Source organism: Giraffa tippelskirchi, chromosome 10 (genome assembly GCF_054371585.1).
Source record: "Giraffa tippelskirchi isolate mGirTip1 chromosome 10, T2T-mGirTip1v1.2.pri, whole genome shotgun sequence".
Lineage (NCBI taxonomy): Eukaryota > Metazoa > Chordata > Mammalia > Artiodactyla > Giraffidae > Giraffa > Giraffa tippelskirchi.
The window spans coordinates 6,977,746-7,251,439 of NC_137284.1; the positions used below are offsets into that span (position 1 = coordinate 6,977,746).

The 273,694-nt window shown below is 52.4% G+C and overlaps 13 protein-coding genes, 12 long non-coding RNA genes and 1 pseudogene across 108 annotated transcripts; 11 read left to right on the forward strand and 15 right to left on the reverse strand.

The window, feature by feature from the left end:
- The first annotated feature begins 5,601 nt into the window (after nt 1-5,601).
- On the forward strand, nt 5,602-8,925 carry AP5B1 (adaptor related protein complex 5 subunit beta 1). 2 transcript variants are annotated; one of them, XM_081532336.1, is made up of 3 exons: nt 5,602-5,894; nt 6,022-6,189; nt 6,293-8,925. In XM_081532336.1, the coding sequence occupies exons 2-3, from the start codon at nt 6,040-6,042 to the stop codon at nt 8,771-8,773; spliced, it is 2,631 nt and encodes an 876-aa protein (XP_081388462.1). In that variant the 5' UTR covers nt 5,602-5,894; nt 6,022-6,039; the 3' UTR covers nt 8,774-8,925. The 2 variants fall into 2 exon arrangements, with proteins under 2 accessions (XP_081388462.1, XP_081388461.1); XM_081532335.1 differs by having other exon boundaries at nt 5,602-5,654.
- A 10,168-nt stretch (nt 8,926-19,093) lies between these two features.
- Nucleotides 19,094-20,274, forward strand: RNASEH2C (ribonuclease H2 subunit C). Of its 2 annotated transcripts, none has more exons than XM_081532357.1 (4): nt 19,094-19,294; nt 19,488-19,666; nt 19,752-19,871; nt 20,146-20,274. In XM_081532357.1, exons 1-4 carry the CDS (start codon nt 19,123-19,125, stop codon nt 20,170-20,172), a joined length of 498 nt encoding a protein of 165 aa, XP_081388483.1. In that variant the 5' UTR covers nt 19,094-19,122; the 3' UTR covers nt 20,173-20,274. The 2 variants fall into 2 exon arrangements, with proteins under 2 accessions (XP_081388483.1, XP_081388485.1); XM_081532359.1 differs by having other exon boundaries at nt 20,158-20,274.
- Nucleotides 20,275-20,329: 55 nt separating this feature from the next.
- KAT5 (lysine acetyltransferase 5) lies at nt 20,330-27,618 on the reverse strand. 4 transcript variants are annotated; one of them, XM_081532354.1, is made up of 14 exons: nt 27,588-27,618; nt 27,422-27,488; nt 27,026-27,094; nt 26,803-26,939; nt 26,360-26,515; nt 26,196-26,270; nt 26,020-26,094; nt 25,424-25,672; nt 25,252-25,341; nt 23,368-23,508; nt 23,191-23,284; nt 21,180-21,339; nt 20,969-21,050; nt 20,330-20,875 (listed from the first exon to the last, which is right to left on the reverse strand). In XM_081532354.1, the coding sequence occupies exons 1-14, from the start codon at nt 27,597-27,599 to the stop codon at nt 20,741-20,743; spliced, it is 1,542 nt and encodes a 513-aa protein (XP_081388480.1). In that variant the 5' UTR covers nt 27,600-27,618; the 3' UTR covers nt 20,330-20,740. The 4 variants fall into 4 exon arrangements, with proteins under 4 accessions (XP_081388480.1, XP_081388482.1, XP_081388478.1 ...); XM_081532356.1 differs by lacking the exon at nt 26,360-26,515; XM_081532352.1 differs by having other exon boundaries at nt 27,422-27,618.
- Nucleotides 27,619-44,790: 17,172 nt separating this feature from the next.
- LOC145522958 (uncharacterized) lies at nt 44,791-59,775 on the reverse strand. The gene is made up of 3 exons (XR_014066266.1): nt 59,369-59,775; nt 58,287-58,386; nt 44,791-45,046 (listed from the first exon to the last, which is right to left on the reverse strand). It is a non-coding gene; the product is annotated as an uncharacterized LOC145522958 (long non-coding RNA).
- Nucleotides 59,776-60,179: 404 nt separating this feature from the next.
- Nucleotides 60,180-69,155, forward strand: RELA (RELA proto-oncogene, NF-kB subunit). 13 transcript variants are annotated; one of them, XM_081532338.1, is made up of 11 exons: nt 60,180-60,564; nt 61,162-61,188; nt 61,291-61,442; nt 61,589-61,737; nt 62,639-62,730; nt 63,098-63,229; nt 64,098-64,202; nt 64,403-64,615; nt 66,749-66,829; nt 66,918-66,992; nt 67,734-69,155. In XM_081532338.1, the coding sequence occupies exons 1-11, from the start codon at nt 60,558-60,560 to the stop codon at nt 68,354-68,356; spliced, it is 1,656 nt and encodes a 551-aa protein (XP_081388464.1). In that variant the 5' UTR covers nt 60,180-60,557; the 3' UTR covers nt 68,357-69,155. The 13 variants fall into 13 exon arrangements, with proteins under 13 accessions (XP_081388464.1, XP_081388465.1, XP_081388468.1 ...); XM_081532339.1 differs by lacking the exon at nt 61,162-61,188 and having other exon boundaries at nt 60,180-60,589; XM_081532342.1 differs by lacking the exon at nt 61,162-61,188 and having other exon boundaries at nt 60,180-60,589; nt 63,107-63,229.
- LOC145522959 (uncharacterized) lies at nt 64,748-66,794 on the reverse strand. Its single transcript, XR_014066267.1, has 3 exons — nt 66,677-66,794; nt 66,186-66,321; nt 64,748-65,627 (listed from the first exon to the last, which is right to left on the reverse strand). It is a non-coding gene; the product is annotated as an uncharacterized LOC145522959 (long non-coding RNA).
- On the reverse strand, nt 68,445-70,112 carry LOC145522960 (uncharacterized). The gene is made up of 2 exons (XR_014066268.1): nt 69,639-70,112; nt 68,445-69,507 (listed from the first exon to the last, which is right to left on the reverse strand). It is a non-coding gene; the product is annotated as an uncharacterized LOC145522960 (long non-coding RNA).
- Nucleotides 70,113-71,941: 1,829 nt separating this feature from the next.
- SIPA1 (signal-induced proliferation-associated 1) lies at nt 71,942-83,527 on the reverse strand. 3 transcript variants are annotated; one of them, XM_081532334.1, is made up of 17 exons: nt 83,461-83,527; nt 80,300-81,071; nt 79,602-79,729; nt 79,339-79,515; nt 77,145-77,319; nt 76,336-76,439; nt 75,948-76,105; nt 75,654-75,861; nt 75,252-75,347; nt 74,692-74,966; nt 73,478-73,696; nt 73,264-73,375; nt 73,049-73,157; nt 72,851-72,952; nt 72,688-72,742; nt 72,418-72,496; nt 71,942-72,310 (listed from the first exon to the last, which is right to left on the reverse strand). In XM_081532334.1, the coding sequence occupies exons 2-17, from the start codon at nt 80,973-80,975 to the stop codon at nt 72,164-72,166; spliced, it is 2,820 nt and encodes a 939-aa protein (XP_081388460.1). In that variant the 5' UTR covers nt 80,976-81,071; nt 83,461-83,527; the 3' UTR covers nt 71,942-72,163. The 3 variants fall into 3 exon arrangements, with proteins under 3 accessions (XP_081388460.1, XP_081388459.1, XP_081388458.1); XM_081532333.1 differs by adding an exon at nt 83,225-83,311 and having other exon boundaries at nt 75,252-75,861; XM_081532332.1 differs by having other exon boundaries at nt 75,252-75,861.
- Nucleotides 83,528-84,260: 733 nt separating this feature from the next.
- Nucleotides 84,261-104,047, reverse strand: PCNX3 (pecanex 3). 4 transcript variants are annotated; one of them, XM_081532363.1, is made up of 36 exons: nt 103,397-103,608; nt 102,944-103,120; nt 102,414-102,601; nt 102,078-102,177; nt 101,914-101,953; nt 101,718-101,813; nt 100,365-101,495; nt 99,762-99,885; nt 99,494-99,669; nt 99,188-99,278; nt 98,679-98,814; nt 97,239-97,399; nt 96,333-96,486; nt 96,026-96,058; nt 95,641-95,812; nt 95,413-95,523; nt 94,944-95,035; nt 94,692-94,801; nt 94,408-94,513; nt 94,218-94,310; nt 93,912-94,062; nt 92,918-93,062; nt 92,416-92,593; nt 91,645-91,753; nt 91,361-91,490; nt 90,894-90,952; nt 90,579-90,794; nt 89,696-89,949; nt 87,359-87,589; nt 87,088-87,191; nt 86,637-86,784; nt 86,313-86,543; nt 85,960-86,234; nt 85,360-85,493; nt 84,977-85,275; nt 84,261-84,898 (listed from the first exon to the last, which is right to left on the reverse strand). In XM_081532363.1, exons 1-36 carry the CDS (start codon nt 103,418-103,420, stop codon nt 84,704-84,706), a joined length of 6,174 nt encoding a protein of 2,057 aa, XP_081388489.1. In that variant the 5' UTR covers nt 103,421-103,608; the 3' UTR covers nt 84,261-84,703. The 4 variants fall into 4 exon arrangements, with proteins under 4 accessions (XP_081388489.1, XP_081388488.1, XP_081388487.1 ...); XM_081532362.1 differs by lacking the exons at nt 102,944-103,120; nt 103,397-103,608 and adding an exon at nt 103,804-104,047 and having other exon boundaries at nt 97,239-97,360; nt 102,414-102,587; XM_081532361.1 differs by lacking the exon at nt 103,397-103,608 and having other exon boundaries at nt 97,239-97,381; nt 99,494-99,672; nt 102,944-103,157.
- A 791-nt stretch (nt 104,048-104,838) lies between these two features.
- Nucleotides 104,839-120,961, forward strand: MAP3K11 (mitogen-activated protein kinase kinase kinase 11). Of its 2 annotated transcripts, none has more exons than XM_081532383.1 (10): nt 104,839-106,038; nt 111,039-111,219; nt 111,409-111,557; nt 111,670-111,845; nt 111,970-112,213; nt 112,711-112,824; nt 113,689-113,824; nt 113,918-114,009; nt 119,063-119,486; nt 120,091-120,961. In XM_081532383.1, exons 1-10 carry the CDS (start codon nt 105,300-105,302, stop codon nt 120,422-120,424), a joined length of 2,589 nt encoding a protein of 862 aa, XP_081388509.1. In that variant the 5' UTR covers nt 104,839-105,299; the 3' UTR covers nt 120,425-120,961. The 2 variants fall into 2 exon arrangements, with proteins under 2 accessions (XP_081388509.1, XP_081388508.1); XM_081532382.1 differs by having other exon boundaries at nt 119,063-119,482; nt 120,087-120,961.
- KCNK7 (potassium two pore domain channel subfamily K member 7) lies at nt 120,655-125,282 on the forward strand. Of its 2 annotated transcripts, XM_081532426.1 has the most exons (4): nt 121,200-121,326; nt 121,564-122,814; nt 124,298-124,696; nt 124,914-125,282. In XM_081532426.1, the coding sequence occupies exons 2-4, from the start codon at nt 122,496-122,498 to the stop codon at nt 125,114-125,116; spliced, it is 921 nt and encodes a 306-aa protein (XP_081388552.1). In that variant the 5' UTR covers nt 121,200-121,326; nt 121,564-122,495; the 3' UTR covers nt 125,117-125,282. The 2 variants fall into 2 exon arrangements, with proteins under 2 accessions (XP_081388551.1, XP_081388552.1); XM_081532425.1 differs by having other exon boundaries at nt 120,655-122,814.
- Nucleotides 125,283-125,526: 244 nt separating this feature from the next.
- Nucleotides 125,527-141,964, reverse strand: EHBP1L1 (EH domain binding protein 1 like 1). Of its 13 annotated transcripts, XM_081532366.1 has the most exons (22): nt 141,579-141,964; nt 139,195-139,252; nt 138,873-138,968; nt 138,467-138,520; nt 138,210-138,388; nt 137,989-138,131; nt 137,398-137,466; nt 137,131-137,293; nt 135,509-136,958; nt 135,149-135,268; nt 134,246-134,848; nt 133,622-133,779; nt 133,479-133,527; nt 132,425-133,066; nt 132,241-132,243; nt 128,335-128,404; nt 128,159-128,214; nt 127,935-128,058; nt 127,537-127,636; nt 126,391-126,464; nt 126,194-126,308; nt 125,527-126,054 (listed from the first exon to the last, which is right to left on the reverse strand). In XM_081532366.1, the coding sequence occupies exons 1-22, from the start codon at nt 141,680-141,682 to the stop codon at nt 125,955-125,957; spliced, it is 4,530 nt and encodes a 1,509-aa protein (XP_081388492.1). In that variant the 5' UTR covers nt 141,683-141,964; the 3' UTR covers nt 125,527-125,954. The 13 variants fall into 13 exon arrangements, with proteins under 13 accessions (XP_081388492.1, XP_081388496.1, XP_081388495.1 ...); XM_081532370.1 differs by lacking the exons at nt 132,241-132,243; nt 135,149-135,268 and having other exon boundaries at nt 134,246-134,428; nt 136,295-136,958; XM_081532369.1 differs by lacking the exons at nt 132,241-132,243; nt 135,149-135,268 and having other exon boundaries at nt 134,246-134,422; nt 136,214-136,958.
- LOC145522971 (uncharacterized) lies at nt 140,521-142,706 on the forward strand. Its single transcript, XR_014066277.1, has 2 exons — nt 140,521-140,562; nt 142,263-142,706. It is a non-coding gene; the product is annotated as an uncharacterized LOC145522971 (long non-coding RNA).
- A 99-nt stretch (nt 142,707-142,805) lies between these two features.
- Nucleotides 142,806-145,742, forward strand: LOC145522972 (uncharacterized). The gene is made up of 2 exons (XR_014066278.1): nt 142,806-143,038; nt 144,970-145,742. It is a non-coding gene; the product is annotated as an uncharacterized LOC145522972 (long non-coding RNA).
- FAM89B (family with sequence similarity 89 member B) lies at nt 143,892-145,502 on the reverse strand. 2 transcript variants are annotated; one of them, XM_081532431.1, is made up of 2 exons: nt 145,058-145,502; nt 143,892-144,657 (listed from the first exon to the last, which is right to left on the reverse strand). In XM_081532431.1, exons 1-2 carry the CDS (start codon nt 145,355-145,357, stop codon nt 144,418-144,420), a joined length of 540 nt encoding a protein of 179 aa, XP_081388557.1. In that variant the 5' UTR covers nt 145,358-145,502; the 3' UTR covers nt 143,892-144,417. The 2 variants fall into 2 exon arrangements, with proteins under 2 accessions (XP_081388557.1, XP_081388555.1); XM_081532429.1 differs by having other exon boundaries at nt 143,892-144,696.
- Nucleotides 145,743-146,179: 437 nt separating the features above from the next.
- Nucleotides 146,180-147,828, reverse strand: ZNRD2 (zinc ribbon domain containing 2). 2 transcript variants are annotated; one of them, XM_081532428.1, is made up of 4 exons: nt 147,473-147,828; nt 147,180-147,331; nt 146,966-147,050; nt 146,180-146,560 (listed from the first exon to the last, which is right to left on the reverse strand). In XM_081532428.1, the coding sequence occupies exons 2-4, from the start codon at nt 147,237-147,239 to the stop codon at nt 146,217-146,219; spliced, it is 489 nt and encodes a 162-aa protein (XP_081388554.1). In that variant the 5' UTR covers nt 147,240-147,331; nt 147,473-147,828; the 3' UTR covers nt 146,180-146,216. The 2 variants fall into 2 exon arrangements, with proteins under 2 accessions (XP_081388554.1, XP_081388553.1); XM_081532427.1 differs by having other exon boundaries at nt 147,428-147,479.
- Nucleotides 147,829-156,772: 8,944 nt separating this feature from the next.
- Nucleotides 156,773-171,935, reverse strand: LOC145522970 (uncharacterized). 2 transcript variants are annotated; one of them, XR_014066275.1, is made up of 7 exons: nt 171,846-171,935; nt 170,637-170,741; nt 169,413-169,507; nt 161,610-161,749; nt 158,625-158,754; nt 157,910-157,965; nt 156,773-157,516 (listed from the first exon to the last, which is right to left on the reverse strand). It is a non-coding gene; the product is annotated as an uncharacterized LOC145522970 (long non-coding RNA). The 2 variants fall into 2 exon arrangements; XR_014066276.1 differs by lacking the exons at nt 161,610-161,749; nt 169,413-169,507; nt 170,637-170,741; nt 171,846-171,935 and adding an exon at nt 163,519-163,777.
- On the forward strand, nt 163,400-180,657 carry LTBP3 (latent transforming growth factor beta binding protein 3). 3 transcript variants are annotated; one of them, XM_081532379.1, is made up of 28 exons: nt 163,400-164,273; nt 167,084-167,413; nt 167,573-167,775; nt 167,926-168,031; nt 168,226-168,318; nt 168,478-168,600; nt 169,097-169,255; nt 169,346-169,531; nt 170,078-170,094; nt 170,171-170,243; nt 170,422-170,511; nt 172,334-172,459; nt 172,544-172,675; nt 172,808-172,936; nt 173,175-173,297; nt 173,540-173,662; nt 176,252-176,374; nt 176,619-176,738; nt 177,592-177,720; nt 178,019-178,186; nt 178,369-178,452; nt 178,758-178,886; nt 178,990-179,127; nt 179,222-179,362; nt 179,507-179,668; nt 179,768-179,848; nt 179,932-180,063; nt 180,241-180,657. In XM_081532379.1, exons 1-28 carry the CDS (start codon nt 163,952-163,954, stop codon nt 180,390-180,392), a joined length of 3,894 nt encoding a protein of 1,297 aa, XP_081388505.1. In that variant the 5' UTR covers nt 163,400-163,951; the 3' UTR covers nt 180,393-180,657. The 3 variants fall into 3 exon arrangements, with proteins under 3 accessions (XP_081388505.1, XP_081388506.1, XP_081388507.1); XM_081532380.1 differs by having other exon boundaries at nt 169,100-169,255; XM_081532381.1 differs by lacking the exon at nt 179,222-179,362.
- Nucleotides 180,658-180,767: 110 nt separating this feature from the next.
- On the reverse strand, nt 180,768-191,850 carry SCYL1 (SCY1 like pseudokinase 1). Of its 43 annotated transcripts, none has more exons than XR_014066273.1 (18): nt 191,679-191,850; nt 191,190-191,330; nt 190,862-190,981; nt 190,546-190,772; nt 190,022-190,112; nt 189,792-189,947; nt 186,675-186,833; nt 185,700-185,807; nt 184,527-184,640; nt 183,966-184,121; nt 183,234-183,422; nt 183,038-183,113; nt 182,607-182,771; nt 182,321-182,416; nt 181,610-181,678; nt 181,297-181,509; nt 181,150-181,204; nt 180,768-181,030 (listed from the first exon to the last, which is right to left on the reverse strand). XR_014066273.1 is itself a non-coding variant. In XM_081532394.1 (18 exons), exons 1-18 carry the CDS (start codon nt 191,787-191,789, stop codon nt 180,906-180,908), a joined length of 2,379 nt encoding a protein of 792 aa, XP_081388520.1. In that variant the 5' UTR covers nt 191,790-191,850; the 3' UTR covers nt 180,768-180,905. The 43 variants fall into 43 exon arrangements, 37 of the variants coding, with proteins under 37 accessions (XP_081388520.1, XP_081388517.1, XP_081388516.1 ...); XR_014066271.1 differs by having other exon boundaries at nt 182,321-182,467; XR_014066274.1 differs by having other exon boundaries at nt 182,321-182,467; nt 189,792-189,863; nt 190,859-190,981.
- A 79-nt stretch (nt 191,851-191,929) lies between these two features.
- LOC145522973 (uncharacterized) lies at nt 191,930-196,099 on the forward strand. Its single transcript, XR_014066279.1, has 3 exons — nt 191,930-192,018; nt 192,573-192,721; nt 192,905-196,099. It is a non-coding gene; the product is annotated as an uncharacterized LOC145522973 (long non-coding RNA).
- A 13,856-nt stretch (nt 196,100-209,955) lies between these two features.
- Nucleotides 209,956-210,455, reverse strand: LOC145522732 (large ribosomal subunit protein eL21 pseudogene; annotated as a pseudogene).
- Nucleotides 210,456-226,193: 15,738 nt separating this feature from the next.
- On the reverse strand, nt 226,194-233,346 carry LOC145522974 (uncharacterized). The gene is made up of 7 exons (XR_014066280.1): nt 233,095-233,346; nt 228,665-231,953; nt 227,687-228,458; nt 227,308-227,377; nt 226,865-226,965; nt 226,730-226,760; nt 226,194-226,418 (listed from the first exon to the last, which is right to left on the reverse strand). It is a non-coding gene; the product is annotated as an uncharacterized LOC145522974 (long non-coding RNA).
- Nucleotides 233,347-233,474: 128 nt separating this feature from the next.
- Nucleotides 233,475-236,877, forward strand: LOC145522980 (uncharacterized). The gene is made up of 2 exons (XR_014066286.1): nt 233,475-234,954; nt 236,034-236,877. It is a non-coding gene; the product is annotated as an uncharacterized LOC145522980 (long non-coding RNA).
- A 23,848-nt stretch (nt 236,878-260,725) lies between these two features.
- On the reverse strand, nt 260,726-262,366 carry LOC145522977 (uncharacterized). The gene is made up of 3 exons (XR_014066283.1): nt 262,246-262,366; nt 261,624-261,997; nt 260,726-261,246 (listed from the first exon to the last, which is right to left on the reverse strand). It is a non-coding gene; the product is annotated as an uncharacterized LOC145522977 (long non-coding RNA).
- LOC145522978 (uncharacterized) lies at nt 261,923-267,456 on the forward strand. Its single transcript, XR_014066284.1, has 3 exons — nt 261,923-262,019; nt 262,229-262,572; nt 266,408-267,456. It is a non-coding gene; the product is annotated as an uncharacterized LOC145522978 (long non-coding RNA).
- LOC145522976 (uncharacterized) lies at nt 265,909-269,759 on the reverse strand. Its single transcript, XR_014066282.1, has 5 exons — nt 268,387-269,759; nt 267,817-268,012; nt 267,198-267,310; nt 266,515-266,651; nt 265,909-266,281 (listed from the first exon to the last, which is right to left on the reverse strand). It is a non-coding gene; the product is annotated as an uncharacterized LOC145522976 (long non-coding RNA).
- Between the last annotated feature and the right edge of the window lie 3,935 nt (nt 269,760-273,694).

Genomic DNA, 273,694 nt, shown 5'->3' on the forward strand with positions numbered 1-273,694 from the left:
GGCTCCAGGTGCTCTGGCTTCAATAGTTGCTGCACATGGGCTTAGTAGTTGTGGGTCCTGGGCTCTAGAGCATGGGCTCCATAGTTGCAGCCCACGGGCTTAGTTGCTGCACGGCATGTGGGATCTTCCTGGATCATGGATCAAACCTGTGTTCCACTGGCAGGCAGATTCTTCTCCACTGAGCCACCAGAGAAGCCCCTAGCCTATGTTTCTTGACTCAGGGACAGTCTTTCATGTTCCAACTTTTGCTAGAGGCACAAATGCAGAGCTAATTTTTTTTTATTATAAGGAAAACTATAATGTCAGTTCAGTGACAAAAGGCAGCTCTCGGAAATTGGAGGTGGCTTGGAGAATATGCCTATCTAGAGTGCCAGTGGCAAGCAGGTCATTCAAGCACAGAAACCCAGTGGTGCTACTTTTGTCCATTTGGGAACTGGAAATCGTTATTTGTATGTGAAATCTACCAATTTTTATCATTTAGTTATTTATGGCTTCACTGTGTGGCTTGCAGGATCTTAGTTCCCCAATCGCAGATCAAACCCAGAACCTCAACACCAAAAGCTTGGAGTCCCAACCACTTAACCGCCAGCTTTTAAACATTGACTTCACTTAAAAAAAAAAAATGAGTCAAATAAAATACATTTGTGGGGCAGATTTGACCTATGTGCTGTCAATTTGTGGCTTCTGGTTCATGGTCTCTGGTTCTGGCTCATCTAGAACTAGACAGTATATGTGAACTTGGGTAAACACTGAACTGTGAGCTCCATAAGGGCAAGCACCTTCTACCCTGTTCACACAGCGCCAGTTCCATATCATTCTCTCCTTCCTTAATTCAGTCAACAAATGTTCATTGAACACTTACTGTATGCTAGCATTGGGTATCCTGTGATGCAAGGCAAACAAGGAAATGATTAGTGTGGTGCAGGACATTCAATTAGTGGTGGGTGGTGACAGGCAGTTCAGTTCAGTTTAGTTGCTCAGTTGTGTCTGACTCTTTGCGACCCCATGGACTGCAGCACGCCAGGCTTCCCTGTCCATCACCAATTCCCAGAGCTTGCTCAACCTCATGTCCATCAAGTCAGTGATGCCATCCAACCATCTTATCCTCTGTCACCCCTTCTCCTGCCTTCAGTCTTTTCCTGGCATCAGGGTCTTTTCCAATTCTTCAAATCAGATGGCCAAAGTATTGGAGCTTCAGCTTCAGCATCAATCCTTCCAGTGAATATTCAGGACTGATTTCAGGTGACAGGCAAGGGGCACTGAGATCTGAATGAGAGGTAGTAAAGAGGTAGGAGCCAGCTGTGCAGAGCAGGGAAGAGCGTGAAATGTAGATGGATCGGATGGCTCAATGGCCCCAGAACAGGAGTGCGCCCCGAGTGTGTCTGTGTGTCTGTGTATGCTGAACTGAAAGATGGCTGGATCATGAAGGGATGGGAGGGTGTAAGGTCTGAGGTTGGAGAGGCAGCTCTGCCGTGTCATGTGAGGCTCAGTGCAATGGGCAGCCTTGGGGTCTGCAATGGGGAGAGGGGAGTGCATGGACAAGGGAGGGGAGCTGAGGGTGGCAGCAGGGAGATCAGCGAGGAAGCTACTGTCATGGTCCAAGCAGGAGGGGATGGTGGCCTGGGCTGGCTGCAAAGTGAGCCACGAGTGCTGGTTCCAAGTCTCCTTGGTAGACCTGTCTCTTTGGTACAGTGGACAGGGGTGTGGGGAGACAGAACCCCAACAGGCAAGTAAGGACCATGCTCCCCAAAGACCGGTGGCTGGCACCCACCTTCAGTGCTTGGTTCCCATCCTGAGCAGCTCTGGGGAGAGCCAGGGCAGGAAGGAGTTGGATGGAGAAATTTTAACCCCTTCCTGTTCTCAAGAAGGCTGCTGGGAGGGGGAGGAGGTGGGGGTGGGGCAGGCTTAGAAGCATGGTGGCTGGAGACAGAAAGAGCTTCCAGGAGCTGTGCTGAGAAGACAAGCAGAACACTGGTCCTGGAGTCGGGCTGCCCCAGCCAGGGACTTGGGCTAAGGCACGTATGTATGGAGGGCTCTGAGTTCCAACTCTGCTGTTAAGAGATGCTTCTGATTCACTTTGGCCGGGGAGATGAGCAGCTCTTGAGCATGGACTCAGCCTTAAAGCAGGCTGCTGGTGCTCCCGCCACTGAGGCCTCTGCTTGGCTCAAATAGTGGCCTTTCCAGCCCTGTTTGACAGGAGCCCCGTGGAAGCTGCAAAGCCCTTGACAAACTGTGAAGTGCCGTGCGCGACACTGATGCCGCCATCGCTTGCTGAGTTTTGTCCTGTCAGTTCCCAGGGCACCTGGAATCTGCCCACACCTCGCTCGCCGTGTTACCCACTCCGATCCTTGGGAACTAAATGGAGTCCTTGGGGCCCAGCCTGCTCTGGCCCTGCTGGCCTCCTGACCCCGTTCTCCCTTCCCGCTGGTTGGTTGTGTGCCTGCCACGCTGTTGGCTCTCTGTCCGCTGAACTGGCCAAAGCTCATTCCCAGCTCAGACCTCTCCTCCGCTGCTCCTTCTGCCCCAAGGCGTTTCCCCACTTGATGACTGGCGCTCTCTCGTCACTCAGGTTTCAGCCAGATGTGCCCTCTTCTAAGAGGCCTCTCTGAGTGCCCCAGCTAAATCCTTGTCCCGCCAGTCACTTCCGTCCCATTACCTTATTTTATTATTTTTTGCAGCATCTCTCTTGCCATGAAATTTTGAATTGTCTTGTCTGTTCCATTCTCCCTCGGTATAAGTTCTATACACGAGGGACCTCTTTTAACATCATTTTTAATAGCTTTATTTAGATATAGTTCACATACCCATAAAATTCACCCTTTTAAAATGTACAAGTCAGTGAGTGGGGTTTTGTTTTGTTTCTGGCCATGCTTGTAGGACCTTAGTTCCCTGACCAGGGATTGAACCCGCACCTTCATTAGTGAGAGCACAAAGACCTACCACTGGACCAGCAGGGAATTCCCAATTCAGTGGTTTTTAGTATCTGCATAGAGCTGTGCAGCCCGTCACCACTGTCTTCAGCAACACTTTCATTGCTCCCTAAAGAAACCCCCTACCCGTTAGTAGCCACTCTCCATTCCTCCCATGCCCCAGCCCCATGGCTCTGCTCTCTATGGATTTGCAAATTGATGTGCTCTTTTTTTTACATAAATAGTTCCTTAAAAATTTATTTTTTAACTGAAGGATAATTGCTTTACAGAATTTTGTTGTTTTCTGTCAAACCTCAACATGAATCAGTCATAGGTGTACATATATCCCCTCCCTTTTGAACCTCCCTGATGTGCTCTTTCTAAAGCGCCTCTGTATCCCTAGTGCCAGTGCTGTGAGGATGGGTTATCTCCCATTTCACAGATGAGAAAACCGTGACTCGGGACCCCTCTGGAAACAGACTTTCCCTATTTTAAGCTTTGTGTCTCATGTCTCCCCAGAACTCGGCTGCCTTGAGGAGGATGGAAACTTAGCAGAAAGAGAAGAAATGAGCTGGGGGAATGGAGTGGAGAGGTCCCTGCTGCAGCCCACACCTGGGGCCTCTGGGCTGGGAGGTCACTCTTAGGGGTGGGCTTGCTGACTGCAGATTCAGTGCTGGTGGACTGAGCTCAGTGTAACGCCTGGCCTGTGCCAGAGGCAGTACCAACAGCCCCCTCCCACGGGAGCAGACACCTGGGCAGGCAGGTGAAGGTGAAGAGTAGCTGCCCTGAGTGGCGGGACAAGTCGGGGGTAGCAAGGGGCTGTTGCCTGAAGGCCAGACTCCGCCTTTTAGGATCTCTGTGACTTTGAGCAAGTGACTACACCAGGCTGGGCCTCCCTTTCTTTCTCTGTGAATGGACCCCATCCTCGGGTCCCTCGGGGTGCTGTGAACCCCCCTGAATCCATGCGGATGCTCCCACCATGGCATCCAGAAGCACAGCGTCAGGAACTACCCCCCTACAGACCCTGGGCCCCAAGGAGCCAAGGCTCTGAAAGACTGGCGGCTGTCAGAGGCCGAGCGGGGGCCAGAGCCAGCATCGTATTTCCCGACCCTTTGAAGCCTGGCTCCTCCACTGTAAAAAGGAGCTTAATAATCATTCTTCCCTCCCTGTAAGTGGTGATGGCTGGGGATGTGCAGTTATCAGCACCCTCTGGGCCTCAGACAGGGAAACCAGACAGGCTCCTTGTTACCTCCAAGCTGCCTTCCCTCCCAGGGCTGCTGTCATCCTGGCCTCTTTCATCTTAGACTTAATTAGCCGGCAGCCCCACCCCGCAGCCTCCCCGGCAGGAGTCATCACTCCCATTTTATAGGTGGGGAAACTGAGGCACCTAGAGGGAAGTAGTTTGGGGCTGCCGCCTGTGAGTCAACTGTGGAGCCGGGGCCTAGAGGAGCTGTGACTGGGTTTTCCAGCTGGACTTGTCCCTTGGGGTGGATCCGCCTGGCACCATGGGCACCCAGAAAGCCTCTTCTCCAGCTCTCTCTACCCCACCACTCCCTACCACCTCTCATCTGGAGGGCAGCGGGATGAGAGTAGGGAGGGGCCTGCCAAGCCTGGGGAAAGGAGAGAAACCAGTTGGCAGCGGCTAGCATGGGGGCTCAGGCCTGTTTCATCTTCAAAGCAGGCTAATTAGAGCCTGGGGCGTTACTCAGACCGGTGGGCTGGGGGTGTGGGGTCTGGACACCTGGGGTTCTGTCCCCTGGAAACTGGCCGTCAGTGGGGTGTCTGCAGCCTGGACCCTGGACCCAGGAGAGGCTGCTAGGTGAGTCCCCGGCTCAGCCTCCTGAGTACCCCCAAAGAGCCCTGGTCCAGCCCTCTGGAAGTCATGGTACAGGGTTCCGGCACTGCTTGACCCCAGATCTGTGGCGGCAAGGCCTCAATTTCCCGGTCCATGCTAAGCGCCCTGGGAGCCCCGTGACCTGCCAGGCCTTGCCAGTCCGCACGTCTGCATCCCGTTGTCTTCCGGCTTCATTGCAGCTGGTGACTTGGCCCCGCCAGCTTTACTCTAGCCGACCGTCGGCACAGCCTCCGGCAAAGGTCAACAGCTTCCGCCTGCCTCGTTCCCGGCGCCGGCTCCGCGCCCCCAAGCCGAGCGGGTGGGGGGCCCGGGGCTGGCGTCGGGGAAGCGAAGCCAAGTCCTGCGGCGCCTGCCCGACCGGTTCCGCCGGGCCCGCGGCCGCCCAGGACTGCACCTCGCACACCCCCCAGCGGTCACACCGAGAGCCCCAAGGACTCGTGATCGACTTCATCCCCGGGCCTGCGGGCGCTGGTCTAGGGTGCGCTGCGCCCGGGCGCCGGCGCGCGGGTTGCTATTCTCGGCATCCCGGCAGGCGCGCAGGCCCCCGGCCGCTGGCCACCCGAGCGCCCTGAGATTGCAGTCGGCGCGCCCACGGGGACCTGGGCACCGGGATCTCGGGCCCACCCAACTCCACCGCCTCTGCCTGGGCCTGCGGCGGTTTCGGGGAAGGGGGGCCTGCGCAGAGCGGGACAGTTACTCAGCCCCAGCGAAACCGGCGAGTCGGCACCTGCCGGCCAGGAGGGCGGGGGAGGTGGTGGCCCCGTTACGGCCCCGCCCCCGCGCGGGACCCGCCCCGTCTCGGCCGCCCACGCGCCGTGCGCCCCGCCCCGCGCCGCCAGCCCGGAAGGAGCCGGCCGGCCCCAGCGCCAGCGACCGCTGAGTCAGGCAGGGTGAGAGGGCTGGCCCGTTACCGCGGGCGCCAGGGGCCGGGGCGGTGCTGTGGTTTCGGTGCCGGTTGCGGGCAGGCGGCCTAATGAGCTCTCGGCACGCACCCCGCGCCAGCGGCCCACCTGGCGCCCCCGCCTTTGCTCCCCGCGCTCCTGCCCCTCGGGGACCCTGGCGGCCCGCCCCAGCGTCACCCCCGAAGCCTCTGGGTTTCATCTCGGGACCCGGGTGCGGGGTCCCCGCAGGTGAATGCGCGCGGCCGAGGGCGGCCCCTTCAGGTCCGCGCAGTGGCTCGCGCGCCCTCTAGCGGCTCTGGGGCCCCTGCGCGTCCCTGGGGCCGCACGTCTGACCCTTCCTCCTCTCTCTCTGCAGGGATCTGTGTGCCTGACCATGGGGCCCCTCGGCCGGGAAACCTGGACCCAGCGCCTGGGCACCTTCCAGGCCAGCCCTTCCGCCTTCATGGCAGGTCCCGAGGGTGAGGATCTGGGTCGTGACCTGCTGAGCGACTTGAGGAGTGAGAAACTGAGCGAGCCGATGAAGGTAGGCCCCCCTGCCCGACCCCTGGTCCCAGGTGGCTATCCCAGCCCACCGTGTCTTGACCCTCAACTTCGTGATGCCCACCCACGCCCTCCCCCATCTTCAGGTTGCCCTGCTGGCTCTGTGCTTGGAGTACCCAGCCCAACTGTGGCCGGACGCCCCTGCAGCCGAAGCAGCTGCCACGTCTCTGTTGGACACGCTGGTCCTCCTACCCTCGCGGCCCTCAGCTCTGCGGCGGCCCCTCCTGCTGGCGGCCACCACAGCCTTGGCGGCAGGAGGTGCGCTGAGCCCCGCCTCGGCAGCCTCCCGCCGGCTCCTGCCCCTCCTGCTGGGCCTGGCCTCGGGCCGCGATCTGGGGCGAAGCTTCGGCCCTGCCTCGGAACAGCGCTCCCTGCAGGCCACAGCGTGGGAGTGCCTGCGGGAACTGGAGAGCTGCCGGCCCGGGCTGCTGGGGGGCTGCCTGGGGCTGCTGCGGGCCCTGCTGGGACGCGAGGGCCCGGCCCAGCCCCTCAGCTTGCTGCTGGCACTTGTTCTGCGAAACGCCTTGGTGATACAAGCCAGGGCCGGGGCCGGCCTGCAGGGCTTGCTCACGGCTGGGGACTTTTCCATGGAGGGTGGTCCCTGGAACTGGACGCTAACTGAGGAGGGTGATGTCCACCTTCAGCCCCAGGCACCCAGTTGGCCGGCCGCTGAGGAGGGCGAGTGTGGCCTTGCCGCGCTGGAGCTCAGTCCTGAGGAGGCCTGGGAGCTGCGGGCCACTGTGGCCCAGCTTCTGGACGCCTCCTACCTGCTCACTCCTGTGGCCCAGGCGCAGCTTCTGTGGCTCCTGGGCTGGGCCCTGCGGGGTCTTCGGGGACAGCCACCAGTGCTCTTCAAGCCACAGCTGGTACGGCTGCTGGGCACAGCCCAGCTGACGCTGCTGCACGCCATGCTGGCTCTGAAAGCGGCCTTCGGCGAGGCCCTGTTCACAGCCCAGGACGAGGCCTTGCTGCTTCGCCGGCTCACCTTGGCTGCTCAGCACCCAGCCCTGCCCCTGCCCACCCATCTCTTCTACTTGCACTGTCTCTTGAACTTCCCTGAGAACTGGCCGCTGGGACCCACAGGGGAGGAGGCCACCCCACTGTTGCTGGGGTCCCATCTCTGCCGTGGCCTCCTGCCCAGCCTCCTGCATGAGCCGATGGCCCTCCTAGCCCGCCTGCATCTGCTGTGTCTGCTCTGCATGGAAGACGAAGAAAAGGAGGAAAAGGGCCAGAATCACAGTCCCCGGCACTATCTGGAGGAGCTCCTGGCTGGCCTGCGGCAGAGGGCCGCCCTGGACGGTGGCCCCCGGGCCTTGGCTACTCTCTGCTTCCAGGCCTCGTACCTAGTTGCTCACTGCCTGGCTGGGCAACCTGTGGTACTGACACCTTTGACCCAGGGACTGGCCCAGTTGTACCGAACCCGGCCTGCGCTGGCTCCCCATTTCGTAGATCTCTTGGATCGAGTGGGCCCTGAGCTGCAGGAACCCTTGAGGGTGGCCTTGCGGCAGGAGGTGGTGTCCAGGCCGGGCAGAGAGGAAGCCCTCCGTTGGCACCTGCTGATGCTGGCCAGGGTGGCAGATGGGGATGCTCAGAGTGCCACCCTCAGCTTTCTGCGGGCCGCAGCTGCCCACTGCACGGACTGGGGCCTCCAGCAGGCCCTGCTGCGAGTCTGCCGGGCCCTGCTGCGGGCAGGCGTTGGGGGAGGCCTGGCGGACTTGCTGCAGGCGCTGGCCAGGCAGCTGGAGGACCCTGATGGGCAGGACCATGCACGCCTCTACTACATCCTCCTGGCCCACCTGGCAGGGCCCAAGCTGGGGGTGGCCCTGGGCCCCTCCCTTGCTGCACCTGCACTGGCCTCACTGGTGGCCGAGAACCAGGGCTTTGCTGCGGCGCTGATGGTGCAGGAAGCTCCGGCCCCGGTTCGGCTAAGCGTGGGTCCCCGCAGAGCCGAGGGCCCAGTCCCGGTGCTCCAGCTCCAGGTGGAGGTACTGGAGCCTGTGTATTCTCTGGAGCTGCGCTTCCGTGTGGAAAGACAGCTCTACGCACCCTTGGGGGCTATCCACGTGCCCTGCCTGTGCCCCGGCCGCCCCACCCGCCCTCTGCTCCTGCCTCTGCAGCCCCGACGCCCGGCTCCCGCGAAGCTGGCTGTGCGTGCCCTGTATAGCACACCCAGCGGCCTCACCTGCCACTCTCACCTGCCACCCCTGCTTGTGACCTTTGCTGACCTCTTCCTACCTTTCCCCCATCCCCCCGAGGGGGCCCAGCTGGACTTCTTTGAGGAGCTCTGGGACTCCTGCCTGCCGAAGGGCACGGAGAGTCGCTTGTGGTGCCCTCTCGGGCCAGAGGGGCTGGAGGCCTTGGTGTCCCGCCACCTGGAGCCCTTTGTGGTAGTGGCCCAACCCCCCGTCAGCTACCTTGTAGCCATCCGTCTGCCCCCAGATTCGCGGTTGCTGCTGCGGCTGGAGGCAGCCCAGGCAGACGGAGTGCCTGTGGCCCTGCGGACTGACGACTGGGCCGTGCTGCCCCTGGCAGGGGACTACCTCCGTGGGCTGTCAGCGGCTGGCTGAGCCCTGGAGCCAGGCCGGGGTTGGGGGGGTGGGGGTGTGCAGGACTGTGGCCTTTGCAGGCTCTTGCCCAGGAAGGGCTGCTGAGATCCAGGACACAGTGCTGTGGCTCCTTTCTTTAAAACACAAACAATTACATTTGCTAACAGCTCTCACTGGTTTGTTTCCTTTTGGGACCTGGTTGAGGGCAGACATCTGGGATAGGGATCAGAGGCTCTAGGAAAGCTTCCAAGCTATGGAACCCCCAGACTGCAGAGCATCAAACTTCCTTCCTGTCCAGATATGCTTAGCACTCTCTAGAATCCCTGCCCGGGAGGTAGAAGAAAAAAGAGCCACATCTTTGCTTCCCAGAGAGGGAAAACCCTTGCCCTAAACCACCCAGCAACTTAGGAATGGAAATGAAGCTGGGCTTGGACCTGACCTGTGAGCCAGTGCTTTTCAACTCCAGAGCTTTGCAAGGTCCCTGCACCGGGAGCTTAGTTTAGCTAGGACGGTGGATCAATGAGAGAAACTGAGAGGAAGCTGCAGCAGCCTGGTGGTCCCTGCCTTAGGGAAGGGGGTTCCTAGGCTGTGTTGATTGAAGCCAACACTGAAGGATCTGCTAGTAAGGTTTGGGGGCTGATGGAACGGACCTCCCATGATCTGGGCTGAAATTAAGATGACTTTTCCTCACTGCAGCCTTCCAGGGTCCTCAATCCATGGGATTCTCCAGGCAAGAATACTGGAGCGGGTTGCTATGCCCTCTCCTCCAGGGGAAATTCCTGATCCAGGGATAAGCCCACTCTGTGGACCTAAGAATCTTGTCAGGTAAGGAGACAGTTCCCCTAGTCCTTTTTCCAAACATGCAAGATAACTTAGGGTTCAGATGTATCGAGGCCAACTCTGCTACTAGTCACCAAGCTGTTTTCCACACACATTGCCTCACTTCATTCTTGCAACAGCTCAGCAGGGCCCCACAGATGAGGAAATCTGTAGGCCAGAGGGGTTGAGTGATTTTCCTACAGTCACTCAGCTGGTTGGTAATCATGTTTTGTCATCATGGAGCAGGTTTCCATTACCACAGGGCCGCGTCCCCACCCCTCCCTGCCCTGGATGTCCCCCAGAGGCTGCAGGAGCAGCAGCCGTGAGTGCTGGGTGGAGAATGGCCAGAGGCTTGGGCCTTACTGCTCTGGGGGAAGGGGCTCTTTGGCCCCCGCCTCTTGGGCACCCAATCTTCCCCTCCTGTTTGGGGTGGGCGAGGGAAGGAAAGAAGGGCTCAGGACAAGTGGGGCTGTTGCATAGCTGGTCGGGAGGAGGTCTGTCCCAAATTGGAGCTGCTGCAGTAACTTGCCATGTGATCTGGGCAGGCCATTGCCAAAGCAGTAAGTGTTCAGTTCCAGGAAACAGAAACCAAGTCTGCAGTGTTAACGAGTGTCTGGAGTAGGTTAGAGCTTGGACTAGGCGAAGACACTGGAGGTTTGTCTATAGCATTTTTGAAACACCTCAATTCTGGGGAGCAAAGAGGTGGAAGGGAAGGGATTATACTTTGGCATTTGAGTATAAAAGGGGAAACAAATGGAGAAATTTCACAAGTTCTACAAGACAAAAGAACAAAAGTAGAGGACCCATGCTCCTCCCCCACTCAAGACAAACAAATCCTTCGAAGTGTCTGGATTTTTCAGTGTTGACAGAAGAGGGCAGACTAAACTAGGGCTCTTAAAAATCACTCAGCCCCACAGGACAGAACAAGAAAAAGATTAACAAGGTCATACAGAGTTATCCCAAAATATGAGAAAATGAATTTCATGACATCTCTGAAGCCCAATTCACACACATTCCTGAACAAAAACAGCCACGAAGCAGAAAAGACGAAATAGGGAGTTGATTGAACTTGAGGCAGGAGGTAAGCAGCTGGAGTTCATTCGGTGTGGACAGAAACTCCAAAAGATCAATAGGACAATTGAGAGAGGAGGCTGGATGGGCCCTACCCAGATGAAATATAAAAGAGATCACATATTTCTCATTCTTGAAGTCAAAGGGACCTTCCTGACTAGAAAGCTCCTTGGAGATCAAAAGGGGAGTGATGCCAAGGCTACCTTCCAGGCTACCCACTGGAATCCACCTTGGCTGAGATGTGAGTGCACACAAGGGAGGATCCTGAGATATACCACAAAAGGACTCAGAACCATGCAAATTGAAATGATCGATCAAAGGAAACCCAGAAGAAATGCCCCATAAAAGTGATTCAAACTACCAGCATGTGCGACCGTCTCTCTGAGCCCACCTGTGTGTCTATCCACACATACCATTCTCATTTCCTCCTAATAAACACTTTGCTTGTTTCACTACTTGCTGTTTTTGTGGGAATCCATTTCTGCAAAGCTGAAGGGCCAGGGCCTTGTCATTGACCACTGATTGCGTGGCTAGGATTCAGCTCTTGCTGACAGGGCCCAACCTCAATCTCTGACCGGGAACTGAAACCTGCCTTCAAGCCACTGCCAAGTGGACACCACCCAAGATCAAACTCAGGAAAGAAATGGAAGAAACAGACAAAATTAACTAGAACTAAAGGTTACATGATAAGATGCTTGCAGGAGAACAGACTCAAATAAAAATATAATAAGTGGCATTGAAGAAAGAAAAACGAGAATGAAAATGAGATAAATACATAGAAGGGGTCAGAAGAAAGTAATGGAAACAGAAGACGGTCAAAAAGGAAACACATTTGTATTACTGGAGCCCCTGGAGAAAAACTAAACAATGAACCAGAAGGTGTTAGTCGCTCAGTTGTGTCCGACTCTTTATCACCCCATGAACTGTAGCCTGCCAAGCTCCTCTGTCCCTAGGGTTCTCCTGGCAAGAGCACTGGAGTAGGATGCCATTCCCTTCTCCAAGGGATCTTCCCAACTCAGGGATCAAACCTGGGTCTCCTGCACTGCAGGCAGATTCTTTACTCTCTGAGCCACCAGGGGAACCAGAACTGGTATTTAAGACTATAATCTAAGAAAACTTTCCAAGAAAAAAAAAAAGAAATCTGCACATTCAAAGGGCCCACTGGGAACCTTGAGAAATTAACCCAGAATGATCAACTTTGAGACATATCCTCACAAAACAGATTTCAAAGATTTTTTTAAAAAAAAGTTTCCAAGATCTCTAGGCAGCAAGATTGAATAACTTACAAAGGCAAAAGAATTAGAAGGGCATTAGACTTTTAAAAACTGATGTGGAAAGCAGCACAACAATGCAACAATATTTTTAAACTGTGAAGAGAAATAAACAAATGCCTTGTTTGAGGAAGACTTTCACATCCTTTAATCAGTAACTGACAAATCAAGCAGGCAGAAAATCAGTAAGGATGTAGTTGAACTGAGCAGCACCATCAATCAACTGGATTGAATTATGGAACACTTCTATGGATGATAGAACATTTATAGATTACGGAATATTGTATCCAACAAGAGCAGAATACACGTTATCAAGTGTACGTGGAACACCCTGCTGTGACTGACCACATTTTGGGCCATAAAACAGACCTTAACAAATTTAAAAGAATACATATTTGCTCTTGAATCACAATGGAATTAAACTAGAGAAATCCATGACAGAATGATAACTGGAACATTCCCAAATATCTGAAGATTAACCAACATACTTTCATATAACAACATGGGTTGAGGAAACCTCTTGAGAAATTTTAAAATACTCTGATCTAAATGAAAATGAAAATATAACTTGTTAAAATCTGTGTGATTCAGTGAAAGCAATACTTAGAATGAGGCTATGGCATTAAATGCATATATTAGAAAAGAAGAAACATCTAAATATCAGTTATCTAAATTTTTGCTTTAGTATACTAGAGAAACGAGAGTAATATAAGCCTAAAACAAGTAGAGGAAGTTAAATAACAAAAACTGGAGTGGAAATCAATAAAATGTAAAGGAGAAATTCAACAGAGAAAAGCAATGAAACCAAAAGCTGATTCTATGAAAAGAGCAGTAAAATTGATAAGCATCTAGCCAGGCTAACTAACAAAAAGAGAGAAGACACAAATTCCTAATATCAGAAATAAAAGAGGGGTCATCACTACTGAGCCCATGGACAGTAAAAAGATAATAAATATGAACAATTGTATGTTCACAGTCTGATAACTTACATGAAATGGACCAAATCCTCAAATGACACAAAGTAACAAAATTTACACAAGGGAAAAAAAAAAAAACCCTTACACATGGGAAAATAAAAGATTTGCATAGAGCTATCTCTAGAGAAAGTGAATTAATAATTATAATAGTTAATATTATATGTTCTTAATATATAATTAAAATATAATAAATATGTGAGATGGGTTAAACTAGATGGGAGGAATCCTTTCACAATGTACACATATATCAATTTATCATGATGTACACTTTAAATATTTTCTAATTTTATATGTCAATTATATCTCAGTAAAGTTGAAAAAAAAAACTCTTGAAAGACAACAAAAAATAGTGAAAACCTCCTAAAAAAGAAAGCAACTGGCTGAGATAGGTCCCTGGTGAATTCTTGTGAAAAAAAATTTGAGAAAGAACAATAGCAATTCTTTACAATCTCTTTCAGAAAATATTAATAGAAGCAGAGGGAACAACACTTCCTAACTCACTCTCTGAGACCAGCATTATCCTAATACCAAAACCGGATAAAGACATCACAAGAAAGGAAAACTACAGAACAATATCCCTCGAGCATAGGTACAAAAATCCTCCACAAAATATTAGGAAATTGAATTCATATACTTACATGTATGCTAATACTTTAGAAGAGTAAACCACAGAAAAGTAAACTAAAATATTTACAAAGTTACATAGGGCAGGAGAGGGCAGGTTAGAGGGGACAGGGTAGACACTAGGTTTCCCTAAATATATCTCTGTAGTTTGACTTTGGAAATGAAAATAATCACACAAAGTAAAACTCAATCTTTTAAAATCTATCTCTAAAAGTCAAAAGTCATGAAACAAATGAGCCTAACTTTTTATCCAACTGGTACCATAATCGTAGAACTTAAAACCAGTAAACTGATTGTACATCCTAGTAGAATATATCTTAAGGACAAAAGGAACTACAAAAATAATTTTTTAACTGGTAATCATATTGTTAGTTGTAGTATTGCTATTTTATTGAGACTATTGTGTAGGTAATGTGGAACAAGGCCGCTGAGAACTGGGATGTTTCATGTAGGAGAAAAAGATACCGAGGTAAGAGCAATGAGGTTAGTAAAAACCCTCTGTTATTGTTCGGTCACTAAGTGGCGTTCAATTCTTTGTGACCCCATAGACTCTAGCCCACCAGGCTCCTCTGTCCATGGGGATTTCCAGGCAAGAATACTGGAGTGGGTTCCATTTTCTTCTCTAGGGGATATTCCCAGATCAGAGATTAAACCTGTGTCTCCTGCGTTAGCAGGTAAATTCTTTACCACTGAGCTACCAGGGAAGCCCAAAAAACCCTGTAATCCTAGATATAATAGCATAAACTCATGATTATTTTCTTTTTGAAAGAGAAAAATACATATTTTCATGGAAAACATTTAGAAATGTCCACTGAAAACATCTAGAAACAATCTAGCAGTCATGAGCACTCTAGTGTCAAACTGAATTAGTAAATATCACTTCTTAGTATAAGGAACCAAGGATCCTTGGATAATTCCAAGTCTGGAGCAGGAACTGTTCAAGACAACCCAAGAATATCTTGTAGTTCTGGGAAACAAGGAAACCTATAAAAGTCTACTTTTGTTGTTGTTTAGTTGCTAAGTAGTCTGACTCTTTGCGACCCCCATGGACTGTAGCCTGCCAGACTCCTCTGTCTTGCCTGGGATTTTCCAGGTTCCCGCTAGAAAAAGGTGGGACAATTTCAGGATCAATGAGAATAACAAACAACAAGTAACTGAAGCATTCAAAATGTTAAAAATACATTATTTAATAATAATACTTTTTTTTTTTAAGTCACCGTGGAAGCATGCCAGGGAAACAAGTTATTTCAAAAACTGGGAAATACAAGGAAAGTATTGAGCAATAATTGTGCCTTTCTTATACTCACTGTACCAAGGGGGAACCAAATAGTTGATGAGGGGAAGTTTTCCTTTTAGAAATATTCTAGTAAATGGCATCTGGTCCCATCACTTCATGGCAAATAGATGGGGGAACAGTGAAAACAGTGACAGATTTTATTTTCTTGGGCTCCAAAATCACTGCAGATGGTGACTGCAGCCATGACACTTGCTCCTTGGAAGAAAAGCTATGACAAACCTAGATAGCATATTAAAAAGCAGAGACATCACTTTGCTGACAAAAGTCTGTATAGTCAAAGCTATAGTTTTTCCAGTAGTCATGTATGGATGTGATAGTTGGACCATAATGAAGGCTGAGTGCCGAAGAACTGATGCTTTCAAACTGCGGTGCTGGAGAAGACTCTTGAGAGTTCCTTGGACAGCAAGGAGATCAAATCAGTCATTCCTAAAGGAAATTAACCCTGAATATTTATTGGAAGAACTGATGCTGAAGCTCCGATTCTTTGGCCATCTGATGTGAAGAGCTGACTCACTGGAAAAGACCCTGATGCTGAGAAAGATTGAGGGCAGAAGGAGAAGGGGGCGACAGAGGATGAGATGGTTGGGCAGCAGCACCGACTCAATGGACATGATGAGTTTGAGCAAACTCCGGGAGATCAGAAAGGGAAATCTGGTGTGCTGCAGTCCATGCAGTCTCAAAGAGTCCAACACAACTTAGCCACTGAACAACAAAAATAAAGTAAACGAAGAAGAAATATGAACTTAGAATACAGTTTTGCAACCCATAGTGAATTGAAACAGCTGGGCAATGATCATCCAGGGCTGCTAACTTCACAGAAAAAGGGAAACATAAGGTATTAGGTCCCTGCTGATGCAAAAGCACACTGCCTCCCTTGAAGCAGTCTTCCTCACCCCCTCCCCCCAAAAATCTGATGAAGCTTCTAGATCTGATTACTAATTTACAGGAAATAAGGGCAGATAAACATAACACTATGAGAATGCAATCACTAAAACCAAGACTATGGGAAACTTAACAGAACCAAAAATGTAAAAATAAATCAAACATCTACTTCCAAATTAAAAAACCCTTATGGAGAAGGAAATGGCAACCTAGTAGTCTTGCCTGGGAAATTCCATGGACAGAGGAGCCTGGTGGGCTACAGTCCATGGGGTCACAAAAGAGTCAGACACGACTTTGTGATGGAAACAATAACAACAAAAGCTAACACAACATTGTAAAGCCAGTCTACTGCAATAAAAAAAATTGATTAAAAAAAACCCCTTAGTAGTACAGCTTTAACAAGATATATATACATATGTAAACAAGTTGAAAAGCAACTTCATGAGTATTGGTGAAATTCCCATGAAAATGTCAGGAAAAAGGAAAAGATGTCTGTTGATGTGCTAGAAAAGAAAACGTGATGTAATGAGGGGGTAAAATGATCATGATCATTATTTGAAAGTGAGACGATAATTCTGGGAGACCCAGGAAAGAAAACAGAACTATTAGGAAAAACAAAAAAGTTCTAGATATATGTTTAAAAAATTAATATGTAAGAATCAGAGAAATGCAAATCAAAACCACAATGAGGTACCATCTCACACCAGTCAGCATGGCTGCTATCAAAAAGTCTACAAACAATAAATGCTGGAGAGGGTGCAGAGAAAAGGGAACCCTCTTACACTGTTGGTGGGAATGCAAACTAGTACAGCCACTATGGAGAACAGTGTGGAGATTCCTTAAAAAACCGGAAACAGAACTGCCATATGACCCAGCAATCACACTGCTGGGCATATACACCGAGGAAACCAGAATTGAAAGAGACACGTGTACTCCAATGTTCATTGCAGCACTGTTTACAACAGGTAGGACATGGAAGCAACCTAGATGTCCATTGGCAGCCGAATGGATAAGAAAGCTGTGGTACGTATGCACAATGGAATATTACTCAGCTATTAAAAAGAATGCATTTGAATCTGTGCTAATGAGGTGGGTGAAACTGGAGCCTATTATACAGAGTGAAGTAAGTCAGAAAGAAAAACACCAAGACAGTATATTAATGCATATATATGGAATTTAGAAAGATGGTAACGATGACCCTATATGCGAGACAGCAAAAGAGACACAGATATAAAGAATGGACTTTTGAACTCTGTGGGAGAAGGCGAGGGTGGGATGATTTGAGAGAATAGCATTGAAACATGTATATTACCATATGTGAAATAGATCGCCAGTCCAGGTTCTCTATCTTGGATAATATAGTGACTGTTGCTACTTTACCAATTATAGCGTTAGCTTCTGTATAGTTAATGTTTGTTAACATATCCCATCGTAGAAATACTCCCACTCTCTGAAGGCATCCAATCCAGGGAAAAGTCCCACTTCCTTAAACGCTCCCTCAAATTCCCTAAAACACAAGTCTAAATCCTAGAAATCCTTCCTGTTGTTTTTCAGTTGCTAAGTTGTGTCCCACTCTTTGCAACTGCATGGACTGCAGCACACCAGGCTTCCCTGTCCTTCAGTATCTCCTGGAGTTTGCTCAAACTCATGTCCATTGAGTTGGTAATGCCATTCAACCATCTCATCCTCTGTCGCCCCCTTCTCCTCCTGCCCTCAGTCTTTCCCAGCATCAGGGTCTTTTTCAATGAGTCAGCTCTTCTTCTTCTCATCAGGTGGCCAAAGTATTGGAGCTTCAGTTTCAGCAGTATGAAAAGGCAGAAAGCCTTCCTAACACCCTCTTACTGAGATACCCCACAGTGCAAAAGTAATAAATACAGATGTGTTCCTGGTGATCTTTGGCTGAAGGACAGACAGTTTTTTTCTATTAATATTTATTTATTTATTTGGCTGTGCCGAGTCTTTGTTGTGGCATGCATGATCCTTTTTTTTAGTTGCAGCATGAGAATTCTCAGCATGAGAACCCTCAACTGAGGCATGTGGGATTCAGTTCTCTGACCAGGGATTGAACCCAGGCCCCTTGCACTGGGAGTGCAGAATCTTAGCTGCTGGACCCACCAGGGCGGTTCCTTGACAGATTAGAGTTTTGCTTTAGTTTTCTACTAAGAATAAGATTGTTGCTGTTGTTGTTCAGCAGCTAAGTCATGTCTGACTCTGCGACACCATGGACTGCAGCACGCCAGGCTCCTCTGTCCTCCACTGTCTCCTGGAGTTTGCTCAAGTTCATGTTCATTGAGTCGGTGATGTTATCTAACCATCTCATCCTCTGCCAACCCCTTTTCCTTTTGCCTTCAATCTTTCCCAGCATCAGGGCCTTTTCCAATGAGTTGGCTCTTTGCATTAAGTAGATAAGATACATAATACCATTTATTTATGTCTCCTTTTATGTCTTATCTGTACAGTTGTGGGGTTTTCTTCTTTTATACATATGTTAAAGCTTATTCCTAGATAGCTTATATTGTTTCTATTACAAACAAGATTCTTTTTCTCCATTTTATTACTCTTAATTATTATTTATCTATAGTGGAAGTTGGTAAACCTCGCATGGCAAGGATGTTTTTCTCTTTCTCAAATCTATAAATTAAATGCAATTTCAATCTTAATTACCAGTTTTGTCTGAGTTCGTTTTATGAGAGTACTTGTCAAAATCTATCTAAGTTGGGTATCCGGACACATTAACATTAGAGAAGAGTTAGTAGCTCAGTTGGTAAAGAATCTGCCTGCAATGCACGAGACCTGGGTTCGATCCCTGGGTCAAGAAGATCCCCTAGAGAAGGAAATGGCAACCCGCTCCAGTACTCTTGCCTGGAGAATCCCATGGACAGAGAAGCCTGGAGGGCCAAAGTCCTTGGTATCACAAAGAGTCAGACACGACTGTGCGACTAATTTTAAGAAATTAACAAGGAAAGAGTGCTGTGAAAACTAGGCCTGAAAAGAAAAGGCAGATATATTGAATATTTGACTAAAAAATAAATAAATAAAAGTCTTCTCTGTAATAAAAATGACCAATATACAGGTTTGGAAGACAAACTCGGATAAGATACCTTCACATGTGAAGAAGGAATCCCTTCTTTGTTTGTGGTGTATGTAGTTAAACATACACCACAAAGCACAACACTTTGTACTAGTCAATGTAAAAAGTGTACTCTTACAGATCGTTTTAATTTTTTACAGTAAGAATGTATTTCTGGGGGGGGGGGAAATTCAAGAAAAAACCCTGGGACTGGAACGCCGGGAGGCAGGATTGCAGAGGCGCCTCAGAGAAGAACTACGCTTCCCACGAGGCTCTGTGCTGACAGCCCCCGACAGGCTCCGCGCGCTTTACGCGCCAGCTTTGGCTTTTGCCTGCGAGCTGCGGAGGCGCGACGGACTATGGAGAACAGCTACGAGGAAGCCATCGACAAACGCCGCGTCCACCTGCGCCCTGATACACTGCGCGATTCCGCCCCCGTCTCACTGCACCTTCTCCCCTGCGAGGTTCCGGTTAACCGGCCCACCCCGGTGGGGCGCTTCTTCACCCCAGCCATCCGCCTGGGTCCCGACGGTGAGCTCTCGCGGCCGGACTACGGCTCCCGGCAGCCCCCGCGCCGGCACCGCGCTCTCCTCCGCGAGGAGCGGCGCAAGGCCTCCTGGGGATCGTTGTCCACCGGAGGCGGCGGGAGGACCGCTACCGGGCTTGCTCCCTTAGGCCTGGATCAGATCCTCACTGAGGCCCTCCCTACGCCTACCTCCTCCAGGACTAGAAGCGTCGTTTCGGGGCCGTAGTCTACGTGGCGAGGAGGTGGTGGTCCCGCCCGGCTTCGTGGGTTATGTGATGACAGAAGAGAAGCCAGAGGTGTTGGTGGGGAAGCAGGATGACCACGAGCGAGAGGAGCAGGAACTGGTGGAACCCCCAGAGGCGCTGGAGCGAGACTTCGTGAGCACTGGGGGATAGGGTTGGAAGGGAGCGCGGGTGGGAACCGCAGCCCCGAGGCTGAGCCGGGGCCCATTCCCGTCCCCAGGACCGCTTTATGGGAGCCACAGCCAGTTTCAGCAGCTTCACCGTATGGGGCCTGGAATCTATCCCTGGTCCGGATGCCAAACTGCGAGGGGCCCTAAGCTGGCCCAGCCTCGCTGCCGCGGTGAGTAGATGGATAGGCCCTCTCCCTCCCAGGCTTTATCTAACACCCACCCCCACCCCCCGCACCTACCAGAGTCAATTTGGGGGCTTTGGGGCTGGGGGGAACAATGTAGCAGATGGAGACCCGGTCTGACTGGAAGATTAGACTGGGTAGGGGCAGCATGGCTTCCCTAGCACTCTTCTCTGGCCTTCTAGAAGGACTATGATTCTGAATATCTGGGCCACCCAGTCACTACACTGCAGAAATCCAATAGTAGAGGTGATTCCTATTACAGATTCACGCACAGGTACCCGAAGACTGAGAACCAGAACTTGACACTGAAAGCCACCGAACCCCTCACCCCAGTAAACCTCTTCTTCAGTGTGAAGCCAGAGTCCTTCACCCAATAAAGGAGCTTTTCACAGAACCTGTGAGTCTGCCAGCACTGCCCCTTCTCCCATAAGAACCTTCCATAGCTCTGACCTCTAGAAACAATTTATTGCCAGGGGGCAATGGGGCAGAAGAGGCCAGAATTTTGCAGCCAGTACCCACCACAACCCAGCTCCTACTTTACAAAAGAAATTTGTACAGCCGCCAGTCCTCTGTACAAGGCACCCCCGCCCCCCCATCTTACTATACACAGCTGCCTGGCTCCCTCTGGTCCCTGGTTCACAGCAGGCCTGGGCCTACAGCCAGCTGACCGTGGAGTTGACGTGAGCCCTGAGCTCGCCTTGGTGCTAGGCACCAGCCGGCCTTGACCAGGCCCGTCCTCTCCTTTTGGAGTGGTCCTCAGCCGTTTCCCTTGGTGTGCCTCTTGGAGACCCCAGTGGGGGCGGGATGGCTGCCAGCTTCAGTTCTGCCTTTGCCGGCACTCCCAGGGCAGTGTCCGGTCACCACTTTCCCCTCTTGCTCCAGTCCTTGGGAGTGAAGTGCAGACACTTGGAGTCGATCCGAAGAAGCCGTTTGAGCATAGCCCGTTCGTGCCCATCCACGATGTCCTCTGACAGGGTAAGGATATACTGGCCCTGGACAGGAGATGGGGCCAGGCAGGTCAGCCCACACGGGGCCTGCACTCGGCATCCCTGCACACACCTGTCTCCCCCTGCCTGCCTCCCTACCTTGTAGTAGTTGATGAGGTTGAGGTACTGTAGAGTGGATATGACATCCTCCTTCTTGATGCTGGTAATTTCACTGATCTCACTGTGGGAGGGCAAAGATCAGATCCCCTGGGGGCCTCCATCTCTGCCCCAGGCCCCAGTAGCCCGAGGAGTGAGAAAGCCCAGAAACAGGTCATGCCATGCACCCCCGGGTAGGCAGGGCCAGGCTCACTTGATGGTGATCTGTGGCCTCTCCCCACTCTCTGACTTCAACCCCATCAAGATCTCCAGGATGGTCTGGGACCAGTAGCTTCGGTAGGACAGGAGGCCAAGGTCCGAGAGGGGCTTCTCGGGGGTCCCCGTTTTCCCTTCCACTTTGGAGAGTTCGTAGCCTAAAGCAATGAAGCAGGAGGAGGTGGATAAACAATCACAATATTATGCCACTAGTGTCTAAGAACGCAGGTGACCGGGTAGACCGCATGGTCCTGTCTTGGGCCTGCCACGTGGTGGTTCTGTGGCCTGGGTATGTGGCTTGTCTGTTTGCTGCCTTAGTTTCCTTGTAAAGGACTAGCACGCCTACTCTTCAGCTGTGTGCTGAAGCTACAGTCAACCAGGAGCCAGCAAGGGCTTACAGGTGGGATGGGGAAATGCAGACAATGGCTTGTGGAAAGTGCCTCCAGTTTTCCTCGGTCCTACCAGACTCTCTGTCTGGATATGTGAAGAGAGAAGTGGGCCAGGCCCCACCTCTGGTCCAGGCCTGAGGATGCTCAGATTCTCAGTCACAACAGTCCCCCAGCTGTCAGCAGAGAAGCATCAGCGGCTCTAAGACCAGGCTGGGTGGCTGGGAGGAAGTAAGGAGAGTGATGCCAAATCACTTCCCAGTCAGAGGAGGCCATTCCTCAGCAGTAACTGCCTTTGCCAGGGCTTTTTCCCTCCCAATTCGACTGCTCTGCCCTCCTCTACCCTAGCGACCACTGGGCACTGGCAGGCAGTTCCTGGTGAGACCCTCGGGCCCTGCAAAGCACTGAGTGGTTTCACGTCTGTTGGACAGAGTTCATTTTTCCCATCAGGGCCCTGAGATGTCTCCACTATTTCTAGAAGCCCTTCTTCACCCTCAGTCATCACAAGCCTTGTGTTGGAGCATAGCCTCTCTGCTTTCCCCTTGATACATCTTTATTAGCCAGTCTGACCCTCTTGCCCAGCCTCCTGTGACTTCCACCAGGCAGCCTGGTGGGGAGGACAGAGAGGCCTCTGCTTTGGAGGCAGGAAGCAGGGAAGAGAGAAGGGGCACACTGGAGTTCTCACGCAGCTTTGCTGGGAGGGCGTGCAGAGTCCTGACCGATCAGCTGGAGGCCACACTTGCCTCCTCAGTGGCAGGGACTCCTGGCCCCTCCCAGTGAACACCCCCCGCCCTCAGGAGCTGCCTGGACTGGTGCTTCCGGTATCCGGTCCGCTCCTGCCAGGTGCAATGAGCACGTTTCCTTGGTGGCCCCGCACACATCCCGTCTCCACTGGGTCTGAGCTCCAAGGCTTAAGCTGAGTTTCCTAAGCATCCTCCTGCCCTGCCAGGCGGAGGGCTTCCTGAAGATGTGACCCCATCTTGGCATCTTTCTACCAGTAAAACTTCTCAAGGTGATCCATGATCAAGTCAGGGCTCCACGTCTTCATCAGGGAGCCAAGGCTCCCTCCTCATCTCCCAGGTTAGAGCTTGGTTATCCCAAGGGTGCAGTGAATGGTGAGGTGAACAGAATGAGGGGCGGAGGCTGGGCAGTGGAGGGGGCCTTGGAGGCCAGTGCAGAGTTCACATTTGACGAGGGGCAGAGGCCAGATCCCCTGTGAGTCATGTTGATGTGACATCCACTGTCCGCAAGGCTTAGGCAACAAGTGGGGAACTGAGCCACAGGTCCTTGCCCAGGAACGTGTACAACTGCACAGGACCAGACAGCTGAGCAAGAGTGGCTCACTCAGCTTCTGCCCATGGCCCTGGGCAGGGACTAATGAGTCAGATTTGGGAAAAGCTGAGTGGTGCTCAGCACCGTGGCCAAGGAACTACGAGGGACTGAGAGCCTAGTGCAGACAAGCACAGGAATCACCCCAGAACGGAGAGAACCCTGGGAGGGTCCCACCTTTGTTTCTGGCCAGTTCCCCTGGTGACTGGACTGCAAGGCCAGGGCTGGGAACACAGCAGCCCCTGGGGCCTCCCTGCTCCAGCCCCAGTCCTGGCCAGCAGCACGCGTACTCACTGAACTCGATCAGCAGCTTGCCGTAGCCCCGGCGCTGGTAGGGGGGCAGGGTCAGGATGCAGGCCACGTTGTAGTCTTCCGTGGATTCCTTTTCCTGGAAAAGACAGGCCAAAGTGAGTGTGAGGGGAGGGACCCAGCTCAGAGCAGGACTGAGGAACCGCCTGCAGGAGCACTCACCTTGGAGAAGTAGCCCACTATATGGAAGCCCTTGCAGTCGTACTCTGTCATGACGTAGAAGAGGAAAGGGTCTGTGTCATAGTACAATGTCTTGTGGTCGAGGAAACACTTAGCCAGAAGACACAGGTTTTGGGAGTAACTCTGCAAAAGACAAGGTCTGTCACCAACCCGGGTGGCTCTCCTGGAGCGTGGCCGTCAGGCTGGCATCAGCCTGGACCTTCTTTGTCCTCCGGGCTGAAAAGGGATGAGCCTTCCTCCCTGGGGCTTGAGCCCGTCCATGGGCCAGGCTGTCCCTAGGCACAGGCCCTTCTTAGTGTCCAGGAGTCCCTGTTCCAGCTGTGATGGTATTCAAGCACCCACCTCCTGGTGAGCTGGGCAGGTTTGCCCCTACTTCCCGCACCTCCACCTAACTGGCCTGGAAGCCCTCCACTGCCCTTTGCCACAGTTACCAGTCAACAAACTGACTGGTGTACACCCCCCCCCGCCCCAGGAAGACTGACCAAGGCTTATGAGAAAAGCTCTGCCTGTGTGACAGTCTCAGGATTCCGGCTGTCAAAAAGCCACAGTACTCTCTTGCCTAGTCACACCTCCTGAAAACACATCTGCTCGTCTACAACATGGGTGAAGAAGTCGGGGGTCTCTCAAGGGCTGCCCCAGTAAAATTCATCTTGCTACTATACTCCATGCTCACAACTCTCCTGCATTTCACCGGAGGCTTTTTAAGCACCTGCTAGGCATGGCCACTTGGACGCCCAAGCCCACACCTAACACAGTTAACAGTGGTTAAAGCAACATCTTTCTCTTAAGCTCCCCCAGCACTCAAGCCAGAGCTCTCTCCTGTGAGTCAGTGCTTGTCCCTACCCCTCCGCCCTCCAGGCCCCAGGGATGGAGGCCTTTCACTCTTAAAGGTCCTTGCAGGCTATTCCCTTCTTCCTCCTCACAGCCAGACTAAGGCAAGTATGAAGCCCCAGACCTGTAGTGTCCCCCTTTGCCAGCTGACCTCAATCTCACCACCTAAACTCTGTCCTTGTAACAGAGCCTTCCCTCATCCTGTCTTGTGCTCCAGCTGGAAGGACAGCTCTTCGATGCTCACTGTCTGCACAGGCACACCTCATTTTACTGACTTTCACAGACATTGCATTTTTCTTTTAACAAAGGTTTGTGGCAACCCTGCCTTGAGTTTATCAGTGCCATTTTTCCACCAGCATTTGCTCATGTCATATCTCTGTCACCTTTTCATAATTCTTGCAATAATATTCCAAACCTTTTCATTATTATTGTATTTGTTATGGTAATCAGTGATTCTTGATGTTATGACTGTAATTTTTTTAGATACTGTTATTGCACCCTTAATAGACTATGGCACGGTGTAAATATACCTTTTATATAGTCTGGGAAACCAGAAAAACTTGCGTGACTGCTTTATTTTGACATTCAACTTATCATGGTGGTCTGAAACTGAACCTGCAGGGTCCCTGGGCAATGCCAGTACGTCCACTCCTGCCCTTCAGAACCCACTGTTGGGGATTCCTGTACCCACCCTACCCTTTTGTCAAGGTTCAGAGGTTACCTCCTCTCTGAAGCCTTGCTGATCACCCTGGGATCCTGACAGCCCACTTTTCTCATGAAACATATCCCACTGGGATCCAAACTGCTACTGGCCTGTTTGTCTTCCCTTGTGAGCTCTCAGAGAACAGAGATTTTGCCAAATTCCTGGTCACTCTGTATCTACCAGCACCGACCCTACGGCAGGAATGCAGTAAATGCGGTGAAGAGATCTGTTAGCTGTAACGGTCAGTGTCTTCCTGAGCTGGAAGAAGCTGCTCACTCGACTCCCCCAGACTCCCGGCACCAAAGACTTCCCACTGCCCCTCAGCCACTGACCTTGTTCTTACGTCCGTCAATCTCAAAGAAGGAGATGGTGCCCTTGCGGTAGATCTCGTTGCCTGGAGGATGTCGCAGGTCACACTTGGTCTGAGGAAGAGAGGAGAATCAGGCACACGGGCTGAGGTGAGGCGGGGGCTGCTGGGAGGGTGACCCCTGGGACTCCTCATACCAAGTGACGCTGCAGACACTTGAGGCTTCGGCCATACTTGAGGCAGAACTCGCAGAGGTAGAGGACGGGCAGCGCGGTGAGCTCCTGTGGGTACGGGGAGAAGTACCACGGCTTGAGGCGGTGCCGGCCCAGCTCGATGCACTCGATGTTCTTCATCCGGGTGACGATGTCGTCGTGGCTCCGGTCAGATACCAGGCTCCCAGTCATGCGAGGAGCGGACGGGATTCCATCTGAGCTGTCCTGGGAGTCCTGCCCAGGGCCCGTGAAAGATACCAGGTTATAGAAGACAACTCAAGCAGCACACTCTACAACTCACAGCCCTTCCACACGTTTCCCTGTCCAAACCTAACAGCAACCCTCCTAGGGGAGGTATTGTAATCCCCACTTGCCAACTGAAGAAACCAAGACTTGGATGATTTTCACCTGGAAGGTGACAAAGATCACCTAGTGCCGGATCTGAATCAGTTCCGCCTCACTCCTAATTCCAACACCATTTCTGCCCAGTACCCCTTGTTCATTTTTAAAGTAGTCACTGAACCCCATGCCTTCCTTATGTCCCCTTCGTTTCACCCAGCTTCCCTCCTCCCCAGACCTACCTCATCAGTGCCCAAGCAATTCGATTTCCGCTTCCGCCCAGGCTGAGCTGCCACTGCCCTCCGGGCTGATCCATTCTGCAAATGATAGGGAAGGGACAGAAGGGGTGGCTGTGAGGTGAGCCCAAAAGGGGCTACCAGAGAGTAGAAGGGCAGAAGAGATGGCTTGAGGGACTCACCTGGGGGAAAACTGAGGCTGGGGCTGTCTCGCTGGGCACTGGAGTTGCTGGTGAAACCACCTCCACCTTCCGTTTCTGCAGAGAGAAACCAGGACAGGTGGGTCAGAAGGTAGAGAAGGCGGGACCTGAGAGGAAAGCAAGGTCCCTGGAATTGCTGAGGGTACCGTTGAGCGGTGGTTGGGCTGCAGGCAGGAGCTGGAGGAGAGCGGCTGGTCGGGCTCGCCACCGGGAATGGCCTCCCGCTCCTTGGGCAGGTTGAAGCGGAGTGTGATCTGAACCGGGATTGGCAAGGTCTTCCCGCTGGCCTGGGCGGAGGCCGGCTGTAGAGATAGGTCCAGGGTCTTCCTCTGGGGCTGGGATGGTGGTGGGATGGGGAAGGGGAGTAGGGCCCTCTCGGCATGGAGTGATCAAACCCCACCCTCTGCCCTCTCAAGGACACAGGTACAGCCACTGGACTCTGGAAGCTACATCTGCAGTTTGGCCCCCATCCTTTACAAGCTGAAGCCAGGGTGGGAGGGCACAGCCTCTTGCCCATCTGGGAGCCACTGAGGCCAAGAGATTTGAAACGTATGCAGGAGAGAAGAGGTGAAGCAGGGGACCTACTCACCACCTCTCTCTCTGGAGAGCCGGGTCGGGACCCAGGAAGTCCGTTCTTGGTGGGGGTCTTGGCCTCTTTCTTGGGGAACTGGATCTTCTTCAGGTCCAGCCGCTCGTGGGTCACCCATTCATCCAGGCGTTTGTTGACTGCAGCAGTGGGGATGGCTCAGGAAGGAGTGCCAGAGGCTGCCCCCCAACCCTCCAGCCCCACCTCATCCCGGCCCAGAACTCACAATCAATGTAATGGACGTAGAAAAGCTTCCGGCCACTGATGTCCTTCACGCTCAGAATCTCAGCGAGGGCTGTGGGACCAGCAAAGGCAAGGGCCTTAGACGGGCCAGGCCATGAAGCTCCACCCTCCTACGACTTGAACTCCACCACCAGGCCCGAACCCTAAAGCCCCAGCACTTGGAACCGCTCTCTCAAGCCCCGGTTAGTCACCAAGTGCCATCCCCTCTTCAAGCCCTGCCTTGTCCAGCTCTAAAGGCTAAAAGCCACGCCCCTCCTGAGTATCTGCGCCCCGCCCGCTCCAGGATTCTAGAGGCCCCACCCCCTCCCCGGGGTTCGGTTGACTCTCCCCCCGCCCCTCGCCCTCAGGTTCCTTAGCCCCGCCCCCCGACGTCACTCACGCCACTCATCTTCGTTGTCCTGGTTCCGCCGCAGCACGGGCAGGCGGCAGCCCTCGATTATCTCCCCCTGGGGAGACAGCGCGGCGCCAGGGTCGGCTACTGGGGGGCCTCGGGCTCTACCCACCTCCCCTGGCTCCCTCCGCCCCGCCCCGGGCACCGGACTCACCACCTCCGCCATCTTCCCTCCCTCTACTGTCACTTCCGGCCCCTCTGGGAGCCGTCACTTCCGGGACTGAGCACGTTGTAGGCCCGGTCTTCCCTGAAGCGGCTTTACGAGTAGGTTCTTAAGAGACACCGCCGCCCAGCTTGCTGACGGAGCCGGCCGGTTTGGCTGGCGGGGGCATAGGTTGTTTCAAGGCTCAGGTTAGGTCCTGGGTGGAATCCCCACAACGTGTGCAACGATTGGAGGAAAACTGAGTCCGTCACGTGACGCTTACCGGGTGCGACGCAGGTCACGTGGGACTGGTGTCTGTGCCTAGCGGGCCGCCGGGCTTGGGCGTCTCCTAGTGGCGTCAAGGCTGCGTCGCGGGGAGTAAACTGCGCGTGCTCGGCTGGGGGGCTGAGGGGCGGATCTCGAGAAGTGGCCGCCGGGACCCCCGCTAGTTACGGACTTTCTTAGGGTTGGGGGCTCACGGAAGACGGTTTATAGGTTTGTTTTTTGGTATATTAGGTTGCTAATTATACGAGTTGTTATTGTTCAGACGTCTAAGTCGTGTCGACTCTTTGTGACCCCCGTGAACTGCCAGGCTCCTCTGTCTTTCCCTATCTCCCGGAGTTTGCGTAAACTCATGCCCATTGAGTCAGTGACGCTATTAAACCATTTCATCCTCTGCCCTCCCCTTTTCTTGCCCTCAGGCTTTACCAGCGTCAGTGTCTTTTCCCATGAGTGGCTCTTCGCATCAGGTGGCCAAAATATTGGAGTTTTCATCTTCAGCGTCAGTCCTTCCCATGAATAGTCAAGAGTTGATTTCTTTTAGGATTGATTAATATATTATTCATTCATACATTCAACTACTGTTTAATAATCTGCTACCGTGTCCCAGGCATTTATCTAGGAGCCTGGGATACATCAATGAATAAAATAACTTGTAGCTCCTGGAGCTTGAATTCTTGGAGGCTGAGAGGGAAAAGAGGGGTGTGGATCACAAACAGTAACCCCACTCCAGTCCTCTTGCCTGGAAAATCCCATGGACGGAGGAGCCTGGTGAGCTGCAGTCCATGGGGTCGCAAAGAGTCAGACACGACTGAGCGACTTCACTTTCACTTTTCACTTTCATGCATTGGAGAAGGAAATGGCACCCCACTCCAGTGTTCTTGCCTGGAGAATCCCAGGGACCGGGGAGCCTGGTGGGCTGCCGTCTGTGGGGTCGCACAGAGTCGGACACGACTGAAGCGACTTAGCAGCCGCAGCAGCAGCAAATATATTTTTAAAATAAATTATCTAGTCTATTAGAGAGTGATAAGTGTTTTGGGAAACTAAGCAACAACAATGCAACTCACAAGGCGCAGGGAATGAATAGGAAGGCGAACTATGGCCTGCAGGTCAAATCCAACCCTATTCTAGGTTTCCTGCACTCAGTGGGCAAAGAATGGTCTTTATACTCCTTTTAAAGCTTGGGGAGACATAAATAGAATATTTCATGATACATGGAAATCATGAAGTTAAAATTTCAGGGTCCATAAATAATGTTTTACTGAAACATAGCCACCATCTCATTCATTGACATTTTGTCTATGACACCTTCCACGTTAAAGCTGAATGCCCACAAAGCCTAAAACATTTACTGTCTGGCTATTTACAAAGAATGTTTGCCAACCCATGCTTTATTTTCTATTGTGCTATCAAACAGGGCTTCCCTGTGACTCAGTGGTAAAGAGTCTGGCTGCAATGCAGCAGACACGGGCTCAATCCCTGGGAAGGGAAGATCCCTTGTAGGAGGAAATGGCAACCCACTTGCCTGGAGAAATCCATGGACAGAGGAGCCTGGTGGGATTACAAAGAGTTCCCCATGGGATCTTGAAGAGTTGAGACAGGACTGAGCAACTAACACATGTCAAATACAAAAATAGGTTCTTAATGTGTATATTGTTCTGTGACCAGCTTGTTCACTTAGTAACATAAATCGAACACTTCTCACATTCTAGAGCACTATTTTTTTTTAATTTTTTAAATTAGTTTATTTTCTATTTTTTAACTTTACAATACTGTATTTGTTTTGCCATACATTGACATGAATCCACCATGGATGTACATTTTTCCCCTTCCAGAACCCCCCTTCCACCTCCCTCCCCATCCCATCCCTCCGGGTTATCCCGGTGCACCAGCCCCGAGCACCCTGTATCATGCATTGAATACAGCACTATTTTAATGGCTACATGTGTTTTGTTGCTTATATGCACCTTATCTGCCACAACCAATTTCTTCTTGTTGAATATTCAAGTTCCAGATTTCCCATATTACAAACAGTGCCACAAAGAGCATCTTGATACATACAGCTTTTCACATATTCGTCCCAACATGTTAGCAGTTTCAGTCTCTGCCCCCTTATCAAAGTCACCAGTGACCCCCGTGTTCTTCACCCAATGGCCACTTCTCAGACCTTTTATCCATGGCATTTGGCATGGTTGGTTACTTCCTCCCTTGAAACTCTCCTGTCGTGGCTTCTAGGATACCAGGCTTTCCTGGTTTCTTTCCAGGTTTCCCATTGCTCCTTATCTCCTTTGTGGGTTGCTCCTCTTGTCCGTGACCTCTAAACCTTCCCAGGCCCCAAGTTCAGTCCTAGACTCCACCTCTATATCCACAATCACTCCCTTCGTGATGCCCTAGAAGCTCATGGCTTTAAATACCATTCATATGCTGAGGTTTCTCAAATTTATACCTCTGTATTTAGCCAGTTGGCTTACTCCCTTACCTCATTTAAGTCTTTGCTCAAATGTCACCTTCCCCTTTAAGTCACCTCTGACTTCCCCAGTTAAGTCTGCTCATCCCCCACCACCTCATCTCCCTCCTCCTCTGCTTCATTTTCTTTCATAGTATTCAGCTGTCAAATCATGTCTTTTCCTTAGTCACTTGTTACTGTCTTTCCCTAACTACAATGTAAGATCCATGAATACAGTCTCTATGTAGTTTTCCCAGTGCTATTTTCCAGGCCTCCATAGTGCCTGTCTCATAGCAGGTATTCAGCTAAACTGTCAAATGGATGAAGAACTGGGGAACCAGAGATGTGAACTGACATTTGCTGCCAAGAGTGATCAGTCTTGTAAGATAGGAGAGAAGCCTGGGATTCAGGGAAGACAGCTCAAGGTGGGGGCCCAGGCAGGGGTCTCAGAGCATCTGATAAGTGACCTGCAGTTGAGAGTAGGGTAGATGTTTGCTGGAGAAAGGGGTTGGGACTGTTTCATGCAGTGAGGACAGCAACAGCAGAGAGAAAAGAAACACTTGGTGATGGGACTTCCCTGGTGGTCCAGTGGTTAAGATTCTGCACTTCCACTGCAGGGCCCACGGGTTCTATCCCTGGTTGGTGAACTAAGATCCCACGAGCCACGCGGCATGGTCAAAATAAAAGAGTTGGTGAACAGGTCATCGGCCATTCACTAGTATTCACTGAGCACCCACTGTGTGCCACCCCTGGAGGAGCAACTTGAACAAGTACAGATGAGTCCCCTGCTCTAGTGGGTCAGACATGAGCAGCTGACAACCCAAAGCATAAAGATCCCCTTCGGACAGCGGTAAGTACTGTGACAACGTGGAAACAGTGTGAGGAACTGGTCAGCTGGGGCCTCTCTAGAAGCTGTCAGGCAGGATTCCTACCACAGAGAGTCACACAGTGTCCCTTGCTGGCTGCTTCCAGAGGGAATGTCTCCATCCGTGTGGATCAAACACATGTGGGCTTCAGGATGGTCTCATCTGGAGACTCGATGAAGTCACCAGCAATGTGGATTCTGTGTTCCCGGTCTGGCCTCCACAGGGTTAGTCTCCTCCTGCATTCAAGATGGGCCCTTCTTATGGTCGCAGCACAGCTGCCCACGGTTCTAGAGCAGGGGTCCCCAATCCCTGAGCCAAGAATCAGTACCGGTTCACGGCCAGTTAGGAATTGGGCCGCACAGCAGGAGGTGAGCGGCAGGCAAGCCAGCGAAGCTTCCTCTGCAGCTTCCCATCACTCACATTTCTGTCTGAATCATCCCACCCCACCCACCCCACTCCCGGTCCATGGAAAAATTATCTTCCATGATACTAGTCCCTGGTGCCACGAAGGTTGGGGACCACTGCTTTAGAGCCTACATGTGTCCAAGGCCTTATCTATGGAGAAAAGCTGTGGAAGGAAAGCCCTAGGATTGAACCATTTGGGGGCATGTGCCTCTGGCGCAGCCAATCCTTGTGACCAGGAGAATTCTACTGGTGTACACAAACCAGGGCCCACCAGCAGGGGTGGGGTGCAGTTCAGTGTCTCCCAGGAGAGAGAACCTGGGGTGGGGTTGGGGGAGAGGGGGGAGTGATGATCCAGGAATCAGAAAGCTGGCCAATCCTGGCCTTTTATGGCACTTATGTAAGGAAGTCAGGTTTTGCTTTAAGTGCAGTGGGAGTCAATGGGGAATTTAGAGCAAGAAAAGTAAGTATTGGATAGATAAAGAAGATGTGGTACATATGTACAATGGAATATTTATTTTTTTTTAGTGAAGTCGCTCAGTCGTGTCCAACTCTTTGCAATCCCATGGACTGTAGCCTATCAGGCTCCTCAATCCATGAGATTTTCCAAGCAAGGGTACTGGAGTGGGTTGCCATTTTCTTTTCCAGGGGATCTTCCCAACCCAGGGATCAAACCCAGGTCTCCCTCATTGCAGGCAGACACTTTATCATCTGAGCCACAGTACTCTAGTGGTTAGGACAATGGAATATTACTCAGCCATTAAAAAGAATGAAATAATGCCATTTGCAGCAACATGGATGGGCCTAGAGATTATCATACTGATGAAGTCAGAGAAAGAGAATTATGGTATAATATCACCTGTATGCCGGGCTTTCCAGGTGGCGCTAGTGGTAAAGAACCCACCTGACACCTGCTGAACAAGGCAGGAGATAATAAGAGACGTGGGTTCTATCTGTAGGTGGGGAGGATCCCCTGGAAGAGGGCATGGCAATCCACTCCAGTATTCTTGCCTGGAAAATCTCATGGACAGAGAAGTCTGGCAGGCTACAGTTCATAGGGTCGCAAAGAGTCGGACACAACTGAAGCAACTTTGTACGCAGCACACACACTTGTATGCAGAATCTAAAAAGAAATTATACAGATGAGCTTATTTACCAAACAGAAACAGACTCACAGACTTGGAGAACGAACTATGGTTACCATGGGGGAAGAGTAGGGTGAAAGGATAGTTAGGGTTCAGGAGTGATACATACACAACATATTTAAAATGGATAACCAACGAGGACCTATTGTATAGCACAGGGAACTCTGCTCAATGTTATGCAACAACCCAAATGGGGAAAGAATTGGAAAAAGAGGAGATGCGTGTGTATGTGTAACTGAGTCACTTTGCTGTCCACCAGAAATTAACACAACATTGTGAGTCAACTGTACTCCAACATAAAAAGTTAAAAACAAAGAAAGAACATAACATATCTGATTAAAGGTTCAAAAGATGGCTGAGGAAATGATACTTCTGGGAACAGGATATGAGTAGCAGCCTGAGTGTAGCTAGAAGGTTCTTGCTGCTACAGGGGCAAGGACTGACGGTGGCTGCAGACTAAGGTGTGGCCAACAGTGTGGTGAGAAAGAAGGCCTGGCAGGCACAAGAAGGCAGGGGCTGGCAGCCCTCCTGGGCCCCAGATCTCTGGGCGCCTCGGATCCTGAAGAATGAGAACCCTTATGCCATAGTCTCTTTGGAAGAGAGGAACACAGACATCTGTTTTCCAAATGCATGTGCTATGGTTGTGCTTATAAGATCCAGACCCATCGAAATGCTAGCTGAATTCAAAGTGGGGGTAAAGAAACATTTCCTCTAAACTACATTAATGATGTGTGAGAGATTGTTTTTTAATTAATTTATTTTTAATTGAAGGATAATTGCTTTACAGAATTTTGTTGTTTTCTCTCTTGGGATCTTGAGAGCTGAAGATGTTTCTTCTGGGTAAGAGCTCTCTGGCTTGTGTGTTTTCCAGCACAAGTTGTCATAGCAGGTGGGCTGTGATCAGGCTCATGGCCGTTGTGGAACATTCCCTGTCACAGTATCATGGAAGCAATGACTGGTTCCCGGGAAAGACTCCAAGGCAGGAAGGGGCTGGGAAGCTGAGCCCCACTGAGCTCAGAGGCTCGCTCATTGAGGAAAATGGGCTTGAGCTCTCCTTGAGATCTCAGGGGATCTAAAGGAAAACAAGTACACGAGACAAAACTCAAGTATTCAGAACGATACCTTTTTGACCCAGGGAAGACTTGAAAAAAAAAAAATCCATGAATACAATTCATTTTCATTAGCTCTGATTTTCAGAGGGGGGCTTTTTAAAAAGTGCATTTGCTGGGACACCCATTAAAATAATTTTCTTTAAAAGGTTGCCATGAGCTGTACTTTTCGGAGTAGGAAAGGTGAATGTTGGTGGGGATGGGGCGAGGAACGAGGGCAGCAGGGGCCTGTCATAGAATCCGGTTTGCGGTCGTGGGAGAGGAGGTGCTATAGCATAAACCTTATCCTACGAGCTGAGGGGACTTACTGAAGTGCATGAGGAACGACTGCCAGTGTTGTTCTAGATTGACAAGGTGTTAATTTCTCAGTAGGTTGGAACTTTAAAAATAAGAAACTGGGACCTCCCCAGTGGTCCAGTAGTTAGGGCTCTGCCCTCAATACTGAGGGCCTGGATTCAATCCCTGGTCAGGGAACTAAGATATCACAAGCTGCGCAGACAAAAAATAAATAAATGAAAAAAAAGTTATTTAAGCATTAAAGCAAACAAACCAAAACAAAAACGTAGGGGTAAAGGCTGCTTGGGTCTGGGACTCCCCAGTGTGGATGGCAGCAAAGTTAGGAAAATACTAGGGCTGGGCAGTTGGCTGGTCATCCCAGGCTTCGGGGGCACCTTCTGCAGAGGTGGGTGTGGGAGAAAGTCAGGCTGTGTAGGGGCCAAGGAAATGGAAGCAGCAGATTTGAGTTTGCATGAAAAGATAACGTTTGAAAGGAAAAAAAAATTTTTTTAATATGAGTTTTGTTTTTTTATAAGGAGAGTGATTAGAGGGGAACCAGAGGGGGCTGCACGGATGAGAAAGGGCCTTTCTTTAAGACATGCATCAGGACTTCCCTGGTGGCACAGTGGATGGGAATCCGCCTGCCAATGCAGAGTGGTTCAACACAGGTTCGATCCCTGGTCTGGGAAGATTCCACTAAATACTCTGTGCCACAACTACTGAGCCCGCGTGCTGCAACTACTGAAGCTTGTGTGCCTAAAGCCCATGTGAAAGTTACTCAGTCATGTCTGACTCTTTGTGACCCCATGGACTCCAGGCCAGAATGCTGGAGTGGGTAGCTGTTCCCTTCTCCAGGGGATCTTCCCAACCCAGGGGTCAAACTCGTCATTGCAGGTGGACTGGCAGATTCTTTACCAACTGAGCCACAAGGGAAGCCCAAGAATACTGGAGTGGGTAGCCTATCCCTTCTCCAGTGGATCTTCCCAACCCAGGAATCAAACAAGGGTCTCCTGCATTGCAGGCAGATTCTTTACCAACTGAGCTACCAGGGAAGCCCACGCTCCCCAACAAAAGAAGCCACTGCAGTGAGAAACCCATGCACGGCAATGAAAAGTAGCCGTGCTCACCCCAGCTAGAGAAAGCGGCAAGCGCAGCAACAAAGACCCTGCACAACCAAAAATAAATTATATAAAAAAAGAGACGAGATGTGCATGCATTATAAATAACAGGAAACAAAAGAATAAGCTTCAAATAAACTGGAGTTCTTACCTCCCCGGAGGTGGAGCAGCTCTAAGACTGGTGATGGCACCTTCACACACCTGCTCAGTGGTTGGCCTTGTTCCCGAGAGGATTCCCCTTAGGGCAGCCCAATGCTTGCTGCAGTCACTGGGCCACACTCTCTGCTTTCACACCTCCTGTCTCTAGGGGGAATGCCTTCTTCGCATTTCAGGAAATTTGTGTTCTGCTAAATCCTGAGAAGGGCCGACTTCATGGATGTAAGACCATTGCAACCAGGGCCCAGAGCTTAGAAGGGTCCTGCACTTAGTTTAATGCTCTGCCATTGACATCTTGAAAATTGTTAATAATTTTTGAACATGGGGCCCTGCATTTTCATTTTGTATCAGGCCCCACAAATTTCATGGCTGGACTTGATTCTGAAAAAAAAAATCAGGAAATAAAAGGTATTATAACTCTCCCTCAACGGTTAAGGCTTAGCGATTCTGCTTCAGAAGAACTCACCAATGTCAGGTTAAAAGCAAAAAGCAGAAATAAGACTATGAAGGCGAGAAGTCATCATGATGAAGTCAATCTTGCTTCTTGTATTAATAGCTGTTACCGTATGTGAGTCATGGTTCGTGGTCCTAGCTAATAACAGTGAGTCATTTTTTGTTAAGTTATGGTAAAATACACATCACATAAAATTTACCATTTTAACCATTTTTGAGCGTGCAGTTTAGTGACATTGTCATTCACTTTGTTGTGCAGCCATCTCCACTATCCATCTCCAAATCTCTTCACCATCCTCAACATAAACTCTGTACCCACTAAACACTAATTCCCTGGTGCCTCCTTCCCAGACCCTGATAGCCACTTTTCTGCTTTATCTTTCTAAGAATCTCACTGCTCTATGTGCCTCATATAAGTGAGATCATAGAACATCTGTCCTTTTGCCTATGGCTTGGGCTCCCCAGGTGGCGCTCAGTTCAGTTCAGTTGCTCAGTCATGTCCGACTGTTTGTGACCCCATAGACTGCAGCACGCCAGGCCTCCCTGTCCACCAACTCCCAGAGTTTACTCAAACTCATGTCCATTGAGTTGGTGATGCCATCCAACCATCTCATCCTCTGTCCTCACCTTCTCCTCCCGCCTTCAATCTTTCCCAGCATCAAAGTCTTTTCAAATGAATCAGTTCTTTGCATCAGGTGGCCAAAGTACTGGAGTTTCAGCTTCAACATCAGTCCTTCCAATGAACACCCAGGACTGATCTCTTTTAGGATGGACTGGTTAGATCTCCTTGCAGTCGGACCACAAGGAGGTGGCGCTAGTGGTAAAGAATCCTCCTGCCAGTGCAGGGGACACAAGAGACATGGGTTAGATCCCTGGGTTGGGAAGATCTCTGGAGGAGGAAATGACAACCCACTCCAGTATTCTTGCCTGGAAAATTCCATGGACAGAGGAGCCTGGCCGGCCACAGTCTATGGAGTCTCAAAGAGTCGAAAACAACTGCGTGCGCGCGCACACACACACACACACACACACACACACACACACACACACACACACACACTATTTCACTTAGAATAATGTTTTTAAGATTTGCCCACGTTGTAGCATGTGTCAGAAGTTCATTCCTTTTTAAGATTGAACAATTTTCCATATGAATGAGTCATTCTGGCAACTAAAATATAAATGAATACATTTATAGGCTTGCATTCTTTATACAAATTTTGTAAATAGTGTTCAAGAAATAACACCTTTTGGAAGTAAAATAAGTTCTTAGTTTGGTTATTTCACCAAGGAATTTTGTGTAGCTCTGCTAATCTTGCTGGAAGACCCAAATGTTACATTATTCAAATACTACCCAACAGTGTTCACAGTAGTCTAGTATTTTAAATATTCACGGTAGGCTACAGTTCTTTGTGACTACTTTAAGATGAGAGAGAGAGAGAAAAAAAGATGTGGATGTTATATAATACTCCAACAGGAAACCAGAAACTGATCTGAATCAACAGTATTGATTTCAACAGAAAAACCAAAATCAGGACTAGTAGACAAAATATTTTCCTGATTGAGGAAGTGAGCTTTTACAAAGGAATTTGTACTCCCTAGTTGAAGATGCTTGTGGACACCCATTCAACAATTTGACCAAGGTCGATGCAAAATGAAAGAAAAAATTTTACATCTGGAATATTTGTTATGAAACAGTTATCAAGACTATCAGATAGGGCAATGAATGCTTTGTATGTTTTACCTTTTCATTTTAAGAATGGTAATTCTAAATGTTAAATATTTCCAATATTATTTCTCAATAGTTGGCTTCTAATTTGCATTTAATGTGTCTATTTCCTTTCTTTTATTCTTTTCTTTTTTCTGTTGTCAGAGGTCTGAATCAGGTAGAGATTATTTTTACTTGTCATTGACATAGTCTTATGATATATTGGTTCATAATAATAAATGTTTGAATTATTATTATATCTTTTTTTACAGAAACCTCAGAAACTTTTAGTACATATGTTCAGTCATTTTTATTTTTTTCTGTCATTTTTATTTAAAAATGTATAAAGTATTGAGAAAAATACTGTAAAGAATAACTTATGGTTTTAGCAGGATCATCCATGGGGAAGGGGACGAGAGAGAGAGAGGATAAGAGAGAAAGAGAGAGAGGGAAGGAGGTAGAGAGACCCACTCTCTACAGCTGGAGACACAGTAAGGACTGTTACCTTTCAAACCATGTCCTGGACTCTGTCCTTTCCCCCATCAAGCTCTCTCTTAGGCCGCTCCCTGCTCTTTCTGTCTCCCCTCCATCATGCTTTCTCAGATCAGATGCCTCTTCCTTCAGGAAGACCTCTGGACCTCATAGCCCTGGTTACTTGTCAACCAATGACATCTACTTCCCTCCTGGCTTCCTCAAACTCAGGCTTCATGGGGCCAGGGGCTGTTTCTGCAGCATCCATCCCTATTTTCCCAGAGCCAGCCAGGTGCCTGCACAAAAGAGTCTTTCAGTGAACATTTCCTGGAGGAATGAATCTGATCCTGACATCCCCCTCAGGTTAGATGCTGTACCCTTTTAACAGGTGAACCACAAAGGCTCAGAAATCTGAGGACTCAACCAAGCCATGGAGCCAAGCATTAGCAGAGACATCATTCAAACATAGGCCCTTCCTTCCAATCCACTATCCAAACCCTTGGCAGCCTAGCTCCAGGAAATTCAGAGCCAGTGGGGCAAGACCCTGGGACCCAGATCCCCCACCTCAGCAGAGAGACTGGGGGCATGGTCTAAGTGGCTACAGCAGCACTGGCTGACGAGCAGGAGATCCTGAAGTGTGCTGTCTTAAAGTTTATCTGAAATTTTCTTATTCTACTTCGGCGGAGTGGACTTTCATTGTTGTTGTCAGGTAGCATAACTGGTGCTTACTCTATTTGTTCGAATAAACACACTTTGGCAGGCAGGTCGGGTGTCTTCCGAGCTGTAGGTTAACTTGAGCTCTGCCTGGAACACTCTCCTGAAGATGGAGGGCTTGTGAAGGCTTTTCAAAAAAAGTTTTTTTTACCACGTCCCACCACTTGCGGTATCTTAGTTCTCCAGCCAGGAATCGAACCTGTACTCGCCCTACAATGGTAGCACAGAGTCTTAACCACTGGACTGTCAGGGAAGATGCTCAAAATTTTTATTTCACATGAAATAAACTTTTTTTCTTAAAAAGATTTCTATTCTCTGATTAGACACAAACATTATAAAGCCCCGTTTATCTCCTGCAGTGTCACCATCCTTTATTGGCCACATACAAAGTAGCTAGCAGAGAGAAAGGCCCACATTTCTACATCAGCTCCAGGGATTTGGGCTTGAAGGGTATGAATAAAGTGCTAGGGGAAATGGGCCTCTGGTCAGGCTGAGCAAGCTTCTTCAAGATGGCACCTGCTTTCCATTCTACATGGCACCAGCACAGGGGCCCCGTCTGCATTCCACCTCTTTAGAAGAGTTTGTGTGCGGAAGCACTGGAGAGATACTCCTTGCTCTATCACAGGGGTAATAATGGTTACACCTACAGATGATGCCCATGCAGGTCGGGTACCATATTCAGTACATGGTGAACATCCAAAAATCAATAGGTCTTATCCACAAATAGCATGGTTAAGTGTTCTCAATACCCCACTTATGCCTGCAGTTGCAAAAATGCAACATATCGAGAGGAGATGCTGCTCTGCTCCTCTCCCTCCCATCCATGTTCTTCTGTACACAGGGAAGGTCTCTCACTGCATATGCCTACAGCTCTGACAGAGACTTCCTTGGACCACAGGAGGGTATCCAGCCCATGCGTAGGGAATGCCGGAAATGAACACCTTCAGAAGCTACTTCTCAGCCAGTAACTGATGGGAGAAGGAGGATAAATACCCAGCTCCTTGCCCCTAGGGTGCAATCACTCCAATGGAGGGCAGATTTTTTAGTTTGAAAATTTTTTCAGATGTATGGCTTATCTAAAATTTTATATGAATGCCTATATGATCTTAGATGGTTAATTTTATGTGTCATCTTGAGTGAATTACTGGGCACCTAGGTATTTGATGAAACCTTATTTCTGGGTGTGTCTATGAAGGTGTTTCTGGATGAGATTAGCGTTTGAATCAACAGACCTGGTAAAGAAGAGAGCTCTCCTCACTGTGGCGGTGGGGGGGAGTCTCCTTCAATCTGTTGTGCCAGAATAGAACACAATGGCAGAAGAGGAGAACTGGCTCTGACTGTGTGAGCTGGAACATCAGTCTTCAACCTCAGACTAGAACTTTCACCATTGGTTCTCAGACCTTCAGATTTGGACTAGAACTAGACCATTGGCTTTCCTGGGCCTCCAGCTTGCAGACAGCAGATGGTGGGATGTCCCAGCCTCCCTTATCATGTGAACCAATTCTTTATCAGAGAGATAGAGGAAGAGAAATATATGTAATAAAATATGAAGTGAAAAGATGTGCAAATGTTAGTTGCTCAGTCGTGTCCAACTCTCCATGACCCCATGGACTATAGCCCACCAGACTTCTCTGTCCATGGAATTTTCCAGGCAAGAATACTGGAGTGAGTTGCCATTCTCTTCTCTAGGGGATCTTCCTGACCCAGGGCCTGAACCCAGGTCTCCTGCATTGCAGGCAGATTCTTTACCATCTGAGCCACCAGAGAAGCCCATGCAAATACAAAAATATGAATATATATCTATATCTACTATTGGTTCTGGAGATCCCAATGAATACATGGTCATAATACATGTTTTTTATACAGTCTAGATTTTCCTTTGTCCTTTTTGCTTGACTTCTCCCTCACTTCACCCATATTTCCCACCAACACCCCCCCCATAACCCAGATTAACACTCTGCTATATATCCTCTCATATTTTATCAATACTCATAACCAAGAATAAATCTATATATAATTGTAAGTATGTGCAAATGTACATATACAGGATGTGGGTTTTGTTTGGTTTTCTCATTACTAGAAGTGTTTGTACCAAATTCACCTTTGCACTTTTCTCACTCAGCAATACTTCGTGGAACTCTCTTCAAGTCAACTGATATTGCTGTAATTCACTCTTTCTTAATGGATATAATATCCTACAAGTGGAATTCAGCTACCTGTAGGTTTTTGCTTTGGTCTTGGTTGTATGCCAGTATGAATATTGCTACAATAAATCTTTCAAAGGGTCTAAGGGCTGGAATTGCTGGGTTGAAAGATACAAGAATTCTGTGTTTTGTTAAATATTAGCTGAGTGCTTTTTTTTAAGTAACATATCTCATTTCCACAAAAAATGCATGGAAATTTCTGTTTCCCTGTATCATCTTCAGCCAACAGATGCTAAAGTTCTTCTAAATTTTTGCCAGACTAGTTAGCAAAGCAGCAGAACTGTATCATTTTAATTTGCATTTCCCAACCTTTCAGTTTAATCATCTTTTCCTTTGCCATTTGGAATTTTCCTTCTGTGAACTGCCTCTTTATATGCTCAGTTCATTTTTCCATCGAGTTCTTTGTCCTTTACTTGTAGAGCAATAGTAAGCTGCTGGGCCCCTAGTGGCTCATAGGGTAACGAATCCTCCTGCAATGCAGGAGACCGGGGTTCAATCCTGGGTCAGGAAGATCCCCTGGAGAAGGGAATGGCTACCCACTCCATTATTCTTGCCTGGAAAATTCCATGGACAGAGGAGGCTGGCGGGCTACCATCCATGGGTTTGCAAAGAGCCAGACACAATTGAGCAACTAACACGTACACACATACAGTAAGCTGCTCTTGTCTTCTGCTTTGTAAATATTTTTGTTCCTTTTTTTAAAAAAATATTTTATTGACCATCTGTTCCCTGGTGGCTCAGATGCTAAAGCGTCTGCCTACAATGTGGAAGACCAGGGTTCAATCCCTGGGTCGGGATGATCTCTTGGAGAAGGAAATGGCAACCCACTCCAGTATTCTTGCCTGGAAAATTCCATGGACGGAGGAGCCTGGTAGGCTACAGTCCATGGGGTTGCAAAGAGTCGGACACGACTGAGCGACTTCACTTTCACTTTCACTTATTGACCACACTGCACTGAAGGTGGAATCTTTGTTCCCTGGCCAGGGATTGAAACCATGCCCCTTTGCATTGGAAGCTTGGAGTCTTAACCACTGGATTGCCAGGGATGTAACTGTAAATATTTTTTTTCTAAATCTGTTCTCTGTTTCTTTTCTTTGTCTCCAGCATCTTTTGGCATTCATATATTTACATTTTTTATTGAGTCAAATATGCCTATTCTTCCTGTCATAACTTCTAGGTTTTCAGTCTTGGTTAAGAGAGTCTTCTCACTTTTTAAATTTTCTTACAAGATTTTTATTATGTTAACAAAAAACATAATAAAAATCTTGTAAGAAAAGGAGAATAGAGGGGCAGAGGATGAGATGGTTAGATAGCATCACTGACTCAATGGACATGAATCTGAGCAAACTCGGGGAGATTGTGAAGGACAGGGAAGCCTGGTGTGCTACAGTCCATGGGGTCCCAAAGAGTTGGACACGACTTAGTGACTGAACATAACAACAACAACAACAACTAATTTATTACATTTAAGAGTTAGATCCTTCTGGAATTTATATTTTGGAGACTAGTATAAGAGATAGGCCTAATTATATTCTCTTCTGGATGGGTAGTGAGCTTTGTGCTGGCACCTGCCATTACTTAGTACAGCCCCTTTCTGCTAAATCGACACTCCTAATGTGTCATATATTAAATCCTAAAATAGATAGGAAACCAACTCTATAGTCTTAATTCGGCAGCATAAATCTGCTGATCTAATTCTTTACCAATACCAAATTGCTTTGATTACAGTGTCCTTATAGTGGCTCCTTTCTTGAAAAGTGAGGCCCCCTCATGATTCTTTTTTGTATATTTTCACTAATCCCGGACTTGTATTACTTGAGATAAGCCATTAGGATCATTTAAAGCTATTAAAAGAGGAAACTTAGGGACTTCCCTGGCTGTCCAGTGGTTAAGACTCCCAGCTTCCACTGCAGGGGGTCTGGGTTCAATTCCTGCTTAGGGACAAAGATCCCACATGCCACGTAGCCAAAAAAATGTAGAACACTAATTTAAATTGCATTAAATGTATATACTAATTTTGGGGACAGGAGATTATTTTATGCTACTATGTCTAACCATCCAAAAATCTAGGATAGCTTTCTATTTGTTCCATTTTAAAACATGTCTTTCAATATGATATTGAAAAATGTGATTGTTCATATTGATCTGTGCTTTTCTTGCTAAATTTAGATTTATCTTTGATTCATTTTGAGTTAATTTTTGCAAAGGTCCAACTTTATTCTTTTGCATGTGAATATCCTGTTTTCCAATACCATTTGTTGAAAGACTGTCCTTTCCTCTTTGAATAGTCCTGGCACTCCTGTCTAAAATTGAGTGAGTGAGTGATAGTCACTTAGTTGTGTCCAATTCTATTGCTCAGTCATGTCCTATGGACTATAGCCAGCCAGTTCCTCTGTCCATGAAATTTTCCAGGCAAGAATACTGGAGTGGGTTGTTATTTCCTTCTCCAGGGGATCTTCCTGACCCGGAGATCCAACACAGGTCTTCAGCATTGCAGGCAGATTCTTTACCACCTGAGCCACCAGGGAAGCCTACTATTAAGAGACATTTCTAAGTATAAAGACAGGTCAACAAAAACTATCAGCTGATACATGCTTGACTTTATCTTATAATCTATAGACAATACATTAGAATATGTAATGAATTCATACACCTTTTTCAAAGAAATATTGGAGACAGAAGTAGCAATAAAGTTATAAGTGACAATCATCAATCAGATGAAATAATTTAGATGAAGCTTGTCTCTCTCGATGAGATGGGGACTGGGCAAGTGGTCAGGAAGGAAATACAATGTGCTTTTAACTTTGTATGAAGAAAAAATTTATTGACCATAAATGTAAGGGTTTATTTCTGGGGTCTTCACTCTATTCCATTAGTCCATATATCTGTTGTTATGCCAATATCACAGTGCTTTTGGCAGGTCTATCTGTTTTTTTTAATTGAAATATATTTACCTGAAAATAACACAACATTGCAAATCAACTATACTTCAATAAAATTTTTTAGGATCAGTGGCTAAGACTTTGCTCTCCCAACGCAGGGAACCAAGGTTCAATCCCTGATCAGGGAACTAGATCGCAGATGCTGCAATTAAGTGTTCACCTACCACAACTAATGATCCTGCATGTGGCAACTAAGACCCGGCGCAGCCAAATAAATAAGTGTTAAAAAAAATAAAACTCTACCAAAAAAATAGAAATACATTTGACAGATAACATTGTGGAAATAAGTGTTAAAAAAATAAAACTCTACCAAAATAAGAGAAATACATTTGACAGATAACATTGTGGAAATTTAAGGTGTAGAGCATATTAATTTGGTATTTTATATATTATAATATGATCGCCATTGTAGCCATTGTTAGGTTCCCATCAGGTTACATCATCATCCTTTCTTTTTAGTGGTTGGAATCATTAAGTTCTGGTCTCTTAGAAAGTCTGATGATTTTACTACTATATTATTTGGCTGGTTTGTTTTTTTTAACCTGATCTGGCAGTTTGTCTTTTATTGCAAGTATCCGGTCTCTCACATTTAGTGTAATGAATAATAAACTTTCAAGTCTTTCAATATTACTTTATGAGTAGAATTTATTTTACATTGCTATTTCTTTATTTACTTTACATTAAAGTTTAAAGAAATGAGGTCTGTCATAAAAGTGTTTTAACATACTAGTGAATAAACCTAATGTTCCAGAAAGAATCCTTACTCTGCCACTTATTAGCTATATGATTGGGTGAGTAATTTAACTTCTCTGAACCTCAATTTCCTGATCTAAAAAATGTGAATAACAACACCTCCTTCAATTGGTGTTTGTGAGAAATAAATCACTGTTGAACATAAAGGCCAGGCAGAGTAAGTATATAATAAATAGATGCTAAAATTCACTTTATTGAATCAAAGACTGCAGATTTATCTTACGACATCTTGGGGCTTTGGCACTGCTGAAGTCTCCTGAGGTTTGAGAACCTCTTCCTTGGTGTCTGTTTCTGGAGGGAGCAGGAAACCAAGGCCTGCTGGATGTAACAGGTGGATGGATGTAGAAGCTTTCAATTTTTTCCCTTTTTGGTCGTACCACACAGCATGTGGGATCTTCATTTCCTGACGAGGGATTGAACCCACGCCCCCTGCAGTGGAAACACAGGGTCTTAACCACTGGACTTCCAGGGAAGTCCCTAGAGGCTTTAAAAAGGAGGTCAATGTTTGGAATAGCTGACCATGGGGACCGGAGAGGAGCTGCCCATGCAGAATTTCTTCCTTGTGACAGCCATGGTACTTCTGAGGTCCTCAGAGATGGAGGGATCAAGGAGAGAGTAGGGACTTTCCTGGGCAGAGCATAAAGGATCTGGCTGGTGGAGGGTGTGCAAGAGAATGGGAGGGTTCTGGAAAAAGTAATTTAGAAGTAGAGAAAGAAGATGCTGGGAATTCCCTGATGGTCCAGTGATTAGTACTCCGAAAGGGGTTGATCCCTCGTGCACATCATCCCCTGCTCCCACCAAGAAGGAGATGCTGTGGAGTTGGCTGCCTCATAGAAGGACTAGAGTGGAGTCAGTCTCTGACATTGAACAGTATCCTTCTGTGCAGCAGTCACATTGCTGCTGTCCAAGCAGAGAGCCTTGATTTTCTCCACTATTCAGCTTTATTTCTGTTTTGAGATCCACCTTGCTTTGGGAATGGGGTACTTAATCTCAGTAATTTTTGAGGTGTGGACTTACATCTAAGGTAGAGATGGAGGGTAAGGAAGGGCTCCCCTGGAGCCATGGTGTTAGTCATTTGACCTGGTGGCTGAGTGCCGTAGCTTTGTTTGAAATAAGGAATATTACCAGGTACAAAGAGAGACATTGTATAATTATAAAGGGGTTATTTCAAGAAAACGTAGAAATCCTGATTGTAGGTACCCAGTAAGAGTTCCTGGATGCATGAAGCCAAAACCAACAGAACTGAAAGGAGAAACTGAGAAAACCGCAATTTGGCATTCCTCCGCGGGTAATTGATAGAACAAGTTCAGAGAACGTCAGTGAATGTAGAGAAGATCTGAACAACACTATCGACCAAGCTGACCTAATTGATGTGAGTGTGTACTCAGTCGATCGGTCGTGTCTGACTCTTTGTGACCCCATGACTGTAGCCCACCAGGCTCCTCTGTCCTGGGATTTCCCAGGTAAGAATACTGGAGTGGACCCAGGGATGGAACCCACGTCTCCTGACGCCTGAGTCTCTGGCATTGGCAGGCGTAGTCTTTACCATCGAGCCTCCTGGAAACCCCAACCTAATTGACATTCATGGTCAAAGATAGTGCCTGTTCCCACCGGTCAGAAAGGAAGAGTTTGTAATGTTACAGGGAGCACTGACTCCTAGAAGGGTCGTGCCTCAATAGTCAGGAATAATTAGCTCCTGGCTGAAGGTTGTTCTGTTTCCACCTAACAGATCCCTGGTACAAAAATAGAGTATTAAATATTTATTATATATAAATATGTATTTATATAAATTTATTTATATGTATTTATATATATGTAAAGCATTATATATATATTTAGCCTTTGTCCTAGTTCCTGGCACAGAGCTCCTAAAACCCTTGGAATGTCCTGAGTAATACGAATGTCTTCTATTATTCATAAGTCCCTTTCAACCATAGCCAAATTTGTGCTAATGAGGTTACTATGGGTGGGTTCCTAAATAACTTCGGAATAGGAGCAGGTAGCCTGAGAAACCACCCTTGTGATTGGTGGATGGAACTTTCAGCCCCCTCCCCCAACCTTGGAGGAGAAGAGCGGGAATAGAGATTCAGTTCAATCACCAATGGCCAATGACTTAATCAATCATACTTACAATCAATCATACTTACATGGTGAAACCTCCATAACATCTCCTAAACAACAGGGTGTGGAGTGCTTCCGGGGTGGTGAACACCCAGTGCTCTGGGAAAGTGATATGCGCAGAAAGGGCATGGAAGTCTGTACCCACCCTATACTTTACCTTCTCTTCCATTTGGTGATTACTAAGGTATACCCTTTATAATACAACATTTCCCTGAGCTATATGAGTTGTTCTACTGAATTACTGAAGCTGAAGGAGGAGGATCATCTACAAATAGTGTTAGAATTGAAATGAATAGTTGGACACACAGTTGGCGTCAGAGAATTGCTTGGTGTGATGGGAAAAAAGAACTTCAAAATCTCAAAGCAAGATCCAAAGTACTAAATCATTTCAAAGTAATTTAAATGTGTCCTAGAATACAACTCAAAACTATTTGTAGGAATACAAAGATATCCTAGCACACAAAAAACTGAAATTCATCGGGCCTGATACCCAACAAAAGGTTACAAATATGCAAAAGTGTAGGAAAATATGACCCAATAATGAAAAGGAAAATTAATTAATTAAAACTGCCCCAAAGGGATTTCCTTAGTGGTCCAGTGGTAAGAAATCGCCTGCCAACGCACGGAATACGTTCCATCCTTGGTCGGAGAAGATCCCACAGGCTCCGGGGTGGGAGCCCCGTGTCACAGTGGCTGAAGCCCACACAGCTAGAGCCTGTGCTCCACAACAAGAGAAGTCACCACAATGAAGAGCCTGCACACTGCAACGAGACAGTAGCCCCTGCTGGCTGCAATTAGCGAAAGCCTGGGCGCAGCAACAACGACCCAGGGCAGCCAAAAATAAATCAGTACAAGAAAATCCGTTTAAAAATAAAACACACACACACAACAAAACAAGCGAAAATTCTGCCCTGCCACTTCTATACTGTGTCTTCCCTTCTCTGTACTTCAGTTCACTCATTTGTAAAATGAGAATCATAGTATCGTATGGGGTTGTTTTGAGAGCCTTAAATGAGATTCATTCATATGAAGGGTCATGTACTAAGCCCTCCACAGAGGTGAGACAGTATTCCTGGGGGAGAGGCATCCAGCCCCTGCTGCACCTATGGAAAGCCCACCTGGTCCCTTCGGGTGCATCTTGGCCCTCCCCACACTGAGAGCAGGACCACTCCAGGTCTACCAGCTCTTGGTGGCTGGGGGAAGCCTTCTCCAGTGCCCTGGTCCCTGCTGACGCCTGGGGACTCTGTGAAGCCTCTCACATCGACTCTTGGGCTCCCATCAGCCATTATCCTTGAAGGCACGCTTGACCCTGGCTCCAGCCAGCCCAGAAGCATAGCGCAGGCGCCCAGGCTGTGAGCAACCCAGTCTCTCCGGGTTCTCTTTTCATTTCTACACCTCAGCCAGGGTGGGGCCCAGTGGGAACTGGGACATAAGTTCTTCCTGGGTACACCCCAACTTCTCTGCTCCTTTCTGAAGCCTCTGCTGCGCCTCCCTTGCCCCCCCTTTCACTATCCCCCTTGGGGAGGGTGGGAAGTTGATGGGCTCAGTAGCTGAGCAGTCGTTCTTCCAAATCTATTGTTCATGACTCGGAAATCAACATCGTGGCTCCTTTTGTTCCACTGTGTCCTGAGTCAGTGACTAGACAGGGAGTGTCACCGGATGAAAGGAAGTGTGTGTGTTTGTGTGTGTGCGTGTGTTTGACCTGTGACCCTCTTCCAGATACCTCTGAGGAGGAACAGTGGAATGGCGCTGATGCTTGGTCTTGGGCCATGGCTGGACTGGAGAGAGACTAGGGAGGTAGAAGAGGCCAGAAGTGGGGGGACTGAGAAGCTGGGCTGGGAGGGTGCAGCGCAGTGAGTACAGGCAAACAAACTGAGCCGGAGAAAGCAGAATGAGTTTAGTCCAAGTGCCCATGGGCTCTCTCGGGAAGGAGGGGTGGATGCAGGAGATAGCTGGGGGAGGGGGACTCTGAGTTTGGGGGTTGGGAGGCCGGTGGATGGGCCCGTCTTGCTGCTGCTTGTTTGTGAATGGCAGCAACACAGCAGGATTTTCTTTCCTTCTTTGCCAAGATCTGAACAGAGTGAAGCTCTGGGATTGCCCTGGACCTACGGCCACTCCCAGACCCAAGTCAGGTCATCTTGCGTGGCACCACCTGAGCCGGCCCCGTGGCCCTGGCTTTTATGTGGCTACCTCCTCTGGGACCACCTTTCCCAGGGTCTCGAATCTGGAAATCTGCAATGATCCAGAAAAGCCCGAAGGGCTGGTGGGTGGACGTGTCACTGTCCAACTGGAACTTTTTATTTCTCCCTTTAAAATGTCGATTCCACCAGGGCTAGAGCTTTGTCTTGCTCACTGTTCGGTCCCACGTGCATTGTGCGTACACAGTAAATACCTTGCTTGGGTCAAGGTCTGAGGGGATTCCCTAGGGTGGGGAGCAGACTAGTGCCTTCTCTGAGGCTCCACGAGCAGAAGGCTGACCAACTTACGGATGACAGAGGGAGACAGATTTTGACCCTATGTCACAAAGGACCTTGAAAACCCAGAGCTGCTGTGAGCTTGCTATCGCCTGAGCTGACCACACAGAAGCTAGAGTTAGGCTGGGCGGGAAGGTGACTTGCTTCAAGGCAGACCCGGAGGGCCCCTGTGGGTCTTTCCAGTCACTGCATCTGGGACTGGGCTCCCGAGCCATAGGTTCCTGCAACAATCTAGATGTCAGCTCTCGAGTCAGACAGAACTGGGTTTAAATCCTGGCTCCTCTATTGAGCTGTGTGACCTTGGGCAGGTTACCCAGTGTCTCTGAGCCTATTACTAAATCTGTAATACAGCCATCCTAGTGATACAACATTTGCCTCAGAGGCTGGCTGTAAGCACTAGATTCAAAGCTTCAGCCACGTATAGCATTTAGCTCAACAACTGGCTCACAGCCAAAGCTCAGCAAACATTAACTATTGTTTCTATGCGGGAGAAGAGAGGGCGGTTGCTGAGAGGGGAGCTGGTGCTCACAGCCCGGTGAACTAGGACAGACCACACAAGAAGCAAATTAATGGCTGGGCGGCCAGAAAGGAACACAACAGTGCCCTCATTAAATACTTGAGTGCACTCTTCTAGTTTGATAGAATTAAAAAAATTTGTCATTATGTACGTATGTATGTATAGCTGTGCTGGGTCTTTGTTGCTGTTGGCAGGCTTTCTCCAGCTGCGGTGATCAGGGGCTGCTCTTTGTTGAGGTGCTCGGGCTTCTCTTGTTGCGGAGCACGGGCTCTAGGTGCATAGGCTTCAGTAGTTGCAGCATACGGCTCCCATGCTCCAAAGAATAGGCTCAGTAGTTGTAGTCCAAGGGCTTAGTTGCCCACAGGATGTGGGATCTTCCTGGACCAGGGATTGAACCCGTGTCCCCTGCAGGCAGATTCCCATCCCCTGGACCACCAGGGAAGTCCGAGTTTGATAGAATTTTGATTCATACTCTTCCAAGTCATCACTGGCAGGACAATATTCAGATATAGGGAAGGTGCCATTTTTAGGAGATTTATAGAGACAGATGTGCTTCCCAGTTGGTAAAGAATCCGCCTGCCAGTGCAGGAGATGCAACAGACGCGGGTTCCATCCCTGGGTCAGGAAGATCCTCTGGAGGAGGAAATGGCAACCCACTCCAGTATTCTTGTCTGGGAAATCCCATGGGCAGAGGAGCCTGGAGGGCTATAGTCCATGGGGTTGCAAAGAGTGTGAGCACAAACACATCGAGACAGATACTAAATCCATAACCGGTGCAGGGATTTCGTATACATGTCAGGGAATTGACAGATAACTTAGTTCTAAGTCCTCTAGCTAAGCAGGGAGGTCCAAGAATTAGTTTTACTCTTACTCTTCTCTGTCAGAACAATCATCTCCAACAAAAGAACTATTTAGATTATTTTATAGCCAATTTTACATTGTCTTTATTAAACTCTGTGTTAATACAAAGTGCATCATTTGTAGAAACACAGATTTTATCAACAATGACAATAAAGTTGTAATTCTTAAATATTTAGCAAACATAATTAACATTGCTGCTGCTACTGCTGCTAAGTCGCTTCAGTCGTGTCCGACTCTGTGCGACCCCATAGACAGCAGCCCACCAGGCTCCACCATCCCTGGGATTCTCCAGGCAAGAACACTGGAGTGGGTTGCCATTTCCTTCTCCAGTACATGAAAGGGAAAAGTGAAAGTGACGTCACTCAGTCGTTTCCGATTCTTAGCAACCCCATGGACTGTAGCCTACCAGGCTCCTCCATCCATGGGATTTTCCAAGCAAGAGTACTGGAGTGGGGTGCCATTGCCTTCTCCATAATTAACATTAGGCCAACATTTAAAAATTCTCAGAAACCTAACTTGACACTGTAAAGCAATTATACTCCAATTAAAAATTTGTTTCAGAAGAAGTTTAAAACACTGATTTTGAGACTCCCATTTGAAGCTAAACCCACAAGAGAGGCTGAATTAGTCCTAAAATGAACTCAGTACTCCTATCGCTCCCACTTCCGCTGGAACTAACAGCAGAAGCAGAAGCAAACCCTTGCACACTAGCCTGCATATACATAGAGCTCTCTCTTGCTCTGGGCCCTGCCAAACCTGGCAGCCTTCAAGCCACTCAGTGAACAGAACCGAGTAGAATTCCTGAGTGTAGTATGTGCTGTTGTCTAAATACGAACAATATCTACCAGGTACGGCACTTTTTTTTCATGGTAGGAGGTACAGGGTGCAATAACTGTAGTCCACTGTGTGACTATACCACAATTTTTTTATCCATTCACTTGTTGATATTTAGGTAGTTTACAGCTTTTCATACTATAAAAAAGCTATAAACATCCTTGTACTTTTTGGGAATGTATTTTAAAATTTTTACTTTGGGAAAGTACATAGGAGAGAAATAGCTAGTCACAGGGCAAATGTAGACTTAACTTTATAAATGCCAGTTTCCCAATGTGATTGTACCATTTTCCCTTCTCACCAGCAAGAGTTCCAGTTGCTCCACATGAGCTCATTTGATATTTTAGCTTGTTCTGATTCTAGTACATGTGAAGTGGTGTCTTATTGTAGTTTTAATTTACACATCTTTGATGATTTTTTTTTTTTTAGCCTTGCTGGATCTTAGCTCCCCTACCAGGAATGGATCCTGGGCCCTTGGCAGTGAAAGCACAGAGTCCTAACCACTGGACTGCCAGGAAATTCTCTTTGATGATTACTGATAAATATCTTTTTATGTGTTTATTGATTATCTATTTGTGCATCTTTAAAATTTTTTTTATTTTATATTGGAGTATAATTGATAGACAATGTTGTGTTAGCTTCAGGTGTATAGCAAAGTGACTCCCTTATACACATACATGTATCTATTCTTTTTCAAATTCTTTTCCCATTTAGGTTATTACGAAGTATTGAGCAGAGTTCCCTGTGCTCTACAGTTTAAGTACTTGTTGGTTATCTATTTTAAACACAGCAGTGTGTACATGTCAATCCCAAACTCCCAATCTATCCTGCGTATATCTCTTTGTGTGACGTTTCTTTTCAAATTTTTTGCTTGTTATTTTATCATTGATATGTAGGGATTCTTTATATACTCTGGATACAAGTACTTTTTCAGGTATTTGTGTTGCAAATATGTTCTAGTCATTTTATTAATAAGTCGCAGAAAGAACATATGGAAAGTGTGGAGGAGAGGTAATATATCAAAAGACAGTGGTGCTTCCCTGGTGGTCCAGTGGTTAAGAGTCCACCAGCCAATGCTGGGGACACAGGTTCAATGCCTGGTCCAGGAAGATCCCACGTGCTGCTGGTGAATTAAGCTTGTGCTCCACAGGACTGAGCCCACATGTCACAACTCCTGAAGCCTGCATGCCCTAGGCCTCTGCTCTGCAATGAGAAGAGTCACCGCAGTGAGGGGCCCTCGCAGTGCTACAAGAGAGAGCCCACACAGCAATGAAGACCCAGCGCAGCAAAAATAAATAAATAAGTAAATAAATAAATCTGTTTTAGAAAGACTGAAAGAGAGAGACATAGCGGGGACCTCCGCGCTGGTCCAGCGGCTGACTCCGAGCTCCCAATGTAGGGGGCTTGGGTTCGATCCCCGGTCAGGGAACCTAGATTCCACGTGTCACAAGAAAGATCAAAGATCCTGTGTGTTTTAACTAAGACCTGGCACAGCCAAATAAATACATGTTTTTAAAAAGGCTTTATTAAGTTGAATACATATGTTTAATACGATTATCTCAATAGATGCAGAAAAAGCTTTTGGCAAAATTTCATTAGCATGATAAAAATTCTCAGAAAAGTAATAATAGGAAGGAACTTCCTCAACCTAATTAAAAGCCTCTAGAGTAAAACCTGCAGCAAACATGTTGCTTAATGGTGAAAGAGAATGCTTTCCTTCTAAGATCTGGAAAAGACCGGGATGTTCATTTCTACCACTTTTATTCAGACTTGTACTGGGGGTTCCACCCAGTACAATAAAGTAAAAAAGAAAAAAGAAAAGAGATTAAAAGGCATCCTGCTATATGAATTGGAAAGGAAAAAGCAAAGATGCGTTTATTATAAACAATATGATCATCTATGTAGAAAATCCTAAGAAATTTACCCTCTACTCACACACACAAAAAAGTTACAAGAACTAAAATGGGAGTTCAGCAAGGTTGCAGGATGCAATTTCCAATAATAAATTTCTATATACTAGCAATAAGCAATCATACATTTAAAATTTAAAAACAATTAAAATATCATAAAATATTGAATACTTAGGGATAAATTTGGCAAAATATGTGCAAGACCTATACACTGAAAACTACAAAACAATGCATGAAGAAATTAAAGAAAACTTAAGTAAGGCTAGATATATACCTGAAATCATGGCTGAGAAACTTGATATTAAGATGTCAATGCCCTCCAAATTGTAGAAATTAACAAGCTGTATCCTAACATTTATAAGAAAATGGAAGGGATTTTTAAAGAAGAGGAAAGTTGAAGAATTATAGTATCTAATTTCCAGATATAATGCAAAAGAAAAAAAAGAACAAAAATAAAATCAAGGAACTGCCTTCACAGTCCAGTGGTTAAGACTCCATGCTTTCTCTGCAGGTGGCACAGGTTCAATCCCTGGTCAGGGAACTAACATCCCACAGGCCGAGTCTCCCGGCCAAAAAGGAACAAAAAAGATGTATTATAATGTAATTGAGACTTTGTGGTATTAGCATAAAATAAACATATATAGATACAAGCAACAGAACAGAGAGTCCAAAAGTACACCTATACATATATTGTCAGTTGGAGCCAAAGTAATTCAATGGAGAAAGAATAATTTTTTTCAAGCAGTAGTGTTGAAACAATTCAATAATTGTGTGAAAAACAGGAAAAGAAAAGAAAGAAGCAAGTTCTTACTAATACCATGTGCAAAAGTTAACTCGAAATGGATTATAGACCCAAATGTAAGAGCTCAAACTATAAAGGCTTCTAGAAAAAAATTGAAGAAAATCACAGTGGTCTTGAGTTTGGGAAAAATTTCTTTTTTTAAAAAAATTATCGAAGGGCTTCCCTGGTAGCTCAGTGGTAAAGAATCACCTGCCAATGAAGGAGACATAGATTTGATCTCTGATAGGGGAAGATATCATGTGCTGTGAAGCAACTAAGCACCTGGGCCACAACTACTAAGCCTGTGCTCTAGAGCCCGGGAGCTGCAACTACCGAAGCCCTTGAGTTCCAGAGCCCGTGCTCCACAGCAAGAAAAATCACCACAATGAGAAGCTGGCGCACCACAACTAAAGAGAAGCCCCTGCTTGCCGCAACTAGAGAAAAGCCTGCGGAGCAATGAAGACCCAACACAGTCAAAAATAAATAAAATATTTTAAACTCTTTAAAATTATTGAAGTGTATTTGACTTACAACATAACATCAGTTTCAGGTGTACAACATATTTGATATTTTTAGAGATTATACAGTATATAGAGTCATTATAAAATATTAACTATAGTCTGTACTATGTGTTACCTCTTTGTGCCTTATTTGTAAGTAGCAGTTTGTATTTCTTAATCTCCTTCACCTATTTCGCCCCTCCTCCCACCCCCTCCCCTCTACTAACCACTAGTTTATTCTCTGTATCTAAATCTATTTCTGTTTTGTCATATTTGTTCATTTGTTCTATTTCTTAGATTCTACATGTAAGTGAGAACATAACAGTATTTGTCTTTGTCTGACCTATTTCACTAAGCATAATACCCTCTACGTCCATCCATGTTGTTGCAAATAGTAAGATTTCATTCCTTTTGATAGCTGAGTAATATTCCATTATGTATCACATCTTTTTTATCCATTCATCTGTAGATGGACTAAGATTTGTTAAACATGATACAAAAGGCATGTAGTACAAAAGAAAAAATTGGACTTAAGCAAAATTAAAATATTTTATTTTGCTCAACTGGTAAAGAATCAACCTGCAATGCAGGAGACTTGGGTTCGATCCCTGGGTTGGGAAGATCCCCTGGAGAAGGGAGCGCCTACCCACTCCAGTATTCTGGCCCGGAGAATTCCATGGGCTGTATAGTCCATGGGGTCACAGAGTTGGACACAACTGAGAGACTTTCCCTCTCACTATTCTGCAAATAATACTGTTTTGAAAATGAAAAAGCAAGACACAGACTGAGAGAAAATATTTGCAAAACATACACTCAACAAAGGACTTGTGTTTAGAATATAGGAAGCCATGTATAGTTCAAAAAGATCCACCAAATTTTTTAAAAAGGCAAACATTTGAATAGATACTTCACTAAATAACATACACAGATAGCAAATAAGCACATGAAAAGACTCTCAGAAAACCTCTGGCAAGATGTCTACAGAGAAACAGAAATTACAAATAAATAATGTAATGAATGAAAAGGGACACATAACTATAGTTACAGCAGATACTAAAAAGATAAGAAAGTTATCATCAACTTAATGCAATAGATTTGAGAACTTAGGTAGAATAAATTCCTAGAAAAACCACCACTTTTCAAAATTAACTCAGGAAAAGTCAAATAGCCCTATAAATGCTAATACAATTTTGATACCAAAATTAGACAAGGCCCCCCCAAAAGGAAAACTACAGCCACTTAATTTACAAACGTAGTTCCAAAACCTCCTCCTAAAATATCAATAAATCAAATTCAACAATGTAACACACTGTGATCAAGCTAGGTGGATCCCAAGAATGCAGGATAGTTTACTATTAGGAAATCTATGTCATAGTTTACTATTAGGAAATCTATCTGCATTTACAGATAAAGGAGAAAAATCATATGATCTCCATAGATACAGGAAAAACATTTAATAAAAATCAACACCCAGGGAATTCCCTGGAGCTCTAGCAGTTATGGACTCTGTGCTTTCACTGCCAGGACTGGGTTGAATCCCTAGTTGGGGAACTAAGTGTCACGAGCCCCACAGTGTGGCCAAAAAAAAAAAAATCAACACCCATTTATCACAAAAACTGTAAACTAGAACTAGAAAGGAGCTTTCTTAACTTGATAATAGATACGTACAACAACAACAACAGAAAACCCCAAAACTGAATATAACCTAAGAACAAGAACTATAAAAATATATTTAATCACATTATTGGTGGTAGAGTTACCTCGAGTGTTTTGTCTACAGGATGAGACATACCGAATGAATAAACTCATTGAGAACTGAGATTTTTTTTTTATTGTAGCAAAATATACATAATATAAAATTTACCATTTTAACTACTTTTAAGTGTACCATTCAGTGACACTAAGTACATTCACATTATTGTACCACTGTGACCACCATCCATCTCCAGAATGTTCTTCATCGCCAACATAAACTCTGCATCTGTTAAATACTGACACCACATTGCCCTCTGCCCCACTGAGCAGCCACTGAGAACCATTATTCTACTTCCTGCCCCTAAGAATGTGACTATTCTAGGTACCTCATATACACGGAATTGTGCAATATTTGTCCTTTGGTGTCTGCCTTAGGGACTTAGCTATAGCTCAGATGGTAAAGAATCTGCCTGCAATGCAAGAGACCCAGGTTCCATTCCTGGGTCAGGAAGATCCCCTGGAGAAGGAAATGGCAATCCACTCCAGTATTCTTGCCTGGGGAATCCCACGGATAGAGGAGCCTGGTGGTCTACAGTCCATGAGGTCACAAAGAGTTGGACATGATTAAGTGATTAACACACACACTATGTCACTTAGCCTAATGTCTGCAAGGTTCATCCATGTTGCAGCATGTGTCAGAATTTCACTCCCTTTTAAGGCTGAATGAGATATATACACACACACATATACCATGTTTTGTTTATCTGTGCATCTGTCCATTCACAATTGGGTTGCTTCTACCTTTTGGCTATTGTAAATAATGCTGCTATGAACACTGGTTTACAAATATCTGATTGAGTTCCTCCTTTTAGCTGTTCTGTGTTATACCCAGAGGTGGAATTGCTGGATCATAAAGTAATTCTGTTTAATTTCTTGATAAATACTGTTTTCTATTTTCCACAGCACCTGCACCATTTTCCACTCCTATCAATGATGAACAAAGAATCCAATTTCTCCACATTCTCAGCCAGACTTGTAGTTTTGTTTTTCTGCTAATAGCCATCCTAATGAGTATGAAGTGGTATTTCATTGTAACTTTCAGTTGCATTTTCCTGATACCTATTATGTTGAGCATCTTTTCATGTGCTTATTAGTCATTTTTTTTATCTTCTTTGAAGAAATGTCTATTCAAGTTCATTGCCCATTTTTTAAATTGGGTTGTTTGGGGCTTCCCTGGTGGCTCAGTGGTAAAGGAATCTGCTTGCTACTGCAGGAGACACTGGTTCAATTCCTGATCCAGGAGGATCCCACATGCCTTGGAGCAACTAGGCCCATGTGCCACAATTATTGAGCCTGTGCTCTACAACAAGAGAAGCCACTGCAACGTGAATCCCGTGCACCACAACTGGAGAGTAGCCCCCGCTCTCCGCAACTGGAGAAAAGCCACTGTAGCAAAGAAGACCCAGCACAGCCAAAAATAAATAAAATTATAAAAAAAAAATAATAAATTTTGTTGTTTGGTTTTTTGGTTATTGAGTTTTAACAGTTATTTATATATTGTGGCCAATGATGGAACAATTTGAACTTCAGTAATAACTGTAATGGAATAAAGCACCTCATGCGTGCTCAGTTGTGCCTGACTCTTTGCCTGTCCCATGGACCATCACCTGCCAGGTTTCTCTGACCGTGAAATTTTCCAGGCAAGAACACCAGAGTGGGTTGCCATTTCCTCCTCCAGAAGATCTTCCCAACCCAGGGATAGAACTCGCATTTCCTGCATTGGCAGGCAGATTCTTTACCACTGCAACACGCGGGAATCCCTAAAACACATGAAAAACGTTTAAATCCATGCATTCGTTAAGATATTTTTAAAATGCTTATTAATTAACTTTGGAGGATGTTAAAGAACCAAGGCATTATTTTGAAAACTGATAAACAGAAATTCTATACTCTAATAATCATGTTTAGATACATACCCAAGAAAAATTCTGGATATATGTAACAGGAGACATTCACAGGAATATGCTGAACAACATTGTTTATAGTAGCTACAAACTGGAAACCCAAATGGCCACCCTAGGGAGGAATAAATGAAAAACTGTGATGTTTGCAGAATAGTACACAGTAGTAAAAAATTGAATGAACTATGAAACAGATGAATATTAGTAATGTGTTGAGTGAAAAATGTAAATAACAAAGGACAACAAATAATACCATACTCTGCTGCTGCTGCTAAGTCGCTTCAGTCGTGTCCGACTCTGTGCGACCCCATGGACGGCAGCTCACCAGGCTCCGCCATCCCTAGGATTCTCCAGGCAAGAATACTGGAGTGGGTTGCCATTTCCTTCTCCAGTGCATGAAAGGGAAAAGTGAAAGTGAAGTTGCTCAGTTGTGTCCGACTCGTAGCGACCCCATGGACTGTAGCCTACCAGGCTCCTCCATCCATGGGATTTTCTAGGCAAGAGTACTGGAGTGGGGTGTCATTGCCTTCTCCATACCATACTCTCTTACAGTTCAAAACTAAGCAAAAACAAACATCATTATGTAGGCATGTATATATGAGTACATTTTTTTTCTTAAAATGTTTTTTATTTAGAAAAATCAAAGGAATAACAAATATAGAATTGTGGATGATGGCACCCTAGACACTGGGATAAGGAGGGGATGAACAGGTGAGGAGCAGGTGGGTAGATATAAGTCCTGATGCTTTTCCATCCAGCCTCTTGAGTTTTGCAGTGGGTGCACTGGAACTCATATTAATCTGAAAGTTATACATATCTAAATTTTAAAAGGAGGGCCATGCTAGCATCAGTGATGATTGTGTGTCATTAATCAAAGATTATAATTAATCCACTCTGTCTTCCTGACGACTGCCTCCTCAGAAAAAGTAAAGTGCCTTTTCTAATCCGGGGCAGCCACAAGAGAAACCGAAATGAGTGGGAGGGGTGGTAACTGTTTTCACTTTTCTCTTCCTGTTTTTTTTGAGCCTGGGAAAGCAAGTCAGAATTTCCAATCTTTTCCAATTCCCACACGCTTCCCTAATTTAGAACGAACTTACAGAAAATAAAAAGCCTTCCTGCATCTGGGGAAGACTGCCGCCAGCCGTGGAGCATCCTCACTGTGGGATAAGAATCCTCCCGGGGGCGGTGTGTGCTCCAGCCCCACCCCCAACCCGCTCGTACTTGCTAGTACGGGGCTCAGCCTTGGGTGACTGTACCCTCGGCGAGGAGTCACAGGACGGCTAATTAGTGGAAATGCTTTGGGAAACTCCTGGACCCCAGCAGGAAGCCCTGGGAGGCAGGCGAGGGGAGGAGGGGAGGGGAAGGGAGTTCAAACGGAACAGAGGTGTCAGGCTCCAGAGACGAAGCTCCAGAGATTTACCCCTGGGTGAAGACCCCCTGTCCACCCACTGCCTCCGAGGGCCAGCAGTGCGGATGATCTTAAACCGACGAGCCTGCGGGCACTGCGCGAGCGGACGCGGCGCGGAGCCTCTGACCACGCTAACGTGCAGCAGGCTCCGCGAAGGCCACGATCCGAGTACTGCCAGGTGGAGAGGTCCAGGCCACTTCTCTTTTTCCTCGTTGCATCCACACTGAGGTGGACGGGAAATTAAAAAGTGCTTATGCGGCAACAACCATCAAGAAGCACTTTTATTTACTAGGAAACCGTGAAGTGTTGAGCCACCTGGCCTTTGCGGGCGAAGCAGGCCGGAGCCTTTCCCTGAGCGGGGCGGCGGTCGAAGCCCGGCAGTCCTAGCTTGGCTCCAGACCGGCTCGGGGTGACGTCACCAAACTCCTCCGATCGGCGGGAGGTGGCCCCCGAAATCCCCTAAAAACATAGTGAGTAATCGCAGGCCCCGCCCTCCAGGCGGGGCCCAGACTCGGGAGCGAGCCGAGCTGCCTCGCCAGCCCCGGGAGCGGCCTCCAGGCGAGCTGCCTGTCGGTGCCCCGCGCGGCGCGCTAGCTCCGGGTCGCCGGTAAGCGGCGGCGCAAGCAGCCTATCCACCCTGTACGCGATCTGTCCATGCTCCGCGCGGCGCGCGATAGCCCCTGAACCTCTCCCGGTGGCGGCGGCGCCCGCGGCGGCGACGAGGGCGACGGAGACGCAGCGCGCAGGCGCGGTCGGATTCCCGGCAGTGACGCGACAGCGGGCGCGCGCGGCGCATTTCCGCCTCTGGCGAATGGCTCGACAGTAGCGCGCGCCGCGGGCCCAGCTGCGACCCCGGCCCCGCCCCCGGGACCCCGGCCATGGACGGTGAGGGCACCCCTGACCCCGCAGGGTGGCGGCGCTGGGGCCGCGGGGACCGCGGCGGGAGGCCCCTCGCCGCCTTCCGACCCTTCCTACGCCGATGGGCGCTGCGCAGGGAGCGGCCGGCCGGATGGTGGCGCGGGGCGGGGCGGGCATCGGGGGGTCTGACTCAGTTTCCCCCTGGGTGTGGGGTGTAGGGTGTTGGGGGGGAGCGTTGACTCAGTTTCCCCCCGGGACCCGGGGGTGGGGCGTGGGCAGTTCCAACTTAGTTTCCTTGTTAGGGGAGAAGGTATCTGACTGAGTTTCCTCTCGGGATGGGAGGGTGGGGTGTTCTGCCTTAGTGTAACTTAAGAAAATAGAAAAGGCCGTGACTCAGTTTCCCCTGGTGGACGGAGGCCGCCATCCCTGGTTTCCCTCAGGAAAAGGGTGCTTCTGGCTCCCTTATCCACGCCCCTAGTTTCCCTGAAGGTTCCAGGTAGCAGGCCCTGACTGAATGTCCCTGAGAAGGACCCTGGCTTCCTCTCCTCACCGCGGGGAAGCAGACCTTCCCTGGTGAGGACAGGATGTGGGCTCCTGCTGACCCTTGTCTCCCTCTCCTTTCAGACCTCTTCCCCCTCATCTTCCCCGCAGGTAAGTGGACCATCTTTTCTCAGTGGGTCGGGAGGAGCTCCCCGGGGTCAGGGGCGATGGGGTCAGCCGGCTGATGGGGGCTGGCCCGGGTGTCCCCCGCAGAGCCGGTGCAGGCCTCTGGCCCCTATGTGGAGATCATCGAGCAGCCCAAGCAGCGGGGCATGCGCTTCCGCTACAAGTGCGAGGGCCGCTCAGCTGGTAGCATCCCTGGCGAGAGGAGCACGGATACCACCAAGACCCACCCCACCATCAAGGTCAGCAGAGCCCCAGGGTGGGGGACCCAGAGTCAGTAGGGCAGGGACTTGCTTTCAGCTCTGCCTGCCCCCCCCATCCCAAAATCTGTGTCTGGGAGTTGGGTCTGAATTCCAGCCTTCTAGGGTGCTCTCTGTACTTTGGACAGATCAATGGCTACACTGGGCCAGGGACAGTCCGCATCTCCCTGGTCACCAAGGACCCCCCTCACCGGCCTCACCCCCATGAGCTTGTGGGGAAAGACTGCCGGGATGGCTTCTATGAGGCTGAGCTCTGCCCCGACCGCTGCATCCACAGGTGAGCTCCTTAGGGGTGCCAGGGGGTGGTAGAAGGTGGTGATGAGATGGCAATCGGAGAGGCGGGCAGTTATATTGCTGTTACAGTGTTAATCGTTTCTGGACAGAGGGCAGAATTCCTCACTGCTTGCTCCCTCCCTAGCTTTGCAAGCTGATTCTTTTGTTTTGAAATTGTCCGTGTGTCTCCTCTCTCAAGAAGGATGGGAGGAGCTCTATGTGAGCTCTATGGCAAAGGTGTGGGTCCCTAATCACCTCTGAACCCCTAACCCCTGTGGCTAGAGTATCACATCTCTTGTAGTCAAAATGAAAGCCATTGAACCAACGGTCTTCCCTGAAGCTTATGTACTGGTTGACAGAGGCAGACCATAAATAAATGTACAAATAACTGAACAAGATACTGTTAGAAAGTCATCATTTCAGTGATGAAAATGAAGCAGTAATAGGTTGGAAGAATAGCCTGAGGTGGGCAAGGCGAAGGAGCTGGTCCCATTCTTTTGGACTGGGAGGTCAGAAAGGCCTCTCGAAAGTAAGACCTAAATGTGAGAAAGCAGAGAAGCACGGAAGGAACGTGCCCAGCAGAATGAACAGGTCCAAAAGGCTTTGAAGTGCGAATGAGTGTCATGTCTTTGGAGAGTGGAGAAGGGAGAAGAAGGCCCTGGGGCAGAGGATAGGGAGCTGGCAGGGACTGTGGCTGGGGCCAGGCGGCAGGGCTCAGGGCCTTGTCAGACAAAGTAAGGAGTGGCTTTCAGTGTGGCACAGTTGGGGGCAGGGGCAGCATTCAAGGGGGTTAAGAATGGAGTGATCATCTGGTGAGTGGGTGGGGGATAAGGGGCAGAGTGGGCAAGGCAGGAGGGCCTGGGCTCTGCTGAAGACAGTAGAACTTATGTCTGGGGGGCCCTCAGCTTTCAGAACCTGGGGATCCAGTGTGTAAAGAAGCGGGACCTGGAGCAGGCCATCAGCCAGCGCATCCAGACCAACAACAACCCCTTCCAAGGTGAGGGTGGTGATGGCGAAGGCATGGGCCTGCCCGGAGCACCTCCAGCTGCTGTACCCTTCCGAGGCCACCTTCCCCTCATGTGTCCCTCACCGGCCAAGATGCAGTGCCCGTTCAGTACATACTCCTGTTCGGTACATTTTACCATTGGAGAAACAGACCGAGAGCGGGGACGTGGGGGACATGACATCAAGGTCACAGGTGGACTCAGTGATGGGTCTAGAACCTTCCCACCACCCTCCTCTAGGACTCCTGCTATTTCACACACCTTCCAATAGCTCTCCCAGCCCAGAGCTACCTGCACAGCCCACTCCCCCCCGGCCCCATCCCCGGCCCAGGTTCTCCTGACCATCTGTTTTGCTGACAGTTCCCATAGAAGAGCAGCGCGGGGACTACGACCTGAATGCTGTCCGGCTCTGCTTCCAGGTGACAGTGCGGGACCCGGCAGGCAGGCCCCTCCGCCTGGCGCCTGTCCTCTCTCATCCCATCTTTGACAACCGTGAGTGGTCAGGGAGCCACAGGAGGGGGGAGAGGGGTGGGCCTGTGAGGAGGAAGGGAGAGGTGGGGAGGGGTGACCTGCAAGAGTAGCTCTGACTTCGTCCAGTCATCCAGTGTATCCGTCATCCCCTCTGTGCCCAGCGCTGTGCTGACCAAAAAGACGAGGCAGAGGAGACCCAGAGCTGCCCTCGAGGTGCAGCGTCCAGGCTGGCAGGGAGTCGGATGGGAGATAGGCATTTCCCACCCATGACGAGAGGGTGGTGTGCCCCGAACTGTACTTATGACTCCGGGAAATGAACTTCCAGGAACGAGATAATGTTAGAAACTAAGAATTCAATGAGGAAAGCTCACAGGAAGTTTACAGATGGATTGGGCTGATATTGGTCAACTGCAGTTTTAAAGTAGCCAGTAGGATGCGTGAAAATAAAAAGGCTTGGAGCCCCAAGGCCGGGAAACCAGAATGAACCAGTATGTGTGGGGGTGGGGGCTCAGGAGGGAAGGATTCATTGCCAAGGCGGGTATGAATGGGTCTTGAAGACTGCCTGGGTCAGGTGGAGAAACAGCAATTGTGATTGCTTTGGTTCTCATAGGACTGTATGCTTCGTGAGGCAGAGATGTTTACCTTTTGTGTGTGGTTATGTTCTTCAGGCCTAGAGCAGAGCTGGGCACAGAGTAGGTGCCAGCAGATAAATAGTTGCTGAATTGGTTGGTATGAGGAGCCAATGGGAATGGTTGAACCTTGGCTGAAGAGGTGTAGTCATCAAACTCTGGACAACCTTGACCCTGGGCTGGGCAGGAGCCTTTTCCTGCAGGTAAGCCCGGGAGACCGCCGATGGTTCAGGGCTTCCTTCTTATTCCCACACCCTCAGGCGCCCCCAACACCGCCGAGCTCAAGATCTGCAGGGTGAATCGGAACTCTGGGAGCTGCCTCGGCGGGGACGAGATCTTCCTACTGTGTGACAAGGTGCAGAAAGGTACACAGCTGGAAGGAGGGCTGGACCCAGGAGCAGGTGGCGAGGGGCAAGGCTGAGCAGACACACTAAATGTTAGGGAGCTGGTTTAAGCACTGTCCCCGACAGCAGGGCCATGCATCTCTAGAGGCAAGTATTGTCAATTGCAGGGGGCGATGGGCTGGGGGAGCTGAGCACCCATGTGGCCGCCCTGTCTCCTGCAGAGGACATTGAGGTGTATTTCACGGGACCAGGCTGGGAGGCCCGAGGCTCCTTTTCACAAGCTGACGTGCACCGGCAAGTGGCCATTGTGTTCCGGACGCCGCCCTACGCGGACCCCAGCCTGCAGGCCCCTGTGCGCGTCTCCATGCAGCTGCGGCGGCCTTCTGATCGGGAGCTCAGCGAGCCCATGGAATTCCAGTACTTGCCAGACACAGGTACCCAGCTGGACAGGGCAGCAGCAGGGCTGTGGGCTCCAGCCAGTGGGAGTGAGGCCGGGCTGGATGCCACAGCTGTAGGTGAAGGTCAGAAGCTGGGATTGGGTAGAGATTTACATAGTAATCAGATTCTTCTTCTCATCTCATTTAATAATCATTCCCAAGGCTTACTGAGCTCTTGTGACATGTGTGGCCCTATTCCAGGCACATCAGTGAATTACGTGATTTATTCTCTCATGAACCTTTTGAGGTGGGAGATAGCATCTAACTTGCCTGAGGTTACATAGCTAGTGAGTTACAGACCCAGACCTCATTTGAACCCAGGCCGTCTGGCTCTAGGGACCTGTTGCCGCACTGTATCTGTACTTATCACTACCACACAGCCGTGATGTGGTCAGGGCTTTCGGGCATCTGCTCAAATAGGAACAGCCAAAGCGATCCTTTATCTGAAGCCTGTCATCCAGCCTGAAAGTGTGTCCTGCCCTGGGAACTGTCTAACAGAGTCTGGAAGATAAACCCTGAAAAGGCCATCAGTTCATTCCACCAGATGAGGACTGAGTGTCCACTTGGTACCAGGCTCTGCACCAGGTATTCTCAATACAAAGATGAATAAGACACGTTCCCTGCCCTTTGGGAACTTGGTCACATGAGGAAGACACGTGAAAAATAGAGCCTTACGTCACAGAATGACACGTGAAACAGCGAGGTGTGTGCAGAATACTGTGGGAACTGGAACTGGCTGCATGGAGGAGGTAGCATTTAGGTTGGAGAAAGACCCAGAAGCACATTCTCTAGGCGGGTGGAGCGGAAGGGCAGGGAGAGGGCACAGCACATTTGGGGACAGCTTTGTGGCAGAAGCTCACATCGTCGGGCAGTGAGCAGGCCCCGGCAGAAGGGCCTTGAAGGTTGCTCTTGCATTCATCCAAGGTCACATCCTAAGTCCTCAGGAGCCAGCAAAGGTTTCTGAACAGAGAAGTGACGTGAGCAGGTCTGGAAGCAGCATGCAGAGGATCTGAGAGGGGAGACACGGGGTGGGGAGGTTTTGGAAGATGTTCCAGTCGTTCTAGGAGAGAAGGTGCTGTGTGAACCTCACAGACGGAACGCATGAGACAGTGTCCCCCACCACTGGCCTCCTCCAGGACCCTGAGCCTCACGGGCCCTTTGTCCTCCTGGGGACCTGTGCTCTAGCTGTTGCCTCTGCTCAGAATGCTTGGCCCCCAGATCTTCACATGGTGGGCTCACACCAGTGCTTCCCTGGACCCCTAAACTAGATTCCTTGACCTTACTTCTGGTGCTGTTACATCACCCTGGGTCTCCTCCTCAGCTCCTATCACCTGTGTCAGCGCCCCTCTGTCACTTGCATGTCACAGCTTTGGGGAGCAGGAACCTTATCTGCTTACTCAGGGCCATACCTCCAGTGGCTCAAATGGAGCCTGGCACGCAAGTGCTTGGTGAATGTGTGTCTAGAAGGTGAATGGTGGGGAGTGAGAAAGAGGAAGATGCTGAGGATGTGTCCAAGGTTTGGGAATGGGGCAAAGAGATAGGGCGGGAACACCGAAGGGGAAAGAACCAGGATCAGGTGTTTGCGGTGAGACGGTGAGGTTGGCTTTGGGCTCTTGACGTTGAGTTCTTTGACGTTGAGTGCTCTTGACGTTGAGTGGCTTATCCAAGTGCTGCAGTAGTTAGAGAACTCAGAAAGCTCTAGACTGAATCAGAAACCATCAGAGAGAAGATTAAGAGTCTGTTGAAGTCTTAAGACAGCCTGTTGTGCCCGGGCTGCCCCAGAGAGCAGAGCGCGCAGCACCAGGCCTGGTCAGGGCTGGACGGGGGCAGGGACATCAGTGGTACAGGTGAGAGAAGCCTGAGGTGGGACCCTGCGACGGCTCCTGGCCCCTGACTTGGGGGCATCGTGTGGCCTTTTGGGGGCAGATTCAGCTAACGGAAGTCTTCTCAAAAAGTCACGGCATGCTTACAATTGTGGAGCGTCACAGAATTGTGCAGCTCTACTCATTGGCTGAGGTTTGGAGAAATGGTCTTAGGAAAGTTTGTCCTCTCACCTACCTCCCGAGGGTCCTTTGGGAGCTTTGGGGGTCCACTGGTACAAGGACCCACTTCCTTCCGTTACTTTCCCAGACGATCGTCACCGGATTGAGGAGAAGCGCAAAAGGACGTACGAGACCTTCAAGAGCATCATGAAAAAGAGCCCTTTCAATGGTGAGAGGGGGCAGCGGGAGAGTCAGAGAGCAGTGGGCGGGGGAGGGAACCCTGGACACCGGGAACTGACCCAGCCTTCACCCCACAGGACCCACCGACCCCCGGCCTCCGACCCGGCGCATCGCTGTGCCTAACCGCGGCTCAGCCTCCATCCCCAAGCCAGGTAAGGATTCCTTAAGGTCATCACACCGGAACTGTAGGCTCAAATCTGTTCCGCCCATGGTTTTGACACCTCTTGGAGGGAGTTGAGCAGTCCGTCTCACCAGCAGGTGTCTGAAGCCTGCTCTGTTGGGCTCCTGTTTCTCAGGGCCTGAGCCTTGGTGGCCTAAAATCAGAGCCATCTGGGAAGCGGTGAAGATGCCGATTCCTGGGCCCCTTACAGACCTGGGGAATCAGAGGCTTGGGAGGTGTGTCCCAGGAACCAGCACCCTCCTGGGGATGAGAACCCCTGTGGTGTTGCTTAAACCTACATTGGATGCCTTGAGATGCAGAAGTTTCAAAAATGCAGTCTCTGCTCTCAGCTCTCCATTGAAGTGGGACAACCAAAAAGTCACCTCTGAAGTAGCAAAACAGCAAACCGTAATGTATGTGCTGCTGTGTGACTCAAGGAAGAGGCACTGCTCCCTGGCTGCTCGGGCACGAGGTTGTGCCCGCTCTGAAAACATCCCTTCCTCTAAAAGCTGTGAGAGGTTTGTAGGCCGGTATAGACAGGGAGGGCTCCACGGAGGTGAGCCTGGAACTGGGCCCTATAGGCGAGGCCGAATTGGGTAAGGAGGGAGTAGGGTGCCGGCAGTGACACCACAGGGAAGGGCTGAGCCTCAGCACTCGAGGCAGAGGCTGGGGCACAGGATGGGGGTGCCTCCGGGGCGTTTTCTGACCCTGCCTCTCTGTTTCTCTTCTCCAGCTCCCCAGCCCTATTCCTTTACGCCATCTCTCAGCACCATCAACTTTGAGGAGTTTTCCCCCATGGTCTTTCCTTCTGGGCAGATCCCAAGCCAGACCTCGGCCTTGGCACCAGCCCCTACCCCGGTCCTGACCCAGACCCCAGTCCTGGCCCCGGCCCCGGCCCCAGCCCCAGGCATGGCATCAACCCTGGCCCAGGCCCTAGCCCCAGGCCTGGCTCAGGCTGTGACCCCGCCTGCCCCCAAGACCAACCAGACTGGGGAAGGGACACTGACAGAGGCCCTGCTGCAGCTGCAGTTTGATACCGATGAAGACCTGGGGGCTCTGCTTGGCAACAACACTGACCCTGCCGTGTTCACAGACCTGGCATCTGTCGACAACTCTGAGTTTCAGCAGTTGCTGAACCAGGGTGTACCCATGGGCCCCCACACAGCTGAGCCCATGCTGATGGAGTACCCTGAGGCTATAACTCGCCTGGTGACAGGGTCCCAGAGGCCCCCTGACCCAGCTCCCACTCCCCTGGGGCCCCCTGGGCTCACCAATGGCCTCCTCTCGGGGGATGAAGACTTCTCCTCCATCGCGGACGTGGACTTCTCAGCCCTTCTGAGTCAGATCAGCTCCTAAAGGGGTGACACCTGCCATGCCCAGAGCAGTGGGTTAGCAAGGGATTGAAGCCCTCCCAAAGCAAGCACTTATGGATTCTGGGAGGGTGTGCTCCAGTTGCCCCCAGCTTCTTTGGGTGAGGTCTTCCTGGGGAGGGGGGGTGCATTTTATTCTTTTATTGGCAGTATCTCTCTCTCTCTCTTTTTGGAGGTGCTTAAGCAGAAGCATTAACTTCTCTGGAAAGGGGAGAGCTGGGAAGACTCAGACTCTTCCATCCTTTATCCTGATGTTCGGCTCCAGGCTCTACAGAAAATTCTGGGGTCCCCAAACCCCACCCTCCAGCTTCTAGTACTCTTCCTAGACAGATGGGTAGGCTGGAGCTGTGGCCTTGGAGGCCACAAAGCCTTATTACAAGCGTCTTCCTCAAATTGTAGATTCATTTATACCTTGAGGCAAAATAATGCCCGTTACCCACCCCTCTCTGGTGCTGGCATTCTTTGTGCCTAACTACCAGCCTTTGAGGGCCTGGCCTTCGCAGCCTGCAGAGGTCTCTGCCAGCTCTTCCCTTGCTGGGCTGTGGTTGAAGGGGACTGGTGGGGCAGGACTGGCCTTCGCCAGGGTCCAGGGAGGTTCTCTCTGAGACTGCTCTGTTCCTCCTCTTCTCAAGTGCCTTAATAGTAGGGCGAGCTGTTCAGAGTCAGAGGGAGAGCAGGCTGGCTGCTCTCCAGTCAAGAGGCTCAGTTTTTACTGAAGAATCAAAGCATTTATAGATTATTGCTTTTTCTACTCTGAACTAATAAATTTGTTGCCATGCTGGCTAGAGATTTGTCTTCTTTGAGCACACTTTTTGCTGGTCATTTCAGGCTGGGTGTTGGTGATACAGAGTTGGAGGCACACATTTGCTGGAGGAATACATTGCCACTGGGGAGCTTGCAGTCCACGGATGTCCGTGGAAACTCCTAGCTACCAGCCAGTGGATGAAAGCAGGCAGCTGTGGGGGGGGAGGGGAGGACCCGGGAGCTGTGGGGATGGAGCATTTTCAGGAAGGGCTTCACAGAAGCCACACTAGCTTCAGGCCATCAGGAGAGGACGGTGGATTTCGCAGAGGGGCTAGCCAGCATTTATAGGTGAGCGGGGTAACAGACGATGTTGGAAAGGTTCGATGGGCCAGTCTGTAAAAGATGAAGAACGCTCGGCTAAGGTTTGGATTTCATCTCTTAAGTGGTTGGAGGCGGGGGAGGCGTGTTGCATCAGTTGGGGAAAGGGAGGGGCCAGGTAAAGGCCTGTCCTTTCATGCCCTGACCTGGGAGGACCAAGGAAATCTTATATCCGAAGCCGCCTCCTCTTCACCACCGCGCACGGCCCAGGAATCCTGAACAAAAACCAAGCCACGGCCCAAGGCCTGGAGCCGGTCAAACTTCCGTTTTGTCCCCACGCATGCTCAGTAAAGCAGGGTCGGCCACCGGCCCCAGAAAGCTGCAGGCCGCCTTCTCGAGTGCGCATGCGCACAGATAGCTTTCTACAGCGGGGCGGCCAGGCAGTGCGCTTCGGGGAAAGCCCATCCTGAGGCCGATGGCGTCGCAGGGCTGCGGGAGGGTGAAGGCAGGAGCACCCAGGTATCAGTGAGACGTTGCTGCAAATCTAGCGAGTCCCCTGGGAACACAGGAGGCCCAGGGTGCAAGCTCCGATGGCGTCTACGAGGAAAGATGCCAGCTGGCGGCGGAATGTTGGGAAACCGGAAAGCGTCTAGCGACTCGTGCTGCGCTGCGGCGTTTCTGTCGGGGGGAGGGGTCTGAAGCAGGTGGGCCGCCCTGGGGCCTGGCCAAGCGGTACTTACGCCCGAGGGGCGGGACCCAAGAGCCGTGGCAGGGTCAGGACCCGGGCGGGCGAACCCGCCGGGAGTGCGTGCGGAGGTGACGTTTGCAGCTGCTGCGCTGCGGCCGGGGCCGGGGCGAGCGCCGGGAAGGACCTGGCGGGGTGGGAAGACTCCTCACCGGAGGAAACGGATGGCCGAAACTGCCCGCAGTGTCGCCAACCTGAGGCCCAGAGGGAATTAGTGAGTTCGGGTCCTCCACCTCAGGCTGTGCCCGCTCTTCTCGGCTTCCGCAGTGTCCTGAAGTGACCTCCTGTGCTCCCCCGAAAGCCCTCCTGGCCCTTCCCACACTCCCTGAGTGACCTCATGATGCCCATGGCTCACTAGTCCCAAATCTTTGTCTCCAGCTCAGACTTCTCTCTCCTGTGTGCCCGCCCTCTGGACATCTCACCCTGACATCCCTCAGGTCTTTCAAAATCTTGGTGTTCCAGGGGACCCTAGCCATCCCCTGCCTGCCCTTTCCCCTCAGTCACAGCCTTACCAGCCTCCAGGGCTCCAGTCAGAAACCTGGCCACCACCGTGGATTCTGGATCTTCTTCCCTAGCAACTCGAGTTCACTTCCTCACCTGGTCCTGGCAAAGGTGCCCCGTTCTCCCCATCCCCAAGGCTATCCCCTAGTTTAAGCTACCACCTTGCCCACTGGGGCTGCAACTACAGCCGCCTCCCTGGCCTTACCTTCCTTGTAGGGCCCTGACACCCAAATCTCATCACCCTCCCTTTGAACATCTACCCACCACATCACCGGACCCCAGTTTTCTGCAGACTCACAGCCAGAGAGTAATCAGAGCCTTCCACCCTGCCGGTGAGCACTCCTCACTACAGTCCAGCAGGTGAGAGCTGGGACCCAGTGCTCGGAACCCCAGTACCCCCATTCACAGCCATTTCTGATTCAGCTCCAACCTCCTTAACCCTAGGTCCCTGCAAAGGCCAACTCCAGTCCAGTAGGCCCCCAACTGGTCCTACCCAGGATACCCGTTACTTCTCTACCTGGTGAACAGGACAGTGAACCTCTGAAACTCACATTACCTGCTCCACAAAGCCTAATCCCCTGACTGCTTCTCAGAGCCTGGCTCATCCTGCAAAAGCCTAAGTCGATGGCCTGGGTCTCAGCAGGGTTGGACAAGGCGTGTGATGCTGGGCAAGTCAGTGCCCTGCCTGGGCCTCAGATCCCGAAAACAAAGAGTTTAGGCTGTTTGGACCTGCTGATGCCACTCATGGGAAAGAGCTCAGCCTGGTGAGAAACAAGGGGTCAGAGGCTGGTGAGGAGGGAAGTGAGTCGGAGACATGGAAACATCTCTCAGGCTGCTAAGGCAGAGAAGCTCCTACCTCTGGAACTGGGCCCTGCAAGATCTGGCCAGGTGACTGAGGAGTGCCAGGCTTGGGGGCTCAGTGTCTGCAGAGAGGAGAGGACTTCCCATAGTGGGGGCAGGGCCTTTAAAGGGGGACGTGGTCAGCACCTTCCCTCCCCTGCCCAGCAGGTCCACCCTCTGCCTCTGATCTCAGCCCCTCAGGTTTGGTTCCAGGGCAAGGGCCTGGCTCCTACAATTAAGCAGAATCTGTCCAGAGTGTGGCCACCTGCTTCCCAACAGACCAAAAAACTGTGGGACAGATGACAAGGAATGGCCTAGCCTCAGAGAAGCCCCTGGTTTGTGGCTTCCCTAACCAGTCCTGGGAGCTTGGCCAGAGCCTATGAGAGCAAAACCCCTTCCCCCATCACGTCGTGAACACCTGTGTAGACACGAAGAGCAGTGGCTTCTTTATTCCCTGAAGTCCCCTTTTCTCCACAGAATATTTACAAACGGGTGGGGTGAGGGCAACTGTGAGTGGGGCAGTGCTACGACGCGCCTCGCGCAGGGAGAGTTCCTGAGGAGGGCCCCGTTTGTGCGGCCCAGGGGACCCTGAGCGGCCGGGCGGTTCCAGCAGATCGGCAGCCAGGCTGAGGCCTGCCTGAGGGCTCAGGCCAGGTCGGGGGCCGGGGAGCCCAGCCGCTTGGAGGCCAGGAGCAGGCGGGCAGCCGCGCTCTCCGACTCGGCCTGCAGCCGCCGGTTATTTTGCCGCAGGCTCCGCACCTCCTCCTCCAGGGCCGCCCTGTCCGCCTTCTCCTGAGGGGGCGGGGGTTGAGAGGAGGCAGGAGTCAGGGGGGCTGGCCTCCCAGCCCCACTCCCGGGGCAGCCCTGTGATTCCCCACGACCCGCGGCCACCGTGTCACCTTCTGCAGGTCGTCCTGCAGCTTCCTGAGCATGGACTCCAGGTGAGAGACCTTCTCGGACAGGCTCCTGGGTTCTGGCCTGAGGACATGGAAGTCAGGACTCAGTGGGACCACGGATGGGGGTGGGCAACACCACGGGCTGGTCCCCAGACCCACCCGTTGTGAGAGGGGCCCAACTCCCATCTACTGACTCAGGTGTACAGAGCTGCCCGCTAATGTGTGGGCTCGAACACTGGGCGTAGGGTGAGGGTAGGTCGGTGGGAGGCTTACTCAGCATCAGACTTTGGAGTTCCCTTGGCGTCTCCACTCTTGGGGATGGGCTGTCCTGTGGGGACAGAGGGACCGTCTGGGCAGGTAAAGCGAGAGTGCCCCACTCTGGCTCCCCCGGCCCTGATTCCTACCCCCTACCCCCGGAACACCCTGGTGGCCTCACCCTCCCGGGAGAGGGACTCCAGGATGATGTTGCAAGTGGAGGCGATCTCCGAGATGGACTGCCACTCGTCTTCCAGGGTCTCGCTGCCCGCCTCTGACATGACTGTGGGCAGCGGGGGTGGGCTCAGCCAGAGAAGCGCAGGCCAGGCCCCCTCCCACTCTGCTCCTAGACCCCACCCCACCCTCGCTGCAGACTCACTTTTGCTGATAGAGTTCCTCAGAGACAAGGTTCGTGGCAAAAAGGAGGCCCTCAGCTCTGGGGCCGGTTCATCCTTGTCCTCACAGCCACCAGGGCTGCCTGGCCCGTCCTGGGGTGGGGTGGGAGGGGCGGAAGCGGGTATAGATGGGGGATGGCCATCATGACCACTGTGCCCACCCCGACTTGTGGGGCTCCAGAGCCTTGCTTCTGCTCACCTGAGCGGGGGGTGTCTCCCTGCCCACACTGGGTGCTGCCGGCTTGGCCGTGGTGGCGAGGAGAAGGTCCGGGGTGGTGTTGGGCAGGACGGGGGCCTCATCGGACAGGGAGCTGCGAGGGCAGGGATGGCTCAGCACTGGGAGCTGCGCCCGTCCGCAGCCGCTGCTTGCAGAGGCCTCCCTGGCTGCAGGACAGGGGAGGCTGAGGGGGTACCTGCAGGGTGACGGCGGGTTCTGGCTGTGCAGGAACTCGGTCCTCTCCTCTGCCAGGTCCCCAGGCCCCGGAGGACCACCGCTGTCATTCAGGCATACTTGCAGCAGCTGCTTCGTGTCGGGCAGTAGGGCCTCGGCAGGGGCCTCGTCCTGCACCGGCTCCGCAGCCCCCCGCCGGCTGGGCTCCTGCAGAGACAGCATGTACAGCTCCGAGAAGCTCCTGCGGGGGGAAGAGGGGGTCAGGCGGGGTGTCCAGCACCACCAGCCCCACTCCCAGCTGTGCCGGAGGCTCGCTTCCAGGAGGAGAGCACTCCCAGCTGCCTGACAACAGTGAAAGATGTCTGCCTGGCTGCTGGCCATTGTTCCTGCAGGCGTGTGTGTGCGTGTGTGCTCAGTCACTTCAGTCATGTCCGCCTCTTTGCGACCCCGTGGGCTGTAGCCCACCAGGCTCTTCTGTCCACTGGACCTCAGTTCAAATCGCAGGGCTGCCCGCGCGTATCCTGAGCAAATCACTCTGTATGTCAACTTCTCCAACAGTGAAATGGAGATGATACTACTGATCTCCTGGCTTGCTGTGAGGGTTTAAATAACGTGGGAAAACCACTCAGCGTAGAGATCCAGAAAGTACTGCCTGGGCACAAATCCAGCCTGTTGGCTTTTTTTCTTTTTTAGCAGATGTGCCTGTTTCTGGAGTACTGAACACTAAGGACTGGTTTCTACGATCTTAAATGGCTGGGAAAAAAACACAAAAAGACTGTATCAATGGCATGTGAAAGTCATATAAAATTCAAATGCTAGGGTCCACACTCATCATTTACGTGACATCTGTGGATGCTTTTGAGCACCTGTGAGAAGCTGAGCACCTGCAGCAGGAACCAGATAGCCCAGAAAACCTGAAATATTTTCCATCTCTTTACAGAGGTCTGCATGTCCCTCCTTTAAAGTAGCAGGTAATCAATACTGTGTGTGAGGGTGTCTGTGAGAAAGCTAGTGGGGCTGCACTTTCCTCTTTCTAGCAGTAAAGATACTGCTTAATTGGCTTCCTTCTACGCATAAGGAACGTGCGGTTCAGAGAGATTAAATTAAGAAACGTGGTGTTCTCAAGGAAAAGGCCTCCACGAGAGATTCCTGTCGCCAGTGGGACAGGGTAGACATAAGCGACGCGGTGGCCAAGCTGCCCGGTCCTCCCACCGCCCTGCATCCCGGCGCCCTGACCTGCGGGGCCGGCCGCTGTCGTCGGGGGGCAGGACGGTGACGCAGACCTTGGGCGCCGAGCGCAGCAGCTGGGCAGCGGCCTCGGGGCCGAGGCTGGGCAGCGTCTGGCTGCACACGCGCAGCAGGCGCGCCCCAGGCCGCAGCCCCGTCGTCTCCGCGAACGTGAAGCGCTCCACGTGCGTGATGAAGCCGGCGGCGTCCACCTCGAACCCCAGGCGGCCCTGGCCGTCGCGGGGCAGCGCCAGCTCTCGGGTCTCGCAGCCGCGGCTCACCAGCTGGGGCGGGGCGGGGCGTGAGCGGCGCTGCCAGAGGACGCGCAGCCCCAGCGCCAGCCCCGGGACGTCCCAGGTCACACGGACCCTTTCCCACCCCCGTGGTGGGCGTTAGCAACCACCCCTCGGAAGAGGGCCTGGGGACCCCCAGTTCCAGCTCTGCCAGGCTCCCGGACTGGGTGTGCCCCCGCCACTCCGACTCTCCCTTTCTCAGGAGAGGCGGCGGAAACGAGGGGTCCCAAAGCAGGCTCCTTCCTGCCGCGCCCCGAACTAAAATCCGCGGCTCACCTGCAGGCGCGCCACGACCTCGCCAACTGCTTGGCCAGGGGGCCCGTCGAACCGCAGCGTGATTGCCTCCCCGCGGCCGTAGTACAGGTCGAGCCGCTGATCCGAGAAGGTCCAGGCCAGCACGTCGCGACAGGCGCAGTTGAAGACGACCCGGCCGTCGCGCGGCGCCACCAGCACCAGCGCCTCTGCCGAGATGCCCAGCAGGCAGGGCACCTCGGCGCCGTCGGGGCCGCCCGCCTCGGTTCCGGCTGCGCCCCGCGCCCCGGGCGCCGCGCGCACGCCCCACACCAGCGCGCCCACCGCCTGCAGCTCAGTGCCTGGGCCCCGGGGGGCTGCCCGCCGTCTCCCGCCCAGGGAAGGCAGGCCGAAGCGCGACGCTGAGTCCAGTGATGTGGTAGTCACCTCGTTGGTGGCCAGGTCCTGCAGGTACTGCTGGCGCGTGCGCGTGGCCATGGCGTGGAACTGGCGTGCGTGGCCTGCCGCCTGCTCGCCATTGAGTGCCTTGGCCAGCAGGAGGGCCCGGAAGTCGGCGTTGGCCGCGAAGGGACCTCCACCAGGCGGCAGAGCTGGCCCAAAGGCCGGCGTGTCCTGGGTGCGGCTCACAGCCACCCTATGGGGAGGGAGGCCGTAGTCAGGAGCAAAGTGAAGGTCCAAGAAGAGGCACCCTTGGCAGAACTGGAACCCTGGGGCGCCCACCTGTACGAGGTGTGCGGAGTGCAGGGCGCCTCGGCCCGCACCACTAGGAATATGTGCTGGAAGTGCGACCGGATGGTGGTGGGGCAGAAGGGCTTGCTGCCCGGTTCCTGGAACACGATGGTCACAATGTCGTTGCCGATGTGGCGCTTCCGCAGGAGCTGGGGGTTAGGACGAGGGGCATGAGAGGGGCTTCCCCATGTCCCTGCTCAGTCAAGCGAGGCAGAGCCTGGGCACTAGTGGCCCCCACTGGCCCCCCGGTGCAGGCCTGGGGTGTCTGTCTTTGGGGAGTCACACTAGCTGGGAGAGAGAAGCTGGGGGTCAGCAGAGCTCGGGCCAAGGTCCCGCCCACGCAGCACCCCTCTCTGGTTCCCCAGAACCCCTGTCACACCTGCTGTTGGTTATTGGGAGTGTACGGCAGCATCGTAGATACGTGGAACATGATCTCATGGTCCTGGTACGTGGTGTAGAGGGAGTGCGTGCCCGTGGAATCCGCTGTGGCCGGGGAGTTGGGGACACCGAGGGAAAGCAAGGGAAATCTGGGTAGCTTGGACCTGCTGTCCCTGCCTGCAGGCTGGAGCCTCTGTCCCCCCCAGCCAGCAGGTGGACAACTTCCCATCACCAGCCAAGGTCCAGGCCATGAGCTCCAAGGGCCTCAGCTTTGTCTGCTCCCCTTTCCTCTCCCCCCTGCCACTCCCTCCCACCACAGGATCCAGCCTGGGGTTGGGATGCTGAGACAGAATGAAGACAGAAATGAGAAACGGTCTGCTAAGAGAGGCGGGGGCGGATGTCCCAGGAGAGGACAGATATTGGCCTAGGCACCGGCATGTGTGGAGCAGCTGAGAGAGAAGAAGGCGGGCAGGAGGTCACCTCCCAGGAACCCTGGGAGCCTTCCAACACGACAGGCTGGGGCTGGGCTGGGGCTGTGTTTGGGGGGGAGGTGGTGCCCACAAATCCCCATGGCCCAGCTCTGGCAGTAGTGCACCGGCACTTTGGGGGACAGTCCTAGCCCCCTCCTCCCAGCCTTTGCAACCCCCGATGCATGTCCTGGGCCTACCCGGAGAACCCTCCACCCCTGGCCCCAGCCCTAGGACAAGATGGGACAGAAAACTGAACCGGCAGCTAGTTCTTGCCAAGGCAGCCTGCCCTTCAGCACGGGTCTCTGCCCACCCCACCCCACCCTGACCCCCTGGGCCTCACTTTTGGTGTCCAGCTGGGCCCGGTAGCTCTCAAAGCCTTTGAGCCGCACCACGTCGCCCAGCAGGGTGAGGAACTGCATGAAGGCTGGTCCTGCCTCCTGGTTGTTGTACATCTCCTCCTCCGAGCCCTGGCCTGCCCGGCAGTACAGAATGCCCACCTTGCGCTGGAAGCTCAGCTGTGGGGGGAGGGCACGGGCGGAAGGCTCAGGCCTGTCTCCCAGCAACACCCTGGGGGCCTTGGGGCAGACGGGACACTGGCCTAGGGGTGGGACTGCCTCCGCCCTCTCTAAGCCACGACCCTCTCAAGAGGGTCCAGTCTCTCCTGTTCCCGGCGCTCAGGAGGGCAGAGGAGGGCAAGGTGGGAAGGAACCAGGATGGGGCTGGTTGTCATGGGACCACAGAGGACATGATTCATGGAAAGGACCCTGCACAGAGGGTGCTCGATCCCAATCAGCGTCCACACGGTCATCCTCCTTAGCCCAAGGCCAGCCTGTCTCCCCCTCCCTGGAGTCCCAGGCACCTCGACTCCAGCCTCTGGAGCCCCGCACCACCTCTCACCCTCTGTTCCCAGCCCCTCTGGCTCCTTTGCATCTGGGCTTAACTGTGCACAGCTCAGGGCACCCTGCCACCGTGCCAACAAGCCCAGGGCCCTCCAGCTCCCACCTCCCTTCACAGTAAGCCTGTCTACACCCACAGTCCCCATTTTCATCCCTCCTAACCCCTAGAGCCCCACACTTCCACCCCAACTTTTAAACCCTGAGCCCCTCTTAATGACCACGGGCATGGCCTCACCCTGGCATACTCTCACCATAGTTGGCACTTGGGACAACAGGATCTTCACTTGGCCTGTGACCCCCAGGGACCGCCCCCTTTGTGTCCGGGCCTCTTCTCCACTCTTGGTCTTTGCCCTTGGTGGCCAAAGCAGCCATCTCCATGGACGACACCCCCATCTCAGCCTCCCACCCAGCCCCTTTCCCGGCTGCAGCTGCACGGATGTCCTTCTAGCACCTGGCACCTCACCTCCTCCCTGTGACTCTTCCCTCCCGCCCATCCTCCAGGGTCCCTGGCTCCACAAAAATACCACTCCCAAGGGCCAAGAAGGAGGAGAATCTCACAACACCCCCACCATCCACTCTGTCCCTGGACTTCTGCCTCTTCACCTCTGCCATTGTCACCACCAGGCCTGGCTTGGATGACTGCAACAGCCTTCAGCCTGGCCTCTAGTCTTACCCCCACACTGCAGCCAGAGGGCTGCTTGACCTCTCAGATCTTCCATGGCTCCACAGTGCCCTGGGGACCAAAGGCCAGCCTTTGCCACCTTGTCCCCCCTAGCCCCACTCCAGCCACACTGAACTGCCCACAGGGCCCTGATGCAACAGTTCTTAGTCTCTAAGCTTCACCCAGGTTGTTCCTTCTGCCCAGAACATGCCTGCCCTTCCTGGTTTGAGCTCTTGCATTTCCTCCGTGATGGTAACCTCCTGGCCAAGGAAGGCAGTCAGCCCTACCCTGGTGCCCCAGAGCCCTCAGCATTCCCCTTTCACTATTATCCTGCTCATCATTATCCATGATTCTCTGTGGGTCTTTCCCCCACCTGGCTGTGAGCTACTTGAGGACAGAACCTGGTTGTCTAGCATCCAGTCTGGAGCCTGGTACCAAGGGGTAAGGAAATATTTGTTGAGTGACTGACAGACTGAATGACCGAGGAGGAAAGTCAGGGCCAGTGAGTAGTAGCTTTCAGCACAGGGTAGGGATGGACTTCCAGCTGGCTTGAGTGGGCCCACAGTGGAAGGAGTGAGTGCCCAAACTAGCAGGAGACCCAGCAGGGCCTTGCAGGGCAAACTGACAAAGAATGAGAGGGACTTGCAAGAAGAGGGGGTGGCAATCAGACCAGTGCTCCTCAGCTGACAGGCACATGGGAATTATCTCAGGATCTCTTCACGTGCAGGGCCTGAGTCAGTAGGTCTGGGGTAGGACCCAGAACCTGCCTTTCTAACAAGCCCCCAGATGATGTGGATGCTGCTGGTTTTGAGAGGCAAGGTTCCAGATGACCTCTCATGCCCTCCTTTTGAAAAGCTAGCTCTCCTGGGGTCCCCGTCCAGCTCAGGATCAGGGTCAAGGCTGGGTGGCTGGGAGCTAGGCAGACTGGGTTCAGATCAGGTCTAGCTCTAGGACGACGGTGTCCCCTGCCCACTCACCACTTGCTCGTCCAGCGTGAGCAGCGTGCGAGGCACCTTGGGTGAAGCTGAGCCCAGGCGCAGGCAGGTGGGGCTCAGTCGCGGTGCCACATGCTCTAGAAGCTTCCGCGGGGACAGGCCTCGAGGGGGCCCTTGCGGCAGTGCGTCCTCTGAGATGGTGCCTCGGAGGGTCCGGAGCTAAGGAGGGGACGTAGGGGCACTCAGGATACACGCAGGCGGCTCCAGGGGCAATCCACGGCCTAGCTCCCAGGACCTCGGCCCACCTGCGTGGTCCGTACGATGACGCGGTAGCTGTGCAGAGTGCCCCCTCCGCTGCTCTCCTTCTCCTCCCGCCGCAGGCTCACTGCCACCGGGCCCAGCGCCTCGTCCAGTCCGAAGAAGTTCTGGTGTTCTGCCGGGAGCAGGAGGCAGATGACCAGCCTCGCCCCTCAGCAGTCCCACCCTTGCTCGACCACACCCATCACCAAGTCCCCCTCTCAGGTCCCATCAGGCTAGCTCGGATCATCCCCTCCTCAGGCCTGCCCACATTTTACCAAGCCAAATCCTGTCTCCTGTCCGCACCTGCTATACACTTGGGCCCTAAGCCTCGCCCATATATCTTGCCCCAGATCCAGGGCGCTGTGCCTCCCTGCTCCAAAGCCTAGATCCTGTGTGGCCTTGCCCAGCATTCTTCCCCAGAAGAGCCGGGGCTCTCCCTTGTGAACACTGATGATGACAAGGTACCCGAGTGCAGGGGTTCAGATTTCAGCTCCCAGCAATGGCCCTAGGAAATCTTTCCCCAGCCCAGAGGAGTACAATGAACCCGAGGGAGGCAGAGGAATATGTCTGGCTGTGAGTGGAGGCTTGGCTTGGCCGCAGGGAGGTGGTTAGAGCTGGGCATCCTTGACTGAGAGACAGAACCTGACCCTTCACATAGCCAGGGACTCGACAGAAAGGACAGCGCGCTGCAGGTGACCCTCACCTTTGCCATAGAAGTACTTGCGGTAGTAGCCGGCGCCCAGGTCTGCGTGCTCCAGGCTGTAGGCGGAGGTTCGGTTCTGCGGCTCCTCCAGGACAGACACGGCCGCGTTGGGCAGTGACGGCGGCACAGGTGGAGACACCGGTCCCCCCAGGCCCAACTCGCCTTCGCCCCCGAGCTCGCTCACAAAGCCAGGCGCCTCGAGCAGCAGGTCCGAGCTGGCAGTCTGGTCCTCAGCCGCGGCCGGGGTCCCAGAGCAGGCCTCCGCCTGTGCCCCTGGCCCCCGGGGCCTCGGAGACCAGTCAAAGAGCAGGCTCTGCACGTCGTAGTGGGCGAAGCAGCGCGGCTCAGGCACCGGCGGGAACTCAGGCTCCGGCTCCTCGGCCGGCAGGCCCAGGAGTGCCAGCGGGTCGGAGAAGAACCGGGCCGGGGGCGCGGCGGGGCGGCTGGCCTCCTCGTGGCTGTGGGCGCGGGCGCGAGGGCTGGCGGGCGTCGGGGGCCGGGCCTCGCCTGCATCGCTGCCGCTGCGTATGAGCGGGCCCCGGGTCGGCCTGGGCTCGAAGGTGTGCGGCGTCAGCGGGGGCCGGGCCGGCTGGCGCAGCTTGCGGGCGAAGAGGTCATCGGTGGGCGCAGGGGCCGGGCCCCGCCGAGGGCTCCCCGCGCCATCGCCGGCCCACATGGGCGCGCCTCGGACCTGGGGACCTGGCTCTCCGGGTGCCGGGCCGCATTGGCGGGCGTGGGTGGTTGGTGCCCAGCCGGCAGGCAGGTTCCTGCCCTGAGGGAGGAGTGGGCTGCTGAGAGGGGCCTGGGGAGAAAACAGGAACCCAGCCCCCAGCCTGGTCCTCCCCACGCGGGTTGGCTTCCGGCCTCCTCCGCGACCATCAAAGCCGCTTCCGCTTTCCTGGCCACTTCCTCGTCTGCCTGGGGCTGAGGTTTCAGCCCCCTCCTCCAGCTCAGCTCTGGGCAGGCCCAGGGGCTGGGTTGTCGCGACCTTGGCCCTGAGGGTCTGGGAGCTCCGGGCCGCCCTGGGGCCGCCAGGGTTCCCCAGCTCTCACTCACACACCTTGGCTGTGGTCTGGGCCCAGGTTGAGGGTCCCCACCAAGACCTGGCCCAACCAGACAGATGATTTGTCTCCACTGGGACGGGAAACCCATGGGGCCACTGGTGTCTGAGTCCTGCCCACTTGACAAAGGGAGGACGTCCTGTCCCCAGAGACCTTCCTCCCTGCTCCTCCCACTTCCTCCAGCATCCCAGAGGAACTAAGCACCCAGTGGCTGGGTCTCAAGGCCCTGGCCCTCAAGGCCTCGATACCTCAAGGACGCAGGGGTTCCCAGGGGGCAGTGGCAGGTCAGCAGGGACGGCAAGAGGACTTCCTTCAGTGCAGGAAGTGGCCCCAGCTCTGGGCCCAGCGCCCTGCCCGGCCCCACATCCTGAGGAAGGTGCTGGGGTCACACCAGCTCAGTCATGGGACCTCAGTCACCCCAACCTGATGGACAGGTCTGGGCTCACCCTCCTGTAGGCTTCTGTGGCCATGCCTGGGGGGAGGGGAGGGAGTCCTGGTGACCAGGCCCTTCTGCTGGAACTGGGACCCATGGGGACTTCGGCCTACCTGGCCACATTGAGGCTGACAGGGCATTCTGAACCCCACATGACAATCAAACCGAGGTCCCCATAAAGGACTGCTCTTGCCCAAAGCAACTCTGTATCAGCTAGGATTTGAACCTGGGCCTGTCAGTCTGCAGGGCCTAAGCGGTGCAATACCTCCCCACTCCGAGCTCTGTGTGAGTAGGTGTGGGGCAGGTGGGGGGCTGGGCTAAGGCTTGAGGGCTCACAGGATGTAAGAGACACCGAAGGCCCCAGGGACCTGCTAAGCGCGGAAACGTGTCGAGACCAGGGGCAGGTGTAAAGAAAGGGTGGTGTGAGAACGTGAGGCGGCCACCCTCAGATGAACCCAGGATGGAGTGGGCGGCTGGGGCAGGGCTGTGGGTGACCCACTCGGGGTGCAGACACCTGCTGACGGGTTTTCATGCGTCAGCTAGGGCTGTGTGGGGCTAGGCTAGGAGGGGGTGGGGGCAGACGCTCTGCACCCCTCAGCTAGAGCTCCAGAACCAAGCCAGGGCAGGCCTCAGAGAGCTCAGAGTGCCTCCTCCCTTAGCTTCTCCTAGGATGAAGTTCTTGACGCTGACCCTGATTTTCTGTTCTCCCATCTCCAAAATGGGGTTAACTAACCCTTCCTGTCCCTTTCCAACCCTGCCAGGAGACTGCAAGCAAGGGAAAGCAAGCGAAGCTGGCCATGTGTTAAGCGTATGGTGGCAGATGCAGGCCCTGGCTCCATGGGCCAAGCTCCGGGGCCTGGGCTGTGGTGTGTGTGTGTGAAGTGTGTGTGATGGGGTGGGAGGGGACATGAGGCAGGGGTCTGTGCAGGCCCCCGCTCCGTGCAGGTTGAGCTCTGTGTATCTGCGTGTGCACAGTTGGGGGCTGCTTCTTGCTCTGGCCCAGTGCCGGCTGGGCTCTGGCCCTGCCTTGAGGGGTGTTCTTGGGCTCTGCCCCCCACCCGGCAGCTTCACACAGGGTCCATTGAGGCCAGGACATTCCTTGCGGCCTGTGTCACTGGCGAGGAGGGGGCCGGCCCGCTCCCACAGATCCGGAAGGCCTGGCTGCCCCAGGAGGAGGCTCTGGACGCTTCCCAGCACATCTGGAGGTCATGACCCTACTTCTGCTGCCAGGGGGCGCGACAGATGTTTCCTCCCAGGCCAGGCGCGGGACTGGGGGGAGGTGTGCAAAAGCTGGGTCGGAGGCCGCCCGGGGAGAAGGGGAGCTCCAGAACAGGGGGTGCCCGGCACACTGCCAGCACACAGCCAGCAGGCAGCCGGACAGTCGCCAGCTCCTCTGAGAGGAGCCGGGAACCGCCGCATCCACTCACTCACCCACCACAGGCCGGGCCAGGCTGTCCACGCAAAGGAGGTGGGGGCGGCACCAGTCAGAGGCAGGGTACTGGACGTGCTGACTTGGGACTAAAGCCCAGTGGGAGGTCGGGAGGGTGCAGGCGGCGAACTCAGCGAGGACCCCCTACCACCCACACACCACCCTGGCTGACCGGCAGGCCACCTCCTCCCCTGTCCGGCCCGACACGGTGCCGCCGCTCCCCCGCTCCCGCCGGTACCTCTGGGGCTCCCGCCCGGCCGCCTCCTCTGGCGCTGGGGTCCCGCTGCCTGCTCTCCAGCGGCGGCTCCGGGCGCCGGCTCCGCCTGGGGGCGGGGCCACGCCGGGGGCGGGGCCGGGGAGGAGGGGCGGGGCCGGCTGGGGAGTCCTCCGCGGCGGGAAGCGCAGCGGGCGGGGACTCGAGGCCTGGCCGCGGTGAGCTCGGGGCGCAGGCGGAGCGCCTGCCCTGAACCAGGTCCGGCTCGGCGAGCCGTGAAACGGTCGGGCCTCCAGCCCTTGGCCGAGAAACCTGAACAAGTGTACCGGCCTTCCAAACCAACTTGGGGGCTAAACCGGGACGCCTGGTTTTGGGCTGCCGCCTGGGCACAGACACCAAGTGCTCAGGAAGTGCCACTATTCATGAGTACTTGGAAGCGCTGCTCAACACACACAGTCTCAAGTCTTCTTAAAAGGCCTTAGACAGGTGTCATCTCTTATTTACAACTGGAGAAACTGAGCCTGAGAGAAAGGCTCTGGCCAAGGGTCAGGCTGATAATTGTAGGAACCTGCCATTGCAGCTAGAAATCTTTGAACGTTTTGGCACGAGAAACAGAACAACTGCGAACTTAAGGTCAAGGTTTAAAAAGGGAACAGGCTTGTGGCAAAGAGGATCCAGTCCTACTTGAGCCCCACCCTGGTCTAACCTTGACCTCAGAACCCAGCCCCACATCCTTCATCCCTCTCTCTGTGCTCATCCACCCTGACTTGACCACCTCTTCTACCCTCCACCCAAACACCCCCAGATAGAAGAAACTGCCAACCAAAATCAAAAATAGTGTTATTAATTCTGGTGTCTCCGAAGCACGAAAAAAAAAAAAGAAAAAGAAACCCCCCTTTCCCCACATTTCAGCCCCAAGTCCAAGGCCAAAGGGCCACCCCAGCAGGCGGTGCAGGCCGAGGGGCCAAGTCAGTCCTGGCCACGGGCTTGAAGCGGGACCAGCCCATGGGTTTGGCTCTTAGGGCCCGATTGGGATGCTGCCTGCCTCAGTTTGGGGAGCCCAGGCCCTGGATTAGGGATGAGAGATCAGGAGTCAAGGTCAGAGGTCTGGGCTATTCAGTTCCAGTGCTCTGGCTAAGGCAGCCAGAGGTCAGGGTTCACATGTGGAAGCCAAAGCCACTTGGTTCTGTGGTCCAGCAGAAAGGGCCAGAGGCTGGGGGTCCAAGTTCCCAAATACAGGGCTGAGGCCCAGAGGGCACCAGGCCACTCAGTACTGATGCTCCAGCAGGGGCTGAGCTGCCGGGCTCTCTCGCTCCTCAGCAGGGGCAGGCCAGTCGCCCAGGGCCCCGGTGGGCGTGCCACTCTCAGGAGCACTGCTGTCCAAGCAAGGAATGTCCTGCACTGCTCTGGGAGGCGAGGCTTCAGTGCTGACGTCCGGGCTGAGGCTGAGGTCTAGGGGCGCCTGAGGGAAGGGAGACAGGTTGGTGGTGGGAGAGCAGACCTGAGCTGCCCAGTCATGACCCCGCCGGAAGAACCTTACCTGAGATTTGGGGGTGCTTCCTTTAGGGCTCCCTGAGGCTGGCTCCCCCTCGGATCCCCCTAGTCCCTTCCGACCCCCCAGGCTCCACTTTCCACTAGGACCCTCAGAACTTAGGAGACCAGGGCCAGGGGGCCTTGAGGGCCTGGGACCCTCAGGGGCGGCCGGCGAAGCGGGGGATGGTCCAGGGAGCCGAGGGGGTGGCCACTGCAGCAGAGGAGGGGGGCGCCCATCACCAGAGCCACTCAGGGAGGGCCTCGGGCCCCAGGCAGGGCCTGGTGGGAGGGGCTGGTCCCCAGCACCTGTGGGAGACAGATAAGAGGGCAGACTTCAGTCGCTAGGCTGCTCTTCCCACTCACGGGCTCAACCGGGCCTTGCCTGCTCACCTGCTGTGTTCTCAGGTGTGGGTTGTGCCAAGGGGGGGTTATTGCTGAGGGAGGTCAAGCCACCACCTCCACCACAGTCCGAGTCATCCACGTTCCCGCCGCTATTGCAGCCGGCACCACAGCCCTTGTGAAGCCTGGGCGAGGGGAAACAGAGAGGAGGTTGGTGGGGGGAGGAGGGTGCAATGCCCTCACAAGCACAAGTCCCCAACCCAAGACAGACCACCGAACATCTCAGATCCTAGTCCTATTTCTAAAAGATTCTGCCATCTACTTTACAGGGTGTTTTTTTTTTTTTTTAAGGTTACATTGCAAGGCATGTGAGATCTTAGTTCCCCGACCAGGGATCAAACCCATGCCCATTGCGGTGGAAACACTGTCTTGCCCACTGGACCACCAGGGAAGCCCCTACAGAGTTTTTAAGGGTGGCATTATCGATGGTGCTTCAGGCTAAAGGTCACCTTCGGCTCTGGCTGAGAGGGTCAGCTTGGGGTTCACTCCTGGCTCCGGTGCTTCCGCAGTCAGACCCTGGAGGGCACCGCTTCCTCTCTGTGAACCTCTGCTTCCTGCCCTGTGACCGCGGAGGCGGGGGTCAGAGCTCACCTCTCCCAGCTGCGCAGGAGCCAGCGGGCAATGGCGCCCAGGCTGACGGGGCCGCCCCACAGCGCCCGCAGCTGAGGGTGGCTGCCAGCCAGTGAGGTGGTGAGGGGAGACACGTAGATGGGGTAGCCCAGCGGCTGGTCACAGGAGGAGTTGATCATGTTGCGGAGCGCCTGCTTGGCGTTCTGGATGCTGCCACGCTCGGGGTTGCGGTTGCGCAGAAACACCAGCTCCTGCTGCTGCCCGGCCCAGAGGCCGCGCACGCACTCGCGGTTCACCTGCGGGGGCCACACGTGTGGGGCGGTCAGGAGGCCGCGGCAGGAAGAGGGCCGGGTGGGGTGAGCTGCCGACCCCACCTTGATGACGCGGAAGCTGAGGTGGCGCCGGTTGAGCATGATGATCTTGTACTCATCTGAGGCGTCGTCCAGGACGTGGCGCAGCGCCAGCAGTGAGGGCGTGTTGCTGAGTATGGCGCTGCGCCAGGCCGGGTCGCCCTCGTGTGAGATGACCAGCCGCTCCTCGTTGGCTGCGATGGCATCGTACAGGGCGGCCGGCTCCTCATACTCGTCCGGTGACGTGAAGTGGTCCTGTGGGGAGGACAGGAGGGCTGAGGTGGGCCACCCCTGCCCTGGGTGGCGTATTCACTGCCTGCCCGCCCTGCCTGGCACACCTCTGCCCACCTGGTGAAGCTTGAGGGCCATGCGAACCCCGGGCGCCACCACGCGGTGAAGCAGGTCCATGTCAGCAAAGACCCACTCGTCCCGCGGGGAGGTGATCCGGAAGTCCCCCTTAAACAGGGCGTGCAGGCCATAGAGGAAGGGCTCCAGGCTGGAGGAGAGGAGGAGGGGGTGAATGCATCGGGTGTGCTGGGGCTCCTCAGCGCTGGCTCTGTGTGCAGGGGTCAGAGGGCAGCCTGCTCCTCACAGTGGGCCTCAGTTTCCCCATCTTGACAAGGAGGTCAGTCTCTGCCCGTGTCCCTCACAGTGTGGTGGTGAGGAGCAGGCGAGGTCCCATGGGGAGAGGAGCCGCACTGAAGGAAGGACTGATGTGGCCCTGGGGGCTGCAGCCACAGGCCCAGAGCTTGTCAGGAGGTAGAGGAGGGGAGGGCAACAGGATGGGCTGGGCACTCACCTGGCAGACATGCTGTGTGAGGCGGTCCCTAGGGCCCGGCGGCCCAGCACACACAGGCCAAAACACAGCGTGACCAGCGGCGAGTTCCAATCCTGGTCCACAGGCTGCGGCACAAGGACCCCCGTCCCCAGAGCCCAGCTCAGACCTGGCACAGGGAACTTGGGGCAGGGGCTGGGGCCCAGGCCAAGGGAGGCTGAGGATGAGAAGAACCCGCACAGGGAGGAAGGAGGCTGAGGGGGAGAGGGCAGCCCCAGGGTGGTGGTGGCCGGACCTGGCCGCGCCGGGAGGCACAGTACTGGATCCACTCCAGGTGCACGGCGCAGAAGGAGGGCAGCGAGAGGCCAGAGAGGCGAAGGTCGTAGTCCTCATCCACGCTCAGAGAGAAGGTGGGGTCGGAGTCAGCGTAGCCAGGTGCCCGCACGGGACGCAGGGCCATCGCGATGCCTTCGTGGCTCAGCCAGGCCTCCAGCTTTGGAGAGCGGCTCACGTAGTAGATGATGCTCTGTAAAGAGAGGGCAGGGGTCAGTGACTGGAGGTGCGCCCACGCCCTGGCCACTAGGAGAGACAGCATCAGGGTACAGAGGCTTCTCCCCGTGAGTTCCCTGGTTGTCCAGTGGTTAGGACTCCGCACTTTCACTGCAGAGGTCCTGGGTTCGATCTCTGTTTGGGGAACTAAGATCCCTCAAGCTATGTGGTCGGACCAAAAAGAGAGAGGCTTCTGCCTTAGACTGCGCTGAAGTCAGCTTCCCAGGACACCCGTCCCCTCTCCCATCTCAGCTCCCTGAAGCCACACAGGCCTGTCTGCTCCTTCTCTCGGTCAGGGACGAGGAAGGGGAAAGCTGACAGGAAGCACCCCTCCTTACGGAGCATCCACTGAAGGGTGCTGCCTGTGGCAGGTGCTTAGGTCACAGGTCCCTCAAGAAAGCGTTAAGTGTGATGGCCACAGGACTTCCCCTCAAAAGAAAGAGGCACAGCATCTGTACCCAAGCCAGGGGCTCCTGGACCCCTTAAGAGAATCTGCTGGGGACTTCAGTGGTTAAGAATCCGCCTTGCATTGCAGGGGATGTGGGTTCCATCTCTGGTTGGGCAACTAAGCCCACGTGCCACAACTACTGAGCCCATGTACAACTAGAGAGGCTGCGTGCCGCAATGAGGATCCCTCGAGCCACAACTAAGACCTGACTCGGCCAAGGAAATAATAAAATACCTATTTAAAAAAGACAGATTCTGCTGGTTTCTAAGCAGGGGCGTGGGCGAATGGAGAGGTGCTTTTGGACAGTATGCGGCTGCTACAGACACGATGGATGGGCAGTCTGAGGCTGACAGTTGGCAGCCAATCAGGTTATGGGATCTTGTGTGCTGCCCTGGATGGAGTCAATGTGGGGTGGCCTTCTGCCTGGGGGAAGAGTGGGGAACCCAGAGCTGCGGAGGCTGGTGCAGCTGGCCGTGAACAGGGGGCATCTCGGCAACAGGGAGTCCAGAAGGGTGGCTCTGGTAGGACGTGGGGGGCCAAGAACCTGGGCAAAATGGCCACAGTATAAGTTCTTCCCTAGGAATGAGGGCGGGCATGGGAAAAAACATCTGAGAAAGTAGTTTCTCTGACAAGTGACACAGAGGGGGCATCCACTGGCAGCAAGGATCAGCTGGGAGCACAGGACCACCCGAGAGAGAACCTCAGGTGAGCAGGTTCTGTGGACCCCAACAAGCCGCCTGTCCTTCTGGGCCCACGACAAGCCGCAGGGCAGATGCTAAGAGAGCATGAGGGGACCTGACTGGGACCCTGATTCACCCCACTCCTGTGGCACCCTCATCATTCCTGCCACCTCACAGAACTGCAAGAATCCCTACTTCTCAAAGGGCTAAACGAAGGCAAAGAAAACGACATCGCAGGCATCCCAGAACCCAGTCCAGGGCTCCCTTGGGACCCCACACAGTGCCTCCCCAACCCCTTGCCCTACAACAGGCCTTGAGCCCCTCAGGCCTGGCTTGGAGGGCCCAGGTTGAGACAGGGAGGCCCAGCCCGGGCTAAGCCTAGCTCTGGCACTTCCTCCTGATGCTGGGATCTCAGGCAAGGCACTTTCCTCATCTAAGGCAGCAGCATGTCTCCTGCAAGGTGTGGTGGGCTTCACCCAGCTCAGAAGAGGTGCCTGGCAGATCCCACCCCTTGCCAAGCACCGCTGCTTGGCAGCTGCTCCAAAACCTGTGTTAAGGCCACCACGGTTAGCTTTACTGTCTCTCTGTGCTGGTGGGGCATGGGGAGGAGCTGGTGGTCTGGAAGGTGGGCATCAGCAATGCCCCTCCCAGGACCGAAGCCCAGAGAGGATCTGTGTAGGTGCTGGCCACTGGCCCCCAGTACTCACCGCCCCATGGGAGCCTCCTGGAGGGGGTAACAGAGGGTCCCCACCCCAGGGCCCCCACAGGCAGAGTCACAGGCGCCTCAGAGGCCCGCTGTCCGGCAGTGATGCTTTGGAAGATGCTTACACTCTCTGAGGCCCCAGCTTCCCTTGGGCAGAGCAGGATCCTGGAGACCCAGAAGGTGGCCTTCGGGAAGCTCCTGACCGGTGAGCCCTGAGCATGGGGCCCCAGCCACCCAGCCTCCCCCTCCTACCCTGACGTAGTAGGTGACGAGGATCTTGCGGAGGTCGAACACCTGCAGCATGGACGCGGCGTTGTTATCGCTGATGCTGTAGCCCTCTAGCACGTACTTGCTGGCCGTCACCTCCCAGGCCAGCCACCGCTGCCCGAAGGCCGCATTGAAGGACAGGACCCGCGGCAGGTGGCCCGGCTCGCAGCAGCAGCAGCCCTCGTCTTCCTCCACGCCCTCGGTGATGGCCTCCACCTCCCGCTGCTGGCAGTATGTACCTGCAGGGACGGGGGCCAGTCAGGGGACACGGGGACATCCCCGCCTGCCTCCTCCCCAGAGTGCCCAGGCCCCTCCCCTGGAGGCGACGGGCATCCCCGTTACTCAGTGAACAGATGAACAAATGAGCCCCTTTCTCCTCCTAACTCCCGGTGGCCATGGTGGGGTGGGACCACAGTGGCAGTGATGGGATGGACAGGGTCAGGTCCCTCACTTATAGAGGCGAAGACAGGCTCAGGATCGTGCTGCTCTGAGCCTCTCTGCACTCAGGGGCCTCTTCTGAAGCTGGTACCTGCCAGGTACACCTTCCTGAGGGCCAGGAGCTGGCTCACTCCCCAGGGCTTATGTGTGGGCCCCAACCTGGGCCAGGCCTGAGTCCACAGAGCAGGCCAGCAGGAGCCCCGGGCAGGAGCTTCCACCAGAGCAGCCTGTTCACTACAGACCTGACACAGTCAGGGCAGGGCCGGGGCCAGGCCAAAGAAAGCCTGCCGCCTCAAGGCTCAGACTAGGAAACCCAGCCCGTGGGGCCCATAGGAGAGAGTGCTTTGCTCAAGGGCCCCAGCAAACCGGGGTAGAGCAGGGTTAGGGTCTGGCCCTCACACACTGACAATGGTGGCACCCTGCGGCTCACCCCGAAACTCGAGGCCACGCAGCTGGAAAGTGACGAGGCCGTTGCCAACCTCGATGAGGTGGACCAGGGCGTTGAGGTAGTCGGAGGCCAGGACGAAGCAGTCGCCGGGGCCATAGTTGCCCCAGCGGCCCAGCACCAGGTCCCCACACAGTGTGTGCTGCAGCGAGCGGGTCAAGTGCTCGTAGAAGATCGAGTTGAGGTTGTTGTCGTCAGCGCCTGGGACCCAGGATGGATGGACAGATGGACATGACGAGTGAGCAAGGCTCCCTCCCCAGGGCGGCCCTGCCCCAAAGCCCCCGATGGCCGGGTACACACCGGGGTTCCGGTCCAGCTGAGTGACCAGACGGGTGTTGGAATGATCCACGCGTTTAGTGCTGTTCAGACAGGGCGACACACAGGTGGCCAAGAGGGCAAGGCTGCCCCAGGCTCAGGTGACAGTTCCCACCACCCTCTACCACGTCCCTCTGGGCTTGCACCCCCATGCTGAGGCAGACGCCACGAGAGCTCCGTGACTGGGAGGTTAACATTCACAGACGTGAGGGGACTCCCCCAGGGGCACCACACAGCCAGGAAGCCCAGGGTGTGAGCCCCAGGCCTCAGCCTGGCTCAAGCTGTGTCCCCTGTGTGTCAGCCACCTCACTGAAGCCCACGGTGTCATTCCCCACAGCCCAGCCTCCAATCTCCATCCAATCTCCTGGTAATCTGCCCTGTCCAGCCGCCCACTCCCCGCCAGTCCCCCTCAGGGTCCCACAGGGCACCCGCCTCTGTCCCAGGAGACCCACTTGTAGTCACGTTCCCAGAACTTGAGGGGCCGCGCGTAAGACATGATGAAGACAGCGCTGCCCAGCAGCGGGTTGAGAGGCGTGGAAAAGAGTGCGGAGAGCAGGGCCTGAACGAACAGCATGGCCGAGTCTGGGTGCGAGTCAAGGAGGTGGCAGGCACGCAGAACCCTCCCCGGCCTCCCTCACGACCCCTCCATCCCTGCCAGCCCGCCTGGAGCTCCCCTATCCGGGCAACGGCCCTCCCTTCACACCCCGACCCGGGCCACAAGCGGCAGGCTGGGTACGTGGCACGGCGAACGGCTGGGCAAAAGCATGGAAAGCTGAGCCCCAGGTGATCTGCCAGGGCGCGATGTAGGTCAGCACGAAACGCAGCTTGTACAGCAGGTCCCACAGCTGCAGGGGTGGAGAGGGGAGAAGGTGAGAGACACACGGACTGCTCACAGAGAAGGGGGCCCACCAAGTGCCCACTCAGACCTCCGGGACTTCCGACACCATTAGTAGCCCCAGACAAAGCACCCAAGGAGACATTAGCTATTTAATTCATATAATCATCCTGGAAGCCTCCTATCATTGTCCCACTTCCCAGATGGGAAAACTGAGGTTCAGACAAGGTAAAACAGATACATGATTTGCTCAGGCTATGCCACTCTTGGTGATGCAGCTGTGATACCAAAAGTTGAGACATCACAGGCCCTGCCCTCAGAGGGGAATACGTCCTGATCTCCATCATCCTGGGCCAGGCCAGAAACCAGACCAGAATGCTCACGGGAGTGAGGTGAACGCTCAGGCCTGTGCTGGGGTCCCCCGTGGGCACCGCTGCAAGCCTCCAATACAGAGCCGGGGACCAGCCCTTTGTTCACATCCCGGCTGACCACCAGCTCTCCAGGAAAGCTGAGGAAAATCACTTATGATCTCTAAACCTCAGCCTGCTCACCGCCCTGTGAGGAGCTGTTGCCAAGGCCCCCAGAGGGGCCCCCTCCACGGTCCGGGGAGGGTCTACCGCACTGAGGCGGGAGAGGTCTGCCCCCAGGGCTGTGGCGCGGCCCCCAGCTCACCTTGCTGCAGAGCAAGGACATGAGGAAGTAGTCGAGCAGGAAGCCCTGGGAGAGGCGCGGGTAGTCGAAGTGAAAGAGCAGAACAGTGAAGGCCAGGGTCAGGTACTGCTGGGGCGGGCAGCAGAAAGCCGAACGCAGCAGCTTCAGCCCAGCCACGGTCATAAGCAGCGCCCGGCAGCTGTGGGCGAGAGGCAGGGTTTAGGGGCCCGGCAGTGGGGGTGGCTGCCCACCCCTTGCAGGCTTTGGCCTGGGCTCTGCTGGGCAGGGCCCGGCTCTTTTGGGCCAGCAACCTTCGTCTCTGCTCCCTGAAGAGGTCACTAACCCCCCCCAACTTCAGGTGTACTGGAGGGACACGTCTGCTCCTGAGGAGGCAGGTGCTTCACTGGAAAGGGTGTCAGGAGCTGGGGGCCTACTTAAGCTTGCTGGCCAAGGGGACTCAGTTTCCCCCTGGGTTACTGGGGCAGGTAGATGGTGGGATGACCAGGGGGCTGGCAGTCCTCACTAGAGGCAGAACTTGTCTGGGTGGCTGACGACCATGTGAGCGTCCACCGTGAGGGCGTTGAGCACCACGGCCGGGTAGATGAGGTACTTCTCCACGCACTGCAGGCCGGCGTACAGCTTCTCAAACCACATCACCTGGGCAGCACCTGCAACCATGGGCAGGAAGGTGGGACTGCTGTTGAGCTCCGGGCCCTCCACACCCTCCTCCAGGCGCAGGGGAGGACAGGCGTGCTCTCCAAGGGAAGCTGGCAGGAGGGCAAAGCTCAGGATGTGGGGGTGTGGAGTTCTGGGCCCCTAGAATTTCTGAGCAGCTGGGGTGTGTTGCTCTTCGGCAAATCAAATGAGGGCGATGAGGCCCAGGCAGGGTGTGTTGGGGGCTCAGGGCAGATGCTCTGCCCATTCGGCTGTCTGCGAAATAAAGGATGATGACAACACCCCCGGTGCCCACACGACTCAGGACAGGTTGGGTGAGGCCCAAGTTTACAGCGACCCTCAGTCACAGGGTCCTTCGGACCAGGCCCCTGTCACTGGCTCAAGGTGACTGTAGCCACATGGAGATGCTGGCCCAGTAAACAAAATCCTTCACTGTCCAAGAAAAACAAGCACGCAGACCTTCGCACCACAAATCCAGGTTTTCAGATACAAGCTCCAGGGTGTCTGTGTTGCACAATTCAGTGTGCACTGAGCTGGTCTAGTTCATTAAGAACCAGTCTGTATTTCTCAACAACACCTCCTGGAGTTCTACTTCTACCTCCTCAGAGTTCACAAAGCGGGCAGGAAAAGGGCAGAGTGGGCAGGGCGAGAGTGAGGCAGGGACTGAGCAGGGCACAGGAGAGGGTACAGAGGGCAGTGAAGGGGCCGCAGGGCCCATGCCAGCGTGGACGGGGCGGGTGGGCACAGGCTGCCCCCTGCTGGCACCCTGAGCTGAGAGGTCCGAGCTCCTATACGGAAAGGCAGGAGGGGTGGAGGGCCCCAGCCCGGCAGGAGGCACTCACCTCGGACTTCGTACTGGCTGTACTCCAGGGGCTTCAGCACGGGCTGCGACAGGCAGAACCAGGGCAGCTGTTTGCGGAGCTGTGGCAGCAGGTAATGTGTGAAGAAGCCCACGGCCCCCGCCAGCGTGTACAACACAAAACCCAGCACGGACTGCAAGAAGAAGGGGAGGCTCAGCAATGGGGCCGCCTGGTGCAGGTCAACCAGGGCCCAAGAAGGACGTGAGGCCATGGCCGCCCAGCCCTCGGGGCATTCGGGCTCTGGCAAAGACCTGAGTGGGAGAGAGGGCTGGCCTGTGCCCCACAAACCTTCAGGGCAATGAAGACGGTGCTGGCGCTGATGGCAAAGGTGAGCACGGCAATCACCACACACATCACCAGGTCGGAGTGCAGGACCTCGCGCTGCAGAGTCAGGAAACACCTGCGTGGGTGCTGCCACCACCGGTGGCTGAGCATACCCTTCCCCCCAAGACTAGACCCCGAGACTCCGGGCGCTTACCACTGACTGGCGCATCTTTTCTGGCAGTGGGTCTGGCGGCTCGGCACGGGCGGTCTCCAAGCTCCGCTCCTCCAGCTCGGGGAAGAGCTTGCTCCGGACCAGAGACCTGGCGGGTAGGGCCGTGAGAAGAGTCAGGGGCCTGGGTCTGGGAGGCTGCCCCTCCTCCCACAGGCCCTGGGGTCAGGTGGTGGCAGGCACATGCGCAGACCCCCCCAACCCTTGCCATGCACAGGTAGACACACAGACACACGTGCACACGCAGACAGGTCCACACAGGCACCCACCAGAGCACAGTGGGGTCACTGCTCTGCCGGCTCAGGTGGTAGGACAATGCCACCAGGAGGCCGCAGAAGACGGAGAAGAGGACAGGGACGTGCTGCTCTGGCCAAGGACTCTGGGGGGAGAGCCACGCTGGTCAAGGGGTGAGGGTGCCCCCCCAACCCCGGGGTAAAGCCACTGCGGAGTGTAATTCACAGCCCCATCCCAACAACCCCTGGCTCTGGATGCCTCCCAGCCCCCCAACAGGTCATCCGTACCTTGATGGCCCCGAGGCAGAAACCGTAGAGCAGGGCAGCAGCCAGCAGGCTGCGGGAGAGGCTGAAGACAGCGGTCAGGGGGCTGGTGGCAGCTGCAAGGCGAGCGACAGCAAGTAAAGCCCAGATCCCACCTGCCAGCCCCCGCGGCACTGCCCCCACTGCCCCTCAACTTCCAGGGGCTAACCTCCCTTGGATTCGGGGCCGAGCCCACTGTTCTCTGCTCCCCCAGCCCAGAGAGACCTGCAGGACTTCTGGCATTCTCAGGTTTAAACCACTTGCCAGGGGAGGAGACGGGAGGGGTGGAGGAGGGAGGAGAAGAGATGGGCTCTTAGAATCTTCTATGTAAACTCAGAGAAGCCTCAGCGAAGCGCTAGACCCATAGTCGTATAGCCTCATAGCCCTCACAGCCTCACAGACCCATGGCCCTGCACGGCCTCCTCACCCCTGAACCCCGCCCTGGGCTCCATACCTGTGCCCCCAAAGCCGTGCATGTCTATCTGCTCCAGCAGGTACATGAGGCAGGTGTTCACTTGGGGCAAGAGGCCCAGGAGGAAGACGAACGGGAAGCACAAGGTGAACACTGGCAAGGAGGGGAAGCAGAGGCCCAGTCAGTCTGCCGGCTGCCCCCTACCCCGGCCCACCCTTAGGGCCTCGCTCCCCCCTACCCGCTGGCAACCTCAACCCTACCCGGCCTTACCAGTGGCCACGTCACGGGCACAAAAGAAGAAGGAGGCGGAGAACAGTGTGAGGCCGTAGAGGGAGACAGGCGGGAAGGGCTGCGCAGAGCCCAGGGCATCCAGCAGCCAGATGAGCAGACAGCAGATGCAGAAGTAGACGGGCCGGCTGTACGCGATCACCCAATTGTGGCCCTGGGGAGGGGGCCTGTGAGGAGCCGCGCCTCCCTCACTGAACGCCCTACTGGCAAACGCATGCTCACGTGCCCCGGGCCTGGCCCTGGGTCCAAAAGAGCTTGGCAGGGTGGGGGCAGAAGGATCAGGGGTCTGGAGGCAACAGGGAATGGTGAGGGTTTCAGCCCCGCCCAGGCCCGGGCCTTGCGGGGAGACGCACTCTGCTGTACTCACATGCATGGGGGAGGCGGCATCCGGCTGCACGCTCTGGAAGAGACAGGAGCTACACTGGTGACGAAAGCCTCGCCCACGGGAGGGTCAGAGGCCTGGGACCTGCTCGATTCCACTTCCGGGGCATTATGAGGGACCAGGACAGGACTCCCTCTTCAACTATTCTGAGCCTCAGTTCCTTCATTTGTTGGATGGGGCGGGGAGGGTGGTGGTTACAGGGGACCTGAAGCATCTTATCTGCTTTCTAGCTCGACCCCCTCAAGAGGGGTCGTGGGAGGAGAGGGAGGAGACCCAGGAAGCCAGGCCTGACCTTCAGCAGGGAATACTGGCAGGAGGCGATGACCAGGCAGAACTGGAAGACCCAGATGTCCGTGAAGAAGCCCTTGAGCAGCAGCAGGTAGCCCAGGAAGGCAACGAGGCTGCTCAGGCCGACACCGAGGATGTTCTCCAGCAGCCCGCGCGTCCTGGAGAGACCGCCGGGTCAGAGCACGCCTACCTCCTCCCGTACTGGCGGGGCAAGGGATTAGGGGGTGGGGGTGGGGGACAGGACCCAGCCACAAAGACCCACATTCGGGCTGGCGCTCACGCCATCATCCTGAGTATCTGGAGCTATAACCTTGGGCAGGACCAGGCTGCACCTGCTCCAGGAAGCCAGCTCGCTGCTACCCTGCACCCAACCCCAGGCTCTGTCCCCTTTAGACCCGGAGACCTCAGGGGTCACCCACTCTGGGATCTGACCGATCCGCCTCCCGCTCCCCCAAAGCATGGCTCACTGTGCTGGGAGAAATCCAGAGCGCAGGAAGCCACCCAGACAAGAAACATCACCTGACCTCTCTGCCTTTCTGGGCCTCAGTTTCTTCTCAGAAAAAAAGGAGAGCTAAGACAGACGATTTGCTGGCTTTTTAGGCTATATAGGATTCAATTTAATTGAATCTAACACAGAAGCAAATCAAAAAAAGACACACTGCATAGGAGCAACGTCTCTCTCCGGCAAAATTTTGAGAGAGGAATGACCAGAGCACCCCCCCATCAGGCCAACCGTTTGCCCCTGAAGAACCTAAAGGAATCCCACTGCAAATTCCAGCCCTCCACACACCCTCAGTAACCCAGCAGTTAGGCTCTCTGTGGCCATGACGGCCTCCACACATTCCCAGAGTCTGGAAGGCCTGGGGCCAGGAACGACAGAGGACTGGAGGCTGAGAGGCTGAGTACTCACCGGTCCAGCAGTGCCAGCAGGGCGAGCCGCTCGTAGCGCACAGAGGTCCAGCGGCCAGGAAGAAGCCAGTACTTATAACTGTGCTGGGCCCGGGGCGGCGCCTCCTCCATCAGCGTCTGCTCCTGGGATTCGTGCAGGGAGTCCTGGTCCAGTAGGTCAAACTGCGGTCCCCACGGCCGCGGCCATCAGCCCCACCCCCCACCACCGCGGTCCACGCCACCCCCTGGCACACAGTGGACATCAGCCCCACCCCCTCGCCACCGTGGTCCATACCACCCCCTGGCACACACTGGCCATTAGCTCTGACCCACTGCCATCCACGCCACCCCCTGGCACACACTGGCTGGTCTACACAGAAAGTCCCTATCATCTAGCGGCCCCACAGCCTGCCCTGACCCTCCACCTCAGGGCCTGCTCCTTTCTCCAGCTTCCCAGGATATGGCTCAACGGCTGTGGGGGCTGCCAAGGGCCAGGGTTACCAGCTCCTGTGTCTGTCTTCCCCACTCAGGAGGCATCTCTGGCCTCTTCCTGGGGTTGATGAAATCCACCTTACTCTTCGGGAGCCAGCACAAATGCCACCCTTTGCCCAGACGTGGCCATCAGTCACTCTGACCACCCTACCCTGGAGCACACGGAGGGCTGGCCCTAAGGGCAGGCCTGGGTGTTAATGCCAGTGCTGTGAGGCCTGGGCTGACTACTTAACCTCTCTGGGCTTCTTGGGTGTTTAAGTCAACAAGTGTTTACAGGACACATCCATGAGCCTGTCCTGTGCCAGGCTCCGGAGACACAAGGAGAGCCACCACAGCACAGCCCCTGCCTCCGGAGGAGACTGCGCCTGTGTGAGGACTGCACTGCTCTCCCACGTGACGGGGAAGGAGAACAAGCACATCAGGAAGGGGCATGTGCGGCTTCCGGGCGCTGCCCTTGGTCTCTCTGTGGCCCTGCCTGTGAGGGCACTACTCTCACGATTGTTCTGTAAGCTCTGAATCTGTGCCTTACACAATCCTAACATTTCTGTCATTTCCTGACCAGTTACATAAGTTGTCGTCCACACCAGGACACTTTCAAGAACAAAAGGAGGTGCTCTTACTAACTCTGCTGAAACAGACAAGCTCGACCAGCGTGCCTCAAGTGACCCACTGCCACTGTCAGGTGATCTCAACTGTCCCCTCTGCGGGTGCCACTGCACTGTCCCCACTAACTGCGGGCCCCTCCAGGGTAAAGAAACTACTCCAGACACGTTTACTGAGTAAATAACTAAGCAACTTAAGTCATTCACATTCTGGCACCCTGTGCTGGCCATCAAAGGTCAGGACAGCCACCTTAGGGCCCCTGGAGCCCTCGCTCAGGGCAACCTGGCCCTCCTGGGGCCTGGGGAAGCGCCTTGTGGCCCATCCCCCACCCCCTCCTGCAGGTCCGTCCCCAATGCTGGCTTCTCACCTCCGGGATCTCCAGGGGCACTCGGCGCACCTGCATGCCCTGCAGGACCACGGGCCGCGGCTGCAGCAGGTTCAGGCCACCGGTGGCCTCTGGGACGTCAGCTGAGTGGAAGCTGGAGGAATGCGAGTGGCGGTCCCTGTGGGAACAGCAGAGGTGAGGGTCTAGGCTGTGAGTGAGCCCAGGAATGAAACAGGGTTGAGGCCAAGGCCAGGCCACAACTAGGGGCCCGAGGGAACTGCTCAAATACCCAGAAGAGGCACAAGGGTATCAAGAGAAGACAGGTCACAGAAGGGCCTCCCTCCCAGACCCTGGGCCTCCAAGAGGGCCCTGGAGCCTCGTGCTTGGAAGTGCCATGGAGCCAGGGACCCAAAGGATCACTGCAGGGATCCCTCCATGCCCCTCGCTGCCACCCACCCTCCTCTCCTGCCCAAAGAAAGAAGGGAGAAAACTCCCCAGAAATGACAGCCCACCAGCCACTCGGCTGGGAGAGCCTGAGCTTGGAGACTCACCAGGCTCCGTTGGCTGCCTGCTCCCCCTGCTGCCCCACGGGGTTCTCATAGCCGCCTCCAGCCAGGCCAAAGGTGTAGGAACGCCGCACACCTGGGGCACAGACAGGTGTGGGACACCAGGCAGCCTGTCAGGGACAGGAGCACCGAGGCCCAACCCACCTGAGGAAAACCCTGTGCTGGGTTCTCCAGATAGCAACCTAGCCCCGGGGCACCAAGGGTGCAACTCCAGGGACGATGGCCCTCAGCAGGGAGGGGGGGAAGAGGCTGGGCCAAAGGCTCGGCCACTGGACGCAGGGAGGGGCTCACCGCTCTCGTCGTAGAAGTAGTGCACGGCACCCTCGGAGGTGTCATCGAAGGTGCAGGCCTCATGCACATTGGCGCCGGCCCTGGTGAGCAGCAGCGAGGAAGCGAAGTGCAGGGCCGAGGGCAGCGTCAGAGCCCGGGAGTGGGAGGCTGCGCGGCCCCGCTGAGCCTCCTGCAGGCTGCTGGGGAGGGGGCAGGCCATGGGCTGTCAGCAGCACTCGGAGCCAGCGGGCCCCCACCCCCCCACCCCAGGCAGCCAGCTGGTGCTCACCTGGGTGGCGAGCCCATGACCGAAGCCGGGGGGGTGGGGTTGCTGCCAGCATTGTGCCGCCTCCGGATGGCCTGTGCCCGCCTCACGCTGCTCGAGCGGTCCCGCTTGCCAGTCTCCTCGGCAGCTGCCCAGAGAGAGGCCCCCCGGAGTGTAAGTGACAAAGGAGTAGGCAGCCCAGGGGCGGGCGGCGGGGAGACGCAGGTGCTCCTGTGTGGAGCCAAAGGTCAGGCCTAGTCCAACCACATCCTGCCTTTGTGACCCCGCCAGGTCACCTAACCACTCAGGCCACAGTTTCCACCTCCGGGAATAAGACCACGACCTGCTCCGCTCCGCTGGTAGCCCAGGAGGATAAGCATGGCTACAGACAGACCTCAAAGAGAAGAGGCTCAAATGCTAACTTCAGCATTGGAGCCTGGTGCCTGAGGTCTCTGCCTCGGCCTACTCTCCGCTCAGCCCTGCTTATCTGGGGCACCCAGCAGACGACGTCGCTAGACGGCCGTGTCCACGTCCACCTGCTGCCAGAGGCTGAGCAGGCCCCCCTCCAGCTGCCCCTTGCCCCAACCCCCGCCCCTCCCCAGTCCGCCCTCGCCAGCCCGCACTCACCTCCCCCCACCGCACCTTCCTCCTGCAGCTCCCCGCGCCAGCCAGGCTGGTTGGCAGCAGGTCCCCTGCGGGCCTCGGTGGGCAGCACAGCGGGCTCACCGGCAGCCAGCTCCACCCCCGCCTGGGCCTCCAGCTCAGCCTTGGAGCCGGCCAGGGGACCCCGCAGGACATCCCCCCCTGCCCCGTCCATGCTCAGCACGCGGGCGTGCGTTTTGGCGCTGGCAATACTAGGCGTCCTCTGGGTCCCATAGGGCCGCTTAGGGGGCACAGCCATCCCCTCCTCAGCCCCGTGGGGGGCCCGTCGTTTTCGGGGTCCCCCAGCGGCCCCCTGAGAACTCTCAGGGGAATAGCACGAAGTGGAGGAGGAGCTGTCAGTGCTGTAGCGGCGCTGGGACCGGAGGCTGGAGGCCGGGCTCAGTTCACTGCCCTCGCTGGTGTCATCATCCTCGAAGAAGCCCCGGCTTTCCAGCAGCGGCCGCCGAGGGGCCCGGCCAGCGGCGGGGGAGTGTCTCCGCACAGGCGGCCGCCGTTTGCTGGGCCGTAGCAGCGCCAAGTCCTTGGGCCGCACAACCAGGAGAGGCTCAGGCGGGCCCGGCGGCGTCCCTGCTCCTATGACAGTGTCGAAGGAGCGCAGTGTGTCATCCGAGGGGACTCCGGCATCCGGGGAGGCGGGCAGCTCTGCCTCCGAGGGCGGGTCTGTGTCACTGCCCTCGGGGGCTTGCCCACCAGGAGGGCTGTCCAGGTGGGTCGAATTGGTCTTCTCACTCTTGAAGCTGCTCAACGTCTCCCTGTCAGTGCCACTGAAGCAGGAATCTGAGGAGCCAGCTTTCTGGGGTGTGGGGTCCCCCGAGCCCCGCCGGTCCAGGGGTTGGTAGCCGCCCGCTCCCCGGCGCTGTTCCCGTCGGCTGCTGGTCCTCACCAGGGCCCGCTCAGGCCGGGTCAGGGTCAGGAAGCTCTTGCTAAGCTCCTGGCTGAGGCTGCCCTTCAGGAGGGGGCTCATGGGAGTGTCAGCCACGCTGCCGCCACTCCATGGGGCTCCGTCTCCAGCCAGGGGAGAACGTTCTGAGGAGTCCGTGCTGGGGAGAGATGGGTCCGGGGCGGCCCCTGGAGGCGTCTGGGGAAGGTCTCCAACTGTCAGAAGAGAAGAATACATAGGATTAGAGAAAGGCGTTCTATAGCAGGAACTGATGGCTGAGAGGGTCCTATGGCCCCGAGTTCTGAGAGCTCAGTGGGGCAGGACACTGAGGTCCCATCTCAGCGGACTAAGAGAGCCCCGGGAAGCAAAGGTTAGGGTGACTCAAAGATATGGCAGCTAGTCTTCTCCCCAAGCCCTTGCCAACCATGCCCACTCACTCAGCTTCTCCTGTGAGCTTAGCTTCAGCATCTCTCGATCGGCCGAGGTCACAATCACGTTGTTGCTGCCCTGCTCCCGCACCAGCTCCTTGATGTCTACAAGCACAGCCGCAGACGCGTTAGCAGTACCTCAAGGCATCAGTGTGCCGGCCCCCATTCTGCACCGCCACCTCAGTTCTCAACAGCAGCCACCTACCTCTGAGGGGCCCAGAGTCCTCTATCCGGGGCAGCAATTCCTGAGCAGGTAAGAGAAAAGTTTGAAGGAGCCAACAGGGCAAAAAAGTAGCTGCAGGACATACCCACATGGGGGACAGGCTCCCAGGAGAGGAGTAGGGGAGGCTGAGGGCCAGGACCACTCACCGAGACCTGGTTGAAGCCAAACACGGAATGCTGAGAGCTACAGCGTACAGGGGGCGTGGAACTCACTTTTCGAAATACGGTCATCTCTACTCCAGGGTCTCTAGCAGTGCACAGGAACATCAGCTTCGAGCTAACCTCCCCTCCTCACACAGCACCTCTCCCACCATCCCCATCACTCCTCCCTCCACGTCGATTCCCCTGACAAATCCAGAGCCAATCAAGGAATATTCAACCACTCTTGGAGGCAATGTTCCCTAAGCCCCCTCTCCATCCTCCAATGCCAAGGCCCAAGCACCCAGAACCCTCCATTTCCAGCACAGGCCCTGCCTCGCCCACCTGGGCAGATTGCCATCCCCCTGGGCGGGGTCTTCCTCTGGTTCCCCCATGGTAGAGTTGCGCTTCTCCACAATCTCGCCCTGGTCGAACATAGCATGCAGCCGATAGTTCACAGTCTTGATGGTAGCGAAGATGACAGCCACCACAAGGCAGTACACACCAGCCACCATCAAGCTGGGGGGCAGGACCTGGAGGTGGCAGCAAGTCAGGTCCTTCTTCACAGAGCCCCGCTCCCACAAGGGGTGGACCTACCACCGCCATCAAGGCTAGGATTCACAAGTTCACAAGAAGACTTCCTCACCCCTGCATACAACCAGTATGAAACCTGTCTTTTCTCTACTAAATGGACAGACATTAAGTGAGGGGCTCAAGGTCACCCTGGCCAGAAAATTCTGGCCTCTCCTCCACACACTCTGAACTCTGCAGTGAGTCCCCTTCCCACAGCCCGGAGTCCCTGTCAGTTTGCACCCCTCGGTGACATCTGCCCTCCCTTTCCCCGGCGGGAGTTACAGGTGGAGGCAGAGTCTCACCATGTACAGCAAGAAAGGTAAGGTGAGCAGGAAGATCCAGACATAGAGGTGGAAGCAGTTGGAGAAGGTGCTCTGGTGCGGGTCGAAGAACCAACCGCCGGTGAGAGAGGCCCACACCCCCTGGCGCAGGATCTGCAATACCTGCGACCCCATGGCCCCGCCGCTGCTGCGCGCGCCCTCCTCCCGGGACCCTCATGGGGGCGGCCCCCGGCCCATGCCCCGCCTGGCGCCCGAGGGCCCCGGGGCCCGGCCTCGCGCTCACGCCATGGTCTCCCCCAACCGGGGAGAGAGGTCGGAGAGGCGAGGGTGCGAGCAGGGGGCGGGGCCGGCCGGGCAGTCAGCGGTGTGAGACCCAGGCGCGGGGGTGGAGCCGCATCAGAGGCGGGGTCCTGGCCCCCACCCCCGCCCCAGAACTGCTCCCGAGGGCCGGGCCGGCAGGCTGGCGCGGGGCACGGGCCGGGCACCAGTCGGCGGCATCCAGAGGTGGGCGTGGGGGTGGGTGCTCCGGGGGTGCAGCGACGGCTCCTTTGGTTCCGGCCCGGGGAAAGCCCCGGGACCCTGAGGTCCACTTCCGGGGTCACAGGTCACTCGCTTTGGGCTCCGCGCTAGCCCCGCTTCTGCGGGAGCCGGCCCAAGGGGGAGGCCGGAAGAAGGAGCTGCGAGCCGCCAACCTGCAGTGGCGCATGCGCCCAACGAGCCAAGTTGGGACCCGGAAAAGGAAAACCTGGCGGCTTGAATGCGCAAGCGCAGGGAGGTGGTGGAAAGATAAGAAGCGGGGGAGCTCTTCGGTCTTGCGCGGAGTCCGGGTCTAGGGGAAGGGACGGGACGAAAGGCAAAAGCCCTTGGGCGCATGCGCACACCTGAAAGTTGCCAGCCTAGGGACGACCCCTGGGCGGAACCCAAGGGATAGTTGAATGGCCATCGAGTAACGGCGGAATTAATTGGCGCAAAACTCTCCCAGTGTGTTACAAGAGGCGGGGAAAAGAATGGAGGCGTGGACCTGCCTGAGCTAAAGCTACCCGATCTGTAGATCGGCGCTACGGGGGCACACCCCCCTCTAGGTCCAACCTATTCAGTGCAGGACCTCAAACGTCATGAGCTGCCTCTATTTCCGGGTCAGAGCTCACACTTAAGATTGTGGAGAGCCATCCTCCAGAAAGGCAGAAATAGTCGAAGTAGGATAGCGTCGTTTTTCTTAAAGTGACAGGCTCAAGGCAATCAAGGGGTCAATCCTGCGGTTGCGAGCGCGGTTTGGCTATTCTGCGTACGTTTCAGGACCACAGTCTCAGGTTTCCGCCCCTTCATGGGGAAGAGGCATGAATAAGTGGTTTCCCAGGTGAGGGAAAGGAGGACCTTGGACAACTCGTTCCAAGAGCTCGAGGTGCAGCCAGTTCCGTTCTCCTCGTCTTAACCCGCCCCCCCTACGCCCATCCCACTAGGTCTGCAAAGCTGAGCTTCTGGCCCCGATTTCAGATGCAAAGAGAATGAGGCGCAGAGAGGATGGATCACACAGCCCTGCAGCTTCGGAGCCAAGACCAAACTCGGGTTTGTCCCCTTCCCAAGCCAGGTTCTTTGCCCGAGTTTTCCTGATGCGGATGTAGAGGGGAGAGATGGCCCGTCCTTAGCAGAAACCAACTCGACCCTGAACCTGCTGTCATGGGAGGTGGGGGCTACCCTTCCTCTCCGTCGGCCTCTCATTGCCCGCCTACCCGGGAACTCCCCGGCCCAGTCGCCCCGCAGCCCCTGGGAGGGGAGCGGTGCTACCCGCCTGCGTCATCTGATGCTGTTTCCTGCGGGAGGGAGAACAGCGGAAAAAAGTGAAACTCCACCCTCCACCTCTGCCTCCCGCCCCCGAGGCCAAAGTACAAAGGGAGGAGGAAGAAGGGAACGGGGTTGGAGCCATCGGGTCGAGAGAGCCCAGCCAGGAAGAGACAGCTAGCCCCAACAAGAGACACTCCAGCCACCCCCTTCTCAAGGAGACCCAACCAGAGTCCAGGCGCTGCCCCTTGCTGGCCGCACCTTACGCTTCACGGGGTGCTGGAGCCAGGCTACCAGGACTGCTCCAGACTGAGGGACGTCGGGGCCCCTCTGTGCTGGCCATGGTGAGACGCCGGAGGCCCCGGGGGCCCACCCCCAAAGCCTGACCACACTGCCCTGGGTGGCCTTCCTCCGGAAGCCCGAGATGCAGGGGGCCAGGAGACAACACTCCTGGATCCCCAGAGAGGCGTGGGTCTGGGGCTGAGGGCCAGGGCCCAGATGCCCAGGTTCCGGGACTAGGGCCTCGAGGGTCAGCAGGGGTGGGGACCAGGGGCACCCAGGGAAGGTCCCCCACACCCACCAACGCCAGCTCCCAGCCATGGAGCCCTTGAAGAACCTCTTCCTCAAGAGCCCACTGGGGTCATGGAACAGTGGTGGCAGTGGGGGCAGCGGGGGCGGCGGCGGAGGTTGGCCAGAGGGGTCCCCGAAGGCGGCAGCTTATGCTAACCCTGTGTGGACAGCCCTGTTTGACTACGAGCCCAGCGGGCAGGACGAGCTGGCCCTGCGGAAGGGCGACCGTGTGGAGGTGCTATCCCGGGATGCAGCTATCTCAGGCGATGAGGGCTGGTGGGCGGGCCAGGTGGGCGGCCAGGTGGGCATCTTTCCGTCCAACTATGTGTCTCGGGGCGGTGGTCCGCCCCCCTGCGAGATGGCCAGCTTCCAGGAGCTGCGGCTGGAGGAGGTGATTGGCATCGGTGGCTTCGGCAAGGTCTACCGGGGCAGCTGGCGAGGCGAGCTGGTGGCAGTGAAGGCTGCTCGCCAGGACCCTGACGAAGACATCAGCGTGACAGCTGAGAGCGTGCGACAGGAGGCCCGGCTTTTCGCCATGCTGGCGCACCCCAACATCATTGCCCTCAAGGCCGTGTGCCTGGAGGAGCCAAACCTGTGCCTGGTGATGGAGTACGCTGCCGGCGGGCCGCTCAGCCGTGCCCTGGCTGGCCGGCGTGTGCCCCCCCATGTGCTTGTCAACTGGGCCGTGCAAATCGCCCGTGGGATGCACTACCTGCACTGCGAGGCTCTGGTGCCCGTCATCCACCGAGACCTCAAATCCAACAACAGTGAGTTTGGGGAAGTGTGCTTGGAGGGTGGCATGGCCTGAGCGCACACCTACTGCCAGCTTGCCGCTGAGCCTACCTGGGGATCTACTAGAGGCAGGAGCCACTGTCCTAGGAGCATCTCAGTTGACCAGGGGTGCCCCTGGGCTCACACTAGCCCCAAAGCAAGAGTCCCAGGCACCCAAGAGTCCTTTGCGCCCCAGCCCCAGGAGGAGGCCTTTACTCCAGCTCACAGGTGCTGAGTTAAAAAATTGGAATCTCTCAGGACCGTAAGCAACCTACCTAACCATGGCCACCACCTCAAGGAAGGGCATGCTGGATCCTGGCACCCCTCATCTTCAGGGAGCGCCCACTTGTCCTGCGGGTGCTTCCTCTCTCCACCGCTTGTGGTGGGCGGCTCCTCCAGAATAGACACCTCAAAGGGAAAAGCCCCTCCCCGCTTCCCCACCCCACGGTGGTCAAAGCTGGGGTCAGGGATGGAATTCTAACCCCACTCCTTTCCCTGGCTGCACTTTCTAGCTGCCTATTTTAACTCAGAGCATCGATTTCACTCTGTAAAAAGGGAGTGATTGGGAGGATGAAAGGGCTTAATCTTTGGGCACCCAATGCCCAGCATGTGGTGGGTCGTCAGCCATGGGTGTGGACGTTTGAAGGCTGGATCGCCAGGAGGGCTTTGCCTGGAATCAGCACTTGGAGTGGGCGTGGCAGGGCTAAGAAGACTTAAGGCACTCTATCTCCAGCCATTTCAGGTCCTACGCATGGCCCAGCATGGGCCTGAGACAAGCAAGTGACAGGTTCAGAGGGCTTCCTGAAGCAGGCAAGCTTCACTCCTGGCCCAGAGCAGGGCATGTTCAGAGAGGCACCCAGTTGGATGTCCTGGCAGGGCCTGATGAGAGCAAAGTCAAGTAGGCAGCACCCAGCATGGTAGTAGGGACGTGGGTGGGCCTGCTGGAGCCCAAGGTACAGACTAAAAAGCAAGAGGAAGGGCCGGCAGGGCCATTGGAGAGCCATGGGTGGCCCATGGAGGGGTGAGCGTGGATAATTTGAGCCTCCTGGCCTGGGCTGACCATGGATCAGAGGCTTGTAGGGAGCAGAACACCAGGGCCCAGTGATACCCGAGTCCTTTCCAGAGCCAGAGGGGCCTCAGGAGGTCTGCCAGCTACCCCACCCACTCCTCTCATCCACAGTAGGGTGCAGGACCCAGTGCCCAGCCGCGCTCCTGAGCCCCAGCCATCTAGGGACCCTCACTCCCTGCCCCAGCCTGAGGGGGATTCCCCGAAGGCCTGGGGGAGGGGACTCCTGTCTTCTGTTTTTCCTCCAGTTTTCTTTCCAGAAAAAATGGAACAATAGCCCAGGCCCCTGCTCCCCACCCTCCCCACCGCTTCCTGCGTTTCCTGCTGCCCCTGAGCCGGCTTCCTGCCCCTGCTCCAGCCTCTGCTCTCTCCCCAGCCCAGCTGCCTGCAGGAGAGGAAAGAGTTGGGGGCGGGGGGTTTGTGGGAGAGGAAGGAGCCAGGGATGGCACCCCCACTCCTCCCAGTTCCCTGCTTTCCTCCCTGAGTCTGGGTGGTGGCGAAGGGCAGGCAGGGTGCCCTTAGCCTCCCTGAGCCTGGGCTCCCACCTCACAGACCCCAGTTCTAGGCCTGGGGTGCTGTCTGCGGCATTGTGAGGGGGGAGTCCCTGGGCTGGGGGGGCGCAGGCAGGAAACAATGGCATGATTTTCCTGGACAATGGGGGCCTTGTGAGGAAGCCTGGCGGGGAGAGGAGGGGGAATTCTCCAGGCCCACGAGTCACAGGACTGACCAGCCAGCCCGGCCTGGGCCTGACCTCCCCCAATTCTCCCCCAAAGGACCCCCCCCATTGGAGACCTGGGCCAGGCCTCCCAGAAAGGAGAAGTAGGGACCATGGGAGGGAAGCGGAAGAGGTGTGAGCTGCGGAGGCCACTCCCGGGCTCCCCAGAGGCAGTCTAGGGAGGGGGCTGGGGGCCAGGTCGGTTTTCAGAGCCAGGGAGCCCTAAGGGGGTGCTGGGAAGGGGATCTATAGCCTCTTCTCTGAGTGACCCCTGATCACCCCATCCCCAAGGTCTACATCAGACAGTAGAAGAGCAGCTTGGGTTGGAACAAATTCAAGGCCAATGGAGAAAAGCAGGGGACACGGAGGGGAGGCTAAGGCTTCACAGGTGTCAAGCTGGGGACGGGGGTGGCAGAAAAGTCACCAGTACGAAGGAGTCCTGAGACTCTGAGTGGGTTGTCACCCCTGTCTGGGCTTCAGATGACGTGATTGAAAAAGGGAGGCTGGCCTCCCAGCTTGAGATACTGGTGCAGAAAGTGCTTCACCAGTCCGTGAGGTACCACAGGTGGCTAGAGACTTGACTGAGAAATAGCAGGAGGTTGGTCTTCAAGAGGATGGGTGGGTCCTGGCACCAGAGGAGGTGGGAGTCCCTCCCCAACCCCAGCCCATGGACCCCTTTGCCTGGTCCCTCTCTAGCCACCTGCCCCAGCCTGCTGCGGTTCTTCTTTGGAATGGATATTCACAGGGCTTACTAAATGGTCCAGTTCTGAGACTCCAGCAGCCATGTCAGAGGCTGTTGTGAAGCTGGGAATAAGATGTGGTAGCAGATGGAGAGGAGAGTCAACTTGAGATTCACAGCAGAATCTTTGGAACAACCATCACGTCCTTGTGTGAAGGCTTTAAAAAGGGTGATCTTGTTTAATACTCATGATGGACCCTCTGGCTTTTGTTGTCATCCTCAGCTTTAACTGTTCAGGAGTCAGCCCCAGTTTGGCTCAGAGGAGAGGGTAGGTTGCAGGACCGAAAGTTCTCTGAATTTGGAGACAGGGCAGGAAGATTTGCCGGGCACGGTGGGAGGACATAGGTGGTTGTTGAGGGCATGTAGACCAGGTAGGGTGACAGCTGTGCAGCTGGATCCACTTCTGAATGAGGGCTCCACATATGGGAGATGCCAATGAGGAGGGGACAGCTGGCACCTGGGAGAGGCCAGGACAGCCTGGAGGCAGTAGGCCAAGGTCAAGCGGAGGCCAGGCTCTGAGAAACACCAGCATTAAAAAGGCTAAGGGTGGGGAGGCCTGAAGGAAACAGCATAAGCAGCCAGAGGCCCTGGGAGCCAAGGACAGCAGGGAGGGGCTAAGCAACAGTGCCAGATGCCCCCATGAGGCCCAGGGAGCTTGGCCAGCAACAGGGTCAGGAGTTGTGGCTTTAGGCTTAGAAAAGTGAATACCCTGGTTGTGCCACCACCTCTGAGAAGTCTTCCCTGACTCACCTGTATAAGGTGCCTGTCTCCTCTGCCCCAATGCCAATACCCTGTGCTGCCCCCTCTGTGGTCCTGTCACCCTGGGCAGGATTGCTGAGAGGTGTGCCCTGAAATGGCAACCCACTCCAGTGTTCTTGCCTGGAGAATCCCAGGGATGGAGGAGCCTGGTGGGCTGCCGTCTATGGGGTCGCACAGAGTCGGACACGACTGAAGTGACTTAGCAGCGGTAGCAGCAGCAGCAGTGCCCTGAAAGGATATGTGTTCAGAAATGTCGTTGGCTTGGATGTCCCTTCTGTACAATACAGTTGACCATAACCAGAAAAGTAAAGAGTCCTCTTCAGACTCTCGAAGATTCTCTGACTTTGCCTTCCTTTTTTCCCTTAAAACCTCTCTCCTTTGAGCCATGCTTGTCCTGGTGACACATTTGCCAGTTGCTGGCTTTCCTGTGTGTGCAGGGTATGGTGGCCCCAGGAGGGACAAAGCCATGAACCCTTGCCATGTCCATCTACTCCTACATTTGTCCCAAACTCCTTTCTAGTCAACCACCACCCTTAGACCCCTTCGTGTCTCATCACATCTAGCTGCATCAGTGGATATCTTTTGGGGTCTTTCTTCTGGGCGTGGCTGTGCTAGCCACAGCGGGACATGGGCACCAGGGGTCTATAGTGCCCGCTGGGCTTCCTTTCTTACCAGGCAGTTCCCTCCTGCTCCCCACCCCCAGGGAGGTTCTGAATCACACTCTTGCCTCGACAAAATGGCAACACACAGGTTTCTTTTGAAATCAAAGTCACGACTGCTGAGAGGCTGCCATACTGCCCATTTCTGTTCTGTGCAGGGTTAGGGGAAAGTTAGAGCACTGGCTTTGGAACCACACATACCAGGTTGTGTGTGATACCTGCTTTGTTTGCTTATGACCTTGGGTAAGTCAAATCGTTGCTCAGTTTTCCTCTTTTGTGAAATGAGGATAATGATGTCTTTCTTGTTGCTGTTTAGTCGCTAAGTCGTGTCTCACCCTCTGCAACCCCAAGGATTAGAGCCTGCCAGGCTCCTCTGTCCATGGGATTGAACCCCCACCATTGCCTAGCTGAGACCAACTCCTCACTCTGATCTCAGCTTAAATGGCGCTTCCTCTGGGAAATCTTCTCAAGTTTTACAATTTACTTATTATTTATTGGCTGAGCCAAGGGTATGTGGGATCATAGTTCCTTGGCCAGGGATCAAACCTGTGTCCCCTGCAGTGGAAGTGCAGAGTCCTAATTACTGAAGTGAACTGTTAGTTGCTAAATCATGTCTGACCCTCTGCAACACCAAGGACTGGAGCCCACCAGGCTCCTCTGTCCATGGGATTTTCCGGGCAAGAATACTGGAGTGGGTTGCCATTTCCTTCTCCAGGGGATCTTCCCAAACCAGGGATCGAACCTGTGTCTCCTGCACTGGCAGGTGAATTCTTTATCACTGAGCCACCAAGGAATCCCATGATGTTTACCTCACAGATTTGTGTGTGTGTGTGTGCTAACAGTATAAATGCCTAACCTCTAGGAGTCCCTTGGTAAATATGTCCCAGCCTTGTGTTTATTGTCTCATTCTACCCCAACTCCAGGGCAAGGTTGAGACCAAGTCACCTCAGTGCCCCCAGTACCTAGCCAGGATGTCTGTCAGATGACAGTTTGCTCCCAGCTCCTCCCTTGTCCCCACCACCTGAGCCTGGAACCACAGTCCAGCCTCTCTTCCCCAGTTCTGCTGCTGCAGCCCATTGAAGGTGACGACATGGAGCACAAGACCCTGAAGATCACTGACTTCGGCCTGGCCCGTGAGTGGCACAAAACCACGCAAATGAGTGCTGCGGGCACCTATGCCTGGATGGCTCCTGAGGTTATCAAGGCCTCCACCTTCTCCAAGGGCAGCGATGTCTGGAGGTGCGGCTGGGTGGGGTCTGGACAGATATGGGGCCGCGGGGGTGGGAGAGGTGGCAGCCAAAATCTAGGGCTGCATGGATAAGCAGAGGCCAGGGGAGGGACACAGATCACTTAGCTCTTGGTTGCTTTGGGGTGAAATGGCAATGAATGAGTCGAGGAGGGAACACAGACCCTTTGTCTCACCCACAGCTTTGGTGTGCTGCTGTGGGAACTGCTTACCGGGGAGGTACCCTATCGTGGCATCGACTGCCTTGCTGTAGCCTATGGTGTGGCCGTGAACAAGCTCACACTGCCCATTCCATCCACCTGCCCGGAGCCCTTCGCACAGCTCATGGCCGGTAAGGGGATGGGGCAGTAGGGTGAAGGGTGGAGCTCCTTGGCCCAACAGGACATATCCATTCACAGACCCCTTCCCCTGTCCACCCCCCCACCCCCACTCCGTTTTCCTAGACTGCTGGGCGCAGGACCCCCACCGCAGGCCCGACTTCGCCTCCATCCTTCAGCAGTTGGAGGCGCTGGAGGCGCAGGTTCTACGGGAAATGCCGCGGGACTCCTTCCATTCCATGCAGGAAGGCTGGAAGCGCGAGATCCAAGGCCTCTTCGACGAGCTGCGGGCCAAAGAAAAGGTGGGAGGAGTCGCAGTCCCAGGGTTGGAAAGAGACGCCGGGAAGGGACGTCTCTCGGAGGGTGGGGATGAGCGCCTGGGACCGTACCCGCCTGACGCCACCGCCTTCGCTGTCCTGGGCACAGGAACTACTGAGCCGCGAGGAGGAGCTGACCCGCGCGGCGCGTGAGCAGCGATCACAGGCAGAGCAGCTGCGGCGGCGCGAGCACCTGCTGGCTCAGTGGGAGCTGGAGGTGTTTGAGCGCGAGTTGACGCTGTTACTGCAGCAAGTCGACCGCGAGCGGCCGCACGTCCGCCGCCGCCGCGGAACCTTCAAGCGCAGCAAACTCCGCGCGCGCGACGGCGGGGAGCGTATCAGCATGCCACTCGGTAAGGGGCGGGGCCCAGCGCGCCGCCCGCCATTGGCTTCGCGTGCGGAGGGGCGGGGCCGGGCGGGTGGCTGGCCGCGCTGGGACTGGCCTAGGGCGTCGGTGGGTGGGCCTGTGAGCGGAGGCTGGAAGGGGTGGGACCGGGAGTGTGTTTTCGTCTGTGGGCGGGTTCTGGCGGGAATATTTGCATGTCGGCCTGGGAGTGGCTGCGGCCGGGAAGGGGCGGGGCTCTTGAAAGTTCTGGGAAGCCGGAGGGCGCGGGGTGGGCCGTCTCCGACTTCGCCGCGCTTCCCTGGGTTGGATGGAGGTCGGCTTTACTTAACGAGAGCCAGGGGCTCAGGAAGCCACTGAGGCCGGCCCCAGTCACCTAGCCTCCGTGCTAGGCCGGGTTCCAGCACTGCCTGCGTGGCCTCGGTGCTGCCGAGGGGCTCTGCGGGGTGGGATCCTGTGTCTCCTTCACCACAAACCTGCACCCGGCTTCCCTCCCCCCAACCCTAGACTTCAAACACCGCATCACCGTGCAGGCCTCGCCTGGCCTGGACAGGAGGAGGAACGTCTTCGAGGTCGGGGCTGGGGACTCGCCCACCTTTCCCCGGTTCCGGGCCATCCAATGTAAGCAACCTCTCTTGCCCACGTCCTTCTCCCCAGATCTTACCCTTTTGTCAAACCTTATCCTTGGAAGTGGATCCCTCGCACTGTCTCCCCCTCTTCTTCCCCGCTCCCAGGTTCCCTCCCCATCCATCTAAACTGGTATCTCTAAGTTCCCCAAGCAGCAGTCATTTTACAACTTTTTTTTCCTAACAATTGTATGACGCTATGTACTGTTCACTTTCCTAAGTGCTTTGCTAATATTAGGATGTCCCTGGTGGCTCAGAGCATAAAAAGAATCTGCCTACAATGCAGGAGACCCAGGTTCGATCCCTGAATTGGGAAGATCTCCTGGAGAAGGGAATGGCAACCCACTCCAGTATTCTCACCTGAAGAATTCCATGGACAGAGGAGCCTGATAGGCTACCATGGGGTCACAAAGAGTCAGACACGACTGAGCGACTAACAGTTGCTAATATTAATTCCTCACAATGACCCTGTGAGGTAGATATCTTTACTATTACCTAGGTTTTACTGATGAGAAAAATGAAAGAAGTAACCGCCTAATACTGTATAGCTGATAAGTGGCAGGGTCAGAATTCAGACCCACACAGTGTGCTGCAGTGTCTGTGCCAGCTGAAGGACTAGAAGAGATGTCCCACTGCCAGTCCCAGGACCCACACTCACCTACCCCATCCCAGTGCTGTGCGATTTCTCTGTAAACCCAAAGCTTACCATGGGAATGGGATGGGGCCCAGCCTGACTACCCGCTCTCCATCCTTCAAAAAGTTGCCCCCGGAGCCCAGTCCTTATGATGGGAGGACAAGGGTCAGGGTCCTTGATCTCAACTCAGGCTTCTTCGGTTCCCCCCCACCCCACCCACCACAGTGGAGCCTGCAGAACCAGGCCAGGCGTGGGGCCGACAGTCCCCGAGACGGCTAGAGGACTCAAGCAATGGAGAGCGCCGAGCATGCTGGGCCTGGGGTCCCAGCTCCCCCAAGCCTGGAGAAGCCCAGAACGGGAGGTGAGTGCCTGACTGCCACCCACCCAGCAGCTGCTGCCTCCCAACAATCCTGAGATTCACGAAGCACGACTCCCCTTCTCATCCCGTCACCAGGAGAAGGTCCCGCATGGATGAAGCCACGTGGTACCTGGATTCAGATGACTCATCCCCGCTAGGATCTCCTTCCACACCCCCAATGCTCAATGGTGAGTGGCCTTGTCTGCCCCCAGCCAACTGTTGTTGTACTCCTGTGGGTACTATGGCCATTGCTAGAACCCAGGTGTGACCTATAAGCCCACAACTGAGGGGGACCCTGCCTAGGCCTCAGGGGGCCCAGAGTGGTCCCATTGTGCAAGGCTGGCCTGCAAGCAGGCTCTTGCCTGGGCCTGCATCAGCTGCTGTGCCCTCAGCAAGCTCTAGGGAGGGAAGGAAGACAAGGAACAGTGCCCCCCGTTTGGGACCCAAAGGAAGCTGGGCACAGAGAAGGAAAGAAAATTGTGCATGTGGGGTGGAGTTAGAAAAGTGGCTACCACGCTGTGCTTCTCAGAGTCCTTTCTGGGGAGCTTGGAGGTGGAAAAGAGGATAAGAAAGCTGAACGGGCTGGTATCCAGGGCCCGCTCACTGCATCTGGGGCAGTTCTGGGCTCTTCTGTTTTCTATAATGGCAACAGCACTTACTGCGTATCAGGTATTCCGTCCAAGCAACAACCCCATGAGGGGTTATTATACCCATCTGAGAAATGAGAAAACTGAGGCTCTGAGACATAAAGTAATCTACCTAAATCCCCCAGCTAAGGATCTGAACCCAGGAAAATGTTGACACTCATGCTCATAGTGAGCTTCCCCAGAAGCTTTCACTTGAAGAAGGGGTTTCTCATCTACAAGCTACTTGGGAAGCTAGGGGGTCAGCAGAAAGCAGGGGTCCTGGGTCGGGGGGTGGGGGCAAGGCTCATCTCAGCACTGCCCAGCACTGGCAGGGACTAGAAAGTTGCAGCCTCCGTTGCCCAAGGGTCCCTTTACAGCCCCCAGTTTCTCAAAGCCAGAATATAGGACCTGACTTAGCTGTCATCAGACCAGAGTCCTGTTCAGCAAACAAGTTAGACTCACTCCTCTCACTCCACCCAATGCATCACCTCTACCATTACCTAAGCTACGATTCACAGTAATAACAACAGCAAACATTTATTGGGTCCTTCCTGTGTGCCATTTTATAGAGGAGAAAACTGAGGCACAGAGAAGTAAAGTGATTTGAAGTAGGACACACAGCAGAACAGGGATTTGAGCCCAGGGCTTCCCTTGTGGTGCAGCTGGTAAAGAATCCACCTGCAATGTGGGAGACCTGGGTTCGATCCCTGGGTTGGGAAAGTCCTCTGGAGAAGGGAAAAGCTACCCACTCCAGGATTCTGGCCTGGAGAATTCCATGGACTGTATAGTCCATGGGGTCACAAAACTTTCACTGACTCCAGAGGCAGGGCTCTGGACCCCCGTCTGCCATGCCATTTCTTGCTCCAGCGGTTGCATTGCCCCAAGCAGGCTGTGTGCTACAGGGACTGAACTGAGAATTGGAAGGCCAAGGGGGCTGCTTGGAATAACCTGCTCTAGAATGCTCCAGGCCAGAAGGCTCAGTGGAGAACATGAGGTCCTGTCGAGCTGCATGTGCAGGCCAAAGCAGCCCCTAACCATGGTCTACAGATCCCTTCAGATCCCTTTGGCCTTATCCTCCCTGGGCTCCCAGGAGCAGGGACCTCATCTTTCTCCAGCTTGCCCCCTTACCTGAAAGGGTATCACTTGTCCCAGCCCAGCTGCTGGCTGAGCATTTGTTTCCACTTGTGCAAACCCACATCCAGCTGTCTTGGCCCACCCACAAGTGAGTGATTTTGACCTCCCAACCACCTACAGAGTCAAAAGCCTAGCTAAGAATCAAAGATGTCCCTGAGAGATTGTCCCAGTCGTTAGCCACACCACTGGGGAGTCCCATCTCCCACCCCTTGTCCCTGCCTGGGTGTGCTGGCCCCTGGGAAACTGGTTGTGATGGATTGGTGGGCACGATCTGCCAGCACCTGCCCCATGAAGCTTTTGCCCTGGAGCCACCAACTACCACATGGCTGTGTCCTTTCTATGAGGCCCTGTAGAAGTGATTTCACCTTCATCTCTGAGTCAAGAATGGTTTTTCTGCTTTCTCCGTAACAACAGGGTGGCCACCTCTTACTGCCAGGGAGTTTAGAGGTAAATTAAAATCATTGCCAAGTTACCTGGGGCAAGTTGCTGACTTCTGGGAACCTCAGTTTCTCAGGATATCAACCTCAGTGACTTCTTTCCACTCTTAGTTTGTGTGCTGATCTCCAGCTTCACTTTGTTCCATTTTTCTTGCTTGTTTTAAACCTGTTTTTCCCCTGTTGTTTTAAACTCACTGTAAATGATCAGTTTCTTCACCTGTAAAGTAGGGGAACAGCGATCACCTTATGTGGTTGTCACAAGGATTCTAAGAATGGATTCTTCCATCAAACATGTACTGACACATATAATGAGCCAGGCATCATAGTGCTAGAGATCAGCAGTGCCTTGACCTCTGGGCAGGCCTAGTCTGGTGGAGGAGGCAGACTCGGAAATAAACGAGTCCAGTAGAGAGTAGCATGTGGGAGGGTGAAGGGCTGTACAAGACATAGTATGAGCAAGAACTGCACAGGTGAACGGGGGATTCTGACACAGCTTCTATTTTATTTTTTAAACTTTATTTTTTGGTTGCGCTGGGTCATCATTGTGGCACACGGGCTTCTCTCATGGTGTGCAGGCTTAGTTGACCCACAGCATGTGGGATCTTAGTCCCTCCGCTGGGGATCAAAGCCCCATCCCCTATATTGGAAGGCAAATTTTTAACCACTGGACCACCAAGGAAGTCCCTGGCAAAACTTCTAAAAGAGGGAAAAGCTCTTGTTTTCCTCTACATTCTATTGCTTCACTTCTGACACCATATGTGTGGTTTTTCCCACACCAGCCAATTCTGGGACATCAGCTGGAAGTCCTACAATCCAATCCAGTTCTGACACCGCCTACCTGGAGTTATTGTCAGACTCAGTCCACAGGTTAAGGGTTCGGGCCCACAAGACTGCTCCTCTGTACTGCAGACACCAGTTGTAAGTCCAGGTTATCACCTGTGCTCCTCATCAACTAGCTCTACATTGGAGGTTCCCACAACCTCCCTCCTCAGATTTGATAATTTGCTTGAAGAGCTCACAGAACTCAGGAAAACCATCTACTTACTAGACTACCAGATTATTATAAAGGATACAGGTCAAGGACATCCAAATGGAAGAGATGTGGAGGGCAGGGTATGTGGGAGGGGCACCCAGCTTCCATGCCCCCTCTAGGCACACACCTCTGCTGGTTCACCAACGCTGAAGTTCTCCAAACCCTTTGGCTGGGTTTTTATGGAGCCTTCATTACATGGGTGTGATTGACTGATTAAATCATTGGCCATTGGTGACAGGAGTCAATCTCCAGCCCCTCTCCTACCCTGATGCAGGTAGAGGCTGAAAGTTCCAACCCTCTAATCACACAATTCATTCCCCCAGCAGACCCCATCCTCCAACAGTGACCGCATCAGGGACTTCCCTGGTGGTCCAGTGGTTAAGACTCCATGCTCCTAACGCAGGGGTTACAAGTTTGATCCCTGGTCAGGGAACCAAGATGCCTCATGCTGCCCAGGGCTGCCAAAATAAAAAGACCACATCAATATGAACTCAGATATGGAAATTCCAAGGGTTTGGGGAGTTCTGTACCAGGAATGAGATGAAAACCAAATAGGTACTTTTTTATAAACCACAATGTCACAGCTGAAGCTGTGACATCTCAGCTGGGTCTGAAATGTAAGGGATCACTGAGCGCGAGGTGGGAAAGGTGTGCTGAGTAGAGGGAACAGTGTGTGCATGCAACCATGGGGCTCACCAGACCTAAGGAAGAGGGATCCTGGTTGGAATTCACTGAAGGAGTTGAGAGCCAGGGACTCACAAGCCTGAAACAGCAGGCTGGGGCCAGTTCAGGAAGGATCTGGAAGTTGACAGGGGAGTTTTTAAGCAGAGACTTGTCTTTAGCAGATTTTCATCTTAGAAGGCAGTGGCCACTGCAGGGGTGGGGTAGGAGATAAGAGAGAGATGGCGGCGGGGTGGGGGGGGGGGTTCCCTGGCTTTCCAGTGGTTAGGACTTCCATGTTCTCACTGTTGAGGGTGCGGGTTAAATCCCTGGTAGAGGAACTAAGATCACACAAGCCTTGGGGCCCAGCCAAAAAAAGAGACGAGGTAAGGGTTGTGGCTGAGGATGGACCCCAAGCAACGTCCTGGTTCACTGCAGAAACTCACATTTTTCCCAGCTTTGCATTTCTTCCTCTGGACCCCTCACCCACTGCTTCATGCCAGGCAGGCCCAAGGAAGACAGAGAAGGCTCTGAAAGCCCAGGCAAGGAGCTTAGACTTTCTTCTAGCAGCCGTGGAGAGCCATGGCAGGTTCTAGAGCTGAGGAGGACCTGACAAAATTGGGGTTTGTGGGGGGCCATCACAGGCTGCCCTACCTCTTCGAAGACCCATTCCCCAAACCCACCCATTTGGTCTAGAATGGAGTCAGGTTAACCCTAGCCCCACAGGTTAGGACACATGTGCTTTAATTCAGGGCAGGGTACCCTTAGCTAAGCCTGGGAACCCTTGGGGCATGAGGCTCAGACAACGTAATGCCCCTAAATCACTCAGCTCAGGCCTGACACAAACAACTGACCTCTCCAAGCCTCAATTTCCTCATTTCTGGAATAGGGACAGTGTTGTGTCCCTTTAGGGCTGTGTACGTTGGAATTGGCCTGTGTGCCTTATACAAGCTACCACTGGAGGCAGGAGCAGGCAAGTAGAAGGACCAGGGCTGCCCAACCAGGGAGGAGATGGGCACCGCATGGGTCCCAGCTTGTGACCCTGGCCCCTGCGGATATCTTCTGCCACCCATGGAGGGCACTGAGGCCGGCCCTGCTCTGGCCTGAGCTTGATTCTTGGTGGAACCCCGGCCTTCCCTCCAGCCGGCCCTCCTCCTGTGGGTTCCAGAGTACCTGGCTTAGCTCCTGCTGCTTTCAGAGTTTGCACTGCCCTCCTCCACCCCCAACACTTCTGAAAAGCCAGAAAGGGGGTGCTGGGGGGAAGACTTGGACTGGGGGAGTCAGGGGAGCAGAAGTCAGTCCTAGCTCCAGGGCCGCGGGAAGTTGGCCTAACCTGTGTACCCGCCGCCAGGTAACCTCCCGCGGCCGAGCCCGGAGCCCGAGGAGCCCCGGCGGCCGGGCCCGGCCGAACGCGGCAGTGGCTCCGGGACGCCCAAGCTGATCCAACGCGCGCTACTGCGCGGCACCGCCCTGCTCGCCTCGCTGGGCCTCGGCCGGGACCTGCAGCCCCCGGGGGGCTCGGGCCGAGAGCGCGGGGAGCAGCCCTCGCCAACACCCCCCCGCTCGTCGCAGCCCACCCCGTCCCCCGCCGAGCCGCCCCCCTCCCCGCTCATCCGCTTCTCCTCCGAGACTCCGGAAACCCCAGCCTCCCCGCTGAGCCCCGACGCCTCCGGCCCGCCTGCCCCCGCGCCGCCCCTGCTGCTGGAGCTGGGTGTCCCCGCTGCGGGGCAGCCCTCAGCCAAGAGCCGCCGGCGCGAAGAGGAAAGGCGCGGTAAGTGGCTTACTGCCTGGTGACGGGGGAGGAGGGGCTGGTGGGGATCCGCAGGGCAGTGAGCAGGGCTGCAGCTGTCTGCTGGACTTCCAGCTGCGCCCTCGGGGTGATGGGGATACTGTAGGGAACTGAGTTCTATGATCAGCCATGGGGGGGGCGGGGGCCGGGGCCGGGGCGGGCCAGGCCGGTTGTGAAATAATAGAAGTAATAAGGACCACCCTAGCAAACTGGCTGTTAACCTGGGCCAAGTACTATTTCTAGTGCTTTAGAGAGGTCATCTCATTCAATTATGATAACAATGCTATGAACTAGGCACTCCGGTTAGACCCATTTTTTGGATGACATGTAAGGCACAGAGAGATCAAGGGACTCCAGGCTCCCACTAGTAAGCTGCTGAGCTGGGTTGATCCAAGGCCTGCTCCCGAGGCCTCTTCACTCTTAACTGCTCAATCAAGGCACCATGGAGCAGGAAGGGTTGTGGAAGCCCCAAGTCCCGGAGCTCACTGTGCCACGAGGAAACAGGCCCAGAGCAGGGCAGTGCCCCCTGGGGACACCCAAGAGCCGGTGACTGCCTGACCTGGGCCCCCTCCCCTTCCTCGAATAGCCAGCGCCGTCTCACCACCGCCGGGGATATCACGCTCCGCTCCTGGCACCCCGGGGACCCCACGCTCCCCACCTCTGGGCCTCATCAGTCGACCTCGGCCCTCACCCCTCCGCAGCCGCATCGACCCGTGGAGCTTTGTGTCCGCTGGGCCACGGCCTTCACCCCTGCCCTCGCCACAGCCTGCGCCCCGCCGGGCACCCTGGACCTTGTTCCCGGACTCAGACCCCTTCTGGGACTCTCCGCCTGCCAACCCCTTCCGAGGGGGCCCTCAGGACTGCAGGGCGCAGACCAAAGACGTGGGTGCCCAGGCCCCGTGGGCACCAGAGGCAGGGCCCTGAGAGGGCCAGCTGCTTCCCCACGTGCCCACCGCCCTGGAGGAGCCTCAGCATACACTGGAATAGGAGCCAGGCCAGTCTCTCCAGCTGCCTTGGTTTTGCCCAGGGACCCCGCCCCCTCTGGGGGTCAGGAACACTACACTGCACAGGAAGCCTTCACACTGGATGGGGGGCCTGCACCCCCACACATACACACCTGCAACGGGTGGGTCCCCTGACTTACCTGCCCCACTGGGGCCCGACACTGTACCCAGCTGGTTGGGAGGACCAGAGCCTGTCTCAGGGATTTGCCCCCCGGGGGTGGTGCAGGGAACAGGGGAGGTGCAGGGGAGAGGGGCCAGCCTTAGCTGTCACCAGCACTTTTGACCAAATCCTACTACTGTGTCCCCTGCCCCTGGGTTTAGTGCCTGGGCCCCCCTGCCCTGGGGGTCACCTGGGGTCAAGGTTCTCTGGGTGCCTTCCTGCTGCCCCGGCCAAGGCTGGGGCCATGGCCTCAGGATCCAATGAAGCCAAATAAACTCCCCAAGCTGTCTCCCCAAACACAGCCTGTCACCATTCTTGGAGGTAACTGGGGGATCCAGACCATCCCGTGACCCTGGTGACCTCAGGGCCCCAGCAGAATGGCAGGTGGCCTAGGCCGAAGTTGGGATGCTCTGCACCGCATCTCTCCCGGGATCAAGTTCAGTTGATCATCAGATGTTACAAGGTCCTTCTCAGCCTCCCTGACACCCACACACTTGGGCCTTACTCATCTGTTCCCACCTTGGCCGGGCCTTTCCCACCATTTCAAGCGACTGTTTGCCCTGATTGTTCCTGTTGTGAGGTGGTCCCCACTTATCCTCAGGGCCCAGCAACAACACCACCTACCCTGGGGCTCCTTCCTGGCCATACTGCGCCCACTCCAGGCAGCTTGCTGAACTCAGGAGCCCACAGTCTTCTGGGCGGCATCTTAGGGGTTGTCCAGGGTTTGTTTTTATCCTGAGGCCTGGACACAGGAGGGGGTCATCCACCCTGACACCTGACTCCACTCATGCTTCTCTTAAGAAGCCATGGAGGTTCTGCAGACCACCCCTCCCATGCCATGCCCTAGGGCATGGGTCCTCGGGCTCATCCCCAAATGGTTTGTGGGAGTCGTGGTCCAGGCTCTCTTCCCCCCTCCCCTTTGCACTCCACAGCAGCCAGATCTACTGTGACTGTGGTCAGCATGGCGAGGATTTGGGAGAGCACAAAAGTTTCTCAGGAAGGATTGGGAATGGCGGGAGCCTCATCTCTCCAGGGCGCCCAGTGTCCTCCACTCCTGTCCTCACCTCACCACTTGCCCCTGGCGCCCCATCCCAAGTCCTGCCATCCCTCTCCCATTCTGCTGCCCAGGCCACCACCTTCTCATCTGGGGTACGTGCCATAGCCCTGTCCATAGGTCCCCATTTTTCTCACCACCCAGCCTCCTTCCCACCTGGCCTGGCCTCTTCTCTTCCCCAGCTGAACTGTCACTCCCCTCCCCGGAGGAGCTTTTCAGGCGAAGTTCCCCTCCCCCAGAACACTCTCCCATCATCCAGGGCGTTTCCTAAAGGGAGTTTATGACAAGGTGAACTCACCCTGCCTCCTTGCTAACAGGTTTCTCCTGGGAACGCTGGGAGGGCAGAGACCTGCCTCTGTCCTCTCCCCTAGTGTCCTCAGGGTCTGGGGACCTGCTGACGAGTGAATGGGGTCTGTGACTGGGTGAGCTCGTCCTCCCTCGCGTGAACCACCACCGTGGGAGGGGGAGCTGGTCAATCACCTTGCCTTTCTCCCACCTGATCCTGACCGCCCACCACTCAACCACCCAGCTTTGGGGACCTGGGTGGAAAACTTGTTGCCCCCAGAAACAGGAGTGACCCAGCTCCCTCCCAAGCCTGAGCCGCCTCCTCACCTGGCCCTCCTGGCCCCACTCACCCCAGTTCCATCCCAGGCTTCCCTCTCTCTCCAGCCACCCACGCAGCCCCTCCCCCCAGCCTCACCCTGCCAGGTGCCTCCCAGGTGCCTGTGGTGGAGAGTCGGCTCCCAGGGCACCTCTGACGGACTCTGGTGGCAGACCATGGGGGCTCTAAGGCCCTGGGCCCGATACGGGCTACTGGCTGTGGCCCACCTGCTGGCCCTGGGGCTTGGGGCCACAGTGCTCCAAGCCCTGGAGGGGCCTCCAGCCCTTCGGCTCCAGGCCAACCTCAGGGCCGAGCTGGCCACCTTCCAGGCAGAATTCGGGGCCTGCCTGCCACCTGGGGCTCTGGAAGAGCTGCTGGGCACCGCCCTGGTAGCTCAGGCCCATGGGGTTTCCAGCCTGGGCAATGACTCCGAGGCCAGGATCTGGGATCTGCCCTCAGCCCTGCTCTTCACTGCCAGCCTCCTCACCACCACGGGTAAGGCGGCCCAGCGGCCCAGTAGGAAGGCGCTCTCAAGGCCATCCCTACCTGGGGTCCCTGAGGGTGCAGGCCTCCCCCGGCCCCAAACTGCTAGACAGAACCCAGGCCTCATTAGGCCTGTCATCAGGGCTGGGGCTCCCCCCCACCAACACACCCCAACTGGTGCCTCAACTTCAGGTGCCAGGGGGCGTGGCCTCCTCAGCCCCACCCCCAGGCAGCTGTGAGACCCAGGGGAGGTACCCAGACCCCACCAGCCTGAGGCGAGACTGGGGAGCCTGTGCAGTGGGATAGATTCTTGGATGGAGGGAAATGGAGTGAACCCAGGGACCAGCAACCCAGGAAGAGTATAGGGGGAGGATGTTAGCTAATGAGACGTTAGCCCAAGCAAGAGAGCACAGAGATAGACACGAAGAAACTCCTGGCAGAGGAAACAACAAGGGTGAAGGCCCAGAGCCCAGGAAGTGGGGGGCGGGGGGTGGGAGTAGAGGTGTTTGCCCTGTAAAGTGTGTGAAATTCATTTATTTATCTAGGCTGCACTGGGTCTTAGTTGCAACACCCAGGATCTTGGATCTTCATTCTGGTATCTTTAGTTGTGGCACATGGGGTCTAGTTCCCTGACCAGGGATTGAACCCGGCCCCCTGCATTGGGAGCACGGAGTCTTAGTCATCAGACCACCAGTGAAGTCCTGAATATTTTTTGAAGTCCATTTTCCACCTTCTTTTGGAGAAACTTGGAAACTTACTTGCACTGAGCCAGAAGCCCCTGTTGGAGAACACGGCCCGCCCTTGGGACAGCATGCGTGCTCTCCAGCCCACCCCTGTCCCCACCACTCCCTTTTGGCTCACTTCTGACTCCTCGAGGCATCTGTGTTTTACAACCCTGGACCAGCTGATCCTGTTCCCCCAGTAGGCCCTGATCTTTCACCTCCCCTGCCTTTGCACATGCCTTTCCACCCTTGAAAAGCACGCTGCCTCTTTGGCAACCCTCCACGTCTGGTGTCTTGACTGATTTTCCTGCTGGCCTCTCATCTGAACCTGAGCAGACTCAGGTTCTAGCACAGGGCCTGGCACCCAGGGTAACTTGATATGCCTTTGGGGAATGAATGAAAGACTGGGTAACATTTCACCTGGTGAACTGGGAAGTGTGGATCAAAGACAGACTGAGGAATCTCTCAGGAGGTCAGGCTGCCTCAGGGTAGGACAGCAGCTCTCAGAATTACCCCAGCTACAGGAGGCCTGAGGGGGACTCTTCTCTTTTCATCCTTTCTTGTTCCAGAACATGAAAGAGTGACCCAGAGAGGTTCAGGGACTTGACCAAGACCCCCAGTGAACAAGGGCAAGAGCCCACAGAGAACGGGGCCTGAATAGTTCCGGCCGTGTCGGCCACCAGAGGGCAGCCTTCTGCAGGAGCGAGGCTCAGGGAAGTGGGCACCAGCAACCCCACTCGGGTCCTCATTACCCACCGCTCTCTCCTCTCCAGGTTACGGCCACATGGCCCCGCTATCAGCTGGTGGAAAGGCCTTCTGTGTGGCCTATGCGGCCCTGGGGCTGCCGGCCTCCTTAGCCCTTGTGGCTGCCCTGCGCCACTGCCTGGTGCCTCTGCTCAGCCGCCCCGGAGCCTGGGCAGCCACCCGCTGGCAGCTGACACCAGCCAGGGCTGCTCTGCTGCAGGCAGTTGCACTGGGCCTGCTAGTGGTTGGTGTCTTCGTGCTGCTGCCAGCACTGGTGCTGTGGGGTGTGCAGGGCGACTGCAGCCTGCTGGAGGCCATCTACTTCTGCTTCAGCTCCCTCAGCACCATCGGCCTGGGGGACCTGCTGCCGGGTCGCGGCAGTGGCCTGCATCCGGTGCTATACCACCTTGGCCAGTTTGCGCTTCTGGGTGAGTCCAGCTGCTAAGGAAGATGGAGTGGGGGAGGAGAGGAGGGAAGAGGAGCCTGGACTACAACTCCCATAAGCCCCTGGGGGAGGCCGAGCCTCACAGGCTGGGCCTCTGTCCCAGGGCATGGTGCAGAGTCTTAGTTGGCAGTGGGAAGAGAATTGTCTGGTGGGAGGTGCGTGGGAGCATGAGAGCTGCCCTAGTAACCTCCTCTCCCCAGGTTACTTGCTCCTGGGGCTCCTGGCCATGCTGCTGACCGTGGAGACCTTCTCGGAGCTGCCTCAGGTCCGTGCCATGGTGAAATTCTTCGGGCCCAGCGGCCCTGTGAACGCTGAGGACGAAGGTGCCATCCTAGGCCAGGACGAACTGGCTCTGAGCACCATGCCCTCAGCGGCAGCCCCAGCACAGGCCCCAGCTTGCTGACAGGTGTCGGTGATGGAGCTACGCTCCTTTCAGTGGAGAAGCCTGAGGAAGGAGCCCTAGGGAGTGGCTGGGGAAGGCTGGGGGGGCGGGGGGGAGGGAAAGGAAGGGGTGGATGTGAGAACCTCCGGAAATAATGTGTTAGTAAAAAAAAAAAAAAAATAGGCAACACAGCCGCCTGTTTTCCTCTCCTCTTTCGAAACGGGACTTCCCTACAGCCATCAACAACCAAACTCCATCATCCTTTAAAGGCAGAGGTCAGGCCTCTGGTCCCGCCTCGGCTGGATTCTGAAAACCTCCCCACTCCGCACAGTCCCATTGGGGATCGCAGACCGCCTTATCGGCCGAGGCCCACCCCCTTCCGTCTATTGAAAGCCCCGGTCACCCAGAGAAAGCCCAGGCGCACTGGCGTGGCCTTTTCCAACTTTATTGCTCGCCAGGAACAGGAAGGGGGGCGGGGTGTTGAGCGCGGCAGTTCGCCAGCCGTCCCTCTCACCCCCTGGAGCTCGCCGGCCGGGTCCGGCCATCGGGAAGGGGCTCTGGGTGGGCACGCCTGGAACCCTCAGTCCACCACGAACACACGCACACTCACTCACACGGACTAATAAATATGGCCCGGACGGCGCGGCTGCCCAGCCAGCCGCCCTTGTCCGTCGGGGCCCGAAATGCTGCGCTTTCTTTCCCAGTAAAGGGTCACGGCGGCCCCTACTGGTCGCGCGCGGCACCGGGGAGGGTCCGGTCCTCCCGAGCGCAGGCTCAAAGCGGCGATCCGGCGCGGCGGCGAGAAAGGCTGCGGTCCAAGCAGACCGGGAGGGGCGAAGGCGTCTGGGTCCGTGCGGCCTCAGCTCAGCACGCAGCGTTCGCGCCGGCTCAGCTGCCGGCTCAGCTTGCGGCGCCGCTGCTCCAGGCCGCGCTCCAGGCGCTCATCCTCCTCCAGGGCGCTGGGAGGGAACAGGTTCCGGTCAGCCCCAGCGGCGTCGGGGCCCACACGCTGGCCGCCGCCCGGGGCCCAGACCGAGCACTCCTCCTTGACCTCCCCCAGCGCCTCCCCAGCTCCCGGCGCATCCCGGCCCCACTCACGTCCGCTCCTTCTGGTCCAGGTTCCGGACCAGCTCGTCTCGCTGGTTTACCAGCGACACCAGCTCCTCCAGCAGGAGTTGCTCTCGGCGCTGCTGCGCAGCCGTTTTCAGCCAGTCTGCGGGCAGAGGAGGCTGAGGGTCAGGAGGCACCAGCCTCTGCCCCAGCCTGGTCCCTGATCCCACGGCCCCATCTCCCACCTTCAATGGCCAGCATCGCCCGTAGCTCCCGGCTCAGCAGCTCAAATCTCCGCTCCAAGTCCTGCTCTTCGATGCTGGGGGGTGGGGTGCCAGTTCAGGGAAAGGGGAATGGCCTGGAGTGTCCAGGGTTCTGACCACTCCCTGGCCCCCACTCCACCTCACCATCAGTTCCCACAAACGCCACAGGCAGGCAGAGCTATACCCCAGTCCCCTCTTGGAATTATCTCTTTCGTTTCTGGCTTTTTTTAAGCGGCATATAGGATCTTAGTTCCCCCACCAGGGATATGGAACCTGCACAGCTTGCAGTGGAAGCAGGGAGTCTTAACCACTGGACGGCCAGGGAAGCACCTCTTCTGTTTCCACTGTTCCCCAACATATCGTCTCCTCCCCCCATCCCACCCCTTTTGAAAAAATAAGAAACAACCCAGGAATGTTTGGATGAATATTATTCATAAATGGCAAATATTAGACTAAAATTTATTCTGAAAAATGACCCAAGATGCAAAAAGGAGGCAAAACCACCTTCATCATGCAGGACTATAAAGGCAATGATGCCCAGGGAATTGCTTCTGACCCCACTTAGGAACCTGTCTCTAGGCCTCAGTGTTCCTTACTGTAAAGGAACGGGGTCAAACTGGGGCGCTCAGCACTGACCTGCCACAGTTTTCTTTGGGCCTTGATTTTCTCATTCATAAAAATAGTACCAATTTAAGAAGTATACACTCTACACAGGAAGTTATGAAAAAAAATTTAAGACGGCTGAGCAATTTCTCAAAAAAAAGGGAAGGAAAGAAACCACAACCTTGTAGGAAAAAAAAGCAGTGAAGAGTTCTAATCAAGGTAGTTAAGTTTGCATTTGCTCTGCCCAGGTGGCACTAGTGGTAAAAAAAAATCCCTCCTGCCAATGCAGGAGACATAAGAAACATGGGTTCGCTCCCTGCATCAGGAAGAACCCCTGGAGCAGGGCATGGCAACCCACTCCAGTATTCTTGCCTGGAGAATCCCATGGACAGAGGAGCCTGGCGGGCTACAGTCCATGGAGTCACAAAGAGTCAAATATGACTGAAGCAACTTAGCATGCACACGCTGCTCTGCCAGCCCTGGGTGGGCAGAGGCAGGGCCTGAATGGGGAGGACCAGCACTCACAGCAGCTGCAGCTGGTCTTGCCTGCGGATGAGAGCGTTCTTCTTGTTGACCAGAGTGAACCACTCCTGGATCAGTACCTCCTCCTGTAGCCTGTCGGTACCTGAATCAGGCCAGGACAGTCACCAGGCCAGCCCCTGACCCCTATGTCAGGAGCAAGGAGGTGGCGGCACAGGGTAGGATGGGGTGGGGGCGTGGTTTCCCTTGAGTATCCCAGAAACCAGAGCTGTGTGCCTCCAGCAAGCTGCTTCTGGGCTGCAGGCCTCAGCGTGCCCAGCTGTAAATGGGGATGGTGACCCCAGCCTCCACCCTCCCGACTCCTCCCAGGGTCAGAAAGAGCTGCAGAGCGGGCCAGATGCAGTGGCATGTGCTGGCAAGTGGACTCCGGACGCCCGTCCCACCTGATTCCATGAGGCTCCTTAGCTGCTTCTCCACCTCGGCTGCCCGCCCGTCTATCTGCCTCTGTTCCTGTTCCAAGGCCTGAAGCTCCGCGCACACGTACTGACTTGTGTCCTGGAACCGTTGCTGGGGTGCAAAGGGGGGAGGGCAAGGAACAGGGTGGGTTTGGCCCAGGCCCCGCCTAGGAAGCCCACCCATCAGCTCCTCCCACTTCAGCCCTCCTTACCAGCCCAGCATCATCCCCTGGGCTTGGGGGCGGTTCTTCCAATGGAAGAGTCCCACCTGCAGACAGAGACCAGGCTGAGGGACCCCCAGCTGACAGCTGCCCCTAGAGGGGCCCCAGCTCAGGATCTGTGAGCCGGCTGAGTTAAGCTGAGTCACCACCCCTTCAAAGCTACTCACCGGAGGGCTGCTGTGGGGCTGAGGCTGTGGGAAGGCCAGGGGCAGGGATGGGGTCAGGGCTCGTGCCTTCCTGTGGAGGAAGAGGCCAGTAAGGGCTTGGAGGGGCTCCCCTGACAGCAGGCCCAGGGGCCAGCCAGAGCCCCACTCACACCGGGGAGGAGGGACCTCGCTGCCCCAGCAGCTTCTCAGTCCAGCACGCACAGAACCCCACCCCCACCCCTTCTGGAAAAGCGCCTCCTAGAGCAAAGGCCATGGCCTTCACCACCCCGGGCCTGTGGTCAGGCCAGTCCACTCCCGCTGGCCGAGCCTCCCAGTCCCCGTTCCTGGGGCCCCACAGGGCTTTTGTGAGTCGGAGGTGAAAGGCTGTGAGGGGCCCCACTGGGGCCTCTTCTTCCCCTCCCGCCCCCTCCTCCGTGGAGCTCTCTCAGGCCACCTCAGACTCCATCGCCTAGCGCCAGCATCTCCTATCACGGCCAGGGCCCCACACAGGGACACTGAGCTGAGCCGAACGTGACCATCATGAGCCAACACCTCCATCTCCTGGCCCCTCCCGCCTTCTCATTTCCTACACCTAGAGGATGCTATGCGTGTCACATGACTGTCAGAACAGAACAGGCGGCTGGACAGACCAATTTTAGCCCGGAAGGGCAGCTGGCCCCTCAGGTGCCCTGCCCCAGCAACTTGCTGGCACTGTCAGCCCCGGGGCCCCCAACTTTCAGCTCAGCTGATAGCCTGGCCCCCTTGAGGGCTCCTGCTCTGGCCACCTTTCCACGTCACAAGGTGAGGAGAAAGCGCTGAGGCACCCCACTGTCCACCCTACCCGGCACCGCTCTAAGACACAGCCCTGGAAGTGCCCTGCTCAGGGGACATCCTCTCTGGTCTGGGCAGGTGGCAGCCTCTTTACCAGCTGCCCCCTCCCTGCTACACGCCCTGCCTGCTGACTTTACCCTCAGGCCACAACTGAGGAGGGGGGTCTCCCTAAACCTTCACCCCGATAGTGTCACTCTCCTCAAACGCCTTCTCAGTCCCCAGTCTCGCTGCCAAGGCCTGTTGGCAGTTCCAACATTAACTCCTACTGCCCCAAACCCCATCCGGACGCCACCCTCTGGCCCCAGTGGTGGACTTTCGCTTCCCCAAATCGTTTCCCCAGCCTGGAGCAGCCTCTGTCTTGGGCGGCTGGACGTCAACTCGCCCTTCATGACCCAGCTCAGCCCCACCTCCTCCAGCGGCTCCTTCACCCGGCCTTCTTCCTCCCTCCCTGACTTTCATGCCTCCTGAAGCCGCCTCAATCCCCAGCACGGCCCCCAGGGCCTCTCTCATCACAGCTCTGACCACACTCCCACCCCGCCATGGCTGCAAGCTACTCCTGTCTCCTTAGGCAGAGGCAGCCCCTGCAGACAGGCTGGGGTCCAGAGGACACACTCAGGGCGCACCGTGTAACAGTAATGGCAGGGTGTGCATCGAGCATCTGTCTGTGTATCGGATGCTGTGGGTGCACTGACTCATTTCATCTTCCCAACAGTACTGTGAGGCAGGGACCCTTACCTTCCCCACTTTACAGATGGGGAAACTAAGGGTCAGTGATGACACTCAAACAGGGCCTGGCTTGGGCCCCACTGTCTAATCCAATAGTCTGAAAGCTTGCCCACCAATTTGCTGTCTGCCTCTGGGCCAGTCATACCCACTGGGCCTGTTTGTGTCCTTGTACGAAAAGGACATACAAGCCCCAGGCGGGTTGCAGGGCTCCAGACGGGCATGTGAGGAAAAAACACAGTTCCCCTTTCTTTTGCCAACACCCTGCAGTGGTCCCTCAAAATCACTTTGCAAAACATCTTTCATGTCTTTGCTTCTCATCCTCAGGAAAAGAGCACAGAGAGGTGGCTTGTCCAAGGTCACGCAGCCAGTGCATACTGCTGGGCCCAGTAGAGGGCACCATTGTAACTGCTGCTAAGTCGCTTCAGTCGTGTCCGACTCTGTGCTACCCCACAGACGGCAGCCCACCAGGCTCCGCCGTCCCTGGGATTCTCCAGGCAAGAATACTAGAGTGGGTTGCCATTTCCTTGTCGAGTTCTGTCTCAGTGGTACTGAGGGTTCACACCCAGGACCAACTCCCTTTACACTTCACATCCCTGAGCCTGGACATTCCTACTTGCAAAATGGGGTAACAGTTTCTCCCCCAGAAGAAGCACTGTAGGAGTTGGTGAGGAGTTGATGAGGGGTTGTGGAGGCGGGGCAGGCCAGGCAGGAAGCAAGTGCTCAACCAACAGGGCAGGCAGAGGCGGGAAAGTGAAGAAACCCCAACCTCAGCAGCAACTGAGCTTACTCACAGCTGCTCTGATGGGAATTCCAACACTTCCTCACGTCTGACCCAAATTCCCCTTTCTACAGTCTCGTGTGTGGCCCCCTCCTCCAGGAAGCCCTTGCAGAGCCATGCCAGAGGCACTCAGGCCTCCTGGCTTCAGCCTCGCCCCAGCTTCAAGCTGCCTGACTTCATCCTATCCAGGGGCAGGCCTACCCCCTCTACAGCATGCACGGGGTGAGGGATGGGAGTGGCCAAGAAGGAAGCAGGCCCCCGCATCCCCCCGTGGGTCAAATATCTCCTGTGGGACAAGGGCTGGAGGGGGGCCTGGCTTGGAAGGACCAGACACTGGGACTTCGGCCCAGAAAAATGGAGCTTTCCTTTTTTCTTTTTCCACTGTTCACGGATGTGTGTTTTAATAAGAATAATTGTGTCCAAATACAACAGGAGTTTTTCATCTCTCAAGTACAATGTAACAGAGCCTTCTCTTTTAAGATATAAAGAGCCATTGACACACATTGAGGGGGCTTTGGCCACAGGCCAACACAGCCCAGGATAGCTGTCCAGCACAGCTCCTATGGGTGTCTCTGATGCTCTCCGTTTCTCATTCATAGGGTCAATGCTGCACCTCTGACCCCACACTCAAGGCTCCTGCTCTCCAAGCCAGCCTCATCACTGCCCGCAGGAGGTGACCTTATAGGAGGTGACCTTACGGGAGGTGACCGGCAGTTCCCTACATAAGACCCAAGCTTTCCTGTGACCACACGTTTACTTGTGAGATCCCACCTCTCGAGAACCACCCCTCGGATTCTTCACCTGGGAAAAGCTGCCCATTTTATTAGCCTGACTTAAGTGGCTGCTTCTTCCAAAAACCCTTTCCCAGTTTGCTCCCTCTTTTCCTTAGAACTCAGGGGTCATCCCTGGGCAGCCGAAGGCTTGAAGCAGCCTGACAGAGCTGCCCCTGCTGTCCAGGACAGTGCTGCTGGAGAGTTCAAGGCCTGGACTTTGGCAGTTGTGAGTCCTTGAGCAAACCCTTGACCCCTCTAGAACAGTCTCCCTTTTAGTGCAGTGATCACAAGACTCCCTGGTGGCTCAGGTGGTAAAGAATCCGCCTGCAAGGCAGCAGACCCAGGTTCCATCCCCGAGTTGAGAAGATCCCCTGGAGAAGGGAATGGCAACCCACTCCAGTAATCTTGCCTGGGAAATCTCATGACAGAGGAGTCTGGCGGGCTACAGTCCATGGGGTAACAAAGAATCGGACACAACCGAGCAACTAAACCACCACCGCAAGACACCCTGGGAGGCTGACCTGAGACCTGCAAGGGATGGGGGGGACACGGGCACCCACCAGGGTCTCCCATCTCCAACTTTCCCTCGTCAGAGTAGAGAGAAAACTGGTCTCCAGCGTCTGGAGTTAAAGATTCAAGTCGGAGAGTCTTGGGGCGGGGAGGCCCTAGAGAGCTCCTTTGAGTACAGAAACCCTGTTCCCAGCTTACAGGGAGGTGGCGGGCACCTCCAGCCAGAGAAATGCCCCAGCCCACTTGACAGGTGATGAAGAGCCTGCGCTGAGGGCTGACTCCTGGAGCCTTCTGGGAACTTCCTATTACAGCCTGACTCCACTGAGCGCCATCCCAAGGCTGGCAGCAAAAGTCAGCGGCTCCGGGCTGGGCGGGTCTTGGGCACGGGCGCCCCTGCTGAGGAGCTCGCAGGGGACTCCTCCGTGGCATCGGCGCTTCGGCGTCCAGGAGAGGCTGGTCGCCCCTCACCCCCGCGCCGCTGGAGGGCACTCACCGCCGCCGCTCCCGCCGCTCCCGAGTCGGGCTCGTCCCCGGAGAAGGAGCTGCTGTTCCGGAGCCGCGAGCGCCTCTTCTTCAGCAGGTCGGCGTCGCGCACGTGCGAGAAGGAGCCGTGCGCGCGGGGCGGGGGCACCGGCCCGGCCTCCGCGTTGACCGACGGCCGCCGCAGCCTCACGCCGCCCGCGGCGCCCGACGCCCCCACGCCGTTCACCAGCCCCTCTGCCGGGGACACGGACGCCCGGGCTCCGGGGCCGTCGGCCGGGGCCTCGGCGGAGCGCGCCTCCTGGTCGGCTACGGCCCCGCCGTCCTTGGAGGCCTCCTCGGGGGCCGCCCCGTCCACGCGGGTCGCGGCCTCCTGGGGCTGCTGGGGCGCCTCGGCCCGGTGCTCGCGCAGCCGCTGGGCCAGGCTCCCGGTGTCCAGGTCGTCGGGCGGGCTCAGCTGGGCGCTGGCCACGCGATACGTGCCCGCGCCGCCGCCGCCCTCCAGCTGCACCAGCTGCAGCTCCTGCCCCGTGCAGAAGGCGCGGATCTGGCACAGGTACGTCATGACGATCAGCTTGTCGGGCACCGACAGCAGCACCATGTCCGCCGGCTCCAGCAGCCGCGACACGCCCAGGGCCGCGAAGCCATCGAAGGCCTAGGGAGCAGGGGGGAGGGTTACCCAGCGACCCAGCCGCCCCGCCCCGGCCCGCCGCGGGGGTCCCCGCGACTGGCACGCCCGGGTTTGCCCGCAGCGCCCTCGCCCTCCTATTGGGAGAAATCTAGCAACAGGATCCGCCCCCGCGTTACCCAGCAACAGCACACCAAAAGGGTGGTTTCAGTGAAAACCATCTGGTGGAAATATGCTTTAAAAAAACACATAACTAAACTCAGGAAAACGAACAGTTTAAAGACCAAAAGGGTAATAAGTGGCAGAACTTCCAAAAGCCAGTGCTGGGGCCCTAAAGCCTACAGACTACTCTCCTACACACAGAGAAGGATCCCGATCTCAGCTTGGGCCTGGCCCGGGACCTTCCTTCCCTCCAAGCACCAGCCCCGCCCCTTCTCACCTGCTTGTTGTTCTGTTTGATGTTCAGAGGGTCAAGGGAGGCAAAGTCTCTGCAGGGAGAGCGCTGATCAGAGGCTGGATTCACGCCAGCCTCCCCTCCTCCGCAGGCTTCCCCATTCACTGCCACCCCCTCCAGCCACTCACATCTTGTCTGGGTAGAATCGGTGCAGGATGGCACAGAAAGCCAAACCGTTGCGCCAGGACGTGGTGAAGTTGGTGATGCGCACACCGCGGTAGCCGGAGGTGACTTCCTGGCACCACTCTAGCAGGGACTGGCTGAAGCTAACCTGGGCAGGTGGTGCCTGGGGACACAGGGATGGGCTCAGGGAATGTGGACGTGGGACCTGCACCCTCTGCCCCTTTGGCACAAAACAGCTCCAGCTCTGGGTCTGCAGGAGTCACCACACACCACTGGCCAGGGCCTTAGCATCAGGCAAAGAGGTTTCCAGCTCCAGGGTTATCTATCAAGGTCACCTAAATGGTCAGTGGCCCCCAGGCAAGAACAGAAGTCACCAGCAGCCACACCTCCAGGTCAGCCCAGAAAATCAGCTTTGGGGAGGGTAGGGGTCCTACTCCATGCAGCCCAGGGAAGACAAGGTGGGGGAGCCAGGGCATCCTGAGAGGGGAGGGGGTGAGGGGCTCCTGGAAGCTGAGCCCCTGTCCCACCCCACCCCAGTCGGCCAGGTGGGTCCATGCAGAGCCGCCGTTCGCTCAGCCCAGGTTAGTGGGAAGCAGCAGACTGGGCCCTCGGCGGCCCCCCATCCCTACCTGGCTGCCCGGCAGCCTCCTGTCCTCTTCAGGCTCCTCTGGGGAAGAGGCCCCGGAGGGCCTGGACACCCCAGCCCCTGCCCCACTGGCCACCTGCACCTCCATCAGGCTGGCCTCTGGGAGGTTTCCCTCAGCTTCTTTTCCCTTCTCGGCTCCTGAGACCCCAGCCTCTGCTTCCTGGGCCTCAAAAATACCAGATGGGTTCCCTGAAGCCCCTGAAACTTCCATCTTTGCTTCCTTGGCCCCCCAAACCCCAGACTTGGCCTCTGAAACCCCCCAAATCCCAGTCTCTGCCTCCTGGCCCCTTGAAACTGTAGTTTCTGCCTCTGCTCCCTGGGATCCTAAAACTTCATGCTTTATAACTGGGACCCCTACAGCCTCATATTTGAGGGTCTGCCCAGGTCCAGTCTCTGCCTCCTGGACCCCGGAAGTCTGAGCCTTTCCCTTCTCAGCCTCTAAAACTGTAGTTTCTGTCTTTTGATTCCCTAGTCCCTCAGCCTCTGCCATTCCAGCCTCTGACCCCGAGAACCCTGAATCTCCCACCTCTGTTTCCTGAGTCCCCAATGTCTCAGTCTCCATCTCTGGGGCCCCTGAGCCCCCTACCTCTGTCTCCTGGGTCCTCAAGGTCTCAGACTCTGCCCCTGGGACCCCTGAACCCCCTTCCTCTGTCTCCTGGGTCCTCAGGGTCTCAGTCTCCATCTCTGGGGCCCCTAAGCCCCCTACCTCTGTCTTCTGGGTCCTCAAGGTCTCAGACTCTGTCCCTGGGACCCCTGAACCCCCTACCTCTGTCTCCTGGGTCTTCAGGGTCTCAGTCTCCATCTCTGGGGCCCCTAAGCCCCCTACCTCTGTCTGCTGGGTCCTCAGGGTCTCAGTCTCCATCTCTGGGGCCTCTGAACCCTCTACCTCTATCTCCTGGGTCCCCAATGTCTCAGTCTCCATCTCTGGGGCCCCTGAGCCCCCTACCTCTGTCTCCTGGGTCCTCAAGGTCTCAGACTCTGCCCCTGAGACCCCTGAACCCCCTTCCTCTGTCTCCTGGGTCCTCAGGGTCTCAGTCTCCATCTCTGGGGCCCCTAAGCCCCCTACCTCTGTCTTCTGGGTCCTCAAGGTCTCAGACTCTGTCCCTGGGACCCCTGAACCCCCTTCCTCTGTCTCCTGGGTCTTCAGGGTCTCAGTCTCCATCTCTGGGGCCCCTAAGCCCCCTACCTCTGTCTCCTGGGTCCTCAGGGTCTCAGTCTCCATCTCTGGGGCCTCTGAACCCCCTACCTCTATCTCCTGGGTCCCCAATGTCTCAGTCTCCATCTCTGGGGCCCCTGAACCCCCAGCTTCGATCTCCTGGATCTCTAGTATCTCAGCTTCTGCTACCTTAGTCTCTGTCCCTGGGACCCCTGAACCCCCTACCTCTGTCTCCTGGCTCCCTCTTATCTTGGATTTTATCTCTGAGACCCCTGAACACCCCACTTCTGTGTCCTGAGCCCCAGGTATTTCAGGCTCTGCTATCTCAGCTTCTCTTCTCAGTATCCCTGAGCACTCAGATATCTCCTGGGTCCCTAATATCTCAGTTTCCAACATCCCAGTCTTTGTCCCCAGAACTCCTGAACCCCCAGCCTCTTTTTCCTGGGTCCCCTGAAACTCTGCCATCCCACCCTCTGTCCCTGTGGCCCCTGAAACGCTTACCCCTGTTTTCTGGGTCCCTAGATCCTCAGACCCTGCCATCTCAGCAGCCTCTGACTCCAGGACCCCTGATCTCACTACCTCTGTCTCCGGGGTCCCCAATGTCCTCGCTTCTGCTGCCTCAGACACTATCTCTGGGGACCCTGAGATCTCCCGGGTCCCCAATAACTCTGATTCTGCCACCCCAGTCTCTGTTCCCAGGACCCTTGAATCCCCAGTTTCTACCTCCCAGACCCTCAGATCCCTGGACACCACCCCTTGTTCAGCTGCTGGTGGGGCCCTCGGGTACCGGCTCACCTGGGGCCCAGCGCTTGGTGCTCCAGCAGAGGGCCCCTGCTCCAGGCCTGTCCCCCCAACACCAGGGGCTCCGCCCCTCACCTCGGCACACTCTCTCTCCTGGCCTGCAGCAGCCCCGGCCACCTTGAGGTCACCGAGATGTCCTGAATGCCCCGCAGGCTCTGCTGGCGCTGGGCTCAGGACTGTGGGAGCTTCATCCCTGGTCTTGACCCCTGTCCTCCCCTGAGAGCCCCTTGGAGGAGCCTCAGGAGTCCCCTTGAGTCTTGCCTCAGATGTCACCTCTGTGGCCTCTGGTCCCTTAGTGTCCACAGGTTTCACCTTTGACCTCTGCTCCGCATCCACATGACCGATCTCTAAACTCTTTTCAGCCTCCCCAGCTCTGACCACTGACCTCTTACTGTTCACCTCTCTGACTCCTGACCCATGCTCAGCGTCCAGCCCACTAGCCTCTGCCCTGTCTCCAGCGCCCCCCTCCTCAACCTTGGGTTTCTGCCCCTCCAGAGAGTTGCTGGAGTCTCTGTCCTCAAAGCCTGGGCCCAGCCCGGCTCCCTGGACCTCTGTCCCTTCCTGAGGGCTTGCCCGAGCCTGGGTCTCCACAGCAGAATCCACTCCTGCTGGGGGAGCCCCGGAGGCTTTGGGGGCCTCATCCTCTCCTTGGTGGACTGGGGGCCAGGGGGCATCAGAGCCTTTCTGGAGCCGAGGGGCCGGAGTGGGGGCCATGTCCTGGCCTGGCTGTCTTGAGGACCTGAGGAGAAAGCAGAGAGGGATGCACTGCAAGAGCTCATTTGTCCCCCTCTCCTCAGCCCCCCTCCCCACCTGTCAGACTCCTGGGACCCTGGAAAGGCAGGTTGCCGCAGGGTGTACAACTTCTGAAGAGCAGAAGGGGGAGAGGGGCTGGAGCTGATTCCAAAGCTCACCTTGTCTCTGGCGGGGTTCCAGGGGGCCTTGGGGCCTTGAGCCCCACCTGGCCCCCTGCTACAGTAGCTGGTTCTGAGCCCTGGGCCCGGGAGGCCCTGGCTGGGGGCGCAGGGGCACTCACAGGGGCTGGGCTGGTATCCTCAGCACTAGAAGGGCTGGCAGCTGCGGGGAGGAGGAAGGGAGAGGATGCTGAGGCCTGGGACCTGGGACTTGGAGGTCACAACACCTCCACCCCGGGCCTACCCCAACCCCAGCCTGGGCCTCACCTGCCTGCCGGGGCCGCAGTCGGCCCTCTTCCTCCTCCTCACAAAGTGTCTTCAGCTCCCGAGGGGTCTCTGGGGGTGGGGTGTTGGGGGCACGGTCAGCACCAGGAAGGGTTCTGCAGGTCTGACCCCCACTTCCCCCAACTAGAATGCTGGGCCTATCTAGGAAATGCCCCAGCCTCAGGGCACCACCCCGGCCTAGGAGAACAGACAGGCCCACAGATGCAGAGAAAAAGAAAGAGAGATGGACAGACAGAAAAAAAAAGCCTTAACAAGCAAAAGAGAGGGACGAGGTTGTGTGGTGAAGGGTGGCGAGCCCAGGCTGCAGCCCCTCTCTGTGCTTTTGGTCCAGCTGTTTCTGGGCGGGTTTGTGGGCAGGTGCACACTCAGGGCAAGGGTAGGGTCAGGGGCACAGAGGGGGGCACTGGAAACCCATCTTGCAGGACACTCAAGGCTGCTGGGCAGGCTGGAAGCCCTGGCAACAGTGAGCTCCCTCCACTAGCCCTGCCCTAAAACAGCAAGAGGATTTTTGGCCTGGGTGATCCCCCACCCTCTCGAGGTCTTGGTGATCTCAACCTCCAGCTGGGAGCCCACCTGGCTGGGGGACATGTGCCCGCGCCTCCTGGGCCCCTGGACCATTGGCCTCCTCCTCGTCGCTCTCGGCAAAGTCATCCAAGTTGCCCACGTCGCTAGGTTTCATGCTCATGAGGCTCGCAAGGCTCTGCATGTCATCATCCCTGCGGATCGGAGACCAGGGGTGAGGGCTGGCGTCAGAGGTTGTGGACTAGGACCGAGGAGGGCGGTCAGGCACTCACGTGGCGCGGCCCTCCCGCAGCAGCACCCCGCACAGAGTGAGGCTTAGCTCGGCCTGTACCACCTTCACCGACTTGGGCTTCAGCCGCAGCCGCAGCGGGACCTGGGAAGGCACGGGCCCCGCGTGGCGGGCCAGGTCCACCTCGGCCGTGGCCAGCACCTTCCGCTGCCCCTTGGACTCCTGGGGGCAGGGGAGGGAGCATCAGCGCTGCCCCAGAGTCCCCGAGACCCCAGGCTCCCACCCATCCCGGCCACTCACATTCTCAATGATGAACGTCCACTCTTTGGCCTCATACTGATCCACGTGGGGGTCCTGGGGAAGAGGGGCACCAGTGAGTACAGGGGCTGCTGGGTTGGGGACAGGGCAGGGAGGAGAGCCTGCGCTAGTTCAGGAGGTGTTTGTTTGGGGCTTTCAGACAGGCTGGTCCCTCCTGGCAGGTATGTTCCCTGGTTCCTCCTGATCCCAGCTCTCCCTCATGTGGTGGGTAAATGCCACCTCCTCCAAGGAGACTTCCTGGGCCACTCAGGCTGAGTAGGCCCCCTGCCATGATTCTTGGTCTCGCCCCTCTGTTCTTTTCTGTTTGGATGGATAACCCACCCCCTGTGGCCCCTGGGGTGCAATCGCCCACTCATTGCCCCTCTGCTCAGGCGGGCTAGAGACTCACCCGGTACAGGGTCACAGAGATGTCCACATTCTCAGGTACCATCCACACCACGGTGCCCCGGTATGGGTTCTGGATGCCCGGCTGCCAGCTGTGGGCCTACAAGGAGCTGTCTGAGTCCTCCCTCCATCCTAACCCTCCCCTTCACCCCTTGTCCTCATCTCCTACCTTGACCCCATCTTTTTCTCTCTTCGATGGATTCTAATCTGAATCCAACTCCAGTCCCCCAACAGCCCTCCCCCACTCACCCCACCCCCCAATTTGCCCCACCCCCCCAATTTGCCCCACCCCCAATCTGGAACTCCCAGTTGACATCCTACCCCACCTTGGAGCAGATGCGTCGGTTCCGCCGGGTCCACACTACCACCAGCTTATCTGGTTGCCTGGGAGGCGAGGGGCGGGGGAGAGGGGGCCACTCAGTCAGGCTCACCCACCCTCTCCATCTCATCCACAGTATTCCTTCTGCCCACATCCCCCTCCCCCAGGACAGGGGCTGGACAGCCCCCTTATCTGGGGCCACAAGGAGCAGGGTGGGGCTGCCGAGGCAGGGTGAGGCCTGAGCCAGAGGGCAAAGGCCTGTGGGTCGACAGGGATTATGAAAAAAGTCATACAAAGAGACAGGCACACACAGAGACAGACAGCAACCCAACAAGGACCTGCAAGACACACAGACTCTGAGACAGCGAAAGAGACAAACTTGGAGTAAAAGGAGTCCATTCACTCACAAATATTTGTAGAGTCCACACTATAACCTCAGCCCACATCAAGGAGAGGCAAGACCCTGCTGGAGCAGGAAATGGGTCATGTGAGGGTCTGGAGAAGGTAGGCTCCAGGCAGAGGGGATGGCAAGTGCCAGGGTCCGAGGATGGGGGTAGGTGTAGGGTCGGGTAGGGGGGCAGAGGCTGGGAAACAGAAAGGCATAGGGTCAGCTTGTCATTCGACACCCTCCCAGGACCTTCCATGCCCAGCCCTTCACTTTGCAGGGATCCCCATTCCCACAAGACACATCAGGGAGGACTTCTAGAAGGTGACATCTAAGCTGAACAGCATAAGCTGGGGCAGAGACAAAGAGATGCAAGGAGACAGAGACAAAGCCAGAGGAGACAGTGGCCAGGCACGTGGCTGGGCCTGGGAGGGAGGGGCCGAGTGCTGCCCAAGAGAGTGGGGAGGGCTTGGGGGTCATCAGGCAGAGGGGGCAACACAAGAGCCCTCCGTGCCTGCACCCAGTCCCATGCCAGGACGCTCAGGTTCACCCAGCTCACAGCCCCTCTGGAGGCTGAGCCAGGATAACTGGTTCTCCTGTCATCTTCCAGGGGATGCTGAGACCAGAGAGGTTAGGGGCCGGGCAAGGGCACACGCCTGAGCCTAGTGCCCCTCCTGGACCCTACACTGCAGGTGACGGCTAAGGGCAGCCATGGGCCTTCCCAGAAAGGGGAAGCCAACTGTGGGAGCCTGGGGAGGGTGGGGCCTGGCCGGGCAGCCTGACTCAGGCAGGGCACGCCCTCCTGGGCAGCTGTGACCTGGGCAGGGGCAGCTTCCTAGCCGGGGCTCCAGGCGAGAAAGTCCAGGAGGCCCTGCCCACCCCTTGTGACTCACGTTGACACTGCCCACACCCTCACCCGGCTGTCTGTGACCATGCCCAGGATCCCCCTGGCTTCACCCAGGATGCTGGGGCAGAAGGCAGAAGCCATAGGTCAGAGTTCAAGTCCCAGCCCAGTGCTGTGTTACCCCAGCCAGTTCCTGGGCCTTTCTGGGCCTTGCTGAATGGTGTGAACCACCCTCTAGCTGGCCTGGTCAAGATCAGGGATATGACAGCTGCCCAAGGGACCCCAGGCCTCCTGCTCACTCCCCTCCCTTTGGACCCTCTGGTCCCTTCCTGTCTCTCCTCTTGGGAGCCTAAATTTAGTCCCGCCTGGCGGGTGAGGCCCCCACAGCTGTGCTCTAATCCAGCCAAGGGAAGCTGACACCAAGGAGCACGTATATTTAGGGTGTGACGCAGGGGCCCGGGCAGCTGCGGGTGGGGGCGTGTGAACCAGATGCCCCCAGGCCCTTTGGTAGTCCAGGTCAGGATCCTGCATCCCCTGACATATCTCCCCCCACCCTACCACCTTGCCTTCTCCAGGCTCTCTCCTCTGGGACCCACAACCTCCTAAAGCCTCGGGCCCCTTTAAGCTGCTGCCTGCCTCCCTCCTCATCACTCCCAGTGCTCAGTTTCCCCTTTTAAGGATATTACAGAGATGAGTCCAGCCGCCCAGTGCCCACTTCTGCAGAAGGGGCGGGTGGTTCCTCTGGTTCAACAAACAGGCAGGGGAGGAGGGGGCACCATCCTTGTTCTGAGGTCATGGAGTTGGTTGTCCCAGGCCCTGCACCCGTGGCCCTGAAAACGTGCCCCCTTTTCTGATGCTCCACCTTGAACCACTCCTCTGGCCAGAAATATGAGGCCTCCCTTTCCCCATCTCTGAGCGCAGCTGAGGAAAGCGTGGGCCCACACAGATCCTCAGGCCTGGATGTCCCGACCTCCACTCCCCAAAGGCTGCCCACAGCCCCACAATCCCCCAGAGTTGCCAGGGCCCTTCTCTGTGTCCGGGTCCCCAGGGCCCTGGCTGGAGTGGGGGGTCTCCTTGGCCACTGGACGGAGGTCAGGGTTCTCAGGCCTCCGGATGGGGTCCCCGCCAGTCTGGGGGGCCCCCAGGCTGCCCTCCCACTCACCATTTCTTGGTGCACTCCACCACCAGCTCGTGGTAACAGGCCACAAACTGGAATTTGGCGGCCCGCTTGCCCACACGCTGCAAGCGCTTCCACACCGAGGTCATGGCCCCGCCGCCTCCGCCGCCCGCTCCTCAGACCGGGGACTCCCGCTAGTCCGCGACCGCTGGCCCGGCCCAGGTCCCCATGGCCTCCGGAATCCTATCCGCGCCGCCCGCCCCGTCCGTGCGGAGGGGTCCGAGGCGCGGGACCGGGGGCCGCTTTTTTCGCCGCCGCCGCTGAGGGGGCCCGCCGGTGATCTGGCCGCCTCGGAGGGGTCGTCTGGGGCGCGTCGGGTCGCTGGAGCGTTGAGCGGCGAGCGCGCCGTTTCCTGGAGCCGCACCCCCGTCGGAAGGCGGGCGGGGCTCCGGCGGGAGGCGGGGGCCGGGGCGGGAGCGCGGGGGCGGGGCGGCCCGGCTTCCGGGGCCTCGCGCGGGAGGGAGAGCGGGGTCGAGGGGGACGCCTAGACCGCAGCGTCCGCCTGTTGCGAGCCGAGGCGATGTGGAGGCGCGGGCGGGGCAAGGGGGCGCGCGGGCTGGGGCAGGGGGCCATCAGCAGCAATTGGTGCCGCCCGCGAGAGCGCTGCCCGGCCGCCTCCCATCCTGCCCGCAGCCCTGCGAGGTACGTACTGGTGGCCCCATTTCACAGGCTGGGGAAATAGAGACCAGAAAGGAGAAAAGACGTGAAGGGTCTCAGTGCGCTGACCCAGAGCCAGCTGGCTTCAACTGGGGAGACAGACTCCTGCTGCCACCCACGTGTTAACCAGAGGAGGAAGGAGCAAGGTCAGGGGCCAACCCCGGTGGCCCTACGGTGAGCAGCACCCACTTGCCAGCTTCCAGACCTGGCTCTCCAGCTGTCAAGTGGGAAGGCAGTCCCAACACCCCACAAGCAGCTGACCTCCAACAAGTGTGTGACCCTGGGCAAAGGACCAACGCTCTGAGCCTCAGTTTTTACCTCTGCAAAATAGGGATAATTATAGTTGCACCTTTTACAACGTCATTGAGAATGAAACCTTGGAAAGCATTTAGCGTGGAACCTGGCTGATTTTTGCCAGGTCTTACTAAATAAAATCCGTTATCGTGGAGAGTAAAAGTGTGTGTGTTTCCCCTCCCTCCCCTGGAAAGCCTGCCGCGGGGCGTTAACCGCTGTGTTCACACCTAGATTAGAGCCCTTATCGCCAGCCCGCCTGCTGGGTCATGAACCGCTGCAGGTGTCAGGCCCAGAGTTAGGAGAACAGTCGTAGAGCATCAAACTGGCCTGTTCCCTGTCAGCGCAAACGCTCCGCTAGGTTTGTGAATGGACAGAAGCCTGGTCCTTGATAAACGCTCGGTTTGAACAGGACGTCTGACTGCCAGGAGTGTCAGCTGAGTTCTGTCCAGGGCGCAAGTGACTGTGCAGCGGCCGTGGGGACAGGCAGCCAGCCGGTAAGCCTAATTGTGCAACTTCGAGGTCCTCTCCTCTTCGTTTCAGGAAGTTGTGGGGTATTGTGTGCGCGAAAGCCTTAGCACCCACCACTCGCATATGTGCAGACTTATCTAGGGGACGAGGGAAAGAACCTGACACCCTGGTTTAGCTGCTAGACCCAGCCTCGTGACTCTCCACTGTAAAAGAAAGCCTTTTAGATACAACTCTAAAGGTCCCAGGTGCTGTAGAGGGAGAGCCAGGTAGAGAATGGGGGTGTTTGGCCGCTGGGAATCTGTCTCAGGATCGAAACCCAGAGCCCCATCACCCTCCAGGGCTTGCCTGGCCTTTGGGGGTCCTCGGGCACTGGGGCTTCATCCCTTTCTGCCTCTGCAACTCTTTCCTCCCGCCCATTGGTCACTGGTTCCTGGCCCTTCCAGGAGGCGCTTTCCCCTCTCACGCCTAGGGCCCCTCGGCCCGGCCCGCCTGCCCGGGCCCACCCATTTCCTGTGCCGCCTCAACTCCGCCCCCACTTGGGGTGGAAAGTTTCTCTCCTCGAGATGGGCGGCTGCTTCTCCTTCCTTTCCGGCCGTCCAGGAAAGCCCGAAGCGAGTAGGTAGGCGGGTTGGGCTCCAGGCCTCCAGCCAGAGAGGGGAAGTGACTCGCCCGCAGTCACACAACCGCGAGACCACGCCGGGCCAACTTGGAACGATCGGCAGGCAACTCTGCCCGGGCAGCGAGGTTTCGCACCCGGCCGCCCCCGAGCCTCTTCCAACTCGGGGTCTCGGGCGCCACCCGCTGGCGGAGCGCGGGGCAGCACCTGTCAGAATCACCGCTATCTTCCCGCCCCAGAGCCAAGCAGTCGGAAGACACCAATGCTGAGACAGTATTTATTTATCTATGAGCCAAAGAGGCTGACCCCTAAACTTAAATATCCAGCACGGAGCCTTGGTCCTCCTGACCTTGGATGTGCAGGAATGGGTCCTGGAGAGCTCCTGTCTAGGGCAGTGGAACCCAGGGGCCAGAGGTGGGATGCCCCTGAGCCAGAAGCTGCCAACAGCAGCGAAGGTGAAGAGACAGGAGCCAGGCCACTCAATCCCAGTCCCAGAGATGCCAAGGGAAGTGCTTTGGACACCACTGCCAGACTGAAGGAAGGGCCACGCTGGAGGTCCCACAAGTGGAGGTCCAGTGCCATGGGCAGAGGCTATAGCCCAGGTACCCGCCCCAGAGCCAGCTAACCCAAGACATGAGAGGGTAGGCAGCTTTGCCTCCATGGGGCCCAGACCTTGCCCTCCTGTGAGGTGAGGTGGTATGGGGGAAAGCAGGCACTATAGTCTGAGTACTTGCTGAGGGGTGAGTTTCTGAGCCTTTTTTGTGGGTGCATGCCCCCACCCCCCAGCTCTCAGAGGCTGATGTGGAAGGCATCCTGCAGCCACTGGTCCCGGACATTGTGTGTCTGGGGCACAGTGAGGGGTGGTGGGTCTGGGGGCAGGCTAGCATCTGGAGGCTCCTCGTCATCAGACAGGCCAGCGTCGGGTGGGTAGGAGCTGTCTGAGTGCAGGGAGGACGACAGGTCCTGGCACAGGCTCAAGTCTTGGCACAGGTGCTTATAGTCCTGGATCGACTCATACAGGCCCCACAGCTGGCACAGCAGGGACATGTCCAGCTGCCGCAGGCCCACCTGCAAAAGACTGAAAGTGGGCTGGGGTTGGAGTGCCAGCCACCCCTCCGCCCAAGCCAATCTTCCCAACCACAGGTTTCTGTGGACAGCTTTAAATCTTTAGGCAAGTCAGTAACCCCTATCTGCAAGACAGGGACAAGACAGCAGAATGGAAAGAAATAATACTAGTAAAGCATTTAAAAATACATGGTAACTATTGCCAATAAACATAGCTATAGTTATTGTTACCGTATCCCCTCTGACCTAGCTGGCTTCTTTCTGTCGTTCCTTTAGACCCTGCCCCGCCCGCGCCTGGACTCTCTAGCTTGGTGGCTGCCCCGTCGCCCCCCAATGCCCAGCTGACCGAGGCCCAGCTACTCACCATCTCCTTGCGCAGCGCCGCTAGCGCCGAGTCGAGGTTGACGGGGCGACGCGGACCAGGAGCACCCGCGGCAGTTCCCGCGTTGGCGGCGCCGGTGGCTTGGCGGGGCCCGTCCGGGATGCGGGCGGCTCGGCTCAGCTCATCGTGGATGCGGCTGCGCTGACTGTAGACGCGCTCTAGCTCCCTCCACGAGCCCCCGCTCGCGTTGAGAAGACCGCTGAGGCCGCGCGGTAACGGCGGGAGACCAGCCAGGGCGCAACCAGCGCCGCCCGGCGCCTCGGCAGAGGGCAGCCCATTCATGGCCGGGCGGGTACCAGAGGATGATGCCGCCTCCTTTTTTCCAACGCTCCGCCCGGGCCGCCGCCCGCAGGCCCCTCACCCGGTAGCCCCGCCAGCAGAGCCCAGCCACCGCCCGCAGGCCGCGCTTTGTTCCCACCCGGACTCCTCCGACTCCGCCCCTGCCCCACCCCTCGTGGGCGGGGCCTGTCTTAAAAGGGCAACGGCTCTGTGCGACCACGTTGCCCCAGGAGACCAGAGAAAAGGGCATTGGCCACCGATAGAAGGGAAGCAGGTAAAAAGGAGGAGAGAAGAGGTTAAAAGCGGAGGGTGCGGCTCCTCCACGGTTCCTCCCCCTCCCGAACACTGTTTGTTTACTCTGGCCAATTACAACTCTCAAGGAAAAGGATCCCTACCTGACTACATCCTGTCAGAATCTGAGTACCTGGGCTGGGCCTGAGGTGGGACAGGATGATGGTGTCTGGATGCTTGGGGGAAGAAAGGGAAGCTACCAGGGGGACTGGAACCCCAAATCTCTCTCGAGGGTGGGGAATAGCGCTGGATGGCTGAGGAGGTTCCAGGATTCCTTCAGAGATCCACGCCTCCTGTTTCTGCTTTTGAGGAGGTTGGGGCCCCCTCACCAGAAAAAAAAATAGCACATAGTCCTCTGCCACCTCATCTTTTGAGTGGGGACACTGAGCAGAAACAAGCCCCACTCATTTCTCAGGGCATCAAGGAGACCAGACTGTGAAAGCATGGAAGACCAAAAGTAGGGAAAAGACGAGTGGAGCTGGGACTTGCATGCACACTCAGAACCAAAAAAAACCAAACCACACAAGAGGAACAGCTGTTTTTCTACAGGGTTTTTCTCAGGAGGGGTTTTTTAGTGTTGCAGCTGCTGCAGACTGCGCAGGGCTTCAGCACATGCCCGGATAAGACTACACAGCTGGATGCTAGTCTCCAGGGAGGTGCTAGAGCCCAGCTCAGCTGAGGCCCAGGTCAGTTTCTGCAGGAGAGCCTCCTGTGTGCAGGCCACCACATCTGCATTTGGAAGCACAGCAGGAGGGGGTGGCCCCTGGACTGCCTTAAGCCCTGCTGCAGCTCCCTCACAGTGTTCGGGACGGGGTACTGGGGGCTGAGGGGCAGGCCGAGAGCTCAAGGGGGGCTCCGAGGCAGAGGCGAGCTGGTGCTCCCGAGCTTGGGAGAGGGCAGCCTGGGCATTCAGAGCTAAAAAAGGAGAAAGCCAGTGGAATGATCAGGATATACCTGGCCCCACCTCAGCCCTAAGACACTTCCCTACCCTTTACTGTTCTGCTCTCTCTGTACTTGAGATGTATTCCCTGCCCCAGTATAAGGGAACACATCCATTTTCTTTTTTGTACCAGAGGTATTTACGCCCTTGCTTAAAGAGCATAAGGCCTTCTCTCATCAGAACTATGCCTAATAAGCTCAGGCTCTGGTGTCTGGCACACAGTAGGTGCTTCGTGCTCTTACTGAATGAATGGTCCTTTCTAGGAGAAAGGAGAACGCAACTCACCCTTGCCCCACCCACAAATATCACTGTCACCTCCAAACTACTGTTCCTGAGCCTCTATCACCACAGTTCTTCATCAAGCACCCTCGACCCCTCACCCGGGTTATCTTTATCCACGTCTGAGTCGAGCTCCTGACAAGCCACGCAGTAGATTTTCCGCTGTTTGTCTTGGAGGAGGATCGTCTAGGGGCCAGAAAGCACAGGGAGCAGGGGTGAGACGGGCGATGGGGTTCAGAGGGGAAAGATGGGGAAAGGGCCGTGTGGCCTGGTCCGCGGCCCCAGCCTGATCCCACGTCCCGAGTATCTCCTCACCCCGCAGTCAGCGCAGGTCTCGCCCAGCATGCGGTAACCACGCAGCAGGTAGTCGCCCATGAGCCGGGAGATGCGATCCTGTCGCTCCCGTCGCGCTTGCAGCACCTTCGTCTCCGCTTCGGTCGGGGGCTCCCAGGAGAAGTCGTCGACTTCTGGGGGAAGAGAGGCACAAGGGGCCGGAAGGTCTTGCTGAAGCAAGGTGCCGCCCGAACCGCGAAGCCACAGGCCCACGCAATCCATGTCCTCACCAGCGCCGTTTAGGGCCATGTTGCCGTTGTCGCCGCTAAACTCACCGGAAGTGACGCACAAGCAGCGCGCCTTCCGCTTGCCCCGCCCTTCCCCGTCGGGCCGAGAGTGAGGGCGGAAATGACGCTCTCTCTGCTCCTCCGACGTCGCGATGCCCAGAGTGGGGCGTGTCTGCTGCGGTATGGACCCTGTCCCACTGGCACGCCCCTCGGTGGGAGTCTGTGGATAAAAACTTTTCGACTGGCTGGGCGTCAGGAGGGGTGTCTCCGTGATAATGCTGCTCAGGTCTCAGGACCCGGAAGTGACAGCGCAGGGTCGCTCTTCCCGCTGCACTTGGAGAGGATCGCTTGGCTTGAGAAATCTCCTCTGACCTCCGCCTCCCTGGTGTTTCCCTTTCCGCACTGGCAGGATCCGGGACAGGCGGGGCAGTTGGCATCATCACAACACCACTCTTGATAATAACAAACGGCCCCTTCCGCGTGCGTGGAGCCTCCTCGGGCCTCAGTCGTTCGCCATTCAACTGGCAAAGCAGGCCAGGCAACGAAAGTTCTCCCCGTCGCCAAGTCATGTCCGACTCTTTAGGCCCCCAGGGACTTCAGCACGCTAGGCTCCCCTGACCTTCACTATCTCCCAGAGTTTGCTCAAACTCATGTCCATTGAGTCAGTGATGCCGTCCAACCATCTCATGCTCTGTTGCCCGCTTCTCCTGTTGCCTTCAATCTTTTCCCGGTCTCAGGGTCCTTTCCAATGAGTCGACTTTTCGCATCAGGTGGCCAAGGTATTGGAGCTTCAGCATCAGTTCTTCCAATGAATATTCAGGGCTGATTTCCTTTAAGATTAACTGGTTTGACCTTGCTGTCCAAAGGACCACAGTCCAAAAGCATCAATTCTTCCGCGCTTAGCCTTTCTTATGGTCCAACTCTCATATCCCTACGTGACTATGGGAAAACCATAGCTTTGACTATATGGACCTTTGTCCGCAAAGTCTGTACCTTTCAGCTTATTTCCCCTCCCCTTCTGCATGTTCGGTGTTCCAGTGTGTCCACCCCACTACCCCCTCCATCCCCATCCAAAGGCCTGGGACTGATGCAAAGTCAGCGCCTAAGCAGGTTTTTTATTTTGTTGAAGTTGGCACGCTCAAAAAGCCAGCTGATAGAGGCGGGGGTCTGGTGGGGTGGTGGTGGAAATCGCTGTGCTGGGCATGTGCTGTTTCGGTTCCAGCCACATGCTGGAGAGTGGGGATGAGGGGTTTGTTACGCATGCCTGTGACCCTTATGGGGGTTCCCAGGTGGTGAAGTGGTAAAGAATCTTCAGGCAACACAGAGGAGAGTGGATTCGATCCCTAGATGGGGTAAATCCCCTAAAGGAGGAAAGGACAATCCACTCCAGGATTCTTGCTTGAAAAATCCCACGGACAGAAGAGCCTGGTAAACTACAGCCTTTGGGGTCGCAAAGAGTCGGACATTACTGAGCACGCTCATGACCGTTGTGCTCTTCTTAAGTGGGTTGCTGTTAAAATTACTCGGGCTTCCTAAACATTGGCCCCGGTGGGGGTTTTTGTTTGTTTTCTCCCTCTCTTTTTAACCCCATACACATTCTCTCCCTTAATAGGTTTGGAGAAGCCAGGTGGAGCAGGCAGCAATCCCCCTGATGTGCAGCCTGCAGTGCCTCGGGGCTGTATTCCAGGGAAGTGGAGGCACTAGGACTTAGACTCCCACAGTCGCTTCAGCAGTCTGTCTCTGACTGGCAGAACATGCTTTCACAGTTTTACCTGCAGCTAGAGTGCCCTCCTCATGGCCCCATCTTCCTCCTACATAGACTCCCTGGACCTTCCATTTTTGGACACTTGCTGCCTCCTGCTTCCTTGGAGAGCCCTGGGCCCTGAGTCACTCTGTCCAACGACCAGCAGGCTCTTGAGCAGCAGTGTACCTGACTCAGGGCCCGACGCCAGGTTGGTTCTGCCAAACTGACTAGAAGGACTCTTGGACTCTAGCCTATATGCACAGTCCCTCCAGGTCCTTACTATCTTCAGCTCCCAGCTCCTCCTCATCCCCAGATTCCTCAATGCGTCCTTCTGTGTCATCATAATGACCAATATACACTTGACAGCTTATTCTACCTGGCCTCAACTAAGACCCTTACATTCATCCTCCCATTTACTCCCTTTCATTTGTTCCTCATGACAACTCCTCTCTCCTGGGTGGGGTTGGGGAGTGGAAAGGTAACATCTCACAGAAATTCACTACTGCTATGGACAAAAAAAAAAGAAAAATAGATGAATCACTAGAACTTTGCCGGCTCACTTGGGGGATGAGGGGTAGGGCAAGTGATACTTCGTAAGATAGAATGGCAACAGCTGGGCCATCTTACAGCTCAGCCCTTTCTACAGTCTATCATGCCAATCTTAAATCCATTCTGAAATGACAATAAAAGGTCTCAGTTCCCCCATCCCCACCCCGCACCCCGCACCCCACAGTGGGTCCTGGCTGCTATAAGGGAGCTTTGTCCCTCTTAGGGGAATTTCCTTGAGACAGACAAACTCCCATAGGAAACTACAGATGAGGCAGTGATTACTGCTTGGGCTCAAAGTGTTTAAGTTTATAGTACTGCTACAGGTGACACAAAGACATCTAGATAAATTCTTGTGATCAGCTCCAGCTAGAAAACTCTCCTAATCCTTCTATTGAAACAAGGCAGAAATAACATGTTATTATGATAGTGGGACAGAAATACCCTCTGTTAAGGCAGTCTCCTTTAAAAGAAAAATCACAGCTGTCAAGCCCAAGTCCTGACAGACATCTTTAGAACACTCTTGCCAACAACAGCAGAAGTCATATTCTTAAATATACTTGGAACATTCTCCAGGATAGACTGTAGGTTACACTATAAAACAAGTCTCAATACACTTATTTTAAAAATTTATTTGTTTATTCAGCTGTATTAGGTCTTAGTTGTGGCACATAGGATCTTTCTTTGTGGCCCTCAGACTCTCTAGCTGTGGTGTGTGGCTCAGTGCTCTGCAGCATGTGGGACCTTAGTCCCCCGACCAGGGATCAAACCTACAAGGCAGACTCTTATCCACTGGACCACCAAGGAAGTCCCTGAATACACTTTTTAAAAAGGTTAAAATCATACAAAATATGTTCTCAGACCACACTGGAATGAAATTAGCAATCAATAACAAGGAAATTTGGGAAATTCACAAATATGTGGACATTAACACCCTCTTGAATAACTAATGGGTCATAGAAGAAATCACACGGGAAGTTAGAAACTACTTTGAGATTAAAGAAAACATAGTGTACCAAAACTTGAGATGCAGCCACAGCAGTGCTTGAGGCAAGTTTACAATTGTGTGTTACTTTTTTCTTTTTTTCTTTTGGCTGCACTGTGGGGCTCGTATGATCTTAGTTCTCCGACCTGGGATTGAACCTCAAACCTCGGGCTTCAGCAATGAGAGAACCAAGTCCTAACCACTGTACCACCAGGGAATTCCCTGTATATTCTTATATTTAAAAAGGAAAAAAAAAAGTCTCAAATTAATAATGTAACCTTCTACCTTAAGAAACTAGGAAAAGTAGAGCAAACTAAATCCAAAGAAAACAGAAGAAAGGCTAGAATAAAGATTAGAGAAAATCAACTCACCTACAATTCAGTTCTTTAGAACAGGGGTCCCCGACTCCCTGTCCATGGCCTGTTAGAAACTGGGCTGCACAGCTGAAGGTGAGCGGTGGGTGAGCTAGTGAAGCTTCGTCTGTACTTACAGTAGCTCCCCATCACTCCCATTACCGCCTGAGCTCCAACTCCTGTCAGATCACTAGCAGTATGAGATTCTCATAGGAGCATGAACCCTTCTATGAACTGTGCATATGAAGGATCTAGGCTGCTCACTCCTTATGAGAATCTAATGCCTGACGACCTGAAGTGGAGCTGAGATTGTGATGCTAGCACTGGAGATCAGCTGCAAATATAGATTATCATTAGCATAATAAATGTAATGCTCTTAAATCATCCCCAAACCACCTCACCTGCCCCCAGCTGTGCAAAAATTGTCTTCCACAAAACTGGTTTCTGGTGCCGGAAAGGCTGGGGACCACTGCTTTAGAAGACCAACAAAATTGCCAAACCTTTAGTGAGAGTGACCAACTGAAGCCCAGGTCAGCCAAATGGTGTAAACTTTGCAGCTCCAGCTGGAATGCAATGTGGCTGTGGTTGCTGAGTCAAGGAGTCCCCAGATGTGAAACAGATAATGTCATAATCCTGCTGCCTGTAGAGGGCTTTGGACGGCAGTGTTCTCAGCTAACTGTGGAAACAAATCATGGCTGATCAAACCATCGAGATCACTTATGCAGATACCCCTGCTGAGGACCCATTCTCTGATGAGACTGACAGGAATCAAGCTGTGGATCGAGCTCGCACTACCTAGATTGTCTCCATTTCTGCCCGGACCCCTTGTCATACCAGATACGGCAATACGTCCACCATCATAGAGTGGACACAAAGTATAGGACTCTGTGCCTCTGATGCAGAGGCTGCCACTTCATGCCAGACTTGTGATTCCAACCAAAATCTCTTTGTCCTGCAAAGAGGGAGGCTACAGTGTATATGGCATTGTCCCTGCCCACTCCTGAGAGTAACCCACTCCTGAGGCATGGGACCTTTGACTCCTTGGAGCTATGGATGGTGTTTCATACTTTTTCAGTTTACAGTGGTACTGTTTCAGATCAATCAGTCAAGTTTGGTCACACCATTGTGATTCTTGAGACTAATCCGTGTAATGTTCTTGGCTTTCTGGACCAATTGAAGTCTAACAATGGTGTACCCTTCATCTCAAAAGCCACCCAACAACTGGCTGATTGTCTAGGTATCTGGCGGTCCTTCCATTCTCCCTAATCATCCACAAGCATGGAGTACTGTTGAGTGTTGAAACAGCTCCTCAAAAATTAGCTCAAAGAGGTTTCTGGCTCTTCCTCCTGGTCCACATACAGCAGTTAAGTACTATGGGACCATCTCCTCTAGGCCATGTCCGTCATAATGATCAAGATGAGAGGGGTGGGGTTTATATACACCAGCTTTGGAATTTTATATACACCAGCTTTGGAATTTTAGGGCTCACCATTCACCATTCCTGGACATAATACTTCTTTCTTTCCCTTAACAGCAACTCCAGGTCAGCGGGGTTGGTGAACGCTGGGTTACAGCCCAGTCAGAAAGGAGGCTCGAGACTTCCCTGGTGGTCCAGTGATGAAGAATCCACCTTCCAGTGTGGTTCGATCTCTGGTCTGGAAACTAAGATCGCACATGCCTTGGGACAACTAAGTTCACAGGCTGCAGCTACAGAATCTGTACACCACAACTGGAGAGAAGCCTGCGCGCTGCAGTGAAGAGCCCGTGTGCCATAACTAAGACCCAGTGCGGCCAGAAAATACGTTTTAAAAATTAAAAATAAATAAATGAAAGGAGGGGACCAAGGGGATTCTCACTACATTATGGTTCAACCACCTGGATTCTCTTGTTTGACTGACACAGGTCTAGATCATGAGAGTCCCCAGAGCGCTTGGTGCGCACACTTCTCTCTCTGAGTCCCCCTGACAGTGGCCCATATGTGGGGTGGTAGACATAGTGAGTACCTGTATATTTTATAAAAATGTCCCAGTCCTTCTTGCACCCAGTCATTCCAGATGAAAAGTAGAGGCAGGGGAGACTGGGAAAAGGTGACGTTGTAACTAGTGGAATAGAGCACAGTGATTTTGTGACAGTGGAGGGAGAATAGCAAGCTTGGCACGTGGAGATGGGGACACCTCAGACCCTAGGAGGAATGGGGGAAAGAAAGACACTAACATTCTTGACTTTCTAAACCACCTGGAACCTTCTTCACTGAGGATAACATCTTGGTCAAACTCTTTCAAGGGGCTTATATTTAACTGACTGTTAGGTCTGCCAGGCTCCACTAGGCAGTTCTGACCTTGACTTGACTGCCATTCTGCTTAACTTTACCAAGAGACTGGAAAGAGCATGAGGTAGCCTCAGCTCTTCTTGTTGTTCAGCTGCTAACTCGTGTCCAGCTCTTTGCGACCCCATGGACTACAGCGCACCAGGCTTCCCTGTCCTTCACTGTCTCCTGGAGTTTGCTCAAACTCATGTCCATTGAGTCAAGGATGCCCTCAAGTACTTCCCACATAAAATACCTGTCAACACCATCACCTCCAGATAAAGTCCCCAGGCCCAATCCTGTAGCCATCACCACTCAGTCATGCCATCGAGTGGATAAGTGCCATCTGGCCAGTGGCCTAGACAAACAGGACTAACTGCCCTGAGCCAAGCCTTCCAAAAGAAAAGACTAGACTCAGTTATTTGAATTGGGCTGGGAGTCCTAAGGCCTACCAGCTTGAGAGGAGACAATGTCAACCTGGGACCCCCTAACTGATGTAGGTCCAACTGGGGGGCACCATGTTTCTTCCCAGAAGTACCATGTGTACCCTTGAGACTATGTGACTGATGTGGAAGTCATATATTAAGGTGCCTCTCTCTAGAAAACAGAGTGATTTGAAATTTCTCCTTGACTTTAGCCTACTTGCAAATTAACATGTGAGCCTGCCACAGGTTCTTGCTTGCTGGCAGAAGACAGAAGACTCCTGGGGGTCAGAGACAAAGGACTGTCTTACTCATGACTGAAAGCATTAATCCAGGTACAGAGAATATATATATATATATATTTTTTTTTTTTTCCTTTCTTCCCCCTAATACTTATGCGGGCTTCCCTGGTGGCTCAGATGGTAAAGAGTTTGCCTGCAATGCAGGAGACCTGGGCTTAATCCCTGGGTCACTAAGATCCCCTGGAGAAGGAAATGGCAACCCACTCCAGAATTCTTGCCTGGAGAATTCTATGGACAGAGGAGCCTAGCAGGCTACAGTCCATGGGATCACGAAGAGTTAGACACGACTGAGCGACTAACACTCAATACTTATCTACTTGGCTGTGCCAGGTCATAGTTGCAGCATTCAGGATCTTCAGTCTTCACGGTGGCATGTGGGAATCTTAGTTGCAGCATGTGGGATCTAGTTCCCTGACTAGGGATTGAACCTGGGCCCCCTGCATTGGGAGTGTGGAGTCTTAGCCACTGGACCACCAGTGAAGTCTTCCAGAAGATATATTAATTGCACATATTCTGGCCTGCAGGGAAGAAGTCGGGAAGAAATCTATCATCCATAGCAACCTTGGTCAGTGAACTGAGTGAGACTGTCCTGAATGCCTTCTGGGCCAAGGTGGAAAGGGTAATGCAAAGAACTAAGGAGCGAGCCACCCGGCCTTCTGAGGTAGATCTATTGTTTTCTGGATTTGTTCAGCTGGGAGGCATGGCTGAGGTCAGAAGTGCAAGTTGGCTTTATCCTGCTGCTTGCAGTCCTACTGATAGTAGCTTTAATTAAATGCTGTATGTGACAAATGGAACAGACTTGGTCCGAGCTTCTGTTGATCAGATTTGCCAACAGAGCGGTGAACTCGTAGAAAAATTCACCAAAAGGCAAGACAGTGTAGAAATGGGGGGTGGATATTATTGTAAGACAATTCTCCAGGGATCCTTTTGAGTTTCTGCACGTTTTGCAAGAGAGGCACTGACTGCCTTTGTCCTGGACTCTCTTCCTAGGATGTTGTGAACAGCCATGACAGACTGAGATAGACGTTCCCTCTAGAGCAAAGGGCACCCATTAGAAAAAACCTGGGAGGGCTTCCCTGGTGGTCCAGTGGTTAAGAACCCACCTTGCAGCGCAGAGGACTCAGATTCAATCCCCGGTCAGGGAACTAAGATCCCACATGCCACGGAGCAGCTAAGCTCATGCCACATAGCTACTGAGCCTGCGCAGTCCAGAGCCCACGTGCCACAACTAGAGAGCCTATGTGCCCCAATGGAAGATACCACACGATGATGCGACGAAGATCCTGCATACCACGACTAAGACCCAACATAACCAAATACATAAAAATACAGAAACAAACAAGAATTGTTAAAAAAAATATATATAGGTCCTTAAGTTTAGGGCCTGCTCCCATACCACAATCCACTGTGTGCAGGCATCTACCCAGGCCATTGGTGCCACCCCCAGGACTTGGGGATCAGAGGACTGATGTCAATATGCTGGTGACTGTGCTATTCACTATGCCATGAATAACGAGGTCTTTTGTCTCTGACCCAAGAATCTCCTGTCTTCTGCCAGCATCCACGAACCTGTGGCAGGCTCCCTGGTGTTTGCAGGTAGGGTAGAACCTCAGACCCATCACAGTCCTTGACACAAGGAAAGCATACAGGTCTCAGGAGCGCTGGTGGTAAAGCCAATTCAGAGCAGTCACGGTGGGCAGCCCAGCTGTCTGGGAAACAGTTGGACCCTTCCGTACCCTCTCACGGCCGAGCCCAGCATTTGTCCTTGCCCGTGGCACGGTGGACATGGCAGTAGTTAGGCCTGACCCTGAGTGACAGCACACCCCACCAGGGCATATTCACACACAGCTCAGTTATAAGCCCACCTCAACTGATGCATTTGGTGGATCAGGGTCTCGTGGCAACAGGTGGCCTATGTTTTATAGCCATGGCTCTGAGCATTGTAACTGGTGTTAGTGTATCATCAGGCTAACGGGCATCCAAAAGGCGTCAACTCTTCTTGTTTTTCACTGCAATGTGAATTGGCCTGATGTTTCTGGGAAACAAGAAAGGGCTAGATGATACAGTAATGAAACTAATAATACTCGGACTTTCCTGGTGGTCCATGGATTAAGAGTCCACCTGCCAATGCAGGGGACATGGATTTGACCCCTGGTCCAGGAAGATCCAGGGCTTCCCATGGGGAGCTAGTGGTGAAGAACCTGCCTGCCAATGCAGGAGAAGTAAGAGACGTGGGATCGATCCCTGGGTCGGGAAGATCCTCTGAAGGAGGGCATGGCAACCCACTCCATTCTTGCCTGGAGAATCCCGTGGACAGAGGAGCCTGACAGGCTACAGTTCATGGGGTCGCACAAAGTCGGACCCGACTGAAGTGACTTAGCACACACGCACACCAGGAAGATCCCTCATGCTATGGGCCAAATAAGCTTGTGTATCACAACTCCTGAGTCCGAGCCCTAGAGCCCATACTCCGCAACAAGAGAAACCACCGCAATGAGAAGCCTGCACACCGCAAGGAGGAGTAGCCCCAACTCACTGCAACTAGCGGAAATCCGAGTGCAGCAATGAAGTCCCAGTGCAGCAAAAAAGAAATAAATAATAAATAAATAAAAATGTAAATATATATATATAATTTAATTAAGATGAATAAAATAGCCTAATAAAAAATAATAATACTCAACTTTTGGTGTATTTTTTTTTCAAACACCACAGAAACTTTATTTCCACAATCCATGTGAGATTTCTAAACCTGTGCCAATGAGGCAAGGCGAGTCCTTTTCTCTCAGGCCTGTAACTGACATGTAACTAAACACAAATGCAAGTCCAACTTACACACTGTTGACAAGTAACTCCTAGTCCCTGTTTTAGTGTCATCATCACAGGGGGATGCTCAAAGGGCAGTCGGTGTCAGCAGCCCCTCAGAGGAACTTTTGGTGTATTTTATCTTGGGGCGGGACACTGTGCTAAGAGCTTGAATTACCCTCCTTTAAGCCTCAGGACAGCGCCGTGAGTTGTGTCTTATCATCATCCCCAACGTGCAGATGGAGAAGCTGAAGCCTGGACAGGTTAAGAGATTTCTTCACAATCACTCTGCTGGGAGGTGGCAGAGCTGGGCCTCCACCCAGGCCGCGCATGTCTCCAGTCAGATTCTCACCGGTGGACTTTTCCTGGGTTCGGAAGGTGGAGACAAGGGGCAGGGCTGAAGATCCTCTGGCTGATCAAGCATGAAGCCTGGTTCATTTCATTTTCCAGTCCCATCTCTCATGCTCTTCATCACCATGCGGACACATCAGCGAGACTCAGGGATGGCCACTCCACATCACTTGGAGAGAGATGCTTCAGGGCAGATCTGTCCCCTCCAGGCCTCTGAAACTTCCAGTCATCACCTTTAGAACCTACCACCCCAGAGCTGTTTCTTTCTTCAGAGCCTAGAAGCTTCCCAAAGACATTCAGAACTCAGAGAGTTGTCACAGAGCCTGACATAGAGTCAGCCCTCTTTCAGAGGTATTCTCCCCGTCCTCCCGCGCAGCCAGCTCCCACCTGCAGCCCATTTTGGACCCCAGGCCCAGATAATAATGAAGAAAGCTAACATAGGTGCTTGTCTGGTGGTCCAGTGGTTGAAATTCCATGTTCCCAATGCAGGGGTCCGGGTTGGACTTCTAGTCAGGGAACTAGATCCCACATGCTGCAACTAAGAGTTTTCATGCCAAGACTAAAAACGATCCCACATGCCCCAACTAAGACCTAGCACAGCCAAATAAAAAAATAAATATCTTTTTAAAAAGATAGAAAGAAAAGAAAAAGAGGTAATATATACTGAGGACTTACTGTGTGGCCAGCATCCACCAAGGGTTTCATGAATGTCAGCTGCTTTACTTCCTTGTCTGAAAATGAGGAAGGAGGCATAGAGAAAATGAAGAATTTTCCCAATGCTCACAGCAGGTATTCCAGAAAACTACCACTGCGTTATGCTGCCTTCTGAAACCTAACTTCCGTTACACGGGCTGGGGCCACCCCATCCAGACAATGCCCCTAAGGAAGCATCAGGAACCCTAGGTTTGAATCCTGGCATGTCCAACTCTTTGTGACTATGGATTGCAGCCCACCAGGCTCCTCTGTCCATGGGATTCTCCAGGGAAGAATACTGGAGTGGGTTGCCATACCCTCCTCCAGGGGGTCTTCCCGACCCAGGGTTCGAACCCGCATCTCTTGTGTCTCCTGCATTGGCAGGCGGTTCTTTACCACTAGTGCCACCTGGGAACACCCAGTAATGTGACCTTGGCCAAGTCCCTGCCGTCTCTGGGCCTCAAGAAACCCTCTGCACAAAGGCGCCCTTCCCTGATGTTGAGGCAGACAGATCATTCCTCCGGCTGCCATCCTGGGGCTCTTCCTTGCCTCCTCCAAGCAAAGCCCCTTATTGCCCTCAGGGCCCCACCCTTCTATTTTTAGAATATCTGTGGGACTCCTCTCCTTCCTCCTCTCAGGAATGCCATTTGGGTTTTGGATCAGGCCAGCTTACATTCAATCCCCATATCTTACTCACCAGATGAACCAAGTCTAATTGTTTCATCTTTCACAGCCTTGTTGTCTCAGTCCATTCAATCAGTCAATAAACTTCAGTGCCCTCTGCATGCCAGGTCACATGCTAGAATCTGGAGGCGAGGTTGTGCTTCCTGGGAGGGCGGTGAGATGGACAATAAGTCATCAAACCCATAGAGAAGAATGCTTCAGGCTGTGACGAGGACCAGGAGGACATAAACAGGGGATGTGACTCAAAGGGCTGGGGGTAGCTGTTTTGAAATGCCTCCTGAAGGCAGGAACTAGAGACATGAAGGCTAGGCCCACAGGGAGGCACAGAGGACCTTGCAGGCCAGGTGAGAAGAGGGAAGCTGCTGGAGGTTTTATAAGCTGTGAAGGAACATGGTTGGAATTAGGTTTGTTTTTTTTTTTGGCCACGCTTTGCATTGTGTAGGATCTTAGTTCCCTGACCAGGGATTAAACCCAACCTCCTGTAGTGGAAGTGCAGAGTCTTCACCAGTGGACTGCCAGGGAAGTCCACTGAAAATCAGTTTTTTTTTTTGGCTGTGCTGTGCCTTCACTGCAGCATTCAGGCTTCCCACTGCAGTGACTTCTCTTGTTGTGGAGCACGGGCTGTAACTGCGTGGGCTTCAGTAGTTGTGGCTCCTGGGCTCTAGAGCACAATAATTGTGGCCCATGGGCTTAGTTGCTCAGCGGCACGAGGAATCTTCCCAGGCCGCGGATCAAACCTGTGTCCCCTGCATTGGCAGGTGGATCCTTTTATTTTTTTCCAGTCTGGATAAGTTAGGAAGCCAACCAGACTCCTCTGCCCATGGGATTTTTTCAGGCAAGAATACTGGAGTATGGGCAGGTGGATTCTTAACCACTGGACCAGCAGGGAAGTCCTGGAATTAGGTTTTAAAAGGTGAGTCCTGTAGCAGGTGGAGGAGGGATAGGACTGGGCAGGAATGGCGGTGTGGAGACCCATTAGGTGGCCAAGGTGATCTGGACTGAGCACAAAGGTCATGGTGTCCTTGGACTTACAGAAGAACTTCCATCTAGGAGGCATGCTGGTAGGTTCTAGGAAGCTGGGGTGCCTGCGTGTGGTGACACAGGAGATGCAGAGAGAAAAGGTGGACACGCTACAGACACTCCCTGATTGCGCCATTGCAGTGAGCCCTGCGGATCCACTCTGCGTCTGTGTCCGCCAGGCCGCATGCCCCGAGGCCAACCCTGCCTGCTCTGTAGCCTCCCCAGCCCCGCTGCCTGCAGGCTTCCTTTGGGGTTCGGACCCTGGGAGGCTGGGCTGGACAGGAGGAATATGATTTCCAGAGTTCCCTCCTTGCTGGCTGCAGGAGGACAGGTACTGCCAGTGTCTATGGAAGGCCGAGGCTCCCAAGGGCAGCACCACCCCCCTTCAGCTCCAGCTTCTGTGGCTCCAGGCTTTAGTTAACGTTCATTACCCACACGAGCATGCCCACTGCTTCCAACTGTGCCCCTGATGAGCTTAAGTGAAAGTGAAAGTCACTCAGTCGTGTCTGACTCTTTGCAACCCTATGGACTATACGAGTCCATGGAATTCTCCAGGCCAGAATACTGGAGTGGGTAGCCTTTCCCTTCTCCAGAGGATCTTCCCAACCCAGGAATCGGACCGGGGTCTCCTGCATTGCAGGCGGATTCTTTACCAACTGAGCTATCAGGGAAGCCCTAACGGGCTTAAGGAGTCTGGTAATGACGGTAAGTAAATGTATGGAGCACTCACTCTGTGCCAAGCACGGGGCTGGGTGCTGGCCCTCATGGTTCCCAGTCACTCAGCCCCCTCATCAGTCCTGGAACAGAGGCTGCCTCACCTCCATCCTTCTGTCAGCAGCATTAGACACCCTTGGCCATGCTCTCCTCCCAAAACACTTGCTCCTCTGGGCTCTCTGACATCACACTCCTGGTTTTCTTCCCTGAGCTTCCTCCAGCTGCTTCTTCTGAGTCACTTCAGACTCTGCCTCCTCTCTCTGACCTGGGGGTGGTGACCTCCCTGGTTCTCCCTGAACCTCTTCTCCCCAGCGGAGCCCCTCCTTTCCCGTGGCTATAAATGCCCGTGTGTGCTGAGGACCCCGAGCCCGTGTCTCCAGGGCAGGCATCCTGGCTCAGCTCCACATATCTGGATTGAGACCTCTCCAGTTGGATGACACAAGCATCTCAAACTCTCGGTCACGTCCAAAAGCATCTCAAGCTCTCAGTCATGTCCAATCTCAAACGTTCAGTCGTGTCCAACTTTTTGCGAGCCCGTGGACTATAGCCTACCAGGCTCTTCCACCCATAGGACTTTCCAGGCAAGAATACTGGAGTGGGTTGCCATTTCCTTCTCCAGGGGATCTTCCGAACCCAGGGATCAAACCCTGGTCTCCCGCATTGCAGGCAGACGCTTTACCATCTGAGCCCCCAGGGAGGCTCTATCTCAAACGCAGCAAGTTGCAAACAGAACCCACGCTCCTTTGTGGGTCTCCCTCTCCCCTGCCGCCTTCCTCGCCGGCCCAGGGGGCTCAGACAGACACCTAGGAACCATTCACACCACCTGCCTCTCCAGTACCCTCCACTCCACCTAGTCCCTGGATTCCACCCCCAAACACATCTCCACCACGTCCAGGTTGTGTGGTCTGTCTTGGGAAGATGGCAAGAACACCCTTCTTGCTCTGATACAGTTACACTGCGATGAAAATAAAACTCAGACACCGTGGCCTCACGCCTCCGCCTCCGGATGCTCTCTCTCTGCCTCCCCACCCTGTTGCTCCGCTGGCCCTGTCTCAGCTCCTGGAAGAAATGAATCTCTTTCCTACCCCCCACCCCTGCATGACAGTGTTAACTGTCCCCTCCGCAATTCCCCTCAATCCCTCAGGCCTCCTACAGCCTTCCCCCGACGCTGGGCGGACCGCACACCCGTTAACTCCTGCTCCTCCTCCAGCTCCTGGCTTAAAAGTCCCTTTGTCAGAGGGGCTTCCTGGACTTCAGGTCTCACCACTGCTCTCGTTCCTAGCTCCTTCTTCTTCTCTGTCTTAGCACCGACCTCTGACACAGCCTCAGTCAGGTGCGAATTGATCTGTCGTGTCTCTGTCTCCTCCAGTACAGAAGCTCCAGGAAAGCAGCGATTGGTTCTACCTGTTAACAAGTGCATGTTGGGGACTTCCCTGGTCCAGTGGTTAAGACTCCACGCTACCAATGCGCAGGGCCTGAGTCTGATCCCTGGTCAGGGAACTAGACCCCACATGCCACAACTCAAAGTTCGCACGCTGCAACTAGGACCCAGCGAAGCCTAATTAATTAATTTTTTTAAAAGAGCATGCAAGAGGTTCCTTGTTTGTTGAATGACTAGATCCCCATTTTACAGGTAAAAAAATAGGCTCAGAGAGATGAGGACTCTAACCCTAGTCTGTTTATGCTGTGTTCCAAGGTGAGTCACACCCTACTGTAGGCAGAGGAGGGTCAGGTTCAGATGAGTATGAGGGAAAAATGACTAGAAAATACTTAGCCCCATGCCTGGCAGGTGGTGAGCATCAGTACCGTTCCTGGCCTCAGTGTGAGACCAGAGACGACCCCGAGGGAGTGCAGGGGCTGTCCGTACTTACACACCCTCCTATCGCCCCTGGGGACACGGGATTGCCCCCATCTTACTCCTCCAACACCTGTCTATCTGAACAGGGCCTGAGCTCACTGAGCAATTTGGGCAGGGGTCCGCTAAAGAGTCTCCCTCAGTCACCCCAAATAAGCCCACCCTCAAATTTAAAGCCATGAGTTCCTTACACAGGTGTACCTTAAGTCACGTACCTGAACCCCCTTTCCCTCAGACTGCAACCCCTGTTCGGAGAGAGGGTGTCACACTGTCTTGGCTGTGTCCCGCTCCGGAGGTACCCTGGTCACACTCACCCCTTACTGAGTTCTGTGAGTCAGAGACTGAATCCAGGGGTCTTTCCTGGCCAGGCCCCCGGAGATATGGCCTGGGCACCAGGCCACTGCAGCCCTCGAGGGCCTCCCTTCCAGACCAGTGGGCAGGCCTGGCTCCTCTCCAGCCTTGACCCAACTCAGGGCCCTTCCCCAGTCCCTGCCAGCCCCTGCCCTGGGGCCTGACTGTGCCCCTCCCCAGCCCCCGGCCCTCAAGCATCACCCCCCTCCTCCCGGCTGTTAGCCTGGGAAGGGGGCCAGGCCCTGAGCTCAGACCTTGGCGATTCCAGTGTGTCTGAGGCCCAGAGCCAGCCCAGCCAGCCTGGCCAGACAAGGCGAAGGGGCGGGGGCAGGGTGGGCACCGGGAAGCCATTTACTGGGGGTTGGCAGGCAATCTGGATTTCACACTTTGCTCTATCTACTCTTCTTCAGGACCCCATGGACTTCTTCCTGGGACCCCACTGAGGCCCTGGTGAAGGGGTGCCCCCTCCTTGAGTCCCAGTGGGCAGGGCTGGACCGGTACTCATGAGAAGTGACTGTGGGTTGGTGAGACCCCCGCATGTGCAAGGGAGGTTGGGCCACGGCTGGGAGCCCTGGGTTCCAGCCCCACCTGGCCTCCCACCAGCCGCGCGACCCCCGGGCCCGGCCCGTCTTCCTCCCCCAGCCTCGGTTTCCCACTTGGATGCTGCGGGGCGGAGGTGGGCGCGGGCCTCCAGGCCCCACCCGGAGGAATCCGGCGGGGCGGCCAGCGGTCCCAGGTGAGGGCTCGCTGGAGCGGGCCCAGCGCGGCGGCAGCGGGTTCCGGCGGGGCGGGCATCTGGGGCGGGGACCGCCCCCCCAGCCTCCACCCGCCCGCACACCCTCGCTCCCCCAGGCGGCAGCGACGACGCTTTAAACAGAAAAAAACTGTCTCCCTGGCCCGGGGCCAGCGTCCCAGCCCCCCTCGCCGCCGCCGCGCCGCGCTCCAGCCAGGGAAAACAACTGCTCACTTCTCCCTGCGTCCGCCCCGCGCGCTCCCTGCTTCCCGGCGGCCGCGGGAGCCCAGCCCGGCCGGGGGAGGCGCGGAGCGGGCCGGCCGCCCGGCCTTCCTCTCCCCTCGCTCCTCCTCTCCGCCTCAACTTGCTCCGGCCTCCTCGCTCCGGCCTCACGTTGGGGCCTCAGCAGGCCCCCGGCCCCGGCTCGTGGCTGGGCTCCTTCCCGGGGCGGTGGAAGTTTCTGGGCTCCCCGCGGTCCAGCCTCCATCTCTCTGCCTCTCACTGGGCCCGCGCCCGCGCCTGCAGTCCCCTCCCCGCGCGCTTCCTCCCATCCTGTCCCTCGCTGCCCTCTCTACGCCTCTCCCGGAGCTCCCAGCTTGCTTATCCCCCGCGGGCGTCGGGACCATTGCCCCCGCCCGGGCGCGCCCCCCGGGTCCTGCGGCCCCGGATGCCCGGGCCCCGTGGGGCTGCTGACGGCCTGGCCCCTGAGATGCGCGGGGCGGGGGCGGCGGGGCTGCTGGCGCTGCTGCTGCTGCTGCTGCTGGGCCCGGGCGGCGGGGCAGAGGGGGGGCCGGCGGGCGAGAGGGGCGCTGGCGGGGGCGGGGCGCTGGCCCGCGAGCGCTTCAAGGTGGTCTTTGCGCCGGTGATCTGCAAGCGGACCTGTCTCAAGGGCCAGTGTCGGGACAGTTGTCAGAAGGGCTCCAACATGACGCTCATCGGAGAGAACGGCCACAGCACCGACACGCTCACGGGCTCCGGCTTCCGCGTGGGTGAGGGCCGGGGGCGCGGGCGGGGGGCGCGGGGAAGGCCGGCTCCGGGAGCCCACGCGGGAGACATGGCAGCGGAGGCCTTGTGACCCTGGCGACCGTGGGTTCAGAGAGCGGACCCGGAGGGCTGCGGGACCCAGGGGCTTCAGGGGGCTTGGGAGGCTGGAGTGCTGGGGCCAGAGTTGGGAGGACTGCGTGGAAGCCTAGACTTCACAGCTTCGGTTTGGGGTTGAGGCCTAAGGTCATGCTGGCGCCCTGGATGGCACAGTCTTCTAGGAAAGTGCTGGGTTCTGAGAGGGAGTCGAGGTCGACAGGCAGGGGCTTTTGCGGGGATGCGAGCTGGCGCAGGTCTCAGAGAAGGGTTAAGTATTCCCCCTAGAAACAGACTCGCTGGAAGAAACAGGAAAAGTCTTTAAAAAATGTCTCAAGTAGGGCCTGCCAGCGGTAGACACCTGCATTCCCTGGGAGGAGGAGCCAAGCTCTGGCTGGGAGTGAGGGAGTTAGTTACTGGCGCGGTCTTAGAGGGGCGTTGAGACTTAACAAGTGGGGAGCAGGCCTGGAGGTAGGGGCTGGCTTGGATCCTCGGTCTCTCCTTTTCCTGATGCCCCATCTGTGCTTCCCCCAGAAGCTCTGAACAGTTCCTCCTCAGAGTCTCCCCCCAACCCCCCAAACCCTGAAAACTCCCCCATTCCACCTGGAGCCCACCCCTCTCCCAACATCGTTCTTCAAAGGGCCAGGCCTGGGGCTCAGCGCTCCTCCCCCAGGGCCCTGTGGGCCAGGCTGGGGGAGGTGTCGCAGCAGTAATTACCCTCCCGGACAGGGTAATTAGGCCAGGCCCACGAAGGCACCAGCAAAACAGCCCCTCTTACACACTCCTATACTCACATAGCCGCTACAGCCCCACAGATGTGGTTCACGGTTCCCTTAAGATGTGTTTGTGTGTCTGTGTGTGCACATGTGCTTGCACATGGCATATACGCAGGGGTATGCCTGGGCTTTGGGCTGGCACACTGGGCTCAAGTACAGGTTTCTTTGTGTTATCTTGGGTGCACGTCTGCAGTGAGTATGGGAGTGTTTATGTAAGCATGTGTTGGTGTCAGAATGAGTCTGTGCATGTGTGTGTGTGATGAGATGACTGTGCATGTGAGTGTCCCTGGGCCCGGCCTCTCAAGCCCCCTGGCCATCCTGCCCAGGCTGCTGTCTCCATCCGTGCTGCCCACATCCCTCAGGCTCAGTGCCCAGGCCACAGTGGGCGGGTGTCATGGGGAGGTCACCCTCACCGCTGTGGGTGACTCACTGGGAGGCAGGAAGGAGAGGATCCTGCCTCCCCCAGCCCAGGACACACCCCTTCTGCCCTGAGAGTCTGGCCCCAAGAGGCTGGGCAGGATGGGCTGGGCTGGGCTGGGATGCTCGTAGCCAGGCCCCAGTGGCCTTGCATGTGGGCCATCCCTCCGAGGCCCTCCAGGTGTCCAGGGGGCAGCACCCCCACCTCCCCATCCTGGGAAGTGAGGGCAGTCCTGGGTGAGGGGCTGGAGAGGGGCTGGGCTTGGTGCATGAGCACAGGTCCCCAAGGCTGGATTTCAGATGTGAGTGTGTGAAGACAGACAGACATCCCATAAGCTCCCTGAGTTCACTCCTTCATTCATTCTCCCAGCACCTCCTCTGGCACCCAGAGCTGAGGCAGAGGGTGGGTGGGATGTGAGGAAAGGCTCTCCTTCTGGGGGAGGGGCTGGAAGGATATGATGTGAATATGCACAGATGGGGACTAGGCTCTGAGTGGGCAGAAATGGCATGGGTCAAGGCAGGGAAGTAGAAGATGTGGCACGTTTTTAGGAAACAGGAGATGAGTTCTGGAGCGTAGGGTGCACATGGAAAGAGCAGACTGGGATGGGCCGAAAGAAGGTTCCTTCTGGGCCACGGAGAGCAGGCAGGGAAGCTAGCTGGGAGCAGGGCTGTGACTGTACCGGAGCTTTGCCTGAGGCAAGTGTCTCTGGGGGTGCTCGGGATGTGGACAGGCAGGGGAGGGGCAGGGGGCACGGGGAGGAGGGAAGATGGATTATGAGACATTACAGAGGCCGGAACTGGAGCCTCAGGGTTCAGTTATGAATGACTGGGCAGGCAGGGATCCCGGTAGTGGTCCAAGGCCAAGAAGAGGTGGGGAGGCAGGATGCTGATTTCTGACAGGGTCCCCTGGGTGGAGTTGCTTAAGAGAGGTCCCAGAGGAGTACAGCTCAAGTTGGCAGCGGTGAGGTGCGGGCCCTGGGATGGGTGAACAGAGGGAGGGAGAGCCCAGAGAGGGCTGAGTCAGGGGAAGGCTTGAGGGGCAAGGAGAAGGAAGCACTAGATAGAGACTGGATGTCCAGGAAAGGCCCAAGGGGAGGGAAAGGCTAGTCCATCACCATCATCATCAGCTGCTACTACTTATTAAACACCCTCTGTGTACTAGGCACTGTGCAGAGTTTTGGACAGGCCTTGCTTCATTTAATAGATGGGACCGCCCTACAGATGAGGACACTGAGGCCTGGGAGGGGAAGTCAGTCCTCAGGGTCACGCAGCTGGCACAGGGTCTCCTAGCTAGGATGTAAGTTCAAGATGCCAGTGGCCCCAAGGGTATAGGATGTTGGGGGACCTAGAGGGTAGCATGTGTGTGTATCTGATGTGTTACTAAGGCCAGCTTCCCAGGAACGACAGAACCAGTGGGTGGCTTGGAAGTAGGGAGGAGGGAAAGGAAGAGACAGGATGTGGGTGAGGGACTGGGTCTGGGCGCTGGCCACAGGGGTCTGCCTGAGCCCTGACCCACCTCTCTTCCCCAGTGGTGTGCCCGCTGCCCTGTATGAACGGCGGCCAGTGCTCCTCGCGAAACCAGTGCCTGTGTCCCCCGGACTTCACGGGTCGCTTCTGCCAGGTGCCGGCTGGAGGTGCTGGCGGAGGCGCTGGCGGCTCAGGCCCTGGGCTTGGCCGGGCCGGGGCCCTGTCCACGGGCGCGCTGCCCCCCCTGGCTCCAGAGGGCGAGTCTGTGGCCAGCAAGCACGCCATGTACGCGGTCCAGGTGATCGCCGATCCGCCAGGGCCCGGGGAGGGGCCCCCCGCTCAGCATGCGACCTTCCTGGTGCCCCTCGGGCCAGGACAGATCTCAGCGGAAGGTACCAGGCAGTGGGCAGACCCTGGGAGGCCGAGGTGGGCGGGCACTGGGGGTCGGGGGGCAGGACCCGGGCGGGGGCCAGCCCTGGAGGAGCTCCGCGCCACCACCTGACACCCGGCGCTGCGGGGCAGCCCTGAAGCCGCCGTGCCCCGCCCCCCAGTGCAGGCCCCGCCCCCCGTGGTGAACGTGCGCGTCCACCACCCGCCGGAGGCCTCGGTCCAAGTGCACCGCATTGAAGGGCCCAACGCCGAGGGCCCGGCCCCCTCCCAGCACCTGCTGCCGCACCCCAAGCCCCCGCATCCCCGGCCACCCACCCAGAAGCCCCTGGGCCGCTGCTTCCAGGACACGCTGCCCAAGCAGCCCGTGAGTGAACCCAAAGATGCCTCTCAGGGCCGCCCTGTTCCAATCCACCGGGTTTGCTCAAAACTGAAGGGAGTCCTGCAGGTTGAGTCGGGAGGGAGGCCAGGTGGGGGCTGGGCAGCCTGTGACCCCTGTCCACGCTCCTCTCCCTAGTGTGGCAGCAACCCCCTCCCGGGCCTCACCAAGCAGGAAGACTGCTGCGGGAGCATTGGCACCGCTTGGGGCCAGAGCAAGTGCCACAAGTGCCCCCAGCTGCAGTGTGAGTGCCCTGGCTCGGTGAGATCTCTGCCCCTCCCCACGGGGCACTCCCTCCGCAGCCCCTCCCAGCCCTGCAGCCTGAGCCTCTCACTTCCCACCTGGTTCCCGTCAGTACCCCACTCCCCCACCCAGTGCCGTCCCTTCCCTCTCCGCAGCCCCCGTGTCCTCTCCTGCCATGCTCTCCTCTCTCTGCAGACACAGGGGTGCAGAAGCCAGGGCCTGTACGTGGGGAGGTGGGCACTGACTGCCCCCAGGGCTACAAGAGGCTCAACAGCACACACTGCCAGGGTATGGGCCATTTGTCACTAGGGTGGTGGTGGGGGAGGAGGTGGGGCTGGGGTAGAACCCTGAGGTTCCTGGAGCAGGTCGCCTCTGTCCAAGTGCACCGCATCGAAGGGCCCAACGCCAAGGGCCCGGCCTGGAGGGACCAAACTCTCATTACCGCAGACATCAACGAGTGTGCAATGCCAGGCATGTGTCGCCATGGTGATTGCCTCAACAACCCTGGCTCCTATCGCTGTGTCTGCCCACCTGGCCATAGCTTGGGCCCCTCCCGCACACAGTGCATTGGTGAGACTCAGGGGTCCTTGGAGGTCACCAAGCATGGGTGGGAGAGTAAGGCTCCAAACAGTAAGGATCAGAGGTCACAGAGGTCAGAGTGGGGTCAACGGTTGACTGCTAGAGGAGCAAGGCCTAGAGCAGATGGGGTCAGGGATCAATGGGTTCAGGAGTTGCATGAGATCTGGGGTTAGAGGTCACATGGGGTCAGGGGTTATGAGGAGGCAGGGTCATATGAGACCAGAGGCTTGATAAGTGGGAGGGATAAAGTATAGAACAGCTAGAATCAGGGATCAATGGGTTCAGTGGTCACAGAAGTTTCAGGTATTACATGAGGTCAGAATAATACAGGTTTCAGGGGTCAAGTGAATTCAGGGTCATGTGGGGTCAGGGGCCACATGAGAATCGAGGCCTCCTATGCCAGAGAGGTGAGGTCTAGAGCAGCTGGGAAGAGGGACGTGGGCAGTGTTCAGGCCCAGATGCCCATGCCCACCACTGGCCCCTGTAGCAGACAAGCCGGAGGAGAAGAGCCTGTGTTTCCGCCTGGTGAGCCCTGAACACCAGTGCCAGCACCCCCTGACCACACGTCTCACCCGTCAACTCTGCTGCTGCAGCGTCGGCAAAGCCTGGGGTGCCAGGTGCCAGCGCTGCCCGGCTGATGGCACTGGTGAGCCAGGGGCTTTTGGGGCTGGGGAGCTGTCTGTGAGCCTATGTCTCCAGGAAAGGCTCACTTGACTACCCCTTGCTCTGGCCACAGCTGCCTTCAAAGAGATCTGCCCAGCTGGGAAGGGGTACCACATCCTCACCTCCCACCAGACGCTCACCATTCAGGGCGAAAGTGACTTTTCCCTTTTCCTGCACCCCGATGGGCCACCCAAGCCCCAGCAGCTGCCTGAGAGCCCCAGCCGGGCACCACCACCTGAGGACACAGAGGAAGAAAGAGGTCTGGCCCGATCCCTCCTGTTTCCTGACAGTTGCAGAACCCCTAGGTCTGACAGCTTGACCCTTGACCCACAGATAGCACCTGAGTCTAACCTCTAACTCCTAATCCCAGACTAGCATTGACCCCTAGAGCTGATACTCTGACCCCTAACCAGTGTTGTAACTAACCCTAGGATGTCACCCCTGATCCACGGGATTTGATCATTAATTGCCCTCCAGGTTCAATCCTCTGACACCAGAACACCTTTGATTCCAGATCAGGGCATTAATGCAGCTCAAATGCGCTCTAGATCTGACCCTCTGACCCCTGACCCAGGGATTTGACCCTGGCTATAACCTCCCAAGCGGAGGACCTTGTCCAGCTATTGCTTCACTGACCTGTGATGAAAACATTCCCAGACATCAGGATCGAACCCTTGATGCTTGACCCAGAGACATGATACTTGAACTCTTAGGGACTCTGACCACACATGCCCAACTGCCAATCCCAGACTTGACTCCCTTCTCCCAGCCCAACACTTAATGGCCCCATCTTCTTCCCTTCTAGGGGTGAGCACAGACTCAGTGAGTATGAGAACCCAGGTGGGAGGGGCAGGGAGGCCAAGGAGACACAGAGGGTTCATGCTGCTGTCGCCCGCAGCCAGTGGTTGAAGAGCAGTCAGCGCAGCAGAGCCACCCGACTGTCACCACATCTCCTGCCCGGCCCTACCCGGGTGAGCTGGGCCCTGTAGGAACCGGTCCTCAAGGGCTGTCACTGCCGGGGAAGTTCACATCTTAGGCACCAGGGGGCGGTGCAGCTGGGTGTGAAGTTGCCGGCCCGGTGACCTGCGGGGAGAGGGGCGGCTCTCTCAGCCTTCTCACCCGCTGATGGTCGTGTGCTGCTGCCCGCAGAGCTGATCTCCTGGCCCCCGCCGCCCCAGTTCCTGCCCGACTTGCCCCCGTCCCGCAGTGCGGTGGAAATCGCACCTACTCAAGTCACAGGTAAGACCCGCCCACCTAGGTCACGCCCCAGGTAAGCCACGCCCCCAATTTAGGGTTTTTCCTCGCTCACCCCCTCCAATCCTTCCGGAAGGCTAACACCCTCACCCTCACAAGTAAGGACTTACTGTGTGCCCGACCCTGGGCTGGGGGCTGGGGAAGCCTCGGGGTGCAGCACTCTGAGACGCCACTCTGCCCTCAACTGATCCCGATGGTGTGGTGGTCAGGCCAGTCTGAAGGCATTTACAGTCAATGAATATTTATGGAGCACCTACTAGGCACAGACACTGTTTACGTGCTGGGGACACAGTAGTAAACAAAGCAGACAAAAATTCCCTGTCCTTGTGGAGTAGACAGACAGCAAACAGATCAATGAGTCCAAATCTAGTGTGTCTCATAAGGTCTATACAAAAGTAAATCAGAGAAGAAGAAAGTCTGGGTGTTGTGATCATATGTAGAATGGCAATGAGAGAAGGCTTTCTGAACAGAGCTTTTAAGAGTGTTAGAAATTAATGACAAAATGTGGGAAAGAAATGGGCCAGCAGGTTGGGGAAAAGGACATTCCGGTTTGGGCAGAAGTTTGGGCAAAGGCATGGAACATGAAACCCTGGTTTCATGGAGAAGAGAGAAACCACACACAGATCAGTGTTTCTGAACTAGGAGAGGGCCAGCTCAGGGAGCTTTAAGAGGCTTGGATTTGATCCCAAAGGCTGTGGGAAGTGTCTGCATGGTTTGGGGCATCATAATAATTGCTAGCTATGGCTGAACAGTTGCCCTGGGCCAGGCACTGACTGGAGAGTTTTACATACTAAATACCATTTACCTTTCTTGTACTCTGTGAAGTGGGCACAGTTAGCCTCATTTTCCAGATGAGAAAACTGAGGCTAAGAGAGGTTCAGTAGCTGATCCCAGGTCACACAGTTGAGCTGAATTCAAGCCCATGTCTGTTTGGACTCCAGCCACAAGGAAGCCACCAACCCGATTGAAAACTGGAGGCTAGATGAGCTCCTGGTGGAAAGTGGCTGCCCAGGAAATCTGCACAGGCTGGGATAACCCAGTGACATCCTGGGGGCTGTGGGAATGTGGAGAAAGAGGCACTTGGGGAGGCTTATCAGAGGATGGGGTATTAAGGAGCCTAGGGACAGGCACTCTAAGCAGAGAGAACAGCCTGCAAGACCCCACTGGCCAGGTGCGTTTGGGAGGGAGTGGAGTTCAGCCTGAGGCCAGGGCTGCCTGGGGCTTCCTGGGGCAGGGCTCAGGGGAGGGGCCACAAGGAGGAAGAGGTGGGAGGCAGGGAGTACTGTGAATCCTAGGAAAGAAGGTAAGGGTCTGCTCACCTGTGCCAGCCAGGGTTCCCAGGAAACCAGCTCCTGCCTGCCTTGGGAGGGGGAGGAAAACTTCTGGAATGAGGCGGTGGGGGGGCCGGGTCCCTAAGGCAAGGGGTGTTGGTTCGCTGGTCTAGAGGATATTGGTGTGACTGAGGCTGCAGGGTTTGAGGTGTTAAGGTGACTGGAGTCAGAGTAAGTGGGGAGAGAAGTATCAAGGGTCCTGAACTTGAGGAGATGGGGATGCCAGGGACCTGGGATCATGGTTTGGGGCTACTTGGGGTTGTGATGTTGCGGTTATCTGTGATAGAGGTGTAGGGAATCCTAGGATGGCGGGGCATGGCTGTACAGAGATCTGAAATCATAGTGCGACCAGGCTCAGGTATCGGCGTCGAGAGTGATGGGGTGTCCAGTTCTTCCCTGGGAATGTGGCAGAAAGTGAATACTCCCTGCCTGCCCCCTCTGACCTGCCGCCCTTTTCCCCCGGCGGCCCCCCACAGAGACAGACGAGTGTCGACTGAACCAGAACATCTGTGGCCACGGAGAGTGCGTCCCGGGGCCCTCGGACTATTCCTGCCATTGCAATCCCGGCTACCGGTCGCATCCGCAGCATCGCTACTGCGTGGGTGAGCGTGGCGAGTGGGTGGCCCGGGGGTGGCCCTGGCTCCCGACCGTCCTCTGACGTCTCCCCGCTCGCGCGCCCTTCTCAGACGTGAACGAGTGCGAGGCGGAGCCGTGCGGCGCCGGGCGAGGCATCTGCATGAACACCGGCGGTTCCTATAACTGCCACTGTAACCGCGGCTACCGCCTGCACGTTGGCGCCGGGGGGCGCTCGTGCGTGGGTGAGCACGGAGTGGCCGGGGGGCGTGGCCTGGGGCGGGCCCGGGGCTTGGCTGACCCAGGGGGCTCTCCCGACCGCGTGTCATCCCCACCGCCGCCTTGCACTCCCCTCGCGCCCCCTTCCTCCCGCTCAGACCTGAACGAGTGCGCCAAGCCCCACCTGTGCGGCGACGGCGGCTTCTGCATCAACTTTCCGGGACACTACAAGTGCAACTGCTACCCCGGCTACCGGCTCAAAGCCTCCCGACCGCCCGTGTGCGAAGGTGGGGAAGACCCATCCGGACCGACGCGGGTCCTCAGCGGTGCCTCGGCCTGGGGTGGGGGCGGAGGGCCTCACTCCCGTCTCTGCCCAGCCCTGGGCCTCTCGGAGGTTTCGGTCTGGAACCCAGAGGGCCCGCTTCGCCTGGTCGATCCGTGACAGAGAGAGGCCCTGCTGAGGCCCCTGAGCACCTGGCCGGCAACGTTGTCCCCAAACGAGTCTTCTTCCTCCCTACTGAGCAGACATCGACGAGTGCCGAGACCCTAGCACCTGCCCCGATAGCAAATGCGAGAACAAACCTGGAAGCTTCAAGTGCATTGCCTGTCTGCCGGGCTACCGCAGCCAGGGGGGCGGGGCCTGCCGCGGTGAGGGCGAGGCGGGGGTCCGGGGGCGGGGTCAGGGGCGGGGCTTCGATCACAAGAGGGCGGGGCCCTTCTGGAGTTGCCCCGGTGATGGGGCGGGGCTATTGGCGTTGGAGTAGGCCCCAGAACCCGGCTTCCCCCGTGTAGGAGCGGGGGAACCCCCCATCCTGGAAGGAGGGTCTCCCATCCCCTCACAGTACCTCGTCCAGTGGGGCGGGGTCCGAGGCGAGCCTTCTCCGCCGCAGATGTGAACGAGTGCGCCGAGGGCAACCCCTGCGCTCCCGGCTGGTGCGAGAACCTCCCGGGGTCCTTCCGCTGCACGTGCGCCCAGGGCTATGCGCCCGCGCCCGACGGCCGCAGTTGCCTGGGTGAGCTCCAGCCCTCCCCGCCCTGCCACCCGCCACCTACTCGAGCGTCGAAGTTGGGGACCGGGTCACCCCATCTGTCGGGCGGGAGACAGCTAATTCACAGACACCTTCCCTTCATTAACTCACTCATTCACTTTCTCCTCAACCTGGCGGAGGAGGGGGCTGCAGAATTTCTAGGTAGGAAGGATCTTACGAGGCAAGGCTTGAAGCTGCGTTTGCAAAGCACGGTTACTTGAATATGGAGTGGGAGAGATATAAAAGAAAGCGAGTGTCAGTAGTCCCCTCCCCCCACCGACAATAATGTTTCTTTTGCATCAGGAGATAGGCTGAGGGATGGGAGTCAGAGAAACTGGAGAACCGTAGACACCAACTGTAGAGCGCAGGGCTGTTGGCCTCAATGGAGTCTGGGTGTTTCTGGGAAACCTCAGGGGGACTAGGCGAAGAGGAGGCATGAGTTGTCTTAAAGGATCGACAGGAGCTAGCAAGCAAAGAAAAGAGAGAGGGAAGAGCGTGCCAGGCTCTATGAACACCAGCACAGAGTGTACAAGGAAAGTGGTGCTGAGGCTGGCTGGTGAGGGGCAGGCTCCCACCCCCTGAAGTGCCCACCTAAGCCCTGCTCAGGAGGTTGAGCTTCACCCTGAAGGTATTAGGAGGCACTTGAAGCATTTTAAGTGGAAGAATGACAACATTTGCTATTTGTTCTAGAAAGTTCCCTGATGCCCATTGTGGAGAGGGACTGTAGGTCTGGTGGAGACTCAGGACAGAGGTGGTGACAGATGTAATAATAGTGGCCTCAAAGATGGTCATGAGATGATGTGATATTAGAGAAATATTAAACCGAGTTACCTGGGCTTGTTAGCTGGATGTCAAGGTGAAGGAGAAAGAGGAGTAAGGGGTCTCCAGGTTTCTAGTTTGGGTGACTCAGTGGGTGCTGCTCACTGGGATAGGGTTCCTGGGGGTGAGGCATGTTTGAGAAGGAAGACATTAAGTTTCATGTTGGACAGTTGAGCATGTGGTCCCTGTGGGTCTCTCAGCTGGTGATGCCCACAGAGAGTGGGTGGTATAGATTGGAAGCCTTGGGCCAGACACACCCACTTGCGACTGTGGGCTGTGGAGCCTTGGGGTGCACAGTAGGGGGAGCCGTGGAGCCTTGGGGTGCACACTAGGAGGCGCCGTGGAGCCATGGAGTGCAGTCTAGGAGGGTGAGTCCAGTGAGGGGAGCATTGTGGACACTGCCAGGTCGGCAGAAGGCAGGGGAATAGGAGCGGGAGATGGGGGAGCAGGGGTCCTGGGGGGCCCAGGGAGCACTAGCTGAGAAGCTGGGGAGGGGAGGCATCGAGAGCAGAGGAGATGCGCTAAATGCAATAGAGAGGTCCTGTAACTAAGAACTAACCGGGGAGACGAGAAGGTGGCCTTGGCAGGGTAGCTTCTGTGGCCTGACGAGAGGCCAGAAGACAAGGCAGCAGGTGGGCAAGAGTGAGCAGGGTGGAGGCTGTAGGCTGAGGAGAACGGCACAAGTTTGGACCTGCTGAAGGGCACGGGGGCTCCCTAGGCCTCCCTCGTGTCAAGGCCTGAGAGGAGGAGGAGAGGGTGGTGCGGCCACGCCGAGGATCTGGCCCAGCTGGAGGCCACGGGGAGTGGAGCGGTCCGTGGTGCTCCACGTGGTGGCTGGCCTCAGCCCCACTCAGCACCTGGCATCCTGAGAAGCAGGCTAGGGCTCTGACTTTGCCGGCGCAGAGAGGAGGCAGGAGAGATGTTCAGGGGCCCTTGGAGAGAGGAGGTGGAGGAGGGGCCCGGAAAACAGCAGCGGAGGCAGTGGGAAGGGAGCCGTGTCTGAGATGCCCGGGTGTGGGGATGGCGGGGGCAGCTCCCAGTCCCTTGTACTGATAGCGAGTGGCTGGCGTTGAAGCGGAGGTCGTGGACACTGAGGGATGCAGGGCTGTTGGATCAGAGTCTGGGCCTGGCTGTCCAAATGGATGTTGAAAACACCTAGGATGGAGAGGAAGAGAGAGGGAAAGGGAGAAGCGCTAGGAAGGTGGGCGCTGATGGCAATAGAGAGGTGGGGGGCTGGTGTGGGCCTCAGGTGTCCTTCAGGAAGTGCATGGTTTGGGAGGGGCCTGGGGTGTGGGTGACTACCAGCTCCCACCAGAAAGGACTGCACAGAAGCGTGCTTTCAGAGCCAAGTCCCCTTGCCGCACAAGCGGAAGAAATTATTCCATGAAAACGAAGATATAGGGAAGCTTACTTACAAAGGGAGCCCTGGCAGTGGAGGAAGGGCAAGAGCAGCCACGAGAGCAGCTGGGGCCGTGGAGCCGGGGGCAGAAGGGGAGGATTGTTTGGTGAGAATGGATGAAGGATGGGGAGGCCTGAGCTCTTTGGAACTAGAAATGGCCCAGGGTTCCTGCCAGCACCTGGCCTGGTCATTAGGGCACGGTGTGCCACACAGGGGCAGGATGAGGGGCCCATGCTTGTTTCTAGCTCCACCTGCCTGAGCTCTGGTGCTCCAGGCCATGGGCAGGAGTGAGAAGAGGGGAGCAGAGACCCAGGACCACCCCGTCCTAGCCCTCTGACGGCCCCTGTGCTCCACAGATGTGGACGAGTGTGAGGCTGGGGACGTGTGTGACAACGGCATCTGTGCCAACACGCCAGGGTCCTTCCAGTGTCAGTGCCTCTCTGGCTACCATCTGTCAAGGGACCGGAGCCGCTGCGAGGGTGAGGGGAGGCCTCAAGCTGGGGGGCTGGCCTGTTCCTCCCTGTCCCAGACCTTCACTGCGCAGGCCCCAACCCCACGGGCCACCTGTGAACAAGCCCACCACTCCCATGGCCAGCCCCCATCCAGATCCAAGATGGTCATGGGGTGTGGGCCCTACCCAGGGCTCTTCAGAAGCCTTGGCAGCCTTGGGCCGTGTGAGTGGACTTTGTCCCTGAGATTCTCCACCCCTTTGATTCCCTACAGACATCAATGAGTGTGACTTCCCTGCAGCCTGCATTGGGGGTGATTGCATCAACACCAATGGCTCCTATCGATGTCTCTGTCCCCAGGGGCATCGGCTGGTAGGCGGCCGGAAATGCCAAGGTATGGGGGGATTGGCTGAAAACTCCCGAGGAGCAATGGCAGCAAGAAGTCATCTCCTAGACACACTGTTGATCTGTCTTTCCATCCATCCATCCATCCATCCACTCATTCATCCTACTCTTTCACAGAAAATAATAACAGTAATAATGACAGTAATTAGATGATGCTTATTACTATGTGCCAACTCACCCCTCAATGCATTCATCCAACAAGAGTTTACTGAGCATCTAATATTTGCCAGATTCTATGCTATATGCTAGATACTGAGCAATAACCCAGGGCTCCTTGCTAGGGAGTCTTACAATTCAGAGTGCTAGGTGCCAAAAGAGGTCTGGACTAGTGATCAGTTGCAACAGAGAAGTGACAGTTGTATTGGAACTTGAAGTATAAACAGGCTTCCCTAAAGCATAAGTAGATTCCCTAAGCAGAGAAAAGCAAAGGATGGTATTTACCAGGCCAAAGAAGAGTATTTGCAAAGCACAGAGATCTGGAAGCAGAGCTAGTTGTGTTTTTAGGAAGAGTAGATACCTGTGCCCTAGACAGAGAGCTGAGGGTGTTAGTGGTTTAGAGCAAAGGGTGATGAGACAAAAGTATTGGGAGACCAAACTGAAAGGCCCAGATGCTGAGCTGAGAGCTAGGGCTTCTGTTAGGGTTTGTGAAGAACAATGCACCGAATGTACACACATCTACCCACGTGCACAGACAGACACAAGTGGCTTTCCTGTTGTGTGTGCTTTGAAGTCAAAGTGGAAATTCAGGTTCTTGGCTGTGTGAAGCCCTTGAGGCCCACCCCCAGGGAGAGAGGGGCTGGTTTCCCTCTGAGTGATTCTTTCTGCTCTTCTCCTCCCTGAAGACATAGATGAGTGCAGCCAGGACCCAGGCCTGTGCCTTCCCCATGGCGCCTGTGAAAACCTGCAGGGCTCCTACGTTTGCATCTGTGATGAGGGCTTCACACCCACCCAGGACCAACACGGCTGTGAGGGTGAGTGCCCTCTCGGCTCCCTCCTCAATCTAGACGCTGCAGTTGGGACTCAGAGTTGTACCTGGTCCCACCCTCTGGAATGTGAGGAACAGGAAGAAATTTCTTTTGCCTGGGAGAGCCCGGCGGGGCCAGACCTCTCAGGCAGACCCTGAATGCCACACTGAGAATGGAGCTTGGCTTTCACGTGGCAGCTAAGGGGAGCCAGGCGATGTGGGGGCACAGAGGGAAGAGGTTGGTGGGCAATGTGAACAGGCAAAGACATGGTACCAGACCCTGAGCTGCTCTCCCCTCCCCTCAGAGGTGGAGCAGCCCCACCACAAGAAGGAGTGCTACCTTAACTTCGATGACACCGTGTTCTGCGACAGTGTTCTGGCCACCAACGTCACCCAGCAAGAGTGCTGCTGCTCGCTGGGGGCCGGCTGGGGCGACCATTGCGAGATCTATCCCTGCCCAGTCTACAGCTCAGGTCAGGAGCCGGGCGGGCCTTTTCCCTTTCCAGAACCTCAGTTTCTTCACTGGGTGCCGGATTGGGGAAGAAGGCCCCTTCCTGAGTTGGTGGGAGATGAGGCGAGAGCTCCGGCCCTACGGCCAGCACGCACGTGCTCAATCCTGCTCCTTTCCTTTCCCACGGCCACTGTCTCCCCGTAGCTGAGTTCCACAGCCTCTGCCCAGACGGGAAGGGCTATACCCAGGACAACAACATCGTCAACTATGGCATCCCAGCCCACCGTGGTAAGCCCCAACATGGCTCCGCCCACCTGGCTCGCCCCGCTCCACCCTCCGAGATTTGGACCGCCCCGATCCCTCCAGTGCTTCCTTGTCAGTGGCGGGTACTGGGGTAAGGCCCGCCCACTCTCTCACCGACTTCCCCGCCCCTCCGCCAAGCCCCGCCCATCACCTTAAGTAGGCGTTGGGACAAGGCCATAGCAGACTTTTCCGCCCTTCCACGGTAAGCGCCACCCCCAGGTCCTCTGCTGCGGGGCCTCAGAGGCCCGGCAGGTAGAGGGTGCGGGCGCCCACGGCCTGTCGCTCTGCAGACATCGATGAATGCATATTGTTTGGGGCGGAGATCTGCAAGGAGGGCAAGTGCGTGAACACGCAGCCCGGCTACGAGTGCTATTGCCAGCACGGCTTCTACTACGACTCGAACCTGCTGGAATGCGTGGGTGAGTGCAGCTGCCCCCGTGGCCGCGGGAAAGCAGCCAGGAGACACGCACAACCACCCGACTCCAGGCCAGTTCCTACCACTCGCGCTTTTCCTCCCCTCAGACGTGGACGAGTGTTTGGACGAGTCTAACTGCCGGAACGGAGTGTGTGAGAACACGCGCGGTGGCTACCGCTGTGCCTGCACTCCCCCGGCCGAGTACAGCCCGGTGCAGCGCCAGTGTCTGAGCCCAGAAGAGATGGGTGAGGCCCGGGTCAGCCCTCTGGGGAAACGGGAGGGAGGCCAGCTGAGCCAAGCTGTGACTTCCATCCCCACCCATCCACTTGCTGCCCGCAGACGTGGACGAGTGCCAGGACCCCACAGCCTGCCGCCCTGGCCGCTGCGTCAACCTGCCCGGCTCCTACCGCTGCGAGTGCCGCCCGCCCTGGGTACCCGGACCCTCAGGCCGCGACTGCCAGCGCCCCGAAAGCCCAGCCGGTGAGGGGGAGGGTCGTCTTGGGCTCTCCAGAGCCCTGTGTGCCGCGTGGAGACCCGGGGCCGCCGTTCCCACGAGGGTGGATGGGGGCGGGGGAGGGCGGTCCCTGCTTTGGGCTCCTCCCCGACGCCGGGTCCCCTCCGCAGAGCGTGCCCCGGAGCGGCGGGACGTGTGCTGGGGCCAGCGCGGAGAGGACGGCATGTGTGCGGGCCCCTTGGCCGGACCCGCCCTCACTTTCGATGACTGCTGCTGTCGCCAGGGTCGAGGTTGGGGAGCCCAGTGCCGTCCGTGCCCGCCGCGCGGCGCCGGTGAGTATGACCGAGAGGGGTTGGCCCGGAGGGAGTTTGGGGGCGGGAGCCGAGGTGAATCAAAGCCACTGGCTGCTGACCGCCTCCTGCCCCTCTCAGGGTCCCAGTGCCCGACGTCGCAGAGTGAGAGTAATTCTTTCTGGGACACGAGCCCCCTGCTGCTAGGGAAGCCCGCTAGAGGTGAGTGTAGCTGGAGGGACAGAGGCGGGTCCGCGGCCATCGCCGGGAGCAGTGTTGACGTCTCATTCTCTCGGCCCGCGCAGAAGAGGACAGCTCAGAGGAGGATTCGGACGAATGTCGCTGCGTGAGCGGCCGCTGTGTGCCGCGGCCGGGCGGCGCGGTGTGCGAGTGTCCCGGCGGCTTCCAGCTGGACGCGTCCCGCGCGCGCTGCGTCGGTGAGCCGCGCCGAGGGGGCGGGGCCGCTGCGGGGCGGGGCGGGGCGGGGCGGGGCGGGGCGAAGGGCGGGGCGGGGCGGGGTCGGGACCTGCAGAAGCCGGGCTTGGACCAGAAACCAACGGGTCGCACAGCTCTGGCGCCCTCGTGAAGTCCTCACTTGTCACCCCCACTTGCAGACATCGATGAGTGCCGAGAGCTGAACCAGCGCGGGTTACTATGCAAGGCCGAACGCTGCGTGAACACGAGCGGTTCCTACCGCTGCGTCTGCAAAGCTGGCTTCGCGCGCAGCCGCACACATGGAGCCTGCGTGCCCCAGCGCCGCCGCTGACACCACCCTCGGCCTGGACCTTTGCAATCACCGAGGGGTCTCCGCCCAACACTTGGGGCGAGCTCGGCCTCTCGCTGGTGCCCCGACTCGGGGCTCGGACCCAGGGACCCTTCGGGCCCGTAGACCCCTTCCCCGCGCCCCATGTTCCAAGGGCGCCCCTGCCGGTTCCGCCTGGCTCACAGGCAGATGTTGGGTCTCTCTGGCGCTGCCGGCCTTCCTTCCAGAGGGCATTTCCCAGAAACTGATAAATCAGATCGTGTCTCTACTCGTGGTTTTTGAAGTAAATTGATGTTCATGTCCATGATGGGCGCAGACTCCAAAGGGCAGCGCCAGACTCCAGGCTCCTTGGAGGCGCTGGACTAAGCTCAGCACAAGGGGTGTGAAATAGAATTTATTGTGGCTCTGATTATGTACATGTGAGATGTGCCTGGCCAGGCTGACCGGGCTCGCATGGTTTGTACAATAAATACATCTGTGGGGCCTCTGAGGCTGGGAAGGGCCCACACCCGCAGTTCAGTCCAGCTTCCGGGTTCCCAGCTTCATGGGGCCCTTGGCTACCTTTTTCTCAGCGCGTTTCGCCTCCATCTCCCGCCTTCGCTCCTCACGCTTCTTCCGGGCTAGCTCTGCCTTCGCCTGTCCTGGGAACAAGAGGACTGAAGCTGTCAGGACAACCTGGGTCTCGGCTTCCCTTCCCATGCCTGCTCTGGTGGAGGGTAGCCCCAGGCTCTCAGCCAGCTGGTCGGGGAGAAACACTTACGGCTCTCGGTCTCCAGGCCTTCCCAGTTGTCATCGCCCCACGAGTCTCTCCTTGACTGAAAAGGGAAGTGTGGGCTGGAGTGTAGTCCTACTCTCAGCTGAGGTCCACCCCAGGTCTGCACCCTCCCACTGGACAGGCACCAAGTACCTGCGCTCCAGCCTCCCGATGTACTGATAGGGCAGCAAAAGGGTCGCCTTTGTCACTAGGCTCCGGTCCACCCCAGTTATATTCGCTGGCCAGCCGTGTGCCCTCAGGGGGTGGCTCTGGGGGGCTTGGCTCCTGCCAGTCTTGCTCCCACGAGCCCTCGGCTTCCCAACTGCTCCAGTCTGACTCCTGGGATCTGTGGCCAGGGTTGCTGGCCTGCAGAAGAGAAGGAGGAGGAGATAGTGCTAGAGAAGGGGAGGGAGGAGCAGGGGCCACCCCACTCCCCCATACACATGCTCTGTCCCACCCAGCTCACCTGCCCAGCACGGCTGGCTTGGTTCCCAGTACTCCAATCATCCCGCTGAGCCAACACAGATTCAGCCTCCTGCTGCAGAGTGGGGAGGAAAGCATGACCATAGAGCCCTCTTGCTCCACCTGAAAGGCCAAGGAAGCCCCCCAGTCTCTGCCCAGCTGTGGGCTCCACCCTTTCTTCTTTTGTCTTCCATCTCATTTTCTCCCTGCCCCTGTGTCCCATCAATAAACTGGACATGCTGAATCAGGCCTGTCGTCACTCCTCTGTGAGGTGGGGAATGAGATCCTGAGTTCCACACCCCTGCCTGCAGCCTCAGGGGCAAAGACTGCTGGTGGCCAGAGCTCTGCCCCCATTCCCTTTAGGACAGCCCCACTCTGGCCTTGGCCCATCCTCAGCCCACCCTCAGGGAGGACAGCTTGGTTGTAGGCCTGGGCGTAACCTCTCTCTGCTGATCACAGGGCAGGATGGGCCCCAGAACGGCCATAGGAGGGATGGGAGGGGAGCGAGGAAGAGGAGTGGGCAGATCCAACCACCACCAGTTTGGCCTCTCATTTCTGGAGTTGAGATGGGGCTCGGCTGTCGGCTCTGACCCACGACGGCTTAGGATACTTGCAGATGAGGACAGATCTGACTCCGGCGAAGCCCACGTGAGCTCCCTGAGTGGCAGTCTGTGACCTTAAAGCTGGGTCCCCCTGAGACAGTTCTCAGCCCCACTCGCCTCCAGGCTGCCCCAGTCTTCATCATCCCATCTGTCCGCAGCATTGCTGTCCTCTTCAGTGTGCTTGGGCTCCTCCTGTGTCTCCCAGTGGCCTGAGGTCATAGGCGTGGCAGGAATGGGGCTGGAGGCTGGGGCAGGAAGTCCTGGGGAGCAGAGGCTGGCTGAGTTCCCACCCACTGAACCCCAGGAAGGTCTCAGCACAGGGCAGAGGTTGCTGGGGGTGGGGGTTTCCCCATCACCATCCTGGGGGAACTCCAAGCCCTTTCAGTCCAGGACTCTCACCCTCAGGCACAGGTCTCTGGGGCACGTTGGTCTCGGCTGGGGCAGCCGTGGGATGTGCCCGGATCAGCTTAGAGGTGAGCGAGGAGACCCCTGTCACGGCCCAGCCTGCCCAGCTGGCTGCGGCTCCTCCCATCCCGGGGCTGGAGGCTGCGTGGACATCCTTCTCTGGGCAGGGACAGGAGCGACAAGAACAGCTCAGGCCTCCATGAGGAGGGTGATAGGAAGACACTAACTGAAACAGAGTGACCTAGAGTAGGCGCCCTCCTTCCCCAGGCCTGCACTCTCCCAACTGTGAAATGGAAGGTAGGAAGAGTGCTGTAGTCTGTCCCCTTGGGCTCTTCAGACACTCCAGTGAGGCAGACAGGGGCCACAACAGGCCACAGTCAAGAAAGTGGCAAGAGGAACAGGGAACATGAGCGTGGGCCACTCACCCACTTCGGCCAGCTGTGTGGGGTCCTCTGACACAGACTCCAGTTTGCACAGGAAGCTTCGAATGGCCTTGAAGGCCTGTGGGGCAGCAAGGGGCAGAGCTGGGGCCTCCAAGGTTCCTGTGAGCCTGCCAGGCCAGCTAGGGCCCAGGTGCCCCCGGAGCCCCAGCCCCAAGGCCCAGCCCCAGTGATGCCTCACCTGGTCTCGCACGGATTTCTCAGGATCCACAGTGAGGCCGCAGAGCACAGGCAGGATCTTGTGGGCGCAGTCATTCATCGAGTAGAGGTTGTGGGTGGCGGCGAAGCCCAAAACACCCGCGACCCGGGATGGTGCAAATGGGTCCTTTGTGGCCCGGCTAAAGGCGGAGGTGAGGACCCTGTGTCTGGTCTGGGGCAGGAAGAGGGCTCCTGAGTATACGGTCCATCCTAGGGTCCAGAACTGCCAGAACAGAGGCCAACCACAGGGCCTCCAGAGTCTAAAAAGTGTGAGTTAATCACTAACAACTCTGGATCTTGGCTTCTCCTTCCAGGTCACCGGCCCACAGCTCAGAGTGACAGGGGCCAGAGCAGAAGCTGCCCCAGGGCTGGGCCACACCTCCCTTCCTGCCTGCCCTGCTGACCCATTCAATCATTCCTGCTAAGTGCCTGGGGGGCTGCAGTGTCTGCATTCACAGACCCTGGCTGAAGGGAGGGGATGTGAGGCTGAGGGGGCAAGCAGACCTAGGTTCCGTTCCAGGAGCCACCACCTGCTGGCTCTGTGACCTGGTACAACTTACTCTGTCCCTCAGACACGGGGACTAGAACACCCAGGGCCTGGGTTTGTGTATGTGTGTGTGGAGGGGTAGTGACAGCCCCCACACAAGGGGACCTGGCCCTGGGGGATGTGGCTGTGATGCTGACAGAATGCCTGCCACGTGTGCGGGGCACTCACACTGGCACTGAGGTAGGAGCCAATCTTGCCCAGGCACACAGTGGTGTTGCAGCGGATGGGGCCCTGCTCGTCCTTGGCCTGCAGCCGTGCGAAGTGCTTCATCAGCTCCACGTTAAGGTTGGTCTCGTTCAGCTTTGGGGCCAGAAGCAGCATGGACTGCAGGACGAGAGACAGCGGAAAGTGTGGGCCGGAGTGGGCATGGTGCCACGCATGGAAGGGTGTCCTGGGAGGGCACCAGTGACCCTGGGTGCTGAGGAGACCTGCCAGAGCCCTCCCCAACCTGGTCCTGGGCCTTACCAAGAAGGCTTTGGAAGGGGAACCCCCGTCTGCACTCCTGTCTCAGTGAATGTCTGTTGAACTCAGGACTATTAGCCATGCCCACGCTCTTCCCTCCACCACCTACGAGCTATACCCACAGCCAGGACCCACATGCAGAAGAGTGCCTGCCCCTCCCATACCCTGCTTGACCCACAGACCAAAACCAAGGCCTGTGTCCTCTGATGAGCCCCCTCTGAGCCTTAGAAAACCAGGGGTGGCCCCTCCAGGCCTGGCCACACCCACCTTGACCGTCTGCTCCCGGATGGCAGGGTTGGTGTCCAGGAAACCGTGCACAACGTGGGGAAAGATCTGGGTGTTGACTGTTGGCTCATCAAGGTACTGGATGAACTGTTCCATCTGCAGCCCGGGTTGGGATATGAGAATACAGTGAGGTCTTCCACCCCTCACCAGAGCCAGGGGGCACCCTTGCCATGGTTTCTCCACCCAGCAGGCACTGGCTGGCCAGGGAGTCTCCTGAGCCCCTCACTGCGCCTCTAGTCTCAGGCCCGCATGGAATGGAGAGGGTGCTGGGGGCGAGGAAGGGGGCTGAGAAGAGCCAGGGACTGGGTGCCAGAGAGCCCTGCCTCTGGTCCTGCTCAGCAGGCGGAATGGTCACACCCCCTCTCGGAGCCTCCATGACCTTTTCTATAAAAAGGGTATAACCCCTGCCTAGAAGAGTGCTGGGAGGAGGATGGTGTGTCTGGAGTTGGAGAAGGACTGATACCTGGATACCTAGCACACAAGTGGCCCCCCACCCCTGAGCCCATCAATCCTGTCTGATGCTCCCAACTGCCCAGGGGTTGGCAAGAGAGATGCTATCCCCCTTCTAGAGGAAATCAACCCTGAATATTCACTGGAAGGACTGATGCTGAAGCTCCAATACTTTGGCCACCTAATGTGAAGAGCCGACTCACTGGAAAAGACCCTGATGCTGGGAAAGATTGAGGGCAGGAAGAAAAGTGGGTGGCAGAGGATGAGATGGTTGGACGGCATCACTGACTCAACGAACATGAGTTTCAGCAAACTGCGAGATAGTGAAGGACAGGGAAGTCTGGCATGCCGCAGTCCATGGGGTCACAGAGTAGGATGTGACCTAGCGACTGAACAAAAGAACAACAGGCTCAACCCAAGAGACTGGGCAGCACAGGGAGAAGCGTTTGAGCCATGCAGCCTGGGTGGGGGGCATTCCCTAAGCTTCCAATGAGCCTGGTGATTATCGTGACTTCCTCAGAGCACAGCCTCACTGGTCCCTCACCTGTGTGTATGTTTCGAGGAGGGGTTTCTGGGGTCCCCATGCAGCCAATGCAAGGGCTCGAGTTATCTGCCTGGGGCTGGAGGTGAGGCGGGGGCCTCCCCTGCAGCCAGGGTGAGGTCTGGGGGGAGTAGAAGTGGGCAGGCTCTCCCCATGGCTCCTACCTGCTGCAGGAGGCGAATGCGCATGGCCCGGTCGGTTGAGGAGAACATTTTGACCACAACAGGGATGATCTTCTGCTGATACTCCTCAGCGTTGAGGAACTTACCCACCTGAGAAGGAGCAGGAAGAAGGGCTCAGCCACGTCCACACGAGTGGGATGACGTCCCTGGGCTCAGTGAACTTCCTCAGGCTCCCTGCTGATTTCTCAGGGTGGGAACAGGGCGATGGTGGTGGGATGAGGCGGGCATCTCTTCGGCAGCCCCTCTGCCCAGACTCCATGTCAAGTTAGCCCTACCCTTACCCCTTCTGGGTCAGGCCTCTCTTAGGAGGCTCGCAAAAGCTCTGGGCCTTTCCCTGTAATCAGGCACTAGATCCCACATGTACACAGGATTCCACCCATAACTTCTGGGGGTTCCCAGCTACACAGGATGTATTCGCTGTCTTCCCCACCTCCCCCTACGCCAAGTTCCTTTGGGGAAGGGGTTCTCCCACTGAGCAGGGAATGGTAGATGCCCAGGTACTGGCGGGCTGGGATCTGAGGATGGGGAGAGGATCCAGCCCCAAGAAGCCAAGACGGCCAAGTGCTAAGTGGTGAGGAAGGAGGAAGGAAAGCAAGGTGGTGAGCAGGTGATCCCTGGGCCCTGGGAATCAGACCAGGGAGGCTGTCCTGAGGAAATGGAAGAAGGGCTGTAGGCTCTACAGCAAGGGGTCTTTGGAAAAAGAATTTTGGAGGCACAGATTTTCCCCTCACCAAGGACAGGAAGGCTCCATGTCTCCCTGACAGATGGGTCACGTGGCCATGGCCTGCTGAACCACCAGATGTCAGAGCTCCTCAAATGGGATTGGGTCCCCCTGACCAGGCTCCCCTCCCAGGATGCTGGCAAGGCTGGCCCCACCCACAGCCCTCTCTTCTGCCCTTCAGACCACCCAGCCAGTCTCCGGGCCCCACAGGTCCTGAGGCTCCAGGCCCCACTCACCTTGAATAGGGGCGTGAGGACCACGGCCCCCGCGTTGCCAAACTCAAAGGCAGTCAGCAGCTGGGGCAGCACCTTGTGCCGGCAGAAATCCTCGGGGAATGAGTCCAGGCTTTTGCTCAGCTCTTGGAAGAACTTTTGCTTCTCAGCTGGCTCTTTGATCTGGGGGAGAGTGGGCAGGATGCAGGGAACAAGAAATCAGCCTGGTCACGGTCCCTTCAGCCAAGAGCCAGGACACGGGGTCACCTCCAACCCGAAGGAAAACAAGCTTGCGGAGCCAGACTGCCTGGGTTCAAAGCCCAACTCTCCCATTTATTAGCCATGTGACTTTAGGTGGCTTTAAGTGGTAAAGAATCTTCCTGCCAATGCAGGAGACGTGGGTTCGATCCCTGGGTTGGCAAGGTCCCCTGGAGAAAGAAATGGCAACCTGCTCCAGTATTACTGCTTGGAAAATCCCATGGACAGGGGAGCCTGGCGGTCTACAGTCCATCAGACATGACTGAGTGACCAACAGTTTCACTGTCAGTAGCGAGTGTAAGACTGAGCAACTGAACAACAACAACATGACCTCAGGTAAGTTCCCCCACCTGCAAAATGGGGTAATAACTGGACTGCCTCACAACTGTTCTGAGGATTCAACCAGAAAATGCACACAAACGCTGCTAGCACAGTGCCCGCCATACTGGAGGAACCCAGTTAGTGGCACTGCCACCTGACCCGCTGCTATGAAAGCAGCCACTAGGGGGAGCAAGCCCTTTATCAGTATTGCCTTTGCTCCTCAGGCCCACACAAGACACCACTAAACCATGAGTACGATTAAACATGTGGCACAAAAAAACAGGGAATAAGGGCTTACTCTGCCACCTGGCCCTGTTGGGTTGGGCTCACTGGCAGCTCTGCGGTAGAGACCGTGGCAGGCTGTCGGAAGGCAGGGATGAGGTGCATTTACCCCCAGATCTGGTCCTCTCAGAGCCAAGACAGGCCACACCGTCAGCTCAATGGTCTCCCTCCATCCTTCTAACCTCCCCGAGGCTGTCCTATCCACAACTCACATTTCCTAAGCACAGACCACATGGCCAGGCAGGATTATATTCTAAAACCGTTATACAGATGAAATAATCCAAGGAAGCTGAGGCACAGAAAGGGCAAGGAGCTTGTCCAAAGTCACACAGCTAAGCAGCAGTCAAGGAAGGGTGTGGTGGTGGTCCGCTGGTTAAGAATCCACCATGCAATGAGAGGATGCAGGTTCGATCCCTGGTTGGGGAACTAATATCCCACATGCTGTGGAGCAACTGAGCTCATGCACAACTAGAGAGTGTGCTCAACGGAAGATCCTGCATGATGCAATGAAGATTCTGTATATCGCAACTAAGACTGGACACAGCCAAATAAATAAATAAATACAAAGGGAGGGTGTGACCCAGTGGTGTGGCACTTCTGCTGTGTTGCACCCTGTGAAGAAGTGCCGTCATTCCCCCATTTACAAAGGAGGAGGCTTGAGGCTCAAGGTCACCAGCCAAGAGTGGCTGGGCGTGTGTTACAACCCCTTCCGGTATGCTTCCAAAGTTCCTGTGCTCTTGGTTGTACCCTCATAGCCACAGCCTGACCCAGAAGTGACCTCTAACCCGGGTTGGGGAGGACGTGTTTGGGCTTCAGCAGCTCAGTCTGGCAATGGGAGGCAGGCTTGGTGCTCTGACACAGGATTTGGGGAAGCACAGTCCCAGAGAAAGGCCAAGCCACATCCAAGGTTACCCCATGACAGAGTCACAGCTGGGGTCCTCCACTGCTCGGCTCTCTAATGGGAAGGGATCCTCCAGGCATGGCCCTCCCACATTCTCCTCGAGACCCTCCAGAAACAGCATGTTTCCTATGGGGCGCACATTAAGAAGAAGGGCAGCCCGGCGGACCCAGCCATGTGAGAACGCCGTGTAATGGAGCTCCTGCTGCCCCACACTGCCCAAGGGGCAGCAAGGCTCAACTTCTCCAGCACCTTCTCCTTCAGCGCAGGTTCCCATCCTCTGACAGCCCCCCAGCCCCATCTCAGTCAAGACTCCACAGACCAAGGAGGGCTATGGAAGCCGTGTCACTCCTCCCATTCCAGACTCTCATCACCTCTCTATGCCCCACACAAGGCCGAGTCAGGGGGTGTCCAGGGCAGAGCCTCCCTTCTGCATTCCCCACAACAACTCTGTGGGTCAGCAGGCACTGCCATTATCCTCACCACACAGATACGGAAACAGGTTCAGTGAGGTTAAGCTGAGGGCTCCCTCCTCACAAAGAGGTTCCCTCTGCCTGGAACTTTCTTCCCCAGTTAGCATCCCCATGACTCCCACCTTCACACCCGTCAGGTCACAGCTCAAACGTCACCCTTGAGAGAACCCTTCCCTAGGCATCATCCTCATTCTTTTCCTTCCTGGCACTTATCTGCATCCAGGAAGCACGTTTCCTCATTTATGTGTTTTCTGTCCCTTTCCCCCAGTGAGAGTCCCCAAGGGTGGACACCTGGATCATTCACCCCATGCTAGAGCCTTGAGGGCAGGGGTCTGGGTCTGATTCTTTCTCACTACCCTGCAGCCAACATCAGGGCCGGGGCCGGAATGTATGTGTGCAGTTAACAGAGTGCTCGGAGCTCTCATGAAGCACCCATTATGTGCCAGACACTGTACTGTGCACTTCAGACTCACTGACTTGTCACCCTGCTCCTCTGAAGTAGGGACTATTAATAGGACTGAACTTCAGCCAAGGGAAGTAGCACATAAATAATAACTGGAGGGACTTTCCTGATGGTCCAGTGGCTAAGACTCAGAGCTCCCAATGCAGGGGGCCAGAGTTTGATCCCTGGTCAGGGAACTAGATCCCACATGCCACAACTAAAGATCTGGCATGCCACAGTGAAGATGGAAGATCCAGCAATACAACAACTGAGACCCGGCCTAGCCAAATAAATAGACAAATATTTTAAATAAGTAACAACTGGAGCCAGGGTATGAACCCAAAAAGCCTAACTCCATCATCTGTGCTTGTCTCCAAGGGTCTAACTATCAGGAAGCCTGTAAAGTGGGGAGGTGCACAGGGGTGAGGAATGTAGGGCCAGAGCCCAGGGTGGGGCAAGGGGCTCACCTGAATCTCTTCCAGGAAGAGGTTGGTCTCCACGAAGCGGTTGTTCATGAAGCCACCAGGCGCCCGGCAGTTCTGCAGGAAGCGGGCTGGGTTGGGACGCACCTTGGGGTTGGCTCCGACCAGTTCGCAGTAATGGGGCACCAGTGATTTGGGGATCTGTGGGAAAAGGGTCAGGGTCAGGGCAGTGGCTGGGGGAGAGGGGCTGGGTGGAGGAGGGGTCGGACACTCACCTTCCCAGGGTTTCGCAGGGCTGCCGCTCGAGGTAGGGGCCCATTGAAGACTTCCCAGATGAGGCAGCCCAAACGCCACATGTCAGCTGACCTGAGACAGTGACCAGAGCTGCTCAAGGCTCTGCCACCTGCCAGCATAGGCCTCCAACCTACCCTGGGCACCAGGCACTCACTGCATGGCAACCCCTGGGCTGTGTTCCTTAGCTGATTATCCCATCAGCCTCAAGAAGCAGGTTTCATTAGCCTCAAATGACAGATAAGGAAACTGAGGCTCTGAGAAGCAAGGACATCCATCCCAGGTGACACAGCATTCAAATTCAGAACCACCAAACCCCAAAGCCTGTGTTTATCCTGCCCTTCCTCCCTGAGGATCCTGGGAGCGAGGAGTGGGCTCCACCCTGAGGACCCTGGTTCCCTTCCCAGCCAAGCAGCAGGGGATGGAGGGGGTGCCAGCTAGTCTAGTGGTCCGGAGGCTACAGGAGGCTTCCAGAATAGGGCAGGGTGGGCTCCCCTCAGTCACCCACCATTTCTCTCTGACCGCTCTGCCACTACCATCAGCCAACTCCGGGGGATCATACTGCTCAAGCTCAGGGATCCCCTTGCGGGGAGGTCCCCCACCATTGCCCTGGGCTGAATACATGTAGTCCAGGCCCCCAAGCTTCCACTCGCCAGCGCGGTCCACAAACACAGCGGCCATGCAGACATTGTTGTGGATGAGGCTGCAGTCGTTGACCAGGAAGCTGAGGGCTTTCTAGGGACAGAAGGATCCATCACAGCCCAGTAGATGCAGCCCCCCCCACCCCTGCTCTCATCCCCACTCCCCCCCCCCCACCTCACCACAATCTGGTGTAGCCCCCAGGAGAGCTCCAGCTCCTTCAGGCCACCGGCCTCCGCTCGCGCCTTGAGGTATACTCCCAGCGGGGTCACAGCCTCTGTCACTACGTGGAGGCATTTGTCTGTCTGAAGAAGGGGACACGGGGTATCAGGGAGGGATCGGGGGAGAGGAAGAAGCGATAAGACATGATGGAGATGGGGCAGAGAAGGGGAAGTCAAATCTGGGTGGGTGGGGAGCTGGCGCAGAAGGGCTGGAAATCCACAGGAAGACAGAAGACAGGACTGGGAGAAAGTGAGGGACAGAGGTGGGGTAGACTGAGCAGCAGGTAGGTACCTCCAGCCCATCGATGTAGGCAAGGATATTGGGGTGCCGGAGAGTTTTGAGGCGCTTGAAGGCAGCTTTGGCCACCTGGGTCTGCTCTTCGGCACCGGGCTTCACGTCATACACGAAGATGGACACCGGGCTCCCTGTGGCCTGGGGGAGGGCAGAGGGGCCTCAGGTTGTGGCCTCAGGTTGCTGACCACTCCACCTCCGAGATAGTCCCCGGAGTTAGTTCATTGCTGGAAGAGAAGGGCCGCCGGCCGGGTCTCTCCCCAAGTCAGCCCTTGGAGACTGAACCCGGCCCACGTAACCCTGGTTGGGTCCGCCTGTGGGTCCCTCGGTCCTTCCGCCCGCCACGTCGACACTGCCCGTCCCCCTCCCTCGGCCCGTAGTCCCAAAGGCTCCGCAGCCACGTCAGGCGGGCGCGACGCGGCAGAGCCGGCGGCGCTGGCTAGGCGAGACCGAGGTCGGCCGCGGCCTGCAGAGCGGGGCCGCTCTCACCTTCTTGCGGCCGCGATGCAGGACCCAGGGCCCCGGCGGGCTGCCCTCGGGGGGTTCCGGGCTGAGCTCGAACGGGAAATCCCGGACCGGGTCCCGGGCAAAGAACCACATCGTCCCCGCCGCCGCGGCGGCCTCGGGCGCCTCAGCTCCGGTTCCTCTGGCAGCCCGAGCCGGGGCGGGGCGGGGCGGGGGCGGGGCATAACCGGATGGGGCGTGGCTTTGTGTCTGTGGGCGTGGCCGGAGGGCGGAGCAGGAGTCGGAGCGTGGCTGGCAGCCGGGAGACCAACCTTCGGTGCAACTGGTCGGGCGCAGCCAGTTACCAGCTCTGCCGCCCTAGCAGGTCACCTAAACTCTCAGCCCCTCTGTGTCCTTATATCTAAAATGTGGGTGGTAATAGAGTCCACCTCCCAGCGTTATATAAGGATGAGAGCCTGAGAAGAGACAGAGGATAGGGAAACTGAGGCAAGGAAGCAGAGATAGACAAATGCAAGAGGAAGTCGATAGACAGATATGAAAGGATGCAGTGTGCAGTGGGGAAAAAACTTGGGGAGGGCGACTGTCCCCAAGCCAGACTCTCGCACCCACCTGCCGGTGGGCACCTCTAGGATCCAGTGAGGCATCGTGTTGGTGGAATGATGGAGTGACGGGGGAGAGAGGCATAAGGAAGCAGAACCTCTGAAAAGGAGCGTGGTTGGGGAGTAGAGAGTGAAGCAAAGGTCCTGGGAAGGTCAAGGAACCCTGGGACAAGGGAAGGAGCCTGGGGAGGGAAAAGGCAGTGAACCTAGGAAAGGAGAAGGGTAGAGGAGGAACAGCCCAGCAAGTCCAGAAGAAGCCAGGTGGTCAAGAGGGCCCCCTGCTCCCTTGAGCCCAGCAGACTTGGCTCTCTGTCTCTAGGGCCACATCGCCTCCAGATCCCCCAGTGTCTGTGCAGAGAGGATCTATCAGCAGCTCAAATGCCTTTCACACTGATGGAGACCTGGCCCCTTAGCTGGACAGAGTCCAGTGTCCAAGAGTGACTGGGCTGGCAAGGGGCTCCTCCAAAGGTAAGGTCTCAGGGGACTCAAGGTTGGGGACAGACCCGCAGCCACACCTTATGGAGCCTGGATGAGAGTTCTGAGATTGATTATGAAATGTCTGATTGGGATGCCCTTGGGAGCAGATTCAAGGGGCTACTGCTGCTGCTGCTAAGTCGCTTCAGTCGTGTCTGACTCTGTGCGACCCCATAGATGGCAGCTCACCAGGCTCCGCCATCCCTGGGATTCTCCAGGCAAGAATACTGGAGTGGGTTGCCATTTCCTTCTCCAATGCATGAAAGTGAAAAGTGAAAGTGAAGTTGCTCAGTCGTGTCCGATTCTTCACGACCCCATGGACTGCAGCCTACCAGGCTCCTCCATCCATGGGATTTTCCAGGCAAGAGTACTGGAGTGGGGATTCAAGGGGAAGGGATGCCAAAGTCAGTAGTTGTTGTTGCTCAGTGGCTAAGTCATGTCTGACTCTTTGCGACCCCATGGACTATAGCCTGCCTGGCTCCTCTGTCCATGGAATTCTCCAGGCAAGAATACTGGAGTGGGTTGCCATCTCTTCTCCAGGGGATCTTCCCAACCCAGGGATTGAACCCAGGTTTCCTGCATTGCGGGCAGATTCTTTACCCTCTGAGCCACCAGGGACATACCCCTTAAAGTCAGTAGATCCAAAAAAAAAACAACCACCTGATCAAAATTAGTCGCTTAGTCGTGTATGACTCTTTGTGAACCCATGGACTGTAGCCCACCAGCTTCCAATGTCTATGGAATTCTCCAGGCAAGAGTACTGGAGTGGATTGCCATTTCCTGGGTTCAAATCCTGGCCCAGCCCCCATCACTGCCTGTGGGAACTCACATTATCTGGGAGCCTCAGTTCCCCCATCTATAAACTGGGGTGCCTTACCTGACACAGAGCAGCTGCTCAGCAGAGACTTGTCCCTTTTCTCATCAAAATACTTGTGCAGGGCATTCAGAGGGAGGATCAGACACAGTGCTGGCCGCTTGGGGCAGAGTAGAAATATTAACTAGAGATTCTTCTGACTTCCCTGGGAAGATGGTGACAACATGGTGAATATGGACTTGGCAATGTTGTGGGTGGGAAGCATCTTGTCATGAAAAGGGAGCAAGTAGGGGGCTTGAATACCAGAATACAGAGTCCGGAACTTTGCCCTACTGAAGCCTGAACTGTGTTTGTGGAATGATGGAGTGTGGCAGGCTGGGGTGGAGTGATGCTTTGGGGTAGAGATCACAGTTGGAGAGGAGGGTTTAACAACACAGGGGTCCGGTGGTGTTGTTTAGTTAGTGGCACATTCTCTTAGCACCTGCCAAACATTAGTCCTGTGCCATGCATAGGGCCTCACCTAGAAAGGAAACCAGAGCAGGAAGGGCAGGACCACTGAGCTGGGGCGGTGAGGGGTAGGCATCTGGAAGTCCCAGTGCATAGAACAGCAAGGAGATACAACAGGACGGACAGGGGACACCAGGGAGAGTTACAAAAGAAGAGCCAGATATAGGATTTGTCTCCCAGATTCTGTAACTCTGCTTCTCCAGCAGAGCTTGGCACAAAGAGGCTAGCAGCCTAGGAAGGGAACAGCCTGTCCTCACAGTGTGACCCCTCCATTTCATCGATCACAAAAGGGGGATAATACCAGCTCCTCATTACTGCCCTATGAGGGGAACCAATGTTGTTCCCATCTTACATATGAGGAAACTGAGGCTCTGAAGGCTCACGCAGTAGGAAGCAGCAGGGCCTGAGTGTTGCTGGCTGCCTCCCTCACCTGCCAGGATGAGTGCAAGCAGCCCTGCAAGCTCAGCCATGACCCAGGGAAGTCCCAGGGCAGGCAGGCCTGGGGTTCAAGGGCACACCAGGAGGCCAGTTGCTCAAGAGGAGACACGGTAGGATGTCAAGCAGGAGCATCTTTAGGCAGATGCCTGTTTGAATCCCACTTCTGTGGGAACTTGAACCAGTCACTTCACTCCTTTTCCTCATCTGTAAAATGACTCTAGAAGTAACTATATTAAGTGTTTGCCCTTGGGGTTAGTGAAGTATTTGGTCCCATACACTGGGAAGGGAAATGGAAAACCTTGAAAAGCAAGCTATAAATAACACGTGTGGCGTGGATGCAAGATAGAGGGATGATTGGACTTCCCTGGTGATCAGGTGGTTAAAACTCCATGCTTCAACTTCGGGAGCCACAGGTTCCGTCTATGATCGGGTGGCTGAGATCCTCCATGCTGCCAGTGTGGCCCCGCCCCTCCAAAAGGGAGTGATTGAAAAAGCTCAATGAAGGAAGCGATTTATTACCCAGAGATCTTCAAGAGATGACATGGGAGATGAAAACAGCCCATTTAGGTGGAAAATAAAACTCTCAGAAGCAGTGCTTCTGACAAGGTAGAACATTCAAGTCTTGGTGAAGACAGGAAGCTGGTCTTCAGGATCAGTGTTAGGACAGTGTTTGCAGTCTTACAGTATGTTAAGGGAACAAAATGATTTTCTTTTCTCCAGGAAATTGATGCTTCTTTATTCCAACTGTAATTTTTTGGTTACTATTAGGTAAGGAACGCTCCTCTCCTCTCATGAAGAGAAACACTTTTCAGTCCCTAAGTTGATAAGAAGCAGTAAAAATCCTTTGATTTTGTGTGTTCAAGTAACATTCTGACACTAGAGCATCAAGAGTTGGGGTAACAATTCAGGATTTCAGGCACTACTGGTGGGAAATAATTGGCACAACTGTTGTGAAGGAAGAATTGGCAATAACTGTTAAACAATTTGCCCAGTCATTCCACTTCTAGAAATATATCCTACACAAATGCTTATACAGGTATGCGAAGATTTATAACAAAGCTATGTAATCCTTAGAGCTTGGATTATCAAGCCAGATTGCCTGTATCCTAACTCTGCTGCTTATGAGCTGTGTGACTTTGGGCAAGTTAATTACTCTCCTTGTTCCTCGGTTATCTCACCTGTCAAATGAGTAGAATAGTAGTATCAAGTTCATCGATGTGGGAGGCTGAATAATGCCCACTCAAAGATATCCACATCCTGATCCCTGGAGCCCATGAATATGTTCCCTATACGGTCAGGGACTTTACTGTTTTGATTAAGTTAAGGGCCTTGAGATGGCGAGAGTATACTGGATTATCTGGGCTGGCCTGATGTAGTTACAAGGGTCCTTGTAAGAGGGAGGCAGGAGGAGCACAGTGAGTAGTAGGATCAAGAGGGTGCAGTGATGGGAGGAGGGGGTCAAGAGCCAAGGAAGGCAGGTGGCCTCTGGAAGCTGAAAAAGACGAGGAAACAGACTCTCTTCTGCCGCCTTCAGAAGGACACAGCCCTGCCCACACCTTCATTTTAGATTTCTGACTGTAAGATAATAAATGTGTGTTGTTTTAAGCCACAAAGATTGTGGCAATTCGTTACAGCAGCCATGGGAGCTAATACACTAGGCATGTTGTCAGGATTCCTGAGTTAATATATGTAACTGCTGCAACTCAATAAATTATAGCTCTTAGCAGACAAATGGATAAGGAAGCTGTGGTACCTATACACAACGGAATATTACTCAGCCATTAAAAAGAATACATTCGAATCAGTTCTAATGAGGTGGATGAAACTGGAGCCTATCATACAGAATGAAGTAAGCCAGAAAGAAAAACACCAATACAGTATACTAACACATATATATGGTATTTAGTTAATCGGTAAAGATAACCCTGTATGCAAGACATCAAAAGAGACACAGATAAATAGAACAGTATTATGGACTCTATGGGAGAGGGCGAGGGCGGGATGATATGGGAGAATGGCACTGAAGCATGTAAATTATCATATGTGAAACGAATCGCCAGTCCAGGTTTGATGCATGATACAGGGTGCTCGGGGCTGGTGCACCGGGATGACCCACAGGGATGGGATGGGGAAGGCGGTGGGAGGGGGCTCCTGGAAGGGGAAAACATTTACACCCATGGTGGATTCATGTCAATGTATGGCAAAACAAATACAATATTGTAAAGTTAAAAAATAGATAAGTAAACTAATTTAAAAAAATAAAATAAATTATAGCTCTTCTGTGGAGCTATCACAGGGCTGTTTGTAGTCATGGAAAACTGGAATAATCCAAATGTCCCTCAGGAATGGAGTGATTCACAACTCTATCCATACTATAGAACCACAACAATAGTTGGTAAGAAAGAGGTTGCTCTACAGGTACTGATATGGAGAAATGATGATTGTGGTAGAGATATTACACCTGTTTTCTGCGTGCTCGCTGCCCACCAGGCACCGAGCTAGGAGCTCTCCCAGCAGGATCTCGTCTGATCTTTATGAAAATGTAGGGGATCTGTGCCAGTCAGAGAAAAAAAAAATAGAGTGATTTGAACAGGGAAAGTCTAATATAAAGAATCATTAACTGTTTATATTAGACTTAAAGTCTAATACAAGAATTATTTGGGCTTCCCTGGTAGCTCAGCTGGTTAAGCATCTGCTTGCAATGCAGGAGACCCCGGTTCAACTCCTAGGTTGGGAAGATATGCTGGAGAAGGGATAGGCTACCCACTCCAATATTTTTGGGCTTCCCTGGTGGCTCAGCTGGTAAAGAATCTGCCTGCAATTTGATCTTTATAATAGTGTAGGGGATCTGTGCCGGAGAAAAACCACAAAGTGATTTGAACAGGAAAAGTCTACTATAAAGAATTATTAGCTGTTTATATTAGACATATTAAAGTTTATATGATATATTAATAGATATAATAAGTTCATAGGTGTGGGATATAGCTATATTAATATATATTATATAATACACCTATATATCTATTAATATAGATTATATATAATATGTTATATGTTATATATTACATATAATTATATATTATATAATATAATTATATTATATTATATATAATATAATATATATTTATACATATATTGTGTATATATTATATTATATATATTATATAATTATACATTATATATTATGTATTACATAATTATACATTATATATTATATATTATATAAGTTATATATTATATATCTAATATACACATAATATATATAATAGAATATATAATATATATAGTATATGTATATAATATATACTATATATCAGTTCAGTTCAGTCGCTCATTCGTGTCCGACTCTTTGCGACCCCATGAACTGCAGCACGCCAGGCCTCCCTGTCCATCACCAACTCCCGGAGTTTACCCAAAACCATGTCCATCGACTTGGTGATGCCATCCAACCATCTCATCCTCTGTCGTCCCCTTCTCCTTCTGCCCCCAATCCTTCCCAGCATAAGGGTCTTTTCCAATGAGTCAGCTCTTCCCATCAGGTGGCCAAAGGATTGGAGTTTCAGCTTCAACATCAGTCCTTCCAATGAACACCCAGGACTGATCTCCTTTAGGATGGACTGGTTGGATCTTCTTGCAGTCCAAGGGACTCTCAAGAGTCTTCTCCAACACCACAGTTCAAAAGCATCAATTCTTCCGCGCTCAGCTTTCTTCACCGTCCAACTCTCACATCCATACATGACCACTGGAAAAACCATGGCCTTGACTAGATGACCTTTGTTGGCAAAGTAATGTCTCTGCTTTTAAATATGCTATCTAGGTTGGCCATAACCTTCCTTCCAAGGAGTAAGCGTCTTTTAATTTCGTGGCTGCAATCACCATCAGCAGTGATTTTGGAGCCCAAAAAAATAAAGTCTGACACTGTTTCCACTGTTTCCCCATCTATTTCCCATGAAGTGATGGGACCAGATGCCATGATCTTAGTTTTCTGAACGTTGAGCTTTAAGCCAACTTTTTCACTCTCCTCTTTCACTTTCATCAAGAGGCTCTTTAGATCTTCTTCGCTTTCTGGCTTAAGGGTGGTGTCATCTGCATATCTGAGGTTATTGATATTTCTCCCAGCAATCTTGATTCCAGCTTGTGTTTCTTCCAGCCCAGCATTTCTCATGATGTACTCTGCATATAAGTTAAATAAGCAGGGTGACAATATACAGTCTTGATGTACTATATTATATATAGTATATATTAGAAATAATATATGTATTGTATATATAATATATAATATAATTCTAATATAATATATTATATAATATAATATATATTAGAACATATAATATATAATATTATATAATATATATTATTTTATCTATAACATATATTTAATATATAATATATTAATATATGTTATATATTAATATATTATATATAATATATTGTATATATTTTATTTATATATTATATATACATATTGCTCAGTCACTTCAGTCGTGTCCGACTCTCTGCGACCTTATGGACCATGGCCTGCCAGGCTCCTCAGTCCATGGGATTCTCCAGGCAAGAATATTGGAGTGAGTTGTCAGTTCTTTCTCCAGTGATAAAGTACAAAGTGAGTGAAGTGAGTGGAGTGAAGACACTGAGTCGTGTCCAACTCTTTGCGATCCCATGGGCTGTAGCGTATCAGGCTCCTCTGTCCATGGGATTTTCCAGGCAAGAGTACTGGAGTGGGTTGCCATTGCCTTCTCCAATATATACATATTATATATTAATATACTATATTAATATGATAATTATATATTATATTATATATAATATATTAATAACTATATAATATATATTATATATCTTATAATACATTATATTGTACATTATTTATATCCTATATTATATACAATATATAATATATATCTTATAATATATTTATAAAAATATAAATAATTCTTATAGAATTATAGACTTTAGTATGTCTAATATATTATATTACACATATTATATTTAATATACCTATTAATATATATGATATATATTATTATATGCTATATAATAATATAGAATATAAATATTCTATATTATATATAATAGATGTTATATATAATGTAGAATATTTATTAATAATATAGAATATATTATATATTATATTAGACATATTATATCTATTAATATACCTAGTAATATAATACCTATATATAATATATATTATATCTATATCTTATAATATATATTATATATTATATAAAATATATACTACATATTATATATTATGTTATAATATATAATATAAACATATATAATTATATATCATATAATATATATTATATAAAAATATAATTATATATAATATAAACTATATATAATATATAATATAACATAATATAATATTAATATAATATATTATATAACATATGTAATATATTATCATATATCATATATTATATATGATATATGATTTCTATATTATATATTATATATTTATAATATCTGATATTTATATATTTATATGAGAATATATATATTTATATATGAATATATATATTTATATAGATAGATATATAGATAGATATAGATATATTTATATATTTATAATATCTGATATCATATATATCATATATATCATATATATCATATAATATATATTATATAAAAATATATAATTATATGTAATATAATTATATATTATATATTATGTATTATATGTAATATATATAATATATATTTTTATATTTTTATAAATATATAATATATATTACATATATAATTTATATTATATAATATATATTGTATTGTATAATATATATTGTATTATATAATATATAATTTATATTTATATATAATAGATATATTATATATAATATAGAATATTTATTAATAATGTAGAATATATATATTATATTATATATTATATTAGACATATTATATCTATTAATATACCTAGTAATATAATACCTATATATAATATATATTATATCTATATCCTATAATATATATTATATATTATATAAAATATATAATACATATTATATATTGTATAATATATAATATAAACATATATAGTTATATATCATATAATATATATTATATAAAATATATAATTATATATAATATAAACTATATATAATATATAATATAATATAATATAATATTAATATGTTATATATAATACATTATATAACATATGTAATATATTATCATATATCATATATTATGTTTATAATATCTGATATTTATATATTTATATGAAAATATATATATTTAGATAGATATATTTATATATTTATAATATCTGATATCATATATATCAGATATCTGATATCTGATATATCATATATATCATATCATATATATGATATCATATATCATAATATATATTATATAAAAATATATAATTATATGTAATATAAATTATATAATATATAATATATATTTATTATATTTTTATAAATATATAATATATATATTATGTGTATAATTTATATTATATAATATATATTGTATTATATAATATATAATATAAGTTATATTATATATAATTATATATATTTATATAATATATATTATATGATGTATGATATATAATTATATATGTTTATATTATATATTATGACATAATATATAATATGTATTATATATTTTATATAATACATATTATTATTATATATAAGATATAATACATATTATATATTAATTTAGGTATTATATTACTAGGTATACTAATAGATATGATATGTCTAATAGAATATATAATATAATATACATTCTATATTCTTAATAAATATTCTATATTATATATTATATCTATTATATATAATATAGAATATTTATATTATATATTATATAGCATATAATAATATATCATATATATTAATAGGTTTATTAAATATAACGTGTAATATAATATGTTAGACATACTAAATTCTATAATTTTATAAGAATTATTTATATTTTTATAAATATATTTATTTTAAATAAATATATTTATTATATTTATATATACTTATATTTTTATAAATATATATTATTTATACTCTGTGACCCTATGGACTATACAATCCATGGAATTCTCCAGGCCAGAATACTGGCGTAGACTTTCCATTCTCCAGGGGTTCTTCCCAACCCCGCTATCAAACCCAGGTCTCCCACATTGCAGGCGTATTCCTTACCAGCTGAGCCACTAGGGAAGCCCATATAAGACTTATATTAAAGTCTAATATAAGAATTATTTACAGGGGGTTGGGGTAACCAGGAACTGACTAGTAAGAAGTAAAGAGAACTCTAAAGGGCGCAGGAATAGCAAATACAAGTAGCAGCTCCCATCCCCAGGGCTGGGTTGAGATCCAGACCTGTTGGAGAGGGAATGGCTGGGCCTCATTGGATAGTAGAGAAGTTACTCAAGTGCTGTGCACGCCCCGTGAAACTTGCTGGAAAACCCCCCTCTAAGATGCTGGGAAAAACTGTTCATGAAGAGTCTGCCTAGAGGCGTTCCACTCCTCCCAGGTTGCAGGCTAAGGGCTGCTGGCCACCTGTACTGCAGAGAACCGGTGCTGCAAAAGCTGCCTCAGGAAGCTGAGCTGGGGAGGCTGGGCCCCCTGCGGAAGTCCGCCGAGATGCTCATCAAAACCCGGAAGTAAAACCTTTTCCTCAAGCAGTGTCTGTTAGCGCCCTCTACTGGCAAAATGTAGCATTCCGCCATCTGGCAAAGGAAAAAAAATGTAAAGGGCCTGGATTCATATTCACCGAGAAGACAAACATGATAAATTTGGAGCTGAGAGTCAATAAATTAATAACTGGAACGGAATTATTAGTTTGACTTTTACAAGTAAGGAAACTGAGGCTCCAGCGAGGGGAAACGGCACAACCAGTGCTAGGATTTGCTTTGCTCTTGTTCAGTGGCTAAGTCATATCTGACTCTGTGCAGCCCCGTGGACTGTATCCCACCAGGCTCCTCTGTTCTCTGCTGTCTCCCAGAGTTTGCTCAAATTCATATCCATTGAGTGGGTGATGCTGCCTAGCCATCTCATCCTCTGCCACCCCCTTTTCCTTTTGCCTTCAAACTTTCCCAGTATTAGGGTCTATTCCAATGAGTCAGCTCTTTGCATCAGTTGGCCAAAGTATTGGAGCTTCAACTTCAGCAACAGTCCTTCCAATGAATACTGCTTTGTTCTACAAAGTGCTTAAAAAGCAGGTTGCAAAGTTATCCACCTTATGTCGTTGCGGTGATAACTCCGCTAACCTTAAACATGCACAGACATACTCTCCAGCATGAAGGGATGTATACTGAATGCCAGTGGTTTCCTCTAGGATGCAAGAATTACAGGGAGTCCCCCTATATATTCTTAGGTTGACAGTAGAAAGTTGCTTTCTTTATTTATCAAAAAATAGTGAAATATTGGCAAATTTATAACTGCAACATAATATTTATTTCTGAGATGTGATGTTTGAAGTTTTCCCAATAAGTGTGAATTCCTTTTGTAAATAGGAAATTATGTATATATGTATATGTACTCCAGTACTCTTGCCTGGAAAATCCCATGGACGGAGGAGCCTGGCAGGCTGCAGTCCATGGAGTCGTGAAGCGTCGGACACGACTGAGCAACTTCACTTTCACTTTTCACTTTCATGCATTGGAGAAGGAAATGGCAACCCACTCCAGTATTCTTGCCTGGAGAATCCCAGGGACGGGGAGCCTGGTGAGCTACCGTCTGTGGGGTTGCACAGAGTCGGACACAACTGAAGCAACTTAGCAGCAGCAGCATACTTACATACATATATGTATACATATAATTTCATTGTATATGTGTAATTATATATTTTCATTATAAAAACATCTATAATGTGAAAGTGAAAGTCGCTCAGTTGTGTCTGACTCTTTGCAACCCCATGGACTATACAGTCTATGGAATTCTCCATGCCAAAATACTGCAGTGGGTGACCTTTCCCTTCTCCAGTGGATCTTCCCCACCCAGGGATGGAACCCAGGTCTCCCACATTGCAGGTGGATTCTTTACCAGCTGATGTAAAGGTACATATTACGCATACATGTAGGTTTTGGAAAGTCACCCCTCCAACTGTCTCTCTCTCTTTTCTTTTTTTTTAATTTTAAAACTGTATTTATTTATTTAGTTTTGGTTGCACTGGGCCTTCATTCCTGTGCGTGAGCTTTCTCTAGTGGTGGTGAGCGGGGGCTACTCTTTGTTGTGGTGTGTGGACTTCTCATTGAACTGGTTTCTCCTGTAGTGGAGGACAGGCTCTAGAGCGTGGGCTTCAGTAGCTGTGCTGCATGGGCTTAATTGCTCCACGGACGTGTAGGATTTTCCCAGACCCGGGGTCGAACCCATGCCCCCTGCATTGGCAGGCAGATTGCTATCTGCTGCACCACCAGGGAAGTCCAACTGTCTTTTGCCAGAAGTAGTATCTTCCCTTCCAATACAATAGAAACTTTAACTAATGGCGATCCAAAGACTTCAGCGGAAACTATTTCTCATTCAACTCACTGCAAGATCCCAAGAGCTACTTGCTAATGGTCCATGCTTTGTTTCTTGATGACTTACCACAGGATAAAACCATCAGTTGTGTTCTTTCTACTTGTTTTATGAGATTTAAGTCATGAAACAGAAAAAAAAATGCTATTAAACAATGGTGGGGTTTTTTTGTGGCAGTTACCCAAATGTCATTTTAGAACGTATTTGAATTGTGCTTTGTATTAAATAGTCTAAAAATTGATAATTAAGTAAAGCATTTAGGGACTTCCCTGGTGGTTCAGTGGTTAAGACTCCATGCTTCTACCGCAGGAGGCATAGGTTTGATCCATGGATAGGGAACTACAGATCCTACATGCTATGTGGCATAGCCAAAAAAAAAAAAATAATAATTTACTCAAAAGAGAAGAAGAAGAAATATCTCGTATCAATAACTTAAACTTCTATCTTAAAACATCAGAAAAAGAAGGGAAAACTAAACCTATAGCAAGTGGAAGGAAGGAAATAATAAAGATAAAAGCGGGAATTGGGAGTAGGGAGTGGAAAATTGATTGAAAGGGGTCAAAAGATACAAATTTCCAGTTATAAAATGAATAAGCTATGGGGAGATACTGTAGAGCATGGTGACTATAGTTTATAATACTGTGTGGCATATTTGAAAGTAGGTAAGAGAATGGATCTTGAAACTTCTTGTCACAAGAAAAAAATGGCTTGCAATCCCAAAGAAAAAGAAATGCAAGAAGGTAAATTGGTTGCCTGAGCAGTCTTTGCAAATAGCTGATACCACTCTAAAGGCAGGATGTGAACAGGAACTAAGTGCTTCTTGATGAGGGTGAAAGAGGAGAATGAAAAAGCTGCCTTGAAACTCAACATTAAAAAAACAAAGATCAAGGCATTCAATCCCATCATTTTGTGGCAAATAGAAGGAGTAAAAGTGGAAGCAGTGACAGATGTTATATTCTTGGGCACCGAAATCACTGGGGACAGTGACTCCAGCAATGAAATTAAAAGATGCCTGCTCCTTGGTAGGGAAGTGATGACAAACTTAAACAGCATATTAAAAAGCAGAGACATCACTTTGCTGACAACGGTCCGTATGGTCAAAGCTGTGGTTTTTCCAGTAGGCATGTACAGATGTGAGAGTTGGACCATAAAGAAGTCTGAGCAGCCAAGAACTGATGCTTTCAAATTGTGGGACTGGAAGAGATGCTTGAGAATCCCTTGGACAGCAAGGAGATCAAACCAGTCAATCCTAAAGGAAATCAACCCTGAATACTCAATAGAAGGACTGATGCTGAAGCTGAAGCTCCAATACTTTGGTCACCTGATGCGGAGAGTCAATTCATTGGAAAAGACCCTGATCCTGGGAAGGAATGAAGGCAGGAGGAGAAGGGAGCAGCAGAGAATGAGATGGATGGCATCACCAATTCAATGGACATGAATTTGAGCAAATTCCAGAGACAGTGGAGGACAGAGGAACTTGGTGCGCTACAGTCCATGGTGTCACAGAGTCAGACATGACCTAGCAACTGAGTAACAATGGTGATGGATGATAACTGAACTATTGCAGTGATCGTTTTGATATATATATATATATATATATAAAATTATGTTGTACATCTGAAACAAAAAAATTGTCTATTTCTCAAAAATAGAAAAAGATTTAAAAATTTTAACTTTTTTTTTAAAAAGTGGAAATTAATGAAATAGAAAATAGAAAAATAAAAGAGAAAAATTGACGAAACCAAAATCTAGTCCTTTGCAAATATCAGTAAACTTGAAAAACCTTTGGCTTAGGTCTTAGTCAACCTAAAAAAAAAAGGATTCAAATTAATAGAATCAAAAGTGAAAAAAGGGACTGCATTAATGACTTTATAGAAATAAAAGATTATAAAGGGGTACTATAAGTAATTTATGCCAATAGACTAGATAACTTAGGTGAAATGGACAAATTTTTAGATGCTACAAACTCCCAAAATTGACTCAAGAAGAAATGTGTGCGTGCGTGCTAAGTTGCTTCAGTTGTGTCCAACTCTGCAACCCTATGGACCATAGCCCACTAGGCTCCTCTGTTCATGGGATTCTCCAGGCAAGAATACTGGGTTGCCATCCTCCTCCAGGGGATCTTCCTGACCCGGAGATTGAACCCGAATCTCTTATGTCTCTCCTGCATTGGCAGGTGGGATCTTTACCGTTAGTGCCACCTGGGAAGCCCCCAAGACAAAATACGCAATGTGAATATATCTATAACAAGTAGAGATTGAATTGGTAATCAAAACAAAACCAATTCCCTGGCAGTCCAGTGGATAGGATTCCACACTTTCACTGCTAAGGGCCCAGGTTCAATCCTGATCAGGGAACTAAGATCCCACAAGCTGCCTGTGTGGTGTGGTCAAAAAAAAAAACAAACCTTGCACGCACAGAAAAGTCCAGGCCCAAATGATTTCATTGGTAACTTTCACCAAACATTTAAAAAAGAATATCAATTCTTCACAAATACACAATCCCAACCAGAATTCCATAGGGCTTCTTTGCAGAAATTAACAAGCTGATTTTAAAATTCACATGTGATTGCAAGGGATTCAAAGTAGCCAAAACAATCCTGAAAAAGAACAAAGTTGGAGGATTCACTCTTCCTGATTTCAGAACCTACTCCAAGGCAATAGTAAGCAAGAAAGTGTGGTACTGTCATAAGGATAAACATACAGAGAAACGGAATAGAATTAAGAGTTCTGAAATACCTTGACTGTGGTGGTGGTTACACAGGTAACTTGTCAGAGCTCATCAAGCTACACCCTTAAAAGACATGAATTTTATTGTATGTAAACATATAGAGTTGAGTTAAAAAAAAAAAAAGTGCCTCCTGGTTCAAAGAATACAAAATACTGGTTCAAAATACAATACAATGTTCAGCATTTCACCCAGCCAGAGGGGTTTTACATTTACCCACAATAGACTGTGGTGTATGACAAAGTGCCAGTGTAGCTGCTTTTGGCTTATCTGATGATGTTTGTTTGCAGATAAAATTGTTTCCCAACAGCTTCCTGTGGGAGACTTGGGAGGAGTCCTTGGTTTGAGGTGGGAAAGATGGAACCAGGAAGTGAGAACGGGCAGATCACATAAGGTCCCTCAGTCAGTTGATGGAGCTTGACTCTGGGAGAAAACGAGGTGGGTGGCATGATCAGATTTGCACATCAGGCCACAGCCTGGGAAAGGACTGGAAGGAGTAAAATTATCATATAGAGAACTCTCAGGAAGGGTTGTAGATGTGCAGTGCAGGGAACTGGTGGCTGGACCAGGGTAGAGGCAGCGGGCAGTGGGAGGCATGGGTGATGCTGAAGCTTGGCAGGAGGAAGAAGGGAATCTGGGGAAGGGAGCAGGAGAGGGGAGAGTCACACAGGAGGAGAGAGGCCGCAGGACCATATAGGGCAGAGAGGTGGGGTACTTTGTGAGCTGGGTGATGGTGGTGTAGCCACGCGTTCCGGGAAACAAACTCACTCAGAAGGACACTGCAGATAGTGGAGTGCAGTTTATTACACCGGTGGGCCCCAGGCAGAGTCTGCTCTTAGCCAAGGACCCCAACGAGTTTTTGTGAAAACCTTACATACCCTAAGTGTACGTCCACAAACCCACTTCCCCAAATTCCCTGAAACTAGTCTGAACAAAGGAAAAGAAAGATACAATCAAAGTTATCCCTTGAGCCTAGGTAGTTAACAGTGGACAATTATCAATAGGCCTGTGGTCATATCCCAAGAAACATAGTAGAATTTATGATTCTATTGGGTTACACAGATAATTAGGGTATTCTTTTAGGCAATGGAGAGTCTAGGTACGAGCCGTGGGGCTCTTCCATGCAGGGGGTCTGGTTTTCCAGTTGATATGTCATTTCCATAGATACTGGGCATATAGCTCAAAGTCCACAGTCTGGCCCAAGATGGAGTCCTGCTTTCAAGATGGAGCCTGTTCTGTCTGTTTCCTCCTTCAATGGCAGACAGCTCTGAGGACTGACTGCCCCAGAAATTGGGACAATGTAGGATGCCAACAGCTTCATCCTTGGGAGATTCCCATCTGGAGATTCCTCAAATGGCCCAGAGGAACCAGAAGCAACTTGTGAGGACTCAGGGTCCAGGAAGGCAGAATGTGGGGCAGAGGCAGCTTCTGAAAAGCAACAACTGAATCCAGACAACATCTTCAGGTGCTGAGAAGTGAGGGCTACCGAAAGTGCCATACCAGCTCGACTAGCTGTGAAAGCAGACAGTGAAATAAAGATATTTCAAACAAAGGCTCTAAGTATTCACTGCTCAGAAATCCTTGCTAAGAGAACTTCTAGAAGCACCTTCGGAAGAAGGTCCTTGGGACTTCCTTGGTGGTCCAGTGGCTAAGACTCCATGTTCCCAAGGCAGGGGGTCCTGGATTCAATCCCTGGTCAGGGAACCAGATTCCACAAGCCACAACTCAGAGCTGGCATGCCACAACTAGTGCAGACCTTGTGCAGCCAAATAAATAAATATTAAAAAAAAAAAAAAAAAAGGACCTTGAGTCAGGAAGCAACAGTTAGAACTGGACATGGAACAACAGACTGGTTCCAAATAGGAAAAGGAGTACATCAAGGCTGTATGTTGTCACCCTGCATATTTAACTTACATGCAGAGTACATCATGAGAAACACTGGGCTGGAGGAAGCACAAGCTGGAATCAAGCTTGCCGGGAGAAATATCAATAACCTCAGATATGCAGATGACACCACCCTTATGCAAGACAGTGAAGAAGAACTAAAGAGCCTCTTGATGAAAGTGAACGAGGAGAGTGAAAAAGTTGGCTTAAAGCTCAACGTTCAGAAAACTAAGATCATGACATCCAGTCCCATCACTTTATGGCAAATAGATGGGGAAACAGTGGAAACAGTGGCTGACTTTATTTTTCTGGGCTCCAAAATCACTGCAGATGGTGATTGCAGCCATGAAATTAAAAGACGTTTACTCCTTGGAAGGAAAGTTATGACCAGCCTAGACAGCATATTGAAAAACAGAGACATTACTTTGTCAACAAAGGTCCGTCTAGTCAAAGCTATGGTTTTTCCAGTGGTCATGTATGGATGTGAGAGTTGGACTATAAAGAAAGCTGAGCGCCGAAGAATTGATGCTTTTGAACTGTGGTGTTGGAGAAGACTCTTGAGAGTCCCTTGGACTGCAAGGAGATCCAACCAGTCCCTCCTAAAGGAGATCAGTCCTGAGTATTCATTGGAAGGACTGATGCTGAAGCTGAAACTCCAATACTTTGCGGCGGTTCATGGGGTCGCAAAGAGTCGGACACGACTGAGCGACTGACTAGACTGAACTGAGCCTAGAAGGAAGAAACAGGATCCAAGAAAGTAATAGGGGAGCTGAGCAGCTGGGACACAAGTGGGCCAGTGTGAATAATCAGTGTCCTGGTACAAATGTATGAAGTGAAGTGAAAGTCATTCAGTTGTGTCCAACTCTTTGCGACTCCATGGACTCCACCATCCATAGAATTCTCCAGGCCAGAATACTGAAGTGGGTAGCTGTTCCTGTTCTCCAGGGGAGCTTCCCAACACAGGGATCAAACCCAGGTCTCCCGCATTGCAGGCAGATTCTTTTTTTTTTTTTGCCTTTTTAAAATTATTTTTTGTGTGTTGCAGGCAGATTCTTTATCAGCTGAGCCACAAGGGAAGCCCAAGAATACTGGAGTGGGTAGCCTACTCCAGCAGATACCTTCTCCAGCAGATCTTTCCGATCCAGGGATTGAACCAGTCTCTCCTGCATTGCAGGCAGATTCTTTACCAGCTGAGCTACCAGGGAAGCCCTTATATGAGTGACACCAAAAGACTAGAAATAATGTGAAAGTCTTGGAAAGTGAAAGTGTTAGTCGCTCAGTCATACCCATGTCTTTTTGACCCCATGGACTGTAGCCCACCTAGCCCCTCTGTCCATGGAATTTTTTTTTTTTTTTTTTTACAGTCCAGGTCTTTATTTTTACACCCATCAGGCCATGAATTCATAGGGAATGGGCTCCAACAATTCCGGGTTCCTTTCCATTGGTCCTCACAAAATGTGCTTCTCTGGGTGGAGCCTGCTGGCACTTCAGCCGAACCCAAATCCCTTTCTCTTTGGCTTCCTTCTTTTTCTGATCATTTTCCTTCACACGTTTCAGGAAGCTATCTCAGCTCTTTGAGTGCTTAATATGCTCAATACGCACATTAATTTTCTTGGCAAGAATCTTGCCCTTAACTTGTTTGTTTACGATGACACAAACAGTATGCTGTGACATTGTAGACTCTCCTAGTTTTGCCATGGTAACATTTGTGGGGCATTCCTTTTTGAACAGTACCCATTCCCTTGATATCTACAATATCACCCTTCTTGTAGATTTGCATGTATGTGGCCAAAGGAACAACTCCATGTTTTCTAAAAGGCCTAGAGAACATATAGCGGGTGCCCCTCCTCTTTCCCTTTGTGTTGGTCATTTTGGTGAATTACTGGAAGATGGCAGTTCCGGCCAAAAAGCCATGGAATTGTCCAGGCAAGAATATTGGAGTAGGTTGCCATTCTCTTCTCCAGGGGATCTTCCCAACCCAGGGATCGAACCTGGGTCTCCTCTATTGCAGGCAGATTCTTTACCACGTGAGCCACCAGGGAAGCCCTGAAGCTTTGGAAGGAGAAGAAAAAAGAAATCAAGAGAAAGTGAATGTTGGGGAGGGACAAGAAAAGATCTAGAGAGGGGATTGGGGTGGGGCGGTCCCCACAGCTCAGGGGTGACATAGAGTAGGTTGGGGACCGAGATCACCTGGAATTGAGGATGTAACTCCACGGACAGACAGACTTTCGGCCTCCTGCCTTGGCTCTCCCTTGGGGTGACCCTCCCCCTGTCCTTGCATGAGTGAGTCCCAACATTTTGTCAAGATCCAACTCAGATGCCTGCTTCTCCAGGAACCCTACCCTCCTCCCAGCCCCGAGGCTCATGACCCTAAGGGCCTGTGCACCCAGCATTAGTGAACATGTCAGGGCTGATGGTGTTAGGGCCCATGCCTACTCTGTCACCAGGCCCAGGCCCAGTTGGCTGGTGAATGTGTGCTGAGAATGTAAGTTGGGTGCGTGCCAAGCTGCCTGGGTTCAAACCTCAGTGCAGTGACTACTGATGGTGTGAGGATGATTGTTATGAGTGGGTGAGTGCAGGCAGGATGGGACAGTCTAGTGAGGCAAAAGGATGAAGGGATTGCACTGTCTCCAGATGGCCTGGCTCCACGTGGGCAGAAATGGGTACAGCTCAAGCCACCTGTTTGACTGTCAGTTGCTTGGGCCAGGGAATGCCTGGTTCCCAGTAACACCATTTCAGCACTGGCCCGGGAAACTGTCAGCTTCTACCACCCTCCCCCAGCATCACTTCTCTGGGGAAAGTGGCCCAGGTCAGGTGAGGGTGAGACACCCCCCATCCCTCTCTGCTCTACATGCTCACATCTTCCTTCCCAGGCTTGTTGACCCCCTACCACCCTGCACCCCCACTGCCACTGTTCCAGGTTCCAGGCAGAGCCCTTTTGACTCCACCTTCCCTGGTGGCTCAGATGGTAAAGAATCTGCCTGCAACACAGGAGACCAGGATTCAATCCCTGGGTTGGGAAGATCCCCTGGAGAAGGAAAAGGCGACCCACTCCAATATTCTTGCCCGGAAAATCCCATGGACAGAGGAGCCTGGCGGGCTACAGTCCACAGGGTAGCAAAAAGTCAGACATGACTGAGCAATTAATGCCCTTTAGGGGCACTTGGGCTGCCAGGAGGGCTGGTGTGGTTTCTTTCCCTGGTGGGAAGAGGAAGGGATGACCACACTGTTGGTTGGGTATTGGCAATGTCCATATTACAGGTCTGTGACGCTGAATCCCAGTGGTGCCTTCCAAGTTCCCATCCCTGATCACAGGTGCTGAGGTGGGCTAGGGAGGAGGGTGGCTTCCAGGGAAGGATTTGAGGCTGAGGAACTAAGACCAGGCAGCTGGTCTGGCCAGGGCAAGTCATCCCAGGTCATCTCATGGAGTTTGGGGCTTTAAATGCCATCTGCATCCCTCACCACAGTGGGGAACCTCCCCTTCGCCCAGCCCAGATGTCTAACAGACTCCTTAAACAGCTCTCCATGTCCCCAGCCAGCTCAGCAACTCCACTCCTTCCAGGCCAGAAGCCAGGGTAACCCCAACACTTCCTCTCCATCCCACGAAGACCACCAGCAGGGTACTGGGGTTCCAATCACCTGGCACCACCACCTCCGTGCCCCTCCCCAGCCACAGGCCACCAGCCTCTCTTGCTGGGTCCTAAGGCAACTGATGTCCCCTGCAAGCCCCTGTTCTTCAGCCCCCAGAGAGATCTTTAGAGAAGGTAAGGCAGGTCACCTGACTCCACTGCTCAAGACCCTCCAACAGTTCCCACTTCACTTAGCAAGAAGGCAGACCCCTGCCCTGCCCTTGGCCTGCAAGTCCAGGACCACCAGTTCTGTTTCCACTCTGCCCGTTCTCAGGCTTGGCAGGACTGCCGTCCAAAGCTGAGCACTCCGGGCTCGACCAAATCTGATCCATGATGACATTTGTTCCAGATTGTTCCTAACTGTTGTGTTGAGTTCAGTGATGAGTCTCTTTCCCTGAATGTCGAAATAGTTGTTGATGTTGTAATATTGTAAGAGTGTGTTGATTTGATGTGTTTCTCTGTTTAAAAAAAAAAAAAGTCATTATATCTTGCTGTACTATTTTTGCAATTTTTCTGTAAGTCTAAAAGCATCATAAAACAAAAAGATTATGAAGATTAAAAAGAAAGAGCATTCGCTGGCGGCCCCGTGGTTAGGACTCCACGCTCCCAATGCCAGGAGCCTGGGTTCACGCCCTGATAGGGGAACTGAGATCCCACAAGCCGCATGGTGCAGCCAAAAAATAAAAAATCACTGTTAAAAAATTGGTTAATTTTGTTAGAGCTGCTCTGGCAAGTATGCAACAACACCAGGGGCTGTGACCAGGGCTCTCACATGCACACGTGTACATGCACATCTGTTCAGGACAGTGTGGCCCTCCTGTTTTAGTGGAGTGAGCCAGAGCATGGTCCTGGGTCGGTGCCCAGGTAGGGCTTGGATGGGAACCAGGACACAGGCTCCAGGAGGTTGGGGGTCACGCGGGATGGGGGCTCCAGGCAAGAGAGCCCAGACAAGGGCTGAGGGAGGGGGCTGAACCTCAAGGGAGTGGGATTCACCCTGGAGATTGGTGGGAACAGAGAATATTCTAGAAAGGGGGAAAGGCATGAGGGAAGGCCAGAGACAGGACAGGAGAGGATGTGTGTGGGTGTTGAGTGGTTCCTGTAGGGGGAAGGAAGGACGGCCGGTCAAGTGGGGTGTGGGTATCAGAGGTGAGGTGGACACAGCTGGAATCGGCAAGGAAACCCTAACAGGGAGTCTGTGAAAGCAGAGAAGCAAGGAGCAGAGATGGGCCTGGAACACACCCTGTCAGCCCAGCCTTGGGGAAGTGACAAAGAGGGCTCTACTTCAAGACTTGAGCTGCTCAGACAGTCCACTGTTTCTCTTTGCATCCCCAGCATTTTGTCAGTGTTTGGCACACAATAAGTGAGCAAGAAATGCTAGTTCACGTGTGTGCACTTTATTTCACAGTTTTTCAATGTACAATAAACTGCAAGTAACTGAAGTATATAATTTGATAACTTCTGACATAAATGTACATCCTTGAAACCCACAGTCTAGGCAACGAACATCTTCATTACTCCCAAGGTTTCCTTGTGCTCCTTTGTAACTCCTAGTCAGCTATTTTATTTGTTTAATTATTTCTTTTATTTTTTTTGGTTGCGCTGGGTCTTTGTTGCTATACGAGGGCTTTCTCTAGATGCAGTAAGTGGGAGCTACTCTTCGTTGTGGTGCACAGGCTTCTCACTGTGGTGGTTTCTTTCATTACAGAGCACAGTCTCCAGGCTCATGGGCTTTAGTAGTTGGAGCACCTGGATTCAGTAGTTGTGGTGCATGGGCTTAGTTGCTCAGCAGCATGTTCAGGATCTTTCTGAACCAGAGATCGAAACTGTGTCCCCTGCATTGGCAGGCAGATTCTTATCCACTGTACCACCAGGGAATTCCTTGGCTGTTATTTTAGATTAGTTTTTATTTTTGAAAGTTTTTGTATAAATGGAACTGGACTGTATGTACTTTTTTTTTTTTTTGATAGTGTCACTCACCTTGCAAGATCTTAGTTTCCCACCAGGGACTGAAACTGCACCCTTGGCAGTGAAAGGTCCTAACCAGTGGACTGCCAGGGAATTCCCTGTATGTATTTTTTAAAAACTGGCTTCTTCCTCATAATGTAATTATTTTGAAATTTCTCCATGTTATTATACACATTAGTGATTTGTTGACGATTTAAAACTCCTACTCTGAAAAGACAGGCTTCCCTGGTAGCTCAGTTGGTAAAGAATCTGCCTGCAACGCAGGAGACCTGGGTTCGATTCCTGGGTCAGGAAGATCCCCTGGAGAAGGAAACCCACTTCAGTATTCTTGCCTGGAAAATGCCATGGACAGAGGAGCGCTGCCAGCTCCAGTCCATGGAGTTCCAAGAGTCAGACACAACTTAGCGACTAAACCACCACCACTCTGAAAAGACAGTTACAAAAAAATGAAAAGTCAAGGCACATACTGAGAGAAAATATATTCAAAACATACATTGACAAAGAACTTGAACCTGATAAATGTATAAGCTCTTACAACTCAGCAATAAAAAAGATAAACATCCAATAACAACACTGGCAAAAAAAAATTGAATAAACACTACACCTAAGAAGATATATAAATGGCAAGTAAGCACATGAAAAGATACTAAATATTGTTGGTCATGTTGTTGTTCAGTGCTAACTCATGTCCAGCTCTTTGAGACCCCATGGACTGCAGCTCACCAGGCTCCTGTGTCCTCCACTATCTCCTAGAATTTGTTCAAATTCATGCCCATTGAGTCGGTGATGCCATCCAACCGTCTCATCCGCTGTCGTCCCCTTCTCCTCCTGCTTCAATCTTTCCCAGCATCAGAGTCTTTTGCAATGAGCCAGTTCTTTGCATCAGGTGGCCAAAGTATTGGAGTTTCAGCTTCAGCATCAGTCCTTCCAATGAATATTCAGGACTGATTTCCTTTAGGATGGACTAGTTTGTCCTCCTCGCTGTTCAAGGGACTCTCAAGTCTTCTCCAACACCACAGTTCAAAAGCATCAGTTCTTTGGTGCTCAGCCTTCTTTATGGTCCAACTCTCACATCTGTAGAGAACTACTGGAAAAACCCTAGCTTTGACTATATGTTCTTTATTGGCAAAATGATGTCTCTGCATTTTAATATGCTGTCTAGGTTTGTCATAGCTTTCCTTCCAATGAGCAAGAGTCAGAATGCAAATTAAAGTCCCAATGAGATATCACTGCGTATTCACTAGAATAGCTAAAATTTAAAGATATGATCATACCATATGATGGTGAATATGGAGCAATTGGAACTTTCATACACTATTGATGAAGATGCAAAATGGTACAACCACTTTGGAAAATAGTTTGGAAATTTCTTAAAAACTACACATATACCTACTATACAACATACTAAGAAAAAGGAAAGTTTATATCCACAGAGACTTGTACGCAATGTTTATAACATCTTTAGTCATAACTAGAAAAAATGGGAAAAGACTCAAATTATAATATCCATAATTATGACCAACCTAGATAGCATATTAAAAAGCAGAGACATTACTTTGCCAACAAAGGTCCGTCTAGTCAAAGCTATGGTTTTTCCAGTAGTCATGTATGGATGTGAGAGTTGGACTATAAAGAAAGCTGAGCACCGAAGAATTGATGTTTTTGAACTGTGGTGTTGGAGAAGACTCTTGAGATTCCCTTGGACTGCAAGGAGATCCAACCAGTCCATCCTAAAGGAGATCAGTCCTGGGTATTCATTGGAAGGACTGATGCTGAAGCTGAAATTCCAATACTTTGGGCACCTGATGTGAAGAGCTGACTCATTGGAAAAGACCTTGATACTGGGAAAGATTGAGGGCAGGAGGAGAAGGGGATGACAGAGGATGAGATGGCTGGATGGCATCACCGACTCGATGGACATGGGTTTGGGTGGACTTAGGGACTTAGTGATGGACAGGGAGGCCTGGTGTGCTGAACTAAATAGTATCCATGTTGTTGTTGTTGTTCAGTCACTCCATCATGTCCAACTCTTTGTGACCCCCTGGACTGCTGCACACCAGGCTTTGCTGTCCTTCACCATCTCCTGGATGCTCAAATTCATGTCCATTGAGCCAGTGATGCCACCCAACCATCTCATCCTCTGTCGTCCCCTTCTCCTCCTGCCTTCAATCTTTCCCAGCATCAGGGTCTTTTCAAATGAGTTGGCTCTTTGCATCAGGTGGCCAAAGTATTGGAGCTTCAGCTTCAGCATCAGTCCTCCCAATGAATATTCAGGACTTATCTCCTTTAGGATGGACTGGTTGTATCTCCTTGCTGTCCAAGGGACTCTCAAGAGTCTTCTCCAGCACCACAGTTTAAAAGCATCAATTCTTCAGTGCTCAGCCTTCTTTATGGTCCAACTGTCACATCCATATGTGACTACTGGCAAAACAATAGCTTTGACTATACAGATCTTTTTCGGCAAAGTAATGTCTCTGCTTTTTTTTTTTTTTGTCTCTGCTTTTTCATATGCTATCTAGGTTTGTCATAGCTTTTCTTCCAAGGACCAAGCATATTTTAATTTCATGGCTGCAGTCACCATCTGCAGTGATTTTGGAGCCCAACAAAAGAAAGTCTGTCACTGTTTCCATTGTTTCCCCATCTATTTGCCATGAAGCAATGGGACTAGATGCCATGATCTTCGTTTTTTGAATGTAGAGTTTTAAGCCAGCTTTTTCACTCTCCTCTTTCACTTTCATCAAGAGGCTCTTTAGTTCCTCTTCACTTTCTTCCATAAGGGTGGTGTCATCTGCATACCTGAGGTTATTAATATTCTCCCAGCAATCTTGATTCTGGCTTGTGCCTCATCCAGCCCAGCATTTCGCATGATGTACACTGCATTTAAGTTAAATAAGCAGGGTGACAATATACAGCCTTGACTTACTCCTTTTCCAATTTTGAACCAGTCCATTGTTTCATGTCTGGTTCTAACTGTTGCTTCCTGACCTGCATACAGGTTTCTCAGGAGGCAGGTAAGGTGGTCTGGTATTCCCATCTCTTTAAGAATCTTCCACAGTTTGTTGTGAGCCACACAGTCAAAGGCTTTAGCATAGTCAGTGAAGCAGAAGTAAATGTTTTTCTGGAATTCTCTTGCTTGTTCTGTGATCCAGTGGATGTTGGCAATTTGATCTCTGGTTCCTCTGCCTTTTCTAAATCCAGCTGGAACATCTGGAAATTCACAGTTCACATACTGTTGAAGCCTAGCTTGAAGGATTTTTGAGCATTAACTTGCTAGCATGTGAAATGAGCACAACTGTGCACTTGTTTGAATATTCTTCAACATTGCCCTTCTTTGGGATTGGGATGAAAACTGACCTTTTTCAGTCCTGTGGCCCCTGTTGAGTTTTCCAAATTTGCTGGCATATTGAGTGCAGCACTTAAACAGCATCATCCTTTAGGATTTGAAATACCTCAGCTGGAATTCCATCACGTCCACTAGCTTTGTTTGTATTGATGCTTCCTAAGGCCCACTTGACTTCACACTCCAGGATGTCTGACTCTAGGTGAGTGATCACACCATCATGGTTATCTGGGTCATGAAAATCTTTTTTGTATAGTTCTCTGTGTGCTCTGAAGTGAGGCGGCTGCGACTATCAGTGCAGAAGCGTGGCCGAGAGGAGCTAGCCGGGGCCGGAGGCCAGGGGCGGCAGCTGAGAGGAGTTACCCCAGGTCCAAGGAGTGGTGGCTGTGTGGGCACAGGAGGGCCGAGAGGAGTTGCTCTACATTCAAGGTCAGGAGGGGCCGTCGTGAGTAGATACCCCTTGTCCAAGGTAAGGAGCAACGGCTGCACTTTGCTGGAGCAGCTGTGAAGAAATACCCCACGTCCAAGGTAAGAGAAACCCAAGTAAGACAGTAGGTGTTGCGAGAGGGCATCAGAGGGCAGACACACTGAAACTATAATCACAGAAAACTAGCTCATCTGATCACACGGACCACAGCCTTGTCTATCTCAATGAAACTAAGCCATGCCGTGTGGGGCCACCCAAGATGGATGGGTCATGGTGGAGAGGTCTGACAGACTGTGGTCCACTGGAGAAGGGCATGGCAAACCATTTCAGTATTCTTGCCTTGAGAACCCCATGAACCGTATGAAAGGGTGAAAAGATAGGACACTGAAAGATGAACTCCTCAGGTCTGTAGGTGCCCAATATGCTACTGGAGATCAGTGGAGAAATAACTGCAGAAAGAATGATGGGATGGAGCCAAAGCAAAAACTATACCCAGCTGTGGATGTGACTGGTGATAGAAGCAAAGTCCGATGCTGTAAAGAGCAATATTGCATAGGAACCTGGAATGTTAGGTCCATGAATCAAGGCAAATTGGAAGTGGTCAAACAGGAGATGGCAAGAGTGAACGTCGACATTCTAGGAATCAGCGAACTAAGATGGACTGGAATGGGTGAATTTAACTCAGATGACCATTATATCTACTACTGTGGGCAGGAATCCCTTAGAAGAAATGGAGTAGCCATCATGGTCAACAAAAGTGTCCGAAATGCAGTACTTGGATGCAATCTCAAAAACGACAAAATGATCTCTGTTTGTTTCCAAGGCAAACCATTCAATATCACAGTAATCCAAGTCTATGCCCCCACCAGTAATGCTGAAGAAGCTGAACTTGAACGGTTCTATGAAGACCTACAAGACCTTCTAGAACTAACACCCAAAAAAGATGTCCTTTTCATTATAGGGGACTGGAATGCAAAAGTAGGAAGTCAGTTAACACCTGGTGTAACAGGCAAATTTGGCCTTGGAGTACAGAATGAAGCAGGGCAAAGGCTAATAGAATTTTGCCAAGAGATGGCACTGGTCATAACAAACACCCTCTTCCAACAACACAAGAGAAGACTCTACACATGGATATCACCAGATGGTCAACATCGAAATCAGGTTGATTATATTCTTTGCAGCCAAAGATGGAGAAGCTCTATACAGTCAGCAAAAACAAGACCGGGAGCAGACTGTGGCTCAGATCATGAACTCCTTATTGCCAAATTCAGACTTAAATTGAAGAAAGTAGGGAAAACCACTAGACCATTCAGGTATGACCTAAATCAAATCCCTTATGATTATACAGTGGAAGTGCCAAATAGATTTAAGGGACTAGATCTGATAGACAGAGTGCCTGATGAACTATGGACAGAGGTTTGTGACATTGTACAGGAGACAGGGAACAAGACCATCTCCATGGAAAAGAAATGCAAAAATGCAAAATGGCTGTCTGAGGAGGCCTTACAAATAGCTGAGAAAAGAAGAGAAACAAAAAGCAAAGGAGAAAAGGAAAGATATTCCCATCTGAATGCAGAGTTCCAAAGAATATCAAGGAGAGATAAGAAAGCCTTCCTCAGCGATCAATGCAAAGAAATAGAGGAAAACAATAGATTGGGAAAGACTAGAGATCTCTTCAAGAAAATTAGAGATACCAAGGGAACATTTCACGCAAAGATGGGCTCGATAAAGGACAGAAATGGTATGGACCTAACAGAAGCAGAAGATAATTAAGAAGAGGTGGCAAGAATACACAGAAGAACTGTACAAAAAAGATCTTCACGACCCAGATAATTACGATGGTGTGATCACTCACCTAGAGCCAGACATGCTGGAATGTGAAGTCAAGTGGGCCTTAGAAAGCATCACTACAAACAAAGCTAGTGGAGGTGATGGAATTCCAGTTGAGCTATTTCAAATCCTCAAAGATGATGCTGTGAAAGTGCTGCACTTGATATGCTAGCAAATCTGGAAAACTCAGCAGTGGCCACAGGACTGGAAAAGGTCAGTTTTCATTCCAATCCCAAAGAAAGGCAATGCCAAAGAATGCTCAAACTACCGCACAATTGCACTCATCTCACACGCTAGTAAAGTAACACTCAAAATTCTCCAAGCCAGGCTTCAGCAATACGTGAACCGTGAACTTCCAGATGGTCAAGCTGGTTTTAGAAAAGGCAGAGGAACCAGAGATCAAATTGCCAACATCCGCTGGATCATCGAAAAAGCAAGAGAATTCCAGAAAAACATCTATTTCTGCTTTATTGACTATGCCGAAGCCTTTGACTGTGTGGATCACAATAAACTGGAAAATTCTCAAAGAGATGGGAATACCAGACCATCTGATCTGTCTCTTGAGAAACCTGTATGCAGGTCAGGAAGCAACAGTTAGAACTGGACATGGAACAACAGACTGGTTCCAAATAGGAAAAGGAGTACATCAAGGCTGTATATTGTCACCCTGCATATTTAACTTTTATGCAGAGTACATCATGAGAAACTCTGGGCTGGAAGAAGCACAAGCTGGAATCAAGATTGCTGGAAGAAATATCAATAACCTCAGATATGCAGATGACACCACCCTTATGCCAGGAAGTGAAGAAGAACTAAAGAGCCTCTTGATGAAAGTGAAAGAGGAGAGTGAAAAAGTTGGCTTAAAGCTCAACGTTCAGAAAACTAAGATCATGGCATCTGGTCCCATCTCTTCATGGGAAATAGATGGGGAAACAGTGGAAACAGTGGCTGACTTTATTTTGGGGGGCTCCAAAATCACTGCTGATGGTGATTGCAGCCATGAAATTAAAAGACGCTTACTCCTTGGAAGGAAGGTTATGGCCAACCTAGATAGCATATTTAAAAGCAGAGACATTACTTTGCCAACAAAGGTCCGTCTAGTCAAGGCTATGGTTTTTTCAGTGGTCATGTATGGATGTGAGTGTTGGACGATGAAGAAAGCTGAGCACCGAAGAATTGATGCTTTTGAACTGTGGTGTTGGACAAGACTCTTGAGAGTCCCTTGGACTGTAAGGAGATCCAACCAGCCCATCCTAAAGGAGATCAGTCCTGGGTGTTTATTGGAAGGACTGATGTTGAAGCTGAAACTCCAATACTTTGGCCACCTCGTGCGAAGAGTTGACTCATTGGAAAAGACCCTAATGGTGGGAAGGATTGGGGGCAGAAGGAGAAGGGGACGACAGAGGATGAGATGGTTGGATGGCATCACTAACTCGATGGACATGGGTTTGGGTAAACTCCGAGAGTTGGTGAGGGACTGGTGAGTTGGATATGGAGGCCTGGCGTGCTGCGATTCATGGGGTCGCAAAGAGTTGGACACGACTGAGCGACTGAACTGAACTGAACTGTGTGTTCTTGCTTCCCTGGTGGCTCAGAGGTAAAGCCTTTTCCTGCAATGCGGGAGACCTGGGTTTGACCCCTGGGTCAGGAAGATCCCCTAGAGAAGGAAATGGCAACCCACTCCAGTATTCTTACCTGGAAAATTCCGTGGGCTACAGTCCATGGGGTTGCAAAGAGTCGGATACGACTGAGCGACTTCACTTTCACTTTCTTATCTCTCCTTACTCTTCTTTGGAACTCTGCATTCAGATGGGTATATCTTTCCTTTTCTCCTTTACTTTTCACTTCTTTTCTTTTCTTAGCTATTTGTAAGGCCTCCTCAGACAACCATTTTGCCTTCCTTTTTCTTGCGGATGGTTTTGATCACTACGTCCTGTACAATGTCCTGAATTTTCAGTCATAGTTCTTCAGGCACTCTATCAGATCTAATCCCTTGAATCTATTTGTCACTTCCACTGTATAATTGTAAGGGAGTTGATTTAGGTCATACCTGAATGGTCAGCCATAAAAATAAACATTTGTTGAACAAACAAGGGTAGCATTAAGAAATAGGGTGTGCAATACTGTATAGTCCACTAGATGGTGGCAAAGCACACTCATTTCCAGTTCCATAAATTTGCATCTCCTGTGGCTAGCCTTCCTTACCATAGCAGGTAGACAGGGCATTATCTCCATTTAACCAACAGGAAAGCAAGGACCTGGAAAGGGCACAGGACATCTCAGTTTGCCAACTTGTCAGAGCCAGCCAAGAACTAGGATCTAAATCACGTCTCCTAGATTTTCAGAGCTTCTGAATCAGCAACCCAGCTAGATACTCCCATTTTTCACTTTCCCCATACCCTGCCCTCTCTCCAAGTCTCATTCGCCTAGTTGCACCTTTTTGCTGAGGTCAGAAATCTATTTCCCAAGTCCGCGCCAACTAGCCCTGGGCCTGGGAGACTTCAGGACAAGTTTGGAGAGGTTACGAAATGGTGGAGCTATCTCACTCTAACTCATGTTTGTTAAGCACCCACAAAACTACTGGAATTATCAGGATAATGAAATCCCAAAAAGCCCAGTGTGAAAGCCCTTTGTACAGCTGAAGGGGTATATAACGGACTTGCCTGGGGTTCATTTATATTATTGAGACCTAGCCCCTTGACTTGGACAAAGCCTTCAGAGAAGTTTTATGTTGGCCTTTTTCTGCATTCTCTTTTTATGCCAAGGAGGAAATGACTTCCGGCCACCTTCTCTGGTCCTTCTTATTGCTGACCCTGGTGCTGACATTTCCTGATCCTGGCCAATTTTGAGCTTAAGAAGTGCCAGGAACCATGTAGCCCCTGGTGAATCCCTAGCCACTCTTCTTTCTCCTTTGCTCTCCAGGGAAGTCCTTTCAGGGAGTCCTCCAGCTCTGGAAGAACAAAGACTTCTCCATAAGGTACTGGAATGGCATCAATTCAGAATAGGCACTTAACCAAGCCCAGGGACCTTCATGTTGGAGATTAGATTGCTGCTGACCAAATGGACAGTTATTTTTTTAATTTAAGTATATTTGGTTTACAATGTTGTGCTTCAAGTGAACAGCAAGTGAAGATTATATATACCTCATGCGAAGAGTTGACTCACTGGAAAAGACCCTGATGCTGGAAGGATTGGGGGCAGGAAAAGGGGACGACAGAGGATGAGATGGCTGGATGGCATCACCAACTCGATGGACATGAGTTTGGGTTAACCCTGGGAGTTGGTGATGGACAGGGAGGCCTGGCGTGCTGTGATTCATGGGGTCACAAAGAGTCAGATGTGACTGAGTGACTGAACTGATATATAAATTGCATATACATTATATACTTTTTCAGATTATTTTCCATTATAGGTTATTACAAGATATTGACTAGTTCCCTGTGCTATATATGCTAGGTCCTTGTTACATATAGTTGATTCTTTAAAAAAAATTATTTTTGGTGTGCTGTCTTCATTGCTACCTGCGGGCTTTCTCTAGTTGCAGCCAGCAGGGGCTACTGTTTGAGGTACATGAGCTGCTTCTTACAGTGGGCTCAAGGCGCACGGGCTTCTGCAGTTGACTCTTCGGCTCTGGAGTGCAGGATGTTGCTCTTCACAGCATATGTAATCTTCCTGCACCAGTGATCGAACCCATGTCCCCTGCATTGGCCGACGCATTTGTATCCACCGCACCACCAGGAAGTCCCTGGACAATTATGTGAGGACATTCGTGCACTTACATAGACCATAGAGTTGAAGTGTTGGAAGCTAGGGTTCCAATTCCAGCCCCACTGCCTTGCCAGTGTCTCAGAGCTTTCCAACACGTTCAGAAATCTAAGATTCATTTGCTGAAGCCTCTGCCCACTTCAGTATCCTTGCCTGGAGAATTGCATGGACAGAGAAGCCTGGTGGGCTAGTGCAAGGTCAGAAACTGAGTAACTAACTGCCCTCTGCTGGGCTGAGGGTATAGCTAAGGCTGGGAGACCTGCGCTAGGTACAGCATCTCCTTCAGATCTAGGTCTGAAGACCTATAGCTGGGTTTCACTGGCCAGGTTTACTGGAAGGAGTCTTTTACCTACCCATGCAGGGAATACAATCTGAGAAGCTAAGACATCTCAGGGATTTAGAAAATGGGTGGGACCATGAGGGCGTTTCGGTTGCAATTAAGGGAATATCTGCTGGTATACAGACCATTTTTGGCCACCTGATATGAAGAGGCAACTCACTGGAAAAGACTCTGATACTGGGAAAAACTGAAGGCAGAGGGGAAAGAGGGCGAGATGGTTGGATGGCATCACCGACTCAATGGACGAGTTTGAGCAAACTCTGGGAAACGGTGAGGGACAGAGAAGCCTGGCGTGCTGCAGTCCACAGGGTTGGAAAGTGTTGGGACACGACTTGGCAACTTAACAACATACAGGTCATTCCACAGGACACGTGACCACATAAGCAACTTGTAGCTTGGGAACTGACAACTGAAAGATTGTGTCCAAGTCACCCATTGTCAGAAAGCTCTTAGATTGGCCCTACTTTGATAGAATCAATGGTAACACCTCTTCTCCCCATGTTCCCCAGTTGTTTCTCTTCATCCCAGCCCAGCTCACAGGCAACTGCTAAACAGCAGAAAGTAGGCTTCTTTAAACAAGTGTCTTTCAGGTCCCTCACCCATTTCACCTCTTTCCTCCCTAGATTCCTGCTCTTCCTGGATATCAGGCTGCATGACAGAACCATATACTTACACAAGAACCGGGCAGAACACCCACACAAAACATCCATTTTTTATTCATGAACAGAAGTTTGGTATATATGTAAATAAATCATACCAATGAAGTTTTTTCGATTTTTATTAATATGTGTAATCAAGTTTTCAAAATAGTGAGACTTCTCCAAACACTAATTGCATGAGTACCTGCAAATTACAGGCAAGGCAAGTTACATTACATTCCCATGTAAACACAAAGGCAGGGTTTGACGCTAGTATCTTCCACCTCCCCTAATTCTAGGGCCTAGCACCTGAAAGACAAGGAAAATGTAGAGTCTGGAGAGTCAAAGCTAAAAGTCAAGCAAAGACGCCACAGGGATTTGAACCCTGTCCTGGAGACCAGGAGTGCCAACCACCAGCATCTTTTGCTTTTTTTTTTTAAAGATAAACAAAGGCAAAAAAGCAAAACCTGAGAAAACAAAAAAGATTTTGTTTTCTCAGGAAAAGAAAAACCTTTATAAATAACCCTACTGAAGAGCACTGGAGAATCTGCTTCAGCTAAGATGCTAGCTTGGTCAAGTCTGTTATGTTCACCTGAAAAAGTCTTAGCAGAGAATTTTTGCAATCCCACCCAACAGCCCTCTTCAACTGCCAAAACACCTTTCTACTCTCCCACCCAATATGACAGTTCTTAGATGCTGTTTCTCCACTTACTGGTTGAAATGTGTTTCTAGTCATTGGATAATAATGCCACACATTTAAAACATTTTAAGAGCTTTTTAGTTGTGGTCTAAATATCATTACCTGTCTGCAGGTAAACTAATGGTCTTTTCTAGTAGTGCAACCCACCGGAAGACCTTGGCACCAATTACCTTAAAAGCGATTATGGATCATGCCCACAAGGATCCAAGCTACCAGCAGCATCGAGGTGAGGGGTGAAGGGTCTGCGCTAGGCCAAAGGCACAGGGTGGCGATGTGGCAGAGAAGTCACTTGTGGGGAGACCTTGCTTTTTAACAGGCTTCTGGAAAAGCTAGGGAAAAGTGGTTGCCCGCTTTCCCCCTTTCCCTCCCCTTCAAGCATCACTTGAGGTTTGAGCTGCTATGAAAACAGCTAAATTAAATATTAGGACAAGCACAGGGATATATATACAAGGTATTCAAGCATTCCTTTGAATGCTCGCTCCCCCAGCGAAAAAGCCTCAGTGCATTGTCTGCCAAGGGGGTTGAGTCAAGTCCTCATTTCTAACAGAAGATGGGGTTGTGAGGTTGACACCATTTTGATTGACCTTAGTTAATAGCGCTTTGTTGTCTCTCTTGCCACAGGAAGGCTCCATGGTTGTCCTACTTTAAGCCTTTGGTGCCTTTAGTGAGGGGTACCTGAAAAATCTTAAAAAAAAGGCTTAGCGCCCACCTCACCCCTCCACCCCCAGGCCAACGAACAACTTGCTCATGCTGTTGACTCCAGCGTAAAGCTGAGAGGTCATTTAACACTCAATTGTTTATTCATAACAGATCTGACTTGGTATGTAGATATAGAAAAAGCTTGTTCACCTGTTGTCCTCATTTTGTCCACTGGTGAATTCAACTGGAAGCTCCTTCTAGTCTGAAGAATACCATCTGAAAGAACTAGTGGTTCCCAATCCCCACATTTAAAATGCAATGTTTGGTTTATTATTTTAAAAGTAAATAAGCTATTTTTCCTTACTGGGTCTGGCTTCTCTGGCCTTTCGCATACGTCTGTTGTTCTGAATGTTCCTGTATATAAAATTAAGACCAGGGGAGGAGAGAGAGACACCCAAACAAAGACAAATGCACTAAGACCACTGAACTGTTGGTAAACATTTCCACTTGCCAGTTAAATTTCTTGAAGACTGCTGCTCGTTTGGAATTATTTCTTGTCACTGATTTTAAAGGTGCATCTGGAAAAGACTAAAGGCTTCAGTGCCCTCCCCACCCCCTTACCAGAAGTGAACAAAAAGCATTTTACCTAAAAAATGCACAGCATAAGGGACTCTGCTCCAATCACAAACACGAATGCTTAAAAAGCTGCAGAAATTTCCTCAACACTCAGCCTTTTATCACTCAGCTGGATTTTCCTTTAACAATCACTACTCCACTCCAAGCATTGGGGGAAACACAACTTTGACTCATACTCCAGTCGTTTCACAATGCATTCTAATAGCAGCGGATCAGAACAGTACTGTATTACTTGCCAACAGAACAGACAGACCTGAGGTCAAGACAACTGCATTCTGTGTAGTCTGTAAAAAAAAAGCTAAAACAAGTAAACCCCACCCTCTCCTCCTCCCTTCCCTCCAAAATCAGGGGGAAAAATGTTTATACTTAAATATGCCGATAAACTCACTGCAAGGTCTGACACACTCCCTAGGAGAACAGAAGGCAGAGCCAAGCGTTTATATGCAAGTCAAAATCCTGAAAAGCTTCACGAAGGATGAAATGAAGCCTCTGCAAAGGAAAATTCTTTAAAAAAAAAAACCCAACTCTCCCCCACCAGGTATCTAAAAAGGCCAATAGTGTGAACACTGGCTAACATCAGATGAGATGACTGTAAGCAAAGTTAACATGCAAACTGGAAATGTCGACAGTATATTCCATTACTCTAGTTTAACCACTAGACAGACTCCTGACTTTCTGTAAACATTGTAGGTGTTAAGTTACCTGTTCTTCTGATCATAATCTCCCACCTGTCTAAGAGGTATTTATTCCTTATTTAGAGGGCCTCTATTGTCATATGCCTGGAATTATTAAATGCTCATCACTTTTACGAAGGATAAAATTTTTTCCTGCCTTAAGTTAAATTCGTTCTTCTGCTCATTTCCTGATCTTGTCCATTAAAGAGTGTTCGCAGACAAAATTTCTGAAAGATGAGAAGAAACCCCCCCAAGATTGCCCCAATACTAACTACACAATGTTTTATTTAAATAAGGAGACAGCTTCCTAAAAGCATACATTCTCTAAAAATAAAATACTTTTATTTTGAATGATTTAATGGTTTTCTGCACAATACACGTAACATTTAAATTTTAGCAAGATTAACAAAATCTAAATTCGTAACAGTACAATACTATCCCTTAAATAGGGTTGTCAGATTCAAGGCTAAACAAATGTTCTTAGTTTTATAAGCATTATCTTTGCTAATCTCTAGAGGCTTTAAGGAATTACTTGCCTCTTGAATGAAATGTGCTGTCCCATCATCGAAGCCCACAGGAACGGTGTCCTGTCTAATTTTAAAAGGCTGGATGGGATGATGCCTCACAATCCTGGAATCCCTTAGGTAAGGGACCTAGGACTTCCACAGCTCTTCACAAAGGTAAGCACTTATTCCTAACATGCAATACTGCAGATGCAAGTTAAACTTATCTGTTAACAGCTGCCTGCTGTTTTCTGATCCCAGATGAAATGAAGCAACTCTTCTGATAATGAAGAAAAACCTGTCTGAGGCAAACGAAAGATTGGCAAACAGCACAGCCTCTTCCTCAATTCACTTGATCCCACTCATTTCAATTATTTCAGCTTCTTTTTTTCCAGGATTAATATGTAGCACTATTTTCATTTCATTTCGCTTTTTAAATTCTGCTTTTGTAAAAGCAGTATTGAGATGGACATTTGATCTTCACTGCATCGTTATTTTTCATCATTTTATTTTTCATCGATTCATTATTTTTGTGGATACAGCTTGATAAGCCATAACTTTATAGTAGTAGATTCCATTAACTTTAAAGATTGGTAGTTTTCATTTGCCTTTTTTTTTTTGCATGTGCAGACAATGTGTTCATCAGTAGTAAGGATCTCAGGGTTATGCTTTTTCCCCAATGTAGGTATGAAATACAATCTTTTCTGCCTTTACTTATCATTCACCAAGGAGCTGTTCCCCTCTCCATCTAGGCCATCAGATTGCCAGGCTGGTTATGACTCAGAAGATGTTATCTGAAAAAAGTCTACAGAAAAAAAAAGGTTTCCCCTCCCTCATCAACAAAAGCCCACCCCCTTTTATCAGTTATGATTTACAATACTTAGATGTAAATTCAAAATACAATTTACAATAATTTTGAAGCATACCTTAACAACAAACTTTTCCTACGCTAAAAAAGAAAAAAATAAACCGAACAATCTTGCTTATATACAGCCGAAAAAAGAATCTTACTTGATAATACAAAAGCTACCATCAGAAGAAATCCCTTCAGGATCATTAAGCCACCTCCTTTGCTCTGAAGCTCCTATAGTAGTATTAAGTTTTATTAAATCACCTGAAAAAAATTCCAAGAGAGAACCACACACTACTATATCCAAACAACTTTACCATTTTAAAAAAATTCCCCAAGTTTTTATTTAAGTCAGCACAGAGGGCTAGACCAACCCCCAGTCATTTTCCTTCCCCAAGCCCTACTCTTTTAAATCGAGTGAATCTTCATGAACTTCCCCATCTATTAAATTCAAAAATTGGGGCAAAACAGAACCAGAGGATTGCGAGTTACTTGCCAACTTGGAAGTTGAGATTTCTTTAGTTTTTCCATCTTAAGTATTTAAGTTCTCTGGCATGAGTTATCTGTAATCAAAAACTAAACAATTACCTAAACCCAACCCCCCATCCCAATCATCACAAGCCACTGCCAACTACAAATTGCCAAAATTTGCCCCTCCCCTTTAATAAAGGTATCTTAAAAGTCGTTATTTGAAAACTTAACTTCAACATCTGGCCTAGTCAAGCTCTTCTGAAGTTCTCCTGAGATGACTGAATATGAACCAAAGCTGCACTGTGCTGTACATTTCAGCTTCACTGGGAATACTCTTCCAAGGAAAAAAGCTGCTCCAATCCCTGAAGGTGTTGGTGCCAAACAGCGTAGTAGTACAATCCTTCTCTAACTCAGTTTGTCAATAGTACTATAGAATCTGTGGAAAATCTTAGAACAAAACAGTTTCTCCCCCCCTTCCCTGTTCACACCACCCCAAGATACTTCAGTAAAAATAACCAGTCACGTACTTTAAAAATATGTAATTAAGGGGTGGGAAAAAAAGAATAAACTACCAGCCATTTCTCCAATGGACAGCTGCGCCACAGACCTCAAAGTGAAAGCTGCTTGTGCTAGAGTTTCTATAAACTGTAAACCTGCGGTGTTCTGATTATCCTGATACTGGATTTTCTTTTCGCCTGTTACCTTGAGTCATTTGCCTTTGGAATTCTAGACAGACCTAAAGGGAAAAGAACTCAAAACATATTTTGCCCCCCCCAGAAAAAACTGCCCCCCCCGAATTATACACCGAAACTACATATTTAGAAAACTTTTAAAATACAGGGTGAGGAAAGAAAAGTAGGCCCTCTACTCACAAAACTGAAATGCTGAAATGCTTCATTACCCCCAAACTGAATATAAAAACTGTTTACAAAGCTTGCTGAAGTTGTTTCACAGTTGTTCTATCAAATTCAGGATATCCCTCATATTGGTTAAAAACAAAAACACTTGCCATCTACCATTCCTCCGGGCCTTGAAGTCTGCCCTCAAAAGCTCCAGACAAGATGCATGAGAAAATAGGCCTGAAAAAGAGAAACCTACGACACCCGAAAACCGGCCTATATCCCCGTAATAAAACCCTTTATGCTTAAGTACACAACTCCCCCATTACTGTTAAGAAATTTAAGAGGTATTACCATACTGAATTACAGAAGAAAAAAAAAAACCCACGATAGTGCCGACCTCACGGGTTTTTACCACACCACTGGCTCTCCCTGCGGGGCTTGCACACTGGGCTGCTTCTCTAGGATCCTCTATCTATCCTCCACTCCGCCTGCTCGCCGCCTCCGCGTGGTTGCCAAGCCAAGCCGCACGCTAGCTTCATCACCACATCGCACTGGCTTCCTCCTTCCTGGTATCCTCTCCTAGCTTCACCTCCACAAATCGTTAGGGCTCGCTCCTTCTTCCTAGCTTCCTTCACCAAGTCGCACTGGCTCCCGGGCTTCTCTTGCCTATCTTCACGAACTGCCGCTGGCTCCTCAGTCCTAGATTTCACCGAACACTGGCTCCTGGAATCCTGTCTGCCGCTCCTGTCTTCCTAGCTTCACTGAATCCACTTCTGTGTAGCACCTGCGTCAGCTGTTAATTAGCGCCTAGTCCTCAGGATTTAACCATTCATCTTAGCTCAAAGTCCAATAACTCGATGGTTATTCTTGCTCTTCAATTTAATTCATTTATATAAAGTCCTTTACATTTTCCAAAGGAAACTACGCTACCGCATTTTAGGCCTTTCAAATTTTTAACTCTTCGAAATATTCTTAGCTTTTAAATTACTTCAGTCCCTTTAATAACTTTTTCCTGAAATTTTAAACTGACTTTCCTTCTAGTTCCCGGATATTCTTCCAAGTTGGTCTTGGTCTACAGTAGTTTTAAAAAAAATTCTCATCTTCTGAGATCTAACTTCTGCACCACCAGAATTAAGTTGATGGGCTTTTACAATAAATTCTCATTGGCTATAAAGATTTCCTTAGCTTTTGTTCCTGTCATTTATCCAACATTACTGACTTTGAACTATCTTCTAAATTTTTGGACGTCTATCTTGTATGTTTGCGTCCAATAGCTTGCTTTTCATTCTATCTTAAGCACTCGCCCGTTATTTTCAATTTTCTCCTAGATTTGTCTTTTTCCTCTGCCTACTTCCTAGGCTCAGGTTTTGTCTTCTAAAACGTGTATCTCTATCTTCTCTAGCTTTTTCTTCACCTTCCTGTACTTCTGTCTTCCGAATTTTCCACTTCAAACTTCCAATTTTCTTTCCTACCATTCCTACCTAATATTTCCGTCAACTTTAGCCAAAGCCTTAATTTAAGATCAAGTAGGCTTCAAATGACGCCATTTTTACTGCGCCATGAATTTGAAGGCATTATTTCTGAAACCTTCAGCTAAATCTTAGGATGGCCTTTATAATATATTAATCATCTACAACTCAACCTCTTAAAACGTTTAGGTTCGATTTACGTAACCCAACGTTCTAATGTTAAAGTAAAAGGTTGCCCTTCAACTTAAGGCTTTAAAAAAAAAACAACAGACTTTGCAGTCCTAGCTCAATAATTCTCTTAAAAAATTTTCCACTCCATGAAAAAATTTCAGCTCTTAACCTCCATCAGGTTTTAAAATTATCTTTTTTCTTCCCTCTTCCTTTCTCCAACTACTCCTTCAAGTAAGTCTTCATGTTTTTTTCCCTAAAATTTATCTAAGAAATGCAAAGCAGTATCTCCGTATTCTCACTACTTACAATCCCTACAGAAATACACTAATTCCTATCTCTCTCAATAGAAAAACTTATCTGCAGGTTCCTCAAGCAGCATCTCCTCCCTTAAAGCCGCCTCTGCGCTCGCTGCCTCAATGCCTGCCGCTCAGTCCGCAGTGGTGTATTTATAGAACAAGTACAGCTCACGCCTCCGGTATTCAATACCCCTCCGCCGCCTTTGTGAGGAAAGCAAAAATAGTTCCTCTGAAGAGGTAAAAATAGAATCTCATTTACAAGACTTTCTGGACTTTTCCTAACAGTTTATGCAACTTGCTTGCAAGCCCTGTACCCAGATATTTAGAACTTATTAGCAAGTAGATTTGAGCTGAAAATTTGGGCAAAAACAATGAAAATCATATTTAAATAAACATCGAATAGCTCATAAAAACTAAGTGTCGTTACTTGGGAATGTTTCTAGTAGCTTTTAAAATACTTTTCGTGTTTCCTTGGAGTACACTGAGTGCAAGTCAGTGGTTTTGGAAGGAAGGCCTTTCCTGACGGCCTTCCTTTCCATTATGTAACCGAACTTCAGCCTCACAATTACAGACCGCAGCCATTTTAGAAGCCGTAGTTTTGGGAGCCCCTACCCCCCCCCAAAAAAAAGGTCTCAGGTCCTGCGAGGTGGTTTTGAGCTTTATACCTCACCCGGCTCATTTGGCCTTTTATTCGTAAAATAGTTACTCCGGGTTATCCACTCCATTATTCTACTAATTGTAGAAATCCACTTCCGGAAAGTATCTCAACAGTCACCGTTTACTGTTGTCCCCTGCAATAGTGCTGGACCCATCTTAAAAGGCTTAGATTCAAATCAAGGCATTAGGGTGGGCTTGTGTTACTTGGCATGCTTCAGGCTTTTGTTGTTGATTTTGTATTTACTAAACATCAGCTAGACCCCTACACTTTTGGTTGCCTGTTTAGACATACCCTGGACTTTTTGTTCTTTCCAAACGTGTGCTGTTTCAAGTATCCGACCCCTACACTTTTGGTTGCCTGTTTAGACATACCCTGGGCTTTTTGTTCTTTCCAAACGTGTGCTGTTTCAAGTATCCGGAAAAGCCAACGGTTTCATCGTCAAAGACAGAGAGACCTTCGGCTGCCACTCGGGAAAAAGATGTGTTCTAAAATGTTGTGAACCTTTACTTAAGGGTTTACTAGGTTTTTTTTTCCCCCCCACAAATTTTGCATTATCTCCAGTTTGAGTCCCTTAAAACTTTACAAAGTAGACCCCAAAGGGAAATAACTTTTTTCCAAACCCAAAGCCTTTTCTTTCTGCAGGTTAACCAGAAGTCCTTTTTTAAAACACGTCCTGTGTCCTACCAAAAGAGAAATCCGAGGAAAGCACCAGGAAAGGAGAACTGCTGCGTCTCCGATGTTTGAAAAGAAGCCTCAGTTCTCGCGGCGGCGAGGGGGACCTGTCTCGCGGGCGAGGGCTCAGGATTTAGAAAAGAAAATGGCGCCAGTGGCTTCCGGACACGCTTTCCACGCAGCTAAAGAGACTGCGGCGACAAGAAACCAGGGAGAGGCCGAGCGGGGTAAGTACAACCTCCACAACCCTCGGCCAGTGAGTCCGGGGTGGGGGTGGGGCTCGATCCCCACACCCCACGCCGGCACGGCGCAGGGATATGCTGGCTGTGAGCCGCCCCCTTTGTGAGGCGTCGGCTCGCGGGCGGTGTTGCCGGTTCTAACCGGCTCCAACCGGTCCCGGCCGCCTCCGGGGGCGGTGGCTGTTGCCGCAGCGCGCCGCTGCGCATGCGCGCCCCTTCCCCAATGCAGATGCCTAGCCTAGAGAAATGCGTGGGGGAGGGTGGCAGCTGTCCCTTGGGGGGGTTTTTTGGCCGCCCCTCCAACTTTTTGCCACTCTTGGTCTCCTCTTGTCTTCCCAGGCATGCTGTCTTCATTTTCAGCCCTGATGGGCCTTTCCTTCTCGTCCTCCGTCTTTTGCCATTCCCTCATTACCGCAAAGTCATCCATTAACTAAAAATTCTTGCACATCATCCTTCCTCTTTAAATTGTTTATTGTAACAGCCCTTGAGTGTTTGTCGTCACCGGATGTTGTTAATCTAGATTGCTTGAAACAGAAGGCTCTCATAGATTGACCTAACACAGCTGCCTGTTTTTGTTTGTTTTTTGGAAGGGGGTGTTTGGTTTTGTTTTTGAGGAGAGTGGTGGTGAGATAAAATGGAGCGCTCCAGGGCACATGGTGATTTAAAACCTAGACCCCAGGACAGGGTGACACCCACTCTCTGGCCCTCTCTCACCTCCAGGGTTTTTGATTCTAGAACGTGTGCAGATGTTTAGGCAGTACATTCCAAAAGGGTTAAAAGGAGTCTATTGGCACCGTATAGGTTAGGATGGCCTTTTAAAATCTCTAATCTGTATTTTTAAAACCCCTTTGGTTCCTACAAACGGCACTGGTTGTGAAAGGGTGAGGGAGCAGGCTTGGGGGCCTTTAGCAAGTGAGGGTTCTGTACTCTGTGCCAACCTCATAACTTCACCACCACCACCACCAACCCACCCCCCCATTAAACAGGGCTAGTTTAAGCAGTTGCATTAAAGTGATGTTGGTGAAGCTGTACTTGTTTAATCAATCTTTCTCCGTGTAGGAGTGGAATATTACTGAGATGCTGATGGTTCCCCTCGTACGCAGTTTTGATATTTGCTCAGGCACTGGAAAAATTTTAGTAGATTTCTAGGACTGGAAGGAGGAAAAACTGAGTTGGGTCACCTCATTTTACAATGGGGATTTGGGGGCCTGGGGAGTTTGGGATTTGCTAAAAATCAGACACAGCTAATTAGTACCAGAAGTTACTCTTGAATCCAAGAATTCCAACCTCATGGCACCTGCCTTTCTCTTCCACTCCCTCTTAGCACTAACCCCTCTTCTCCCAGGGCTTCTGTCAATCTCCTCGACTGCCCTTCTCTAGGGCTTGGTGGGGATGGGAGACCTAGGGCCTCGTTTGCGATCTCTCTCCCACTCTGGAGCTACTGAAGTAAGAGCCCTGAAATACTTGAAGTAGTTGTCAGCATAGCTAACTAGTCATTTCCATTCTCCTTGCACATAGATGTAGCATTTTCCTTATACTGTGAGAATGGCTGTGTTGTATTGTGGCTAATTCCCCCTGAATTTGGGGAAAGAGATTTGAATGAAGCTCAGCAGTCAGGAAACTTCGGTGGGAGGTATGGCTTGCCAAAGAGACAATTCTTACCTTTTTTCCCCCAGTTGGTACGTAAAAAATATTTTAGAGGTTATGAACACTGACCCCTTTTTACTATTTAGGGCTGAAGGTTTACTGCCCTCATCTCTCCTAGCTTTTGCTTCACAAAATTAGAGGTCTCCAAAATATTCTAATTCCTTTTTCTTCTTCTTGATAGGGTGAGTCTCTTTTTTTCTGGAAGGTAATTTAAACAAGATGGCCTAAATTTGCCATTTTCTTTGGTGAGGAGATAGATAATACACTTGATAACGAGCCTTTCTCTCAATTCTTTTGAACCAAGGCTCTCTTGAACACAAAACTAAATTTTCTTCAAGGCATCTTTTCTCTGGCCCTCCGTTCATGTTCGTTTTACTTTATAACATCCTAAGGCAGCTGGTCTCAAAACCCTGTTTATTCCCCTCTACCTTAGTCTGAAATCTGGTCTTTATTTGGGCCTAAGGGCACAGGTATAAGAGGGCTAATCCATTTCAGCTGATGGGTCACCTTGTGCTCCCACCGCACCCGCAAAATGCCCAGGCTAAAAATAGGCTCTTGGTTCTGGCAGTTACTCTCTTGACAGCGTGTGATCTTGGGTACTAACCCAAATAGCTTCTCAGTGGTAATTTTCTTGTGTGTAAAATGAGGAGCTTAGAGGAAAGGAATGATGATGCAGATTCTATAAAATGCAGTAAACAGATGAGAAGGGAACATGGAAGATTTTAGGCCTCATGGCTGTAGCTCCAAGGAGGTGGGGCACTGAAAAGGACTAAAGTAGCAAAAATTTAGAATCAGGCCTCTAGAGTTTCTGTGACCTAATCCTCCAGAATCACGTCAGGCCAGAAACCTCCCAAAGAATGCTAGAATCTGCTCCACCTCCTTTTTAATAAGGCCAGTGGGGCTTAGTCAAAAAGAAATTTCTGAGGCCTTTCCTTTCTGGGTCTAAGGTTCAGAGGCCAGTCTGAGTGAGTCTTCAGGGATACTTGGGAACCCCCCCACACACCTCTTTTTTTGTATTTCCTCTAAGCTTGTGCTATTTATCTAATCCTTTGTTGCCAGAGACAGTTTTGGAAATGCTGGTCAGCAATAAAGTGAAGTCGCTCAGTCGTGTCTCTTTGCGACCCCATGGACTGTAACCTACCAGGCTCCTCCGTTTATGGAATTTTCCAGGCAAGAGTACTGGAGTGGGTTGCCATTTCCTTCTCCAGGGGATCTTCCCGACTGAGGGATTGAATCCGGGTCTGCCGCATTGTAGGCAGACGCTTTACTGTCTGAACCACCAGGGAAGTCCGGATTCCCCACCCAACCCCCACCACCGAGAACAACTTTCTTGTTTTCTAAAGACTCAAGAAATTTGCAGTTCCCAGCGCCCTCCTGCTGCCCACCTTCCCCAAGATGATCTCTGGAATGATGACTGCACAAAAGTTCGGCTCCCTCCTCTCAGCACAGCAGCCAACTCCCACAGTAGGAAAAACCCACAGAGATGATGCAGCTCAGAGCTCCATTATGCAAAAGAGAGGTCATTGTTTTCTAGGGGATTTTGGACAGCTAAAAATGTACCCGGAGAAAATCTAAAATCAACCACTGAAATCCACCAGACACATAGTTACCTCACAGAGAACTGTGGGCAATTCTAGCAAAAACAAGTTACAGAAACTAAAAATGGCTGTGTCATCGGCCTTCCCCAAGCTATTGTTGGGAAGAGGCAGCCAGAGCCTCTCTCTCTCTCTCTCTCAGGCACTGAACCTCACTAGGCTGAAGAGTAAGGGAAACATTCTCCTCTTATCTTCCCCAGAAAAGCAGACATCTTAAAGGAACAAAATTGTGACATTTGCAGAGATGTGACTGGACATACAGACTGTCATACAGGATGAAGTAAGAAAGAGAAATACAGTGGAACCTAGAAAAATGGTATAGATGGTCTTATTTGCAAAGCAGAAATAGGGACACAAATGTAGAGAACGTACGTATGGATACCAAGGGAGAAAGAGGGGCGGGAGGGTGGGATGAACTGGGTGGGATGAATTGACATATATACACTATTACACTGTGTGCAAAATGGGTAATAAACTATTGTATGACAGGGGAAACCCTTCTCAGTGCTCAGTGGTGAGCTAACTACATGGGAAGGAAATCCAAAAAAGAGGGCATATATATGTAAACATGTAGCTGATTCACTTTGCTGTAGAGCAGAAACTAACACAACGTTGTAAAGCAATTATACTCCAATAAAAATTAATAAAAAGAATCCAGGGACTCCCCTGGTGGTCCAGTGGCTAAGACTGTGTGCTCCCAATGCAGGGGGCTTAGGTTTGATCCCTGGTCAGGGAACTAGATCCCACATGATGCAACTAAGACCCAGCACAGCCAAATAAATAAATAATAAAAAAAAAGAGAGAGAAAAGAATCCATCTTTAAGTGTAGGACATAGTGGAAGAATTCTGTGTAGATAGAATCCTCTTTCTGGGGGAGAATATAGGCAAAAGTATCTTGAAAAAGAGGTTTCTCATCCCCAGTCCAAGAACTCCATGCTGCTAGTTCCCTTCTTTAGTTTATTTGCCGCATAATGTTCTTGGCCCTGGGCCCTGCAGCCTATTTGTGCATCTTTCCGGAAGGCCAATCTGTAGCATCATGGGATGTAGGAGGACAGAATGACAACAAGAGGCAGAAGGCAGGTCTGTTTCAGCCTATTTCTCCCCAGCTTAAGGGTCCCTCACCGGCTTCACCCAGCACTTCCAGACCTTCCTTCCCCAGGCTGTGCGCCCTCCCTGTGGCCTCTGCTCTTGTCCTGGCTAGCCTTGAGTGGAGACGGTCTACTGGCCCCCTCCCTAGACAGAGAACAGGGTCTTCCAGCTTTCTTCAATCCCTTCATTGTGCCTGGTGCACCTGCAGGACAGGAAATCCAGTGGCAGCTTTATTTTCTGTAATATTTATTGAGCACTATGCCACACGCATTCCGTGGACGGTCTCTTTTCAGTTCTCATGATCACCCTATGAGGGAGATGCTGTTGTTAACCCCTTGGATGGATGAGAAAACTGAGGCCTAGGCTGTCTCTCTTGGCATCACTAGTGCCTGGCACATACTAGAAGCTCAAAATATGTCTATTAAATAATAATTAAATGAATACATTGGAATAGTATCTCTTTTGAAAGTGAAACCGCTCAGTCATGTCTGACTCTTTGCAACCCTATGGACTGTAGCCCGTCAGGCCCTTCTGTCCATGGGATTTTCCAGGCAAGAATACTGTAGCAGGTTGCCATTTTCTTCTCCAGGGGATCTTCCTGTCCCAGGGATCGAATTCAGGTCTCCCACGCTGCAGGCATACTCTTTACCCTCTGAGCCACCAGGGAATCCTTAAAAAAACAGAATAGTGAACCGAACACACAGTAAATGCCCAGTAAGGGCAGAGTGACTGGTAACCCAGCCATGGAGGGGCTGGGAAAGGACAGCTTGGCCCCCATCCAGGAATGTCCAGTCCAAGGACGCTTGTATAAAGTGAACTCAGTAGTTCTCTGAAGTTTTCAGCACTTTGTTGCACTGTGTAAGTATTGGAGGGTGGTGGTGAGGAAGAAGGCAGTGATTAGACAAACGCTGATGTGCTTTGATAGGAACAAAATGCTTTCAGATGTGATACAAACATGACCGCCCAGCAGGCTGGAGTAAAATGGCACTGAGCTGTACTGGGTAAGAAACTGCAGAACTTGTAGACAAACTGATCCACGGCAGCGGAGGAAGTGGGGGGCACCGGAAGTTTGCCTTCAGTGTCCGTGGAGCTCTGGCCTCCAGAGTGGAGGGTAGGTCTCACTGTCGCTTCACTGGAGGACTCACTGTGGGAGGCGCTGTGTCTAGCTCTGACCTGTGCTGGGGGGCACTCTGGTTACTCACCCTCTGAGGCCTGAGAGCGGACCTTCCAAAATAGCCTGAAGGGACTGTGAGGCTTCCCAGTGGGCAGTATGCATGTGTTCAGTCACCCACTGAGGTCCAGACGGATGCTTGTGTTAGCATCACACACCCAGCACAAGGCTAGAAAACACTCCTCCCCTCCTACACACAAACACAGTCACACAGGTGTCCATTCTTTCTCCACACAGCTGTGGCCCACATCCAGCCGAGACCAGTCTCCTGGAATAGGGGTAGAGGTCATGCAGCTCTAGGAACCTTGCCTGCGTGCCTGTGTGCATGCTCAGTCACTCAGTCATGTATTCCTCAGCACATGCCAGATAAAAACAGGAGCCCGCGGCACCATCTGTCTTTCTCCAGGGCCGATGTAATAGTAGAGACTTGCAGCAGTTGAGGTGGAATGGACCTTAAACCCCTTTAGGTGATGAGAACTCACTAGAAAGCAAGAGGAGCAGGCGGGGAGACAGGAGCGAGGTCTGGGAGGACTTGAGTTACCTGGAGAGGGAGTTGGGACTCGGCTCTTTGGACAGAAGGATGGCTTTTGAGCTGGGAGAGGCCCTGGCTTTGGGTGGTATTGTGTAGCTGCTCTTTGCAAGGTGGCTGAGCTGGGAGAGGCGACAGAGTGGAGGGCACCAGAGTCCATCGTCCCAGCCTGGGCCAGACGTCATGGAGGCCTGGATTGGGGTGGATGGTGGCATGGGACAAGATAAACAAGACAGGTATAGGTCTGCAGAGGCTCTCTGGGCTCCCCACACTGGCCTCCTCCTCAGCACCCCAGCCCTTTCCAGACTCATGTTCTTTCCTCTTTTTTTTTGCCATACTGTTCGGCATATGGGATCTTAGTTTTCCATCCAGAGATGGAATCTGTGCTCCCTACGGTGGAAACGCAGTAACCATTGGACCTCCAGGGAAGTCCTCCCACTTTTTTAAGCATTCATGTTCATCTTTATTTATTTTTGTGGGGGACCGAACCCAGGTCTCTCACGTTGCAGGCAGATTCTTTACCAGCTGAGCCACCAAGAATACTGGAGTGGGTAGCCTATCCCTTCTCCAGGGGATCTTCTTGACCCAGGAATAGAACCGGGGTCTTCTGCATTGCAGGCAGATTCTTTACCAGCTGAGCTATCAGGGAAGCCCAGGCACTCAGTAGATGTTTATTAAAAGAAAGATTCTTTAAATTCTGTAGTGCTTTACAATTTTCAAAAGTTTCACACAGGGTTTTTCCTGGTGGTCCAGTGGCTAAGACTCCGAGTTCCTGATGCAGGGGGCCTGGGTTTGATCTCTGGTTAGAGAACTAGATCCCACATGCTGCAACTAATAGCTCTCACAAGCCACAACTAAGACCTGACACAGCTAAATAAATAATTAATTTTTTAACAATTTTACACATGTGACTTCATATAATCCCATAATAACCCTTTCCCTCCACCTTTGTATTGCCCCTCCCCCTTCCCTCTCCCCACTGGTAACCACTAGTTTCTTTCTATATCTATGAGTCCAGACGCCTGTTCTTTACTCTCAATGACACACCTGTCTGGAATGCCCCCCCCCCCCTTCAGATGACATTCATTCTCATCACCCTGCTTAGACGTCACTCCTGGGAAAGGGCCTCTCTGGCCAGCACATCTGAAGTCATCCTGTATCACTACCCGACAGTAACTCGGTTACAACACAGCCTATATTTTCCTGCTTGAGTATGTGTTTGGTAACATGTCCCCCTCTCTCCTCAGAGGGTCAAAGGGCCTCCAGAGTTTGCTGCCTGCTTGGCAGGGAAGATGGGATGTCACTGCTGGAGGCTGAAAGGGGGACAGAGGAGCCTCAGGCTCATTCTTCATAGATACAGGAGAGATGGGTCTGTGCCATCCTTCCTACAAGCCCCGGCTGTGGACAAAGGGCGGGAACTCCACAGAGATGTCCCTTGGCTTCTTTTGAAAACTTGTTTCTCTAAGGCCAGAGCTCATTCTGGCCCCTGCATTCCCAGCTGCTGCTGCTGGGGAGCAGCTAACTTGAGATGGGGTGCAGCTTAGAATCCAGAGGAGGGGAGTGGGGGAGGGGAGAAGGAAGAGAGAACTTCCCGTGTCTTCCCTGCTCCCCACAGACGTCACTTCTGCTTGTGAGTTCCAGAAATGGAGAAACAAAATACTCCCCTCAAGAAATCAGAACATCCAGATAATTTCTGGGGAGTGGAAGTGGTGCACCCTCAATACTTAGGTGCCCCTGGGCTTGTTTCAGCCCTGCTGCCCTGTACTCCAGGGGTGTGGGGGCGGGTGGGGCGGGGAGCATGCCCAACAGAGTGACTTGGCTCAAGAACCATAAAATGGTGGTAGAAGCTGTCATTTCTCTCCTTTTGCCTTCCCCAAAGTCAGGAAAGCTGTGGCTTCTGGGAACATCGGTTGGGGGCCAGCCCTGGCGTCCTATGGCAGTACAATGCCCAGCATGACTGCAGTTCTGACACATCCACGCCAGATGGGCCTTTGGTGGCACCGAGTCTCAGACTGCTTCAGGCCTCTGCAGCCTGCAGCCTGCAAAAACCCAAGAACTTAAAAAAAAAAAAAAAAAACAACCCAAGAACTTTAGACACAGCAGGGCCTGGGAAGAGGGTGGAGCCAAGAACAGCACTGGGAAAAGTATATGGGTGGAAATTTCCATGACTCTTCTGCCAAAGCAAAGGCTTCAGCTGAGGCCCAAGACAGAGACAGACTTGGGAGCTAGAAACCATCGAGGTCACAAAGGGTCACCCTTCCTCATTCTCCCAGATCTTTGTCATCAGCTGCCCCACCCTGAACCTAGGCCATAAAACTCAATCAGTTGTGTCCCCTCTATCCCAGCCCCACTTGATATCAGTCTCCTAGTTTCATGAGACATCCCACCACCTCTCCCTCAAGGACATGGCCAACCTCCTGGCCAGTGGAAGCCCCTGCTTTAGGAGCCACATCGAGGCCCCTTGCCTCCTGCAGGAAGCCCTCCCTGCTGAATGGCCTATCTGTCCTGCAGTCACCCATGGCCATCATTGTCCGGTGACCTCCCCAGCACTCTTGTGATCATGCCCTTTGCTCAGTGACTCATCTGTTATCCTCAGCTATGGTCTGTGACTTTTATTGTTGTTTGTCACTTGTCCTTGAAAACAGCCCAAGTCTTCCTATAGCCCTGCCTCAGCTCAAAATAAAGGTGCACATAGCTTGTGCAGCATCCACACAGACCATCCTGTGTGTCCTCCAGCTGGTGAGATTCTTGAGAGGCTCAGCACTTCCCCAGCAGGAGTCCAGCATGAATATTTACAGGCTTGACCTCTCTCCCCACTCCACCCCCACCCCAGTCAGAATCCCAGAGAGGATGAATGATGGGGACTCAGCCTGGGGTCCTGGCCACAGCCTTCCCTGGGGCCTGTGCGGCCATGCCCACCAGCCCTCAGCCCCAACATAGCAACATGGGTGTCTTGGAGCCAAGCAGGTGTCTCCTCCCTGTTCTTCCACTCAGTTGAAAGTCACCTTTCCTCAGTCCCTCAGAAGACCATGGATCTCTCCCCCTCTGCACCCCATCTGGTTCTATAACTGCTTGGCCTTTATAGAGGGGTCATGGAGAGAGTGGCCTTGAGAATCCCACACACTTGGTCTCAGCCTGGCTCCCCCCTTGCTGGCTATGCCCTGTGATGTGGCAAGTGAGTTAACCTCTCTGAATCAAGTTGATTCCTCAGTGAAATAGGGGTGATCTGTGTAGTACCCCCTTCTCCGAGTTGTGAGGATGTCTGGAGCTTAGTATAGTGCCTGGCTCAAATGATGCACCCTGTAAATGGTGGCCGTCACCACCTTCCTTCCCCCCACTCTGGTACTAAGTAGGCAGCCCCCTCCCAGACTCGCAGGTCTGACTGGAGCCAGGCACATCTCAGGAAGGGGTTAAACACTGCAATGACTTCATCCTTGCCTTGGAGGAGGAAGGAGGCAGAGAAGATAACAAAGTCAGGCCAGAGACTGGGTGGAATTTTCCAATGCTCATAAACAGGGCCATCTGGGTTGCTAACTGTGGTCACCATGGGAACAGTCACGTGTGCCTGCCTTCTGGTTATTCCAACCTGGCTGGAGGCCGATGACACAAGCTCCAGGCCTCTTCATTGGCTGCCACATTCTCTTGCCACCAAAATCTAGCAGGAGATTGGCCAAATGCAGTTACTGGGCTGGAGTTAGACCTTCCCCACGCCACTGCTGGAACCTGCTGGAAGCTGTTGTTTTGAACCAGAGGAAGATGGAAAATAGGCTGCCAGAGATGTTGCCATAGCAACTGCTTTCCTTTCTGCTCTCCTAGGAGTTAACAGTTGACTTCTTTGTAGTTGAAGTACTTTTCCAAAGGCAGAAGGAGTGGCAGCCATTTTACACTGACTTAAGCATCTTCTTTGAAGGGGAATACTCTCATCCTCCACAGTAGTCAAGGAATTTCTGAGCCTCTACTTATGGCTTTGGTTACCAATCCACCCCTGCTTTCTTTTTGTGAAATAGGCTATTCATTCAGGACACCCTATCTTCTAGGGCTGGAGTACGTTTGCAAATGGGCTTCCCTAGTGGCTCAGTGCTAAAGAATCCGCCTGCTTATGCAGGAGATGCGGGTTTGATTCTTTGTCCAGGAAGATCCCTTGGAGAATGAAATGGCAACCCACTCCTGTGTTCTTGCCTGGGAAAGCCCATGGACAGAGAAGCCTGGTAGGCTACAGTCCATGGAGTCACAAAGAGTCAGACACGACTTAGTGATTCTTTTTCTTAAGTTTGCAAATGCTCACTGTAAACTGTAAAGCTCTGTGCACTCACCATGTGTCTTTAATTTACCAGCGTTGACATTAGTGTAGGGTGGAACAACCCTATGAAGTGGAGTTGGGGGCCCTACTGACTTGTTTAGCAAAGCCCAGAGCCCTGGGACCCAGGTGCCCCTTGGAAGTCCACTTACTGTTCTGTCACTGGGACCATCAGCAGTTCCCATAGCTCCCCAGGGACTCCCTTTCTCTTTCTGTAAAAGAATTCCCTGTGTAGAGGACCTTGGAAGGCCCATTCCAGCTCTGACATTTCATGAATCTAAGTTAAGGCCTGCCTGCTTGTTGCAGTGAAAAGAAAAAAAGAGGAATGAGTTTTTCTCTTTCTCTTTCCTGAGAACAAAGTAGATAAAGAGAAGCGTGAGCAGGCCTGAACACTCCTAGTTTGTTTTTTTACTTTAACTGCTCCTAACTCTACATGTCTATAACTAAGTTTGCTTTTCTGTCCCTAACTCTGCAGGAGCTATAATTCAGTTTTTCCTTTGACTCCATGCTAAATACATCCTGTATCTGGTGTTTACCCTTACAACACCCTTCCCCTTGTAGTTACATATCAGAAAGGAGGCTGCAGAGCTGCTGAGTTCCAGACTCAATTACTAGGTTACTGACGCCAGACTATGAATGTCTTTGAAAGAATGCAAGGGGAAGAAATCAAGATCTTATCACCTTTGTTCCTCACCACCAAATCCTGACTTCGAGCCCTTGCCTTATATAAGCCCCTAGACTCCTTATTGGGGGGTGGGGGTGGGGCACAGTTCTTGAAGCATGAACCCTACTGTGTTCCCTTCTCTGCCAGCTGAGAATTAAAGCCACCTTTCTATTTCCTCCAAATTCTGTCTGTTTTTTATTCGGCTTTAGTGGGTAGAGAAAGCCAAGATTTTGGCCAGCAATATGCTCTCCACAGTAAATCTGTGGACCTCATCATAAAAATATAGGCAACTGCCATACACCGAGCACTTTTCTCTGTGGCAGGCACTGTTCACACACCAGTTCAATCTTCACTGCAGCCTTAGAAGGGAAGATCATTATTACAGTTCCCACTCATTTTACAGACGAGGAAACAGGCCCTGAGAAGTTAGGTAGACCCAAGGTCACACAGTAGCAGGTGGCAAGATTTGAAGCCTGGTGGTTTGGCAGCAAGTCCATGTAGCTATCTTTCCAGGCACCAGCTGAAATGAAGACAAAGACATGAGTCGATCAAAGAAGGTAAAACATTGGGTTGAGGGGACACTGGCATAGGAATCAAAAGTCCTGGGCTCAACTGTGGGCTCTGCCATTAGGTCATTCTGTGTTGTGTAACCTCCAGCAAGTCACTTTTGCTCTCTTGGCCTCAGTTTTCCCATCTGTAAAAATAAGAGGTTAAACCAGATCTCTGAGGGCCTTTCTAGGTTAAATACGCAGATTCTTTGAGAAATTGACCAAGAGGAGACAGGTAGCAGCCTTCCCAAGACACAGAGCAAACAAATACAGCTCCAATGGCCTGTCCACTAGCTTAGACCTCAACTTTTGAAAAACACAAGGTTTGGGAGGGATTGGTTGAAGCTGGAACCCACTGACCAATACTGGTCCATGGTAGTGTCTGCTGTGATTTTTGCAGAAAGCAAAATACATTCCGTTTTGATTGGCCTTTATCAGAGATCCAGCCTTTCTTGCATCTTTGATTTGATAAAGTCCTTTTTCTTATGAAACAACAATAATGGCAGATGGTAGCTATTTTGTTTCATGTTCCTATTTGGGAAAAGTTGGCTAATTGACAAAAGGCTAACATTATGTCAACATAATCTAAATTTTTTGGCTTCACTGGGTCTTTGTTGCTGTGCTCAGGCTTTCTCTAGTTGTGGCAAGCAGGGGCCACTCTCTAGTTGCAGTGCTTGGGCTTCTCTTGTTGCTGGGCACAAGCTCTAGGGCTCTCGGGCTTCAGTTGTTGCAGCAAGGGGGCTCAGTAGTTGTGGCGCACAGGATTATTTGCCCCACAGCATGTGGGATCTTCTTGGGCCAGGGATTGAACTGGTGTCCCCTGCATTCCAAGGCAGAATCTTAACCACTGGACCACCAGGGAAGCCCAACATATCCAGTTTTTAAAAATGTTTTTCAGCTTATTGTATTTTTGGTGTACCACACAGCTTACAGGAGCTCGGTTCCCTGACCAGAGATCGAACCTGGGTGGGCCATGGCAGTGAAAGCCTGGAATTGAAACCACTAGACCACCAGGGAACTCCCTAAACATGTTTTATTATGGATAATTTCAAACATGCAAAAACCTAATATGAATAGTTTAAAGAAAACCTGGGTTAGGCAGCTTCAAAATTACTAACTGCTTGCCACTTTTGTCTCCCAGTTCCCCAATAACATGTGCCCTGGGTTATTCTAGAACAAATCACAGACATCAAATAATTCATATGTAAAAAATAAAAAGATCTTTTAATATAATTGGATGAGCATTTTCACACTTCAAAAAATAATGTACTTTTTAAATATTAGTCTTCAGATATACAGTTTATCTCTTTTTTGAAGTTTGTTAGTTCAATTAGACATTGTACAGGAGGCAGTGATCCAAGACCATCCCCAAGAAAAAGAAAGGCAAAATGGTTGTGTGAGGAGGCCTTATAAATAGCTGTGAAAAGAGAAGTGAAAGGCAAAGGAGAAAAGGAAAGATATACCCATCTGAATGCAGAGTTCCAAAGAATAGCAAGGAGAGATAAGAAAGCCTTCCTCTGTGACCAATGCAAAGAAATAGAGGAAAAAAATGGAATGGGAAAGACTAGAGATCTCTTCAAGAAAATCAGAGATACCAAGGGAACATTTCATGCAAAGATGGGCTCAATAAAGGACAGAAATGGCATGGACCTAACAGAAGCAGAAGATATTAAGGAGAGGTGGCAAGAATACACAGAAGAATTATACAAAAAAGATCTTCATCACTAGATAATCACGATGGTGTGATCACCAACCTAGAGCCAGACATCCTGGAATGTGAAGTCAAGTGGGCCTTAGGAAGCATCACTATGAACAAAGCTAGTGGAGGTGATGGAATTCCAGTTCAGCTATTTCAAATCCTAGAAGATGATGCTGTGAAAGTGCTGCACTCAAAATGCCAGCAAATTTGGAAAACTCAGCAGTGGCCACAGGACTGGAAAAAGTCAGTTTTCATTCCAGTCCTTAAGAAAGGCAATGCCAAAGAATGTTCAAACTACCACATAATTGCACTCATCTCACACGCTAGCGAAGTAATGCTCAAAATTCTCCAAGCCAGGCTTCAACAGTACGTGAGCCGTGAATTTCCAGATGTTCAAGCTGGTTTTAGAAAAGGCAGAGGAACCAGAGATGAAATTGCCAACATCTGTTGGATCATCGAAAAAGCAAGAGAGTTCCAGAAAAACATCTATTTCTGCTTTATTGACTATGCCAAACCCTTTGACTGTGTGGATCACACACAGAAACTGTGGAAAATTCTTAAAGAGATGGGAATACTAGACCACCTGAACTGCCTCCTGAGAAATCTGTATGCAGGTCAAGAGTCAACAGTTAGAACTGGACATGGAACAACAGACTGGTTCCAAATTGGGAAAGGAGTACGTCAAGGCTATATATTGTCACCTTGCTTATTTAACTTATATGCAGAGTACATCATGCAAAATGTCAGGCTGGATGAAGCACAAGCTGGAATCAAGATTCCCAGGAGAAATATCAATAACCTGAGACATGCAGATGACACCACACTTATGGCAGAAAGTGAAGAACTAAAAACCCTCTTGATGAAAGTGAAAGAGGAAAGTGAAAAAGTTGGCTTAAAAATCAACATTCAGAAAACTAAGATCATAGTGTCTAGTCCCATCACTTCATGACAAATAGATGGGGAAACAATGGCAACAGTGACAGACTTTATTTTTGGGGGCTCCAAAATCACTGCAAATGGTGACTGCAGCCATGAAATTAAGAGACACTTGCTCCTTGGAAGAAAAGTTATGAACAACCTAGACAGCATATTAAAAAGCAGAGACATTACTTTACCAACAAAGGTCCATCTAGTCAAAGCTATGGTTTTTCCAGTAGTCATGTATGGATGTGAGAGTTGAACTGTAAAGAAAGCTGAGCACCGAAGAATTGATGCTTTTGAACTGTGGTGTAAGACTCTTGAGATTCCCTTGGACTGCAAGGAGATCCAACCAGTCCATCCTAAAGGAGATCAGTCCTGGATGTTCATTGGAAGGACTGATGTTGAAGCTGAAACTCCAATACTTTGGCCACCTCATGCGAAGAGTTGACTCATTGGAAAAGACCCTGATGCTGGGAAGGATTGGGGGCAGGAGGAGAAGGGGACGACAGAGGATGAGATGGCTGGATGGCATCACCGACTCGATGGACATGAGTTTGGGTAAACTCTGGGAGTTGGTGATGGACAGGGAGGCCTGGTGTGCTGCGGTTCATGGGGTCGCAAAGAGTCAGACACGACTGAGCGACTGAACTCAATTGAACTGAGTTCAGTTAAGATCTTAACAGAGTCCAAACATTTCCTTTGATTATGTCTCTTAAGACTCTCATATTCTATAGGTGTCCCTTCCCCACTTTTTTTTTTCCCTTGTAATTTATTTGCTGAGGAATCTAGGTTGTTGGCCCTTGGAATTTTCCACATTGTAGATTTTGCTGATTATACCCCTGTGGTATGGTCAGACATGTTCTTCTGTCTCTTCTGCAGTTTTTGTAAAGAGGAGATTAGATCTTGATCCAGTTTGGGTTCCTTTTTTTTTTTTTTAACAGGAATATTTCATTGATATTGGTAGCAATATTGGTGTTGAAAACATCCAATTTGAAAATAAAATTATTGACCGTGTCAGCCCAAAAACTGGGAGCCACAGTGTTTGGAAAGGAATTGTGTCCCTCCATCCCTCTTTGATTCAAGGCCTCACACCACCCCTGCCCCCGTCTGGCCAGAGCCCCAGAAAACCCCTCTGTCCACCCTGCAGCACTGCATGTGCTGAGTCGTTCTTGGCACCCAGCTCACTGCTGATGATGCAATGCTCTGTGAATAAGGCCTTTAGCTCGAAACGCTGCTACTGACAGCATCCCCATCTGAAGGCCTATGTGAGAAACTTCTTATATATTAACTACCTGCAAAAAGTTTGCTTTCCCTGAGGAACTGGGAAACTCTTCATAGACAAGATAAATCATGTAATAAATACTGTTCCCTTTTCCTCTCTCAGGAAGCTCAAAGCCATAACTGAGGGACAAACTTGGCAATGATAAAGGACTCTATGGCCTTTACCCTGGTTTTTTAAACCTGCCTGAACTTTCTCTGCCTGATTTTTCAATCTAGCTACCTACCTATCTCAGGCTCACTGTATATTTAAAAGCTGACTCCAATCCTTTGTGTAAAAAGTAGGTATAAAGAGAAAAATTTAAATATTTATTTGTTTAGCTGTGCTGGGTCTTAGTTGTGACACTCAGGATCTATGAACCTTATTATGGCATGTGGGGTCTTTAGTTGTGGCATGTGAGCTCTTAGTTGCGGCATGTGGGCTCTTAGTTGCGGCATGTGGGATCTAGTTCCCTGACCAGGGATAGAACCCAGGCCTCCTGCATTGTGCAGTATGCAGAATGGGAGTGCAGAATCTTAGCCACTGGATCACTAGGGAAGTCCCCAAGATAAATTTAAAAATTAGTATCAGAACAGGATTTGGTTTTCCCAACTTCTAGCTTCATTCTATGATTCTAGAACAGAACTTCATTCATTCATTCAACAAATACCCTCTACGCAAGGCACAACTAATGGAAATAAGGCAGATAAAAGGCAAGGTTTCTACCTTCATGGAGCTTATTTTCTAGCAGAGGAGTGAGGCAACAATCCCAGTGAGTAGCAGCAGTGTTAAGTGTTCTGAAAAAGGTAAAGTGATGGGATAAAGGGAACCAGAGGAGGGAACCAATTTTAGATAGGGTAGACCAGGAAGTGACGTCGGAGCAGCAAGTCAAAGGATGAATGAACTGGCCTTGAGCAGAGATAGAAGAATTTCAGCCATAAGGAAGAACAAGGGTGGACAGAGGAAGTCAGGCTCGCAGAGATGTAGCTCTGGGAGATGGGCTGTTCCCCAATGGGGAGAGGAGGTTCCTTCCCCTCACCCCTGGGAAAGTCTCCCAGCATGGCCATCTGAAGCTCCAGTACTTTGGCCACCTGATGCGAAGAGCGGACTCATTGGACAAGACCCTGACCCTGATGCTGGGAAAAACAGAAGGCAGGAGAAGAAGGGGACGATAGAGGATGAGATGGTTGGATGGCACCATAGACTCAATGCATATGAATTTGAGCAAACTCCAGGAGATGGTGAAGGACAGGGAAGCCTGGCATACTGCAGTCCGTGGGTCACAAAAAGTCAGACATGACTGAGCAACTGAGCAACGACATGGCCATCTGCCCTTGGCCAATGAGTGTGAAATATGCTCCCTGCTCCTAGATTCCAACCACCACCTGTATGAAAACACACACTCACATCCTTGTTTGTGGGTGGGGGCCCCAGGCCTTTGGACCTGTGGGCTTCGCCTCAGACAGGCAGCCCCTACAACCCTGGCTTCCTATACCACACGTTTGTCAGGATACCTGCTCTAGGGTCTGTGCTTCAAGGCAAGACCCGGTTTCCCCTGGACAGCCTACTCCAGAGGGCAGGGCTGGGAGCTGTGGGGATTTCTCAAAGCTCAGGATTCAGCTTTCACTGGGCGTTGGTGCATCAGTCATCACTAAACACCTTGGTCAAGTCCAAACCAGGAGGCTCTGCCTTCTCTGGGTTAAGGAAGTGGAGGTCTGGTGGGTGCTGATGAAGGGGGAGGCTGGGGGCTACTAGAGCAAAGAAGAGGGGCTTAACTCAGAGGGCAGAGCTAGGAGGGCTTCCAGGGGGTAGCGATCCACACTCAGAAGAATCCTGGAACATCAACCACAAGGCTCGGTTTTATCAGGGCTAAATTAATCCTCATTATCTAAACCAGTGCCCAGCCTTTGCCACATAGTAGGTACTTGGTAAATATCTGTGGCGTGAATGAATGGGCGGGGGTTGTTAAGATCTTTCTTAGCAGTAATAAGCTAGTGAGCTCCTTATTACTGGGAGGATCCCGCAGGCCCTGTTGGATGGCCACTGGACTAGGGTCCCGCCTTAGGGAGTAGTGAGGACCCACCCAGGAGAGGTTTCTATCCCAGCGCGGTGTGAGGTTAACTTTGAATAACCTGGGGTGGGGAAACCGCCAGCCTCGTTCACGCCGTCGTGCCTCCCGGGCCCCCAGACCTGAGAAGCGCCCGCCCCTGCGCCTCCCCCGCGCGGAGCTCAGGCTGAAGACCCGCGTCCGGAGGGCGGCGTAGCTGACGCAGTTGCGAGCATGCTCACCGACTCGGTTCCGGGAGGCGAGGCGGGGCCGCACGCGCGTCACTGCAGCGGAGTGAGCTCATTCCGCGGCCGCCACCCGAGCCCCGGGGGAGAAGGGGTGGAGGGGGAAGGAGGTGGGGAGGAGAGGAGAGGGGAGGAGGGGAGAGAGGAGGAGGGGAGAAGGAGAGGAGGGGGAGGAGGACAGGAGAGGGGAGGAGGGGATAAGGAGGAGGGGAGGAGGGGGAAGCGGGGAGGGGGAGGAGGGGAGAGGGGAGGAGGGAGCGCGGGCACCAGCCTGGTACGCAGAACCGGATATCCCCCCAACCTGGGGCAGGCAGAGCCCTGGAGCACCACACCCCTCCTTCCTTCCAGCGCTGTCCCCTCTCCACCCCGCCCTGAGTCCCTTGACACCCGATTCCCATAGAGGCCGAGTGACCTGCCCATCCACCCTCAGCCCTGTGCGGTTCCCCAGACCTAATGCCTTTTCGCTGCAAGTGACAGGCCCCTTGCCCGCGCTTGGGTCCCCTGTCTGAGGGAGGTCTGAAAGTGAGGCTGAGAGTGGAGCTGGTGGTGAGGCTCCCAGAGAAGGCATTCCAGGAGGGGTGCTGCTCTGTAGCTGGGTATGGGGCTGGCTCCAGCGTTCACCAAGGGGAGAAGAGGGCTTTGGGGAGAGGGCAGTGCGGGTGCAAAGGCAGCGGATCGTTTCCCAATCTGTAAGGCTAAGGCAGAGACCCTGGGAAGAGAAGAAGTGAGCCTGGGCTCCTTCCACTCCACCCAACCTCGGGATCTCTGGGCGGGGAGAGACACACAGTCCGAAGATTAGCCAGGCCCCATCCCCTCCAGATCCTCATCAGTGGCTCCTCCCCCGTGTCTGTCCCAGTAAACATCCACTGTAGGGCTTCTAGGAGTCCCTGGTGGTGGTGGTGCTAAGTCGTGTCCAACTCTTTGCCACCCCTTGGACTGTAGCCCTCCAGGCTCCTCTGTCCTTGGGATTTCCCAGGCAAGAATATTGGAATGGGTTGCCAGGGGATCTTCTCCAGGAGATCTTTCCCAGGGATGGAACCCACAGACCCACATCTCCTCCATTGCAGGCAGATTCTTTTCCTCTGAGCCTCCGGAAAATCTATTGTTGTCATCTCTAAACTGCCTGCGTGCAAGCCGGGGCTGAGACAGGCACCATCGGGGCAGGCCCCCTCTGAACTGCATGGTCCCCTCGCCTCCGTTCCCTGGTCTGCCACTTGCAGGTGGGCCCATGTCTGGGCCCAGGCCGGTGTCTGAGTTGGCTGGGAAGGAGGGGCTTATGGAGAGGGAACTCCTGGGTCCTGGTGGGCCTGGGCCTTTGAGAACCGCTTTTCCTATCGGCTTGGCCCATCTTGGTGTCTGCACAGTGTCGGGAGGGTACCGTGGTCCTTGATCCAAAGGTGCAGTAACGAGATTGAGGCAGGAGCGCAGGGGCCAAAGGGTTCTCGAAGGACCCTGTAGCTAGGCCTCGTTCGGGGAGTCCGGGAAGGCGCCAGGGTGAGGCAGGGCTGCCCTCTGTCAGCCTGAAGTCCCCTGCTTCCTCACTTGAGCCTCACCTGCTGAGTAGGCCTCCTCCACATCCCCCTTCCCGGCACCCACAAGCGGCCTCCTCCCCAGGCCAGGGCCTCTCCCTTGTACTGCATACCTCCTCCCCAGAGCCCCAGGTCATCTGCCTTCAGGAAACTTGATGAACCAGTCTTTGGTCCTGTCCCACCCCAGCCTTCTTGAGTAAACCCTGGCTTCTCTGGGTTTATTCTCCTTGTGTTCCTGGCTCACCCAGTTGCCCCCTGCCCCAGTCCTGGTGAACTCTAGTTTGTCCTTGAGTCTCAACTCAGCCCTGCAGCCTCCTTGAAGACATGAGTATGAGAGTCCTGCTGCAGGGCTTCCTGACCTTAGGCAGAGGGCTGACTCATTCCTGCTCTCTCAAGACAGGAGCACCAGTGGCCCCAGAACCAGAGTGCTGCCACCAAGTGTGGACAGTTCACTCTCCCCCCAGCGCGGACCAACAGCTCTGCGAAGACTTGGGATCCACAGGGATTCGCAGCAACACTCTGCAGTTAAGGAAAAAATTCAAAATTTGAAAAGGCAAAAGGATGACTGTCAGCTCCAACTCGGTGTTAAGTAGACTGCTAAGCTGTGAATAACTCTAGCAGGTAGAGATGACCCCCAGGGTGACAGTGACCCCTGTAGGTCATTAGCCAGTTTGTGTGTAACCCAGCAGTCTTACTCCAGCACTTTTTCCTTTGGTGCCTCTCAATACTTCCGTCTCTCCAATTCTCTTTGAACTAGCTCTTCCACCATATGGGTACCTTCCTTAAGGCGTTAAGTAATCTTTGACACATAGCCTATATTGAGAGTCATGCTTTTAACTTTGAAAATTATATACTATGACTCTTCCAGAAACTGTCTCACCAAGATGTCCAGCTGGACTCAGCTGCCAGGGCCAATTAAACTTTGTTGAAGTGTCTCATGGGCTCAGCTGAAATGATGCCTCTCCCACCTCAGGCTTCCTGATTGCATCCTGTGATGTATTTATATTATTATTCATTTAGAAATACCCACCACTTTATTGTTACAAAATTCTTATTCTTTTTTTTTTTAATTCTTATTCTTTTTAAGTGCTAACATGGCAACACACACCATAAAATACCTAGGAATACATTTAAGAAATATGTGACATTTCATGTAGAAAGCTATTAAAGATGTTGTTTTCTAACAAATTAAAACAAAGGGTTGTAATATTTACAACCTTGTAATGTTGATAATTTTATAAACGATGAAATGTATGAAGCAAAAAGTAAAAGTACACACACGCCCCCTACCCAAGGCAACAACATTGTTTTTTCCCAGGTTTCTTCTCTACCTTCCTAAGCATATTTCTAGAACTTGCTTTTGGGAGTTGAGTCAGTCTCCCTCCAGGGAGTTGAAGACATCTATAAATAGTTGTGATGCGCATGGGCCTGCCAACGCTGTAACTGAGGCACCCAGAGCACTGGGAACCTGCGTCAGGGAGACAGTCATGGTCACGAGCTTGGAAGAGGCTTCCAAGAGTGGGTGGTGCTTTAATTAGGCCAGGAAGGATGAGCTGGTGGATAAGTTGGGCAGGACACTGCAGGCAGGGAACTTGGTTTGGAGATGGGAAAATCATTTCTAAATAGCAGAACCAAGGCCCACGGAGGCTAGGGAGAGCGGGGGGCGGGGAGCCATGGTCAGAACCACCAGACTGTGGCTCAAGTTCTAGCCCCAAGGAACCAGCAAGGTCCAGTTTGTGAGTCTCTGTGCTCCTCAGAGCGGGGGCCACGGAGGAGCCCCTCTTTGCTGCCCAGAGGGGAAGTCTGAACCCTGAAAGGGCTTCCCAGTGTGCTGGCGCTGGGGACAGGCAGCCAGAGATGAGTGGGAGCTAGTAGGCAAGGCAGACTGGCCTCCCCTGCCTCTCCCATCTCATCAGTTGGCAATGGATGTATCTGTTCCGAGTCACAAGTCCCAGTTCTGACCCCGAGAGTCCCTTGGGGGAGCGCACACTGCCCTCTGAGGAGCGGGTGGCTGTGGCGCAGCTGGCAGCCTGGGCAGGAGACATCGAGGCCAAGCCTTCACTCCCTCAGCCTCTCCACAGCCTTGGGAAACACAGGCCCAGAGACAGCTCAGTGAAGAAGTAGAAGAAGCCAGTCTAGAGTTCACTTTTCCTGCCCCAAAGCAGGTCAGGTCTAGGACTGGTCTTTTTCCTCCCCTCAAGAGACATGCCCTCATCCCGTTATTACTTGCCTGACGTCGCACATCTAAGGCATGTCAGCACAAGTGCACTAGGCCCACGTCAAAGTCTCCCAGGCCTTCTTCAGTTTCACCTGAAACTTCCACACCAGCTTAAGAGGCGCTAAGCAAAAAAGGGTATTTATTGTATTACATTATTGAAAAATACAGAGGTGGTCTCCATCTGGGGCAGAGCTGGCCCCAGCGCTCTCCAAGGCTCCCCACTGCGAGGCTCTGCTATCCTCCAGGTGACTTTCTTCTCAGACCAGCCTTCTCACATCACTTAGCTAAAGTGGTTTGTGTTGTACACAGGGAACAGGAAATGCTTGTTAAACTGGCTGAACAAGGATTAAAAGATTGACAGTTCACTGTGATTTCCTCCTGCTGTGGAATACTACACCTGGAAGGACGCTAAAGGAGGTATTTCAAAGTTATCCAAACACTGGATTCATCAGACCCCAGGAAAGTGAAGGGAGAAGCTGATGTCAGACTTCTTTGGTGGTCGAGGGGTTAAGAATCTGCTTGCCAATGCAGAGAACATGGGTTTAATCCCTGGTCCAGGAAGATTCCCCATGCTTCGGGGCAACTAAGGCCACGCACCACAACTACTGAGCCTGAGCTCAGAGCTCCCGTGCTTGGCAGCAAGAGAAACCACCACCACGAGAAGCTCGCACACAGAGAGTAGCCTCTGCTCACCACAACTGGAGAAAGCCCGCGCGTAGCAACGAGGACGCAGAGCGGTCAATAAATAAATAAATGAAAAGCTGGTGTCAAGGTCAAAGCAAAACAGAGTCAGACCAGGCCAGAAGAAAGGCAGAGGGGGATCAGGGGACAAGGAGAGAGGCCCTGGAAGTCTGGGTGTTGAAGTTCAGTGTGAGTTTAGGAGATGAAGGCTGAAGTGGGAGGAAACAGCAAGCAGGCTCTCCGCCCAGCTCAGCCCTCAGCCCTCACTAGAGATGGGGACTGAGTGACCTTGACTCGTTTTCCAAGCTCTGTACCTGGAGGGCTGGCAGCACACAGACCCAATGTGTGGTTAACGAGGGGCTTTTCTGCAGCTTGCTCTGTTCATTTGCCTCGTGTTTGTATAGTGTTTCTGGTTCTAGAGTGTTCATTTTCCTGCTGAGCCCTGCTGAAACATAAATGTAGGGAGTTCCCTGGTGGTCCAGCGGTTAACACTCTGTGCTCCCAATGCAGGGGGCCTGGATTGATGCCTGGTCAGGGAACTAGATCTCACATGCCGCAATTAAGAGTTCCCACGCCACAACAGAAAGACGAAGATCAAAGATCCCGAGTGACAAAACTAAGACCTGGTGCGGCCAAATAAATAAATAAAATAAATATTTTAAAAAGAGAAATTTCTATTGTATCCTGAGGTTCCCTGTGTCCCCTTGCTGTCAATCCACCCACTACCACCCAGCCAGGCAACCACAGGTCTGCTTTCTGTTACTTTAGATTAGCTGCGACTTTCTAGAATTTCTATAAATAAGATCATATAAAGTAGGCAAGTCTTTTGTGCCTGGCTTGTTTTTCAATATTTTTGAGATTCATCCATGTTGTTACATGTGTCGGTAGTTCTCTCCTTTTCATTGCCGAGTAATATTCCACGGTATGGACATATGGCAACTTGTTTATATATTCATCTGTGATAGATATTTAGGATGTCCATTTGGGGGTTTTTATGAATAAGACCACTTTGAACATTCTTTGTGTGTATAAGTCTTTGTGTGCATATTTGTTTTCATTGCTAAGTCATATGGTAATTATATGTTTAAGAAACTGCAAAATGATTCTCCATTGTATTATTTTACAGTCTTACCAGCAGAGCATGAGAATTCTTGTTGCTTTACATTTTTGCCTGTGGTTGGTATTTCATTTCCCCATCAGGGATTCTACCAGGGCCAAGGCAGTGAAAGCCAGGAATCCTAACCACTAGGCCACCAAGGAACTCCTAACTTCTACTGATTCTGTCATTTGTTGCTAGATCCAGCTAAGCCTGAAGATGGAGGTTGCCTTTGGTCTTTTGTAAAGGCCTAGTTGCTGCCCTTTTCTGGCAGTGTACTTTTGGAAAGCTAATTATTTCCTCTGTACTTTTTTTTTTAATCAATAAAACTATACCAACACTGAGATGGCTCTTTGTATCAGGTGGCCAAAGTATTGGAGCTTCAGCTCCAGCATCAGTCCTTCAAGTGAATATTCAGGGTTGGTTTCTTTTAGGATTGACTGGTTTGAGCTCCTTGCTGTCCAAAGGACTCTCAAGAGCCGACTCATTGGAAAAGACCCTGATGCTGGGAAAGATTGAGTGTAGGAGGGGAAGCGGGTGACAGAGGATGAGATGGTGGGATGGCATCATCGACTCAATGGACGTGAGTTTGAGCAAACTCTGGGAGATAGTGAAGGACAGGGAAGCCTGGTGTGCTGCAGTTCATAGGGTTGCAAAGAGTCAGACAAGACTTAGTGACTGAACAACAGCAATACCAATAATAGCTACACTAAGGGTTTTTTTTGGGGGGGGTGAAAGCACAAAAGTAAAGCATCAGTACTTGGCACACAGTAGGTGATCAATAAACATTAGGCTCTTTCTGTTTTCTCATGTACCTTGTCCAGTGTCTTGTAATAACCCCTGTATTTACGCTGCATTTTAACTGTATTTATACAGTGCATTTTTTTTCCTAATTAATAGGTAGGACAAAGGTTAATATTTCTAATCAAAAACTATAAGACTGAGGACAAGTGCAGTGACTCACTGAAGGTCACACAGCAAAGCTGTGACAGTAGACAGGCCAGGTCCTCCTGCAGTTGTTTGTGACTTCCCTGAACTTGACCTCATCACCCCCTGGTGGTGTGCCAGGCTGCTTGTCCTACACTAAGTGGCCTCTGCAGTTGTGCCTTTGGAATTCCGCTTTTTAATTTCTCCCTCTTTTGGGTCCAGCAGCCAATTGCCCACTTTCAGCAATCCTGCCACTCATGGTAATTTGTTGTTTTTTAGTGGCTCTGGCAGGCTTCCCTGGTAGCTCTGCTGGTGAAGAATCTGCCTGCAAAATGCAAGAGACACTGGTTCGATTCCTGGGTTAGGAAGATTCCCCTGGAGGAGGCATGGCAACCCACTCCAGTATTCTTGCCTGGAGAATCCCCATGGACAGAGGTGCCTGGCAGACTACAGTCCTTGGGGTTTCAAAGAGTCGGACACAACTGAGCAACTAAGCGCATGTGCGTGCGCACACACACACACAGTGGCTCTGGCTTTGGAGGAAATCAGACCCCACTTGATACAAATATATGTAAAACAGAAATCAGGAAGCTGTGAGGTGGGGATTCCAAGAGCTATGTTCTTGCTTAGTTTATTTTTACTTTATTTGGCCACACCACACAAATTGCAGGATCTTAGTTCCCCAACCAGAGATTGAACCCAGACTATAGCAATGAAAGCAGTGAGTCCTAACTTCTGGTTGTTGTTATTGTTTAGTCATTCAGTCATGTCCAATTCTTTGTGACCCTATGGACTGCAGCATGCCAGGCTTCCCTGTCCTTCACTATCTGCTGGAGTTTGCTCAAACTCATGTCCATTGAGTTGGTAATGCCATTCAACTATCTCATCCTTGTCATCCCCTTCTCCTCCTGCCCTCAATCTTTCCCAGCATCAGGGTCTTTTCCAGTAAGTGGGCTCTTCGCATCAGGTGGCCAAAGGACTGGAGTTTCAGCTTCAGCATCAGTTCTTCCAATGAATATTCAGGGTTGATTTCCTTTGGGATCAACTGGTTTGTCCTCCTCGCTGTTCAAGGGACTCTCAAGAATCTTCTCCAGCACCACAATTCAAAAGCTTCAATTCTTTGACACTCAGCCTTCTTTATGGTCCAACTCTCACATCCCTACATGACTACTGGAAAAACCATAGCTTTGACTATATGGACCTTTGTTGACAAAGTGATGTCTCTGCTTTTTAATATGCTAACTTCTAGACCACCAGGGAATTCCCTGTTAATTTTAACTGCTCAGAGGCCTTCAAGACTCTTTTGGGATTCAGGAAGCCCCCTGCTGGGTATGTAGTACCCTGCCCACCTGCCTGATCTCAGCACAATCTTACCAACAGCAGTGGCCCAGTCAATGCCTACAGAATAAATGGTCTAAAAGTTCTGAGAAACTGTCAGCTATGATGTTGCCCCTAATAACACCACCGAAGGGCTCTCTCCAGGGTCACTAGGGATTCTAGTCTCTAAACCCAATGGACAATTTTCAATATCTGTGGGCTATGGAGAAGAAAGGAACCAAGGAGAAGGCCAGGGTCTTCAGCCTGAGCAGTAGGAATAACAACCGCCATCAACCGCAGCAGGAGATTTTGAAGAAAAAAATCAGCAGCTCTGTTTTGGAGTCAGGAAAGAGAGGTCTAGCGGGAGATGCAACTTTGGTAATTAGGAGCACATTAACACCCATTTAAAACCAGGAGACCAAGAGGAATGTGCACCAGGGGAGGGAGTGCAAATGAAAAAGAACAGAGCCCGAGGAGCTGTAACATTTAGAATTTGGGAAATGACAAAGAATCAGAAAGGAGGCTGAGAAAGAGTTGCCAGTGTGGTGAAAGGGAAGCAAAGGAAATGTTTTTGGAGGAGGGAAACATCAACTGTGTCAGATTCTGTTATTAACCCCCCGAGACTGCCATGCTGAAAAGCTCATGTATTACCCAGCAGAACTCCCAGCTGAAACCAGGACCACGGCTGGTTTGCCATCGTGAACATCCAGCCCGGCTGAGCCTTCAGACTGACTCCGGCCCCAGCAGACAGCTGATTGCAACCACGAGAGACTCCAAGAGAGAGAAGGAGTGTTGGGGAAAGCCTTCCCTGTAGTTTCTGCAGGAAAGAATGGGCAAGGCAGAACGGCTGGGTTTAGGACTGGTTACTCTGAATAATTTCATCAGGCTCTGAATCAAAGGGCCTGTCTGATGCCTGGCCTTGATGTGATGAGGATATATGGACGGTGGCCTAGAGGGTGAGAGCCTGATAAAGGAAGTGGTTGTGGGTATGGGCTCTGGATTGGTTAGTTTATATCCCCTGGGATTGGCTAATCTTGGGAGGAGCAGTTCCTTCAGGGTCAGCATGGTCCCAGAGGTCAGAGCATCAGAACACAGAAAATAAAATATACGATAAAAACAGTGACCAACAGAATATGACAGAAGCGATGTGTGTCACTTTCAAGAGCAGGTAATAAAGATATTGTGTCTCTCTTCAGTGCGTTCTCCTTCATACCATTTGCTTCAAGAGAGTCAGCTACCATGTTGTGAGCAGCCCTACGGATAGGCCCAGGCAGCCAGGGACTGAGGCCTCTTGCCAACAGCCGTGTATCTGTGCCATCTTGGATGCATATACTCTCGCCCTGCTAATGCCTTCGGAGAACTGCAGGCCCAGCTGACAATTTGATTGCAAACCATTAAGAGACCCTCAGCTGAAACCACCCTGCTAAGTAAGCCACTCCCAGATGCCTGACCTAGAAATACTAGTATGATAATATTTGTTTTAAGCCATTTCACACTGATATAACTTGGATGCAGTAACAGATAACTAATATGTGCAGTAATAGCCTCATTTTATGGATAAAGGTAAAGCTCAAACGGACAAGGTAAACAGATCAATGTCATGAAATGAACAAAAGACCAAACTGACTTGCACTCAGAGTAGGGCGTTGCATATAGTATATTGCCAACAAATATTTGTTGAATTGGCTCAATCATTTTTTTTTTCTGTTATCAAATTAACTTAGGGAATTCCCTGGCAGCCCAGTGGTTAGGACTTCATGCTTTCACTGGCATGGCTTGGGTTCATTCCCTAATTGGGGAACTAGGATCCTGCAAGCTATGTGGCACAGCCAAAAAAAGAAAAATTAGCTTAATTCTCAACACCGCAGATAAATATAATTAACTGGCTCATATTATTTATGTATGTGCTGTCATCAACTGCAATAGAAAATGTCACAAATGATTTATTTCACTTTTTCTCACAACTTGTCCTGTAAGTTCTCAGCCATTATCTTTTACTCGCTGAGCAACAGTGTTTCCAAAAGTAGAACTTACGTTTGCAAATGCTTGTTTCTGTTCAGGTCACAGGATTTCAGCTGCACTGGATAGACAATCGTTTAGAAACTCACCATCTGTAAAAGGTTTTGATACCTGAGCAATTTTTTCACTTATGTAACTGCACTTCACAGCAACATCACTTATTTTATTTGCATTCGATGATAAATGCTGTAGAAAGTTTAGTGTTTTTTTTAGTTCATGAAGTTTTTCATCATGCATCTTTTCAGCATACCAGTCAAAATTCTTACTATGGCTTGTTTCATAATGGCGTCTTAAGTTGTATTCTTTTGACATAAAGTTTGTTTGCATATTAAACACACAGGGCTATTCTTGACTTCCACAAAGAAATAGGCTCCTTCCCACTTTTCTTGAAACATACAATGCTCTGGATCCATCTTTCATTTTCCCACCTTTGATAGAGACACAAAAAGAGAGTTCATTTTTCTTTATTCTGAGAGAACCAGCAGCACAAATCTGCTGATAAATGGTAACTGACACTGGTTTTGAGGAGTAACAGGGAGCAGGGGGGTAAACTGGAGAGCCTTCCAAAGGGAGCAGCCCTTAGTCAGGTAGGGCAGATTGTTGGTATATTAGAACATAGGTCATTGTCACCAGATCCTCCCAATTTTTCAAGCCAGATATTGCATTTTATCATGAAATGAGCTGGCTTTTAGATATTGTAAATTGAAACAAAAAATGCTAGACGCTGTGCAGGGCAAACAAGATAAATCTAAGGGTCACAAACACCCTCTGGGCACCAGTCTGGGGCCTCTGTAGCTCCACTCACCTCCTACATGCGGCCCACTACTTCCAGGGTAGTCAGGGCTTCTACCCCACACTGGCTCAGGGCGGCTTCATCCTGAGGGGGAAATCTGCCAGAAGCACGACCTCAGCCTCAGGAGTGAGGCCCTCCAGGGAGGATACATGGGACGAGGAAGGAAAGGGAGAGCCAAGAGTATTCTCTTTAGGAAGCCACAGAAGGATTGGCAAAGGGCGGATCACAGAAAGATTGGCAAAGGGCGGATCACAGAAGGATTGGCAAAGGGCGGATGGCTCGGGGATACTCGATTATCTTTGCCTAGATCTGGGCAACGGTCTCCAGGCCGGTCACTTCAAGAGTGTGCAGCTCCCGGCCACAGACGAACAGCTGCATCTTGGCGACTGGAGGATAGAAAATAGTGAGGTCAGGAGCTGGGCGAGGTACGGGGAGGAGTATGGGAATCCAGGACAGTTCGTGGCTCTTAAGGGTGTTTGTGGACCGGACAGCATCCTAGAGAGCCATAGGAGGGGCAGGCGCAGGTCAAGCCAGGCCTCCTGCGACCCACAGTGAGGCACTGCTTTCCCGTTCCTCAGAGCCCTTAAGACTTCAGTCTTTCAGGTTTCATGTTTCAGTTCTACCTAGATCTTACCTGGGACAGTGTCTTGCAACGCCGCCGTAACCGTGGAAACGGAATCCAAAGGCTGCAGAGCAAGAGGACGAACACACCCGCCACTAGGGGTGCATTGCATCACGGCCTCACGCCTTCCACTAAGGCCACACCCCCATCCTCTTCGCCACGCCCCCCGAGATCCACGCAGGCGCGGGCATCGTCCTGGGCGCACCACGGCTTTTAGAGCGGGTGCACAAGATGGCGCTCTCCCTTCTCTTTCGACCCTGAGGAGCTGGAAAGTTGGCACCCTGCCGGGCTGTGGAACACCGCAGATGTTGGGATCTTAACCACTGGACCACCAGGGAAGTCCCCAAGTTAATGTATTTATGAAATATTCAGAATAGTGTTTGGCACAGAATAGATAAATAGCACCTTGAGTTAGACGTGTAATTCAAACGTTTGTCTCAGAATTCTTCAAATGCATCTCCTTACTCGAGTCCCACAGGTCGGAGGAGCAGATACACCAGAGCCCAGCCCTTTTTCCAACCTTGTTTGTAGCCCACTAGTCTCCCAGACTCCCGGCAGATTGAACCCAGTGCTTTTCTACCTCCAGCCCCTAGCCGCCTTGCTTCCTACTTGGAATGCTCTTTCACCTGTTGAGTTTCTTCCCATCCTTGGAGGCCAGTGGCTGAGAGAAAGGTGGAAAGGTGGTTGTTTCTTTGCTTCAGACACATACCCAAGGCCTACCTAATCATGCTATCATGGTGTGATCTGTGGTTGAGGGCTAGTTTGTGGAGCTCCTGCTGCCCCCATCAGACTCCCATAGCAGCTCTAGATGAGGAAAGGGAGAGACATCCGGCCAGTGGGTGGGTCAGACTTCTTGGTCTCTGCCTTTTCAGGGATAGGGGATTAGGAACCTAGAAGGCTAGACTGCTCTCTGGAGGAGGCCTCTGGTGAGGCCTGCCTGCCCACAGCAGGACATGGAGGGCTTCCCCTCAGCCCCGCTGGGTTTGATGCCCATCACCCACATCACTGAGGTAATGGGGACCATGCTGGCCAAGGGCAGCTCCCTCCTGGCCCCTAGGGAAGGGCTTCTGAAGTTTGGCCAAGCAGCCTGCATTTGTGTCCCTTGTATTACCGACAAGCTCAAGGGGCCTCTGAGCTGGGGAGAGATACTAGAATTGTGACTGAGGGAACACAGTGACTGGATCCTTGGAACCAGGCTCTGCCCTGAAAGGAGTGGGGGTGGGAACCTACAGAGGGATCAGCAATGGAGGAAGACAGGCTCTGAATAACTTCAGGGAGGGGTATTTATAGAGACCCACCAGGAATAGCCAAGCAGCATGTGGGAAAGCTGCTGGTGTCCACTTCCTTCCTGCTTCACTAGTGGTGTCACTGGCTCTTCTGCTTGGTGGGAGCGTATATCCTAACCTAGCTCCAGCAGGAGGCAATTGAAACTCTGGAAGTGGGTGTGGTACTCAGACAGGGTGGGCTTTCCTCCTAGGCCAACTGTCCCTATGATCTCCTGTGAGTATGGTTGAGCCCCTGCCCTGTGCCCTGCCAGGTGGTGTTGGGCCCTACAGAGCTGGCCCAGAGATGGGCATGAAGGACAGTGCCCTTGGGTGGTAGGGCTCTAGGGTGGTAGACCAGCTGTGGTGCCCCCACCAATCTCTTCCACTTCAGATCCCTCTCTTCGCCCAGATATGGCAGCTTTGGGTTCTCACAGACCTGAGTTCAAATCCCACTACAGCTTCCCTGGTGGTTCAGTGGTAAATGTGCCATTGCAGGAGATGCTGGAGACATGGGTTCGATCCCTGGGTTGGGAAGATCCCCTGGAGAAGAGCATGGCAACCCACTCCAGTATTCTTGCTTGGAGAATTCCCTGAACAGAGGAGCCTGGTGTACTGCAGTCCATAGTGTCACAGAGGGTTGGACACGACTGACCATGCACACACACATGCAAATTAAGCAATGTTATCGCTGGTTTTCTCAACAACTCTGCAAGGCAGGTATCACTGACTCTATTTTAGAAATGGAGAAACTGACTCTCACAAGGCTAGGTTGGACTCAGAGACCTAGGTTCTTTTTGCCATGTCTTGGCTCCCCTCTGGCATTAACTCAGGTGCCTCTGTGCCTTTGCTCATGCATGCACATAAGCCTGTCAGCCCCCACCAGGCTGACTGTGTCCAAGCACAGCAGGTCCCACAGCTTCTTTTTGTTCTTGTGGCTGCCAGGCTTCAGATAGATGGGCACCTTGATGGACATGGCCACCTCACTACCCAGGCCTGGACAGTCTGCTCGTGGGATCATGGCCCCCTCTGTCTCCTCTCACCACCCTCAAGAAACACCATCTCCAAAGAGGGATTTTCTGTCAGCAGAGCTTGCCAAGAGGCTGAGGCACTGCTGGTGATGGCAAAGCAGCCACTGCTCTCATTCAGGAGGCCCAAGTCAAGGCCCCTTATTAAGGAATTCTTTTAACCAAGGCTGGCTGGCCCGCACCCTTCTCTGTTTCCTAGTTCTGCAACCCCATCCCTCCCCACACCCTACCCCAGGCTTGCAGCCTGTGTCTCCCTCCGGCTTGTCCATGTGTGGGAGCCCAGCTTCCTGGGAGGACCTGTCCCATCATGTGACTAGAGTTTGGGCTGAGAAGACCTATGGGGGTCCTGGTGTTCAAACTGGGCTCTGAGAGCCCTGTGTCCCAGGCCAACTTGGCATGCCTCCCCTCCTGCTTCCAGCTGTTCTTTAGGAGATGCATGTTGAAATGCGTGTTGTTAAAGGGAGAGATTACTGCAGTGATGGGCAGGGGCTCCCTTGGGAATCTCAGGGTTTGACTGGAGCCCAGGCAGCCCTGTTCCGAGGTGCAGACTGTCAGCATCAGGTCCAAAAAAATGGGTTTTGATCCTCTTGATCTCTTGGAAGGCAGGAATGAGGGAAGCTGGCCAAAGTTAGGGGAGAGGCAGAGGGAAACTCAGAGGCTGAGAGGCGAGGCGCCCACTTGTGTCCGCTTGTGTGTGGGCTTGACTAAGATCACAGCCGCCCCAGTTGCATCCTGAGCTGGGGTCTCCTGGGGTCCTGCTTCCAGTCCCAGGTGCCTGGAGAGTGCAGGCTCAGGGCCACTCAGGCCCCTCTTGCATTTTCTGCACTGAGGCCTGCTTGTTGGTGTCTCTTCCCTCTCCCCAGGGCCACTCCATGACCTGCCCACTTGGGCCACGCCTCCTCTTCTTAGACCTTGTCCACCCAGCCCTTCCTGGTCCTCAGAGGCAGAGAGGAGGGCAGTGGTGAGTTGATCCCGGGAGCTCTGGGTGGACAAGGCCAGGTGGGGAGCACACCCTGATAAGTGTGGCCCCTAGATGGGCCCCCTAACCTTGGGCTTTGCAGCCCCTAAGCTGTCCTCCCCTTCCCACATCCACCCACGACATGTGGCCCGGGGGGAGGGGGGCTGCAACCCATAGAGCCCTTGAGCTCCAGCCACCTTCCGTGTCTGCTCATCTCAGCCAGGCCCCTCCAGGGGGTGAGGGGCCGAGTAGAGCTGGAGGGCTCCTGGGAGAGGCCCTGGGTGCCCCACCCCAACACCTCTCTCCTTGGAGACCACGATGCCTGATCGGGCAGGAAGGGCCTGGAGTGGGGAGCCGGAAGGAAGCAGGGACGCCGCAGGGACTTGAACCCTGGCCCAGCAGTGCCAGGCGTGCCACCACCAGCGCCTTTTGCTTTTTCCTGCTCATTTTCTCACAGACTCAAAGGTGAAAAGCAAAACCTGGACACGGCCATGAGCCGCGTCCAGGAAAAGAAACACCTGCGGCGGCTCCGTGCCCCCCACCCCCCAGGCTCACTCCTCCCCGGACACCCCTTTCATAGGCACAGCCAGGGGACACATGTCCCCTCAGCTTCACAGAGATGTGTCTCCTGTCGTGCTGCGCTGCATAGCCACAAGAGCACGTGACATCCGACGGGCAGACCCACGCATAAGTCACAGTCCTGATGCTTCTAGGACAGTGCCAGCGGTGACAGGATGTGTATGGGTACAGAAACCTCTGAAACCCTGAGACACTTGAGAGGTCACCTCTGCGTAGTAGGGCTGGGATGGGTGAGGGGAAAGAAATTTTACTTTTGTTTTATAGCTTTTCCATGGCTTGAATTTTTAACTCTATGCAGATTACTTTTATAATTAAAGACAAAAATCTTAAATTTTTCATCACAACAGGAAATCTAAGAGCCAGGGGAAACTTTGAGCACTCTGGCCTAGCACCAGTGCCAATGGTCCTGCAGGTCTGCTGTGCCCCGGCTGCCTGGGGTCAGAGACATGCCCACCTGCCTCGCCTGCTGTCCTCCGTCTCAGCCATCGTCAGCTGTGGAATCCCTCCTGGGAACTGCCTTGACTGAAGACGAAGTCGGAAGCACAGGGTCCCCACCAGTCTCTCCTCTCATCGACTCAGGGGGCCTGCGTTCTGGGGCCCAGAGGTACAAGGGGCTCACTGTGAACACTGGCCAGTACCTGCCCAGGCCTCCCTCCCAGCCCCCTGCTTGCAGCACCCACTGCTCCTAGGCCAGACTCTGCCTCCCCTGGGCCCACGACCAGTCCAGTGGGTGCACCCCTCCCAGCTCTGTAATCTCCATCCAGGAGTTCTGCCCCGGCCTCTCACAGAGGGAGGGCTCCTGAAACCCTGCTGTCAGCCCTGAGGAGCTCAGAAGCCCCTTCCTTTGCAAAGTCCAGATGAAAGGCTGAGAGGCTGAGAGAGGACTGAAACCTGCTCAGGGTCACACCGAACATCAGGCTGAGAAGTGTGAGCAGAGCTGACCCCATTCACACACACATCCCACCCCCCAAGGTCTGGGGCCCACCAGGTGGGCTCAGAGCCAGGCCTGGGAGCCGAGCCTCCATCCCCTCACCCATATCCCTCATGTCCCTGTCCCTCTTTCTAGCCCATCTCCCCTCACAGCCTTCCTTCATCTTCACCCCCCACCCCAAACATACAACAAAAGGCAGCACTTACTTATTGCAGCAGGAGAGAGAGACGTGCATGGCCATCTAAGTCCCAACCTGATGATGAAGCAACAAAGCTCTGACCTTAAAAGGCCCCAGAAATGGGGGTAGTCAAAACATACTCTGCAAGATGAGCAAAGAGTTAATTTGACACATTAGTGACAAGGCCCTCACTGTCTGTACTTCGGGAAACCCAGAGGGTGATCTACACAGGGAAACATGCCACCGGCTAAAAGGGTGACAATTAAAGTGGCTTCAAGAAACCAGCACACACTCATAGTCAGTGAGCAAATATAAATGCGTCACTGGCCACTGAGACCCACCTGGAGGGCACAGGGCAGTGAGCAAGGAGGACTAGGCAACCGCTTCTTCCCTTTGGCCAGTGGGGAATGCAAGTCCATGAGGGATTTGCCAAAAGACGTTTGTGACAGTCATCTGTCATCACAAAATGCTGGACCCCAGCTGCTATGGCTCACAAGGCAGCAGCGACAGTCTCCCCCCTAAATGCCCAGGGGGCCTCAATTAGAACAGGTGCATGGTTTCAGCAGGGTAACTGTGCCCACAACATAACCTGAAGTGGAAAAAGCAAAACAGCTACCAATTTAACGATGTAAAATGAACACACATACATAGGCAGAAAGATGTAAAAATAGTTCCAAATTTCAGTTGAAAATAACTCTCCACAGGTACTTCAGTCGAATGCAAATGAGACATGGCCAGGCGGGGTGGGGTGGGGTGGGGGGAAGGTCTGCCCTGTCTACATCAGACAAAGTGAATCCCAAGCAGGCAGCAGTCAAACAGGCAGATCTTGATGTTCCAATGATGCTGCAGCAAAACACAGAACAGAGCTGCTGAACCATCTTGGGGGAAGCGGGGAGAACCAGAAGAGGAGCTGAGAATGTAACTACACTCCTCACCTACAAAAAGACATAGTGGATTTGAACCAGAGCAAAAAACACGCAAAGGGACTGATCCAGAATGTGGAATGTATCAGAGAATACCTTCTTGAGTGCCGTGGGGCATTTATAAAAATAATACTTTAAGCAATGAACAAAGGGAGCCATAGATTCAAAAAAGCAGTAGTGTTTAGAACTACTTCTGGTCACTTCTTCAAGTAACCATTCAGTAAACCAGAGGCTGATTACCATAGTTTAAAAAAAAATGTGTACCATGAAGGCAGGGCCAGTCATCATGTTTACCTGTGTTCCTGGGGACCAGCTCAGGGTCTGGCCATGGAGATGAGCATTAGAAGTCAAAACTTGAAGGAGGCGACAGCAGTTCACTGCTTCTCTTTGCTGAACTCCCTCTCCATGTGTCTGCCAGGCCCCAGCCACCAACTGGCATGGGTACATCCTCCTGGGTGGCATCAGTAGCCTCTCTTAGGCCCCACACCTCAGTAGTTGAGGGCCCTGTCCAAGGTCACAGGGATGACAGAGCCGCAGGGCTGGAGCAGGACCTTAGGCCACAGCTACCCTGTGCCATTCTCCACCTCTTTCCGTTGTTAAAAGCATGTGAGTCTGAACATGAATGAATGAGGTATGCAAGACTCTAGAAAGAGAGTAACAGAACAAAGTCCAAGGAAAGCCGGAGAGAAGAATGAAATAAAAGCAGAAATTTATGAATTACAAAATGAAAGCAGTAAACTACTTATTTTGTCTAAAGCTGCTTCTTCGAAAAGGTCAATAAAATAGAGTTCTTAAAAGACTATTCAAGAAAAAGAAAAACCAGCAATAAGAACATAGTGAAGGACTTCCCTGGTGGTCCAGTGGCTCGGAGTCCACCTGCAGGGGACACAGGTGTGATCCCTGGTCCAGGAAGGTTCCACAGGACACAGGACAACTACGCCTGTGCTCCACAGCTACTGAGCTCACGTGCCCTGGAGCTGGCGCTCCACAACAGGAGAATTCACCGACAATGAGAATTCTGCGTGTGGCAAGCCCTTGCTTACCACAGCTAGAGACAGCCTATGCACAACAACGAAGACTCAGCACAGTCAACAAGAAATTGACTTAAAACAAAGAACAAAGTGAAGAAAACTATTCATAAAGATATTAAAATGTAAATAAAATAAAATGTAAAAGGATATTGCACACTAATACATATGAACAATGTAATTTTCTTAGAAAATAAACCTGAAAAGTTTATGATCAGATGGAAATATTGATTAGTCCAGTTGACTCTGTTGTCAAAGAACCACTCAACCTCCAGAAAGAACCGGCAGAACACCCCATGCTGTGCGATGTGGGAAGAGAAGGCTGGGAACTTTCCATCGTTCTGTGTTTTTGTCATAATGGACAGGAAGGGTGGCGCCCCACTCACTCCCAGCACCCGCACCACAGGCGAACCACGCTTCAGCTTCACACCGTTGGAGAGCAATGCACTGTTTTTGTCCCCATTCTGAGGAAATTGGCTTTAAGAATTTAAGAAATTTGGTTGGCCAAAAGCATGTGCCGATAAGCAGCAAAGCAGGGAACAGGGACCAGTTGTCAGAGCTGTACTCAAACCACTGCCCTGGAGTTACGTCTGCCTTTCCTGAGATCCCGACACCTGCCTGCCTGGCAAGGCCCCAAGTCAAAGTCGACACTCTGGTTCATTTCTGTCGACAAAATAGAGCTCCAGGCCTGGAAAAGTTTGTTTCAGAAGTCATAGGAGGGCTTCAGTTCAGTTCAGTTCAGTCGCTCAGTCGTGTCCGACTCTCTGCGACCCCACTATCCCATTAATTCTTAATCATTAGAAAATGAAAGGAGAAAAACCAGATGCTCCATCTCAAAAGATGCAGAAAAGACATTAATAAATCCCTATCACTGATTTAAAAAATAAAAACAGAAGCTTCCTCATAATCTACTAACATGATCCCAGTGCATCTAGCAGTGAGCCCGCTGACATCACTGTGGAGGGATAGCGCTCCTCATGCACTTACTTCTCATTTAAGGTTCGCACTCTTTTCTCTCCAAACACTTGTGGTCTCACAGAAGACACTTTCCCTAACCTTAATTCACACACCTTTTGGCCACATCTTAATACAGCAGTCCTATTTTCCCCCCTTCCCCCCTCCTCAACTAACTTTTAAAATATAAATTATTTCAAAAGACAGTATCAAGAAAGTAGAGTTGTAACCCACAGAATGGGAGAAAATATGAAGAAATCATGTATCAGATAAGGGTATAGCTTCAAGAATATATAAAGAACTCACAGCTCAATGATGAGAAGACAAACACCCAATTAAAAAGATAGCAAAGGATCAGTATAGACACTTCCCTTAAAGAAGATACACACATGGCTAACAAACACATTAAAAATGTGCTTGACATTATCAGTCATCACAGAAAGGCAAATCAAAATTACGAGATACCACCGTGTTCACTCAGATAGCTACAACCAAAAAGGTAAGAACAAGTGTTGGCAAGAATGTGGAAAAACGGGAACCCTCATAAATTACTGATGGGAATGTAAAACAGCACAGCTCCACTGAGAAACACTCTGGTTAAAGTTAAACATAGAGTTGTTGTATGAACCAGCAGTTCCACTCCTAGGTATATACCAGAGAACTTGTACCCAAATGTTCACAGAAGCATTACTTCTAATTGCAAAAATAGTGGAACAATTCAAATGTCCAGCTGATGAATGGATAAACAAATATGGTATATCCATACCATGAAATATTACTCAGTCACAAAAAGTATTATTGCATGACATAACATGGATGAACCTTGAAAACACCATGCTAAATAAGACAGACACAAAAGGACAAACATCATATGATTCCACTCATACAAGGTATCAAGAAAAGGAAAATTCACAGAGCCAGAGAGTATAATAAAGGAACCAGGGATGGGGAGGTTGGGGTTGGAAGATGAGAAATTGTAGGGGTAGAGAGCTTCTGTTTGAGATGATGAAAAGTTCTGGAAATGGAACATTAGTGTATGTGAACTAATGTGAACACACAGCACATTCACAACATACTGAACATACTAAAACCCACTTAATCATACACTTTGAAAGCATGAATTTTATGGTACTGTGAATATTTCAGTTAAAAAAGGAAAAATAAATCTAGTTAAAAGGAAACTTTGTATTACCACAAGTGGAAAACAAGGAATTTTCAAGTACATGTTAAAAAACAATACATAAATATTGAAATTTAAAATGTGTATCAGCAGATCACCCCAACTCGTCTTGAGGACCACCAGCAGAACAATCACTCCCTTGAGCAACTTGGTGTGGGCTGCCTGTGCCGCCTCCTCCATTTGCTAATGGGTGGGTCAGAAGGGAACAGGATCACAATGTAATTATAGCCAATGCAAACAAGACAGGAGAGAAGCATGAAAACGGAATAAATCATATGGATAACACAATGATTAAAGATGATGTTAGTTACTTGGAAACCACTTTGAACAGTGCTCACTCCATGGCAGGCCAGCATCAAGCTCAAAGCTTACATTGCTCCATTAGTCCTCATCCCACTTCTTCACAGATAATACAATTATCACTCCCTTCCCCATACAGATGGGAAAACCGACGCAGAGAGATGATCACACAGAAATGAGGCAGGCCCAGAATGAAAGGGTCATCTGACTCAAAAGTCCAGACTTTTAGCCAAGATGCTATATTGAGTCTCAACTGGCTCGAGTATGAAGTTCAATCTGTTTATTTATAAAATACATAAAACCAGTTTTACCATATGCTATCATAGTCAGAAATTTTAATAGAAAATTTATCCAACCACAATCTTCTAGGAACATACTTCATAAACGTGTTTAATTTGAATGAAGTCTAAAATTCCCAAGAGACGTGAAAACCATCCTATCCTGAATTAACAGGGAGGCCAGCTCCTAAATGGGAAGTTTCAGTAACATATATATAAATGCAATTCAACTCCAATAAAATCCAAATACTTGAAAAAAGAATGGCAGGGGCCTGTATTACTTACATTAAAGTAGATATTATAAAGCTAAATATTTAAAATATTGGGTTGGCACAAAGAAAGACATCAGTGGAGCAGACTGAAGAGTTCATAAATAAATTCAAAGTATTTAGCCCATAATTAACAAATTGGTAGAGAGAGCAATTATTTAGTAAAGGTGTGGGAAAATTTGTTAACCATTTTGAAATATCTCAATTAGATTCTTACCTCATACTGTACACCAAAACTTCTAGATGGAGTAAAACGTTAAATGTCAAAAATGAAACCACAAAAGAACCAGAAAAAGGACTTCCCTGGCAGGTCAGTGGTTACGACTCTGCGTTGCCTCTGCAGGGGTCTGGATTTGAACTAAGATCCCATAGGCTGTGCAGCGACACCAAAGTACATAACCCTAATGATAAAATCAGATTTTGTTACAAAATTTAAAACCAACAGCAAGATCCAAGATGTAAACTTAAAAAGCAAATTACAAACTTGAAAAACACTTTGTAGTTATCTACAGTAAATGTCCTCAACGTAAAAAAGGATTCTCAGGAAGCGATGAAAATAAAAGTGAAGCACAAAGCAGATGCAGAGACCAACTAACAAACACAGATCGTGTATACTCAGCCCTACAGAGTCAAAATACACAAATTAAAACACTAAGACACTGCTTAAACTGCCCATCAGCCAAGAAAAAGGGCAGGGACAGGCTGAGGTGTGCTGGCCTTTCAGAAAGGCACTCAGAAACGTGAGACCAAAGCCTTCACACTGGCCGTGCCCACTGAGCCAGTAATGTCACCAGTAAGAAATTCCCTTAAGGAAACAATCAGATTTCTGCACAACGATATCTTCCAAGACAAAGAAAATCATCCTGGTGTATTTCAACAGTAAATGAGAAAAAATCATAATCAGAAAACAGAATTGTGTTTGGTTGAAAAACAAACCCATACACATTACCTCTGAGAGACGCAGGCCACCACTGACCCACAGGTGAAAGAGTAAAATAACTGAAGGGAAGGCCTGGCTGTCTCACCTCCAGTCACCTTCAGTTCGCTCCCAGTATAGACACCGCAAGTCTGGTACAGGAGGGGTGGGCCAACCCGGAGGAAGGGCCGGGCTGGGGAGGATGGACAGTGAGGGGACAAACAGGCCACCGAATCAGACCCCAAATCAACTGCTGTGTCCTAGACAGGACAATGTGTATGTGGATGGTGGCCTTGAGACACTAAATCAACGGTAAATTCTAGTTTGTGTAACCACTCTGATAAGGCAGGAAAGCATGCAAGACATTTTGTAAACAGTCTGGCGTGGACAGGAGAAAAAGGCAATTCAGAGTCAGGCGCTGCTTACCAGGACAGGATTCCCCTTAGACATTTTGGGTACACAGATCATCCTAGCTGACAGGAGTCAGCCACACAGGGACAGACGTTCAGAATGCAAACCCTCCTGCTGAACTCCCTTCCTAGGAGGTGACCTCCTAGAATATGCCCAATTCATTCTTCACGCTGGGTCTGCAGAAAGGTATTGGCATTGTTGGCAGTATGTTTTGGAGCATTTCATCTGTAAAGTCCACTGAACAGGACATTGTCAGTTCAATAGTG

Excerpts from the sequence above, each read along its gene's own strand:
- AP5B1 (XM_081532336.1), top strand. The coding sequence starts at position 6,040 with ATGGGGCCCCTCGGCCGGGAAACCTGGACCCAGCGCCTGGGCACCTTC. Across the intron at positions 6,190-6,292 it reads AACTGAGCGAGCCGATGAAG|GTTGCCCTGCTGGCTCTGTG; the intron begins GTAGGCCCCCCT and ends CCCCATCTTCAG.
- RNASEH2C (XM_081532357.1), top strand. The coding sequence starts at position 19,123 with ATGGAGAACAGCTACGAGGAAGCCATCGACAAACGCCGCGTCCACCTG. Across the intron at positions 19,295-19,487 it reads CATCCGCCTGGGTCCCGACG|GACTAGAAGCGTCGTTTCGG; the intron begins GTGAGCTCTCGC and ends TACCTCCTCCAG. Across the intron at positions 19,872-20,145 it reads GGCCCAGCCTCGCTGCCGCG|ATTCACGCACAGGTACCCGA; the intron begins GTGAGTAGATGG and ends TTCCTATTACAG.
- KAT5 (XM_081532352.1), bottom strand. The coding sequence starts at position 27,599 with ATGGCGGAGGTGGTGAGTCCGGTGCCCGGGGCGGGGCGGAGGGAGCCA. Across the intron at positions 25,342-25,423 it reads AGTGTCTGCAGCGTCACTTG|ACCAAGTGTGACCTGCGACA; the intron begins GTATGAGGAGTC and ends TCTCTTCCTCAG. Across the intron at positions 21,340-23,190 it reads CAAGCTGCTGATCGAGTTCA|GCTACGAACTCTCCAAAGTG; the intron begins GTGAGTACGCGT and ends TCATTGCTTTAG.
- RELA (XM_081532338.1), top strand. Across the intron at positions 61,443-61,588 it reads AGACCCACCCCACCATCAAG|ATCAATGGCTACACTGGGCC; the intron begins GTCAGCAGAGCC and ends TACTTTGGACAG. Across the intron at positions 66,830-66,917 it reads GAAAAAGAGCCCTTTCAATG|GACCCACCGACCCCCGGCCT; the intron begins GTGAGAGGGGGC and ends TTCACCCCACAG.
- SIPA1 (XM_081532332.1), bottom strand. The coding sequence starts at position 80,975 with ATGTGGGCCGGCGATGGCGCGGGGAGCCCTCGGCGGGGCCCGGCCCCT. Across the intron at positions 79,516-79,601 it reads TCATCGTACGGACCACGCAG|CTCCGGACCCTCCGAGGCAC; the intron begins GTGGGCCGAGGT and ends TCCCCTCCTTAG. Across the intron at positions 72,497-72,687 it reads ACTCCAAAGTCTGATGCTGA|GCCAGAACCCAGGAGCCTGT; the intron begins GTAAGCCTCCCA and ends CCATGTCCTCAG.
- PCNX3 (XM_081532363.1), bottom strand. The coding sequence starts at position 103,420 with ATGCCGCCGACTGGTGCCCGGCCC. Across the intron at positions 96,487-97,238 it reads CTGCTGGCACTGCTGGACCG|GACGCGCGGGCTGCTGGAGA; the intron begins GTGAGTACTCAG and ends CGGTCTCTCCAG. Across the intron at positions 87,590-89,695 it reads TCGTCACCTACTACGTCAGG|AGCATCATCTACTACGTGAG; the intron begins GTAGGAGGGGGA and ends CTCTCTTTACAG.
- MAP3K11 (XM_081532383.1), top strand. The coding sequence starts at position 105,300 with ATGGAGCCCTTGAAGAACCTCTTCCTCAAGAGCCCACTGGGGTCATGG. Across the intron at positions 111,220-111,408 it reads AAGGGCAGCGATGTCTGGAG|CTTTGGTGTGCTGCTGTGGG; the intron begins GTGCGGCTGGGT and ends TCTCACCCACAG. Across the intron at positions 112,214-112,710 it reads GCGTATCAGCATGCCACTCG|ACTTCAAACACCGCATCACC; the intron begins GTAAGGGGCGGG and ends CCCCAACCCTAG.
- KCNK7 (XM_081532425.1), top strand. The coding sequence starts at position 122,496 with ATGGGGGCTCTAAGGCCCTGGGCCCGATACGGGCTACTGGCTGTGGCC. Across the intron at positions 122,815-124,297 it reads CAGCCTCCTCACCACCACGG|GTTACGGCCACATGGCCCCG; the intron begins GTAAGGCGGCCC and ends TCTCCTCTCCAG. Across the intron at positions 124,697-124,913 it reads TGGCCAGTTTGCGCTTCTGG|GTTACTTGCTCCTGGGGCTC; the intron begins GTGAGTCCAGCT and ends TCCTCTCCCCAG.
- EHBP1L1 (XM_081532364.1), bottom strand. The coding sequence starts at position 141,682 with ATGACCTCGGTGTGGAAGCGCTTGCAGCGTGTGGGCAAGCGGGCCGCC. Across the intron at positions 138,521-138,872 it reads TCTCTGTGACCCTGTACCGG|GACCCCCACGTGGATCAGTA; the intron begins GTGAGTCTCTAG and ends CCTCTTCCCCAG. Across the intron at positions 128,059-128,158 it reads CAGGGGATGATGCTGGGCTG|CAACGGTTCCAGGACACAAG; the intron begins GTAAGGAGGGCT and ends TTTGCACCCCAG.
- FAM89B (XM_081532429.1), bottom strand. The coding sequence starts at position 145,357 with ATGAATGGGCTGCCCTCTGCCGAGGCGCCGGGCGGCGCTGGTTGCGCC. Across the intron at positions 144,697-145,057 it reads CGGCGCTGCGCAAGGAGATG|GTGGGCCTGCGGCAGCTGGA; the intron begins GTGAGTAGCTGG and ends AGTCTTTTGCAG.
- ZNRD2 (XM_081532427.1), bottom strand. Across the intron at positions 147,051-147,179 it reads AGACCTGCGCTGACTGCGGG|ACGATCCTCCTCCAAGACAA; the intron begins GTGAGGAGATAC and ends TCTGGCCCCTAG. Across the intron at positions 146,561-146,965 it reads CGTGGATAAAGATAACCCGG|CTCTGAATGCCCAGGCTGCC; the intron begins GTGAGGGGTCGA and ends CTCCTTTTTTAG.
- LTBP3 (XM_081532379.1), top strand. The coding sequence starts at position 163,952 with ATGCCCGGGCCCCGTGGGGCTGCTGACGGCCTGGCCCCTGAGATGCGC. Across the intron at positions 173,663-176,251 it reads CGACGGCCGCAGTTGCCTGG|ATGTGGACGAGTGTGAGGCT; the intron begins GTGAGCTCCAGC and ends TGTGCTCCACAG. Across the intron at positions 178,453-178,757 it reads TGGCATCCCAGCCCACCGTG|ACATCGATGAATGCATATTG; the intron begins GTAAGCCCCAAC and ends GTCGCTCTGCAG.
- SCYL1 (XM_081532384.1), bottom strand. The coding sequence starts at position 191,789 with ATGTGGTTCTTTGCCCGGGACCCGGTCCGGGATTTCCCGTTCGAGCTC. Across the intron at positions 185,808-186,674 it reads TCCTCACGCCCCTATTCAAG|GTGGGTAAGTTCCTCAACGC; the intron begins GTGAGTGGGGCC and ends GCTCCTTCTCAG. Across the intron at positions 183,423-183,965 it reads GCTCCTACCTCAGTGCCAGT|ACCAGACACAGGGTCCTCAC; the intron begins GTGAGTGCCCCG and ends TTCCTGCCCCAG.